The 281,612-nt window shown below is 50.8% G+C and overlaps 4 protein-coding genes across 6 annotated transcripts; 1 reads left to right on the forward strand and 3 right to left on the reverse strand.

Annotated features, from left to right (window-relative positions):
* The first annotated feature begins 258 nt into the window (after nucleotides 1-258).
* Nucleotides 259-130,382, forward strand: PBX1 (PBX homeobox 1). 2 transcript variants are annotated; one of them, XM_041420006.1, is made up of 9 exons: nucleotides 259-670; nucleotides 3,220-3,293; nucleotides 100,902-101,146; nucleotides 104,662-104,852; nucleotides 105,855-105,990; nucleotides 108,971-109,130; nucleotides 116,363-116,475; nucleotides 117,995-118,084; nucleotides 125,942-130,382. In XM_041420006.1, exons 1-9 carry the CDS (start codon nucleotides 480-482, stop codon nucleotides 126,032-126,034), a joined length of 1,293 nt encoding a protein of 430 aa, XP_041275940.1. In that variant the 5' UTR covers nucleotides 259-479; the 3' UTR covers nucleotides 126,035-130,382. The 2 variants fall into 2 exon arrangements, with proteins under 2 accessions (XP_041275940.1, XP_041275941.1); XM_041420007.1 differs by lacking the exon at nucleotides 116,363-116,475.
* A 38,136-nt stretch (nucleotides 130,383-168,518) lies between these two features.
* LMX1A (LIM homeobox transcription factor 1 alpha) lies at nucleotides 168,519-209,962 on the reverse strand. Its single transcript, XM_041420109.1, has 8 exons — nucleotides 209,887-209,962; nucleotides 209,109-209,295; nucleotides 174,946-175,178; nucleotides 170,077-170,246; nucleotides 169,856-169,933; nucleotides 169,684-169,753; nucleotides 169,391-169,564; nucleotides 168,519-168,790 (listed from the first exon to the last, which is right to left on the reverse strand). The coding sequence occupies exons 1-8, from the start codon at nucleotides 209,960-209,962 to the stop codon at nucleotides 168,630-168,632; spliced, it is 1,149 nt and encodes a 382-aa protein (XP_041276043.1). The 3' UTR covers nucleotides 168,519-168,629.
* A 6,815-nt stretch (nucleotides 209,963-216,777) lies between these two features.
* Nucleotides 216,778-255,136, reverse strand: RXRG (retinoid X receptor gamma). 2 transcript variants are annotated; one of them, XM_041420080.1, is made up of 10 exons: nucleotides 238,139-238,369; nucleotides 227,856-228,118; nucleotides 224,730-224,874; nucleotides 223,821-224,000; nucleotides 221,047-221,207; nucleotides 219,774-219,903; nucleotides 219,029-219,161; nucleotides 218,226-218,317; nucleotides 217,872-217,977; nucleotides 216,778-217,183 (listed from the first exon to the last, which is right to left on the reverse strand). In XM_041420080.1, the coding sequence occupies exons 1-10, from the start codon at nucleotides 238,185-238,187 to the stop codon at nucleotides 217,036-217,038; spliced, it is 1,407 nt and encodes a 468-aa protein (XP_041276014.1). In that variant the 5' UTR covers nucleotides 238,188-238,369; the 3' UTR covers nucleotides 216,778-217,035. The 2 variants fall into 2 exon arrangements, with proteins under 2 accessions (XP_041276014.1, XP_041276013.1); XM_041420079.1 differs by lacking the exon at nucleotides 238,139-238,369 and adding an exon at nucleotides 255,040-255,136 and having other exon boundaries at nucleotides 217,036-217,183.
* An 11,698-nt stretch (nucleotides 255,137-266,834) lies between these two features.
* SELE (selectin E) lies at nucleotides 266,835-274,472 on the reverse strand. The gene is made up of 14 exons (XM_041420081.1): nucleotides 274,401-274,472; nucleotides 274,071-274,143; nucleotides 273,261-273,647; nucleotides 272,833-272,940; nucleotides 272,528-272,713; nucleotides 271,737-271,922; nucleotides 271,448-271,633; nucleotides 270,715-270,900; nucleotides 270,426-270,611; nucleotides 269,845-270,030; nucleotides 268,725-268,832; nucleotides 268,363-268,384; nucleotides 268,181-268,252; nucleotides 266,835-267,821 (listed from the first exon to the last, which is right to left on the reverse strand). The coding sequence occupies exons 2-13, from the start codon at nucleotides 274,105-274,107 to the stop codon at nucleotides 268,195-268,197; spliced, it is 1,836 nt and encodes a 611-aa protein (XP_041276015.1). The 5' UTR covers nucleotides 274,108-274,143; nucleotides 274,401-274,472; the 3' UTR covers nucleotides 266,835-267,821; nucleotides 268,181-268,194.
* Between the last annotated feature and the right edge of the window lie 7,140 nt (nucleotides 274,473-281,612).

Here is a 281,612-nt window from a genome sequence, read left to right on the forward strand (position 1 = left end):
CGCCGCCGCCGCCGCCAATGGGGCCGGGGGGGCGGGCGGCGCCGCTGCCCCTTCCTCCCCCCGCCCCCGGGCTCCTCCGTGCCAGTTTGAGGAGTCCGGAGCCGAACAAAAGCAGGCGGCGAGGGCCGGAGCGGTGCGCGCAGGCCCGGCGCAGGGGGGGCCCAGCCAGCCCCGAACGCGGCCCCAGGGTGGGGGAAAGTTTGGAGCCCTCCCCCGGTGCGCGGGGGCTCCGCCGCGTTCCGGTCGCGGTAGCTCCGGCGCTTCCTCCCCGCCGCGGAGCCGGGCGCCAGCGTGAAGGATAAATAAAAAGCGAAGAGGAAGAGGCTGGGGAGGAGGAGGAGGAGGAAGAAGGGGGGGGAGGAAAGAAGAAGAAGAAAGCGAGCAAGAAAAGAAAGCAAGGAGCCAGGCGGCCAGCCCAGCCGCGCCGCTCCCGGCAGCCAGGGCAGGAGGCGGCGGCGGAGCGGGGCCGGCGGCCGGCGATGGATGACCAGCCGCGGCTGATGCACACGCACAGCGGGGTGGGGATGCCGGGGCACCCGGGCCTGTCCCAGCACATGCAGGATGGACCAGGCGGGGCGGAGGGGGAGGCAGGCAGGAAGCAGGACATCGGAGACATCTTACAGCAGATCATGACCATCACGGACCAGAGTTTGGACGAGGCGCAGGCCAGGTGAGAGCGGCGGGAGCGGGGGGGGGCAGGTGCCGGGAAGTTTCCCCCGCGCCCCGGCCCGGCCTTTGTTGTCCGGCGGGGGGAGCGCGCCCGGCCGCGGGAGCATCGGGGGACGGGGGTGCTGCTGCTCCTGCTGCGGAGAAATGTAGCGAGGGAGGAAGGGGAAAAGAAAGGGGACCGGGTAATACCCCCCACCCCGCCCCCCGTTTATTATTTCCCATCTTTCTCCCACCTCCCAACTTCGGGGCGGTTTCGAGGGGTCGCCGCGCCCGCAGCCTCCCCCTCCCTCCATCCACAAACTGGGCCTGGCTTTTCCCGGCCTTTTTGGGGTGGGGGGTTTAACTGCGGAGGGCGGTCGTGGGCTCCGCTCCGGGCTTCTCCGAAAGAGCCACGAAGTGCTGCCCCGCTTTTAGGGCTGCTAATAATGTTCTTTCTTAGGCCCGTGTAGTGCTGTTATTTTTTTCAGCGCTTTGAAGATGCTCATAGAAGCTTTGCCTTTTTTATTTTTTTTCCCCTTAATTGCAGATGTATTTAAAAAGGAAAAAACAAGGCTATAAGAGCCGGTGTGTGAATTGTCCTGCGCTTCGGGGAGTGCAAACCTAATGCGCACCTTCAAAGGCACTATCAAAAGTTCAGGGAGGGGAGGAAAAAAAAAAAAACCTCAAATGAAGGAATTGGGACAAAAAAGTTGCCCTGAATTGCCTGGGTTACACTTGATATTTCTTCTGGGCTGCAAAGCTGCTTCATGTGTTGTCCTTCCTCCTGATATTTATGCCCCGAGTTGAAGCAGATTGCTAGAATACATTGTTCCTGGAAAATCGCACCGCACAGCCCCAAAACTCGCTTAAGAACTTGCAGAGGGATAAAAGTACCCCAAACCTTAGCTTCCATTCTCCTTGCCTCCACAGTTTCTCTAGAGTTCCCGCTTACCAAAAAGGCTCGTTGTAGGGTTGATCTTACTCATTTTCTTATGTTCTTGCAGGGGCAGAGTAGCTGTGAGGAGGAGGAGGAAATCATTCACTTTCTCCCCGGCCAGACCCGGGGCAGTGAGGGGCTCTTCCTTTGGAAAGTTGCAGGAATCGTGTGTGTTCCTGCCTGGATAATTTAGTGTAGTTAATCAAATCAATAAAACCAAAGCAGAACAGAGCTAGGGGAAGGCTTTATGGGTTTGCCTTGCTGGTCTATTTCAGCTGCTTCCTCACAGTGCTTGTTTTCTTTTTTTTTTTTTGTTTTTTTGTTTTTTCTTCTCTTTTTTTTTTTTTTTAAATTTTTTTTTTTTTTTTTTTGGTAAATTATTGTTATTATTTTTAATTCTGAGCTGGCAAACATGGTCTATTTATCAATAAAACTTGGCTTTGCATATCCTCCTTCCGTCCTACTATTGCACGGTTGTTTTGCTGCCTTTTTTTTTTTTGTTTGTTTGGTTTTTCTTTTCTTTTTTTTTTTTCCTAAATTAAGTTTTTGGAAGATGCAAAGTGCCAGCATTGTTTGTAAGAGCGCCCTTACAGCGTATGTACGTGATTTGCGTATACCCAAATGTCTGCGCCCATCTGGGTGTGCTGATAAGGGAACGCTGTGGTTCTGCAAGGGTATATACCTTTGAGAGACTTCATCAGATATATAAATCTTTTTAACATGTTGTGGGTGGTGGGGCAAGTAGTGTGAATGTTTGCCAGATGTTCACATCATCTTTCGCGTGTAATTTTGGTTGGTAAACAGAAATCCCCGTAACCGGCGCCGGATAGCAACAGCCCTGTGTGCAGCTGAACCCTTGGCTAAATCACCCTATGGCTCAAGAGAAAAAATTAAATCACGCTGTTTCTTTGCCTCAGAGGGCGCGTGGTGGGTTTTAAAACCAGCCAATTAAAGCGCCCCCTCCCCAAAGTCTCTCCTCAAAACCCACAGGAGAATGGTCAGCTCTGGAATAACAGCAGCCGAAAGGAGCAGCGTTGAATAGCATTCCCTCCCCTTCCCAGAAGCAGCCGGCTGTGATTTTTTAATGTGTTTACTGTCCCTATTGTCAAGAATTAAATTTTAACACCTGCAAATAAGCTGGATGTAAGTAGCATGGAGGCAGAGGAATGGGGTTCTCTCTCCATGTGTCCTTCTGTGCTCCACGTTGGGCACTGAAATTCCCTGAATTGACAGCTCTAAGCAGGGGATGTTTCCAGCACTGGGGCAAGGAGGAGTTTACTGCCCCTCTGCCTCACAAATAAAGCACATGGCCTGGTGTAATATTGGAGGTGGAGGACAGGGAGAGGCCAGTGCTGTGTATTGAACAAGACAGTTGATCCGAGCTTGGCTCCCAAAAGCTGCTGGCTCTGCCGTGGAGCATCGCCTGCCTCGCGCCGGCCGTGGAGCTGCTCGGTGGCAAAGGCGGTTTTCATTCCTAAACTGGTGACATTCATGTCCCCTGCCTTGGGTAGGTGGCTGTTTGCAGCACTGGGGGCTCAAAGCTGCCAGCCCTATGCCAGCCAGCGTGAATTTGGAAAGTTGCTCCTCGTGATGACATCCTGAGCTCACCCTCCCCTCTTTTCTTTTCTCTCCAGGAAACATGCTTTAAACTGCCACAGGATGAAGCCGGCGCTTTTTAATGTCTTGTGTGAAATCAAAGAAAAAACAGGTAGGAAATCAGTGCTGTTGGTTCTGTATTGTTTTTGTTCTTTGGGGATTTTACTCCTCAAGTTTGTGTCGTTCCCCCCTCCCCCCCCCACCAATGCAGTAGTATTTAAGTGGGGAGAAATAACTCGTTGGTATTTAATGCTTCTGGCAGTGGACTTGCATGATGTGGTTTGTGTCTAGAGGAGAAAATATCGTGGTTTAATTTCTATTGTATAGCCTTTCTTTATTTATTGCTTTTTCTGGGGAGAAAAAAAAATCAACCCCCTTGTAATTTCTGTCTTGCTCTAGTTTCTTCTTTAATACATGGCACTGCTTAAAAAACAAAATGTGAATGCAGAGTGGGTGTGTGGGGGAATAATCCCAACAAAATGAAACTGTGCAGTTTTATTACCATTAGTATTCAGGTAAACACAAAGGTTTCTTACTTTTTTTTTTTTTTAAAAGAAAGAGTTAAAATGCTCTTGTCTGCCAATCATCCAGGCTAGCTCATGTAAGAGCGAGTTGTCAGTTGCCTTTAGTGAAAGCAATATATTAGATTGTTAGTTACTTTAGGGTACTGTTGTTTTATGGCATGGGGTGTTCTCAGGCTTCTTTAGAAGCTAATGGCATGAGAGCGTTGGTTCTGCTGTTTCCCACTTTCCAGACCTCCTACCATGTACTAACACACTTATAACACATCCCAGGGGGGCATTTAAATTTTAAAAGCAACAATTAAAAAATAGCAGTCATCAATCAAGGGTGATCTTAAACAACAGATGCTCAGGGAAGGACATTTAGCAACATGCACCACTTATTTATGTATTTGTTGGAATCTCTCCTTTTTTTTTTTAATAGAAATGTAAAAAAAAAAAAAAAAAGTGGGGGGAGTGGTGGAAATTTGGGGGGTGGTTAATCTCTCCTGTTGGCTTTCTGAGCTGACCAGAGTTGATCTGTGAGCTTTCCCGTGCCGCCGTAGCTGCCTTGTTTTAGCACGCTGCAAAGTACTTGACTTTTCCCCCCCTTCCCCCCTCTTTACAACAAGGACTGAAACAGTCAATAATTCATATCTAAGCCATATAAGCAAGGGCATGACATGAATGAAAGTGACAATAAATATGATTGCACACCCAGTTGATATACATTGATAGTTACACATAAAAGGGGAGCAGCTTTCAGAAACCTGAACTGGGTCTTATTTTTTTTTTCCCTGTTCTTAAATATATATATATATAACTAAAACCTCCCAGCATGAGCAGCTGATTGAAAATACAATTACTTGACTCCTGCAATATATATAAAATGACTAAGAGGGCCCTTTGTTAAGCGTTGTTTGTGCAGCGTGTAGCCCAGACAAAGCACCTACCGATGGCATTCGGCTCTCCCGAGTCCTCCCGGCTGCGGGGCCGCCTCTGACCTTCCCGAGGAGTCCTTCCCTACAGACTTCCCATAAGAACCAGCAGCGGGTTTGGTATGGGAACCTCCAAACTCTTCCTATGCTGTAACGTGAGAGAGTCTGTGTAGAGAGGTTCAGGATTTTACAGCGTTCCCCCATGCGCCTCCACAAAAAAAAGGGAGCTACCGAGTTCCTTTCCCTCTTTTCTCTTTCTTCTTTAATTTTGTGTCCGTCTTTGCCTGTCTCTTCTTTAAGTGTATTTGGTGCTCCATATGTTGCCTGTGCAGGGATACTTTTTGGCTGGGATAACTGTTTAATCCCAGCTCAGCTTCGCTCTGGCAAAGTTAGGGAGCAAGAAATCTGCTGCTGGGACCAAACTTAGTGGGGAAAGCCAGGTGAGCTCAGGGATGCTGTGAGGTCCCAGTGTGCTGAGGAGGGATGAGGAACTGTGCATAGCCACAGTGACAGGGTGTGAGAATTCCTGTCTGCTGAGGAAAAATGGAAAGAGATGGTATAGGGTGAAGCATGCTGCTGGAAATAAGGATATTCAGGTGTGAACTGGGGCTGTTTTACATTTTTATAAATGCTGTTTGTTGGTGTTGTGCCTAGATTACTTGGCTTACGGGGCTGTGCTGTAGAGGTCTCCAAAGAGGTTGACTCGAGATGGCTTTTGGAGCGTTGTTTATCTACCCTTGGATATGTTTGCGGTGAATTCTTTCACTTTGCGAATTCAAAGACCTCCTCCCCTCTCCACCCCATCTGCGTCCCCAAAAGTCACACTTCATAAGAAAGCAAACAGCCAGATGGTTTCGGTTTATTTTTATTATTTTTTTTTAAATTATTGCTTTGTGGGCCCAATGCTAGGAGGAAGTTTGCCTTGTTTTTTCTGGGGCCGAGGGTACCGCCTGCGTCTGTTTGCTTACCCCTTCCTTGCGGGCAGCGGCGTGAAAGTTGAGCCAACTTCTCGCTTCCCACTTTCCATTTAGCTTCCCAGATTTTTGCATGTGTGGCATTTGAAATCCTGGTGATTGTTTGTGGTCACTGGTGGGTGTTTGAAAGTGTGCGCGTACATCTTCCCCCCGGCGTTATGATGTGCAGAAATGTGCGTTCGGTTACCCCGCTGCCTGATTTAAGTGACTCCAGAGCCTTACAGAGACTTTACCACCATCTCTCGCAACATTATGGCTACTATTTCATAGTGTTAACCTTGTCTTGAGCAAACCCAAAGTGTCCATAAAGTTCTTACAAAAATAGGTCATCTCCACTGGCCAAAGAGTCGCCTTTTGCATTTGGGCTCTTCAGTTATTTTAAGTATTTATTATCACTTAAAAAAATTATAATGATTAAAAAAAAAAAGCTCAGGGGGTTGCCTTTTGTCTGCAGACCTTTGGGGTGATATCTGTTTAAAAGTAATAAAAGTTGAGAGGTCTGATCCAGGCAGGAGGATGTAGGGGAAGGAAAAAAATTGCTTCTTAAATATACATCGAAGTTGTCGGCGTTCATTTGGTGTGTTTTCACTTGCTGTTGGTCGCTTTGTTGCGAGGGAAGGGGCAGGACTGCCTTCAAATGGCTGGCTGGCTGGCTTTTTGGAATAATAATTATGGAAATGGGAGGCATTGTTGTCCTAAATACAATTGATTCCTCCATCAATAGGGATTGAAATCGGAAATTGCATTCCTGATTTATAAAAAGTTTGAAGGCAAGGGTAGGGTCTCTGTCTTTATGGCTGTTTATTTTTTTTTTCCCTTGTTTTTTTCCCCTCTCTCTTGGTATGTTTTTTTTTTTTTTAAGCTGTTCTCTGCATGAGCAGAATAGCTAAGCAGAAGAATCAGGCAAGGCGTACGCAGACGTGGGGTCCTTGGATGGCAAACTGGAAAATATCTGCTGTCAAAATGCAGCAGCATCTATTTCAGCTGTGAGCCTTTCCCAACTCCCATCTCGTTCAGCGGGGACCGGTGGGGAGAGGCTGAGCACAGGATATATGACCATTTAATCTGATTCCTCCTCCTTAAGAGCTTTTCCCATCGTTTCACTTTCTCCACTCATTGGGGAGGTGAGGGCATGGGGCAAATTCTACTTCTTAAGAAAACCCTGACTTTGCATTTGAAATCCCACAATTTATATTTTCTCACCCTCCTCTCCCTCCTGTGTTGAAGGAATTAGGGATTAAAAGAAAAACGTACATAGCACCAATGGGGGGGATTTACAAAAGTGGAATATTTATAGACAGCACTGATTAACCGTGCAATTGTTGTTGAATAATGGGTTTGTTGTCTTTTTTTTTTTTTAATTTTAGAACATAATAGCTATATAAGGTGCCTCTTAGCTACCTTTCCCTGTGCATTATCTTCACCAAACTTAACTCAAATCAGATCTTTGGAGGAGGTAGGATTTTTCCCCTTCTTCTCTTCCTTAACACCCCTTTGTTCTCTCCAGCTCTGTGTTCAATTAACACCCCCATCGCAGAACTGTAGTCTTTTTTTTTTTTTTTTTTATGTCTGTTACTGTATTTCACTTCTGACACCTCTCTTATTATTCTTGCCTGCTATTTCTCTTTAATATAGCAATTATGATATGGGGTTTCTTATTCTTCCTCCCTCCTTTCCCTCTTTTCCCCACGCCCCCAAGTAAAACCCCACCAGGAGCAGCATGGGGAAAAGAGGGGCAGATGTGGTGTGTCCAGTGCTGGGGTTTTTGGGGCGTGGGGCAGAGCTTTAACAGGGGTATACTGGCAAGCCCAGTGCCCCTTGGCTCAAGCATTCCTCCCAGCAGGATGGGGCAGCTTGCTTTCCTTCCCCCCCACCCTTCCCCAGGGTATCAAATCCTGCCCTCCTCTTTATCCTGCATTTCCACTGAGGAGGTTTCCCAAGGGGCAGGAGAGAGTTCAAAACCCCGATTTGAATTTCAATGCAATTCTTGCACCTAAGGCATCATTCTGCTGCTTGGAAAGAAAGCTCATCAGGAAAGTGCTCGGTCCTCCAGCCCTGCAGGATCCAGGTCTCCCTCAGCTTGCTGAGCTTTGGGCAGGTCCAGCCCTCACCTGGCTGCTCTCCCTCCTGCCCTTCAAAGGGAAGGAAACCTTTGCTTTGATATTTGTTATTACTGATTTTTTTTTTCCTTCTAGTTGAAAGGCTTTGAAAGCAAAAGTGATGTTTCTCCGTGCCAAGCAGAGTCTGCAGGGCCCCTGGTGTGGCTGCCCTGGGGGGAAGTTAAACATTTTGGGAGAACAGGGCCTCCAGTCCGATCCACACTGCCTGAGGAAGCCTTGCTATAACTCACAATTAAATTGCTTCCAGAAACCTGATGTTTTCAAGGGAAAGGAGGGGAGGGAATGTGCAAGGGACTGGGAGATAGGGATGGTTTGGTAGACCTTGTCATGGTGGAGGAGTGGCTACCTCTGGGACTGGAAACCAGTCATGCTGGTGGGAGGTGGGACAAGTCCCAGAAGGTCCTGGCAGCTGGAAGGAGCAGGGTCTTCAGGACTGGACCTGTCTCTTAAGTCTGTTTTCTGGACTTTTATCTTCCAGTGTGGTGGTGTCCATCAGGGATCTGCTGGGGACGGGTGGCTTTGGAGGAGCGTGCTTGCGAGCAGGCTGCTCTTTTTTACTTTTAATTTCATATTTTCTTCTCCCCTGGTAGCATGTGGTTGGAGCGCTTTGAATGGAGCAGGCTTAATTAGTTTAATCAAAATTGGCCTCCTGCAATCCTCCAGAGGAGGAGGTGGGAAGAACAGGGCTGCCAGTGGGCTCTTCTTCCCACCTCCTCTCCCTCGGCCCTGCCATCAAAGCAGAGAAACCAGGCCTGGCTCTGGCATAGCATTCCCACTCCTGAGGGACTCCCCACAATTTGGGGTGTACAGGAGCAAACCTGTTTGCTTTTTATTTCAAGGCTTGTTTTTTTATGGGTGCCTGATGTTGAGCAAACTTTGTGAGGGCAGCAGAGCAGGAAGGTGTTCTTGGAGGGTCTGCTGTGTCCTGTTGCTCCCAGCCCTGTTTGTTTTTTCCTGGGAGATGGATGAGCCAGTCTTCCAGCTCTTGACCCCCATGTTCCCAGGTTTCCAAGCCTTTGCTTGCACTGGCCTCCCAGGTTTTGGGTGGCTTTGGGTTCAGGGAGGGAGGGTTCCTGGAAGCAGCCCACTCTTTGGGGAATCCCTGCTGACAGCACTGAACAAGGCACAGAGAAGAACAAATTAATGCATACTGGAAAAATACCTGTATTAACCAGGTGTGGGCATAAACAGCAGCTAGCCAGAGCATTCTCTTCCATAAATGTTGGGTGTTTTCCCTGCTACCATGGCTCTCTCTCCAGTCCATCTCCCCTCACCTCTGCATGATCCTGGCAGCAGTCAGTTTGTGGGTGAGTCCGGGGAAAGAGATCCTGTTATTGGGCCTTGTAGCTCCAAATGAGAAACTCAGAAGATCTTTCAGGCCTAAATTTCTCCTGGGAAAAGTGGTTCAAGTTCCCTTATTTGAGACCTGCAGAGGGATTTCCTCCTTGGAGCGCTGAGTGTCTGCAAGCAGAGCTTTTCTAAATGCTCTCAAATGTGAGATTTATTCTTGTTAGCAGGACTCGTGCCGGCCCTGGTTTGAGGGCAGCGGTTGTAAACAAAACACAGAGAAACTCTGAGACAATTTCATCATGGTTTGTTTTTTTTTTTTTCCCCCGTCACAAGGAAATTACTGCATGCAGCAATCCTTGAGGGGAGTAGGGTGGTGGTTTAAACATAAATGGGTTTGTTTGCAGTGAGATATAGTAGGCTGTGCTGCTGGTGCTTCTGCTGAATCAGAGCTGTGGATTTTGGCAGGGAGAAGGGAGGAAGACGGGATTCCTCATCTGCCTTTGGTTTGGCACCTTATTCCCCAGTTTCTCCTTTAATCTTGGAACTGCTGCCTTCTCTGCTAATGAAGCTCTGCAAAGGGTTTCGTGATCTCTTGGAAATCTGCTGAGAAACATTTTACTACTACCTTTTTTCCTTTCCTGTGCTTGGAGTTGGGGTGCTTTGGGAGACAGGAGAGCCTGTCTTGTCTGCCCTGTGCACACAGGGGTGGTTTGCAGTTGATGCAAAATATGAGGAGCCCAATAGGAGCAGGGGGTAGTTTTCCCCTGAAGATGTGATATTATCTATTTTCCACCTATTTTATTATTTGTAATTTTTTTTTTTTTCTTCCTGCTTTGCATTCCCACGGCAGTGAGTTTCTGTTGGTAACATGTTTAGCTTTGGGAGTTGCTGTGGGGAAGGTGGGCTACACAAAACTGGCTCCATGGCCTCCAGAGCAGGATGCCCACACTTTTGGGCTGAGTCTTCAGGCGTCTGGGTGCCGTGCAGGGAGAAGTGATGCTCCCTTGTGCTGCAGGGATGTGCCCTGTACAGTGCCTAGCTCAGGGGGACTCTGTGCTGGGTCAGGGTTTGGAAGGAGGTAATGTGATTTACAGCAATGGATCTGGTTAATAATCTCCAGCAGCTTCTGTATACTCAGGGGCTGCTCGTATTCCCAGCCAGGTGTTTGCAGACCAGATCAATATGGCCCTATTTGCATGGGGCTGTCTGTAATCTAATAAACCAGCCTCAATCTGCATCCTTTGCTTTTCCCAAACATCCATCGGGTCCTGGTCTGGCGAGTGTTCCCCGTGGTGGGAGAAGGCGTTTGTGAGCACTGCCTGGCTCCTGGGCTGCCAGCCTGGGGTCACACATGGCAGCCCAATGCTGCACCCTGTGCCAGAGCCCAAGCTGTGTGATTTTTGGGTGTGCTGGGTGGGTGTAGGTGCTGCGTGGTGATTTGCAGATGACCACCTCCCCAGTGTGCCCCTGAGGCATCAGTGCTGGGAGGTTTTTTGTGAAATTCACATTTCCTTTGGGGAGCATCTGCTAGGAACTCCCTTGGAAACCAAAACTGATGGTTTTGTGGGCTAGGTGGTCAGCAGCTTCTGCTCAAAACTGCCTCGGAGGTGCTGCATCCCCCGGCCACTTAAATAATCCAGGGTGGTGGGTGCTATAGGGATAAATTACAGAAAGCTGTGGCCTGAGGAGGCTGTGGACTGAATACATTAGTGTGTGTTGCCAGGCCGGGCTCAGGAGGGACTCAGGTGATGCTTTCTCCCAGTGCTGGGAATCGCTTGGCCTGGAATTATTGATTTGCAACTGTGTCAAGTGAAAAAAAAAAAGGCATAATAATATCTCTTGGCCTTGTGTTTGTGAGCTGTGCCCCTGTATATATGTGTATATATAATTTTTTTTTTTGAGCTGGAACAGAAAGCCACTTCTCCTGGCTCCTTTTCCTGGTGGGAAAGGCAAGGCAGCCAGGGAATGGCAGCCCAGTGAAGGGTTTGGCTGCCAGGGAAGCCGTGCCTGCTGAGGAGCAGAGTGCTGCTGGTGATGCTCTGCGTTTAGGGGAGGTCGCCACCACAGATAATAGAAATCCCCTGTGACACCTTGAGGGAGCTGTACATTGCCACTGTCCCCTCCCTTCCCAGCCTTTTATTTATAGGAGAAGCCTTACCCAAAATAGATTTTTTGCTTGCCCTAAGCTGATGGGCTCTTTCCAGCCCCCTCCACCCTTTTTTTCCCCCTTAAATCTACTGATAAATGGAAAACCCTCGGAAGAGCCAGTGCTGTGAGCAGCTGCTCTAATCTAAAATGATAACTTTGCCATTTTACTTCAGCCTTGTTGAAAAATGAGCAGAGCTGCCTTTGCAAGTGGGATCAGCCTGTTTAAATGCTGGTGCCTGGATTTTTGTTTCTCACCCGAGTAGAAGCCTGGAAACTCAGTTCATCGTTTCCACATCCCATTTTTGGTTTCGCACAACCTGGCTGGCCTGCCCATCCTCGTTACCAGAAGAGGAAAATCAAGTTTCTCTCCTGGTTGGATAACATTTTGAAATTCCAGAGTGATGTCGATTAGCAGAATTAGCAGTGGCAGGTTACCCAGCAAAAATACCCTTCCAGTTGTGTTCCAAGTGTTCCTTGCTGGTTGCTGCTTCTTTCCCAACTCCAGCGGTCCCTATCCCAGCTATGTCTCCACAGCATGGGGATTTTTCTCTCTTTAACTCAGTGCAGTTGTTTCCTTTTGACATTTGATATTTACAAGGCTGGAGCCAAACTGAAAGTGAATCTGCCCATAACTCTACTAAATGTGCCTTTCTAATTTCAACATTAATGTTTCAAAACCCAAGCTGCTGGTGGGTGTACCTTTGCTTGTTTACACACATCTTTTTTTATTTCTTTCCTTGTGCTGTGATTCTCTGGTGGAACATTAGGAATGATACAATACCTGGAGCTTCTGCATGGATTGGTCTCTGGCTTTCAGCTGTAAATTTGGCTTTTAACCCCTAAGTCTCTTAATTTTAAAATGTTGCAAGTGTTTTAGGTTAGTATTTTTTTGTTTGGGAGGAGCCTGCTTATATGCAAAATTATTATTGTAATATGTGACTCATTACAATAATATTGCAAGAATTTTCAATAATATGATTGATTGCAATATTGCAATAAATTGCAAAAATATTATTTCAAATACTGCGATAACATGATGAATTTGCAATACTCTGATTATTGCAAATCTCTAGACAAAAGGCTACAGATTGCAGTTCACAGGGTAAAAGGAATTAGCTGGAAAGAGTTGTGGCTGTCGATCCTGACTTGATAGCACAGGACACAGCCCGTCCCCTGGTAGGTTTAGTGTGAAGCTGGTGCTTTCCAGAAGAGCACTTGTTCGCATTTAGGCAAGTTACAGGCAGTGGGATATGCTGCACTGGCTGGAAGTGTGTTTTGAGGGGTTTTTGACCTTTGCTTTGAAGGGGTCACCTCTTTATTTCTGATACAAATTGACGAGGGTGCTGCGTGGTGCTGTGCATGTGCCTGTAGAGAGCGAGGAGCCGCTCCCGGAGCGGTTGCGTGTTTGGGGGAGCAGGTGTCAGGAATGGTGTTTTCACTGAATGTATTATTCCCCAGGAAAATCCTGGCTGTTAGATCTGGTCAGCAGATGTGAAGTGTCGATCGGTATCGGTGGTGGGAAGGGACTTGCAATACACTTTGCTAATGGAGAAGAACCCGAGGAGCAGTGCCCTGATTTACGCTTTCGGCGATGTGAAATGAAACCGTCTGAAGCGCTTCGCTCGGCGAGCTCTTAGCAGACCACTTCTTCCTCCCTGTTTCATGCAGATTTTTCCAAAGAGGCTGCTTCTTGGCTTTGTTGCTGCGTGGACAGAGGTGGCTGGGAGGCATGGACCCCTTAAATGCATCTGGAGGCACAAAGCATCCAGCATGGGGAGCAGGGAGCAAGCAGCGCCCGCCCGCTGTAGCTCGCTCCAAAGCCCCGGTGCAATTCTGTCCCCAAGTGGCTGAAAAGGTCATTTAGCGCAAGAGCAAACGTTTATTTTTTTTTCATTCCCTCAAATAGTCAAATTAGCATCCCTCCTCTGCCACAGGAGCTGCTGGAGGGGGCATCCTGAGAAGGATTATAGGTAGGAGCGCATGGGCCTGGGCTGTTCCTCTCCCGAAGGTCCCCGGCTGCTATTTGCACATCCCAGTGTCTGACTGCGGCTGGCATTTCCCCCGTTTGCTGGAATTTACTTTCTGCCTGGTGAGGGCATTGGGTAACATTTGCACACCTGGGCTGCTTAAGCTGCGGAGGGGCTGGGGGGATGTGTTGGAGAAGGTCAGGGGTCTCCGCTTTCCTTATGGGCAGGAGAGAGCAGGGAGAGCAGCTGCTGGTGCTGTGTCCTCTCCAGAGGCAGCAAGCAGGAGGGGGAAAATGGTGTTGTGTAGTGTCAGGATACCTGTGCAACCATCTGCACCTGCTCTGATGTTGGGTGGATGCAGGCTTGGCTTTGGCTCTCAGGAGCTCAGACCCTGCTGGGTTTCCTCTTGTGGATGGATTGGCTGGGCAGTGGGTGCCTGGTTGGTTTTTATTGTGGTGGAGGGGGTTGTGTTTCCTTTTGATAGGATTGCAGTACATGTCTGGCAGGTGCACAGCCTGGGGTGGGAGTTTTGCTTAGAAATGACTCTTCTGCATCCAGGTCTAGAAACTCATGGGATCCTCACCTGTGGGCTCTTGACAGTAAGGATGTGCAGCAGCACGATGACATGACTGGAGGTTTAGAGAGACTTATCCCAAGGGCAGACTGGAATTGTTTACCATGAAAAACTCACAAGTAGTATGGAAGGAGGTGAGGCAGAGCAGAGGGTGGTGGTAGAGCACGTCCCTGGTCTTTCCATATGTCCTGAGGCAGTGGCAAATCCACATGGGTAGAAGGGCAGATTTTTATTTCCCTTTTTCTGGCATTTTTGGTTTGGCCTTGCAGATGTTCCTCTGCACAGGCAGCATATGCAGGGGTCTGAGAGCCAGGGGCCAGGACGGAAAGCGAAGCCCATAGTGCCACAGTGCTCCAAGACCCCGTTGGGAGCAGCGGGCACGGCTGGCAGAGCATGCCAGTGCTGCGGGCAAGGGCGGCCAGTGGACCTGCTGCATCATCCTGGGCTGGGATTGGGAAAGGAGCTGTGCAATTAGAAGAGGTCCCTGTGGTTTGTGTTTGAAAGGAGCTCCATTAGGGTAATTTTTAAACTGCTGTTTAATCTGAAGGCTGTCTGCTAATAGAGAGGAAAATGCTGGGTGGGTCTGTGCTTGTGCTGCATTCTCTCTTCCTGGTTCCTTTTGCTTTTTTTAAATTGCTTTTGCTTCACCCTTTGGGAATGCTACCCCAGAGGCACCCAGATGCTCATCAGCACCATTGGGTAGTGCTTTCCAAGGATTTCCTTGGCCTCTTGCCTGTTGTGTGTAGCTGTATCCTGCTGCCTTCCTCTTGCTGCATCTCCTCCCTGTGCACGGGTACCGGTGCTGGGTCTGACCCTGGTCAGGGATTGCCCTTGCACCTTCCTGAGGGAAGCCAGTCCTGATGGCTCCATGAAGGGCTCCTAAGAGTCAGCAAGGAGTGTGGAGAAGACCTGAACAAAGAACAAATGAGAACCGTATAGAGACAAATGGGAATCAGATTTAGGAAGCAGACGAGACAACCCTTGGAAGGGGCAAGGGGGATGTTTGCTTTAATCAGTCTCCTTGGGTTTCAAGCAATAATAAAGCAGATTTGTTTTCTTTTTCCTTCTTTTCCCCAGCCCCCACTTTTCCCCTCTGTTTCCTCTCGCTGTTCTCAAAACAGCCTTGGATTCAGCAGCAGCAACATCTCCTTCCCAAGCTCCCACTTTCTGCACATAAGACTGCTGGCCAATCCAGTCAACATCCTGTCCATTTTTCCCCCCTCCTTCTGTCTGGTTCACACTGGTGGGAACTTGTTGCCTTGAGACAGGCTACCTTGGCTGAGCTGCTGGGTAGCAGGTCCCTCCCACTGCCAGATGAACTTTTTGGACTTTCTGAAGCGAGCAGGAGAACAAATTCTTCCAAAAGGGCTGTGGTTTTCTCTGTGGAGTCGATCTGCCCTGGCAGGCTCTGCTGTGTGCTTTAGAGGCAGTCCCCAGGGACTGGCCATGCTTGGCGGAGATCAAAGTTTATCCATCAGAGGTCTTGGGCAGTGCCTCTGAGATGTTTGAGTGACCTCCTCACATGTGCTCCTCTGGGATGTGGTGGTGGCTGCAAGGGAGGACCCTGCTTTCCCATCCTTCACAGGCAGGTTGGTTGCCTGAGAAATGTGCTGCCTTCCCCTTTTTCTTTCATTTTTCTCTGGTCATTGTCTTGGTGCAGAGCTGGTGGATCTTGGGAGGGCTGGGGCCGTGCGTAGCTGTGAGTCAGTGAAGCTGAGCCTTTGATCTGTTCCACTTTCTGGTTCTGGTGGTGAGTTATTACCTTCCCAAAGAGAGGCCAGACTGGAGCTGGGATTAGTGGTTGCTGTGACTGTCTCTGCAGCTCTCCTGTGCTGGGCACCACAGAAGGGATAAGATTTCACCCACCCTGGAAGGGAATTGGGCCCTGCCTGCTTCTGTGTGCCTGCTTGGGGAGACATCACCAGTGCCTTCTGCTAGGCTGCTGTGTTTGTATTCCAGGTAGAGCCTTCTTGTGCAGAACTGCTTTTCTATTTGATGATGTTTAAGTTGAGAGGCAAGGCATCCGGGGTGATCTCCAGCATGCTCCAGTATATTGCTTTCAAGTGCTCTCCTGAGTTTTGTAACCCACACAGTCTCTGTCTTATGTAGGATTCCCCATCCTGGAGAGTGCATTCACCCAGTCTGCTGGGATTTCCAGGGAAGGCTGGTGGTGAACAGCCTCCAGTATATCCCTCAGATTCCCAACTTCTCTGCCTCAGGCAGAGACTTCCAGGGTGGCAGAGCTGGCATTCCCAGCCAGCCTGTGGGGCTGGGAGTCCCCTCTGGTGTTCAGTGCTTGATGCTGGTGCAGCGTGGTGGGGTGGTTTGTCTGGGACACCCTTCACCCCAGCACTCAGCAGGTCTCTCATGAGTGCTGCAGAGTTGTCTGTGGAGTTGCAATCGTTTTCCTGCCTGGCTTGGCACATCTCGTGCCAATCAGTAATCCTCCACGAAGGCTGTGCCCCATCCCAGGGCAGGCACCTTGGCTGCTGGGCAAGAGCCATTCAGGAGAAGCTGTGTGGTTGCTCTGCTGCCCAGGAGGGGCTGATTTACCTAATGTCTGCAAGACTACCACAGGGCTTTCCAGTTGCAAACTGGTTTGGCTTAGCCCTGAAAAGCAGAGTGCAGCAAAGGAGCCAAGTGTGCCCTGTGGTGGCTTTTCCAGGTCTCAGAGATCGCCACGAGGGAAATCACTTCTGCCCCAACACAGCCTGAGCCTCCTCCCTGGCTCAGAGCAGCAGAAATCATGGTTGCAAGCCTTCACCCTGGTACGTGACTGTGCTGTAGGCACTGTTCTCTCTCAGCTCCTCCGGTGGGTTCCTCAAGGGAACTCACGGGTGCTTTGGTGCCCTGGCCCTGGCTGCATCCCAAAACTCCCTGCTCCGCACTGTATTTCATCTTCCCGTGCTTCCCAGAGAGGTCTGTGTGCAAAATACTTCATGTTGCTGCCAGCAAGCTTCCCTTCCACCCGTGCCACGGTGGGACTTTTTAAAAAATTTTATTTTATTAGGAAATTCCCATTTGGTTGCTTTAAAAAGCGAGCCCTTGTGGCTGGCCCCTGGCCCGCCGCTAACAGATTTGTTTGAGAAAAGGCTGCGTTGGCATCCTGCTTTATTGAACATGCCTCCTGGGAAGGCGGTTTGAATATCCTTCTGTCTCCTCGGAGCAGGGAGCTCTCAGGACTGCCTGCCGCCATGGGGATGGGGAATGCTCTCCTCTCCCTTTCCCTCCCACCCCTTCCCCTTGTTCAAGCCTCCCTTGTCTTTTTTTTTCTTCCTTTTTTTTTTTTTTTGAGGAGAGAGAGTGCTGTGCACGGTGCGTCCCGCTCCATGCGGCTTTTCTCTTTCCCCACGGAGTTCATCCAAAGTTCGTATCCAGACGATGAACAAAGTAGCTCAGACCTTTTCCTGACTCCTCACCCTTTGTCCTCATCACTTAGTGACAGACAGGAATCAAATGCCACAGACAGGCTGACGGGACAGGGCTGTGTGAAAGTCCTTGGAGGAGGAGGAGGAGTGGAGCAGTGCTGGCTAGATGGGGGATTCATGTTTAAACTCCTCTCCCCCTCCCTGGGGAAAGACCAGAGCTACTTTTACTTTGAAGGGCAGAGGGGAGGTGCAATGTTATATATATCTATATATATATTTATTTTATTTTTTTTTTCTGTCAGAAACCGGATAAATTTTTAGCCACAATAGGCACAGGGAAGGAGGACCGGATGGAGTTAGGCTCAGTGTTTAGCACTGGGTGTGCCTCCCGTTGGGAGCAGGGGAAGGAAGGGGCTACAGGCCATTATGGATCAGAGGGATGGAGGCTGCTGGCCTGCCTGCATCACCTCTCTCCCCTAGGAGCAGCCCTAGCTTTGCCCTAGGGAGGAGGGGGTGCGTGGTGCTGCAGCCTGGCTGTTCTTAAAGGCTGGCTTGATCTTCACTTTCCCTGGCTTTGGAGCTCTCCTCTGGGTGCTGGGTGGTACCTGAGGGGGCAGGGAGCTGGGGTTTAGTGTGGGACCTCCCTTTGTCCAGGCTGGTGTGGCTGGGCAGCTGCCCAAGGTGGGCTTCTCCCTGCTACCAAATCTGGGGAGGGATCAGACCTGGTGTTCTGGGTGCTCTGGAGACTTGCTTTGGCCTGTCAGGAAAGGAAAGGAGCAATTTAGCCTGTTTGTTCGTTAGCACTTGTCTAACTCATTCAGCTGTCAGGACTGGGATGACTCCTGATAGGTATTTATCCTTTTTTTTTTTTTAATGGAAAATAATGACAAGTCCCAGACAAGGAAAGGGTGGAAGCACCTCATGGCAGAGATTTTGTGGAGTTTTTTATGGAAGCTGGCTTGGCTGTAGCCCAGGTCTGGCAGAGTTTTAGAGGGTAAGACTTTTAAGCATCCAGGGAGAGGTCTTCACAAAACACGTGGTGACCCTTTGTTCAGGGGTGTTCCTGGTGAGGTGCTGTGATCCAGCAGACGTGCTGGTGCAGGGGCCACCCTCTTGTCAGGGAGATGTGAATGTCCCTTGCATAAACCAGCTCCATGGTATGGGGCACGAGCTTGGGAGGGAGGGGAACACAGAAAAGGACTTTGAAGGGACTATTTACATTTGGTCCTTCAATCCTAGGAAGTGCTGTGGGTGAGAGGAGGTTCTCCTGATTTCTGATTGCTTGTGGAGAGAGACTGCTCATGGCTTAAATGAACAAGGTTAACCTTGTCTTCCTGTGTTGGCAGCGGAGAAACAAAACTGCTCAGCAAGCCCCAGGACTGTGTTCCTGTGTTCCCCAGGGAAGTGAGGCGACCATCTCCTTGCCCCAAGGCATAGCAGGCTGAGTCTATCCCAAGCCTGGCTGCAGCATTCCACATGTCTCTGGCTGCTCTCCTCAAGCCCACACTTGCGGGGGTCATCTTGGAGGCAGCAGGAAGGGGCCGGGGTGGTCCAGGGTTTGCCCTCTTTTGTTTGGCTGATGTTGCAGAGCTTGCTGATCTGGGTCCTGGCCAGCAAGGCTGACTCACAGAAATCCTCTCACGAGTCTCCTACACCCTCCATTACCTGATCCGAGTGCTTCCTGGCGTGAAGGGAGCTGCGCATTTGTGCAGCTCGTGTCCGCCTCAGGCTGCTGTGGGCAGGGACCACAGCCTGGCTGGCCCTGTCACCTTCTGCACTGCTTGCTCCCATCAGTAGTGACCATCTCCCTGACCCCGCAGACAGTCCCTAGGTGTCTTTAGAGAGGCGTTTGCTCTGCTTGAGAGGTCAAAGGAGAGACCTCCTTGCTCCTTTAGGAGGGGGGTGTGTGTGTGAAGTGGTGTCCACATGCCTCTTAGTTGTTTTTTTTAGGTCTGCTGCCTTTCTGTTTCATCAATGCAACAAGTCGGACCTAGAGGAGGATTGTAGCAATGAGGGAGTTTTTAGGATCCACAGGCTCCTTCCAGCATTCCCTATTTCTGGTAAATGGCTGTGGGTCAGCAGGAGGTGACCACAATCAAGTCAAAATTCCCACGTTTGGTGCTGCAGATGCTGCAGTCCCTGTTGAGCAAAGGCGGGTGTGAGACACTTGCAAATCCCCTGCCTTGCAAGCTGGGCAGTCTCCTGGAGTTCCTGCCTTGCCAGTCGTGCTGTGAGGCTCTTTGCACGCAGCTTTACCTTCTCAGGGAAGCGGCTGGGGCATGTTCCCATCTGAAGCTGTACCCCTGTGAGCTGCTTGGGTTGGCAAAGCGCTGCTGTTGCGTCAGGCTGGGCTGTGCCCAGTGAGCTTCTCATGCCTGTGGCAGGAGCATCGCTCAAAATAGTTCCATCTTGTGGCTCCTCTGGGGGCTTGGGGAATTCTGTGGGTTTGTGGCTTGTTTGCATGTGCTACACGTGAGTTTCTGTCCCGTGGGTCCTGCTGAGTTGCAAGATTTGGGTCTTTGGTGGCTTTCTGGCCTGTGGCTGCTAAGCTGTGTGTGATGTTGTGCAAGTGGTTTGCATCTTGTGTGAAGTTTGCAGGCACTTTGTGGGGAGCTGGAGAGCAGGAAGGTGCTGGTTTGGTACAGTTAGGGAGTCACATCCCCACTGAACTATAAAACAAACCTCTCTGTGTATTCCAGGGGCAGCCTGACCTGGCTGCAGTGGCAGGGAGGCATTTTGGGGGTCTTGAAAGCCATGTCCGGAGACTCCCTGTTGTGTGACAGGGGGCCATTGAGGGGCTTCACTTGATTGATCCTTCACAGAGAGGATGTCCCTGGGTGCTAGAGGAGTGGGAGCAGACTTGTGCAAGATTAGAGGCTGGAGAAGCAGTGCTCTCCCCTCTTGCAGTGAGATTGTGCCAGTGGTGGGGTGCACTCCTTTAGGATGGCACTGGAGGTTTAGGTCTCCCCTGTCCTGAGCTTCCCATCTGGGGGGCTTTGATGCGGCCTGTTGCTAAAAGAGGAAAGTGATGTCCTGAAAATGCCCTCCTAGGTGACTTAAGCACTGAGGTTTGAAAATGCCTTTCTAGGTGACTTAAACACTGCTGGTCAAAATGAGCCACTTGTTCGAGGCTCTCTCTTAGGCAGAAGTCTGCGTGCATGGGTACAGAATGAGATTTGGGGTATTGCAAGGAGCGCTGCTGTGTGCCTTGATAGATTCCCCATTCCCCCTCCCACTGAGTGTGGCAGTGTCCCCAAGGCGTGTGATGGGTGGCTGAGCCAGCCCCGGGCTGAGCTCCGCTGCCGTGTCCCCCTTGCCCGCTCTCTCCTCGGCGGCAGAGCCTTTGTCGGGCGGCCAGGACCCCGCAGCGCGCAGCCAGCCTCCCTCCAGTGCCAGCCATGCGGCGCTCGGGTCCTGGCCCCACTCCTCGCCTCTGCCCCAGCATTTATCAGCAACCTCCCTTCCCTCCCAGCCGCCAAATTCTTTCTCCGTGCCGTCATCCTCCAGCCAGAAGCCGCCCCATCCCACTCTCTCTCCCCCCCCCTCCCTCCGAAACTAGCCCAGAACTGCTAGGCAAACATTTTGCCTGTTGTTATTACAGTATTCCCATCTGCATACTTAGTCATAAACCCCTTTTAATTCCAGCCTTTTTCTGGGGCGGGGTTAAGAGTTCAAACCCATCATTTTTCTTTTGGGGCTGGAGGCTTACAAAAGCAGCCCGTGGCGAGATTGTTCAGTAGGATGGGGCCGAGAGTGAGTTTAGGGAGAGGGACGGGGGGAGGGGGGTTGCACACAGCAGTACTGGCTGTGCAGCCCCTCGTCCCCAGGGAAGCCTTTGGATGAGGTTTGTGTGGGGCTAGCTGGGGCAGGGGGTGCTCTCTGCCAGCCCCCCCTTTTCCCCTTCCAGCAGCTCCAAGCCAGAGGTGGATGGGGCTGGCCCCTTGGCGGGGAGGCACAAAGTCATGCTGCTGCTGGTCTTGCCTCCTTTGCTGGTGTCTTTGGATAATGGAATGCCAAAAGGAGCGTTCCTGACTGTGCAGGGAGAGGAGCAGCCCTGGATCTGTGCAAAGGTCTCTCCAGGAGAGCTCCCCAAGAACAGCTCGATGCTGCTGATCCTTTAGTTATGCGAAGGATACTGTCAGACTCCCTTTGCCCAGCTCTCCATGCCTTTACTTTAAAAAGCTGTGCCCTCCTCACTTGGGGTGGTGAGGGTCCTGCTCCACACACTCTGGCTCTTGCTGTGCTCAGCTCCTGCCCTGTGCAGGCTGAGCCCAAATGTCTCTCCATGTCTCCCAAAAAACACTGGGGTCTTTTGCTTGTGAGCCTACCTGGACTTACTAGGTAGTAACAGTTCCCTGTTGCCTTTGGGGTGTGGCTGCTTTTAATTCCCTCTGTGGCAAGAGTTCCTAGGTGCTGATACTTCCCACCAGCCCAGTGCTACCCCATGGTGAGGAATTCCTGCCCTCCCTTGGCTTCCCTGTGACCTGGGTAAGGCAGCAGGAGGCAGAGAGCTCCTAAGGGCTGTGATTAATTCCTCTGCGAGGTTTGGTGCCTGCATTCTGCCCCTGGAGCTGCTGCTGGACCCCTAGACTGGCTGCTGACCTGGGTCTGGTATCCCTCCTTCCTGTTGCCTGGTGCAGACACAACACTGCATCCCTGTGGGATGGGGTATGGACCAGTTATTAGTTTGGGGCTTGAGAGGCATTGACATCTCCCTGTCTTTGGGCAGGACAAGGTCTTAGCCTGCCCCCCTCCAAATTAAAAGGTCTCAAGGAGGAAAAGAAATAAGAATGTGCATTTGGGTTGGCAGAAATGTTGTAGAAATTTGTGCAGCTCAATTTCCCAACATGTTCCAGTAAAGAAGAATCTCCTGCTTTGCTTTTGAGAAGCATTTAAAAAGATGGAGGCATCGCATATTTATGTATTTAAAATTAGGCCTTTGCATCCTTTATTAGAAGTATTTCTCTGAAATTTGACTTCAGTTTTCAATTACAAATACCTTTAATGACAAACACAGCTCTGAAGTGATGCTGTTAAAAAAAAAGTCCTGAAAGAACAGGTATTTGGGCAATTGTGTTGGAAAGTTGCTCAAAGGTAGGAATGCAGAAACAACTTCCACTTCTCTCTGCATATCCCACCATTCCATCTGTGGTTGTTGCCCCACATGGACTATGTGACAGTCTCTCACTGTAGTTTTCCTGCCCCCTCCACTGGTTTTCTTAGATGGAGGGTTTTATCCATTACACTGTGAATATTGAACAGCCACAGGAAAATAATCTAAACAGCATGCTCTGACTTCTAGTGGATCAGGTAGGAGCTTTCTTAAAAAGCACTGTGATCTTGCAGCTGTACTCAGGTGGTAGATCCCTGGCAGGATGAGTGGTCCAAATTTGCATCTAAATTATCTTTACTGCTTGATCCCCTAAATTGCCCTTCTAGGTGGAGAGATTTTAAGTTTTCTCCCCTATGTGGATGCTGAATGGTTATTAAGCTGCTGTAGAGGGAAGGAAGCTCGTCACACGAGAAATTTGGTTTTATCCCCCATTAATCTCGGAGGCATTCATTCTGCTGGCCTGAACACTTGGGTCTCTTGATGCGATAAGCCTCAGCATGTGTTAGATCTGCACTTTTCTCTTTGCAAGTGCAAGGGTGGAAGGGGAAAGGTCCCGCTGTGAGCCAAAGCAGCTTGTGAGCCTTTCCGCACGCCTGTGCCTGTGTGGGGAGCAGGAGGGGGGGCTGTGACAGCTCCTTCCAGCTTCCAGCATGCCCGGGATTGTGTGCTCAGAGCGCGGGGCTCTGCCTACCTGCCCTCAGCGTGCCTGGCAAGCCACGGCTTGCAAGCCATGGCAGGTCCTGCACACAGCCTGCCTCGCTCGCTGCAGCCTCCCCCGGCTTCGGAGGGGAGCTGGGCAGCTCACAGCCCCTCACCCACTTCTTGGCCTTCCTTACGGGGTGCTGCTCTTTCCCTGCTGCCACGTGGAGTTTTGGGAAGCAGCTTTCCTCTCCACAAGCAGTGCTGAGCTGCTCTGGCTGCTCAGAGATGCAAGAGGAGAGGCTCTGCAAGGTGCACAGGGCGTTTATTAGACCTGTTTAACAGGAAGCTTATGTCTCCAAAAAGGACTGGCTGGACTGCCTGGTGCGGGGCAGGGGAGCGGCTCAGCCCTTGTGCAGGAGCCAAAGGAGGTGGTGTAGGTTTGGTTTCTGGGCATGCCGTGCTGCTGAGTGATGCTGGTCAGGTCACTGTGCTCCCCTGCTGGCCTGCCTGTGCGGCAGGGACATCTGTATCTGCGGATCGTAGGGCTCTTTGATCGATTACAGCAGCTCGGGTTGTTGCAGAGGAGGGAGCCTGCCTGTTGTCCTCTGCCTGCAGCCTTGCCTTATGCAGTGAGGGTTTTCAGGCAAGAGGGGAGCCCTGCTGGAGCTGGTTTTGAGTTTTCTTCAGGGAAACAGACCACTGATCCCTGAGGTGTTTGAGATCTTTTCTCTCTTCCACGTCTCCATCCTCAAGGTAGATGCATCCTCAGGATTTGGATACTTGCAGGCGTTGCTCCCTGCAGGTGCCAGCAGGGACATTGCAACACCATGTCCTGCCTCCCACACGGAGCTGCTCCAGCAGGAGGGGAGCTGGTGCATGGAAGGGCACTGAGGTTACATGATCTGTGTTTGAAGATTTCATTAAATCAGGATTAATTTAGAGCTGTGTCTGTGTACAGTCTCACATTCTGCAAACGGGCACCTTGCTTGTGCCAGGAATTGGAAACGTAGAGCATGCAAGCTCTCCTCTTCCCATCTCCTTTTGTTTGAAAATGAGAAGGCTTGTGAGATTTTTTTTCCCCCACCCTGTGCTCACCTGTGCCTTTTGCCTTTCTGCTGCCCGGTGCCTTAATTGCAGCTGAGGAAATGACGTGCCAGTAAATCTCGGGAGAGGTTGGCCATGCCACATGCCAGCCCCGGGACGTGGACGCGCCATCCTGGCTCTAGCTCCCTCCCGACCACGAGCACGTTTCCATCACTGCTCCTTCAAGCTCTCTCCCTCTCTCCTTAACGTGCTGCTTGTGTAATTGTTGGCTGTTTGTCCGCTAATGATTATAAATTAGCGGCCGAGTGTATAAAAAGTTAATGAAGTTCTGTTGGTGGAACCATTACGCTTTCCCAGGCTGGCACGTACAGGTCGGCCAAGCCGGTAAGAAAAGCCAGACACTGAGTCCGGCCTTTCAGGGGATCAGGTTTCAGCTCGCTTGCTCTTTCCTGCTGTGTTTTTTTCTTGCTGGATTGAGCCAAAGTTGAGCGCTGGGAATGCCAAAAAGGTGGCAGGTGATATTTTCTCTGCTGTGGAGTGCAAAGAATCACCACAGTGCTTGCATTCCTCCTGCCATCACTTAGTTCCAGCCCTCTTATTCCACTGTCCCAAGGGCACATCCTCTACTTGTCTCCTTCCTGGCTATTTCAGGACAGGGGTCTGAGGATACCCTGGACTCCTCAGTTCTGGCCTATAGCACATGGGCGTCTTGGGTTGAACCCAAATACTTCAGACCACTTCAGCTTCTGCTGCTTGCTTCTTGAGCATCTAACCATGATGTGGCACTAACACCTGCTTCTATCACAGAGCTTGTGTACAAGGTGTAGAATGGGTGTTGGAGGAGATGGCGTGATCATACAGGTATAAATCTACCTGCTGTAAACCGCCCACCCCCTTAGTTTTTTTCCTCAACACCCAGAACTTGGCAGGACTTTAAGTGTGTGCCCTGACATTTCTCTGGGTAGAGGCAGGCTTGGCACAGGACTTGCTAAAATGAGCCGAGTGGCTTAGGGAAAAAAGTGCTGATAAAAAAAGAAGAAACCTCACCTTGCTGTGGTGAGGTTTTTTGGAGGTGTCTCTTGGTCTCTGGCACCCATTCTCTGAAAGAGCTGTGGAAACTTGGCAGTGAGGCTGTCTTGTGTCATCCTCATGAAAATTCAGTTGAATTGGGAGCAGATACTCGTCTGCTCGGCAGGTCTCCGAGGAGCCCGCTCAACATTTTGGCAGCCAAACCCTGGAGAGTGGCTGCCAGCCCCACGGAGCTGCAGGAGAGGGTCCCCTCTGGTCATTCCTCAGTGGAACTTTTTCTGAGCAGTGGCTGCTGTGGAGTGGGAACAGGGGGGAAATGCAGTTCATGCAGCTCCTTGGAGACAGAACAAGGTCTGCAGGGTCAGAGAGACTGTGGGATCCTGCAGTGGATGCATGACCTGTGGTGTGGCCATGCCATGTGGTGCCTGAGTGCCTTGGAGAAAATGCCATCTTTTCTGCCAGACTCTGTTTTTTCCCAGATGAGATGATCTGTGCTCTTGTGGTGCTCAAAGTGTGAACACCAGTCTCCTGGCCTTCTTCCAGGCTGAGTGATCGCTTTCAGCATCCCTTATTTTTCCCCTGCTGGGCTGTGCTCAGCAGGGCTTCTTCCCGGGCCTGGTGGGTTTCCCTCCTCCTCTCAAGGAATGGAGAAGGTTGCAAGGGTGCTGGAAGGATGGCAGGAGTAGCATGAGCCTTGTCAGACCTCCAAGGGGTGTTTTGGGGTGGGCTGGAACCACTGGCCAAGCTGCCAGTGTGGATAGCCAGCACAGGGCCGGGGAGAAGCTCCTTGCGATGAGCAGGAACCTTCCCTTCGACTTGTCTGGGGCTCAGATAGGCCCCTGGATTTTGGGAAGGACTCAGCGAACCTCTGTGTCCAGCTGCTGGCACGGGGATTAGCGGCAGGAGGCGTGGGTGAAATCTGGAGCTGAGAGCGGTGTGGCAGCAGCCCGGTGGCCTTGGGCACGTGGTGGGGATTAGGGGCAGGAGTCCTCCCTGCCGGCTGCATCGCTGCTGCCAGCTGCCTCTTTGGGGCTGGGCTGGGGGTTTTGGGGTCTGCACATCCCAACCCACAGATTTGGTTGGAAAATGCTCCTCCCGTGGACGAGATGACAGCCAGGAGCTGCTGCTTGTTGCTGGGGAGCTGCCAGTGGTGAGGAGGGGTGACTGGGAGAGCCCCTAGCCCCTGCTCCCAGGGCCGGTGCCTGCCCCTGCCCAGGGCTGGTTTTCCGGGGCGCAGGCATTCCAGGAATTTGTAAGGAATTAGGGAGCGGGTGGGGAAGAGCGGGAAGACTCCTGCAACATGAACCATCTGGCCTCTTCAGTCTCTGCGCGCGGCAGTGTCTGGGATAAAGGAACTGATCGAAACCAGACATTGTTTGAGACAATAAAACCGTATTACACGTTAATGAGAAAATACATCGGAGAGCCTAGGGCCTGGGGCAAGCTGGGTGTTCTCCTCCCTCTCCCCTCGACCCGTGCTTGGCCTGGTGCTGTGCTGCCCACGGGCAGTGGCAGCTCCTTTTCCTCTGCCGTGGGGTGGCTCAGCAAGCCAGGGCGCTGCAAGCTCGCAGGGTTCAGGCAAGGCACGCTTGGCTGGGGTACATTGTCCTGTGTCGCTGTCTCAGAGGGGAAAGCACCATCCCAGCAGGAAGACAAAAATCAGCCCTGCAGCGTTCATGGTCCTGGGGGGCTCCATTTGCACCCCCTTCACTCCCATTTGCCTCAGGGTCCTGCAGTTCTTCTCTCGCGGTAAATGGAGTGGATTAGGGCTGGTTCCCTGGCTGTGGGGCGGGTGGCACAGCCTGCCTCCCATCTTCCTGGCACTGCATTCCCTGAGTGCATAGGAGAGCCCCGCAGGCTGTGCCTGGCCCTGCTGCACTGACAGGCTTGGGGAACCTAGTGCTGTGCTGGTTATTAGATCCTGCAGCCCTGACTTCCTTCCCATTCTTCACCTCCTGCTTTTTCCTGTGGGGTGGGCAGATGCTCTCTGCCTCAGGATGTAGGGGCTTGCTTCAGTGTCCATGGCTTGGGAGAACCTCTGTCGGGTTCCCTTCTCACCCTTCAGATCCTGGGTTCCCTCTGTTTTTCCATGCAGGAGCGGGGCATGGGTCTCTGCCTGTCCTGTGCTCCACATCCCCTCCTGTGAGGGAGTTAGGTACCTTTGGGAAGAAAGCCAGGATGGATCCTCACCTGGAGGAAGCTATTGACTCATCCTGGCTTAAAGTCAGGCTTTAGTGATCCAGTGGCTGGGTTTTCAGGCTTCCTGCCACTTTTGTTTGTTTGTTTGTTGTGTTTTTTTTTTCATCCTAGTAATCGCCAGAATTCATACGTAAGGGAGAAACAAGAGTTTGGAAGGTGGGGATGGAGAAGCAGAGGGGTTGTGGGGGGGGTGGCATGTCTGGAGTCTGCACCTCCCAGCCAAACATTTTTGGAGATCTTTCTTCACCTCAGGCAGGAGCGGGGAGCTGATGGTCCATGACAAAGGCCCCTTTTCTTCTCAGGGCTGGTGTTTTCATAGTGTTGGGTTACATCCCCCTCACTTTGGGGGTGGGCGGGAAGGGGGTATTGATAGATCCTGACACAGCTACATGATGTAATGTTATTTTTTCGGTACCAAAACGAGGCAATTTTTCACTCAAGGTCAGCAGAATTTATGTCAAGCCCTGCTGGAGGGAGGGAGCCCGGGCTGGGGGTACAGGATGGGGTGTCTGACCCAACCCTGCACCCCCACACCCCCTCTAGCCCTGCCACAAACACCACTGCAGAGGTAACAAGGACATCACCCCCAGACTTTTCCCCACTCCTCCTACCCCCTCGCCTCGTGCCTGAGCTGAAATATTTTAATTAAAATGGATTCTGTTGGGAGCGTGGAGCCAGGGAAGCCCGCTGCAGACCCTGCTTTTGGTCACTGGGCCCTCAACATCTGTTTCCTATTGAAAGCTCCTTTGGAAAGGAGAGCTGGCCCCTCCTCCCATCCCCAGATTCAGTCCCTTTGGAGACCAACACACAGCCCAGCTTTCTAAGGGTTTGTCCCCTCCCAGCCCTCTTCCAGCCTAGCCTAGCTAAAGTTTTGCTTAAATAAAAATAAACAAGCAGAGTTGATTGCAGGCAGCAGGGAGGCTCATGTCCTGTTGCATGTGTGAGGCGTTATCGACGTGATCCCCCCCCAGTGTTGCTGGGGGTGAAGATGGGGTCTCTACACTCACCCAGCAGGGAGGGAAAAAAATCAGTAGCTTTGATGCTGGGGGGCTGAAAAAGTAGGGGTGATTGTGCGGAGGGGAAAAACTATTTGTATCCTATGAACAAGAGCTCTGCCTGTTCCAACGATGCCACTGGTGTGAGCATTTTTGCTTGTTGGCATGATGCCTGCCCTGGCCATGATTTGCATTTTGGGCATCACTTAAACTTTGTTTGCTCTTTCCAGCTGAGGTGGTCCCAATATGTGGGGAGCTCTGGAGCAGGCTCTGTTCTGGGTGGGAAGATGTTAGGAGAGACCATCCCAAGTGGGTACAGTGATTGTTTGTGGGCCCTGCTGGGGTGAAGTCTTCTGTTCCTCAGGACCATCACTGCAGTCTTCCACAATGTGTTAAAATTGTTGGTGTTTTGGGGGAGGCAGTTCCTATGAGGAAATGTAGCTGTGTGGATTGTGGGGAAACTGGTGCACATATGGGAGGGAGCACTTGGACCCCCATATGTAGGAACATGATGTGATATCAGTGACCATCTGGTTTGGCTCATGCATGGCTTGGAAAAGGCAGAGCATGGACCACCTCATGCTGAACTGTCTGGGGAAGGCTGAGGCTATATCAGGCAGTGTTCTGTTCAACAGCCTGGTGAGATCTGGTGGAGTTGGTGCAGCACGAGAAGTAAGAGAAGTCACCAAGGCTTTTCCAGAGCTCCAGCAGAGAAGGTCGTGGGTCTGTAACCTCCCTGGGGTGGTTGCATGATGGATTTACTGGTAAAGGCACTCTGCAGGGGATGGCAAGTAAAATGGGTGTAGGATTTGTTGATGTTGAGCCTATTTGCTTTAGTTATTTTTATTTTGTAGCTGGCCAGTTTGTAGTCTGCATCCTCTTCTTGTTGACCCCCCTTCAGTCTCTCGAGCAAAAACACCCTGGGCTGAGGCCTGTGGGAGCTGTCAAGGCAAGGCCTGTCTGGAGGAGCTGCACCCCTCGTGGGACAATGCCATGTCCCTAGCGTGGCTGGGATGGAGTTCAGCAGAGGGACAGGAGATGGGTGGGTCGGAGAAGGGAGGTCAGAGGACCACGATTCCGGGAAGGTCACCGCACTGCCGGCGTTCGCCCTTGAAAGCCGGAGGTTGCAGGCATGTCCAGATGTGGAGAGGTCAACCCAGCGCCCTCCTGCACAGGGAGGGGAGAGGTTCCTCCCTGGCCATTTTAGTGGAGTGCTGCCGCCATTTGGAAGCATGAGAGAGTGGGGTTATGATGACTGGAAAACTACAGAGGAAAAAATATAAACCTGTAACCTGTGAGAGCTGATTCTCACCATATTAAAGGGTTTTAAAGAAGGTTGTTTCTCTTCCCTTTCCTGGGACTTTTTCCTGACCTCTTTCAAATTGAACAGCTTTATCAAATGTTAGTGGTTTTTCTTTTTTGTGGTTGTTGCTTTTGGCTTGAAAGGCAGGAGGCCAACAAAAGCAGTTTGTGCTGTGCTGACTGCCGTAACCCCCCTCTCCCCAAAACAGTGGATGCTTTCCAGTGTCCATATTGGAGTGCAGTGCTCTGGTTTGGGTGGCAGGGCAGGGAGTCTGCTTGGGACTGAACAAATACATCTGCTTGTTTAGGGAAACCTCCTGGTCCTTCTCTGGGCTGTTGCTGACCTCCTTGCAAAATGCCTGGATGTGGGTGGTACCCAGTTGTGTGGTGACTGAAGAAGGGAGATCTGGCTGAAATGATGAGATGAGCATGTCTTGGTTCCCTGGTGCCCTTCCATCTCCCAGCACAGGTCAGGCACCTCTAACACTCTCCCGATGGCAAAAGATGGGGCACAGAACCATTCCCAGAAGGAGTGGTTGGGAATTAAGCCCCTTCCCTAGGATTCCTGTTCCTATAGGCTACCATCCTGCACTCTGCTGCCCTGTATTTTATCTTCCTGGTGATAGTTTCCTGGCTGTGATGCTCCTCTGATATCGGGACCAGCTGCCGCGTGAAGGCGCGCGCATGTGCGGGATGCAAAGGTTGTGCGTATGAATGAGTAAAAACTTGGAAAGAGTCTTAACACCGCCTGTATCTCATGGAAGAGGAATTTTTTGATGAAGACTCACAAAATCATCCATCTTCCCCCTGTTGTTTTGGCAGTGGCGTTGCCCACGAGGATGCGTTCTGCGCGTTCCTTAGGGACCTGTGGGGGTCTCTCCAGATGAGTGCGTAAAAGCCCCCAGGCTGCCTTTGCCGAGTTTGTTTTATGTCTTTGTTCTAATGAAAGTTGTGTTCTGCTTCCCATTTCCAAGCTGTTGCTGCGGTGGTGGTGGTGTTTGCTCTCAGCAGCTGAAGAAAGGCTCTTGGTTGTTTCTTCCCCCCCCCACCTTTGCATTAACATCTGGACAAAGATAAATGCACATGCGGGCTGTTTTCACTTGCTTCAGTGTCTTCGCAGCTTTAATGAAAAGATCGTTTCTGCCGTGGAGGAGCAGTGGCCCGGATTGCAGCGGGGTTTGCTCCCCACCTCTCCCCAGACAACAAGCCAGCAGCGTGTTGGGAACAAACTCTGCAAACTTGGCGCAGGCGGGGGGAGCGTAAGTGAAAGCTAATTGGAAGCAGCCCTGACTTGCACTCTGCTGGAGCTATTTACAATATCTTTCATGCGGTGACTTATTGAGTTATTCTCTCAAAGGAAAAAACAAAAAAAGCCCCTGCTTATTTATAGCAACGGTGGTAACCACTGATACATGAGCTGGCTTGGGCATGGAAGCATCTGTCCTGGTCAAAGCTTTGCCTGTTAATTCACATCTCTACCCCGGATGCATTGGAGCACCTCTGCAGATATTGTCCTGTCTGAGTACTGGAGACCTCTCAGGCTTTTCTTCTACGTTCTTGGCCAAGGTCCTGTGCTGTTGTACCATCCCAGGCTGCTGTGTCCAACACCCTTTATCTCCTGCTGTGTAATGCTGGTGGGTGGTGGTTTTCCATCCTCAGGTTAGCTCTCAGTGTTGTGCAGTCTGAGCTGCTGGGGTGGGGCTGGTGCTTGGCATTGCCTCAGACCGCTTTTGTCTTAGGGCTGGGGAGAGAGAGAGCTTAATGCTGGTTTCAGGAGGGAGGAATATGGGTGTCTTGCACTGGATTTTGGGTGCAGAGTATCCTTGCAGGGAGCAGGGCTGGCCTGAATAGGTGTGAGGGGTGTCCTGGAGTCAGCCAGACAGGAAGGGTTTAGCTGGGGCTACAGATCTGTGCCGTGGGGTTTCTGTAGATCCTGGCCACTGCTCCCATTTTACCCAGATCCTGATGGTAATGGTTCAGGTCTGTGATCCTGACTCATCCCTCTACCTGTGCTGTATCCAGATCATAGGAATGTTATCTTAGTCTGTGAAAGACAAGCAGTGTGTGTGAAGTATTTGCCTGCCTGGAAATGCTTGTTTCACCTTCCACATCACCCTGGTTTCCCAGCAATTGGCTTCTGCCCCAGCTTCTCGCTGATCTTGTTGTTATTTTTTTTTAAGCCTGGCACTGATGCTTTTGATGTTCCCAGCCTCCTATCTCTGCACGGCTCCTGCAGTACCAGCCCCGTGCCTTTCATTACCGCATTAACAAACTCGAGTCGTGCCTAACGAGGACGCCTCATACGTTATGCTAATGATCAAGAGACATGTTAATGATATTTTAGAAGCCTAATTAGTGGAATATATAACTATATGCAATTTGGTAATGGACTGTGACAAGAAGTTGTTAAAAGGGGGCTTGACAAATCCAGTTGCATGTGGCCTCAGACAAACAGTTGCTGAGAATAGATGAAGAGGAGCGGGGTCTCTGCATGCGTGCGGGTGCTTGCGTCTCTCTTCCCCATGCTGAGGGGTGTGTTTCTTGGCGCCTGCGCTCGTCAGCCTGACTGACACAAGCTGGTTTCTTGGCTCTAAATTTTCTATTCTGCTTCTTGAACTGACGTGACCAAAGCTTCAATTTATGGGCACAGTAATTTTCTCGCTCCATCTGTCGATATCTGCGCGAATACGTATAAAATACAGTTGGTCTGTCTGCGCTGAGGGTGGCCAGAGCTGTGGTTCTTCACTACTTGGGAGGAGGCAGAGGAGTTGTCAGAGCAGATCTTGTGTGCTGAATGTGCCCCCTGAACATCTCTAAATTTAATGGCAGCTCTTCCCCAGACAGGTACACAGCCATGCTTGAGGGTACATGACTGTTGGGCTTTGGGAGAGACCCGCAAGTTGTGCAGGACTTGTGTCAAGCTGGTCCTGAAAGCACCACCTTCGATGTGAACCTCAGCAGGAGGTGGTCTCCTTGGTTTCTCTTCCCTGAACAGTGGAGAGAGTAGTCTGGCTGTAGAAATCTCTCCGTGGGCAGTGCAGATACTTCTCAGATGGTTTTGGCTGATGTGCTTTGTGCAAGCTTTGAAAGCTGCTTGCCTGGTTCAAGGCCAGTGCTGAGTGTTTGGAAATCTGAAGTTCAGTCTTGGCTGGACCGAAGGTAGTTTGAACTTTTAAAAAAGCCAGTGGATATAGTCTTGAAGAAGTGCCAGCTGGAGGGTGTGATTTGGTGGCATCTCTGAGAACTGGTTCATGAGGTCTGTCCAGTGGGATGTGAAAAACACAAATTGTGTCTCATGCTTCCCCTGTCATGGATGGGAGCAGAGACAACATCTGGATGGCTGTTACCCATCCCATTGCAGACTTCCTGAGGTTGCAGGCTGCTTCTTTGTGTGTCGGACATCTCTTCTGCTTAGCAGAAAAGGAGCTGCCTTCCTCATCCCATGGGAGAGGTGAAACCTGGTTTCTCTTCCAGCCTCTGCTCCATCACTGCTGCATGACCTGCGGCAACTTGTGTTGCTGCTGTGCCAGAGCCTCTCATGTGGCAGGGAGGTGACTGTCCTTGTCTGACAGCAATGAGGGCAAAGGGTTAACGGTATTAATTCCCATTGCTTATGAAACAGTGCCAATTATTAGATCTTATTTCATGATAGCAAGCCTAATTTTTGTCTGTCCTTAATGACTTCCCAGTTTTCCCAGCTGTATCCTGAGACCTGCGCCGTTTCATTACTTTGTGCCTCTTCACATGTATGAGTTATGTACCTGCCCTAAAATCAAGACTTTAATAAGATTAAATTCCCATTAAAACTCTCACTTTCTTATTATGTGAATATATGCACTGTGCCTCTCCTTGGGAGGAGGTGCTGAACTGAAGGGGCAGAGAAAGATGTGCGTGGCCTTTCAGAGAGTTTCCAAGTGGAGGGATGGGTGAGAGGAGTGGGATCACTTGGTCCCATCCCAGGTGTCTGTCTGGTCTGTGGTCTGGGAGACACTGCCTGTTCCATCCAGGAGCACAGATGGATCTCTGATGGGAATCTGACCCCAGAGCAACTTACTGTCATTGGGGCTGCCTGAAACATTTGAATCAAGAATTCGCAGCTGCTTTGAAGCTCAGAAAACTTTCATCCTGTTGATTTTTCTCCTCCCTTTAAAATACATTCTTTCAAAAAGATGTTAAATTTCTTTTACTTATTTGGTTTCTTTTCCCCCTGCTAATAACTAAATTATAATGAGTCTCCCAGTGGGATTTAAAAATATTAAGAAAAAAAAAAAACCCACATAAAAACCCCTGCAGAAATTATTCCCCCCCTTTTTTTCTTTCCAGTGCAATCCGTTCTGCATAATAGCTCTTTGTCTCACTGGCAGATAGGCACGGGGGAGGCCAGGAGCTGCGGCGACGCAGCGGTGGCGTGCAGAAGAGTTCTGTGCCATCCTCAGCCAAATGGCACAAAGTTCCCTTTGGGGGGACAGTGCAAACTCCGCACCAGGTGGGTTTTGTGCCCTGGTACCCCCCTGCCTTGTCTGTGCTGAGGCTCAGATGAGCTCGCCTCGCCCAACATTCCTGCCACGAGACAGGTATAATAAAGCAGGAGAATCTTTACACTCCGCGATTTCATTCCACGGATCAAAGATCAAAGCAGAGGAATACACAGTGACCATAAAATTAACTGCTTTTTCAATTTTACAATGCTTTCGGTGATAAAGAATCATATAAATTTAATATTAATTAAACACTTAGCTTTTAACCTCCTCTTGCATCTACTTTTGGCTCCTTGTTGGGGAAAATTAATTGGGCATCTTAAATCTTGTGTTACTAAATGCTTTGACAGGGGGTTTCAAAAGCACTTGGAACTCGAGCAAAATGTATTTGCTCAATTCGTCCTTCCACTCACCTAATTGAAAATCTTAGAGGGGAAAGGGAGGGGGCAGGGAAGAAGAAAGGGAAAAAGTACCATTTTATGGGTTTGTTTCTTGAAAGGAAAAAAAAAAAGGAGAGGGAAGGAGAAAGGCATAACTTATAGCCGCTCTTACGTTCTTGGCTTTAATTCAATCCCCGTCACACTTAACACCTTGCAAAATGGAAGCCATTGATCTCCTATTGCAGATGGCCTATTGATCGGGAGCTGCCGCTCGCTCCCGTGCCTTCCTTCCCTCCATCCCCAAATTCTCCTCTGCGGAAACCTCTCCCTGTGGCACGTGGGTCGTGTGGGCAAGACATAAACACGGGTCCGTGTGTGCCTCTCCCTGCCGTGTGGGAATGTGCGTGATCAGCTCCTGACCATCACAACACGTCTGCCGTTGAGGGAGAGCCCAGCAAGTGGCTTTTTAGTGGCAAACGGCAGCACTTCATGAATGTGTGAGGAATGAATTGCAAAATACTACCCTCACGATCCAAACCGGAAAGATTCAGTGGGAGGAAAGCCCTTGGAAATCAGTAATGTTGCACAAGACCTGAGGAGCACAGCGGAGAGCAAATTAGATGTGTTACTTGCAGTGTGGTTTGGCAAAAAGGCTAGCAGTGGGCTTTCTGGGCTGCAGAGGCCACACTTGATAGAGCAGGAGAGATCTTAGTTCCTTTTTCTTACTGGGTATGGCATGTGTCTCCAGACATCTTACTAATGCAACGATACTGGTGAAATGAAGGGGGTTTTAAGAACTCCAGATGTGTGGAATTGGAGCTAGGAAGTTAGAGAGCAATTCTCCCTTGGTGGTGGAGCCTCATTAATTTCTATGGCAGAGCAAGAGATCCACCAGCAGCCTCTCTCTGAGAGGATCTTAGGTGTTTGTACATGGTAGGAAACACCTGGATCAAGAGAAACCAAGAAAATTAATTAATGAGCAACAGGATGTTGAGTAGAAGCTTGTTAGATGAATGATGGTTTACCTGTTTGTACTGATTCTTTGCACAGCACCCAAGTTTCGTAGGATTTTTTGGGAAAACAAAGAGTAACAGCAACAGAAGAGCTTCTACAGGAATCTCTCACGTGGTCTTGGCTGCAGATTATGGGCAGTCTCTGAGTGCACATTCATGGAGCTGCACAAGCATGATGCAGTAGTTGGTACTCTATTTGAGATTCTCCATCTGAGTTTGAACCCAAAACTCCCCCTTGATTTTGGGGATACTGAAAGAATTTTTTTTCCAAAAATGAAGTCCCCCCTCTTACCAAGTTCAAGGAGCAAATATTGCTTCCTTATTTCTCCCTGGATGAACTTGATGGGTTGTCAGATGGTGAGGAATTACTGAATGAGTAACACAGACCTACCCCTGGACTAGGAGCTGGGTGGTGAAATTCTGGATGGACAAAGTATGAATTGAAAAATGGGGCCAGAAACAGGGTCTGAGTAGTATTGCAGTGGATGATACTGTGGGGGGCAAAAGCTGTGAGGGGCTGGAGATATTTTTGCAGCACGCTGTGTGGTTGGCTCTGTTCTACATAGCTTCTCTTCTGTGTCAAGATCCCAGTTCGTGGCAAGGTTCATTTTAAACTGGGGAAAGGGAGGGAAGCAGAATAACCTGGTGCAGATCACCATGCACATATCCCAGGAGGATGGTCTGTTGGTTTCTTTTTTTCTCTCTTTTTAAATTTTTTTTTAATTGTTAATAAATTTCTTTGAGCATTTCCCCATACCATTCTTGGCTGGTTGTACATTTTTAAGAGGGGATCTCATGCTCGATGCTGAAAACCGTGTGGTCCAACAGAGCAATTTAAGGACTCGTAATTTAAAGTGGGCAAGGCTCTTCACTGGAGGCTTGCAAGTGAAGTGTCCGGCAGCATTTGGATAACAAGGTAGGGCCAACAGGATCTCTCCTCTTCCTCTTTAGGCTGTTGGAAAAGCCACCACAGTCATGGCACTGGTTCTTTGTGGCCAAGCAGTGCCCTCTTGCCTCTCTGCCAGGCCATAGCCCTTGGAGAACAGGAACTGCACCTCGTTCCCATGCTGGCTCCCTCAGTTCAGCCCAGGGAGAGTGAGCTGTGATGTGTGTGCGGCCTTTGCCTGACGGGGTCTTGCCCTTTACTCGTGAGTGAAAGGGCTGACACTCGGACTCAGTGTCTTGATGGATTGATTTACTCTCAAAAAATGCCTTCCCTCTAACCCAAGACATTAGGGGAGGACTGGGGAGTGTAGATGCTGCAGTGAATCCATGTGAGCCTCACAAAAGGTGTTTGGGAGGGATAAGGGACGTTCCCATCTTGAGGAGTGTAGACAAATCTGAGGCTCTGTGTATTTGGGATGTGGGACTCGGTCCTTACTTGCAGGCTGATTGTTGGTTTGTTAAATAAACACATTGCAACTCAGCATGTGTTTGCAAAACAGGACTAGATGAAGAATGTGCCAAAGACACCTCTGAAGTTTGGTGCTAAGCATCCCTGTCACCAAGGGCCCTTGCTTGCTTTTGTCTTCACCCTAAAAACTACCAGTGCTAGGCTGGAGGCTGCAGTTGCTTAAATAAAAGGCTTAGGTTACCCCAGCTCTCTGTATGCAGCTGTGGAAATGCTTTGATACAGCTTATCCTCCAGGATCCATAAGAAAAGTCATTGAGAAACAGCATTGCTCCAGTGAGGCTTTTCAAAGTAGTCCTCTGTGCTTCGGAGTGTAAGATAGCGGTAAGGGGAGAACACGGAGCGGTGCTCGCCCGCCGTCCCCAGCAGCAGCAGCACTGAATGCAGCAAAGTGCTGCTGGGCCTTGCTTGCTTCCCTCTCCCCAAAAGCTCCAATTTTAAGGGTTCCCATGTCTTTGGAATTGCTGGCAGCAGAGAGAGGCCTCCTGGATTAGAGGTGACCTCAGGGCATGGGGGAACACCTGGCTGTACCCTGCTGTGGCATAGAACATGAAAGAACCTGGCATGATGGCGCAGCTTGTGTGGGAGCTTTGCAATGGTCAGAGGGGCAATGTTGGGAAGGAGATGGGGGGAAAATACAGTGAGGGATTCACAGTGGGCTTAAACCAAGCTGCTCCTGCTGGTGGTGGAGCTCTATCCATGTATACTAGCTGGGACTCATCTTGTTTTTCTGCCATGTGGCGGCAGCTGCATGCGGGGCATCAAGCGCAGAACTGCTGGGTTTGGCTTGTGTTTAAACCCCTTTGGTAATGTTCCTGGATTTCCCAAGTCTTGCTCTTTGGAGAAGCTGCTTTCCTAGCCAGCTTTGAAAAGGAGGTTTGGGGTCTTGAGCAGCTCAACTGCTTTTAATAAAGTTGGTATTTCTTCAGGATCTTAATTCTGGATCAGAGGTGTGCAGAGTGTGTGCCTACAGTGTGCCTATGTGCACGTGCAGCCTGTGGTGGATGTAACTCAAGCCTTGTCAAAATGATTTCATGCTTTAACAAAACTTTGACTAATTTGGAGTTTGGTAAGAAGAGGAAACATTTCAACTTTGGTTGGTGCCTGAGGCAAAGCAGCTTTGGGTGGTGGATTGCTGCGGTGCCAAAGAGGCTGTGAGCAGCATGGAGATGTTCAGAGCATGTTTGCAGATGCAAAAAAGGAAGACTGCATAAGGTTTATTTAAAAAATCCAAACCTTTGGAGTTCATCAGGAGCAAGACATAGACCAAGCCTAAACCTTCTCATCCTGTTGATCCCATAGCATACAGTGCTTGGAATGAGTGTTTGAAAAGATGGCATGGATCACCCTCGCCTATACCTTGGATGGGAGCCTGCCATCCTGGCAAGGCACCCCTGGCTCAGCATATCCCCAGACATTTTCATTCTGGCCGGCTATAATGAACCCTCAAGTGTTGAGTTTCTGCCTCCTGTGTTCAGGCTCTCATCAGTGCAGCACAGCAAGGGCCTGAAGGCAGCTACAGCTCAGCACTGGTCACTTTGCCAGTGCTGGCAGGAGGAAGAAAGTGCTTGAATTTGGGTCAGTCACTCACCAGTGCTCCTCAGGGAGACTCTGGTTTCTGTTCATACAAGAGTGGGATTGCCCGGTTGTGTTCAGAAAGGCTTGAGAAACGTGCAGGAGTTCTTGTTACCTGCTCCAGCCATGGAAAATTAACTCTGAGCATGCATTTTGCTCTGGGGAACTTTGCTCTTTTGCTCTTAATTCATGGTATTTTCTAGCTAGCTTCCCCCTGTAGTCCCTTTTCCATAAAAGTAAGTAAAAGAAAAAAAGGCAGGCAGTGGAGAGGAGAGGAGAGGAGAAAGTGGCTGCAAAAAGGCTGATCCACCAGCAAGGGGCATAAACCTGTTTGTCAAGCCCTCGGTCCTGCTGAGAGCTGGAATGGGCTGTTCAGCCCTCAAAGGGGGGTTGAAACCACCCTTGTCGGGGCTGCCCTGCCCCTTGGCTGTTCTGCATTTCCATCCCCATCCACCCGAGGTCCATTTCTCCGTGGCCCCAACACTTGTAGCATCATGTCCCTCTTGTATGCCTTTGTAGGGTGTAAAAAGCTCTGTTCTGTGACCAGGCACATGGAGAGGATAGGATACCCTGCCACCCTTCGTGGGCAGCTCATGGGGACATCATCTGGCCTCCCCTGTCCTCTTCTTGCCCACCACCCCCCCTCCTCCTGCCATCGGAAGGAGGGAAAGAAAAGGAGAAACAACCATATGAAAAAAATGTTAATTTATTAATCACGGAATATATAGCAGTTCATCTGAAATGCTGTTGCTATGCCAACACCCTGGGAGTTTATTTTCTTAATCCAGGAGCGAAGCGTTTGGTCCCCCGCTCTCCTGCTGAGCTATTTGAATATGTTGCTGCTGCCGCCATATCTGTTTAAAAGGGAGAAGGAGGGAAAAAAGGAGGAAAAAAAAAAATAAAGTAGGCTAAACCACCAAAGCAGTCAGATGCAAAGCAGTAAGAAGCCTTTCTCAGTACGACTTAGTAAAAATGACACAAATTAATATACTCTACTTAAACCAGACCAAGATTAATGCTTCTCTTTCAGAGCAGCTTAGTCCAACTGTCACTCGACAAGCGTTCGTCGGACAAAATCAACACTAATCAACATTTATTCCTCTCTTGCCCTTGGGTCTGAGGAGCGTAGAGCGGGCTGCGCCATTCTCCGGCTCGTCTCGCCACGCTTTTCACCCTCCATCCAGCTTCGCCATATATCACCCTTCCTCTCTGTGCTTCTGCTTGTACGGATCCACACGCTCAGCTATCAGGCTACATTAGAGGCATGATAGATTTTCTGTTTTAATTTACATCTATTATATTACAACATAACAGATCTTGATTCAGTGGAGAGCGGTGTCTCCTATAGCCAGACTCTTTGGGAAGGTTTCTGCATGAACTTTTTAAGGCCGGTTGCAGAGTGGCTTCAGGTGGACTCTTCTTCCTCTTCTCTGTTGCGAGTGCTGAGCGAAGGTGTCGCGCACCCTGCTCAGGGAAACCTGTGGCTGTGTTGGCTGGCTTGTCATGTTGCTGGGAGGTGATGGCTTTGGAGGGGACAGGCAGTTGTGTACTGGATCCTTCTTTTTCTGTGACCTGGCTGCCAGGCTGCTTTGTGACTGAAGCCTGGAGGAGCTCTTGCTGATGCCCTGTGCCACAGACCCCCTGATGGGGTGGCAGGGAAGAGGCTTGAACCCAGCTGTTGATGTTGGGAGAATAAGGTCGCAGCATGCCCATAGGGCATCCTCCCATTTCCTGTGCAGGGATGCTGAAGCCATGAGTGTCTGGCACATGTAGGGTGGAAGGGTTTTGTGAAGATTCATGGCTCATTTGTCGTCACCGAGGTACTATGTCCTGCCATCACTTTGGAGCAGAGAAAGGACAGGTCTGACCTGAAGTCTGGCTGATTTCTCAAGATGTTGGTGCGGTAATGCTCCAGCTGGCTTTGCTGTTGAGCATTACATTTGTCTTCTCTGGTTGTCTGGAGGGTCAGTGGGGAAGAGAAAAAGGCAGAAGAGTGGAAGAAACTGCAGCCTGTTGTATTCATTTCCTCTCCGATGAGCGGAAAACCGGTGAAGGTCATGATGCTGCTGTGCCCAGCTCAGTGTGATTTTGAAGAGCTCTTCCTGTCCTTGCAGCATGGGGTTATTAAAATGGGAGGAGGGGAATCCCTCCTCCACCTTCCCATTTCTGCACTTTGTGTTCAATGCTTTTTTTTTTTTCCCCTGATTTGTCTCATAGAGCACTCATTTGGGGTTGGGTGGCCTATATTTGACTTTTTTCCAGGCCCACATAGCCACAAGCCTGGAGAAGATTTTGTCTTACAGTCACCTAGATGGGTGTGTGTGAGGTTCCTGGGCAGACTAAAATCAAGGTGGTTCATGCTCTCCTTAGTAACCTGTTCTTTCGGTTGTGTGCATGTGTAAATCCATCTGGGAAGGTGGTAGACTCAGCTTTTCAGTGGATGTCTAATAACAGTTTAAAATATCCATCAAGGATGCTCCTGTTCCAGTGGTAGATAAGGAATCATTCTGCAGGTGTCTGCCCCAGCCCTTCCACTGCTGATTTGGGGTTTGAGGGGCCAGTGTGGTGTTGAGCCTCCTAAGTTGATGGTGATGTGGTTTCCATCCATTCTGCTCCTGCCAGTCCTGGGTGACATGCTGAGATTGCCCTTTATTTAGATGGTGTTACAGGTAATCCTAAGTCTGGAGGTAACTTTTGAATTCATTGTCTGGGGGTCCAGCACATAATATCTTGATTGCTATGGCTGAGCTTGTCTCCATAGCATGCTGTAGATGATGGATCAGCAGTCTGAGGGGTGGGATCCATTTAGGAAGTTGCAGTCAGTCTCCCATATCAGAGCAGAGCTCCATGATCTTGCTGAGAATTCAGTGTTCCTCTTCTGCTGTAGGTCCCTTATGCCCTGTTGCTGCAGTCTAGTTTGGAAAGTTGTGATTTCTCCCTTTTCACTGGGAATACTTAGGTCTGTGACACGGAGGCTTCTGCTGCTCTATTCTGCCCTCGTGGCACCAAGCAGGGGCTGCTGGCTCGCAAAGCACTGGAGCGCGCTCCTTCCCACCCTGGCTGGACTCAAGGCCGGGCACAGGGAGCTGGTGGGATCTCCCTCTGCCTCTTCCCCTCTCTCCCTCTGTGCTGGTGTGAATGAAGATTTGATTAATGCGGGCACTTTAGCACAAGTGCCATTTTCCAGGCTGTAGCTCTTGGCACGGGGAGCGCTGCCGGGCCGGAGCAGAGGAGAGCTGCAGGCAGCATCTGCGCGCCGGGCGCTTTACAGCGTGCCTGGAGAGGAGTGCCCTGCTCCCCTCCCTGCTCCTCATTGCTGAGCAGTAAAGTAAATGGTGCTTGGTATAACTTTGCACTTACAGGACTGCAACTTAATTTAAAAACAACCCCAAACTCCAGGAACAGGAGGGGGCTCTGTAGCCAGCCCGTCTCTTCAAACCCACCTCGTTAATTTTAATGGTGGGAGAAATTCTCCAGCCAGGGAGAGAGGCAAGGCAGAGATGCTGAACTTGGAGTGCCAGCAGCCCTTAGGAATGGGAGGACAGCAGTAAGCCCCAGCCCGTGGGAGACTGGCCAGGGACAGACTTCTCTGTCAAGTCCTGGCTCTTCTGATGACTTCTAAATTATCCAGTCTCCCACTGCAGCTCCAAACAATGGTCTGGAGCAAAGGCATGGTGGCACCACAAGCCTGCGTGGGGGACTGCTTGCTCCAATGCTGCTCCAGGCTGTGGGGCTTTGCCAGCTCCTCAGGGAGGTTTTGGAATGGAGATAACGTGTAGGAATTAATGCTGTTTGTAAAGCACTTGGTAGACGGGAAGAGCTATAGGAGAGCTGTAATTAATAGAGGCTGGCTAATTTAATGTTCTGCCTTGACATCATCTCAGCTGATATATATGTAAAGAAAAGCACCTCCATTAGTGCTGGGGAAAATCATTCCCCCTCCAGTGCTGAGGCTAAAGCGACCAGATTTATTTCTCTTCATTGTCCCCAGGAACTGAAATCCACACATTTGAGTTTTGGAAGAGAGAGCAAAGCTTTGCAGAACGTTTTTGCTTTGGTCAGATGCCCAAGTGTCCCATGGCTGAGGTGCTGCCACTGCAGTGGCAGAGAACAGCCCAGGTCAGGGCTGGGGGAGAAGTTTGGGGTGGTCATGATCAGTGAGCTCTTAATGAAAGCTGCATGGGTCTGGAACAAACTGGTTCTTACTGGGAAGAGGGGGCAAGTTTATTAGGGGGATGGCACTGTGCCAGCCAGGATGGCCATGGGAGTGAGCGCTTTATTTGAGTCCTGGGGAGACTGTGGAAGAGGGCATTTCCTTGGTGGCGGCATATGGACTATCAACTGAGGGATGATGTTTCTGCTGCCCTCAGTGGGATGCCCAAGGAGATTTGGAGGCAACCAGTATGAAATGAGTGAAAGGAAACTGGTCTGTCTGCTGTGCATTAATTGTTATTGCTCCAAAACTGAAAGATTTGGATGCTTGTTCTTTTCTTTCCTGGATGTCTTGTGTAAGCCAGATTTGGGTTGTTGGGAATGCCTAATGCTGCAGTACTCTTACTGAGAGCTGTGGTGCTCAGTGATATTTATACTGCAGAAAGTCTTGCTTTTGTTTTGTTTGAGGATCTCATGTAAGCTGCATCTCTTTAATCCATGCTCTCATTTACTTTGCTGCTCTGGAATGGCGTGAAGTGGAGGAAATCTCCACTTTTTGCTTTTGCTTTTAACTGCTGTAAACCCATTCCCTAGTTTTTTGGTAGCATGCCCTGTAGCTGTGTCTCAAGAGCGCTGGTCAGCACAATCCTCCCACACTCTTCTTCCAGGGTAAACCAGAATCCATATATAGCTCTTGGAGAGGCTTTCTGTGATGCTGGCTGGTTTCTGTCCAGCTTTGGATGTGCTAGGCTCACTGGGAAGCCAGGCTATTTCCTGCACCTGAATATGGCATTGGGGCCTGCCCAAGTCTGAAGCCATTGGCCTTATATGCATAGAACAGGCAGCTTCTATATAAATGTTTTTATAAGGGCTATAAACCGTAGTGCTTTGGAGTGTGAGCCAAGCTCTGGATGCTGAGCTTGGAAGAAACTTCCCTGTGAGCATCTCATCCTGAGCTCCTTCTCCATTGGGCTTGTTGTGATGGCATGTGCAAACTGGGGAGCTGCCTGCACCAGGACTGGGATGGCAGGAGCAGGCAGAGGGGATGGGGAATCAGGGCAAGGCTTACCCTGCTCCTGTAGGAAGCAGCCCTGAAGGAGCTGGTGTGTGAAACCAGACACCTCGCCTGGAAGGTTTGTGGGTGTCTGTGTGTGTGCACATAGCCACAGCCCCCCAAGGGCATCAGCTCGCTCAGTAAGTGACCTTCTCCCAGGTCACTGCCTGCCAGGGTCACTTGGCTGATCAGCTGCATGTCAGGGATGCTTTTCCCTGCTGCTGAAAGAGCAAAGGAGAGATCCTGCTGGAGGAGGGGAGGGCTGGCAACCCCCACGGGCCGGCTGTGCCTGGACCTGGTCCAGAGGAGGTGTGAGAGGAGCTGGGGAAGGGGGGTGGCTGTGCAGCAATCAGACTGGTTAGTGCAGCATTTCACGAGCCTGAGCTGGGCCCCAGGGCTGCCCGTGCCTCAGTTTCCCCAAATGCAAAGCCAGTGGTCTTGCAAGGCAATTCACCCCTTTTTCTTGGTGCAAAACACCATTGAGACTTGGCTGAAAAGTGCCAAGGGAGCCTGTGCAACACGAAAGCCATGAGTGATGGTGTAGATAGAAAGCCTAGTTGCCAAGGCTGACTTTTTCCTGATGGAGACGCAAAGCCACTGCTGGAGCAGGTCTCCCTGCAGGAGGCAGTCCGACCCATCTGTGTTTAATGGGGACCACACAACACGGCAGCTGGCCCTGGGCCCAGAGATATTCTTGTAACTTAATAGCGCCCTGCAGAGTCAAACACTGCTGTAAAGGGGGGCACAGATTTTTTAAAAGGTATTTAGAAGCCTGGGGCTACTGTGAGTGGTCCTGTGGACTGTTTAAAAGCTGTATGCTGCCCACCTTGGTTGTCTGTCCTTACGTAGCTGCTGTAAAGGGACCCCGGGTACAGATTTTTTTAAAAGGTATTTAGAAGCCTGGGGCTACTGTGAGTGGTCCTGTGGACTGTTTAAAAGCTGTATGCTGCCCACCTTGGTTGTCTGTCCTTACGTATTCCCGAGCCACTGGGATCATGTTCCTCCAGTGAGTGCCTGGCTTGGGGCCGCAGGGGTAACAGGTGCTGTCCTCTGCTCGGGCCTCGCCTCCAGGCAGGGATGACTCAGCCTCAAAAGGTCTCCAAAATGAGTCCAAGTGATTGGGGAGCTTGTGGTCTAGGGTTTCCAGCACGACAGGCGTTGGTTTTGAGGGCTCCACGTTGGATGATTTTATGTAAGATGGACAGGAGTCTTGGCCCTATGCAAGATCTTCTCCACAGCAAGTGTACTGTGTGAGCTTGGAAAAATTAGGTGATCCATGGGGGACGTTGCTCGAGGCTACACATTTCTCCTTTTTGGTAAAGCAAAGTAGGGGCACAAGCCTTCCTTGGCAGAGGGATCTGTGGAGAGGGTTTGACAGTGCTCTGAAGTGTGCTTGGGGAATGGAGGGGAGCTGACTCTGCCTGGTGGCCCAGCACAGCTGCTGCAGGCCATGTCCCCTCAGTGTGAAGGGGCAAGCTCTTGGGAGGAGCTGGAAGGAGGTGTGCCCAGCCTGCCAGGTGGATGTGTGGAGTGCTGGGGCTGGGAGCTGCAGGGACATCCATCACCCTGCCCAGCTGGCTGCTGGAGAGGTGTCAGAAGGCAACAGCTTTCTGTTGCCGCTGGCCTGGGCTGGGGTTGAACTTCTGACCTGGAGATAAAAGCCTTTCCCCTCCCTCCCTGGCTCCCCTGCCCTTTTCCTCAAATTGCCCAGGCTTTCCAACCCGCATCCTACTAGGTTTACAATGGAAAAAGATCACTTATTGTGCTGCTGCCCTTCTGCATCCCATTCCCCTGGTACCTTTATCATGAGACCATCTGGCTCTACCAAAAGCCTACCTGCCTCCTGCTTTCCTTCCTCATCCTCTGCTTGCCACAGCTTTAGCACTCATTCCACAGAAACCTGATGGCAGATGTGGTGTGCCAAGGTGAAGAGAGAGTGGCTGGTGGTCCTCTGGCTCTGGTGGGAGCTGTTGGAGAGCACTGGTGGACAATGTAGTTCCATGCTGCAGAGGCAGCTTTGTGATATCTGTGGAGATTTTGGCTTTCGTTTGGTGCTCAGAGCCCGCAGAGCTGGACAGGCATAGGCATGAAGGTGGGAGAGGTCTCCCTGTGCTTCCTCTCCCTCTCTGTCCTGCAGAGAGGGAAGGGATGAGCTGGGGAGTGAGAAACAAGGTCCATGCAAATGTGCGTTATGTCTGCCGCTAATTTTGTGATTGGAAACGCAGCAACAAAGGGAGGTGGTGCAGCTGAGGATGGTTTAACCTTGATAAAACAGTGATTTCACCAAGGATGATGTTCTCCCATCTATCTTCATCCATCAAGGCGCTGCTGAAATATGCTGATGAAGCCTGTGGAGAGGAGTACAGTGCAGTTAAATGGGGCGTTGCAAACTCTCTCTGTACCCCCGTGACAAGGTGGCATTACTTAGTGCCCAAATGTAGGGCTGGGAACAGCACGATCCGCTGCCTTTTGGTCCATGGGGTGGGATGCAGCCAGGGCTGTGTCCCCTCTGTGGAGAGGCAGAGATGGCAGTGGCACCTCAGCACACGGCTTAATTTCTTTCCTCCTTTTCTTTACTGCGAAGGACCGCAGAAGCAATAAACAAATTCAGCTTCATTGTAAAAATGCCTTCCCCTCCCTAGCAGAGGGAGACATTCGTTCATGAGCAATACCAGGTGTGCAGGTAAGGCAGGCAATGGTCCTGTTGGCTTCAGCAGAACATTAACTGGTGGGTCTGGTCTGTGGGGGAGTCAGGAAATCCCAGGGCTTTGCTGTTTGTTCAGCTACCACGCGTTTTGCCTGCGCGTGCTGTGTCGGAGGAGCAGCAATTAAGCTTTATTTATCTGGGGTTTCCCAGCTTGCCGGGTGGGAAGCGGTGCTACGTGGGTGTGAGCGCTGTGTGTGAACTTCTCCTCAAGTCTGGGGATTAGCAGCACGGGCCAAGTGCCACAGTCTTTTTTGGTCAGGTATCTGGAGTTGGTTTGCTGGCCATGTGCGAGTGTAAATGTTGATAGGTCAGTGGTAAACTGAGCCCTGTAAGCCAAGCTGCTGCTGTGCCCAATCCCTCTGGGACTATGGCCATGGACAAGCACTTCCAGCTTGAGTTTCAGCAGTGGTGTCCCCGTGTCTGAGCTGGACTGTGCCAGTGCTGGAGTGTGCCGGCATCTCCTCGCCTTGGGAAGGTGGAGCTGGCAGGGAGAATTGTTCCATTCCTGCCGTGCTGCAGAGAAATAATCTGCTGCTGCTGGTGGCATGGGCCCATCCTGACTCTAGGAGGAACTGAGGGTTCAGAGTCCTCTCTGAGTGCAGGCATGGCTCATCTCCAGACAACTTCTCCTTTTGCAACTGGGTTTATCTTCCTACATTGTGCTTTCAGGAGCTGGCAGGGTGTGAGTGCTACCTCCAGGCCTCCTTCCAGACTTGAGCTTGCAAGAAGGTAAAGCTATGTGCAGTGCTTCTGCAGTCAGCAGGGCTCTGACACTGCTCCAGAGCTCTCCTCCATAAATAGCCCAGACAGGCGGATGCCTCCTCACAGACCAGACGTGTGGTGAAGGCTGGAGAGCTGGCTCTGGACCTGGAGAAAGGACATGTCCATCCAGAACACCCCAAAGCTAGTATAACCTGCCATGAGAGGGCAGAAAGCCTGAGCAGAGCTGCCACCCCTACTGAGGCAGTGACCAGAACAGATTTCACACTGTCGAAGTTCCCTCCATCTTTGATCTTCTGGGCATCCTGGTTTCCCTGCTCCATGCCAGCATTGGACCATCCTTTGGGCTCTCAGTTGTTACTCAGGATGCTGCCCAGCTATACTGAGACCATCCTCAGCCTGACAACTTCCAGGTATGGGCAACAACATAGACACAGCAAAGATTTTGAGCACACGAGGTCTTTATTCCACCAGCAAACTCGCTGCTTATTGGTAGCTCAGACTTTGTGGTGGCCTCCCTCGTCCTCAGCCATCTTGTGAGACACTTTGGGAGTTGGAGTGATGTGCTGGTCAACTCTAAGCAAGGCTGTTTCTTCCCCTCCTCAGCCTCTTGTGTTCCTATTCTCCTATTGCTGCTTCCAGTCCTGATGCTTTCGGGAGCATTTGGGGGAAAAAAAAAAGTTGACAAAAGAAATGAATTATGCATAAGGAATTAATTTCCTTGATGAATAGGGACTTACAAACTCAATTGCCATTCGCTTTCAAGGAATGCTTGGGGGAGGGGGGGGCAGAGGGAATAAAAGCAGAGGATGGAGCAGTGGCTGAGTGGCTGAGCCTGGAAGTGTTCTTGGCCTTTAAGTGGACTTTGGGAAACAGCCCTGGGTCATTTAAACCATATGATGGGTCTTGTATTCCCATCAACGTGGGGGGTTCTTTGCTGGAGTGAAAATCAGGGTGGCAGAGATGCAGCAAATCTTGCATTGCATGTGTTGGTAAGTGCCGTTTTTGGTGTGGAATAGAAGAAGAGGGACAAATGAGGATTTGGATATTTTAAGAGATGGGGAAACTGAGTTAGGTGTGCACATGTGACTTGTTCAGATTGGATACAGGCCAACAGCCAATACAGGAGTGGTACTCCGTGCTCTTGTTTTCCAGAATTTTGCCTTTTTTCCCTTGTGTGCCCTTCCCTCCTGCATGCTGCTGTGTCCTGGGAGCAGAGCCAACAACTGGGAGCACTAAAAGCAGTGGAGTGAAAATGCTCTAAAAAAGCCTTCTGGAAACTTTGCCCAGCCAGAAAAACTTGCCCCCAAACCGAAGCAGAAAATTCAGATTCCTGATGGGTAGAGAGCATCTGTCAACCCAAGTGATCTGCCGGGCATTAAGCTCTTGTGCTGTATGTCCATGTCCATGGGAAACACAGAGAGATGGGGCAGTGTTTTGGAGGAAAGGAAACCCTAATGTTGCTCTTGGGCCGAGAAGTATTTCAGCTTGCAGAGCATCAGGAGCATTGCAGGAGAGTCTGACCTGGGTGTTGTGCCGGCTGATGCATTGGGGCAGTGATGGGCAAAAGGAGGGCACCAAGAGGAGCTGTGCTGGGCCCTGAGCTAGACAAATCCTTCTAGATTCTGAAGCTTTCCTGCCTTTTGCAATTTGCATGTTGCCCCTCAAACATGACAGTCTCAGTAGGAATGATGTACCTGAGTACTCATGGACTTGGGCTAAGGGTTTGCAGATGAACAAAGTAAGGTGTTGCTGGCTGCCTGCATACTGTCGGGATCAAAGAGGGCAGTGAGTGTTGGCAGAAGCAGTGCCTGAGCCATGGATTCCTGTAGCCAAGACACCAACTCTGTGACACACTGGAGCTTGCTCCTCTCCCCCTTGGTTGCTGCTGTGTCGAGCCTGGGGGATGTGTGCCATACTTGTGTCACTGTGCTCCCCCCTTCCCTGTGCTGTCTGGAGGAGGGAGAAGGGTAGCCCAGGCATAGATAGCACCCCCAGAACCCCCACCCAGTGACCAGGCACAGAGTTTGGGATCATGCAGGCCAGCTGGGAGGAGGTGACTGCCTGGGGAAGGGTGGTTTAATCATGGGAGGGATGGTTTAATTGCTGCTTTTCTTTCCCATTCCCTTCCCAGCCGCCCTCCCCTTTCCCAGGCTGAGGGCAGAGGGGATCCGCGGGCAGGGGGCTTTGGAAGCTGTCGCTTTGCATTGCGCGGCTGGGGAAAGGTCTCTACCTGCCTTATTTTGTCCCTTTTGCTGTCAGTGCTGACAGTGCTCATGTTTATTTCATCCTGCGTGGCGGCTGTCTCGTTTCCCTATCCTCCGATGTCATTAGCGCGCCGAGAGCGGGCCCTGCAGAGCTCAGCCTAATGAATTCCGCTGTGGCTCCTCTCTCCCCACCTCGTTACCAAAGCTCAAGGTGTCAAATTAAACCTGGCCGGGGAAAGGAGAGAGGGAACAAGGCGCAAAAGGAGGAGGGGAGGGGGAGGGTGTGTGGTGTAGGGGTTCCTTTGATTCCAGGGTTTCCCCTTTTTCCAGCTATTTTTCCTTTTAAGCTGCTTCCCTTGCAGCGGGGGTTTCTCTTAAAGGTTGGATGTGTCGTCACACCAGAGGTGGTGGCTTTGTCCGTGGTCCTGCGTCCTCTTCTGTGGGGGTGGGAGGAGGGATGGCCTCCTCTGCAGAGTACATCTTGGCTTTGAGCAACCTGGGCTAGTGGAACGTGTCCCTGCCCATGGCAGAGGCTTGGAGCGAGGTGATCTTTAAGGTCCCTTCCAACCAAAACCATTCTGTGATTCCTCAGTCCCTGCTCTGTCTTGTCCACACAGGAGACAGCAGTGAGTGTCAGAGTGCTGTTTAAAAACCAAGTGGCTGTTTCTCAGCTCCTGCTCCACCTTCTGGGCTGTGCCCTCAAGCTGAGATGAGTTTTGCAAGTGGCTGTAAATGAAAGCTGCCATCCCCTGTCTCTGAGAGCTGGTGAATTTGAAGTGGGCTCCTGTCTGCCTTGAGAGTAGGGGTACTAAAAGCCACACTGGCAGTCTCCCATCAGCTCTGAAGCCATGCTCAGCTGGGTCATGTTTCACTTTTCTTTAGTATTACTCATCCCTGGTTTGCCCAGCCCCTGGCACAGAAAGCTTGGGGATTCCCTGCCCTCCCTAACCAGGGAGTCCAGCCCTTTGGAGATGGCTGGACCATGGAGGACACCTGGAGTGATGGCAGCCTGTCCCCAGCACCCCCCCAACCCCATTCATCTTGGCTCTCATTGATTTAAAATAGTTTTGTAATATAATTATCTCCTTGTGGATGGGCTTTCTCATTATGTTGGCTGCTCCAGCTGTGGGGAGCATATTAATATGGGATTAGTACCATGGTGGAGCATGTGTCAGCAGGGGCAGGGAGGGACAGCCCTCTCCACTGTGACTGTTCCTGGTGTCCCCCCAAGCTGGGGTGGCCACAGGCTGTGCTGAGTCTGGGATCTGCTGGGCACAGAGGAGCAGAGCAAGAACCAAGGGGCACAGGCCTTTGTAGGATATTGGGAAGCTGGGGCCCTTTTGCAACCCGGGTTTGGCTTCTCAGGGCCACTGGTGGATGCTGCTGGGAGGATTTGGCTTGGAGAGCACCAGCCTGGGTGACAAAGTGGCCCTGGGGTCCCTCCAGTGACCTCCTTCCCTGGTGCCCTTGCTGGGTGTGAAGCTGTGACAGTCCGTGGCATTTGTTTTTGCTTTGCTCTGTTTGCTGGAAGGGGAGCACATGGTGAGAGGGGACAACAGGTTTGTCCCTCTGCTTGGGATGTAGCACTGTCACTGCCTGCCTGGGGAACCTGGATCTTGGTCCCCCAGCCTGGAGAACAGAGGAGGAACCCCAGACCTGCTCTAGTGCCTACAGCAGCAAATTTTGGGTGAAAAGAATGAAAGGAAGAAGGCTCAGAGTGGGGAGAAGGCAGAAGTGTCTGTCTCTTTGTCCCCACAGCTTGCTGGACACAGGACTGTTTGAACTGATGGGCTCAGGACCCACAGCCTGGAGCTGTGGCTTGTGACAGTGGCTTTTAACCCTGTGCTGGTGTCCAGGGCACAGCTGGGTGTGCTGGGAGGTGAGGAACAATTTCACATGCAATTGGAACTGCAAAGGGAGAGCGGAGGGAGGCATGATTTTAATCACCTCAGCTGGCCCTGGGCCAGGACCACCAGGGTTCAAACACCTCTCCGTAGCAGGAGATACTGGGGGAGTATTAATTGGCATAATTCATCAACTGTTTGGTGCTTCTTGGTGTGTTGTCCCTGCAGTGTCCGGGTGCTCTGGGCTGGGTGGGGGGAGCATTTTGGGGAGCTTTGAGGCTGTTTAGAAAAGCAGGTGAAAGCCAGTGGGCCTGGGCAGCTCCTGAGGCCACCACGTGGTGCTTGGGGGCAATGGAAGGTTCTCCAAAGCTGCCTGCTGGTGAGGAAGGTATTCTGGGATGGATTGGGCCGTGGCTTCTGGTACACTGGGCACTTCTTCAGCAGTTTGGTGCAGGAGGTGAATGGATCTTTCAAGCCCGGCTCAGACTCTCCCCATACCTGTTTCCTGAGAAGGATTTGGACCAAAGATGCTGTGGAGGCCAGACGAGCCCCTCTGGCAGCATCTGGCTTGCCAGCTGCCATGTTTAGTTAGCATGGGCCTTGGAGCTCCCTGGACTGGTATGGCACTGAAGATCTGAAGAGGAGTTAAGTAATGTGAAAACCTGCAGAAGGTGCAATCTGAGATAAAGCAGAAATGTTTTCCCTGCACTATCCTGAGGAAGAGGCAAGAGAAAAAGAAAAGCAATCATTCAGTCTGATATGCCTCTCTGGTTAAAGCCTCAGCCACAGATAGTATGAACGTACCCCTTTTTACTATGTCAAAGTGTACTGTACCCCTTTTTACTGCAGCCAGAAGGGTTAAGTGTGACCTAAACTGGATTCAGCATGAGTATCAACCTGGTCATGGAGGTATTGTCACTTTTCCTGGCCATGGGAGGCATTGAAATGCAGCCAAGTCATCTTGATTTGAGTAGCTCACGTCGTGTCCTCTCAGCTGGCTGGTAATGGTGCAACTGTCTCCTCCTCCTCTGAAGACCTGGGAGAGCGAAGGCTCATGAGGTCTGAACAGCATCATTTTCAGAGAAAGCCTGGAGGTGTTGCAAGGCAAGTACCTGTGTGGTGTGGGTCTCTCGGGGGGGGCTGAAGATGGACCCAGCTGTGTCAAAGCCTGGTTGGCAGCTGCCAGGGGAAGGGCTGGAAAAGGAGAGAGCCAGGGTGAAGTGCCCCTTTGCTGGTGTACCTCCCGAATCCCAGCAGTGTCTTTGATGCTCAGCAGAAATTCTCTCACCCAGCTTTGGGTGGCTTTTGTTTTGCTCTGTGTGTAAACCTTCTTGTGTGGCTGGGGATAGGTCTCTCTGCACCGTGCCTCAGTTTCCCTATCTGGGCAGAGGGGTTGGTGTGGGTTTGCTTTTGCTCTGGCATGCAGTGGAGACCAGTTCAGTCAAGCACTTTGAAGTCCTCTGATGAAAAGCACTGGAGAAGGACAGAGGCTTATTAATTGTAGTTGAGAATTATCTGTCAGTCCCACGTGAGGAGCTGCTGGCTGAAATTCTGCTGTCTGCTCTTCCTAGCAGAAGGTAGTGACAGTAGTGAGACGATGAGAGTGGGGCTGTCATTCTCACAGAAATTGGTCCTGAAGGCTGAAAACCTCCAGATTTCTGGGAGCAGTATGTCCGGCTTGTGAAGGGAGACATAGCTCTGTCCTGACACACCACTGTGAAGACCTGGCCAGCATTTCCTTTCAGGTACCAGTGGAGCCATGAAGACACAGGTATTTTTTGGGTGTTGGTGGCCTTCCTCTTCTGGGATGGAGCTGCTGTCTGGGTTTTGGGTGCTTGACACTTGTGTTGACAGCAGCCCATGGGAGGCTTAGACACAGGTCTGTCGGCAAAAACAGGGAGTTGACACCGTGTGTGCAAAACTGATGGCTCTTGGGAAGGCTGGATTTGTGCCTGACTCAGTGACCTGGTGAGCCTCTCCAGAGTGTTAAAACACAGCATTCTCTGCAGCTGTGAGACCTGTGCTGGAGCAGCGATGAAGCTCTGGGCTGTCTCACCCTTTGGTCGGATTCATGCGCGTTGCAGAGTCCGCAGCGCTGCTGGACGGGCGGTTGGGGTGGGAGCTGCAGATGCTGTGTCCACATTGGTGCTGCTGCCCAAAGAACCTGTGCCTTACACCTTGGGGAAGGAGGCACAACTCCTCTTGGAGAGCTGTGGAGGAGATTGTTGGAGGACAGAAGACCCTTCTTCCCTCCAGCCAGCTCATCGTCACCTCTGTGCTTTCACTCTATTGAAGGGCTGGAGCATCAGCCTGGCCTGCAAGGACTGACCTTTCTGGTGGAGTGGGTTGTCTTCCTCAGCCCAGAGAGAATTTGGAGTTGGGAACTTGACTGTTGCAGGTGATGTATCCCATAGTTTGGAAGCAGGGAGATCTCCATGCTCAGAAGCTGAGGCAGACAGGGAAGAGCAGAAGTATGCCCTGGTGACAAACCTCGGTAGGACAGCACAGTCCCTGGCCGAGAAGGCCATGGAGAGCTGGCTGACCTCAAACAAGGTGTGTGGTTGCACACTGATGCTGTGATCAGAGCCCTGGCTCTGCTGAAGCACCAACTTCCTTCCTGGTTGTGGTGGTGCCGATGTGCATTCCTATCCACCCTCTCCAGCCAGGCTCAGGGGTGCTCTTCTGCTGCAGACTGGGATCTCCCAAACCTGTCTCCTCCTTGGGATCTGTCTCCTTTCCCCATCCCTGTCCCGTGCTTTCACACTCTGCCACGACACTGAACATCTTTCTCATGGACAAATTTGGCAGTGCCAGGCCCAGCTTTCTTGCCAGTGTGGCAACAGACACGGCTCTCAGCTTGTTAGACTGAAAGAATGTGCCGTTTTAATTAATGATATGTAAATATCCTTGAATGGGCCGCATTTGCATATTAAGAGAGATTTGCGGAATCTGCGGAGTAATATATTTTAATTAAGGATTAATTAAAAATAATGGGAATTTCATTTCGCCTGGCAGAATCTGTTTAGATCTTCGCACACGTCTGCTCGGGAGCCTGGCCGGCGCACGCCGCCGGTGCCGCGGTCCGCAGCTGGGGCCGGCCGGCGGTCCTAATAAATCCCTACTTTATTCCTTAACTCTGTCTAGTCTGTTCTAGGTGAGCCTTTACAAGAATCAGTTTGAGCCATGGTGATGGGGAGCATCAGTGGGGAACCTCGTGGCTTCTTTGGGAAAGTTGGCTGCCAAGCCAGGCAGACAGACAAGTGGCTCTGGTGGTACTGGCGAGGAGTGGGGTGGCTCTTCAGGGCTTCAGGTGGGTGGCGAGCAGCAGGAGAGAGCAGGGAAGGGCTGGGGTTCTGCTCCCTCCATCCCACCCGCCTTTTCCCGGCACTAAGCCGGCTGCAGCATATCGAATGCAAATGGAGAAAATGCAGTTTGTGGTAAGTGTCCGCTAATAAATAACCTCCGAGTCTTCTCCCTATCAGCCGGTGACATCCTGCATTTCTCTTCCCCGCCGCACCAGCCCAAGACATTTAATGATGTGGTGCTCCTTACGGGATGTGCCGCCCATGCTAAACACCTCCAGCCTTCACAAAATGGTGGGCAGGGAGCCGGGCCCGGCCCGCGCCGCTCCCCCGCCGCCCCGGGCACGGAGGTCAGCGGTGGCGGCCCCGCGGCCCCTCCTGTCCCCGGCACCGCCGCCGCGCTCGCCCGCGGTCGCTGGAGGATTTCATTAACTGCACCAAGTAAAAAATAATCAATTTCAGATGTTCCCAGTGTTTGTGGTAATGGTCTCTCTAACCATTCTGATTAGCCGAGTGAAATGGAATTTTTCTTTTAAATTACAGCGCGTTGACATTAAATATAGGGAAACTTTGTGCGTGCAGGGGGAGGGGACTGGCTTTCTACATTCATCCCTGTCCTTCTCCCCCCTCTTCCATCACTCCCCTTATCTTTCCATCACCCCCTCCCCAGTCACTCCGAAATCTCCAGCGACTTCTTTCTGCTGCCCACCAGACTGGATTGTTTTTCTACACTGGGCTTTGTGAAACGTTTTCTGGTATTTCAAACTGGTGGGGGGTGCATTTCCCCCTTTTTAAAAATATTTTCCGCCATGCTTTTGGGCTGGGGCCAGTGCCATCACCAGGCTGGGTTTCTTCCCTCCGTCCTCCTGGCTTCTTCCCTCCATCCACTGGGCTGTGCACCCAGTGTTGCTTCAGTGTTGCTACTCTCCCTTTTTGCTTTGCAGTTTCCTTTTGGATCCTGAGCAGTGCAGTCCAGTATGAAACTGGAGGAGCCCTGACCATGTGCCTTGGGGATGATGCTGGGCTCCTTCCTCCTCGCCTCCCCTCCCCACACCCCTTCTCTCTACCCCAGGCTGCATTTTTCAGACTCTGACCGAGCCTGCAGCAGCCCTTCCTTCATTAATTCTATTTTTTAATTTTATTTTTCATGTCTTTTGCCCCCACCTCCCTCTGCTGGCCCTGTGGCCAGCACGTGGTGGACGCCAGTGTGGCAGGGCTTTGGACTTCTCCTTTTGATAAGCTGTCATCCCCCGGCCTCATGCAGGGATTTGATCAGAGCGCTCTCTCGACCCCGTGGAAGACATTAAACACCCTCCCAGACCCTTTTCTCTGTCTCCATCTCTGAACCTTTCACTCTCCTTTAATGAGAATTTCTCCTAATTATTTCAGTGGCTGCAGCACAGGGACCGCAGTGTAGTTAGATCTTGATACCAGGACGTGACTGTTATGCTGATAAAGGCAAAAGATCAATAATTTAGGCCCTAGCGTTAATGACAGAGCTGAGAGCTTAAGTGTCTGTATTCAGGTTTAGTCCTGAAGGTTCCTGGAGTATTAATGATTTCCAGAGGAATTCCCCCCCTTCCCCTTTCCCTGTGCTGCCATTGCTTTTTCCCTAGTCCTGTCTTTAAACCCCCTTTCTCCTCATATTTTTATTTAAATTTGTTTTGTTTTTCATCATTGTTTCCCTGCTCTGCAGCCATTCTGCTTTACTTTTGGGTCACCCCTCTCACAGTTTATCTGTGTTAGGAAACCAGGGGAGGGGGGGAACCTGAGTCAGGAAGAAGCATTGGAGGGGAGGGTAAAAAAATTATCTATTCCTTGCAATTTTGCTTTGGAAACTGCATGATTGCCTTCTGGAGATCTCTGTGATGGAGGTGGTGGTGCAGGTGGGGTTCTGCCTTCTTGCCTCCTGGATTTTCTCCCCCAGGCCAGCATGTCTGAGCAGATCCAGAGCCTACTGGAAGTGTTTGGAGGCCCAGGGTGGAAAGGGGGAAGTCTGAGAGAAGAGAGAGGGGTAGGAAACATAAACCAGTTTTCTAGTGGTTTGTAAGTGCTTTCTTCATAGTTTCTTTTTTTTTTCTTTTTTTTTTTCTTTTTTTTTTTCTTTTTTTTTTTCTTTTTTTTTTTCTTTTTTTTTTTCTTTTTTTTTTTCTTTTTTTTTTTCTTTTTTTTTTTCTTTTTTTTTTTCTTTTTTTTTTTCTTTTTTTTTCTTTTTTCCCCAGCCTGTTAGTACTTGAGAATTCAGGAAATACTGAGTTGATTTGAAGAAAGATGACAAATGATGAAGGGAAATTGGGGGATAAAGACTGTAACTTAGCCATGAGGAGCCTTGCCTGGGAAACACTGCTACATGCATTAGCTGGTTAGTAGGAATTTTGCCTGTGTTATCTCCATCCTGATTAGGGAAGTAAGGCTTAGGGGTGTGTGGATGTTATGGCTTTTTGGTTTGTCACCCTGGGGTGTCCTTTGCTGCAAAGGGAGTGGGAAGAATTTCTTGAGAGTTGCAGAGCATCCCTCTCCTGCAGTTCTCCGGGTCTCTCCTGAGGACCTCTCCTCCTCTGCCATCCCCAGTCCAAAATCTGGGCAGGAAGTGGCAGAGCTTCCTCTGTCCTAGCAGTGTCAAGAAGCATCTCATATGTCCTGAGTGCCACAAACCAGAGTCCCCAGAGGAGCTGGAAATACTGGTTTGTGTTTTCTAAGAGTGTCTTGAGCCATGGGGGAGACCTCACTGCTGAGTCCTGCTCTCTGCTGAGGATCAGCACTGCTCTGTTGTGCTTTCTTTTCTGATGCCGTATGTTGTGATTCTCATGGAGCTTTGAGGGGGGAAAAAATGTCCAAAAATGCAAGTACTGCACTGAAGCTGGCAGTGCTGCCAATGCCACTGAGCTCTTCCTTCCAGCTGCAGAGCTGGTATCTGCTCTGGTTTGTTTTCTTTCTTTTTGCTGGCAGCTGAAGGGTCACACTGGAATCCTGGGCACACAGTGCTCCTTTGCATCCCACCAACAGGCAGAGCAGGCTGGGCCTTGCTAAACACTCCTGGAGCTCCACGGTCCAGCTGGCTCCTCCTTGCCAGCTTGCCTTGGCAGGGCAAGCCTGAGTATAAATTAGTTTCAACTTATTGTAGTCACTGAAGTATAGAAATATAGCTGGGGACATGCAGGGAAAACATCTGGGCAGTGCAAAAGGGCTTGTTGGCTTTTATGGGATGGCATTAGTTGGGGCTGGGAGTGAGCAACCTCAACAGCAGGTTTTATTTCAAAGAGTAAAAAAGTGCTTGAGTGCTGCCTAGTTCCATGCTGTTTGCAAAAACACATTTATTTGTTTTTGTGCACACTCATAATTGCATGTGTAGGAATACTGATGTGGAATGATGGGAATGTGAGCTGTTGGCCTGGTGTATAAGAAGCTGTGTTGTAGAGGTGTTCCAGGGAGTAAAGGAACCTCATTCAGGGTAAAGGGCCACATGTTACATGTCCTCATGCAGGCCAAGGGATGATGTGTCCTCATCCCAAATACTTCCTTTCATTGCTGATAAAAGGGAGACTGACTTCGTTGGGAATGTGGCCACCAGGGCCAGTTCCCTGATGTCACAGGAGGTCATCTCCTTATTGATGACAACCTGTTATCCAGGCAAGAAACATGAGCACCATCTTCAGTGTCACCTTGTATTTCCTCCTTGCTTTTCCTAGCAAGTCCCCATTCATTCTCCTGGGCAGGAGGTACAACAGCCACCTGGTGCTCCTGCTTGAGTGCTTCCTGCTTGAGTTAGGTGTTTGACAGCCAAATCCAGTTGACTTCAGTGGGAAGGTATTTCAGCCTGCCCAAGGTGTGTTGGATTTGCCAGGCTCACTTACGAGGTTGGTTTTTGGATGCTCTGGCCATAGGTTGAGTATTTTTTTGAGCTTGTCTCTTCAGCAAGCTTTGGAGAGAAGAGTACTTTAAGGGTTAGTAAATATGAATAGCTGTGGGCTTTTTGAGCCACCAAACTGGTGGTGGAGTTAGGGGGATGATTGCCCAAAGCTCTGCTGATATTTGTGGTGGGTAGCCCTGGGGAGCAGGTATTTGTATCAGAAATGTTAATAGAGAGGCTGAATTGAATCGTGCATGCTGTCGGGGGAGCAGTAAAAGCCATTTACAAAAGAAGCCAAGAGAAGATCAGTAGAAATGCACACAAACCCTAAAAATCCCAATGTGACGCCTGAATAATCACCCATTTGTCTGGGGAAAGAGATTAATCCAGCCAGGGTTCAGTTTAACAGGATTATTGAATGGGCTGGGAGGGAAGCAGAGGGAAAAAGGCACTGGGATTTTTCCATATGACTTCAGACTATGGATCTTTCTTTTCCAATGGCCCCAGCAGGATGGGGAAGTGTCAGGAGCTGGGCTGACTCTGCTGGATGCCAGTGGATGAGCTGTGGTGGGACAGTTGGGATCACAGAGGTCTGGCCTGGTCCTTCCCTCTGTGTTGCCTCACTGGCCAGTTTGGAGCTCTTTGGGGGTGCCTGTTGGAATATGCTTCTTGTGATGAGCTGAAATTGGCAATTCAGTGGGTTTTACTACCCAACCAACAATATGAAGTCCAGCTGTGTCTCCATGGGGGCTGCCATGAGGTCATTTGTATCCTTTGCAATGCTACTGAAAGTGTCTTTGGAGAAGTCAGGACAGAGAAATGGGGGGAATTTTTAGGAGGAGCATAGACCTTCATCAGCCTCTGCTGAAGGGTGTGGAAGAACTTCTGATGGGGCTGGAGTAGCCATTCAGTCACCAAGGGACCATCCTGCCTCCTGAATCACCTGTGTTGATGAAAACCCTTTCCCTGGGATCAGGTCCTAGAAGGTGTTTAGGAACAAGATGTTTTCTGTCTGTCAGTGCTTGGCTGCCTTGTGCCCCTGATCATGGCAACTCTCCTGTCATAAGCTCCTTTCTAGGCATTAATGTGATTCCTTCTTAAAGCAGCTTTTTACCCTTAAAAAGAGAGAGATGCATGGATGAGAAGGGAGACAGTGCTGCTGCCTCCACAATGTCCCCACAAAGCAAATCACACAAAATAAAGCAAAAGGAGAAATGTTCTTGTGTCATTGCCTACATTTATGTGTGTGCCTGTGTCTCTTTGTGCATGCTTCATATTAAACAGCTGCAATTGCTCTACAGTGCTCCCAGAGAGCTGCTGATGTATGTCAGGTACTGAAACTTCTTTAAAGCCCCTTAATGTGTAGGATATGTGGCATGTTTGGTGATCAGGAAAAGAAGCAGGAGGATAAAAGTGGGAGGAAAAACAAGGGGGCAGCTCTGGCTGTCCATTGTGCAGTATCTTCCTCCCTGTCCTCTCCTGTCTTGGCTCTTCAGGTGAATATCTATTTGTTAGTCTTTCAATGGGTTCTCTCTTTTTTGGAAGAGGGAGAGCTGTGCTGGAGCTCCCATCTTTTGGGTGGTGGTGGATGTGTTCAGGGTGGGGTGGGATAACCAAGTTCCATGGCACTCACATAAACAACACCTCACTGTTTCTTAAAGGCATCATTTTCCTGTTTCTGTGCATCTCAAGCCACAGTGTATTTAAAAAAAGCCTTTCTGCAAGCAGCATCACCTCTTACAGATGTGTGAGAGGAGTAACGTGGTGTTGCCTTCTAACCACTCTTTCTTCAGCCTGTCCTGCTCTCCTGTGCGGTGCAGTGTCCTGTGTCCTTTTCCAGGCCATACTTCCTTCTCATTTTCCTACTCCCAGATGGCTCTGGCACTCTCACACTTCCCACTCTCCATGCCCACCTTGCTGCCTCCACTGCCCAGTTTCTGCCAGCTCCATTTATTCAGCCATGACTGCTGAGGGCTGGGCATGGAGAGAAGACACAGCCATCTGCATCCATACCTGCATTTCCCTGGGGAATGCCGTGAGCATTTTCTCACAGTGTAGCCTGTGTATCTCCAGAACTTCCGTGAGGGCTGCAGGCCACAAATCTGCCCAAATGCTTGAAGCTGGAAGCTGGCTGAGGTGTTCCCCCAGGACAGTGGTTGTTCTGGAAGGAGGTAGGTGTGGTACAGCCTCAGCAGCACATCTGGTGCCCTGTGCACTGGGCGGGATATTTACTTTTGGTACCACACTGAGAATCCTCTGTGTTCAAGATGGGGATACAGAGGTGGAAGGCTGGGGAGTCCTGGAAGATTCAGGAGTCTTCCAGCACAGATATTGTCCTTCCACCTCTGGCACATCCCATGCTTCAGTGTAGCTGCTCATACTCCTCAGAGCTTGTTCCTGAGGAACAGTGTTTCCCTGCCTAGGCTGGGAGCTTCCTTCAATGATTCTGTGGGATGCCTGAAGGCTGCACCCCAAGGCAAGCAGCCAGGTGGGTCTGCCTCTTTCCTAATGTCTGGTCCTTCTTGAGTCATTTAAATAGCAAATGAACTCCAGCAGGCTCTGCAGAAGGGTGAGGTTTGGGCTCTGCTTGTCCGTTTTTTTCCCCACGCCAGGGATGTGCTGAGCCAGGGATGAATGATTGGGAATCAACAAGGTGTTTAAACACCAGAATTGAAATTAATGTCCCCTCATTGCTGGTGAGGTTGCCAATACATTACAGCAAACACCTTCCTAAAGTGAAATGAATGTTTGTTTATCCTCATGAAATATACATCAAAACATGTTGGTGGGAGAGGCTGCTAACGAGAACCGGACGGCTTTCCCTTAACTCCCCTCTGGGAGCAGGCACTGCTCCTCTCCTTCCCTCTCTGGGCCTCAGTTTTGAAGCCTACCCTATCCACAGCTGTGTATCCAAAAGCATTAATACAGCTTTAATGAAAACTCTGGTTGATCTGTCCAAAGATATTGATGAGTGGTCCTCAATGGTATTAATCTTCTCATTGCGGGAGGAAATGAAGGCAGCGAGCAGGGCCGTCAGGTGCTGCAGGAAGAGGAGAGTGAGCCAGGAGCAGGGATGGTCACAGCCAGCCTGGCCCTGCCTCCAGGGCTGCACCTTCTCCTGCTTCTGCCTGGTTTTTTCATTTTTTTTTCGGTTCTCTCAGAAACTGGAAATGAAGGGTGGACTGCACGACGCAATTCCAGGCCGGTATTTAACATTCAAATCATTAAATTTCCGCCAATAAATCCATTACTGTTAATTATATTGAAGGGGCTAACGATCCGTCGACAATATTCCACCATTGATTCCCATTCCCGTCCAGTGGCCACCTCACCTCCAGCCCCTGCCAGGGCGTGTTTTTGGGGGATTCCCCCCTCCTCTGCAGCTTTCTCTGTGGCACGATGCTCCTGCCATCCCTTCTCCCCGAGCGCAGGCTGCTCCTCGATAGGAACACGCTACACTTCTTTATGGCTTATGGCAAACTGCCTTGATTACTTCTACTGTTGTACCCATTATGTGAATTAAATATGTATTCAGTTGCATGCTGCTTGCGTTGTTATTGCAGGGTGACATATGGTAGTGACTCAATTAGAATGAAACTAGCATTAGATAACCCTTCTGATTACATGCATCCCAGCCCGCTCGGCAGCCTGGCTGCTGCCGCCACCGCCGCTGCCTCGCCTGATCTCCCGTTAGCCATCAGCAGATCCAGAGGTGGCTTCAGGCAGGAGGAGGCTGTGCAGGATGAGTCTGTGGCCCGTGGGTGCCGTTGTGCTGCCTGCAGCGGGAGGGATGCTGGCTCTGATGCTCACAGCAATGCTCACAACAGTGCGGCGATGCATTGTTTGCACGCTGGCCTTTCCGTCCCAACCCGCGTTACCTTTCCTTGGCAGCAGAGCCTGTGTGTTTCAGAACCCAGACATTCCCAAGCACGTGGTCTGTCCACTGATGGGAAGCAGTGCCACCCCTTGCAAGCACCTGTTGGCACCAGGATGAAGCTCCCAATGTTTGACATTGTGCTCAAAGCAGCACCAGAAAGCACCTAAGTTTGGTTTGGTACACGGCTGCTTGTGGCTGCTGAATGGCACCAAGCTTTCTGTAAAGAAAAGGGATCAAATGGTCAGTGGTGGTGTTTTCCTGCCTTCTCCCTCTCTGTGAAAGTGCCTGGTGGGAATGTCTTGGCAGGAACTGGGTGCTCGGGGCTTTCAGCAGAGCAGTTCTGGGTGGCTTTGGCACTGCTGCCCTCTGGTGCCACACTGGCTGCTCCCTGGGGAGCCCTGATGCACCTTCATTGGAACTAGAGCATCCTATACTTCCTCAATTTCCTTCTGCCCTGCAGAAAAACAGCCTAAATCTTACATGTCTTGAAGCTGGGAAGGCTGGGTTTCCCTGCATGCTGCTTCCATCACTTCTGTCCATTGGAGGGCTCTGCTGCAGGCAAAGCAGAAGATGCTGCTGGTCCTGCATGCAAGTCTCCAGCTTTGAATTTTGGTAACCAAAACCTGGAAGGTTTGGCTATTGCACACAACAGCCACACTTGCTGTGTCTATCCACAGGGCATTGGGTCTCCCCAGAGCTTGAGGACTGAATAAAGCAAATTGTGAGCCTTTCCCCTTGCTCCAAACCCACTGATTTTGCTTTATAGCTCTGCGAATTGTTTGTCAGCAAATCCTGATGCAAAAGTAAATAGGAAATGGATTAATTGTATAAGCATGTGTGGGTTTCAGAAACAAATCCCAGCCTGTTTGCAAACATTTCTCTCTAGGGGTTGCTCTCTGGTTAGTCCCAGCGCCCAGTTTCCCCTCTCATGTTGGGCAAAGGAAGGGCCTTTTTTTTTTATTTTAATAAAGCCAATAATGGCAGCAATCAACGAGCAAATAACATACTTCCCATTGACAGGACTGAGCTAAATACAAATTTTATCTGCGTACATATATAGCTATTGAGAGGGATGTTTATGAATGGGAAATAATACAGCTCGACAAAAAAAACCCCAAACATTTGTGCGTTTTTCCACATCACAGCTCAAGTGTTTGGTTTGCACCTTTCATTGCGCCTTCATTCTTTGTATTTCTCGTGCCTGTTCCCTGTGAGCCTGTGTGGGGGTGTGTGTACACAGGGGCTGCACGCACATTATGCTGTCAGACCACTGCGGGAAGCTTCATTCTTGCTTTTGCCAAGTGGGAAGTTTCTTTTCGTAGCGGAATAAAGGCCTTTCCCAGCGGAGAACCAGGAGGCTGTGGTAAGGTGGTTGCTCCTGGAGCCCTAATCCTTTAGTTCATTTCAGACAGGAGCCTAAATCCCATTAGCATCCTTCCAGGCTCAGGGTTTTCTGAGCAGCTCTGGGGCTTTGCAGCATATCTCAGCTCATGGTGCAGAGGACAGGCAGGGTCTGGCCTGTGAGCCAGAACTGTGGTGGATGCTGCATGAGCAGCCCCCCCAGCTCTGGGGGAATCAAGGAGAGGATGCTCTTGTGCAAGCATTGTTTCTGTTTTGAGGTCTTCAAATTTTGGATGCTCAGTGGAGCTTGGTGGTGCTGGTGTTGCTGTGTGCTCCTGAGGTGATGCTCTCCCTTACCAGGAGTTGGAGCACCGGGTTCAGTTTCCAAACCCAGAGCCTTTCTGGTTGCTGGGTGTGTTTTCCTCCCCAGGCAGAGGTGGCAGAGTGAGCTGGGGCTGATGTGGAGCTCTCAGAGCAGGATCTGCCCCTTGGTTGCTTGCCTTGCTCTTGCTTGGGTTGCTTTGGGCTAGAAAACCGTCAGCTCATACAAATGACTGACAGCAGCCAGCGTCAGCCCTTGGCAGGTATGTAAACAAAAGAGGGAACTGTTTTCTGCTTGCTCTTTTCTTTTTTCCTTCTTTTTTTTTGTTTGTTTTTAATTTTTTTTGTTTTGTTTTGTTTTTGCTGTTGTTGTTGTTTGGGGTTTTTTGGGTTTTTTTTGTTTACTTGAAAGCGATGTGGGGTGATGTCACGCTATGCATATCCCCATTCAGGGCTGATTGAGGGCCTTGCCTGGTGTCAAGCTGCAGGGTATCAGCTTGATTTTAAAGCTGCTTTACACAAAGGAGTTGGAGAAGCAGGTAACTGGGGGGCTGCAGGGACAGTTACCTGCTCCCCATGTTTTCTGAGCCCTCCAAACCTCCCTCTCCTCTGAGCATCCCCTCCAGCCTCATCCTTCGACTGCTGGCGGGTGCATCCCTGCTGGTTTCTGCAAAGCTGCCTGCCGAGCACTGCTCCCAGATCTGCAGGCTGTCAAGGGCCATGTCTCTCTCCAATTGATTGGAAAAGTTCTTGTGCATCTAATTATTTTTAAATTCTTCTTTCCCAGTGAAGAGCACCACCTGAGCAGGTCTCTGTTTGTCAGGCTGGCGTGGCTCATGCAGAAGGGAGGTGAGCTTGCAAGTAGGGACTTAAAATGAACACCAATGCAGTCCTATCAAGGAAAAGCAAAAATACTGGAAAAATGACATTTTTTTCTGCTGGACTTTTGCTTTCTAAAGTGCTAGGCAGTTTCTTAAGGTGGTATTTATTATTTTTGAGTTTGTTATTATAAGCTGGCAGTACTTATTTGGGTGGGTTCCCCCTTGCCCTCCCTGCTGCTGGGTGCTGGGATCACCTGTGCAGCTGCAGAAGGGAGCAGGCAAACCCCTGGCATGGCAGCCTGATTTCAACCCCAGGGAATTTCACAGGAGTGAAAGGAGGTGAAAAACACTGTGAGGCCACTAAGCCACGAGCTGGAGTGGATTATCTAAATGGATTAGGGATTCCTGACTGGGGCTGGTGTGGAGCAGATGGGGTTTTGCCTGCTGCTACTGTGGGGTTGTGGTGGTGGCCAGTGGTAGGTTGAATCCTCCATCTCCAGTATCTGGCAACCCCTCTCCCCTTGCTGCCCAGCCTCCACTTCCCCCAGAGAGCTTCTGTGGCTGCTGCCCAGCCTGTTCCTGCCCTTGGGAGTGGGCAGCTGCCTGCACTCACTCACCCTCAGCTGGGCTGGGGTGTGGTCCCCTGTGCCCCTTTTTTAAACCATTGTGTCCCCAGGGAATGTGGGCACAGGGTTGGGGGCAGCAGGCTCCCTGTTCCACTGAAGCACCGTGCTCATCTCTGAGCATCTTTTAGGTGGGAAGGAAACTCAGGCCTGTCTCTCTCCACATGTAACATGCCTGCACTTTTTTCCCCATTTTTCTCTCGCTCTCCTATTTTTTCCCTTCCTCGAAAAAAAAAAGAAGAATAAACTAAACCCCCAGCAGAAAGCAAGCTGTGATACTGTCGGGCCTGGCGTTGATGTTATTTATTTTCCTCAGTTGCTGCTCTGGAAGCCTGGAGTTGACAGAGCGGTTTTGTAGAATAGAAACATTATAGACTGTTACTGTCAGAGTGTTAAATGTGATGGATAGAGAAATACAGGGGAGGGAGGGGACTTTACACTAGCCATGTCTGCCAGCGAGGGTGCTCATGGGAGAATAAACCATCCGCATATAAGAAATGAATGAGGTAATGTGGCGGGAGGTAATGGACTCTTGCAACAGAGATGCGCCTTGCCGGCTGGACTTAACCCTTGCCACGCCACTGGTGGCACAGGGTGCTGTGGGGGTGCCTGCCCTGCTCACCTGTGGCCCTGAGATCTGGCCAGTTCTGGGCCAGCGTGTCAAGGTGCCATGGGAAGAGCTGGGTTGTCCCTATGGAGCAAGGGGAGCTACTGCCTAAATCCATGCAGACCCTGCTCCCTCCCAGCAGCTTGCCGCAAGCCCAGGGTGGAGAATCTTTGGTGGGCACCAAGAGATGTATTGATCAGCCATTAGCAAAGGAGCCTGTGCTGCTCGGGAGGTGCAGCTGTCGTTCAGCGGCAGCCCAGTGGCTGGCTTGGGGTGTGTCTGGGCTTGGAGTCCTCCTGAGGGTGGGTTTGGAGGTCTTGGAGTTCAGTCAGCAAGGTGAAGAGCACAGGGTGGGAGAACAGGTAGCCCTTGACTGTTTTGTCAGTGGAGAAGTGCTGGGAAGGCTGAAGGGCTTCACCTGCATTCGTGGCTGCCTGTGCAGAGTGCTGAGTGGGGATCCAGAACCAAAACCCCATGGTGTTTGTTTGTGTTTGAAATGTCATTTCTTGTGTTTGGAGGGATGGGTTGGGTAGGGAGAACCTGTGGTGGTTGGTGCCCTCCAGCTCTGTGGTTATGTCGTGGGAGGGAGGGCAGGCTGTGTGTATCTCTGGCCTCTTTTTCTGGTTCACACTGATGATTTTTCCAGTCATCCAGTTAGATGACAAATTGTGTTTTGAAGGCTAATGAGTGCTTGGTGCTTGTTTCCATTGCTCCTTCTCGCAGAGTGTTTCCGTAATTCTCCCTGTGAGGAGACCCCATGGATGGCACTACCTCCTGCCTCAGGACCACAGACACAGAATGGCTGCAGTTGGAGAAGGGACCTTGAAGATCATGTTGTTCTAAGCCTCCTGCCACAGGCAGGGACACTTTTCAGGAGATTAGTCTGCTCAAAGCCCCATCTAAGCTGTCCTTGAACTCTCCCAGGGATGGGACATCCACAGCTTCCCTGGGCAACCTGTGCCAGGACCTCCCCACCCTCACAGTGAAAAAATTTCTTCCCAGTACTTAATCTAAACCTAGCCTCTGTCAATTTGAAGCCATTCCCTCTTGTCCCAGCGCCACAGGCCCTGGAATAAAGTCTCTGTCCTTCTTCCAAGGCTGCTGGGCTTGCAGGGGGTGAGGAGCCTCAGGGCGGGGGGCAGCCCTGGCAGCTCTCACTGCCCCTTCCCTTCACGCTTGGCTGGACGTCCGGCCTGACTGCGCAAAGTTTGTCGTAGCCAGTGTGTGTGAGTAATCGAATTACTTCCTTGTGCATTTTACCCTTGCTGACACCATCTTATCTCCAGCTCATGGAGCTTCATTCATGTCCTTGAAGGAGGCCCTCAGCCTTCACGAGTCCTTGCTAACCCGCGTTGCTCATGTTCTCGTCAAACACAGCGCTGCTCACGCTCTGAGCCTGGAAATAAACTTATTAAACAGCAGTGGGCAAACCTCCTGCATCGCTGGTCTTGTTGAAAAAGCCATTTATTTCTACTCTCTGCCACCTTTTAACCAACCTTTAGTCCTTGCTTTTTCTGAGAGGAGAGTTAAATTTGTCAACTGAGGAAACTTTGGGGCACTCCAAATGATGCCAGTGGTGCTCTGTGCCTCCTGTTGCTGGGTGCACAGCAGCTGTAATAGATTGGCCAGGTACGTTTCTTCTTCCTTACGGGCACTGCTAGTTAATCTCGGTGGTATCATGTCCATCTCAAGGTTTTATCCTATCTATTTATCATCTTAGCCTGTACTGAAGTGAGACTCAGAAGTCGGTGAATCTGTGGCTCATCTCACTCCATTTTTTAAAAATAGGGTATGACACTTTGTGTCCTCTAGTGTAATGAGAGATTGAGCTGCTAATGAAAATATGCAATCATTTTATTTCTGAGTCCCTGCAGAACTCTAAGGCAGGTATTATCTGGTCCTGGTGACTCCTCATTTTTCATTTTCCAAACGTGCTTTAACATCACTTCTTCTGACATCTCAATCTCTGATTGAGCCTCATCTTTGCCACCTGAAAGATGGCCCATGGTTGTGGATCACATGGTGTTGGGTTGCTGAAGGCTGAGGGCTGGCTTCTCCTGCATCCTTGCACCCCGTGGCCACTGCCACAGCCACTCCTGCAGCAACAGGCCCTACATGGATGATGCCAAGGTCCAGCCTTGCTGCTGGTTTTTTGGCAGAATTTATCCTCATGTTCATTTGTGAGTTCCTAGCTAGTTAAAGAGTAAAACCGATTAAAGCATCATCTGTTTGTGATTTGGGTGAGTTTGAGGAGTTCCCCTGTATTTGCCTGCTACTTCTTTGGGGTCTGGATCAGATTTCTTAGGGGTTCAGTGGGAATCCGCAAAATGTTCCTGTCTAGGAGGTGTCTGTATACTCTGGCTGCAGCCACTTGAACCTGGAGATGCTGGTGCTGGACCTGCCCTTGCAGAGAGGCAGAAGGAGCTGATCTCAACCCAAAGTCTCTTTCTTGTGAAGGAGCAGTGGGGGCTGCCTACCCTGGGCCTGCAGCCTCAGTGGGAGCCACAGGGACGTCACCATCCCTTGTTGGATTGCAGCTGCTCTTACCCCGACAGCCAGTCCACAAATCCCTTCTCCTCTTTTTTTTTGTTTGGGCTTGGCTCTCCAAATCAGCTTGATTTGGCAAAAGGCTTCCATTGCAGCACGTCACAGGTAATTTATTCCCGGGTGCTGTAATCTGAAGGAAAGCAGAGCGAGGGACCTCCAGTCACAGCCGCGCGCGCACGCAAAAAGTTAAGTATTCTTGCTTTCGCTGACAGTACAAAGGTGTCATATACGAGAAGGATTGACACAGACCAAAGGGTCTTGTGGGAAATATGATAATAACTATAAAGAAGACAGATTATTCCCCAGTTGCCAACATTCAAACCTTTTTACAGTCAGTTCAAACATATAAAACTTTATTGCTGTAGCAGAAAGGGGAACAATTTCTGGTTGCACAGCTTTCCCAGGGCTGGGTTTATACTGTCTGTGTTATTGCTCTATAGTGGCATTTTAAAGTTTATTGAACAAGACTTTTACAATTGAAGGAAGTATATAAAACTGTAAATTTATTAGATTTTTCAGGATAAGTGCCCTTTCTAGTTGTGCTCAAGAATTCGGAGCTACAAGAAACTGCTAGTTACAAGACTTATTAATATTAAAGACTGAGAGAGTGCACATTTTATACCTTAACTGATCTAAAAAATAATATTATGATATTACTGAAAATCGGAGCTGTCACCGAGCAGGATGCGTGGAGCATTTGTATGGTTTGTGTATGTATAAATAGTTGCTACCTACATGCAGATAGAGGTGTGTGTATGTGTCTGGATACGCCTCCGGGGGTGTCCCTGCTCCAGGAGGGTGTGTGCACACACCACGTGGAAGCACACAAGTGCCTGTGTGTGTTTGAGCATATATGTATATATAAATCTGTGCATTTCTATGCTGTATTTTATTTTTATACGGGTTTATTTCCCGTATCCTGCAGTGCTTTCCAGTATGGAGTCTTGGTGTGCACGTAAGGCTTTAGGTGATGCATAAATACAATTAATGAGGTGCCTGGGTGGGTTTGATGGTTTTATCATGCTTGGTTGATGTGGTGTGCACAGGCATCTCTGTGTAACTCAGGAGTGAAGGCCTCTAGTATGTAAAACTCCGCAATTTATAGCATGTTCAACCATTCACCTGGTCTTTTGTGCCTAAAATCAGTGAGTACACAAGTAACAGTGGGGCAGTGTGTTCCTGAAGGAATGCCTGCCCCCATCCCTTCTCCTTTGGGCTGTGGCTGAGTAACACTGATCATAAATTTGCAGGGACTGGATTCTCTGGTCGGCACATTTGCTCAGGGCTGCTTATGCAGCAAATCTGGGCTGCAGTGCTGCCAGAGACAGCCCTTGGAGAGCTCAGTGCAGTCTGAGGGGAAGCCTGCTCTTGAGGGGTTCCTGCTGTAAGCTTGGAGATCATTTCATCTAAATGTGTGACTCGAATTAAAATAAGTCATAAATCTGCTCTTCTGCCTGTGGTGCATCACCTGCCCACTGTGGGGACATCTGAGAGGAGTTTGCTGTGGGCTAGGGTTGCCTTGCTGGGGCAAAAGACCCTCTTTAGGTGATTCTCTGCAAAGACCCTCTTTAGGTGATTCTCTGCAGGGCTTGGGGCTGGGAATCCATCCCCCAGCTCAGGAGGACAGCTTTCCTCCAAAGACCCTCTTTAGGTGATTCTCTTGCAAAGACCCTCTTTAGGTGATTCTCTTGCAGGGCTTGGGGCTGGGAATCCATCCCCCAGCTCAGGAGGACAGCTTTCCTCCACTGCTCTGCACAAAAGTAGGTTCAACTTTGGCATCTGTGATGGCAACTTGCAAGGGGCAGCAGCGGGTGCTCTGGAGGCTGAGCAGGAGCAGGAGCACCACGAACTGGCAGCGAAGGCAAGGAAGTCAATAAGACCTGAATCTTTTATGAGACCTTGGATATTCTGATCACAGCTCTGCTGGCACTGAGATAGGAATACAGATTATCTGAGAAAGCGTCCGTGACTTGAAGCTCAGTCCTGGGTCTTCCTAAGGTTTTTAGCTTGTCTCCAGAGATTAACATTTTGCTGTAAAGTTGGGTTTTTTTAGGGGGTTCCCTTTTTCTCCTGCTTTTTCCTGCAGGAGGAATGGAGCTCAGGTGTGATTTCTGGAAGCTAGGTCTGGCTGGAGAAGAAAAGAAGGTTAGTGTGGCTAATGGGGCTATAAGAGTGTTATCTCTGAGTATTGTTAATAACAGAATTGAGCAGCAGCACTGCACGCCGGGAATTGGAAGAAAAGGAAACCCTTGGATCCCTTGTAATCCCGTGTTGCACAGCGCGACCGTGCTGGAATTGCAAGGGTTCTCACTGAATTCATTTCAGGTTTGGAGAGAAAAGAAGGGAGGAAAAGAAGGAGGAAGGGGAGGGGAAAAAAAAAAAAAAAGACCCCTGCACTGAGATGAATTTATGCCTAAGCTTGTCTTGGGAATGCAAATGTGTTTAAGACTCTCTGAGCTAAACCACCCCTTTTGGGAAGAGGGAGGGAGGAAAGGGGGAAAAAAAAATAAGTATGACACAGAAGGGACACTGGGAGAATATGAAATGAGGGTTTGCTGCCCCTCCTCCCATGGCCTGCCTGCTGCCGAGCTGGCACACGGGCAGGCAGCGGGAAAGGCCGGGATGTGTCACCCAGGGGGGATCCAGGCCCGTGGGTGCTGTGCTCTGACCTCCGTCCCTGCAGAGGAGCGGGCAGGGAGGTGTCACCCCACCATCACAGCAGCCTCAAGCCCCCAGCCTGTGGGGGTGTGAGGTGTGACAGGGCCACGCTGGTGCCACCGCGTTCCACCTGCAGAGGTGAGGGTGCTGCCCGCTGCTGTCCCGCGGGAACCGGGCAGGGTGGGACACCCTTCCAGAGCTGCTCATCCAGGCTCTGCACAGGCCAGGGCTGCAGCAGGGAGAGAGGAGCAAAGCAGCAGCGAGCAGCAGGGAGGAGGGCTGCAGGAGGAGATGGAACCCACTGCCAATTGGGCAGTTGTGTGTGTTGTCTGGAGGCTGCTGCTAACCACTCGTTACAATTAAAATGAAGTGTCCGTCAGCGGCTATCTTCGCTGTGTGGCCCATATGTTTCTGAGCTGATACTGTCCGGATTATTCTGTTTGGGAGAACGATAATGGCTGTTTATAACCTTGGCAAAGACTGAGCCCTAATCAGGCTGGAGCACATTTTCACCGACTGGCTGATAACGGGCTGTTAGCTGCCTTATCGCTGGGGAGAGATAGGCCAAAATAAGCAGATCTGTGAGCACAGGAGCCCAACCAAGAGGCACATACCCTGGCCTGGCCTTTATTTTTAGGTTTTCTTCTTTTCCTGGCTGATTTCAGAGAGAAGAGGAGATTATTTCAGCAGAAGAGGAGGGAGGTGATGGGTTTTGTTCACTTCAGTAAATGAAGTGGCAAGAAAGGCATGAAAAAATAACACAGGGGTTTTGTATGGCTTTCCATGTGCCCCTCAATTACCCTGTGGTGCCCCCAAGCCCCTGAGGGAATCTCCTTCTTTGGGAGTAAGAGTGGAGTACATCCTTGCTTGCAGCATCCCTCCTTCCCTTGCTTTCTGATTGCTTTGTCCTCTTTTCTCTGGGGCTGCCTCTCCCAAACAAAACAATGGGCGGGTTTTGGGGTGCAGTTGGTTTTGTTTAGAGGAAGGGAAATTTGAAAGAGGACAGTTCTGATGAGGTTTTTCTCTTAAACAGGTTTATGCATAAAACGTGATTTATAGCAGCAAGACCTGGGCATTCCTGCTGCATACACCACACTGGGCCAGAGCATCTTGAAATCATGGGTGACTGGATACCTAAAGAGCCCAATTTCCCTGAAGGAAGCTTCACATTGAGGCTGGCTGGAGCATCTTCCCAGTCTGCACTGGCTATTCCCAGCAGCTGGATTAACCCAGTGCTGTTTGTGGGGCAGGTGCTTTATCCCAGCCATGCCATCCTCTTCCTTGGCATAGCCTGAGTCTTGCTCCATCGCACCTGTGTCACTGCTCTCCAATCTTCCAGGGAAAATGGTCCAGATCTCCCAGTGCTGCTCCTCCCTCCCTCCCTCCACTGCTCAGGCTCTGTTCTCTGCCTTGAAGTCTCAGGCAGGTGTTCAAATAAATAATGCAGCTAAAAATACCTTTTGGCAGCAGCTGGGAGTTGTTGCGAGTGGCGCTGCCGGAGTGGTGGGAATACAGCATCCTGGCTCCACGGGCAGGTGTGTCTGTGTGCTCCGGAAAAACGAGAGCAGGCGCTGCAGGGACAAGGTTCTCTTGCCTCCTGGGCCCCCTGTGGCCCCACTGACAAGGAGGTGGCATCACCTTCACTGTGGTTGGCTTCCAGTGGAAGGAAGGGGACCCAGAAGCTCCATCCCAGCTCCTGGAGGAGTGTCACACCAGCCCGTGCTCTGGCTGTCTTAGGAAAGGATAATTTGCAGTGTGGTAGCATCTCATGCTCTTTCCCCTTTGGGGAGCACTTAGCAGGCTGGATCATGCAGCTGCCTCCAGGGAAGGGTGCTGAGCCCTTCCCAGTCGCCATCAGGTGCTGAGAGAGAACCCAGCACCTTGGGCTTTCAGTCTGGTCTGTTGAAATTGGCTGTTTAAAAACCTCCCCCAGAAACCCTTTGCTGGCTGCATTTTGCTAGGGAGTCATCCCAGCTGAATGTAGCTCCTGATGGCTTTTCCTGTGCCCTTCACCTGCCTGGACCTTGATCTGGCAGCCCAGCGGGTGCATAGGACTCCATGTCCACTAGCGCTCATCTCCTGGCACTGCTTGGGGACCTTTTGAGAACTGCCCTGGCAGCAAATTGTTGGACGACAGATTTAATTATTGCAACAGAAATGTTGCTGGGGGCAGTTGGCCACAAACAAAACTGACCTTGGTTTTTCCTCTTGCCCAATTGATAACAAACCTTCGCTGCTCCCAAAGGTCAGAGCTGCTCCCGATGCGCAGAGGAGGAGGAGGAGGGATGCTCAGCTGTTATGTGTCTGTGCCCAGGCATTTTTTTGGTGAGGGCTGGCCACTTTCTGCACCACTTGTGGCCCTTTTGGTGGGTCATCCTCGTGCTTCTCATTTTGCAGAGCAAAGTGGCGCGTTAATGAATCCCACAGAAGTCGTTCAGGAGTGCAAGGACAGGGACTGGCAAGGCTGGGGTGCTTCTGGGTTTCATGCTGCTCCGTGAGGGCTGAGACCTGGTCCTGATCACCCTTCAGAACTTGCAAGTGCCCTTGCTTTTCTAGAAGCTGGGGAGCTGCTGGTGGGGCTGACGTGGTGGCTGAGGGTCACTGGTGGAGTGGTGCCGGAGTCCCGCAGTGCTGCCGCCTCATTGCGGCTTTGGCCACAGCTCCTTTTGAGATCTGAAAAGATGAAGCCAAATGGCGTGTTGGAAAACCTTCCCAGCTCTGAGGGAGATGCTGTCTAGGAATTGCTGGCTGCTTTTCCCTGCTTCTCCATGCTTTTTGGGTGTATTTGACCTGTTTTGACAGCAGAAATGCAATCCCAGTGAAAAATGAGCTCAGGGTTGGACAACTTTTGGAGGGAAAACGGGGTCCAGCTGTGGCACGGTGACCCAGCTGTGGTGTGGTGGTCCGGCGCGTGCCCCCCCAAACCCGTCTGCTGTGACTTATCTCAGTCCCCAGGGCTGGGGGGTTTGCTGTGGCTCTCCAGCCTGCTGCTGGCCCATGAAATGCAGTCAGAACTCCACAGATGCCATGAGCCAGGGCAAGCTGACTCTTCCCATCTCATCCTGCAGAGAACAAACAGAGCTCAAGGTAAAGCGCTGAAATTTCACCGTGACCTTTTCTTAAAGCATTATAATCAAGTTGAACGTTTCCAGTTGTCCCACTAATGTTTGCCCCATGGGAGAAGGCGTCCTGCTTTGAGGGAGGATGTTTGTGGCGACGAGCGTGCCGGCCCCGGGAGCTCATGGCACTGGATGCCAAGTGCCTGCTGGGGCTGGGGAGGCGGGGGGCAGAGGGGCTGCTCCCTGCCTCCTGCTGTAATGCAGCCAGGGGAGGGAATCTGCTGAACGCTCTGCATCTGCTCCAGCCTTTGCTCAGGGCTCTCCGACACATGGATTGTAAAGCACGCGGCGCCTGGCGTGTGGCCGGGCACCCGCCAGGCCTCCCACGCGTGATTCCCGGGCTTGGCTCGGGCTGGGGGTTTGGCAGCTCCTGCCTTGGGGGGCACGTTGGGATTGGCTTGAGGGCACTGGGGGCTGGAGCTGATCTGGCTCAGTCCAAGGTGTGGGGGCAGAGAGAGCCTTCAAAGCGCAGTTTGGACAACAGAGGAAGCATTTCTGGGGGGAAGGGATGAGCTGTGGTTTTGCTGCTGTGTGTGCTAGACCTGTCTTCTTCATGTGGTCCTGGGCTCTTTCTGCTGGTGTTTCGTAGTGCTGGGTCTGGGGGCACGTGTTCAACCTTCAACTTGAGCAGGCAACTGCTCCTCCTGTGTCCCCTGGTCCCTGTGACCCAAGTGCCACAGACACTGGGGTTTCAGTGTCCCACAAGTGAAGAAGGTGACAGTGTCTTTCTCGATGGTGAAGTCTCCCAGAGTGACATGAAGGGTGACACAAAGGGTGGCCCAAGTGCTCCATGAAGGTTGCCCTCCCCAGCAGTATGTTTCCTGTAGGACTGGGAGGGGAATCCAGCTCACACTGTGGAGGGAAGGTGTTTTTGCTGACCCTTCCCCATCCAGGATTCTCTCAATGAGTTTGGCTCAAAACGCCTGTGACCACCTGGAATGGTTTTCAGGTCCCCACGTAATTTTTGAAAGATATTAGAGGGATGAAGGATGGAGGCAGTCATCCCGTGTATGTGGGAGTGCTGGTGGCTTGAGCAGCAGCATCAGGGGAGTTGCAGAGGGGCTTCCAGACCCACCCAGGCCCCCATGGGGCTGCAGACTGCCCTTCGCTCTCAGCAGCCTCTCCAGCTTGCAGCTGCCTCCCGGAGCAGCTGGGTGCCCACAGCCACATCCCTGTGTGGGGTGAGCCCTTCCCTCCCCTGCACCGGGCCGCTCTGTGCCTGCTGTTTCCCAAAGCACCTCCCTTTGTCCTGGGAAGCGAGGGTCTCCTCCGGCTGCCTGCCTCCGCTGACATTTAGCTGCAACCATGCATATGGATGAGAGCAGGCGGAGGGTGATGGGGGGCTGGCCCCGTGACCCCGCAGACACCAAGCTGCTGCTGCTGCTGCTGCTGCATGTGGCTCCGGGGGCTTTGGTTTTATTTTTGAATTTTCTCTTTGAAATGTTCTAACAATCCTGCTTCAGATTTGGCCAGGAAGAAAGGCAGGCTGGCTGGGTGGGGTGCTGCTGCTTCCCAGGGGCTTCCTCCAGGCAGCAGCTCTGTTCACACAAGGCATTGGATGCAGCTGTAGTGTTCCCAGCAAAGCTGTTTTAAGCATGGAAAATCGAGTTCACCACACTGTTAGAGTCTTGTCTGAATCAGCTGCCATGCAGTTTTTTGGGGTTTTATGGTCTGGGTGATGCTTGGTACCTTTGGGAGCAGCATTACCCTGTCTGGTTGGTCCCAAATGGTGCCTCATGAGGTGCTAGTGCTGGGGGCTGCGTGCTGGGGGCTTTCAGGGTGGCACCTCCTGGATGATCTTGCTTTCTTCCCCTCCTGTGTATACCCAGAGTGTCTGAAGACATGATTGTGCCCTACTTGATGGTTTCCTGAGGGTAGATGGTGATCCTGAACACAGCATTCCCTGCTGCTGCCCTTGGAGCAGAGTCCAGCCTGGCTTTTAGGGACAGGTAGCTTCACATCCTGGAGCTGGGCTGTGGGCACAGCAACTTGGCAAGCTGCTGCCATGGCTTGGATGCGGTCACCTCTGCATCTGGGAGGTGGGATGGTTGGGAAACCAAAGCTTGGGGCTGCTCAGTGGGGTAGGATTGAAGGCAGTGTTCTCCATGAGAGCCCACAGCAGGGCAGGGAGGTGAAGCATGCTCTGGAGAGCCCTGTGACAGGCAGGCAGGTCTGCTCTGTGTGCTTGTGCCTGCTTGGCCAGACACTAATTGCTGATGGAGCAGCAGTGTCCCCTCCCCTCATCCCTGCCCACCCCCAAGTCCCCAGTCTGGCTCTGGGTGCCTTCCTCCCCGAGGTGACGCCGCTCCCTCCTCCTCCTCCTGGGCAGGTCTCCCTTGCACAAAATGGCTCCCTCCGAGCTCCCCCCGCTTTCCCTTCCTCCCCTTCCCCAAAACTTTCTTGCTCTGGGGTTCGCCGCAGAGCTGTCCTCCGTCTGAGTTGTTCCCGGCTGTCAGAGGTTATATATATCCGCTCTGCTCATGCTCATCCTCTGTAACCATTTTCTGCTACAGAATCTTCTGGCTGCTCGTTGAAGCCTTAATCCGTAATGCAGCGATCAATGGGTGTGCGCCTTTACCACTCGGATGCTCATTTTTTAATCCCCACTGCCTCCTTCAATGTCATCCCTTCCCATTTTTCTTTATAGAATTTCAGGTCTACTGTACCTGCTGATTACTTAGCGGAGACCGCTGGACATCTCCCTTAATTAATTCCATCGATTTCTCAAATCCCACAAGGTTTGGGGTCCTTAGATTTCTGAAGCAGCTAAATGGAATGTCTAAATTCCGACATTTTCCCTCTATAAATTGTTTTGCCAGGGAGACGCTGGGAGGCAGCGCTCCAGCTTTATTTATTTGGAGGCGACGTTAGCCCCGGAGCCCTCCCCGTCCTTGCTGCAGGCACTGAGGAGGGCGTTGGGAGGGGGATGCTGCTCACCCTCATCGCCGGCTGTGCCCCCCATCCCCGGGGTGCTCCTGCAGAACCCCAGTCCTCTGCTGCCGTGCATCCCAGCAGTAGCATCCTTCTGGTGAAAGGAGCGGGGTGGGACCAGCCTCGGGAAGGGAATAAAGCTCCTGGAAAGGGCCTATTAACCAGTTGGGCCCTCGCCGCGTGCGGCTGGGGAAGACTCTGTTGCTATGCGCAGGGAGCTTAATTTTATTATTACTCTCTGCTATTTAATGTCTGTCTCTCAGGCAGCTGGTGATGTTTTAATGAAGCTGGAATTGCGTAGTCTGTAGCGCTGGATAATCGTAAGCTGCCGAGTCAGAATCAAATTAATAATTCATGAAATTAAAGTGTATAATTAATTTGAACCGTGCAGATGAGTAGGGACCAGAGTCTTCGGCCTGAAAGGAGCACACACACGTCTGTGAAACGTGCATGTGCTGGTCTGCAACGAGGGGCAGATCTGCCACCTCTCACCTCCCCAGCCCAGGTCCTCAGGCCACGCTGCCCTCCTGGCCTGTATGGCATTGGAGGCTCAGTGTTGATTGGTTTTATTTGGGATTTATTTATGTGGGGTTTGTTCCCCCCACTCACATTTTATTTTCAGGTTAAAATTTCTACACTAGCATTTGGTCCAACAAAAGGGTGGTTTATGGATGGCTGGGGAATGTCACTGGTATGGCTGCATCTCCCATCCCCTGGAGAGGAGGAGCAAGATCTGCCTCTCTCCTTCCTTAGTATTTATGTGGTTGTATTTGTTTTCTCTGGAAATGGAGCAACCACTGGGTCGCTTTTTGAAGGGCTCCTGCAGCAAAAAGTCCTGAGTAACTACTTGGGGTTGAAAAGATGGAGAGGGTCAACTCACAACACAGTGGCTTTCACAGTTACCCAGCACGACAGGGATGTTTCCCATGGTGGTTTCCCAGTACTTTGTAATGCAAAGAGCAGCCTGTGTGTTCCCAACACTTTAAGCAAAAGCCAAAGGGACTCACAGGGCCACTGTGACGGATGTAGGCTGGGAATTTTGGAATGTACCAGTTGCAGGCAGGTTGGGGCAGCTGGGCTGAGCAGCACTGGATGCTTTGGGAGCTTTTGGCTCTGTGTTTAGTTGGATCCATCCAATGACAACATTGTTGATGCATCTTGCTGGAGGCACTGACCCAGTCCTCGCATTCCTATGAGTCTTTGCTGGCACCCAGAAGAGGTTTCACCCATGCTGTCTGCTGAGGAGAGAGGTCTTGTTGCATCCTGATCCAACATGGGACAGTTCATAATTATCTTGGGAGCCATTTCTCTTGAGCCTCTCAGTGCACAGGGAAGGGTTTTCTTTGTGTGTGCAGAGCACCAAGTAAAATTGGAGGAAATTTGGATGTAGGACATGCACAAGCTGAAATGGAACATCCACTTGGGTCTTGGGAAATGCCAGTCCTACCATGAGTGTTGAGTTCTCCGTGCACTGAAAACTTGATTATTCACCCAAGCTGAGATGTTAAATATTTTGCAGCTTTGAAGGCTGCACTTGTAGCATCCGTGTGTGATCTGAGGAGAAACAGGCCCAGCCAGGCTTTCCTGCCTTTGCTATTAAATCATCCAAGGTCATCATTGCTTCTGTAGCAGAGCAATGTACTGCTCTCTTTCTGCCTGGCCAGAGCAAGCGTTGCCCATTCAATTACAGCTTCCCAATTTATGTTATTTTTGTGCAAGGCAAAATGTTGGCACTGTGGATTTGGGGCATGAATTTCTTGAAGACATTTGTGAGGCAATCTTTTATTCATACGAATTTAAATTTTTTTTTTTTAAGCCAAAAATCTGGCTGCAGCAAGATAATGTGATTTGCTGTAAATGCCATGGCTGTGAAGGATCTCAAGCACAAAGCTGATGGAATATCGACTTAGAAAACTATTGAATGGAAGCAAAATTGCACAGAGACGATGGTATGAGTTCATTTTGGAAGTGTGAATCAGGACCCCTCCCCACTTTCTTAAGTTAGTTGCAAAATCCTTTTTCCCCTGATAGGCACATAATGTTCTTGCTCCAGGCACAGCCATCTCGAGCAGTATCCATGTCTAGGGACCTGCCTGGGTTGGGAAGGGGAGATTTGATGTAGCATCACTTCAGTTTGCTTAATCTCTCCTGCTCTGTTTGGCAGCTGGTGGCCATGGTGGCTGAGGAACACCACATTTCTTCTTAAGACAGGAGGAAAGCTGTGAATTCCCCTTTCTCCAACCCAATCAGGGTCAGCAGAGTGTATTTCTGTCCAGGCAGTTGGTAGACACTGACTGATTTGTAGCTGTTCCAGTGTTTCAGTGGTACAGGGCAGTCCTACCCAGTGCAGAGTAAAAGCAGAGGTGGAGAAACGACTTTTTTTTTTTTTTTTTTTTCCCCTTTTCAGTGGTACAGGGCAGTCCTACCCAGTGCAGTGTAAAAGCAAAGGTGGAGAAACCACTTTTTTTTTTTTTTTTTTTTTCCCATTTCTTTTTCTTCCAGGCTCTTGTGCAGGCAGGAAATTCAAAAGGTTGCTTTTATTTTGCAGTCAGAGGCGAATGTAACTCTTTTTCATGTTTCATTAAATGAGGTTCTTCTGATCATTTCCAGGGCCTGTTGCAGCTGTTGGCTTTGGCAATCCTGAATGGTTTTAGTTCCAGAGGAAAGACAATATTTCAGTATTGAAGGGGTTTTTAACACTGCCTATCTAGGTTTCAGGAGCCTGGATATACCAGCCATGCACCCTGTATGATGGAAAGGCAAGATACACAGCACCTTCATGCTTATTAATTGCATGCAATTAAGCCCTGAAGCTTTTGCAATACCTGCTGAAATCAGGCAATTGCTTTTGGAACATCATGGTTGCAATTCTGCTTCTGAAATCCCATTTCTGCTTTTGAAATCCCAGTCTCTGTCCCTTGATGGAAATCCCAGGGTTTGGGGTGCTGGTGAGTGGCGTACTGTGAGGACTGGGAGTGTATAAGATATTTTTATGAATTTTCCCCAGTATTTTTCTAGCAGCTCAGAGTCAACCATACATCTTGGCCATGTGGGAGGGAAGGCATGAAACCAAGTCAGGCCACCACATCTTGCTCCCTGAGCCTTTGTTCCAGTGTTGAACACAACAAGCCGTAGCCTGTTTCACCTCTCTGTCTTGTGCTTTCTCCATTGTGGGAAGAAAGGGAAGGGCAGGATTTCCCCCTCCCTCTGAGCATGGCTCAACATCAGCAAAGGCACTGGGGAAATGCTGATTGGTATTAATAATAACCTGCCCTTTTTTGCTAATGTGCTCCCCTTTGGAGTTCTGGTCTTTTTATTATTATTATTATTCTTGTTGTTATTATTACAAGCTATTACAACACAAGATGCAGGGAAGCTGAGGAGTTGAGCTGGCTGCCTCCATCTCTCTGCCTCCATCCTTCTCCATCATCCCCTGCCTGTGGAGTGGGTGGTTGAGGTACCAAGCCCTGAGCAGTCCCTGCTCCCTGGAGGGTCCCTGGCCCTTTGCTCATCCCCACCAGGTGGGGATGCTGGGAGACCCTCGGCTCTTGGCTCAGGGCTGCTGCCTCCTCCTCGCACATCCAGGCAGCTCTGAGGGGGCAGCTGGGGAGGGAGAAGGGGGCAGGGGGAGTGGGTGTGGGAGGGGTGCCCGGCAGAAGGGGTTAGTGCCAAACACAAACAAAAACACGATGCAAATGAGCTGCTTGCAACAGGTAGCCTTAATCAGATGCTGTCAGATGAATTCAGCATCTCTCCGATTGTCGCCTGCACTAGCCTCCCATTCGGAAGCCCTCATCTGCTCCAGATGTGGTTTAATTTACTGCGACTTGGCTAATTACTGTAATTAAGGATTAATTACTGTTAATTACTTTCACATAAACTCAACGCCAGTCAAAGAGCGGAGCCTTATGAAGCCTGCCACAGCAGTGAACACAGCCACGGCAGCCTGGGTGGGCCCGCCGGCTCCTCGGGGCCATCCCGAGCTGGTGCCCCCCACCCTGCCGGCCCCTGGCATCCACCCCTGCCCCACGGGTCACCCACCCCCTGCCCAGCCCTCCCCAGGCTGGTGGGCAGGCATGGCAGGGCTCCAGATGGCATCCAGCGAGCCAGCCACCGTTATTATCGTTAATAATTAGATAGAGCAGGGATTTGCTGCGCAAACCCTGCTTAGGAAGGGGAGGCCAGCAGCGTCTCTGGCAGGCTCTGGAAAGATGCAACAGATTAATACCTTTGCCATCCTCAGCCCTTCCCAATGCTCCCACCTGCTGTGTCCTCCACCACCCTGTCCCCAGGCAGAGCCTTCCTGAAGTCCCTCAGTAGGTGAGTAGTGCAAAATTCTAATGCTTCCCACAGCGTCACGCAAGCAAAAGGTGCTTTAGCAAACAAGGGAAGAAACCAGCCCTGTATCTAAGGGAACAGGAGCCAGGAAAAACCTGTGGTGGGTGAGGGAAGGAGCGCCAAAATGATTCATGGACAGTGCAGTGTGTAGTGTTCCCATGGGAAACAAGTGTCTGCTGGTGCTGCCCTGCTTCCCTGGCTCCCTTAGACTTGTTAGGCTCCATATCTATTGGCCTTATTAGTTTTAAAAGTCCTGGGGCTTTTTCCATTACAGCAGAGGGAGGAAAAGCTTCGGAAGGTGGGATGTGAGGTGTGATGGTGGCAGCAAAGGCAGGAGTGGGCCGTGCCCCATCTTCACCCATCGCCTGCAGCCCTGGCCCGGCTCGTGGCCATGCGTGTAATATGAAGGCAGGATGGGAGAGAAAAATCGGCATGATTAGATGGGTATTGTTCTATTAGATCTCTGCCTGCTTGCTCTTGTGTCTCAGCATTTGAAGATGAAACATATTCATTTAGCTCCCAGGATGAATGGTTTTAATAAGGGGAGCAAGATGAGGTGGGGTAGTCCTGATGACTTCAGAGACCCATCAGCTCTCCCCCTAAGGCCATTTTGGTGATGACATGGGCCACACGACCATTAATGCTGCAATCAGGACAAGTTTTCCGTGTCCACGCGAATCCTTCAGCTGGGAAGAGTGTGTTTTGGAGCCCAGGAGGAGATGTGTATCAGCAGTAATCAGATTGAGCCTGCAGGGAGGGCAGGCAGGGGGTGAAGCAGGGTCTCCTTGGATGTGCTTCCTGGGGGCAGGCAAGGGGAAGCAGAGATGTGGATTTCCACCTTGCCAGCATCCCAGCACTCCACTGATGCCATCTTGATTAGGGGCTGAGACCTCTCAGTGCTCATTAGTTATTTCAGCAGCGCCCACCCCGTGCCGTCCCACCCGGCCCCACGCGCTGCCATCCGCCTCCAGGCTGGCTGTGGCCTGCTTAAGCCCCAAATCAAGATCATTCCCGTTATCAGGAGCATGTCTGGGGGCAGGGCAGGGGACACCAGGCTGCTGCCGGTGCCCGCACGGCCCGGCCCGGCCGGCTGGGAGCCGGGGTGCGGGGCAGCACGCTCCGGTGAGCGAGGCAGGGACGGCAGCCGGCGCTGCGGCTGTCAGCTCTGCTCAGCCCTGCTGTCAGGCACAGGCGTGCCCAGGCCCTCATTGCTTTAATTGACACCTTCCTCTGGCGTCCCATGCTCCCATGCCCATCCTGGCCCCACTTCCTGGGGGCCACCAAACCCTGCCAGGGCCACCAAACCCTCCTGGGGGCCACCAAACCCTCCTGAGGGCCACCAAACCCTCCTGAGGGCCACCAAACCCTCTTGGGGGCCACCAAACCCTCCTGGGAGCCACCAAACCCTGCCAGGGCCACCAGACCCTCCTGGGGGCCACCAAACCCTGCCAGGGCCACCAGGCCCCGTCCCAGCCCCATCCTGGCTTTCATCTTCCTTCTCCTCTCCAGGAAGAAACTGGGGTGTTGTTGTTACAAGACACAACAACATAATAAAATAAATAAATAAATAAATAAAATAACATGCATGCTGGAACTGCTAAGGTAAGAAGAAGGGAAGTTTATTTTTTGATTTTAACATTTATAGATTTTTAAAAGTGACAGTGGATTGGAGGATGAAAGTGCTGCTTCTCCAATGACACTAGACAAATCAACAGTCTATCAAATTTTTCTTTTTCTAGAAAAGAATGTAAAATAATAATTATTTCCACAAAACTGCATGAGAATCTTCATTACAATAATGTAAACATCAGAAGGTTTAGAAGAACAGGGCAACAGAGTATGGTCCAGCCCTCTTCCTTGTTGCTGTGCCCCTGGGACCAAGGCTGGGGGAGAAGTGAGGAGACCAAGGGCTGGAGCAGGATGGGTTCAGGAGGGTGGCCAGTGTCCCTCGTGTGACAGTTCTGTGCTGATCTTCACCAAGGCTGGAACATCCCCTGAGGATTTCCTTGCCCCTTTCCTTTACCAGGGCACTGCAGAAATGTCTTGTGGCAGCACTCTCAGGTAATTGCTGCCCACGGGAGGACCAGAGCCTGAAGAAGACCCATAGGATCTCTGGTCACGCTCTGCTGTTTTGGAGATGTCTCACAAGTGAGGAGGAGCAAGGGCTGGTTGCTCTGTGGAGCATAGTGTGGCTGTGCTGCAAGGCCTTGTGAAGCCCACAGGAGGGGAGGAAAGATGGAGGTGGAGGAGCTGGTAGGATGGCTCCATCTTCCCCAATCATCTCCAGTGCAGATCAGGCAGACACAGCAGGTTGTCCTGCTGAAGGCCAGGAGAGTTGGCCACTTTCTGGGCCAGGAGTGGGGCAGATGGCCATGAGGTGCTTGTGTTTGGGGCTGGTGTCCCTTTCCTGGAGGGGACAGCAAAGGCATCTTCTCTCTCCCAGGTGAGCAGGAAGCAGCAGAGCTCATGTTTCTTGTCCATCAGGAGCTGCAGGCACAGCCTGTGACACTGCTTGAACAGGACAAAGGCTTCCTCTGGAAAGTTGCTGTTTAGGGGGAAATACCTGTTTGGAAAATGCCACCTCAGAAGCTCCATGTGCAATGGGTGCATTAGTTCTGAGGAAAATGAGGTGTGCAATGCCTGCAGCTGGTGTTTGGACCAACCATGATGGCAGCCACTACTGTCAGGTGTGTGGCAGTGAATCCTGTCCCGTCCTTTTCCATAACTTGACCTCTGTCCAGTGCCCCACAACTTGCCTGTCCCAGACAGCAGACAGATTCCACAGCTGGTCCTTCAGTCGAATGGAGGCTTCAGAAACCTTTGCTGGGACCACGGTTGGTCCTGCAAGGAGCAGCCCCAGCTCTTTGCCTGGCCCTGCTGGGAGCCTGCCATGCAAATAAAAACTGTCTCTCTTCCCCATTTGTCCTCACTGGGGGGGTCTTGTGAGCTGAGGTACCTCCAGCGTTCCTCCCAGGTGGCCAGTGCAGGCAACAGGGAGAGATCTCCCGTGAACTGCTCCGTCTTTGCTCTCTGTATTAAAGTTGGGAGCCTTTTGATGTCTGCCTCTGCAGCTCAGATTCTGCCAGGAGGCTCAGAGCAGCCTGTGTAATTAGCCCAGAAAAATGCCTCTTTCATGTGGGTCGGGGGACCCAAGCAGAGAAGAGATTTCCAAGGGCTTTGTTCTGCTGCAGGGAAATGTTCAGGCTTTGGTGGGTTTCGACAGAGCTCTTCTGGCCCTTCCCTTTTTCTCCCACTGTGGGGTGGAGCTCGGGGTTTTGGCAGGGAAAGCACACGTGGCAAGCTGCTGCTCCATGGGAGATGGGCCCTTCTCTGCTGGCCTGGAGTTTGGGTACATGCAGAAGCAAGGGATCAGCCAGAGCCGTGCTCCGGCTGGCCCAGGGGAGGAGAAAAAACAACCCAGATATTGTAGGATTGCTTCCCACAGCTTCAGTTTTCTTCCTTATTTGCCTAAGAAGCACTCAAGGCAGGCGCTGCTCTTCCAAGCCCTGCTGGTCCCTGCCTGCAGGCGTTGCTGCTGCACCAGTGCAGGGGGGTAAATCCTAGGAGTGTAAAGCAGAGCAGGGTGATCCCTCTCTGGCAGTGGGTTCATGCTCCTGATCAGCTCTCGAGCTGGTTTTTCCCAGGGGTGAGTGGTGGTCGAGGATGGCAGCTCCATGTCTGCTGTCCTGCTGGGGTATGGAGAGCCACCGTGGCTGTGCTGTGACTCCAGACATCCTTTCTCACACCAGGAGTTTGCTAAAACGCAGGAGACCCTTCAGGGTTGCTTTGGCACAGCAGGTTTCAGTTTTCAGCCTCATCTTTTACCTGTCTTTCCCTCTGCCCTTAAATCAGCGCCAGCAGATCCGTGGCAAACAGGCCGTGGGCTTTCCCCTTGCTTTTGGTGCAGGTAGGGCACCTCACTGCCTCCACCAAACCTTTTAGCCTCATGCATCATCCTGGAAGGTCCTGGATCAGACTGAGAAGCACCTTCCTGCAGGTGCTGCCTTTGTGCCTTTCCTGCCTTTTTTTTTTTTTTTTTTTTTTTTGAGGGAAACAAATACATTGCTTTTCACACCATCTGTGGGACCCATCCAGGTTGCAGCAGGAGTATCAAAGAGGTGCCAGAGATGCTCTGGCAGCAAAGGTGATGCCCTCCTGCTCTAGGAGGAAGATTTGTTGGCAAAGTGGTTTTCAGGATCCTGAGGACTTGTTTGGGAATATATACCTGTATCAAGGTGATAGTGGGGGTGTGCTCTGATCTCCCCCATGTGACAGGATCTCCCCGGTATAAAAGCAGCAAAAGGCACAGGCATACTGAGCACTGAATGGATTTTATTTTCCCCCTGCATTTTCTCCCCTGGGACTTAAAGCATCCCCAACGTGCCTCACCCAACAAACCCAAAACCAACAGATTTCTCCTCATACCAGGCTGTGCCATCTGCTGTGGCCGATTCTCCCAGTTATTTCTCATGTATCTCTTGCTTAAAGACCTTGTGCCATGTTCCTGCCTAGAAGGGATCCCTGGAGATCCCCCTTCTCTTCCTGGGTCTGATTCCTTTCAGCTTTTACTTGGGGATGAGTGGATGCAATGGAGCCCCCTGCACGTGGGGTCCTGGCACCGTGCATGTGAACATACAGGGTGTGGGTTATATATGGGATTCTGGTATTTAGATCACATTAATGAGCATGCAGGAGAGCAGGGAAAATGGATCATTTATGGTTACGATCTGGCTACTGTCAAAATAGGGTGTTATTTTGACGGTTGCTTTGTCTTTGCTCTCCGAGCAATATGAAGATAGTTTCTTAGCAACAAAACTGTGTTCGCAAAAACACCGGTGAAAAGCAACCCCCCAGAAAAAAAAAGGAGGCAGCCTCAAAAGCACTGCTCCCTGTGTGTGTCCCCAGACCATTAATTAAGTGCAGGATGTCCTGCTGGACAGCAGCTGCTTGTCCATGGTCATGGTGTGATGCCAGCACTGCCCTGGTCCCTGCTGGCATGGGTTGCTTGGGGTATGATCATGGTTCCTTTGGCAGAAGAGTAAACTGAGGCAGCTTGGCAAGAGCATTACAGGGTGGTCTTTAGGTGACGTGTGAGGGTTTGAGCTTCTGCTGAGTGCTGCTTGCCACGTGGTAGCTGGCAGGCGCTGCCTCGGACCTTTCTTGGTCAAGGTCTTCTCCAGGGTCTTGTCCCTGCATCTGAGATGGATTCCAGGAGGAGGGTGGGAGGGAGCAGCCTGTGAGCCATTTTGGCAGCGGCTCTCCCGTGCAATTTGGAGCATCTCTCCTTTGAAGGAGGCGCTGGGCCTGGTGTCTGTGCTGACGTTGGAGTCCATGAGAGCAAGCGGTTCCTCCAGCCAAGTATCTGCCAGGCTGTGTCGGGAGAACTTTTATCATTTCTGTCACAGACATCACAACTCGCTTGTCTTACCATACATCTTCCTAAATGTGACAGAATATTCAGCTGTTATTAATTGAATACTCTCTAATTTAACTGCTTAGCAGGACAGAGAGCGACTGGTTTGTCTCAGCACCCAGAGCTGCTGGCAGGCATGCAGGAGGTTTTGGGGTGCAGAGAAGTTATTTGGGGAGTGAAATGGGGCTTTTTTTTTATTTTATTTTTTTTTATTATCCTCCCGCAATGCCGCCTTGCATGGGACTGATCCTCATCCTGCCAGGGAGGGGCTCCAGCACCTGCTGTGGCTCGTGGTCCTGGGGCACGTGGCCAAGCCCAAAATGGAGATGCTGATGGCATTGCTGCTTCTCCATCCCATCGTGACATTACCATCCAGGGTTAAAGAGGAAGGGACATCCTGGGAGCACGGCCAGGGTCTGGTGATGCTCCTTGAGTGCCCAGGATGGAAGAGGGATTTGGACTGGCTTGTCCCAGTCTCCTCCATTCAGGGGGGTAAATACCTTCTTCTCTGGAGAGCTGCTGGAAGCAAAGCTCAGTCATTCAGTGTTCTCCTTGATGGAGTCACATGCCTGTCGTGGCCTGGCCATCCCCTCAGCCCCTGGCAGATCCCAGTTACGACTACTTGTCTTCCTCCTCCTCCTTCTCTTCTTTACATCCGTATGCAGAAAAGCCAGAGATGTCCCATATGCAGACTGGATGTCACGTTAGGGTTGCTGAGAAGCTGGGATCCTTTGGAGGATGCAGGAGGCAGCTCTCCTTGCTGTCACCTGGGCAGCAGGCTGGTGGGGGATTGTCCCCTCCAGCCTCCCCAGGCCCGTGCCTGCTTGCACACACGTGTGTGTCACATCTCTCTGCTGCTCTCCCAGAAAGTTCAAACCCAGAGTCAAGTTTATTGTTTCTATCTCGTTTATTTTAAGTATAGTTTTACACTTTATTATATGCTGTGACATCTTAAATGGAGCCTGTCACTCTATCTTGACTACTGCTAGGGGCTACAGCCACTTACTGTGTCAGGCTTTTCGGCAGCCCTGATTAACGATATCAGTGGATCCCAGCACAGGCACAAGCGCCAAAATCAAGGGGTGATTTGCATATTCAAATAGTGCAACACATCAAAAGGCTGCAGCCCGTGCAGGTATTGCACTGACATAGCCCAGGGATGCACATTCCTGCTGTCCTGTGTATGAGACCTGTACACGCTGGTAAGTGCTGTGCACACCTAAGTCTATTTATTCAATGTCTTCAGCCTAAAGGAAAAGCCTTGCCCTTTTAAACAGGAGTTTTTTCATCTCTTGAACAACATATCAATTGGGATAGTGAAATGGAATAATTTTTTTTTTTTTTTTCTCATATGCCTGTTGGGATATGTTGCAGAATTACCCATACAAATGCTTTTTTTTCCCTGAAAGTAACATTTTGTTAGGTTAATTCATGCACTGGAGAAACAAACTTTCTGTTCTTCCAGTCCAATCTCCACTTACAAGTCAGGTTTTTGTAACCCTGTCATTGAAATGCGAGGTAGCCTACAGTAATTTGAATATTTCATTCTGCCGGCTGCTAATGCACTCTGCATTACAGATGGTACTTGCTCCATCCTTCTGGACTGGGTTCAATTATAAATGAAAGTAGGGAGCTGAGATTTGTCTTTTTGTCTGTGCTTAGTTGGAATAACACAATAAAGCTTGATGGGTAAGAATTCCTCAAGCTGCCTCTTCTTTGCCCACAACGTCTCCGGTGTAGCTTTCTTCTCTGATAGCGGATTCCACTTGCCTTTCAAGTCGAGCTTGGAGTATTAGGGTTGGCAGTGGTGGGGTTTTTCACAAGGAATTTTTGGCTCAGACGTCCCCTTTTTGGAAGTGCTTAGTGCAGTCCTCTTTCTAGCTGTTTATTTAGCAGGCTCTGCATCCCCCTGTGCATCCCAGGCCAGAAGTGGTGGTAGGAGTAGCCTGCTTAGGCTGGGCAAGAAGGGCTGTGCGTGGCTTTTGGGGCGGCGGGGTCGTCTTCCCTCCCAGTGTGTCCCCGTTGACAGGGTCAGCAACCTGGTCTGCAGCCGCAGAGAAGCAATGGGAATGCAGAACAGCTCTCCTCCATCCCAGGGTTGCTGCCGTGGACTCTTCCCAAAGGCCCTAGGAATAAAAGGGCCCCTAGAGATCCAAAGAAAACATTTACCTCTGCTTGGTGATTAACAGAAAGGGGGGTTGGAAGCCTCCAGCCCAGCTGCACTGGGGTTCTCTATTACATACAGATGCCTTTTGCGAGCTCCTTGGCCATCCCGCCGGTAAAAGCAATATTGCCGAGGGAGTCGGAGGAGGTGAGGGCAGGGCTTTCAATTTGGTTTTACATTTACAAGGACCAGATGGCCTCGCTGGAGATGATCTTTGATCTGGGACGCAGCCGGAGTTGGGCAAAGATTTTTTTTTTTCTTTTTTCTTTTTTTTTTTCCTCCCTTTTCAATCTCCTCACTGGTTCTGGCAGGGCCTCTCCTGCAGGAGCAGGGGGAGCTGTGTGTCTGTCTGGTGGGGCTGGGTGTGAGCCCCCTGTGCCCGTGGGATGGGTGAGTTGCTGGTGAAGCCCTGAGCAGGGTTGTCCGAGGTTGAAGGCAGAGCTGGATCCCGTTACACCACCGCCCCACAGCACGGAAATCTGCGTCAACAGCCTCTTGCATGGAATATAATTAAACACACGCAGGCGCCTCGAAACAGAAATGCCACTAATTGATGATTTTTAAATTTTTTCCCCCATTTTTTCTGGCGTCTCGCACCATCCCAGCCGCGCGGACGTGTGGGGGCTCTCTCCTCCTGCCTTGCCTTGCCTTGCCAGTTCTGGGTTTCTTTCTTCCCCCCACATGTTTTGAATGGAGCGGGAGCGAAGGCAGCCGATCCTATTTCACAAGCTCTTGGACTTGCAGCACTCTCCCTCCTGTCCAAACAGATCGTTTACAGAAGGGGCCTCTATTTAAAGAAGGAACTGAACGTTCAGAGCTGTTTTCTGGCCTTAAAACGCTGCCGACCGGCTGTTGCCTCTCAAAGAGTTGGGCTTTGTCTGGCACGCCCGAGGACCGGGTTCCACGCCAGGCTCAGCAGGTCGGCGCGGTGGCGCGAGGGACCGAGCATCGTGCAAAAAATGTGCTCCTTTGTTTGCTGCCATCCTGGGATCACAGCAGAGTTGGGTTCAGGGCAGCATCTTATGCACGGGAGCTTGGTGGAGTGTCTAGGTTTGGGCAAACCTCGCCTCTCTGTGGTGGTGTGGGTGGGATATGCTTGGGAAGCAAGAAAATGGAAAAAAGGAGCGTTCAGATAGGTTTTGGTGGGATCTGTGTATGGCATGGAGAGAACTGTAGAATCATTGAGGTTGGAAAAGACTTTCAGGATCATCGAGTCCATCTGTTAGCCCACCACTGCAAACTCCACCACTGAACCCTGCCCCTAAGAGCCACATCTGCCTGTCTTCTAAATACCTCCAGGGATGGTGACTCCACCTTGTGTGTCAAGGAGGCCTGCAAGGAGTTGAAAGAGTATGTAGTTCTGGAGAGCTGTGCTACTTCAAAACCACCCAGGGCTGACCTGCATACAGGCTCCAGGGAGGCTGGGTCTGGTCCTGTCATCTTGGTGTCATTTGTAACACTGGAAGTGGGTGCCAGAAATTGTCCAGTGGTGGATATGTTGCATGTAAATGGATGCAACGGGAGTTGGAGTGTGATTTCTGATGGCTTTGGTTGTGGTTGCTTCTCTTGCTTTGTACTTGACCTATAGGTGTATAACTTATTTTCACATTTTTCATGGAGAAGGCTTTGAATTGCCTGCTGCCATGGCTGGCAAGATGTGCATGCGTGGAGAGGTGTTTTCTAATGCTTCTGGAACAGGAGACCCTGCCTGTCAGGGTTCAGCAGTGTCCAGCCTCCACAAGGCAGAGACCCTGGGCCATGGCTGAACCTCAGAGGAGACTGTGACCCATGGTAGCACTTCTGATCCAGTCTTACTCACCAATGGTTGCCATCTCCCCTTGTCCAGGACCTTGTCCAGGTTTCCTACTGCAAAACCCATCCCTGAGCTTTACACTGGGTGGAGAATCCTTGCTTAATAGTTGCTTCTCCTTTCTCCTTTGTTTCCCTCTTGTTCTCATGCACCAAAAAATCCCTGAGGATACACTTCTCCTGCAGCCACATCCTTCAAGCACGAGGGAATGAGGCTGCCTTCAAGTGAGCAAAAGAGTGCCAAGGGCCACACTCAGCTCCTGTGATCATCAGAAGGTTGCTGCTGGAAATGGGAAGGTGTTCTGGGCAGAAAATGTGCCTGTAAGTGAGAGGTGGGGAGGTCCTTTGGCAGTGGGAGCAGTTCCCTGTCTGTCTCCAGCTTTTGTAAAGATGTCTGCTGTGGTTCTGTGCTGCCCACTTTGGGAGAGAGAAAGGGAGGGAAGAGTGTATTCCATGCAATGGCTTGGCTCCAGTACCTGGAAGATCTTCCCTGTATTGCACAAGATTCTGAATCTAGCCCATGGGAAAGCCATCAGCTTGGTAGCAGAGTGGCAGCACTCTGCAGGTGTAATGGGCAGCAGGTACCTTCAGAGTACTTAGCAAACCTGAGACTTGAGTGGGACATTGCCATCTGTGAGCTCCAAGCCAGCTTTCCTTGGGTGGAGTCTCATGGGTCATCTTCTTTGAAGGGTGGCAGGAGAAGGGAATCTGAAACTCAGCTTTTCCACCTGGGCTTCTGCCAGTCTTTCCACTTAGGACTTTCATGCCCCAGCCACTATGTGCATCAAGCAGCCTTTTGCAGACGGTGTGTCCAGGGAAGATGACCTTTGGAGAGGGGAGCAGGCTGGAAGGGCAGCTTCCTTCTGGGAGAAAACCTCTCTTTGTTTGTTCTCAGGTTCAGGGCTTTGCCTGGGGCGGTTGAAGTGGGACCCTTGTCCTCAGAGGAGCTCTAGAGGCCTCAGCTTCTCATTAACAGATTCAGTTCATTCAAAGAACCCTTTTCTTTTCATCGAGGAGAATTCATATGCAAAGTACCCCGCAGATCCCAGCCCAGCTCCCTTCAGAGGAGGGGGTTTATGGCGGGACCTGACCTGGGAGCAATCCCATCCTTTGTTTGCTGATTTGTTCCTGCAGGGTTTAGGCAGCCCCAGGTCCTCCTCATGCCTGGGATGCGGCTCCAGGCATGAGGAGCACCAGGTCCTCCTCATTTCCTTGAGTGAGGACAGTGGCTTTCTCTGTCCCTCAGTGACCATTTGCTCTCTTGGAGCTGCTGTGGGGACTCAGATCCATGTCCCAAACTCCACCAGGAAAAGGTGAAGTCCTGGCACAGGCTGTCTTGGAGGGACTGAAGCTTTTCTCCGTGGTTTGTGCTGCCCCCCGAGCCAGGCCAGCCTGTGGTCAGTGAGCTGGGTCACATCTGCTCAAATCTGGCCCAGCAGCAGAGCAGAGTGGTGAATCTCACTCTGCTTTCCTTGAGCTCCTGCCACTGCTGGCTGCTCTGAGCAGCTGGAGGTTGGTCCTGGCTGTGGTGGGGTGGAGGAGGCTGGGTGGAGATGTCCATGCACCATCTGTCCCTTATGGTGTGGTCAGTGCAGCTGGAGAGTTTGGGATGTACTGGGGTTGCCCATGTGCATAAGGGATTGATTCTGATTCAGGGCTCTGACTGGGGCCTGCTAATCCTGCCCTGCTTAGGAAAGGGAAAACTGCTCTATGAGATCAGAGTGTGGGATTGCTCCAGCCAGCCTCAGCATTGCTCCCCAGCATCAGCTCCTCAGCCCATGAGCCTGGCCTGGGATTTGTGAGGTGCTCAGTGGGGTGGGGAGGGCATCTTTGCATGGCCAGAATTTATCCATGCTCTTCCAAGGACAGAGTGTGCCAGTGAGACAGCGTTGAGCCCCCTGAGCCCAGAGTTAGGCTCTGGGGTGATGGGTTATTTGCAACTGGGGGAAGCAGATGTGCTTGATTAGGTGGAGTTGTGAGGGTTTCTGCTTTGTGGGACATGGCAGAGGCAGGCTTGAAGCTGCTGTGAGAGGGGAGGAAGTGATTGTCCACTGGTGAGGTGTTAGGCTCTGGTTGCCTTGTCTTTAATGCATGGAAGCACATCCAGCCTGCTTTCTGCTGCTAAAGGCTCTGCTCAGCTATCTGTGTGTGGAGCAGAAGGTGCTACCTGTCCCCAAATACCAGCTTTGAAAATTCCAGCTGGGGAGTCTTGCTGCCCAAGGCCACCACCCTGCAGCAAAGCATCCACGAGGAAACGTGGATTTTGGCATCAGGACTGCAAGGAGAAAACCAGAAAATACCTAAATCTGAACCACAGTCAACCATATCAATAACTGGGTGTGTGGGGCTGGTGTCAGACATTTCCATACCAGGCTCAGTCGCTGGCCATGGGCTAAACTGGTCAGCAGGAGGAGAGTACAGGGAAGGACTGGAAAGATGAACTCATCTGTGTTCATTCAGCGTCCCCACAGAGTCACATTTCACTGAGAATCTGGTTTTCAGTAATCACAGCAACATTTTGCTTTATTTTTTGGGCTATTTTAGATCATTGTCCACTTTGGGGGGGGGGGGGGGGATATTTTTTCCACAGAATATGTTAGTAATAATTTTCCAGATCTTTTGATCATTTTGTTGCCAGATCCTCTCTCGCTGTGGCAGCTCATTTGGCATTTGGGATGGGGTTAGGAGAAAACTGGTGCAGACTCTTTGCCAGCACTATGAAATAAGTGTCTCTCTTCTGCAGCTTCCATGGCACATCCAAGCTGCACCCTCCTGAAGTGATGGAGAGCTGCTGCTGGGAGCTGAGAAACTTTTTGGCATGTGATAAATTCCCTTCTCCCATTTCCTACACCCCAAAGTTGAGGTTTGAGGGAAATGCAGCAAATGCAGCCTTTTTTTTTTTTTTAATTATGTTGGATTCAGCAAATAATGTGGACACTTCCAGCCCAGAAAGATAGGAAGTTACTATTTTTCAAAGTTTCGTTTTTAAAGCAGTTTAATTGGTTTGAAATTGACTCAAATTTTTATTTAAACAAGAAAGAGAGAGAGAAAGAGAGAGGGGGGAAATTGATAAAATGAAGTGGGAGGAGATTTCATTTTTGATTCAGGAAGCATTTTTGATTGATCTGAATTTGAGTTGTGATGCAAGTTTCCAAACTGGTGGTGGGTAGGAGGGATCTGGGGGAAGTGCTGCTGCCCTGAGCATCTGATGCTTCTGTTTTTGGCCATGGCTGAGGCTCCACTTGGGCTGGTTGGCCATGGCTGGAGCTGACCTCTAGGACTACATGGACCATTACTCTGAAGTGATGTGACTTGCTCCTGTCTCTGTGGGAGTATCTTATCACAGTTTTATGGACTGCAGGAACATTTCTCCACCTTCAAAAGCATCTCTGCTTTGTTTCCAAAGAGCCCTGAAGCACACTCCTGTGTTGGGAAGAGAGGTGGCTTTACAGTGATCCAGGGTGACTTTGCAGTGCTTATGGGTACAAGCCTCTCTCTTGATTTGTTGCTGGGATTTTTGGTTTATTTTATGGCTTTACACAGTGAAAATTGGTGGCAGAAATGGCCCATTGGTTTCACAGAGTTCCTCCTTTTGCTGGGAAATAAATAAAATAAGTAGATGCACAAAAAGCCGCTTTGCCAGCTGAATTTTTCCATGCCTCATCTCACGGCAGCCTGTTTTGGAAAATTTGAGCAAAAATCTGTTCATCCATTTGTAAGTTTTGGAAGGGTTGAAGTGAGGAGGGGAACTTTAATGTCAATTGTAAGAAAAAAACATAAGCTTCTCTTAATTCCTGCTCCCTGGAAGGGCGTGTGTCTGTGTATTTAGAAATTCCAGCTTCTATTTATGTTTGAAACAGGTAATTGCATTTTGACCTTGATTTTCTCAGTGGCTTTACATAAACATGGTGAATATATTCAACCAAGGTTTAAAACTTCTGTGATTATTTGACATTGAAGTGCTCCACCTTTGTTACAGACTGTGATTCCCATTGAAGGAGGACACTGTGTGCTTTGCCAAGAAGGGATTTCTCTTGTGTCCCGTGGACCTTTGACCTGGCAGGGTGAAGAGCATTGGATATGAAAGACAACTTTGTGTTTAAAGAGAGCACTGTGAGGGTGGTGAGGCCCTGGCATAGGTTGGACAGGGCTTAGAACAACCTGAAGTAGTGGAAGATGTCCCTCCCTGTAGCAGGGGGTTGGAAGGAGATGATCTTTAAGATCTTTTCCAACCTAAACTGTTCCAGGATTCCCTGGTAGGATCCAAGACTGGATTTTTCTTGCTCTGGGGGATTTGCTGTTTCAGAAGAAAGTAGGCTGCAAGTACACCTGGATAGGAGAAAAATCCAAGAATTTAGGTAGGTGCATGGAGTCTGGCAAGTTCTCTGCACAGAGAAAATTTGGGAAGAGCAACTCAAGCCTGTGGCATCTATGGCATCATCATGGATCAGCCGAGGAAGCAAACCCCAGTTCTGATGACTTGGTTGTGACTACACATAAGGAACATGTGTAATTGTCCTCAAATATGAGGCAGGTGAGAGTATTCTTGTCCCAGGTTCAGTCTTCTGATCCTCAGCCTTCACAAATGTAGTCTCAGGCTCGAGGGAGTGTTGAGATAGGCTTAAATTAAGCAAGGTGATTAGTTACTGCTTTTGTTAGGAGAGGCATTTGCTGGCATCGCAGCTGTCCCTGTGTTTGCTGGCTTTTGTTTAGACCTGGAGCTGTAAAAAAATGTGCTTTAAAAAAGCGTTTTCCAGTGAGCTTGTGTGAGTCCTGAAGCTGGGTCTCCCCAAGCAAATGTTGCTGATCCTAAATTCCAAAAAGCTGGAAGAGAGCTGATCTCCCAGGTATGTTTCAAAGCCAGGCTGTTTGCTGAATGAATGTGTGCAGGAGTTTTGGGGTTCCCAGGGAGAAACTGCCACATCCTTTTGTCTGTACCACCCTCAGGGGCAGCCACTGCTCCAGGAAAGGATTTGGGCTACGCCTTGATGTCTGGTTTGGGTGTTGTTGGGGCAGATGAGTGCCTTGGTGCAAGGGGAGCAGACATCTCACCCACTTGAGGCTGTGTGAGAGGACAGAGAGCAGCCAGAAGTGCTCCACCAGCAGTGGCCATCTCTGGTTTCCCATGAGAAAATGACACCAAGGTCCCCTCACAGCCTGACAAGAGGAATTGTCTGTCCTCCTCTCCCAAAACTCCACTGTTGGGTGGGTTGTTCCTGCCTCCCTGTACATCTTAGGCACAGTGGAGGCAGGAAAAGAAAACCCTTCTGAAAATCACAACGTAATTACTCCCATCTGCTCCGGCACTGCTTCCCATTTCTGCCTGCCAGGATGCTTGTCTCCGATGCTAAGTAGCACATTATTTTCGATAAGTTGCAATCATTTACTTGAAATCTCCTTCTCCTTTAAAATGTCCCCCTGGAAAGGCAATTCAGGAAGTTGGGAATGGGCAGAAAGAACCAGGATAAAACCCATCCAGCAGCAGCCGAGCTGGGATGGGAGGGTGAGCGCTGCTCCCGCGCTCATTAAAACCACCCAGCGGGTTCCTTTGTAGGGAGGGCTTGTGTAAGTGCCCAGCCACAGATCCAGCCCTTGGCTGGTGGTGTCAGCAAATGGGGCTGCAGGGGAACTGACAGCTCGTGTCGTCAGAATTCACACAGAATTCACAGAATGAGCAGGTGGGAAGAGACCTCCAAGATCACCGAGTCCAGCCCAGCCCCAGCACCTCAACTAAACCCTGGCCCCCAGTGCCACATCCAGGCTTTGTTAAACGCACCCAGGGATGGTGACTGCACCACCTCCCCGGGCAGCCATTCCAGAGCTTTATCTCTCTTTATGTCAAAAACTTTTTCCTGATATCCAGCCTGTATTTCCTTGGTGCAGCTGGAGGCTGTGTGCTCTGGTTCTGTCAGTGCTGCCTGGAGCAAGAGCCCAGCCCCAGCTGAGCACAGGCACCTTTCAGAGCTGTGCAGAGTGATGAGGTCAGAGGGAATCTTAACCAGGCAGTCACAGAAATTCTGCAAGACCGTGCTTTTGACTGCTGAAGTCAGCAGAGAATCGTGCTGGCCCTGGAGGAGTGATTCCTTTATGGTCACAACCTGGCTTGGCATCGTGTCTCAGCACCACCCCCTCTTGTGAGGGGCTGAATGGAGTCTGGCCCTACTTCCCACATCTCCTCAGCTTGAAGACACTGGCCACCAGGATAAATTGCCCTTTCTAGAAGAAAGATGGAGCTGGAAGGTCCTTTGCTGTTGTCACTGCTAAGCCACAGTCTCCTGCTTAGCTTCTGCCATCACCCCCAGCACGTTTGATTGTCTTTGTGATGTAGTTCTCTCTCTGTTGCCTGCACACCTCTAATTTGGAGGGGTTGGAAGGGGTGGAGAGGAAGGAGTTGCTTAGTGGAAGTGTTTTGGTGTGGCCTTGGAGAAAAGAGATGACTGTGTGCTCAGCTGCTGTGCTTTTCAGATTCCTCTGGAAAAATGCTCCAGAAAAATGGAGTCAATAAGGTAGGGGATGGTGGCATGGATACCAGAGGAGTCTGGTGCCCTCCTTTGTGGGTTTCTTAGGTGTCTTCACAGCCCCAGGCCATCCCCAGAGTGGTGTCAGTTCCAAAGGTGTCTGGCAAGTGCTCTTTCTCCTACCCCTGGCTGTGCCTCAGATTGCATGACCTGAGGGGACACCAGGCAGAGATGTGGGGACATGTGGGGTGCTGGCTGCTCATCTCACATGAGCATGGAGCTAGCAGCTTTGCAGGTGCTCCTTGGAGACATTGTGGGAAGCACCTTGGAGCATCTGGAAGCTTTGGTGGCTCAAGGCACCTTCCATCCTGCGTCCCTGAATGGCAGGGCAGGCATGGAGCCAAGGAGCTGCTTTTGGCTTTCTCTTCTCACCTGCTTCTCTGAGGTCAATCCTGCCACCACTTCCCGTGTCCTGCACTGCAGCCACACCACAGAGCCAGCCCAGGGATGCCCTCTGAACCCTTGGCTGTGATTCCTTTCCTCAAGAAGGGAGAAGGAGCAAGTGTGGGAGCTGGGAGCCATTTTCCAGCTGCTGGAATGGGTCTCTGTAACCCTGGTGGTGACCATGCATGGACTGCAGGCTGGTGGTTCCATGGTCCCCAGGTGCTCCTGCTGCTGCCATCAGGGATGGTGACCCTGTGACAGCCACGTTCCAGCTGGGGTGACAGGGCACATGCCTTGGGTTTGCTTTTAAAACACACCCATATATATGTATATATATATATATATATATATATATATATATAAAACACATATATCTGTGTGTATATATACATATGGTTTTTTAATTTTTTTTTGTTGTGTGTATATATTTACATCTAAAAACGCATTTTGATCAGCAGGGGACCTGGGTGAGGGCTGAGCACCATCTAGTGGCAAGCTCCACAGCTCTAGAGGCTGCCAAGCCAGCAGGAAATCAGCCAAGGACAGAAAGTCTTGCAGGAATTCTCCTCCCCCCCGGCTGCCAATCACTATCTTTCTTTTTTTTTATTCCTTTTTTCCCTCCTTTCTTTAATCAGGAGCAGGAAATGGGGGTCCTGAGGATGCCTGGGTGCCTACATGCCTGGAGCCCCTTGGACCACTGAGGACCATTCTGCTCCATTTATTCTGCTTTAATTTGGTGGGAGAGCAGGGTTCTTTTGCCACCAGCTGCCTGGGCACTACAGATTGGGTGCTGCCAAACCCATCCCAAACTCCTCATCCCATCACAGAGAGCAGTTTGGAGTCTGGGAGCTTCCAAGGAGCCCAACATCCCAGGCATCCTGGCAGGAGACGTGTCAGAGCTGGGTCCAGCACTGGGAAGATAAAAAAGGAGCTTTTAAATAATCATTTTGTCTTCTCCTCGGCTGAGCACAGCCTTTCAGGGATAAATAAGCAGCATCAGTCCTGCTTAGACACATTGGCCTTTCCATTTATTTACTCCCTGGCTTTATTGTGAGTGAGCAGCCAAGCCCAGGCTGGGTTCAGGTCTCTGCTGTGGGTGCTGCTTGGTGCATGTGGCACAGGAATAAAGCTCCCAGGAATACACAGCACTTTTCATCAGGAAGCAGCTCTCTAAACATAAACTAATTAATCACTCGTGCCTACCTGTCAGGTCAATGATTCCTGAGATTTTTAATCTAAAAATATTTCCCTTTTGAAATCCAGATGCGCCTGTTTTGGCAACTCCGCTTTTGATTTGTTTATTTGAGGTGTTTTTTAGTATTTTTCTTATTTTTAACCTGTGTTGGTTTCCTTTTGTATTTGGGCTTTTGATGTGCTTTAATTGACTGATTTTTTTTTTTTTTTTTTTTGTCCTGGAAGAATAGGAATTTATTCACTTTATTTTCATGACAAGTCTCTCTCCCTGCTGCATCCTGTCAACTTTCCTCTTCTCTTTTTAAGGGATTTGGCTACTTTTGCCTCATATTTCAGTTTATGGACCATAGACCCCGAACCATTTTCTTGATGAAATCTGTCCTCTCCCCTAGGATCTATTTATCATGGCTGGGTGCCATGGGAAGCCTCCCGTGGTGGGGGGAGATGCTGGTCCTGTCTCCTGAGGGCTCAGCTTCAAATTTGGCACTCTGCCCTCATTCCTCCATATAGAAATTATCCTCCCTAGCGTGGAATTATTTATTTTTAGTTCCAGTTTTACTGTTCTTGGGCTTTTTTCTGCCCACCTTCCTACCTTTGTTGACAGTGCATATTTTAATCACAAAAAAATGCCCATAAATGCATGAATGAGTAACTGATCCAAATGTATGAATAAAATAAAATTAAATGAATGAATGAAATGTCCTGAAAATAGTAATTTCAGTAGGCTTTGAGGCTTTTTACAAAAGCTCTTTTTAGTCTTAACCAAACCTCTCAACAGGGTCTTTTACTTCAATTTTATACTGATAATAGCTGTATCTTTAACTTATTGCAGAGTGGGAAGACCATACCCGGTGGTTGCTGGGGTTTTTTAGCTGCTGTGATTTTATTTCTTGTTGCTAACAGATCTTCCCCTACTTTTTTATTTTAAATGACAGGAATAATCACTTGCTCTTGTTTGTGCCAGGGACTGGGAGGGGGTCAAATTCATCTCAGTTGTCAGCAGGCACGGCTTTATCAAAATCCAGGCAGCATTTCCCAGCTCTGGATGTGCAAAGAGTGTGTGCTTGTGGGGTGTGTGTGCTCAGAGCCCCTGTGCCAGATGAGATGGGGAAATACGATTGTTTTCCCTTGGGAAATGCCTTTTTTAATTCGTTCATCAAGGATTTCTTTTATTTATGTCATTTCTTATGCAGCTGTGCACGTGTGCATGTGGAAATCTCATGTTGTCATTCTGGGTTGGAACACAGACCTTGGAGGGGAGCACTGAGAGCACACAGGGCACCTCCATTTTTCAGACATGGGACATCCCAAGCAGTTGGGTTGTTTTTCCAGGAAAGACCTCACAGGATAACTTTTACTTGGAGCAGTAATTTAAGCAGAGAGCACAAAGATGGGAGGAAGATTCTTTTTTTGAAAAATCACTTTGGGAGGATTAATTCATTGTTGCTCCTTTTCTCAGCATGGTTTAGACATCAGTGGAAAGACTGGATCCTTAAAGAAAAGGCATTTTTCCAGGAAAAAAATTCATTTCATACATGTTTTTTACATGGTCCCAGTGCATGGCTAAAAGCATGGACTTCAAGCCCTCTCCACAGTCCGTATTTCAGGATGTGGAAACCAAGGCACTGCCCCGGGCTCTGTGAGTCTTTCTCTGCCATCTGGGGTTGATGTAAATGACATGTTGGGTGACATGAGAGGACCCCTGAGCGAGATGGAATCAGGCCTATAGACTTCCCTTCCAACTTCCCATCTCATGCTTGAGTCTGGATATGGTCCCTATCCTTCTGGCAGCAAGCATGAGTACTTTTATTGGTTTTTTTGGTTGCTGTTGCTAGGAGTTTTGCTGCATGTTTCAGCAGAAAGTGTGGCTTTGTGCGTTAGCTCTGTGGTGAGCTCTCTGCCAGGTCTGCCCTACTTCTGTCCTGCGGGAAGGAGCAGGGAGAGGAGCAGGGAGCTGGAGTACCAAGCAGTGATGAGTGAAGCCAAGCTGGGTGCTGAGTACTTGCAGCATCAGGATGCCTGTTGGGGAACCTGTTGGGGAACCTCTTGGGAAGGGACAAAACCCCTGCTGATGGGGTCAGTCCAGCTTGGGACGAGCTTCCCTGAATTAAAACCCAGGTGTGACTCAGGTTTTCCTCTCCCCATTGTGTCTTCTGCAGTGCTGAGCATCCGGGGGGCGCAGGAGGAGGAGCCCACGGACCCCCAGCTGATGAGGTTAGACAACATGCTGCTGGCAGAGGGGGTGGCGGGCCCCGAAAAAGGAGGGGGCTCAGCCGCCGCTGCCGCCGCCGCCGCCGCGTCCGGAGGAGCCGGCTCCGACAACTCGGTGGAGCACTCCGACTACAGAGCCAAGCTGTCCCAGATCAGACAGATCTACCACACGGAGCTGGAGAAGTACGAGCAGGTAACAGGCTCCTTCGTGCTGGTGGGGCTGCTGCTGGTGGGAGCAGAGCGTGGATCTGCACAGCCTGGATCGCTCCTGACATCTGTTGTTAGGTGTATGGGCTCTGGGTGTGAGAACATGCTTTTTTAGGCTTGGCAGGGTTGGGGTTTTATGCTGGGATGTGGTGTGAGGGGTATGGGTATCAATGCAGGGTGCCCCCAGTGTAGGGAGTAATGTGCTCTGACTCCAGGATTCAGAAGGCTGAGCAATTGCTTTATTAATTCGTATTGTATTACACTAATACTATACTAAATTACATACTATACTATACTATACTATACTATACTGTACTAAAGAGATACTAAAGAAAAACCTGTGACTGTCTACAGGCAGCCAGGACACAGCTTGGACCCAATTGGCCAAGGAATCAAAAGAACCTTCACCAGTGTCCAGTTAACAAATCACTTTGGGTAAACAATCTCCATAACACATTCCACATGTGCCAAACAACAGGAGCAGTAAATAGAGAAAGAATTGTTTTCTCTTCTTCTCTGAGGTTCTTGCTGCCTTCCCCAGGAAAAATCCTTGGGAAGTTGTGCCTGCTGCTTTCTGTCAAGAGAGCTGCAGCCACAGTGTGGGTTGTCCCTTGGATTTTCACTTTTCACTCCTCCCCTCATACCTCTACCCAGAATTGGCTCTATGAAGGAAAAGGCCTCTCTGATATGCTGGCCTCAATTATGACAACTGTTCAAGCAGGACTTGAATCAGGATCTTCCTTGAATATATTTTCTCCTTGAAAAGCTCTCTTTCCAGGGGGAAAAGAAAAAAAAATTCTTGTAGTAAATTACTGTTAAAAAAGAAAAACTACTTGGGTTATGAACACAGCTATTAGTAACACTGGCAATTTCATGAAGAGCTTTTCAGGTCAGTGCTCAAAACCAGTTGCTTTCAAGTGCTTCCAGATGTTTTGCAGACCTCTCTTGGCCGCTGTGCCCCTTGCCCTTGTGGTTTCTACCCCAAGATTGTGGTTTATGGATATGAACAAGAGGGCACCACCTCTTTGGGTGCAGGACAGGCTCCACTGCCAGGGCCCAGGTGGGCTTTCAGATCTCTGGTTTAGATCCAGTAAAAGCTCCACTTTGCCTGGCTAACTGGGTGCGTGGTGGGGCTGGGGATGTCTCATCCCCATGGCCACGTTGGCCAGGCTGAGGGAAGGGTTAGAGCTGGAGTCAGGGTGGCCAGGCAGGGCTCTGGTAATGCAGCAGCCAAGCACAGTCGTGCCATGAGAGGCATTTTGGCAGAGCCTTAGGGCAGGCAGGGAGCAGGCAGGGGGCTGGTTGGAAGGATGACCTTTTGTGGCTTTTCTCAGCCCTTGCTGTCACTCCCTTGAGGCACAGGGAGGAGCCTCAGCCATCCCACATGGATGGGAGTGGAGAGCACCTCAGGGATCATCTTTCAGGCTGGAGAGGGGTAGAGAGACCTCGTGGCCTCTGCTACCCAAGTCCAAGGAGAGACTTCAAGGCTTCAGGGAAGGATCTCCTGCTTCTTCCTCCCTTGGGCAGGAGTTTTGTTTGTTTGATGTTCTGATTCTGTTTTTGCTTTGCTTTTGCTCCTCAAAGAGACACCCAGGTGAGAGAAGCCTTTAGCCAGGCCCAGAGGGTGGGATGGGCCACATCTTTCCTTCTCACAACCCACTAACAGGGTTTGATTTTGCCACTGAGTGGCTTTGCAAGTGGCTCTACTGGTCCACCATCTCTGGTACCATCACCCACAGTCCTGCAACACCGAGGCTCAGGGTTTTTCCACCTCCTTCCCACTCTCTCCAATCCAGCTGTTGGGAGCTCAGCCCCTGGCTTCTCAGTCTGGCTGCTTCTGGGTCAGCACAGCAATCAGTGGTGATTCTGCCTTTAATGCTCTTTATTTTGTGCCAAGAGGAGATGATCTGAAATTGCTGGGGTGTCTGGGAGCAATGAGATGCCCAGCTGAGAGCTCTGACAGCCAGCACTCATCCAGGGAGATGGGAGTCAGCAGCTGGAGCTGGCCTTGGGGATGTCTCCTTGTTGGGTCTGAGCCATGGTGGGAGTTCAGCTTGGAATGGTGGGGTAAGACAAGCAAGTCAAGCCCATCACCAGTCCACAAATCCAGTGTTTCTTTCCCCTGCCAGCCCCTTTTTCCCCATCATGGCATGGGAGCTGCAGACACTGTCCCCAGAGCAGCCACCCACATCCCAGGAGCACCTAAGGCTTCTCCAGCCATCACTGTCCACTGTTTTTTGGGGCTTGGTTCTGGGAATCAGAGGATCCCTCATGCCAGTGAGGTGCTCATGGGGATGAGGGAGAGGGAAGTGAAGTGGCCTTGATCTGGCTTCAAAATCCCCCCTTGTCCCCTGGCTCCTCTCTCTGTCCTGTCCTCAAGGCACAGCGTGGGGACAGCAGGAGCAGCCAGACAGTGCTGTGCCAGCAGCAAACTAATTGGGATTGTTACCTGCTTGCCCTTACTTGTCAGGGCTCCTGCCTCACTCAGGCTTTAATTATTATCCTTATTTACTTCTTACCTGATGTGCCAAGAGCAAGGAGCAGGGCCATGTCTCTCTGCAAGCTGCTCCTGTGAAGCACAAGGGGCTCTGCAGGACACATGGTGGGGCTGCAGGAGGAGGGGCAGTGGGTCAGAAGGTTCATGGTCCTCCTCAGATAAATCCTATAGCTCCTCCAGTCACAGCCAGGAAAACAGTGACTGGGACTTGTTCATGCTTTTCATGAATCCTAGGGCTTCATCTGCCCCAGCTCCATCCATGATCCCCCTGAGAGCAAAGAAATCGGCTCCTGTCTTTCCCAGCGTGTTTGTTGGGAGTCTCTCACACCCTGTGCTTGGCAGAGCAGGGAACTTTCTGTCTCCCTGATGCCTTTTTCAGGCTTAGCTAGAAACAAAGTTAAAAGGATAAAAGTGGATATATTTACTGAACGGCCTTCAGGTACATGAAGGAGCGACGAAGCCTCACTGAGGGGCTACACCCAAATTGGACCATGTCATGAGTTTTTCAGACAGATGAAGGAACGACGAAGCCTCACTGAGGGGCTACACCCAAATCGGACCATGTCATGAGTTTTTCAGACAGATACAAGTTTGGTCTATTTGCATATCAGGAGTTCATTCTCCAATTACAGCTTCAGGTAATGAAGTCAGATACCCTCAGTTTGCTACCCTCCCAATTCACTTTTGTTTACCTTTTTCGGGGCCTGAGGCAGAGAGGGTGTCCTTGAGTTTCAGGCCTAGAGGAATTGTTTTGTCTGACCAAAACGTGAAGAGAGTTAACTAACACTCTATATGAAAAAAAATACTAAATATATGAAAAATACCAAAGCTAAAATCCTAAGGCATCATCCCCTGAGCACCAGCACTGAGCCTGCTCTGGAAAGCCCCTGCCATGGAGGCCAGCACTCACATCTCCTCCCGTAGCCACGCTGCCTGCCCCATCCTCGACACCACCGAATGACCTTCCCATCCTGGGGTTTCTTTTGCTTTTCCTGCCATCCCAGGCGTGCAACGAGTTCACCACCCACGTGATGAACCTGCTGCGCGAGCAGAGCCGGACCCGGCCCATCTCGCCCAAGGAGATCGAGCGGATGGTGAGCATCATCCACCGCAAGTTCAGCTCCATCCAGATGCAGCTGAAGCAGAGCACGTGCGAAGCTGTCATGATCCTGCGCTCGCGGTTCCTGGACGCACGGTGAGCCCACAGCCCACCAAACCTTTCTGCAGTGTGCTTCGGGTCTGGGAGCTTCATGGGGCTGCTTTGGTTCTGGAGTAATCTGAGGGCGCAGTGAAGGGATGTGTCTTCAGCCAGAGGGGTTTTTTGCCTTCTTTTTGCCATGGTTTAGTTGAGGTGTTAGGGCATGGGTTGGACTCGATCTTGAAGGTCTCTTCCAACCCAGTCATTCTGGGAATTCTGGGAATTCTTTATCCCTTAGTGGTCTGTGGCTCAGCAGGGGAGGGGACTGCAATTCAAAACATCCATCAGGGAGGCTCCCAGCTGTACCTTGAGAGTTGCACACCCTGTTTTGCTGTGGCAGAAGGAAATCCTGTGGCACACTGCAACAAGCCTCTGTGGTGAAAACGTGCTCTTCACTTAGGGATAAAAGTTTATCCTCCAGGCCATCCTGTCCCCCCTAGAATCCCATTCATTTCCCACTGTTTTTATTGTCCCAGATTTTCAAATTGCTGTAAAATTATTTCATTTCCCAAGCTGGTTAGGTGCAGACTGTAGCTTGCTGTGGGGAGGAGAGGCAGCTACACCACAGGTACAAGGAAAGAGATGGCAGACAGGTAATAATGCCTAGGTGTGAATGGAACAGACTTCCCCAAGGATATATCCAGCCCTGCTTCCTCATCACAGAGCTTTGCAGAGTAGCACTGTCTTTGGCCACGACAGCCAGGTGTCAGGAGTCATCTTCCCAGGTGGAGGAGCTGGATGCCAGTTTTCAGACTCTGCTGTGAGCTGGAGGATACAGTGATAAATTTGAGATGGAGACTTGCTTGCTTTGAAAGGTGCTGAGAGAGCAAGGGGCAGATCAGAAACTTCCTGGCCGTGAGTCTTGCACTCCATGCAAGCAGAAGAGGGGGGAGGAAAGTGGGAAACTCAAGAGTATCTAAAATTGTATTATATTTTTGTATCCCTGGTGCTCATTCCCTTTCCTTTTCCTTCTGTTTCCCATTCTTTCTTGACGTGAAGGCGGAAGAGACGAAACTTCAACAAGCAAGCCACGGAAATCCTGAATGAGTATTTCTATTCCCATCTCAGCAACCCTTATCCCAGTGAGGAAGCCAAAGAAGAGCTAGCCAAGAAATGTGGCATCACAGTCTCACAGGTAAGACAGCTCAAAGCCTGGACCAGTGGGTAACCTCAGCATGGGGAAGGGTATTCCAGACCTCAGACCAGTCATCCATGTCCAGTGTTGAGCATTTAATTATTAAATCTGTTTAGTGCAGGTTAGTGAGAGTGGGTGGGAGTGCAGATGGTGCTTGCAGATTGAAGCTATGGATGGAAAAGGAAAGTCTGAGGGTGGATTTAGGAGGTATGAAGGCTCCCTCGAGCTGTGTGTGCAGCCAAGGTGTTGACAACACCGAAATGATGTGGCAGCACCCAGAGGGGCAAAGTCTCCTCAAGGAATTAGTTCTGGCCTGGCCTGCAAGAAGAGCTTGTTTGATCTGAAAGTCCTTTCTTCAAGGGATTAAAAGCAGTAGGAAGAGTTGTGCAGGTTTTGCTTGATAAGATAGAATGGACAAGTCCAGGTGGGAAAGACCTGGGTGCAACAGTTTGTGCTCAGTGAGGGTGGGATTTCTCAGGGTCGCTTCTCTCAGTCATTACCCTTGTGCTGCAGAACATGACATCTCCCTGACTTGCACATCCCTCAGAACATGGGGGTTAGTAATGACAAAATGAATTATTTCCATATGTTCAAGGAAGCCACATAGTTCCTGGAGCCTGTAGCTTTGACCTGGGAGCTGCTGTGATTTGTGAGGAGCGCAGCCAGCCCTTGAAACGTTCAGCCATACGTTGCTGAGGCCTGCCCTTCTTTATTTCCTCTCTTTTTGGAGCAGGCTGTGTGATTGAGAGCCAGTCTTTGTGGCCTGTGGTAGGCTTGTCCTCACGTGAGCTGAGCAGCCCCTCTAGGCTCCCATGGCATTCCCTGCCTTGGGCTGCTTCCCAGCCCCAGGCACGTGCCTGCTCGTCACTTGAGTAAACTGCAGACAGCAGCAGCATCTGGTGTCCTTGTGGGAGCGTGTCTGCCTTCAGCAGGAGCAGCAGCATCCAGGGGAAGGTGTCATCACCGTGCTGAGTGCCTGCTGAGTGACTCCAGTTGCCTCCCCTGGGCTGGAAGACCCAAACGTTGCTTCTTCCCAGAGTTAGCAACAGGAGACAGCACATATTGGCTTAAGTAAAGCTCCAGCTGTCCCAGTGCTTCCCCTCTCACTTCTAATTCATCTGTTCACACTTACAACTTCTCCTTTGCAAAGACAAAATGCCCAGGAGAAGTGCTGCACTTAGGAGGTCGTTTTGAGTGTGCTGTATCAAGGCTGCTTTGTGCCTGTCTGCAGGATCTGCCTCCCTTCTTCATCCAAATCAGGCAGAAACAAACACACATCCAGGTCTGGTTTTGCTGAGACTCAGTGGGAACACAGGTCCCATGAGTGTGTGCAAGTCCTGAGCAGAGCTGATCTGAACTCAGAGTCTGATCAGATTAGGCAGGTGCTTCACAGATTTTAAAATGCAGATAGGTTGTGGTGGCTGGGTATTCCAACCTCCTGCCCCGTGGTGCTCAGAGTTCACCCAGGATGGGGAGCCAGAAGAGCAGTCATGAGGAGATGTCCACGTGGAAAGATCATGAAGGAGCACATTGTCATTAGTGACAAAGCTGGACCAAGAGGTGGAATGGAGCTCCTTGCCAACAGCACCAGCTCCTGGTGGTGCCATCAAAATGTTTGCTCCCAGATCTGGGCTGGGCGCTTATCTGAGTCTCTGCAGGTTATATTTTCTTTTTCCTGCTCTGCAGGGTTGATACTTGTAACTCAGTAGCCATTAAATTGGTGGATGGAGCCACGTCTGTTTGGAAGCTGCTGAATGCTCTAATAAGCACTGCAGATAGAAAGCAGCACAGGAATAAAAGCTTATGGGTTTCAGTTATCAACACAAGCCCAAGCTTTCCCTAAGATAAGGAAGAAATCACAGGCTTCAAAGGATGAACATCCATTATTGTCTTCTGTGTCTTTGGCTCTAGCTCACCATGCAGGTGCTTGCTCACCAGCAAGCAAAAGGAGATTGTCCTTGGAATCTCACCGAAGGGGTTGGTCTTGCTAGCTCAAGATTGCAGCTCCAAGCAGTCCTAGGAGTGTTGGAACATTTCTGGAGAGCTGCAGCATCCTCCTCGTTGGCCCATTCCCTTCATCCTGATATGCTCTCTCAAACAAAGTCAGTAGTGGCTGGAAGTTGTCTTCTGCTTAGAGAACTGCACATAGGAAGATATTACCCTGATTCCTGTGTTCAGTGCTGATGAAGAAGAAGCTGATAGCTGCTTCTCAAGCTGTGGGGTTGAATCTTTACCATGTCTTCTTTGAAGTTCAATGTGAGGTAGTGCCCACAAGTGAGCAGGAATATCATCAGCATGTCTCTGGGCAAACACAGTAGAAACATCTCCCACCCTTTCTCAAAGCACACACTTCTTTCCTGGGACCAAAGTTAGGTTTTAGGACAAGTCCTGTGCTTCCTCTCCATCCTTCCCCTGAAGTTCCTGGTTCATGCAGTGGCTCATGCTAAACCTTGCAAAGCCAAGCTCAGTTGGACAAGGAGCATCCACTTCTGGCTTTGTACCCTGATTCCCCTCAGATGGATCAAAAGCGAGCTTTGCTGAGACTGAGGCAATTCTGTGTGTCAGCCAGGCCCCAGTCAATTCTCTGATCAGTCAGGCATCTATCCCATCAAAGGGATACTGAGGAGGAGGCAAATAAAAATGACACACACCTGTTCTCAAACTGTGCAACTTTCGGGTCATTTGACTTTGTCGTGTTTTTTTGAATCCTTAAGGTTTTTGTGGGATGGGTCTATGGGTTCCTGTGGAATATCCCATCTGCAGCAGAACCAGCTACACCCACGCAAACCCAGTGCTCCCAAGGGGCTCCTGTCACCTTTCCTGGGCTTGGTGTGGCACACACGGGTGAAAGGTGCTAGGAAAGCTGAGGGGGGAAAGAATCTGCACTGCTTAACCTGAACTAATCCACCTTCTTCACCCAGGTGCACTTGGCAGAGCTGAAACCTTAACTTGTCCTTGTCTCCTCTTGAACTCGCTCTAGGTATCAAACTGGTTTGGAAATAAGAGAATCCGGTACAAGAAGAACATAGGTAAATTTCAAGAGGAAGCCAATATTTATGCTGCCAAAACGGCTGTCACGGCTACCAACGTGTCAGCCCATGGAAGCCAGGCTAACTCACCCTCAACTCCCAATTCAGCTGGTTAGTTTTTATTTTTCTTTTGTTTTGGGTTGTCAGTGTTTGGTTTTTTGTCCGTTCTCCCCTCTCCCTCTAGTCTCTCTCTTGTTTTCTCCTTTTGGTTGTTTCAGCTTTTATTCTCTGGGTCTGGTTTGCTCATTTTTGTGGTCTTAAAAAAAAAAAATAAGGGAAATGGGTTTGGTGAGTTTTTTGGGGGGATGGGTTACTTTATTTTCTTTGCTTTTTTCCTACCTATTTTCTCCTTTTTTTTCCCCTCTTCCCTTTCCCTATTCTGTTTTTTGTTGGAAAAAAAGGATGTGATTGTACCTTGTGACTGGTGGTGCTGTGCTGGGGGTTATATGCATGGATGGTAAACACGAAACCAGAAAAGTGGTCCACAAACCATGGATGGGATTGCTTGCACTTTGGGGGAAGAAAAAAGAGTAATAGAAAAGCTATTGTGTAATGATTTTATTTCACTGGGGCTGAGAGCATGAGTGATCCTAATGGACAAACCCCAGCATTTCTGAGATGTCCTAGCTCATGCCATTTTGGGGGTTGTTGTGGGTAAATTTTTATCCTTTGATTTTCTTTCTGTTGTGGTTATCTCTTTGATTGCTTACATGACAGTGTCTGGATCACCTGCAAGAGTGTGCTCTGTGTGAATTTTATTTTCCCTTTGTGTCAGTGCAATCCAGAGAAATTCATGGGTTGTTCCCTTCCCTTCCCTTTCCCCTCTTCCTTCCCATTTGCTTTGGTTTCCATGTGTTTGTTTTGAGAATCAAAGGCACAGAGCACTTTGCCCAGATTTCAACTCCTCTGCTAGAGAATGATACTCAGTTCATGCTTGGTGCCTGCTGCAAGGTTGGCCAACCCAAAAATGATCAGGGGCTGCGGATCCAAGAGCAGTAGAAAATTGGGGTTTGTTTACAAGGAGAGGAAAAAAAAAACAACTTCATGAGTGCCATATACTTTGTAATCCATGCAAATATTTGTGTGCCTGTTTTCTTTTTAGGGGTGGGAGGGAAAGTGGGAATGTGCCATTCTTGAGCCTTTGAGCTGAGTGTTTGCTCACGGTGCCCTTCCCTGGGGATGTGATGCTTGGTGTTATCAGAGAGGCAGGAAGGGAGCAAAGAGGATGGTGGGCAGCAGGATGTCACACAGGTCATGCAGGTGCTGGCTGCCATCAGGACATGCTTCTGTAGTGAGCACAACCCTGCTTCTGTAGGTATCAGAGGAATCACACTCCAGAAACACCCCTGGCTCTGGAGCATTTGAGTGCCAGGGGTCACACAAAGGGAGGAAGCAGTGACATGGGTCTCTGGCCAGGACAATCTCTCCCACCTCTTCCTCACCCAGGTGTGTCTGCTCTGGCTCAGGTGCTCTGAGGGCTTAGGTGGATGCAGCAGAGCTCTGCAGAGACAGTTTGCTGGAGTTTCGTTTGATTCTTTTTGGTTTGGGGATTTTTGTTCCCCTCGTGTTCTCTCAGCTGATGAAGATTTAACTGCATTTTCAAAAATGTCGTTCTTTCCAAAGAGCTCACACAAAATACCTGGCCAGGTGGGCTTTCCTGGTGTTAACACCCCCTGTAGAAAAGGCTGGAGGGAATTCTGCTGGAGAGGGCAGAATTGTGTGTGTAGAGGGAGAGGCCTGCTGCCTGTGATGCTGTCCTGCAGCCCACATCAGTCTGGACCAAAGAGGTGCAGCTTTCCTTCTTTTCCTCTTTCTTCAGCTGGAGTCAGATCCAAAGGTCTGGAATAGCAAGGGAACAGCTTCAGATTGCCTGAGTGGGTTAGGATCTGGGCTGCACATAGGAGGATAAGCATTTCCTCACTGCCTGACCTGTTAAATAGTGCTCCAGAGCAGGGCTGTTTCCTCGCCTTCCCCACAGGCAGTAACGCGGTTGTTTCAGAGATAAATTGGCCAGTGCCCTGCAGTAAACAGCTGAGATAATCCCTGGATAACACTGCACTTTCAAGAAAGGACAAACAGTCCTGTTATTAACAGGGAAAACTTGAGCTCCTGGGTCCTCTTTGTGGCTCACTTGTCTGCAGTCTGGAGTCATTGACCTCTTTTCGCATGCCTGAAGTGTCAGTGGTGCTAAAGCAGTGCGAAGGGAGCTTGCAGGCCACAGAGATCCTTCTTCTGCTTAGAAATGAAGTGTTCCTAACCTGGCCCAGGTCCCACACCCTGCCTGTAATGCTGCAACAGTGGCAGGGCAGCGGGGAGGCTCTGGTTGCTCTGGGTCAGCTTGCAGAGGTGGTGGGTTTGGGTGTCCTTCTAGATCCTATCCTGAGAAGACAGCTGGAATTGTGTGGGATTTTTATCTCCTGACAGTTGAGATCCTCCCAGCTGAACCACACAGATGTAACAGCTCAGTCAAGCATCCCTGCATGGTCACATTTTGGGACAAAGACATGTCCTGAGGACATCAAGTGATCTCCCCTGCTTCAGTTATCCTGTAGGTCCTAGCAGCAAGAAGCAAACCTGCACATGTTAGGTCTGAAATACATGTCTGAGAAAGATTGGGACAATTGTGTCCAGGACCATGAGCCATTGGATGTGCTGAATTCTCCAGGGAGGATCGTGGAAGCTGATGAAGAGGTGAAGAGCTAAGATGGCCAATGCCTCTCCTTCTACACTGTGGACTTCCTTTTGTTCCCAAATCATTGGCTGAGCCTTTGGTGAGGAAGTAGCCTGAGCAAAGATAGGACTTCCTGGGAATTTGTAGGACTTCTTGGTTTAAATACATTATAGAGCATGTGGAAAGAAAGTAAGCAGAGGACATGTCATGAAAATGACCAGCAGTGGAGTCCCTGGAGGGCCGTGATGTTGGAAGAGGAGGTGGAACTGGATGCAGTGGGACCTGGGACAGGAGCTAAATTCATTTCTGCTGTGACCACGCAGGCCCATCTGTTCTCTCATTGATGCCCATGTTACTGGAGATCAGTGAATGGCTACAGTTAGTCAAAGAGATTGGCCACACATTGACAAGGGCAAGGATTGCATCTGTCTGGCCATCTGGCAGGTTGAGAGCAGGGTCCCCCATCCTCAGTCACCCAGGCCTGAATGTCAAACACCTTTTCATCCGGAATACGCGCGGTTGGGCTTTATTGGCCAGATGTTCAAATAAGCTGAGAAGTCTGGCTCATTTGGGCTAACAACTCCCTGTCCTCACTTTGATTTCCTGGACAACCTCAGCACAAAAACCACATGGCAAATGAAAGCTGTTTAATGTGGGCAGAGCCTTTTGCCAGCTAGAGTCCTCAAGGGCCACGCACAGGTGATGGCATCCAGTGAAATCTTGAGTGCAGAGTGGCCAAAATTGTCCTGAGCTGGTCTTTTTTTTACCTGATCATCCTTTTGTTTTGTAAAAATTTTCTTGTGAAGCTGCTGCCTGGAAATGTACTTCATCAGGCATAGGTGTCTTCTCTGCCTTCCTCAATTTATGTCCAGAACACACCACTGGAGAGGACTCTGCTTCAGCAGAGACTGTTCTGGTCATGCCTTCACTGTCCCCAATGTTTGGCAAGTGAAAAAGAACAAATGTCCTGCTGGATCATCCCTGGATTTTGGACCTGCACTGTGGCTTTGTCCAGCTAAGGAGTTACACAGTCCATCACCACATTCTTCCCTCATTTTTGGCCACAGTAGAGACTCCACAAAAAGTCACAGAAGGCATAAATCTTGTGCTCTCAATGCATGTGTGTCATTGCTGTTGACTTCAACTGGGAATCTTGTAGACATGACCAAAGTCACTTCAGAGGTTCAGCTGGATCTCTCCTGTTGGTGGTAGGTGGAATGAGGCAGCAGATGAGGATGGCTTGATTTCAGCTCCAGTGAACACTATTATCCTGTTTGTTTATTCATGGTACCATTTGAATTGTCAGATACTTTAGAGAAAACTAGAGGTCTTGGAGAACTGGAGGTGGAAGTTGAGACGGTCAGAACACAGAAGACATCAGAGAAGTTGGAGAAAAAGCTCTCTGAAGAGCTGGAAAAGTGGTGTAAGAAATACCAGCGGTCAAGTTTGTGAAGATTATTGAAATGGAAGCAAAATTGAGGTGGGCTTTGCTCATCAGAGGTGTTAGACGTGGAAGAAATCTCTTAGAAGGCATTGTTTTGATTTAGGCTTTCACCCAGGGCAAGATTGACTGACAGAGTTTGCTCAGACATTTCCAGCACTCTTTGTAAAGCTGGTGCTGATAGAAACTCAACACCAAGGAATAGTGGGGTTGAGTCTTGGTGTTAAAAAGATGTCTGGATGCTGAAGATGAAACGCTCTTCCACACTGCTGCAACCATGAGTTTTCTGATAGGTTTTTTTATCTACCCACAATAATTCCAGGGACTTCCACACCAAGATCAGAGCGCTTTCCTCCTGGGCTCACAGGCTCAGATGAGATTCTCTCATTCACAACCTCTCAGTTCCTGAGGATTTCCAGACCAAATTACAACCACCCAAAAAGCCTGTGCTGCATTCAGGAAAAGAGCCTTTCAGAGAGACAGGTTAGGCTTACAATGGGGCCTCCTCATGGAAGGACTTGACTTGTATTCCTGGATCTTATCTCTCTGGAGGATATCTGAGTCTAAATTTTCAGGGCTCTTCACAGTGCTGCCCTCTCTCCCAGCTGGGTCCCCTCTTAGCTGTGGCTCAGACTTTGGGGCACTGTGATTTTGAGTGTGGTGGGTGCACAGACAGCCAAGTGCTGAAGCAGCAGCGTGGCAGTGCAGAGGGCTCTGCAATTACAGCTCTGATCCAAATGCATCCATACGTGCGGGGCCATTGGTATGCGCATATTTATCTCTGCATCCACATCAGCAGCAAGACATATTTACCGTTTAGATATGCACATATATTGTAAAAACACCCCTTGCCAATAGCAGTGTATATCTTGTAAGTGACATTTCCAGCGCTCCTCATGATTTCCAAGACACCGTTGCTCTTCAGAACTAGAGTTTGTGGCTGTTTGTTTATTTTTATTTCCTCCCTCCCAGTCTCAATTTTATGGCCAGGTTTGTTAAGTTTCAATAAAATATCAGTTAAGTTTATGGCATTTTTATTTGTTATTGTTGTTATAATTTTCTTTTGGTAGGGGAAGGTGGGATGAAATGTTGCTCTGCTGGGGGCAGAGTGATAGCAGTGCCATGCCAGGTGCTTAGGGATTCCAGAGTCCTCTCTCTAGCTCTGCCATTGATTATTTGTGTGATCTCAAAGATTTCTGCTCGCCTCAAAAGAGGAAGGAAATATTCTCTGCTTCTTGGGAAGGGTAGCTGCAGAGTCTTTTGGTTCTCAGCCACTGTGGGAGCACAAAGCTGCGTTACTGCCCTGTGCTTTTGTTAAGGTGGTCAAGGCAATCACTCAGAAAACGGGGTCAGAAGCATCTTTGTGTGTGTGAATCATGCCTATCTTCATGCTTAAAGTTGATCACTGTCAGGGTGGGCTGGCCCCAGTCTGCCAGCTCATTTCTCTAGGTTTTTTGCCTTCAAAATAGCAAGTAACCTGAGAGGTCAGGCAGTGACAGGAGCCCTTTGCCAGCTGAGCAGAGGAGGTGATGGTTACAGCTGCCTCCTGACTAGTCCCGGTTATTTTACGCAGCGCTGTGGGATTGCTCTCTGGAACAGGTTGGGCAGGTTGACAGTGAGCACAGACAATGAGCTATTCTTGGCTTCACAGAGCACCAGTGGGAGGGTCCTGATCCAAGACTCAGTGTGCTCAAGATGAGTCTTTTGACTGTCTTGGGTGTTGTATCTAGCAGTGATGTTTCTGCTTTCCTTGGATTCTGAGAACTGCCAGCACCTGACAAAAGAGCTGGTCACTAAGAGAGCAGCAGAGAATGTAGTGAATGAGGTCTCCAGCATAGACCTCCCACCTGCTCCCTGACCTCTGTCAGAGGTGGCTTCCTTCAGAGGAGCCTTCCTGGTCCACCTCCAGGGCGCAGCTGGGATCTGTCCCTGTTTCTTCCCTGTCCAGCAAAGGGAGGGGGATTGCCAGGCATTTCTCAGAGCCATAGTTGGGCAATTCCACCAGGACTGTGGTTGCCAGTCTTCCAAGCTGGAAATGGCAGTGTAGATGATGAGAGTATATTTGGGACTGGAGCTGAAAGCATAGCTGACCTGGGCCCCTGAAGTCTCTCCTTTCCAAGGCTAACGTCATGTATAACTAAACCTTGCACGTTGAGCTGTCTCACACTTAACGCGCTGATCTGCACGATAAATTCTGAAGTAATCCCATAAAACCTTTTTATTTATTTTTAACCCCCTTGCTGCCTTCCCTGCCTTACAGTTACGTGATGGGTTTGTTTCTTCTGTTAAGTGGTTGAGGAGGTGCTCAGATATCTCTCAAAGCTGGAGGCATAAAACTTTTATTTTTGCAGAGGCGGGATTTATTTTTTCTTTTCATTTGTGATTTTTTTTCTCCTGATCCCACCCAGTTGTCTTCACTGTTACAGTTTTTTAGTCTAACAGTGACGACTGGTGCATGCAGCGGGGAATTTGCTTACAAAGCTTGTTCCTCTGGGGCAGCTGGCCCAGGAGGGCTGTGACACCCTTGTGTTCTCTCACGGGCCATCACAGTGAAAGACTTTTGCCAACGTGATGGGCACTGGGAGTCTAACCCAGGTGCCTTCACATTTTTGTGAGCCTTTGCTCCTGGTGCTCTGCAGTTCCCACCCGTGATGGGTTCCTGATGTTCTGAAGGCAAGCCGCACGTGGCTCAGCCAAAGCTCCAGCCGTGGGGCTGGATGGGCTCTGGAAGTCTCACCCTGCAGGGAGCAGTACAGGCTAGAATTACCCACGCTTTTCTGAGCTTCTCAGTATGGCCTTGGTTCACCTGCTGCAAAGGCTTCTGCTCTTGATAGCAGGGCTTGTCTGGGTAATTCTGGTCTCCAGTGCAGTCTGCTGGGTGAACACCTCCAACAACTGAGGTCTTTCAGAGCTATTTGAAGGATTCTGATGCTGTCTGAGTCCTCCAGGCTGTGTTTTGTTTATCTCAGTCAAAAGCATGAAGAATCCTTCCTCCAGCTGAGGAGCTGTTGAAGAATGTTCTTGGCATTGAGCTGTAACAACATGTGGCTTTGAATAACCTCAAGAGTGCATCCTTTTTTTTTTTGCTTGCTCTGTTCTTCATACTACTAACCTGACTGTGTGTTTTTGTTTTGTGGTTGCTTTGCATGTTGTTCCTTCCTCTTGGCTGAGAGTCATGGGGTGGATCCTTTTCCTTTCTGTGATTCAGGTGCCTCACTCTTTCCTTTCCAGGTTCTTCCAGTTCTTTTAACATGTCAAACTCTGGAGATTTGTTCATGAGCGTGCAGTCTCTCAATGGGGATTCTTACCAAGGGGCCCAGGTTGGAGCCAACGTGCAGTCACAGGTAGGGACCCATCCGATGTACTGCCAGTGAATGCATTAGTGTTGGAGGAGCCTTTGATTGTATTGGCACTTCTCCCTCCCGTCTGAAAAGAGCAAATCTCAACCAGCACAAATCAACCAACCAACACTTAAAAAAAAGGCAATCTAAACCAAAAAACCAACCAACCAAAAAAAAAAAAAAAGGCAACAGGAACAACCACCAAAAGAAAAAACCAAAAAAACCAAACCAAAAAACAATCCAAAAGAAACCAAAACCAAACACCCAACCAAACCAACAACCATGGTCTTGAGGAGACTTGCCCACACTTTGTGAATGCATTTGGCTCTGGCTTGATAGTCGTACTAGGAGGAGAGAAGGTGTAGAAGAATAGGCACAAAATCAAACAAAAGCAGCTCAGGTTTAGGTTCTGCTTGCTTTATTCTTCCAAGGGAATGGGCCAGATGTTTGGACTGGTGTCTCGTTTTCCAAGACTTCCACTTACTCCTTTGATGCCAAACTAGGTGTCTGCTGAAAGGCAATAGATGTTCAAATATGTAGATAATTTTTTTAATTTATTTTTTTATAATTAAAAGCCACCCTTGTCCATTTCCCCACCTCCCCAAAGCACAAGCACTCACACCACCCCTGTACATACCAGGAGGAGAGAGCAAGGGAGCTTTGAGCAGCAGTGCTGAAACATCAACCCATGCTTGGGGCAAAAAGAAAGAATTTAAAATAGCCAGGATCTCATTCAGATCCCGCACCTCCCATCCGATGTCCAGATATGCCATGAGTCCCCTCTCTGGCATCTAAGGCTCTGTTCTGTGCTGAGAGACGACAGCCACTCTGACACTTCTGCATTGGGCAAGGAGAATTCTCTAAAGCTGAGGCTGCTCCCCCGTGGGGCTGGACGTGGAGCACACATCATCCATGGGCGGTGAGACGTGCTCACCACATGTGCCACTGCTGGGGCTGGGCTGGGGGTGTGAGGGAGAGGAAGGGGCACCCAGAGGAGAGCTGCTGGTGCCTTTGCCATGGTAGGTATATTTCCTTTCTGGGCCCTCCACAGTGGAGGCGCTCAGCCAGCTCCAAAGATCTCCTTCTGCTGCCGTGAGCAGTGCTTGGGGTCAAGGGTGGAAGGGGGTAGGGGTAGGAAGGTGGGTGCTTGAGCACAATGGTGGAGATGGCTGCAACGATGTGCTCCAGGAGATGCCACCCCACGCTGGTCATGCTGCTCTCCCTCCCCACTCTTTCTGTCAAAGGACATGGGACCAAGGAGAATGTCACAGGGCTGCTGGGGCGGGCAGGGGATGGTGAGGGAGGCAGGAGAGGTCCTCTGGCTCATTTCTCTCCACAAGACCAACTGCAGCTCTCTTTGATCCCTCTTCGAATGTACACCTTCATTTTTATTACGATGATGACCATGATCGTTGTTATTCCTGTTTGTTTACTTTTATCTTGCCAAAAATGAATGGAAGCAGCTTTGGCCACTAACATTTCCTTCCCTCTAATTTGTCTTTGTTGTTGTTGGTCTGTTTAGGTGGATACCCTTCGCCATGTTATCAGCCAGACAGGAGGATACAGTGACGGACTCGCGGCAAGTCAGATGTATAGTCCGCAGGGCATCAGTGTAAGGAAAAAAACAGGCTTGGGTTCTGGTCTTTTGGGTTGGTTTTTTTTCATTTTTTCTTCTCTCACTACCAATTATTTCAAAGCCATAGGGCTCAGAATGCCACTTAGTAGGACTTGTCTTTGCTTTTACGGTCACCTAGTTTATTGCTTCAGTATCGGTCACGCCAGCGGCGGAGCTTTACCCACAAAAAAAGTGGCAAAGCCGGGGCAGGCTGCGTGCAGGCAGCTGGCGTCTCGGACTGTCACAGCCCATCAGCGTTCGCCCGGCACCTGCGGCCACGCGCGCTCGGCCACGAGGAGCTGCTAAACAGGTGACACCTCCCGTATCCATGGTGGGGAACGTCACCGCAAACACCCCAGCTCCGTCCTCGTGGCACCATCCTGGATGGTTAAAAATAACCCATCCCTGGCCAGGGTCCGAGAGCGCGGCGGCGATGCGGGGTTGGCGGCGATGGCGGTTGCGAATAAAAGGAGGAAAAAAACCCACAAAGCCAACCAACGTCAACCCAAGAAAACCTCGCCCAAGCAGGCTGGGGGAGGATGAGAGGGGGAGGGCGGTCTCTGGAGCATCTTCTCCTTGTTCTTGGGTGCGCTGGCGGGTTCTGACTAGCATGAAAATTCGTAGCGACAAGCTGTGTCGCACAGGGGGAAATCGATCAGACACACACAAGGAGAACCCAGTGTAGATTCGGGACAGCAATCCAACTTCATTTCTCAGATCAATCGTCCACCATCTCAGCGGCAGTGACAGCAAGCTGGGAGAGGAGGGCAGCCTGGAAAAGGAGGCTGTGAGCGCTGAGTGGGTGGTGGCAGTGGTGTCCGGGGTGGCACAGAGGAGGAGGCAGCTGGCCCTGGACATGGGGACACTGATGGGTGAGACAGGGTGGTCTGGAACTGGTCGGAGAGGTGATGATCCTCTGGGTGGGATGCTGGTCCTGCAGCCGAACCCCAGCACGGTGCCATCACCAGCCAGTCCCATCACTCTCCAGTCCACAGGGCCATTTGTCACCTGGCATGTGACCATCCTGCAGGACGGCCACCACCAGCATGCAAAGAGGGCGCAGGGAGAGGGCTGTCCTGGGACGGGGGGCTCTGCTCCCCTCTCCTGCGGGCGCCGGGGCTTAGTGGGCGGCTTGACGTCAGGAGGCAGAGGCAGGGCAGATTTGTGAAGTAATGTAATTGAACATGTGCAGATAATTATGTCTCATTACATAAGCCCCTTGCAAAAACGGCACTTGGAAATGCCACATGAAAGAGCCTATCGTTCTGCATTAATTTCTCCGTGTGCTGAATTTATTCCCTTTCTGGCTTTTTAATACTTGGAGAGTAAATGAATCGCAGGCTGATCATGATAAGAGATGATACTTTTGTATAAATTAAAATACCCCCAAGGAAGGAGGCTGAGCTGATTACAGTTGCAGTTGGCTTGGAAAATAACAGTGGGCTGGGTTAAGCCAAAATTTGGGGGAGAGAGTTGCTGCTGGGGATTATGAGGCAGGGAGGGGGTGACTGGGGAGCGGAGAAGGAAGAGAGAGCGAAAACTCAAAAGCTGAATAGGACAAGGAGAGCTGGGCTGGTGTTTCTGGCTTCTCTGTGGAGAGAACCAGTATTCCCATGAGTAGCAGTAACTGGTGAACTGAGAGTGGCAGGGGCTTGGCAGTTCCCTCTGTGCATCCCACATGGAGACGTGGCATGTTTGGCGTCCCATGTCTTCTCAGGCTGGTTTTCAGGAAGGGCAGGAGCCCAAACTGACCCATTTTTGATGTTGTCAAGAAAGGGGCAGGTTGGCAAAGGGACTGCACCGTGTGGGTGACTCCTCAATTCCCCACAAAGCTGTGGTAGGCATGGGGAATGAGGCAGGGAGTCCAGAGCTGAGCAGACAGTTTAGGAAGCACCTTCTGGATTGCCTGTTTGTTCCCCCTGTATCCCAGCCAGCGTGCTCCAGCCTGATTGTCACTTAATGTCTTCCCATCCATTGAGGTCCTTTGATACATCCCATTTTGTCCCCGCTGAGGTGTGGCTGCCCTTTTGGAGGCATTGGTGCTGGGGAACTCTTCGGTGCAGGCAGGGTGACTGTCTCTAACAGGCAGGGCTTCCCTGCCTTTCCCTGAACCCTTCCATGCCGAGGAGGGGCGGTGGAATGCGGAGCAAAGCTGATTGTGACACTGAAAGCTGCCGTCCCCACATCACCCGAGCGTCCCCGTGAGCTGCTGGAAGGAGATGAGCCGAAACCTAGTCAAGAGCCCTGTCACAATGATGTCTGCACGGGGCTGAGGTTAAGTCATCCCTGGAGCCCGTCAGCACCGGGAAGTCAGCGGCAGGTTGCCCAGCTCCACTGCTGGAAACCTTGGCAGGAGAGACAACGCTCGGGGTTTGCCTTCCTTGATGGAGGATGAATTTTTAAATGCGTGTAAGTCGTGACAGCTGAGAAGAGGGATCTACCCACAGCCCAGTTCCCTGCGAGGCTCTGCTGCTGTGGCTGACAGGCTGCTCCGCAGGGCAGGAAGGGCTGGAGTCGGTTCTGCATCGTTAGCAGGATAATGGGCAGTGTCCCAGCCATGGCCAGCGCTGTGACCCACAGCTGAGGCACAGGGAGAACAGAGGCTTTCCTTCACAGGTGGGGACAGCACCCATCCCAGCAGGGGATGGGGACACTGACAGTGGAGGGCTGGTGGACAGGAGCTGTCCTGTGGATACCCAGCCTTGGGTCACACTGAGAAGAAGCAGGGACCTCCCCTCCTTTCCCTCCTGTGAGCCACCCCTTTTGGCAAACTTTGAGGCTGTAGGGTTTTGGACCATGAGGTGAGAGTTGTTAAATGTCTGGGATGTCTGGACAGTGTTTGTTCATGGGGGTCCACATGTGTATCCAGGAAGTCTCCCAAGACCAGGGATTTCAAAACATTTAGGAAAGCTCAGGTTCTGTTGGGTTCCAGTAGAAGATGGATATTTATTGCCACAGTCCTCTGGAGGGTCCTGCCCCAAAACATCACCTTTCCTGCCACTGCCCTATGGCTGTAAATCCATCAAGTGTTCTACTTCCCCCATATGCTAATGCATGAGTGAACTATAGTCATCTTAAAGCCCTTTCAGAAATTTGGTTTTGGACTTAATTTAATTTACAGATGATTGAAACGTGTAAAATGACGAGCTGTTCTTAAAGTTCATCAGAGAGTGAAGATTTTTATTAAAAACTGCTGCTGTGCAGACCTGTGCTTGTTCACAGAGCAGCGTGTGTGTGACCTGGATGGTGGTGGCCAGTGGCAGGGTGTGACAGGGAATTTTCAGTCCACTCTTGTCAGGGCTGAGGTTAAGTCATCCCTGGAGCCCGTCAGCACCGGGAAGTCAGCGGCAGGTTGCCCAGCTCCACTGCTGGAAACCTTGGCAGGAGAGACAACGCTCGGGGTTTGCCTTCCTTGATGGAGGATGAATTTTTAAATGCGTGTAAGTCGTGACAGCTGAGAAGAGGGATCTACCCACAGCCCAGTTCCCTGCGAGGCTCTGCTGCTGTGGCTGACAGGCTGCTCCGCAGGGCAGGAAGGGCTGGAGTCGGTTCTGCATCGTTAGCAGGATAATGGGCAGTGTCCCAGCCATGGCCAGCGCTGTGACCCACAGCTGAGGCACAGGGAGAACAGAGGCTTTCCTTCACAGGTGGGGACAGCACCCATCCCAGCAGGGGATGGGGACACTGACAGTGGAGGGCTGGTGGACAGGAGCTGTCCTGTGGATACCCAGCCTTCGGTCACACTGAGAAGAAGCAGGGACCTCCCCTCCTTTCTGGAGGTTTGGGGTGTGAGCCACCCCTTTTGGCAAACTTTGAGGCTGTAGGGTTTTGGACCATGAGGTGAGAGTTGTTAAATGTCTGGGATGTCTGGACAGTGTTTGTTCATGGGGGTCCACATGTGTATCCAGGAAGTCCCCCAAGACCAGGGATTTCAAAACATTTAGGAAAGCTCAGGTTCTGTTGGATTCCAGTAGAAGATGGATGTTTATTGCCACAGTCCTCTGGAGGGTCCTGCCCCAAAATATCACCTTTCCTGCCACTGCCCTATGGCTGTAAATCCATCAAGTGTTCTACTTCCCCCATATGCTAATGCATGAGTGAACTATAGTCATCTTAAAGCCCTTTCAGAAATTTGGTTTTGGACTTAATTTAATTTACAGATGATTGAAACGTGTAAAATGACGAGCTGTTCTTAAAGTTCATCAGAGAGTGAAGATTTTTATTAAAAACTGCTGCTGTGCAGACCTGTGCTTGTTCACAGAGCAGCGTGTGTGTGACCTGGATGGTGGTGGCCAGTGGCAGGGTGTGACAGGGAATTTTCAGTCCACTCTTGTCAGCAAGGATTGGTACAGGAAGAAGCTGAGAGCTCCTTACTTGACCTGAGATCTTTTGTTCTAAAAAGTTGAGCCTTAGGGGAAAAAAGTTGTTGCTCTGTTCCCCAGCCAGCTGCAGTTCACCATCGTGGTCAAGTTTTGGTTCATGGTCCTGACCACTAGCTGGGGTATGGAAGTTTGTCTGGCAGGGTTTCAGTACACAGGCTCCATCCATAAGGGATGCCTTGGTGTGTTCTGATGGCCAGGGATGCCTGCCCATGACCCTTGGGAAGGGATGTCCTGACCAGGCTGGATTCTCTGGTGTGTGATAAGACCTTCAGTGCATATTGTAAGGAGGCCCTGATAGAAGCTCTGAAAAGGCATCAAGGCTGCTCTGCCAGACTGGCTGGTGACTGGTGTGTTTCGAGGCTGACCTGATGCCTGGTGCCATTGTTGGTGGGACAAGGATTTGGTCACAGGAGGTGGGGTGCTGAGACAGCCCCTGTGCTAAGCAGAAGGAGTCTTTAAAAATTGGCAGAAAGTCATCTCCCAGCCCCATGTAGGAGGCCCAGGCAGGGAGCCAGACAGACTTGCTGGAGGTGACAGAAATGCTGAGACCTGTGGAATTGGGCATCAAAACCTGTTGCTTCAGCAGTCTTTCACTGGGGCTCCATATTTGGACAGTCACCAAGGCTTTGCCTGTGCTTTGGCACCAGAAGGTGACATCTGAAGAGATGTCCTGGAGACCACTGCTCTGTCTTTGGCATCTGCCCCTCCTGAAGAAGTCACAGCCACGTGCAGGGGCTCTGCAGGGAGCAGCAGCCTCCTCTAAAGAATCCCTTGTCTTTGAGGGAGATCCCAACTGATTTACTACAGTCAAACCCCAGGGGATCTCCTTGCTTGGAAGAGGTGAATCCCGCATGTGGCTTGGTCCATGCAGCAATGGAGTGACCTCCAGGATGAGTGGGGATGGTGCCTGCATGCCCTCTGCCTGGGGAAGGATCCAGCTTCCTCATGGAGGACTTTTCCTTACCAAAGGATGGTGTCAAGATGTCACAGCCAACCTTGGGTCCTCCTTTCTATCACCTGACCCACAACTTACAGTCTTCCCAGGCCACACTGCTTTCTCCCCAGCATCCCCTTGACTTCCCACTGGATGCGACCACGGTTGTGTTCAGCCACACAAACTCCTGAAGCACAGGAAGGCTCATTCCCAATCTGCAGTACCTTCCAAGGATTTTGGGTGCGGAACGTGAAGCCGCCGCTCGATGGCTTCTGTGGCTGGCAGGCAAAAGCCTCGCTATAAATAGTAGAGCACAATAGGGCCAGAGCCCCGCTCCATCCGCGCGGCCCCCGCCGCTCTCCCCCCTCCTGCTCGCCGCAACGACCCTGCAAACACTAAATGGCATCTGAGTGCATTAAGCAGCAAACTCTCCGGTGACATAGCAATTACGGCTCTGAAATAGATTTGGTGCGTCACGCAAGATAAGGGTTTTGAAAGTTTCTGTTGTGATTATAGCTTGTAACTCCAACAAATAACAGGCTTGGTAATAAGAGGCTGCCAGCACAGCTATTGTGGTTCTCTCTCACTGATGGCACGTAAATTGCTATTAATGTCCTAAGTGTACTTGAATATGCCAGTCTCGGGGCGGCGGAGTTGGCTCTGTGTCTCTCTTTACGCGGCCTGTCATTGTCGGGCTGATAATCTACAGTAATTGCTGCCTCTTGCAGCAGTCCAAGATGTGTAAGGGTGGATATTGCCTCTTGGGGAGCGCAGGGATGGGGGGTCAGGGCCTGGCTCTGGGTGGGAGCTGGTGGGGGCAGTGGGCATGGGGTGCACAGGGCTCGTGCATCGTCTGGTGTCACACTTGCACCCGAGGTGGAGCAGAGTGGGGTTTGCTAACCTGTGAGCGAGCTGAGGTTGTGATTCCTGCTTCCCTTGCTGTTGCCTGAGCCCCTTTGCTGCCAGGCATCTATGGAAGAGCACACGGGCACAGCAAGGGGTGCGCACACACCTCTCGTCTTGTTTGCTTTGTGCGCGTCCCGCTGTGAGGTGGCGTGGCTCCTCAGATGTGGGTTCTCCTGCCTGTCAGCTCCTTGCTCCCATCACAGCAGCCTCTCAGGCAGGCGGGAGCTGGGCAGCAGCACCTTGGTGATGCCTTAAGGAGCTGGAACAGAGGCTAGATGGAGTTAAGAGGAATTAAGTGGATATTTATTGGAGTGCCTTCAAAGGCCACACCCTGGCAGTACCAGAGCCACAGCAGTGGCTCTACCCAGATGGCTCCAAGGTGGAAGCAAAAGAGGTCACAAGATCTCACATTTTTATAAGTTTTAGTCCATTTCCATGTAGGAGTTAACTGTCCAATTAATAGCTTCAAATGATGAAGTTTCATCCTCCTTGCTTGTATGCCCACCCTCCTCTTCTCACGTTGTCTGTGCTTTGGGCCTGAAGTTCGAAGAGATTGTCCTTGAGTCTCCAGTAGAATGGGATTGTTTTGTCTTCACCACCCATGAAAAGATCCCAGTAACACTCAATGGAAAGCTAAAAGCTGCACACCAAAGCAGAACAGAAACACTTAAAACCTAAGGTATCACTGGGGTGAGGAGTTTTGCTACCCTCAGCCCTCTGTGTGTGCAGGGTCCCAGCTGGCAGGGCCAGCGCTGGATGATGCGGCAGGCAGTGGGACAGGGTGGGCAGAGCAGCCCGGGCGTGTCTAAAGCGGGACAGCGACTGCTGCCAACTGGAGCTTGGGCAGTGCTTGGGAAGGATTAATTTGCCAAGCACTGAATCAATGTCAGAGCAAGCAGAGGAGGTTGGGTGCGACATCTGCTCCTCTCTGAAGGGGATGGCAGCAGCAGAGGAGCAGCTTCTGCGCGCTGCCGGCTCCTGCCCACGGCAGCCGGGGCCCTCCGGTACTCGGCTTGGAGCGCCTGGAGAATTTGGCTCTGCATCTGTTTTTAGGAGAAAAAACAAGCTGTCTGCCATGGTTTGCTGCATGAACCCTCAGATGGGATATAGTGTTGGCACCTCTGTTGAGCTGTGGCTAGGTTTCCCTCGACGAGGCGGGGATGTGGAGCTTTTCTGGGGGACACAGCACAGCTCAGCAGTTCCATGGGATCCAATGCTTGTTCTGCATATTCACAGCACTTGGGTTCAGATAACATTCAGAATGCTGGTTCTGTTTGCTATTTTCTTTCTTCCATATGAGGAGGAGTTATAATCAGGGGTTAAAAAACACCAAACAACCAGAGCTCAGGATCTAGAATAATACGTTGGGTTTTTTTAAGGGATGGACTTTCCATGAGTGCTTCCAGTTTATCAAAATCTGTCTTCAGCAGAAATGTTTCTGCCCTGTGATGGAGCCTGATGGAGCCCTGTAGTCTGGGGTGGGATGAGGGAGTCAGAGAGGACATCTTTGCCTCCAACACCTGTCCCAGCTGAGGGAGAAGGGGGTGGATCTGAGGTGGATGGGTGCCTTGGGTAGGGCTGCTTGTGCCTTGCCATGGGGTGACTGATGTCTGTGTGTGTCCCTTCCTTCAGGCTAATGGAGGGTGGCAAGACGCTACTACCCCATCGTCGGTGACCTCCCCCACAGAAGGCCCTGGCAGCGTTCACTCTGATACCTCCAACTGATCTCCCAGCAAATTGCATCCCTGGCTGAGCCGGCCCCGGCGGGGGCGGGAGAGGAGGGGCCTCTCCTAACACCGCAGCAGTCAGACTGGAGGTGAACCCAATCAGCACACACAAGAAGACTCCTTCTCTTCTCTTCGTCGGGATGCTTTTTTCAGCCAATCTGGACACTTCTTTATACTCTCTTCCCTTTCTTTTCTGGGTAGAAGCCGCTCTCCCCCTCCCCGCCACCGCCACAACACCACTCCCTTCCCCTCCCCGCTTCCCACCCAAGGTAGAAGGATTTTAAGGAGGAAAAGCAAAAATCCACCACCACACAAACCAAGCCCAGAGCAGTGTACAGCCTCATGCTGGGTGTCTTTCTGAGGAGCTACAAATGTACCTCAGTCACGTCTCGCTCCCTCGCTAGCAGGCAGCCCCTGCCCCCGTTCCTTTCACGCTACCTCTCCGTAGGGAATTGCCACCGTAGGGAATCTGCTCCTGCCTCATCTCCACAGCCTCCCTCACTCAGCCCTGCCCCAGTGAGCTGTCCCTCAGCTGCTGCAGGGACAGGGCAGGTGGCACAGCCCCCGTGCACGTGGAAGGAGCCAGCGTGCTCCCCCTCGCTTCCAAAAGGTACCATCCCCATTGCCAACCCTGGGGAGACTTCCCAGTGCCAGCCCTACTTGGCCAAGCATCCCTGCCGCTGGCTGCTGTGATCTGGATGAGCTGTGGAACCCTGCTGTCCTGCCTGCCTATTGCTGGAGGGGAGAAGAGGAGGGAAGGAAGGGAGGCAGAGGCAGGTGAGAAACGGCCATGGCTGCTGACACCTCCCCGGAGTGTGCGGGATCAGGCACGGATGGCTGCTGGGACACCAGCACTTCTCTCACAGCACCTAGAGAGGCTGCTGCTGGAGTTCTCCTGCTGAGGGCAGTGCCACGGGGTGTTGGCTCCTGTTTCCAGGAGCAGCTGGCTTTTCCAGTTCAGGCAAGACCCACAGAGGTTTGTGCCATCCCCTGCGTTCCCAAAGCCCTGCCAAGCCAGCGGTGAGAGATGGGCAGCAGAATGCCAGGGGCTGGAAGTGCTGGGGCGAGTGTCTCGGGTGCTTTTGGTAGCTCTTCACGCCACAGCTTTGCTCTGTAGGATGGGTGGCTGCCCCACTGGGGGATGTCTCTGTGCTGGAGCTGCTGGTTTGACCCCAGGAGTTACCTGGGCAGTGGCCATGGAAGGACTCACGGGACTTTGTGCCCAGCTTTTCTGGCCCACTGTTGGGACAAGCAGTGATGGCTGGCAAGCGAGGCTTCATTCTGCCCCTTCAGGCTGGTGCTGAGAGGATGTGGCTTTCATGGAAGAGCAGGAAGAGGCAGCACCAGTTTCCCTGGGCTGCGGGCTGAGCTCCATGCCAGGGTGGGACTTCTGGCCATCGGTTCTTGCAGTGGGCACGAGGAGGCTGAGCCAGCCTGCATCAAGACCCTGGGTGTGCTGGGGACTGGTGTGGGTGCAGGATGTCTGGCACCTCGTGATGGATCCCAGGATCCCCTGGGATCAACACCTCACGCTGTTGAATGTCCATGCCCACCCTGCTTGTGCTGGTCTCGAGGTGGGAACTGCCAGCGTGGAGCAGCATTAAAGAGAAACCATTTAAAATTAGAGCTCTGCCAAAAATACTTCCACCCTTCTGCTGGAAAAAAATAATGGTCCTTGGCCTGCAGGGCACAGTGGTGGTGTGGCTGCAGCTCCAGCACGCTGTCACCTTGCAGCACAGGGGTGTCATGTGTCCAGCAGTGACACTTCCACTCCTTTTGCATCCATGCCGGGAGTGGGACCCTGTGGCAGAGCAGGATGTGACACGAGGGGCCTAGGGCTGCCTCCCAGCTGTGTGCTAAGAGCATGGAGAAGGTTGTTTTCCTGCAAGGACAGTCAGGAGGTGCTGCCCACCTTCCCCAGCTCTGCACCTTCCCACTTTCCTCCTCGTCTTCCCGTGGTCTCCCTCAGCGCTGCCTTTGTCCAAGTCCAGCTCATTTAACATGAACCTGTTCTGGCAAAGCGTTCCAGGGACACAGGACCGGCTCGGGCCTCTCTGCTGAGCCACAGCAGTGGAATGCCTCCATCCCTTTGGAAAGCACCTGGGAATGAGCCAAACCACAGCCTGCTGGAGCCAGCCCACACTGGGGCTGCCCCCTGCCCTGTGCCCCCCGCCCGGGCTGCCCCTCGCTCCTCCAAGGTACTTTGCAAATCCCCTCCTGGGTTCCCCAGTTTGTGTTGGCATAGCTGCTTGCTTGCCTTTTTTTTTGCTTCTTTTTTTTTTTTTTTTTTTAATTTTTGGGTTTTGTTTCTCCTCCCCCATTCTCCTCCCCTGCTCCAGCCCGAGTGTTGTGGGGTTTTTTTCCTTTTTTTTTTTATTATTATTTCTCTTTTCTGCCCAGAAAAACCTGACTTCGATACCAAAAAAAAAAAAACAAAACAAAACAAAAAAAACCACAAAAAAAACACAAACAAAAAAAAAAAACCTGCAGAAACTCAAAAAAAATAAAAATGAAAAAAAAATCACAAAAAAAAACTCGACGATTCTTTCAGCTTTATTAACATTTTCCATTGTTTCTTGCGATTTGTGTCTCGTTCTTTGTAGTATTGATGATAACGAACATTTGATAATGAATGTTCTTGTATATTCAGATAAAGGAGAAAAAAAAAACCAAAAACGCAGCCGGAATTTAATAGTGTTTATAATAAAAGAATAAAAAATGACCCTCTTAGCACGCAAAATTGAACGGGGGGAAGGTCCCATCCCTGTTCTTTCTGTGGCAACAAGCGCTTCATTCCTGTATAGTTTATAACATCAAACTACCTACATTCATCCTCCTTTTTTTTGTTTGTTTGTTTTTTCCCATGGTTTGGGTTTTTTTTCCATTTTCTCGCATTTGTGAATTAGTTCAAGAATGCTAGAAAAGTGTAGAGTTGTGCACACTCATTTCTTCTTACACAATGTTTAAAAAGTGACGGTAATTCATTTTGTAAAACTTTAAAAAGAAAAAAATGGTTGGAATAGTGAGCATTAATAGGTACAGTCTAACACTTTATGTTTCTTAACGTTGAGACCCAGAAATGAACCTTTTTTGTTGTTTTTTTTTTATTATTTTTGCCTTGTTTGGGATGGGGGGAGGAGGCTTTGATGATGATGATGATGATGATGATGCTGAGTTTATTTTGACCTGTCAGAGACAATGGCCTTGCCACCTCCCCTGCGCTTTTGTGACCAGAGTGATGTGAAAAGTGCTGGTGGTGTTTTTGGGGGAGGTGTTTCTCCCCATTCCTGTCAGATCCCAGCTCCAGGAGATCCTCGTGTGGCTGCTCTGGGGCTGAGCAGTGGGATTTCACCTCTGAAAAGGGATGGGATTCCCAGGAGTTTTGGGGAGGAGGTGGGGGGGAGTCAAGCCCTGAGTTCCTGAGGATCTCCATTCTGGGGGTGTCGCTGAGCTGCCTGGAAGTGATGAAAGGGCAGGAATCCTTCCCAGAACTTGTGGATGGTTGGTTCTCTTCCCTGAATCCCAGTGTCCCAAACCCAGGGATTCAGGGTAAGGAATGTTCCAACCTCCCCTTGCCTGGACCTTGCTGGAGCTGAGGTCCCAGAGCCTGGCTGAGCTGGGACAGGGGATGGCACGTGGCCACAGTGTCCCAAATCCAGCCCCAAATCCCAGTGGCTGCAGAGTGGGGTTCAGGTTGAAGCGCTGAGGAAGGTCCTGGTTGGCATCGCTTCAGTTTTCTCCTAAAACCTTTTCCTGCTCCTTCCAAAAAAACCCCTGAGCTTTTCACATCACGGCCCAGTTTAGGGTTTGGGGTGTTCCTTTAAATCCCAAAGTTTCCTGGAGTCCTTTTGTTTTCGTACACCTTTATTATTATTATTATTTTATTAAGAGGATGTAAATCAGACATTGCCTGGGGGTTGGTTTTGTCAGTTTGCTTTTTTTGTTCTTGCAAAGCCCTTTCTGTCCCTTGTAAAGGTGATCCAGTTCGGAGTTGCTTTTTCTTTTCTATTTTTTTTCTCCCCATTTTTTTTTTTTTAATTCATTCCTAATGGTTTCCAAATATAAAAAAGAAAAAAAAATTAAAAAAAAAAAATAAAAACCCTTAAAGAAAAAAGAAAAAAAAAAAAAAAAAGACTCTCTGTTCCAACCTGGTTTTGAAACTTTTTTGCTTCTGTAAAGAAAAAAAGGCCTCTGTCTTTCTGATCCCAATTGAAACTTTTATGTTCTATGACGATACTAACAAGGTGTAGGTTTTACAGTTTCCTGATTTGTACTGGTAATGCATATTCCAAATAAATAGTTTCTTTTGTTGCAAAAAAAAAAAAAAAAATCAAAAAAAACCAAAACCCTGAAACCAAACCTGGTGTATTTTTTTGGGGAGGAAAAAGAAGAAAACAAGATACCCTGGGGGTTTCCCCAGGAGGCACAGGAAGGGTTTGGGGTGCAGAGGTGGGGGTGAACAAAGGCAATAAATGCTGGGATGGTGTGAGCCAGAGGGATGTGATTTGGGATTCTGCCTGAGGCACTGCATCCTGCTGCCTCCCCCTGTGCCTCAGTTTCTTTGGGCATGAGGAGGCGAGTTCTCCTGGACACATGGATTTGCCCTTGCCAAAAGAACCAAACCAAAAAAAAACCCAAAAAAAAAAAAAAAAAACCCAAAAAAAAAAAAAAAAAACCCAAAAAAAAAAAAAAAAACACACCACCAAAACCTGCTTTTTTTGACATTTTAAGTGCACTGCTTTCCAAAAAAAAAAAGCTAGAAATGGGATTTTCTTTATCACACCAAGGTCTAGGGCAGGGATGGGGAGGAGGGAAAGGCTCGATAGCCTCTCCTGTTTTCCTGGGGTGGGGGCGTTATTTAAAAAAAGGGGGGAACAACCGAAAACGTTTCTGGGAAGAAAAAGAAATTTTAAATTTAAAAATAATTTATAATTTTAAAAAGAGACCGTGCATAGGATGAAAACCAGGACAGCTCTGCCTTGTCCGCAGAGATTTTAAATGGAGTAGGGGGTGGCCGTGACTCTGTGCCAATAAAAACACCTCGGACACCCCGAGCGCACGGGAAAAATCCCCTCGGGATGAATCCCCCGGGAAGGCAGCTCGGGGATGCTGGAGCTGCCGCCCCGCTCCCCCACGGATTTCTTGTCAATGATTATTCCATCTCCAGCCTGACCTTTCTCTTCTAAATAACACGGCAGTATCAGCCCGGGCCAGCCTCCAGCTCCGGCTGCAAATTAAGTGTATCGCTCTCCGGCAGAGCCCCCCGCAGCTGCCCGCCCCAGGAATTATCTCCCTCTCCTAATTCCAGTTTAAATATCAGCCTGCTCCCAGCTGTTCCCTTCCCATCAAGGCTCCAAGCAGGGAAATGTTAAGTCTCGCCGGGCCCCGCTTGCGGGACGGCCCCGGCGGTGCTGGGGATGCTTTTGGAGGCTGAGGATGCTTTTGGGGGCTGGGGGTTCTGCCTCGCGTCCTCCGGGGACCAGCGTGGGCTGCGGCTCTTGGCCGCTCTCTGCCCAAAACAGGCGGGTCTGAGGTGGGAAAAGGGCACTCCGAGCCTTCCTCCCTCTGCTCCCCCTCCTCGCTGGCCGCCTGTGGGTGAAAGGGAAACCCACAAATGCCAAACGGGATTGTTCGGCTCTTCCTCGCCATCTCCATCCCCCTCCCTGCGTACACGGGTTTTTTCTCTTCTCCCCCTGCCCCTCACTGATCTGTATTTTATTTTATTTTTCCCCCTCTGTTTCCCTGGTTTCGGGCAACCAAGTTCAGCAACCCCCGAGGTGCAACTCCTGCATTTTCCGTTCCACGCTGCAATATTTTAGACCAAAAACCACAGGGGGAAAAGGCACGGCATGCAGCGAGCCCCGCGTAATTCCCAGAGCAGAAGCTTCAAAAGACTTTTTGGTGATCAGACAGCGGTGGTTTGGTGGCAAACAGCCCGGGCTGGCGACCCACACCCACACTGTTAATAATCCTTCCCTCCTAACCGAGGGGCTGGGAGGTGTTAAAGTTACAGTTCGCAGTAAAGCCCCGTCTACTGGCAGGAGAATTTAATATACGGCAGAAGTTTCCCCTATAAAAAGCCAGGGTTATGTTTTCCTCCAGTTCACCGGGAGTCTATAACTTACGACCTCCATAAATGTGAGTGGGTCTCACAAGTCAGCCCATCAGTCTTTGGAGTAATTCTGCTTTGTAGTAAAATATTTTATTGTGCCTTGGATGCAGGCAGCCCGCCCTACCCTGCTCGGGGTGGGTGGCTGTCCCCACGTCCCTCCTGTGCCAGCACCGTGGGGATGGGATGGAGGGCCTAAAAAATAAAATTCAATTTTTAAAATGTAATAAAACAGAATGAAATTAAATAAAATTACAACGCAGTAAAAGAAAGGAATGAAAAGATATCATGAGATTAAAAAAAATACAAGTAAAATAAAATGAATGTAAGATAAATTTAAGTTAAGAATAAAAAAATATAATGAGATAAAAAAATACAAGTAAAATAAAATGAATGTAAGATAAATTTAAATTTAACAAAATAAACCCAAACCAAAATAATAAAATTGGAATTGAATGGAAATAGAATAGAATAGAATAGAATAGAATAGAATAGAATAGAATAGAATAGAATAGAAGTTAAACAAAATAAACCAAAACCAAAATAATGGAATTGGAATGGAATAGAATAAGAATAGAATAAGAATAGAATAAGAATAGAATAAGAATAGAATAAGAATAGAATAAGAATAGAATAAGAATAGAAACAAAATATCCTGCCCCCCGGGCATGAGCTATTGAGAATGTGCGCTGCACCTTTTAATTATTGCTAATGAGGTAGAGTTTTAATCGCTTTACAGAGGAATTGTGGCATCTCTGTGCTGGCAGTGCCGGGGGGTGCGTGGGAAGAGGGAACGCAGTGGTGTGGGGAGTGCTCGATGGTGGGAGAGGAGGAGGAGGGCGAGGAGGAAACCCAGAGGAGGGGGCGGATGGATGGCACAAAGGCAAGGCTGGACCGAGCTGAAGCAGTAGAAAAATATATCAAAAAACAGGAAGAGGGGGAAAAAAAAAAAGAGGAAAAAAAATTAAAAAGGAGTGTTATCACTGCCTTACCAGCTCGCCCATGCTCTGGGCCACCAAACCCCTCCGCTCAGCCCCGATCCCGCTGCCTGCAGCCACCGCTGACCCAGGCAGGGCAGCTGAGGGGCGCAGGGAGAGCCCAGGTAATTAAAAATGCAAATGAGCGCTGGGGCCGCGCGGCTGCCGGCGCCTTCGGAAGGTGCAAATTACGAGAGGGGTTCGTGGGCTCCCCCGGTGCCCCGGGCTGGGGATTCCTCTGCTCCCAGGAACCTCCCGAGCCGAGAAAAGGGGCAGGAAAAAGGATGGGAGAAAAGAAAGATCATTTTAAAAGAAAAGAAAGAAGTTTCCCCTGATTTTTGTTGTGTTGTTTTTTTGGGGTTTTTTTCCCCCTTTGTTTTCTTCCCAGCGTTTTTTGTGGGGGAAATGATTCTTTAGAATGCAAAGGGAAGAGACATAATCAGAAGGAAATAGTCCCTAAAACAACTTCCACAGGGGCTAAAGCAGCCCAGGCCCCTGCCACAGATACCTCAGCCCTGCCACGGCCCCAAAAATTCAATGTATGCCTTGAAAACACGGCAAAATCCCAGCTGCAACGCGCCCAGCATGGAGAATAAAGCCAGGACTGTGGCTTTGGGGTGGGCCGTGCCCAGACAAGACCCCAAACTGAAGCTGATCTCCCCCGACCCCTCCAAAACCTGGTGGGTTTTGCCCGATTCTCGTGGTTTTGGGGCAGTTTGGCAGCGGTGACGGCAGGGACCGCGCCAGCGATTCTCGCACTCGCTGACTCAGCTCCAGCACAGCTCTCTTGTCCTGCTGCTAATTAGGCTCCAGCCTCTCATCTCGTTAATAAGCTTCCAGTTCATTTGCATACAAAAAAAAAAAAAAAAAAAAAAAAAAAGAAAGAAAGAAAAGCCGGGGGGGTGGGGGGAGAAGGCCCTGGCGCAGCTCCTTTTACCTTCAACATGTGGCTAATGCTTATTAAAATATTTAACCTTTTATTACGGCACAGAAACATCTGTTCCAGCAGATCCCGGGGCTTTTCCTGCCTGCCAGCCTCTCCCAGGACACACCCCCCCCCCCCGCTGGAAGGGACACCTTATGGAGGGTCCCCACCCCTGCAAGCCCCCGGGGCCATGGGGAAATGCGGCAAAACACCGGGAATTTCAGCTCCTCGGGTCTGTGTCTGTGGTTTGCAGCATTTCCAAAGCCTGCTTGGGGCATTAAGTGGGTAGATCCCATGGAGCAGCCCCAAAACCCGTTCATTTGCAGCTTTTTCACGGAACACCTTCCCCAGCTAAACATGAAGAGCCCTGCTGGCGAGCCCCTGCTCCTGCCCACACCCCTCTCCCACAAAAATCCCCTCTCTGAGATGCCCCCACTGAGACCCCTCCCCTCCTTTTGAGGGCACTCCTCTCCTCCCGAGACCCTCTCTCCATCAAAACCCACCTCTAGCAAGACTCTTCCCCTCCTACTGAGATGCCGTTCTTCTGTTGACTCCCTCTTTCCTATTGAACCCCCTCTTTCCTATTGAAAACCCTCTCTTTCTTACTGAAACCCCCCATTTCCTATTGAACCCCTCCTTCTATCAAGATCTCCCACCCTTACTGAGATCCCCCCTCCCCTATCAAGTCTCCCTCCCTCTCCTGGTGAGTCCCCTCCTCTCCATCCCTCCGGGGCTGCCTTTGGGATCCCAGCCCCGCAAGGATGAGCCGTGCTGAAGGTGAAGCTGCTGTCCCAGCTGTGCCACGCAGGTTAATTGATGGCAATTAATGAACCTGGGACTGAGAGGTTTGTGGGGGATGCCTGGGATGGGCACGGAGAGCTCCCAGCTGCCCTGGCCAAGAGGGGGGCTCTGATAAATCAACCCTGCTTCCAAAAGCCTGCCGTGCTGAAGGGCTGGCAGCTGCACAGCTGTGACCCCTGGACCCAACAGGAGGCATAACCAGAACCCTCTCTGTGGTGGATTCATACACATCTGTACGGGTTTGGGCAGATTTGGATCTGTGAGCCCGTGGGATCTCTGCTGCTGAGGCCAAGGGATGAGTTCTGTGCTTGGAAACGCAGGAGGAGCAGAAGCAGCTCTGGGTGCTGAGCATGGCCAGTGCCAGCAGTGCAGGGGTGCCAGTCCCAGTGTCACCCTCGGGGGCCATGCATGTCACAGCAGCTGTGGGACAAGCCCTGCTGCAGCCTCCAGAGGAAGGATTTGATGGAAAGGACACAGTGGGCTTGGGAAGACTGTGGCTGAGCGTTTTTGGTCAGGCACAGGGGGAAATGAGGAGGGACAGGCACAATCTGCACCTCAGATCACCTCAGTCTGCTTCCTCCACCCTCTCTTTGCAGGCAGTGCTGGTGGCACTGAGAGACAATGTCCCCGTGTGTCCCAGGCAGGCGTCTCACATCCTGTTCTGGATGTCACAGCGCTGTTCTGATGCTTCCAACAGAGCTTGGGCTCACAAAGTGCTTCTGCAGCCCCTCCCCACCAGATCAGCAGACACTGCAGCCTCTGGGGTCACCCTCAGCTTGGTTCCACTTTCCTGGGGTCACCCTCAGCTTGGTGCCACTTTCCTGCATGGGACAACCCAGCCGTGCTGTCCCTCCCCACCCTCCCACGTTTGTACCCGTGTCTCCAGACACATTTTCCTCCCAACTGGAGGAAAAGGCATTCAAGGGGCTACTCTGGCTCAATGGAAAACAAAATAATTAAGCTTTTTTTGCTTATTAGCGGAGACAGCCTTATTAGAGATACTTGGTGCTGGTGACATGTGTGTACTCTGCTCCTGTGGAAAAGTGCCTTGAAATAAATGGGTGTACAGCTCAGCTGCTGCCATGCCTTTAACCAGCACTTCCCACACATTATACAAACTTAATTGGCTCTAAAGTCCTGCTTGTTTTTTGCTTTCTGACATCTACTGACACAAACAACCCCTCCCCTTCATTTAGTCCTGGCCACTTACTGCTCTCCAGCACTCTGTGGGGAGCTGAACACGGGGGTGATGAGGCTCCCCCTGCTCTTGCAGACACCCCCCAACACCTCCCAAGGTGAATTTGGGCCAGTTTAAACACAGAGAGCCAAAGTGCAGCTAGGAGGTCATTTCTGCTTGTCTGCAGGTGGTTTCTCACCACAGCATGAGCATTCCCTGGAGAAGCTTCAGGCAGGACAAGGACATCACCCTTGGGTCCCGGTGTTCCAGAGCTGCTGCTGCTCATGTTGGTGCTTCAGGCTCCAGGGACAGCTCTTATCCTTAGTGATAGGAGGTTTTAAACTGACAGAAGGTTTGATTAAATAATAGGAATAACTATTAGGAAAAACTCTTCCCTGTGAGGGTGGGGAGGCCCTGGCACAGGCTGCCTGCAGAAGCTGCAGCTGCCCCATCCCTGGAAGTATCCAAGGCCAAATTGGATGGGAATTGGAGCCAGCTGGTCCTGCCCATGGGAGGGAATTGGATCCAGGTGATCTTTAAGGTCCCTTCCAGCCCAAGCCATTCCATGATTCCACGACACAGCCAGCAGATCCTGAGCCACGCTCTCAGAGTGACACCCCTCAGCTCAGCCCCCTGTGTCTTTAGTGCCATCACCTCAGCATCCATCCCCTTAATCCAGGCAGTTCCTTTCTGAGCTCTGGCTGCCAGGCAGGGCCTGGAAAACACAGCTTTGCAGGGATGGATCCAAACTCCTGCACCAGGCTGGGGACTGGCACCTCCCAGCAGCTCAGCGCCGGCAACAGCATCGCCTTTGTCTCCTTCCAGAGACCTGAAAGCTTGACATGTGCTGGGAGGAGAGAAATCCCACCCTGGCCAGGGGCTGCTGAGGAGACTTTGAAGCTGATAGCGGCTGAAGGCTTGCGGGGAGCATCCCGGGAGGCTCCCGCTGCGCTGGCCAGGTGGAGGAGCGCCTGCAGGCGTACCTGTCTGCGGAGATCAGGGCTCCGGCCTGTCTGCTGCGCGTCCTGTGAAGGTCACCCGGGCTGTCCCTGTCCTCGGGCTCTCTCCCGGCTGTGCAGGCGCTGCCTTTTGTTGGGAGGTAATAGCCGCTGTGTGACTGCAGCAATAACTCTTCTCCCTCGCCGCGCTCCCCGGCGGGATGGCTGCGGCCGGCTCGGCTGCTCCGTGGGCTCCAGCAGCCTGACCATCCCCACCGCTCCTGATGCTGCAGGGCAGGGAGGAGATGTCCCATCCCGCTGGAGAAGCAGCGTGGGGAGAGCTGCTGTGCCCGGCAGCACTGAGGTGGGAAGCAGCAGCAGGAAAGCGGAGCCAAATGCAAGCCAGGACCACGCTGGCACTGCTGCAAAGCAGGGGAACAGCCTGTGTCCTGCTGTGGCCCCGGGGACGGGGGCAGCAGGAAAGGGCACCTTGCACTGTGCCACTCCTGCTGTGGCACAGTCAGCAAAGGGGGTTGCTGGGGCCTGTGCTGCTGGCAGCACCCAAAAAGCTGTGAAGCAGTGCCAAACCACTTAAGCTCTTGGGCTGGTGAGGCTGGGGTCTCACCCAGCTCTTCCCTTCAACCCCGGGGAGGTGCCCAGAGCACCCTGGCCAGGGCAGGAGGGTGCAGACACACAAAGGGACAGGTTGGCACACCCACGATCCCCCCTCACAGCCTGGTTTGTCCCCCCTGGGCTGCCTCCCTCGGGGGCAGGGCACTGCAGAGCCCAGCTGCCACCCTCAGCCTGAGCCCGCCCAACCCACGCCAGAGCAAAGCTCCAAAGCCAAAGAAAACCCTCTCCAGGGCTTCTGGGATGGACCAGCACCCTCAGCTCAGGCCCTGCCCGCACTGCCCCTGCTGTGGCAGGGTGATTTTGTGGCCACCAAGCCCCACGAGCGCTGCCACCACCCCTGTGCCGGGCACGGCCCCTCCAAGCTCGGCAGCAGCAGCGGGACGGCCGCTCCCCCTGCCCTTTGATCCTCCCCATCAGTGACAGCTTCCCCGAGGATGTTTTGTTGGTGGTGTCACCCTTGACCATTAGCTCTTCACGCATGACTATAACGTGACATCTCTGATGCGGAGCCGCCAGCAGCCCGCGACTTCGGGGAGCAATTAAAGCCGAATGAGTCACGGCGGGCGGGAGCGGCTTTGACCACACGTCCCCATCGCCCTCCCAGCCCCAGCCCCACACCCCCCTCTGCCAAAACTGCCCAGAATACCCTCTGCCCACCTCCTGGGTCGAGGTAGCCAGAGGGAAGGGCTGTAGGACGGGCCAGCTGGATTCAGGAGCCAGCCCCAGCAGAAGGTGACCCATCCTTGGCCGCGGGGTTTTCAGGGGCATCCCGAATGCTCTGTCCTTGGGAACATCCCATCCTGGTGGGCTTCATCGAGATATTCCCTGCTCCTGTGCCGTTATTATTTTAAGGCCAGGGAGGCCCAGGCAGTGGGGCTTTTATGCGATTAGCTGCTGAGATGAACGTTAATTAGTTTTCAATTTCCATAAAGTACCCCACTGACAGAAAGATTAGTTAAACCTGCTCACGGCTGCAGAGGATCACTCAGAAATTGGGAAGGGCTGGAGGAGGGGAGGCAGGAGGATGGAAAGGAGGGTCTGAGATACATCACTGAGCCTTGCAGGGATCGAGAAGGCAGCTGGACTCTGCTGCCTGCCTGTGACAAATATCAGGTATATAGATATGTGATGAGTGGAAAAAGAAGATCCGGGGATATTTCTGGGGCCAGACCGCACAGAAAAGGTGTGTTCCTCTGCCGGGTCAGAGCTGGGAGGAGAGACTGAGCCACCTCACCTGGCCACAGCCCCCACTGCAAACACAGCCCTCGAGCTCTGGGGAAGGGGCAGTGGTGTTTTGATGCTTTTGTGCATGTCCCCCCCTTCCCAAAACTCCCTCCAAAGCAGCACCCCCTGTGTGAGCCGGTGCAACCCGGGGGTGCTGCAGATCCGCCACGTGACAGCGATGGAAGTGAATTGCAAATGACACTTCATTAACGGCTTGAATAAAGCTGTTTTCCCTCTTTTCTGCTACACCCAAAAACCGCCGTAATCTTCTGCCCAAAGTGCTCCTCAAACCCTAGCCCAAGCCAGCCAAGCCGGGGGGCTCTTACAGGAGGGGGTTTGCCCATCGTGTTCCCTCCCCATCGCTTTCCAGCTTTTGGGATAGAGAGGCAAGCAGTGGGCGCAGAGGTGCAGGTGCCCCAGGAGACACATCTGTGCTGTGGAGCCAGGCAGAAGGATGCCTAAATATTTTTGTGCCGGCTCGGGGCTCCCAAAAGAGAGGGAAAAGGTGTTTCGTGCTTGGGGCAGGGCGGCAAAGCAGGGCCGAGCAGCAGCCAGGGGCGCTCAGCCCGTGCTGGGTGCGGCAGAATATTTTTGTGGCAGGTCAGGGCTCCCAAAAGAGAGGGAAAAGGTGTTTCGTGCTTGGGGCAGGGTGGCAAAGCAGGGCCGAGCAGCAGCCAGGGGCGCTCAGCCCGTGCTGGGTGCGGCAGCCCGAGCGGAGCGGGGACAGCGCCGGCAGCGGGGACGGCGCCGGGAGCGGGGACAGCGCCGGCAGCGGGGACAGCGCCGGCAGCGGGGACAGCGCCGGCAGCGCAGTGTCCCTGTCCCCGCCGCCGGACGGAGCGGCGAGCAGCGGGTCCCGGGCTGCGCTGCCCTTGGCGGGGCCGTGCCCAGCTGCCGGGCTGGCAGGCAGGGCCGGGGCCGCGGTGCCCTTGCGGAGCGCAGCTGTGCCCCTCGCCACGCCAGCTGCCACCGCGGGCACCGCTCCGCGCGGGGACAGCGCCGCCCGGCCCGCATCCCACGGCTCCCACCCCAAACTCCCCACAAACACCCGCAGTGGGGTCTCTCCGGTTTTTCCCCCGCGCAGGGACCCCAGCCCGCGACCCACGAGGGCGGGCGGGCCGGGGCTCCTTTGGGGGCGAGCGGCTCCCGCTGCCCGCTGCCGCCTTTGACGTTATTCGGCTGGACAGAGGGATGTCTGCGCGAATCATTTTCAACGCTCTTCCATATTCATAATGGGCTAAATATAGGGGAGCAAAGTGGGACCTGGCGGGCAAAGCCCTCCCCGTGGTCAGAGCCGATGACTTCTCCGCCGAGATGAAATGCTGGCGTCAGCCCCGCCGCGGCCCCGGGGCCGGGGGAGCCGCACCCCGCCAGCCCCCCGACCACGGCGCAGTTGTGCAGGGGTTTTTTTTTGCTTTGTGGTTTGTTGGTTTGGGTTTTTTTTTTCTTTTAGCTCCCGGTGGCCAAATTGAAAATCACGTTTTTGAGGCGGTCGAGGGAGTCGGCAGAGCAGCCCGGGAGGGGGTCTGGCACCCCCCGCCCTCCCCCCGGTCCTCTTCTTCATTAAGCGAGAAGGTTAATGATTTCAATTAGGGAGGAGGCAAGAAGCTAAATGAGTATAAATAAAGCTCTTTCTGAGCCGTGGCAGGGAATGGGGGAAAAGAGGCTTATGGGGCCAGAGTGGGGCTCCTGCAGAAAAATACCCACAGCAGCAGAAAGTGCTGCCTATCCCACTGTGCCAGGCCCTTCACCAATCCCAGGCTGAAGTGCTTACAAAAAGTCAAAGTGGTGGCTTTTGCCTCCCCTCCTGACATTCCCCAAGGAATAAAGTCCCCACCAGTAGAGACCCTGGCTCTCCTTCAGCCCTGGCAGAGCCCCACTTGCTCGCTGGCTCCAGCAGTCCTCAGCCGTGCCTGTGGCCAAAGCTGTCCTCAGCTTGATTAGCACCAAGAAAAAATACCATGGAAAGTTAGAACTAGCTCCATATTGTGGGAAAAGGTAGAGGTTTCCTGAAGTTTCCTGGGGCCTTGGCAGCTGTAGTGAAACTGGCACTGAACACAGAAAAGACCCTGGGTGTCATCAAGTCTGGCAAACAGAATTTGCAGTGTTATGGATAACTCCTAGTAAAGTTTATTCCAGAGTAAATGTGCTGATCCCCCTGACCAAGGTGTCCCTGGGGAGGGCTGGGCAGGTGAGCCAAGGCAGAGCATCCCAGGGAGCTCCCACAGAAGGAACTGGGGGCTGCCTCTCCCTGATCCCACCGCATTGAACCCTGCCAGGTCTCCTGGTTCAGCTCCCAGCATGGGTTTTGTCCCCACAAGCCTGTGACAGCCGTGGGGTGTGATGGCTCCTGGGGACAGTGGGAAAGCCCAGGCTGCAGCAGAGCTGTGTGGCTAAGTCCTGGGTAAAGTCACATTCAGGGGTATGACCACGGCTAGCAGGTTCAGTTTCCTCCCCTGCTGTGAGTTTGGAATTCAGTGTGAGACAGGGTGAGAAAAGGAACGGAGGGGGTTGGTGTTCTGAGGCTTGAATTGACATATTTTGGGGCACCTGGTGTTCAAACAGCAGTGTGTCCCTTCCAGCACAAACAGATCAGCTGCTGCACTGGGCTGGTTTAGCAGAAACTCAAGAGTTGGTGTTTGATGTGAGCAGTTTCACTGAATGCAAAGCAGAACAGGCACAGGAGGCCCTGTGTGTGTGCCCCGTGCCACAGCACAGAAACACAGGCACAAATGTCCAAACCTGCTAGAACCAGCCCACCAGCCCACCCAGAGATTGAGTGCAGACAAATCTGTTGGTGTCTCAGGGACCCCAGAGCATCTCTGCCCTCCCTAACCCGACCTGAACTCCCAGCAGGGGCTGGCTCCAGGCCTAGAGGTGAGGAAAACCCTGGGTTCATCCCAGCAGCAGGGATGGGAATGGTCCATGAGGAATTGGCCAGGGCTGCAGGATGCCAGTGTCAGGAGGATGATGGTGCTGCTCAGCTGCTGCAATGACAAGTCATGCCCTTGGCGTCCTCCAGGACATTTTCCCTTTGTGAGAGACTCAGCAGTATCTTTTCCCTGAAATAATTTTTTTTTAAAAAAGTATTCAGTGACTCATGGAAAAGGTAAGATAAAGTACAGCCCCCACACTTGAATAGATATGTGGCTATTTTAATAGATGAGGCAATAAATAAAACCTGGTAGAGATTTTTCAAGTTTTCATTCATTTTTGATAGAAAGAAATTACTCCTTTTCCTCCATAAATATAAAAAAAAAGTTCACACTGGGGAGCTGGGAGCTCCCAGCACAATTTCCAGGTCTCCCAGTTTTACCCTAAGGCACCTGAAATGCTTTTTAAAGCCCCAACTCTGGGAGCTGAGAGCTTGCGTGTCAGTAACCACAACAAGGTTTCCAGGTGCCAAGCACCCTTAAAAGCCCTAGCCCTGGGAGGATTTATTTTAATCAGCTCAATTCACTTATGCCATGCAGTGTTTAAAATTCAGCATTTTAGGCTGATGCCCTGATCTCAGCAAGCCTGGGCTCAGCAGCACAGGGTTAAATGTCAAATACAGGGACATCTCCAGAGGCTCAGGTAAGGCAACTTTTCTCTCTTCTCTCTTCTGTGCCAGCAGGAACCATCTCAGGGCCAGCCACAGCACAGCAGTTTGAGTCCCAAAACTCAGCCCTGGACCTCCCAAACGCCTTTGAGTTCACCTCTGAGATACATTTAGTAACTCGCCTTAATATTGATGCCCTCCACACAGGGAAGGACTCGGCCTTGGCCAGCATAATTATGTGTTCAATATTAACAGTCTCCATCTGTCACAGCTCCTGGCGCCTGCCCCTCCTCATCCTGCAGGACTCAGCCTCAGCTCCAGAGCTCTGCAGCCTGCCAGCCCCTGGAGAAGAAGCCAAGGTGGGTGTTGAGACCACCTCCAAGGAGTTTGGGGGTGAGGCTGAAACAGCAGGAGGTGCCAGACCTCACCCAGTTGCCTGGTTCCTCTGGATTCATCAGTCTCTTCCTGCCTGGAGCACCAAGGCTTGGCCAAACGAGAGTGACACTTGGTGGCCAGATGCTCTGACCAAAGAGGGTGATGCAGCAAAGGACTGCAGCCATGGACCTGCACCAAGGGAAATACAGGTTGGATATTAGGAAAAAGTTTTTCACAGAAAGAGTGATAAAGCTCTGGAATGGCTGCCCGGGGAGGTGGTACAGTCACCATCCCTGGGTGTGTTTAACAAAGCCTGGATGTGGCACTGGGGGCCAGGGTTTAGTTGGGGTGCTGGGGCTGGGTTGGGCTCGGTGATCTTGGAGGTCTCTTCCAACCCAGTGATTCTGGGATTCTGTGAATATCTCTCATGTCTTCAGGGAAATATCATCAGGAGCTCCTTGATGTGGCATGCTGCAAGCTCAGGACACTTTTGTGGGGCTGCAGATGGCCCCAACCACACACCCCGAGTTTCTTCTCCCCCAGTGCCATGGGGAACTCATTTGTTTGGACACACACAGGTCCACATGCACTGACTGGGCAATGTGGTGGCCACAGAGAGGGGCCCAAGGGCTCTTTCTCCACCCCATGCATGAACCTCTCATGTCGTTGTGTTTGGAGGTCCCAGGACGAGGGAAGAGATGAATCTGACTTTATATTTCTTAGAAGGCTGATTTATTATTCTATTCTATTCTATTCTATTCTATTCTATTCTATTCTATTCTATTCTATTCTATTCTATTCTATTCTACTATACTAAAGCTATACCAAAAGGAATAGAGAAAGGATTTAATCAGAATGCTGGAAAGGAAAGGAATGAATAATAAAAACTGGTGATGGACAGAGCCTCGACACAGCTGGACCATGACTGGTCATCAAGTGAAAACAATTCATGTGAGACCAACCCAAGATGCACCTGTTGGTGAAACACCTCCAGACCACATTCCACAGCCATCAGACAGTGATTGCTTACGGCTCTTTTCTGAGGCTGCTCGGCTTCTCAGGAGAAAATCCTGGCAAAGGATTTTCATAAAATACCACAGTGACACTCTGGTGTCACACAGAGCCGTGCAGTGTCCTTGTCCAGGGAAGTGACAGCATCACCACCAGCAGACCACAGCCAGACTGGTGACAGGGGCATTCCCTCTGCCAGCCAGGACCCCCACTCGCTGCAGTGTCCAGCAGCCTCGGGGAGGATGGCAAAGCAAAAAGGGCTTTTCCTGGTTGCTCCTTTCTTCTGTTAGGGCCTTTTCCTCTGGGTAAACATGAAGTCTGCCTCTTTCCTGGCTGTTATTAAAAGTCAGGGCTAAAATCCCTTTGGGAAAGGGGAAGGCAGATAATCCTCGCTCCTTCTGACCTTCTTTCCCTTCTCGCTTTGCAGGCTTATTGCAACTCCCTGGGAGTACCTGCTCTGTTTGTTATTCTCCTCCAAAGAAGACCCTCAAAAACCACATTTGCACCGGGGATCAGCCAGAAGGGTCCCAGCAGCTGGAGCCAGCTGCCCCCCAAGCACCCCATCACCCACCCACTGCATGGTGGTGCCTTAATAAACAGCAGCTACAGATCCAGCTGGCAATATGCACCTTAAACCTACTAGAAGGGCAAAAAAGGAGGGGAAAAAAAAAAAGGAGGAAAAAAATGTTTAAAAGGGTCTTAAACCACCAAACTGCTGTGCAGAATAAACAGCTCAAAGCCGCAGATCTCTGTCCCCAAGGCTGCAGCAGTGGCAGAGGTGTCCCCCTCTGCTTCTCCAAAAGCCCCAAACTCCGGGATCGGACACCGAGGCAGCGCTGGGGGTGCAGGGTGTGGCGGAGGAGCCAGGCAGAGCTGCATCCCAGCCCCTCCTGGCTGGATGTGTGCCGTCGATGGCAGGATCAGCACTCCTAGGGGCTGGCGGCGAGGAAATCCCAGCGCTGCCGGGCGGCTTGTGCGAGGCTCCAGCTACCTCTAGTGGAAAGCGGGCAGAAGCGGCCACTCCGAGGGGCTCCGCGTCCCCCTGCCTGGGAGTCCCACTGAAACATCCAGGTGAAAAAAAAAACACCGTTTCACCCCGTTGTTCTCAGCCCAAACACAGATTTTGTGACTTGATGTAGCAATTTTTGTGGCTTTGGGTGGCTTTTCTCTTCCAGGAGGAGCCAGGACCTGCTCATCCCACAAGGCTGGGCTGGCTGGAGGGGCTCCACGTGGTTCAAGATCTCGGTGAGCTGCTCCCAGCAGGGATTTTGCAGGACCACCAAAGGATTTTTGCAGGATCAGAGACCCGTTTTTCCCGGGGTGGCTGGCTTGGCAGGGCTGTGTGACCTCCCTGCGAGCAGAAGGATGGGCACCCTTCTCCAGGTGTCACCAGCCACTGAGACACATCCTAATTAGCACTGAAACCTGGATATAATTCAGGAAAAGCAGTGTTCGGGGCAGGAACTCCTCACTGGCAGCACTGCAATAAGCAGAATTCACTGCAGAGGTGGATGGTGGCAAGGAGCTGCCAAAAACCACTAGGGATGAGCAGAACAAGCTTTCCTCTGCTCTTCCATGGCACATCTGTGCCCAGGAAAAAGGCCTTCCACTGGATTTTCTAGCTGTAACCCCATGGACACTAAATCCACTTCTTGTTTCCTTCTGGCCCCTGAACCTATTGTGTTTCCCACAAGCACTAGAGTGATTTTGTTTCAAAAAAAGAAAGGAAAGTTACTGACTTACTGACACGGATCCAGGAGCTGACACTTTCCAAAAGGTCCCCCCATGGAACAGCAGAGCAGCAGGAGGATGCAGCAGCTACAGGCAATTCCACAATTCCACAGCCCCCCAGGGCTCTGCTCCCAGAAACAATTGCTGTCCACATGGCCTTCAAAACTGTATACACAAATAAAAGTATAAGGAAACAGGAATGCTTTACCTCCAGTAAGCTCTGGCTTTGCCTGGAAGACATTTTTTAAAAATAAAGGTGGGACAGGCAGATGGGAAGAGTGGCAGCCAGTGGCACCCAAAACAGAAATCACTTTTTCACCTGAAGGGAAAGGAGGTCATTCCCCCCTGCCCCAGGTCCAGAAATCCCTGAAAACCATTGCAAAAAAATGGTTAACAAGCTCCAAGTGTCAGGGACAAGTGGGGCTGATGGGAAGGATTAGGCATTAATGAGAGCCATCTTCCAAAGCATCCATCACTCTCCTTTCATGGGTTTCTTAATGTGGTGGGAACTCTGCCATAGCTGGGTTCTTTTTATTTAAAGCAGAGATAAAAAGCTGGAGAGGTATTAATATTAATTAAGAGACAGACATTCACAGAAACTTTCTTTACCCCATGTCACACCCAGCTCTCAGTCCCACTGCAGGGAACAAGCAGATTTTTTCCAGAAAGAATGAAATTGTTCTGCAGAATTTATGAGTCTTTGTCACTTCTGCTGGGACTTTTATCCCACAGGGCAGGAAGAGAAGGCTGCACCAGATGAAAGCTGCTCACTACCCAGTTCTCTGTCCTGGGGTGTCTTGCAAATATTTCCATTTTTCATTAAATTCCCTGTGGAATTTCTGAAATGGGAGGGGAAATAAAAACCCTTGTGCTGATGCTGAAAAAAATATCTTCATGTTTGAAAAGTGGGAAGAAAGAATTTGGAGGGAAATGGGAAATGCTGTCAGTTTGCATGTTTCCCTCATGAGGGAAGCGAGCTGACGGTTTTAGGTGACAAAGCTGCTGGATGCTGTGGTCCCTGCATCGGTTAAAGGGGTTGGAACGAGGGTCAGGCTGGGAGAGAAGCAAAGGCACAAGAAGCTCATTTGAAACAGGGAAACTGAGGCACAGATCCTTTCCTCACCCTGGGCTGAGCATCCCACTCCCTCCACGATTAAGGGATGAGAGAGCAGGAATGTTACAGGACACCAGGATGGTGAACATAATGGATAAATGGATAAAGTGATAAATGGCACAGCCCTGCTCCTGATGCCCCCAGCCAAGGGCCAGCAGAGCCCAAGGGGATGGGAAGCCAGGGCTGGGGGAGATCCCCTCTCTCACCCCTCAGCCATGGACCAGCATCCCCCTGCCTAATTCTACCCTACTGCCTCCTTGGTTGCCTTGAGTTCAGCTTCAGAAATTAAAAAAAAAAAAAAGAAAAAAAAATCATAAATAAAGCCTTGTAACCTTCTGGAAAACTTTAAACTGCTGATATAACACACACAGAGAAAAGATCATGAGGGATAAGTAAAAATGTCCAGCTCAGTTCCGAGGGACTCCTTGAATTTGCAGTGGGGGAAAGGCGATTCTATGGGCAGTGATGAATTCCTGGGCTGTGGGATGGGGGTCTTCTCCCCCTGCCCCTCAGGTGAGGACGTGGCCCTGGTGCCACCCTGCTTGTCCCCAGTCTGTCGTTCGGGACTCGGCCACGAGATGGAGGCTTCAGCCCGCAGAGAGGAGCGGGGCAGCCCTGCCGAGCCCCGCAGGTCTCCAGCCAGTCGTGGTGTCCCCGGCTGCTGTCCCCAAGCCCTGGGGACGCCCCGCGGCTGCCCGGGCACTGTGGTGCTCTGGGGATGGATGGTGACAATTCCCAAGGTGAGCATTCCCAAAAGTGACGGTGCATCCTATCCTCCCTTCCTGGAGCCGGGTCACCACCGGGGGCTGCTGCAAAACCTCCTCATGGTTCAATTCAGGGGAAGGCTGGAGGAAACAATGGGGGATTCTTCACCCCCTTCCCAACACCACTGCCCCCTCACCTAGCTCGGTTTTTCTCTGTAAAGAGTTTTGTTATTTTGCCTTTTATTCAAACTTTCCTGTTTCCAGCACTACCACAGATGCCAGCCTGCTGGTTTGATGCCTTCTAAGGTAGCTGAGCAATCTTGAGTGGGATATAAATCTCCAGGAGCTTATAAGACCTGGCTTGAAGAGACCAATATATCACGAGGAGCCCGGGAACACTGTGAGGGCAAAATGGGGCTGGAGTGACCCTACAAGATACTCCTGGTTGGGGGAAAACTGCCAGGATTTTCAGTCAGACATTCCCAGCAAAAAAAAACATCGTGTTTCAGCAAAATTGTAACACTCTCCACTTGGGTTTTTTTTTTCCATCTGGCTAGCAGGGAAATTGGGGAAAGCAGTCAGGGTGGGTGCTTGAGGCTCTGGCTGGCGAGCTGAGCTGGAGCAGCAGCAGCAGCACGTGGCTGTGCAGGACACACAGGACAGCATCCCCGAAGGACAATGAGCCCTGCTCTCTGTGTCATTTAGAAGGTGCAGACCTTCCCAGGGGGAAGGGAATTCCCTTTTCCTGCCTGGCTGAACCCCTCAGAGCTGCAAGCACGGACACTGTGTGTCCCTGTCCCCCGGCGTCCCCGATTTCCCGGGGGTGCTGGAGCCGTGGGGATGCCAGGGAATGCCCCCGCTGATTTACAGGGTGGCTGTGTGAGAACGAAGCCTTTTCCAGCTTCTGCCTTGCAGCAGCCAAAACCTGACTGCACTAAGCCGTGCAGGGTGACCCGGGTGGCAGCGGGTGTTTGTCCCCGGCGTGGCTCAAAGGGACAGCGCGGGGACAAACCCGCCGCCACCCGGGCAGTGCCACCCGGGCAGTGCCACCCGGGCGTGTGGCGGAGGTGATTAATTAGCGGCGTGGCGTTGGCGAACATGTGTCGGCGCCCACATCTGCCCCTCGCCAGCAGCGCAGCGCCAGCCAGGTGTCACCGCCGTGTCACCGCTTTGCCGCTCGCCTCCTTCCCCGACGTGATCGGCTGCGACATCCGCGCCAGCTGCTCCGAGCGGGCAAACGCCGCTCCCTGCTCGCCAGCCCGGCCGCGGGCAGCTCCTGCCGAGGAGCCAAGGGGGTGCCCGGGGCTGTGTCCCCGTTGTCACCTGCGGGGCACCTGCGTGTCCCTCCCAGCCGGTCCCCGGTGCTGAGGCAGGAGGTGAGCAGCAGCCGTTCCGTATCCGTAAACCTTTGGATGTCAGGAGGCTGATGGCGCACGGGTTTCTCGTGCTGCATTAGTAATTAATACAATCATTAATGGCGTGCTGGGGGTGATTGGCTCAGCAAAGCTGCTTGCAGCTGCTCTTGGTAGAGGTGGGACGGTGACAAGTGCTAGGAGCCTCTGAACCAGAGAGAGACACAGACACGACTGGCACACAGCACGCTGCCCCGGTAGCTGGCACAAACACAGATGGGCTTTTTATCTTTTAAGGAATTCTTAAAGAGCTCGTGTGCCTTCGCTGCACGAGTTCCTTTTTGGGATGCTCTGGGATCTCGCTGTTCCTGGGTGTATTGTGTAAAGTCCCATCCTGTCCCCCGGCAGACCCAGTGCTGGAAACCCTTGCTGAGCATCATTCCTGATTTCCCAATGCAGGCCCCAGGAAGTGCTTCCCACAAACATTTCCTGGCTCAGCCTTCCTCCTGCAGCAGCCCTCATCACACCCCTTCCCTTCGCCTGCCTATTTTCACAAAACTTGTAGGAACTTAATTATCTCTGAGACTTCTCCCCCTGTCAAACCCGGCTGCAACGGGCCAGCAGCCTTCAGGAGATGATAACAGGGACGGACAGGCGGCGAGCATCCTCTGCGAGCAAGGTCAAAACCACCCCTCCTCCCTCTCTCCCACTGCAGCCGGGGCCAAACCCAGGCGTGAGGGCAGGGCCATCCATCCCTTCCTCACCGCTCCCGCAGCCACAAGTGGGAATTGGGAGGACGAGGAGGAGGAGGAGAGAGATGCTGCTGCCGGCCGTCAAGCAGCGGGCCGGTAATAACCTCATGATGAGGCTGGAGATGCCGGGCAGGGGGGGCAGGTGCCATCCTTCTGCTGCCCACGCTCGGCCGGCAGCTTGCGGAGTTGTCAGGCTGTCTCCTGCCTCTCACCTTGCTTCTCATTAGCTCCCCGCCGTGCTGCCGTGCGGGCAGATGGGGCAGCGCCCCACCGCCGTGCCGGGCGTGCTGCGGGCACCGGGCCCCGCACAGATCCCAAACACATCCCTCCCTGTGCCCCGCAGGGAAGGGATGCTCGCCCCAGGGCTGGGGGCACAGATCCCAAACACATCCCTCCCTGTGCCCCGCAGGGAAGGGATGCTCGCCCCAGGGCTGGGGGCACAGATCCCTGCACAGATCCCAAACACATCCCCACGTGTGCCCCTCAGGGAAGGGATGCTCGCCCCAGGGTGGGTGCATAGAGCCCTGCACAGATCCCTGCACAGATCCCAAACACATCCCTCCGTGTGCCCTGCAGGGAAGGGATGCTCGCCCCAGGGCTGGGGGCACAGATCCCAAACACATCCCTCCCTGTGCCCCGCAGGGAAGGGATGCTCGCCCCAGGGCTGGGGGCACAGATCCCTGCATAGATCCCAAACACATCCTTCCCTGCGCCCTGCAGGGAAGTGATGCTCGCCCCAGGGCGGGGTGTGGGCAGGGCCGGTGCGCAGGAGGAGGATGAGGATGGGTGGCTGTGCTCGCAGCTGCCTGCCCGAGGCCATCCCTGATTGTCCCGGCGGGTGATGTGTGCGTCAGGAGGGTGAGCTGGAAGGAGGAGAGCTCTGGTGGCTCTGTGCGATGTCACAGCCTCGGTGCTCCTGGCAGGGTCGTGTCCTAGGACAAGGGGACAGCCTGGTGCTGTGCTTGGGGTGTCCAGGGGCTGAGTCCCACGAGTCACTCTGGGGACCAAGGGTGATCTTGGGCAGTCCCAGGATGCATTCCCTGCCAAAGCAAGGCACACATCTTCCAGCAAGAGCAGCCAGAGCCCTGGGATGCTGCCTGGGCAGCCTCCAAAGCAGGAGAGGGATCATAAGTCACCAGCAAGAACCAAGCCAGAAAGGACAAGCACAAGCAGAGGGAAAGGGATGGGTCTGGTTCATCAATTCCTTCTAGATCCCATCTCCAGGAAAGGGGCTCCTACACACTTCTGCCATATCCCACACATCTGCTCTGGGCAAGACATAGATCTAGAAACACAGCCCTGTGCTTATCACAAGAACAAAACAAAGCACAAGCCCCTGCATTTGTCCAGAATAAAAAACACTTCCAGGATGGACAGATATTCCCAGCCAGAGCTGAGTTATCCAAACAGTTGAGCCCACTATGGAGAGCAAGGGCTCCCTGCCATGGACTGCCTAAGGATCAAATTGCTTAAACATCTCCAGCAAGCCAGACACATCAGGAGCATCACCAGGTGTGGGGCAGTCACTGTGGGAGGCCACAGGCTGCCAGCTCCCCAGGGGGACACGCACTGCAGCTGTTCTGCCAAGGGGACTGTGTAGGACCCCCAGAAACGCCATGGGAATGGGAACCTGGAGAATGCATGGATGCCCTCCCAAGGTGGAGCACCCCGTGGTGCTTTCTCACCACCTTTGAGGGCTGTCTCTGGTGATCTGAAGGAAGGGCACTGTGCAGCCCTGGGCAGGAGGGAGCTGCAGGAGGGCAGTGGTGGTGCCATGTCAGCGTGGGAGGAGATGACCCCGCGTATTCCTCTCATCCAAGAGCCTGAGCAATTTTGTCACGATCAGGACATCCAGGCACCCATCTTTGATCTTGGCTACCCAGCAACACCTGGATCAGAAGAACCAGAGCATTGCATTGAGGGAGGGTGGGGAGGGGACTCTCCAAAGCCCTGCACTCTGCCAGCCCTTGCACCTCCTGCTGTGCCCAGCTTTTTCTGCCAGTCCTCACCAGAAATGTTGAGCTGTCTTTCTAACCACAATGGTTTTCCCCTCTCCCAGGGGGAGTTTGTGTTCTGCTCCCACTGCAGTGACCCACACAGCCCAGAGCAGCTTCTCTGGGCTCCTGGCCATGCTGGGGGGGTGGCCTTGCTCCTGCTGCAACCATGGTGATGGTCACACCACCTAGAGCCACGGCCCCAAACTGGCCTCCTCAAGCTAATATTTGCCTAAAGCAGCATTCAAGATCACCATGGATGAGCCCTCTCAGCTGTCCTAAAACAAGCCAGGACACCTCTGCACCGAAACTGCAGAGGTCCCAACAGCAGCCATCTGCCAAGCTGTGGCTGTTCGCATCAGGGGAGAACCTGGCCGTGGAAATAGGATTTTTTTTTTTTTTTTTTTTTTAATCCTGCACTTGAATAAAGCCTATTTTGGAGGAGCAGCACAAATGCCCCCTCAGTGCCCTCCAACTCCCCCAGATCCAGGCCAAGAAGCTGGCTTAGCCCTGCCAGCCCCTCCCTTCCCACAGCAGAGCTGAGAAAACCCCTCTGCCCCAGAGCCCCCACGTTTATTGAGGTGCTGACCCCCACAGAGCAGACAGGGAGTGGGGGGCTCCTGGCTCACTCTGAGGGTCACAGCCTCAAACAAGCAGCACTAACTGGGGCAGAATGAGGCCTTTTCTCCTCCTTTTTGTCCAGGCAGGCTGCAGTGGCAGGGAAGGAGCTTTAAAGGCATGCGGTACCTGTGCGGAGCAGGGGGGTGTGAGCGTACAGAGCTATTAATTAAAATTGCTCAGTCAGATGCTATAGAGAGATTAGTTGTCACATTGTGTTAATGGCAAGCTTGGCAACGCCGCGAGAAGGGGCAGGACTGCCCGCCGTCCCCTCAGCTGTTCAAGTGCCACGTTTATACCCAGCCAGAATGACTAATTGGCAGGTTTTGTCAAACAGAAGCCCCCTTGTTATTGGGAAGAGATCAGTGCCTTAATGAAGGAGAGGGAGGAAGGGGACGTGTGGGTACAGAGAAGCTGCAGCCACCTCTGCGGCAGAGGTCACCAGGGAGGCAGAGCTGCTGTCCTGTCCTTGTGGCACCGGGAGGCTGGAAAAGCCCAGAGCCAGGGAATGGCACAACGCTGGGTTCTTCATCACCAAACCCACAATCAGCCCCAGAGATGGGTGCCTAGGAAGAGAGGGAAATATCCTACTGGACCCTTCCAGCTCAGGGGTTGATGGTAGGGCAGGACTCCCCAGCTCTGCACTTCATCCTCCTTCTCAGGTGGCAGATTCTCTCTGGTTTGTGTTCCTTGCCTCCTCTTTCTTGCTACAGGGAGAAAGGGAGCACAGAAAAAGGCTTGGAGAAGCTCCCAAATGGCAGCTCCAGGAGAGCATCCTAGCCTTGGCTACTGAAGGATACTCAGTGCAGGCCAGGCAAGCACAGAGCCCACCCAGCCTTGCCTCAGGGCGTGGGATAGGAGACCCCTACTCCCTATTCTAGCTGTAATTTCTCCCCTTGTTTCCCACTGAGGTGGCCTTCCAAATTTCTATGCCCAAATTATCTCCTTTTTGACGTGGGAAGAGCTCCTGATCTGGGCCTTCCATCCCCACCAGCTGCGACAGAGACGTGCTGAGCTCTGTGCCTGGGCACAGTCTGTATGAAAGCTTTTGGTGAACACAGGTATCAGTGACACAGAAAAGCACAGAGCAGTTTGGTATTAGCCCTGCAATCTTCTAAAGGATTGGTGGCAAAGGGCGATGTTTCTGCCCTCTGATGGACAACCACACCCTGAAGGAGGAGGAATCAGGGGGAAATGCTCCTCTCCCCATTTTCCAGAAGGAAATTCAGATATGGGGTCACAAAGCTCTACAGGTGTCCAGCATGCCCAGAGCCTGCATGATTTATGCACCTTGAATCTTGTCCTGGTTGGTCTGACAAGGTGCCCCTTGGAAAAGTGATGGGTGTAAGACTGAGCTAACTGAGGCTGTGCCACCCACCCCAGGGACTTGCTTTGATATCCCCATCCAGGTGTTTTCCTGAGGTTTTCAAACTGGTCAGCCTGTTTAGCCTAACCAACACGGATCCCACAGGGCTGATTCTGCCTGGAATAACTGGTTCTTCCCCACCCCAAATTCAGCTTTATTGTGTGGATTCTGGGCACCAGGGAGCACGTGGGGATGCTGATGTAGAGCAGCAAGGCTTTTCTTCTCCCCCAGGCACTAGTCTGAGAAACTAGTTGAAGCCCATTGAAAATGAGCCTTGTATGAGGGGTATCAGCAAATTTCCAAGCTGCCCTGCTGCCCCAAGGTGTAACCCTCTGATTGCCAGGGAGCAGGCAGGTGAACCCCCAGTGCTGCTGAGCAGCAACAAGCACATTCAGTGGGTGTGCAGTGGGAAGGTGACTTCCTTCCCAAGGAGGGGTGGAGGGGCTGTCACCCCTCTGCCACCTCCAGGTAGTCCCAGGCCAACAGCAACTTGCCCCAAGAGACTTGGGGGTGCCAAGTAGGAACCTTGGGTGGGAAGCAGCTTTTACTTGGACTGAACTGTGTAGCCCTGGGCAGGTTGGAAAGTTGTTCAGGCATGTTGTGTGCACAGCAAAGCTGGGATTTCTTCACAGCAGCTAGTCTAAAGCTAAGCTGGTCACGAACTGAACTTAAAGCCATGGCCAGTGGAGCAATTTCAGCCCAAATCCAAGCTCTGTGCTTCCATTCCTGTTTGTGGCTGCCCAGCTGGGCTCTCTTAAGTCAGCTCAATCACATCCACCTCCAGCCATCAGGCATCTCAGCTGTTTCACAGCCAGCACTGCAACCTGACCGTGTCACCAGCCCCCAGGCTGTCTGTGGATGGAGGTGAGGCAGACAGGTCACCAGCAGCACCATTTGCTCCCTGAGGCCAGATTTAGGCTGGGGTGATGTGACAGCTGGACATGCAGAAATTCCCACAGCGCTGGTGTCGTTCACAGCTTCCAACAGCCTGTCCCTAAGGAGATTTTTGGGAGGTCACTGAATAATACCTTTAAGCAGTGCTGCAAGTCTCCCCCTTGGTCCCAGGGTGTAGCTGGAGATGACCAATCAAGCTGGTGTGTCATTCTTTAGCACTGCTTCAGGACAGTCCAGAACAGAATGCCAGCCCTCTCCATGTAGTTCTCCCTACTGATGGTTTCCTGTTGTTTTACTTCTTTTCCAACTTTACCATTTCACAAGTCCTTACTAAGCAAGTTTCTGCAAGCTCCTCATTGCCCATCAGGAGGGACAAGACAGGTTTGTGTCCTGAAGGCTTTGCTTCCTTTGCAACCCAGACTTCTGCAAACTTCATTTTTTTTTGTACTTAATCCTTTGTTCCCAAGATGTGACACTGACCACACTAGACCCAAGCAAGGAAAGCATTGCATTGCACTGAAAAAAAAGCCCAAACCCAACACAAACAGTGCTGGACCTAAACTTTTCCTTTGTTCTCTGCTTTTGGCCACTCTGAGCCACTCACTGCCATCCCCCATGCAGCAGTTACCTGTCACAGAAGACACTTTGTTCATGTGTTTGAGGCCAAGTTCTAATCACTGAATGTAATAGGGCAAGATGAGTGATAGATTGACACAATTAATTTCCATGTTCTCACTAGTAACATTGATTTTAGGGCACTCAGTCTTTACAAGTCACTGAATGCAAGGGAAAACTTGGCTCTGATCTGTTCAGTAAAGGTCAAAAGGGTGCTCAGACCTTCCTATGGGAGCTCAGCTGCTCAAATGCCCTTCAGGGTTTTGACATCTGCCCCCGCCGTGAAGCCAGGAATTGCCTCTGGCTGCATTTGCTGAGGAAGGGCCCCCTGAGAAGGTTGTGTGGACACATCTGTGGGCACTCACAGACTGTGGACGCAGCTGTGGTACTGCTTGGACACTCAAGGCTTCCCTCAGCCTGTCCATCCACAGAGCAGCAGTAGGGCTTGCGTTCCACTGGCTGTTGATCTTCTAAAGACCATCTCCAGTGCCCAATGCTTTTCCATCTCTCCTAACCAGGAGCTGATGCTGCCCAGTCCTGTGATTTGTTCCTGCTGTGATGGCTCTTGCAGCTCTCACCAGCAGAATGTCCACCTGTCCTTCCCATCCTAACCCAGCTGGAAGGACACAGGTCCTGTGAGAGCAGTCATGAACAACCAGTGCCTGTGGCTGAGAGAAGAGGGGGAGAAAGGTCTCATCAGGACTTTACACTGCTGGGAGACACTCAGAAATGAGCCAGTCAGGAGTCTGTTCTAGCCCTGGTTGTGTCCTGGTCCATGGTTTGGGGACTCCAGGGTGGGATCTGGCCTGATTTTTCTCCTCACAGAGAGCTCCACAGTTCCTTTCTTTTGAGTTCTTCTAAGCTTTCTGATGTTTACATTCTTGTAATGAACTTTCTCACACGCTTTTCTGTAAATAATTATTGTTTTGCATTCTTTTATAGAAGAAGAGACATTTGATGGACTGTTGGTTTGCCCAGTGCTATTGGAGAGGTGGCACTGTCACCCTCCAATCCACTGTCACTTTTGAAAATCTAGAAATGCTGGAGTCAGAAATTAAGCACTCTCTTTTTTGCCTTGGAAAAATCAAGTGTCCGCATCTTTCTGTTCCATGTCCTAGAGTGACACAGTGCTGTTAAAGTAGCCTATGAAGTGAGTGGGAGGGTGTTAAAGCAGCCTATGGAGCCTGGTTCCATGGCCCATTTTGGGGAAAATTGAGTTCTTTAGCAGATTGTAACAAACAGAGAAGGAGATTACTTTCAAATCCAGCCTGGGTCCTTCGTCGGAGCATCCAACACAAGATCCTGTATAGTAGATATTTTTGCCCCCAATGAAGGAGAGGAATGATGAGGAGGACTCTATTTTATTAGCAGTTTAATTAATTATTTTATTATACTATATTACAGTATATTACATTACATCTAAAATGAATCTGCCAAGCACCCCACTGCACTCCACTGCACAGCATCTTGTGACTGTCAGATGACAGTCCTGACACACACACTCCTGGTTTTGGTAGGCCAAGGAAAAAAAAACACTATTACTTTGGGTAAACAATTTTTATATTGCATTTTACTTTTGTACAAGCAGAGGTACAGCAAATGAAGATAAGAATTGTTTTGATCGTTCTCTGAGGTTCAGAGAATGCGAATCTCAGAAATATTCTCGGGAAGTTTGCCTTGCTTTTGTCTGTGAGGAGAAACGGGGAGACAATCCTGGGCTCGCCAAAACCTGCTGGCCAAAGATTCTCCCTGACTCCGTATTCCCCCAGAGCTTTCCCCATGCCCAGGCTGCCCCATCCTCTGCTCTGCACCCCTCCTCCGTGCCCTGCCGTGGAACAAAGCCTGTCCTAAGAGAGCCACCCCGGAGCAGGTGAGCGCGCTCAAAGCAGCCGTGCTATGCGCGGCATGCCCGCGGCCCAGCCGGCCCGGGAGATTCACCTGTGCGGCCCAGACAGTGCAGAATTGTTTGGAGCAAAACACTGTGCAATCAAGTGGAGATAGCAGAGGCAATGGGGTCAGGCAGGCTGCCTGGGGCATCTTTCATCTCCAGCTTCGGGAGGTGGGGTGTAAAGTGCGCGCTGGCCGGGCCCGAGGTGGGCTCAAAGGCGGCCTTGTTCTGCCAGCTATCTGCCATCTCTCTGATGTCACACGTTTCGTTTGGGCAGCTCACTTCAAAGGCCTCCTTCTCGTGCTCCCTCCCTCCCTTTCTCCCCTCTGCTCTGGATTTTGTTATTGGAGGGATAATAGCCCAGCTTTCCAAAAACGCATATTGCTGTACAATTAAAAAAAAAAATTTAAAAAAAAAAAATCAAAGATTCTTAAAGAGCAGCTGCTCAAGTTAACCCAGTTCAAGCAGGGCACGGCTGGGACAGTCACCAGGAAGCCAAAGTCTCTCATTCTCCTTCCCAGCTGCAAATCTGAACTTATCCTGGCTCTCCAGCACCCCAAACCCTCCTCCACTGACAAGAGGCTCCTCTTCATACCCACATCCACCATCCATTTGGTGCAGGTCCCTTTGCATCCTGGCTCCTGCCAGCCACACGTGCAGCCGCTACCAGAGGTCCAGTTTTGGCTAGAGTTGCTAACAAGCCCTGCTTGAGCCACATCAAACAGCACCTCAGCAGAGCTGTGGCATCAGGACACGCAGCATCCAGCTCCACAGTCCTTGCTGGGTGCCTTGAGGCACGTCCTGCAGGCGGGAGGCCAAAATTCCAGCCAGAATAGCAGCCACCATGTGTTGGCCATGCCAAGACAAGACATCTTGCTCAGCTGCAGCCTCTTGTTGAACAACTGTCTCTCTGCCAAGCTACACAAACTTGTCCAACGCTGCACAAGAGAAAGATGGCATTTCAAAGGGCTAATAAGGCTCTGGATGCAAACTGCCTACTGGGAAAATGTGCATCCCAGTAAATGAAGCCTAAAGAGCAGAACACATCCAGACACAGTCAAAATAAGTACTAGGTGGCTTCTGGTGTTTGAGTTTAGAGAGTTTGGCAAGGAAAATTTCAAGCTTTTTTTCCCCACAGCTGGAAGATATCCAGTATAGCCAATCTCTTCCTCTACACACCACGCTTCCAGAAGCTGGGGATTTGGTAGCTGGGGGGAAAAAAGCTGTGGGAGGAAAGGAGTGGAGGGCATGCTGGTACCCAGTAGAGACCCAGAGATCCTGGACAGAAGTTGTTTGAGCTGCACCACACAGCACACCCCTTCACCACATGGACATCTGGCAGCTGTTCCTTGGCTCACCTCCTCGCTGGGGCCGTCTCAGTTTTGGTGACAGTAGCAGGAAAAGGTGCAACAACATTCAAATAAATAGATGAGAAATTCAATAGAGGGAAGAAGAAAATCACGTCAACTGCAGACCCATCAGCCTGCTGACCTGTACAAGGTGCCTGGGCCTCAGGCCATAACTTTTCTAGATGAAGCCAAGCCTGCCTGAAGGGCAGCTGGCAGCTTTTCTCAGGGGTGCTCTGATCCTCAGCTGCCAGGCTGCAGACCCTAAGGGTTCCCCAAATCTGCCTGGCTTCTGCTCACCTCCCAGCACCCTGCCCTGGACAAGCAGGAGCTGAGATGTGCTGCTGCCCCTCCTCTGCCCGGAGCCTGCTGGGGCACCTCCAGCCCCACCCTGAGCATCTCCTTGCCCCACAGGGAGAAGGGATGCAGTTTGCATCCAGGAAGCCGTTCTGAGGCCTTGGGGAACGTCATGGCAGAAATCCCTCGGGGCCATTCCTTAATGCTGACAGCTGGGAGAGGGGCAGAGGTACGCTGAATGCCGGCAGTGTAAGAGGCAGCCTTTGCTCCCCAAGCCGAGCATCCACAGGAGGATTTAAAGGACTCACAGAACTTACTGGCAGGTATTAAAAGTTCACTGGGGCTGTAATAGCAATCTGTCAGCCTGCTGCTAATCCATCTTGACAGAAACTTTATAAGAAGCTGAAGCGTGTTAAATAGTCCTGGAGTTTAAGTAGAGCAAGCACAAGGAGGGTGGTTTAAAGCAAAGGGTGTTTCCATGGACATCTGACCAAAAGCCCATGGACCACCTCAGGATCTGACTCCTTAAACATCTTCTCTGGAGGAGAAAAAGGAGAGACATTTTAGGAAAAGCCCAGACAGCAGCACCCTGAGCAGCCGAGGCGCTGTCCCACAGGCAGCTGGGGCACGGGCACAATAGCGGCTCTGTGCGCCTGGGGGCCGGGGACAGCACACGGAGGGGCGCTCAGGGCCACCATCTGATGCACCTGCACTCACCTCTGAGTCAAGAATGCAAATAATTCCCATCTGCAAATCCTGGGAAACCCATTAGAGCTGAAACTGGATCCGCTCGGCCCAGGAGGGAAGTTTGGCCGTGCATCGCCGCGGTTTCAGAGACGGTTGTGTCACCTGGGTGTGACAGAGTCTCAGCCTGGGCTGGGCCATACAGGTGGCCTGTGGAGAGCTGTGTTTTGTGTCCTCCAGCCTGTAGATGTTAACAGACAGGACAACCAGGTGCAGCTGATGCCTCAAGTGTGAGCTTTCATATTTTCCAGATTCTCTCTGCATTAGTTTATAACTCTGGATTTCATATAAATTGTTGGCAAGTTCTCCTCACAGCTCAGTCACACAAACCAATCCTTTTCCAGCCCCAGAACCAAGGACACCGCTGCAGCTTCAGGTCCAAAAAGTGCAAACAACAGAGAATGGAGGAGAGTAGACTGGGAGGGTGGGACTGCATCACCTGGAGCTGGAACTGGACAATGAACCCCAATATGGAAATGGACCAAAACTTATAAAAGTGTGAGAACTCGTGGCCCAGGGTCCATCTTGGGTGTAGCCTCAGCCAGGCTCTTGTACTGCCCAAGGTGTATCCTTTGAAGGCCTTTAATAAATACCCACTTTATTCCTTTAATAAATACCTTCCTTTATGCCTTTATTCAGGGGGTGTCTCCTAGGACAGCCAGCCTGCTGCAGGGGTGACAGTTACCCACCAGCGCAAACCACACTGAAAGCACAGCTCAGAGTAATAGGAGTGCACTGAAGGACAGCTTCCCATGGCTCTCCAGCAGAAAGGTGAGGCTGCCAGGTGCACTGTAGGTTTTATTAGGGACCAGCAGCTGAGATGCCATCTCCAGTGGGTTCATGCAGCAGCAGGTCTGCAGACGTTGCTGGGGCAGGCTTGTGTGTGTTGGCACTGCTCTTAATATTCCCTGCAGTAGGTTTGCCCTGGAGCAGATGGCAAAGTTTCATCACCATCTCTGTCTTTCACTGCTCTATTTCCCATGGACCTCCGAAGACTTTTGCCTTGTAGCTGAGAGTCCTGCTCCCTCTCTGAGACACCCACACTCCAGCAGGAACAGTTATTATTAGGGTGGCTCAAGACTTGCTCACAGGAAGAGTTTTGCACACTGTTCAACTCCCAGTGAGAGCCTCCAGAGGTTCTTTTCAGCCTCACATTCACTACAGCTTGCTGCTGAAAGAAGGATGGAGAGCAAGACCTTTAGCTAGAAAGAGCACTAAAGGACTTTTAGCACCCTGCCAAGACACAGACACCTGGATCAGGGAAAAATAAGTCCAATAAATAACAGCATACCCAGTAGGGAGCCAGTAGAGAAGAGTGAGCAGTAGCAGTAACACATCTCCACACTCCAGCACACCACATGCACTTGTGGGTCTCAAATCAGCTGAGCAAAACTCCAGGGGTTCCTCCAGCAGAGAAACCTGTTGGCCAGAAGGACTCAGTAGCAGCCCAGCTACTGGGAAGCCTGGTCTGCCATGGCTTTGTGAATTCCTCTGGACAGCCACAATCCCTTCCTCACACCTCACCTGCAGGTGTGACATCGTAGCAGTGCTTGCCAACGTAATTCTGGCAGGGAATTCCCAGTAAGGGATGTGCTCCCACTGAAAACTCCCCACGGAGCAGGAGGGAACTAGAGGACAGTTTTGTAAATCTCTTCAGCATCCCTTTGTGCAAGACCCAGAGAAACTTAACCCCCAAATTATTTTGGCAAGGAGTTGACAGTTGCATAAGCTTCGCCTGAGCAGAAAAGCAAGGTGGAAATATTTGCTGGGAAAGAAAAGAGAAACGCCACTTGCCTTGCTGGGAATGCAAAGTGGGACCTGTAAATGGTAGCTTAAAAGGGAATATGTGTACGTGGGTGAAAGTTTGAGTAAGCTCATGACAGATGTCAGCAGCAAGATGCAGACCAGGTAATCCGCTTTAAATCCCTGAATGCTCAGGTGCTTCTTGTGGAAGTTTCTATTTTCTTCTATTCTTATTATTCTATTCTATTCTATTCTATTCTATTCTTTTATTCTCTTCAATTTCTATTTTCTTTCTAAGGTGCTTCTTACTAAGGAAGCACCTCAAAACAATCACAGAGCAATACACAAGTTTGTGCCTCTTTTTTTTTTTTTTTTTTCCCTTTTTTTTTCCAAGGCCCGCTTCCCCTCAGCATGTTGTCATCGTCTTCCCCAGGAGCAGAGTTGCTCCCAGGAAACCAGATCCCCCCAGGCACAAAGCTCCTACTGTGCTCGCCGCGATGCTATCGGGAGGGGCTGGCCGGGTGCACGCGGTCAGGCAGCACCTAAGCTCGGGTGGCCCAGGATTTTGGGATGAAACAAGACTCCTCCTCCTCCTCCCCCAGCACACCACAGCTTTGAGGCCATGGTGGGGAGGACTGAAAATGCAGCATCTCCTCTGCTTATTCATATTTCAGGGGGAAGCTCCGGCCCTGGCTGACACAACTCTCCACCAGGTGCTTCTGTCAATCCCTTCAGCACTGCCACAAACATTTGTGAGCTCCTCACGAGCTCCTGGCTGGAGGTGAGCTGGTCATACCAACAGCAGATTTTTGTTTCGAGGCAAGGAAAAAGCAAGCAAGTCAAGGAAACAGCTGTTAAACTGCAGGAATAATCAATTAGGAGGCAATTTCATCATTTTGAATAAGCTTGCTCATAATTAAAAGCCTCCTGAAGGAAGTGATTATGCTCTAATTGATGGGAACTGTAAAGCCCAGGAAAGAGGCAGAGCAATGGTTTGTACAACCATTTCTGGGGCACAGGTCCCACCACTGCTGCCCAGCACACTGCAGTGCTTTTGAGGATGGCACCTGCCCTCAGTCTTCTTCATGGCCATAGCTCCTTGCCAAAGACTCTGATGTTTTTCTCTGGATTCCTTGCCCTTTCTCCATCTCACACTCCCAGGTAGCCCAGCCTGACACGGGAATGCTGCTGGTCAAACCCCAGCCACGCTGCTCCCCTCCCCTGCCACTGCTGGCACATGGCTGGCCAGGCTCTGCCAGCTGGTGCTGAGAATTGACCCCATTTTTCACAGCTTAAATCTGAGGATCCAAACGGGCTTTCAGGTGGTTCATGGTGCCTCTGCTTAGGCCTCCTAGTCAGCCATGGTGGGGCTGCTCCTTTTGTCTTACAGGGAAGTGGCCACCTCCTCTTCCCCAACCTCCCTGCTCCCAGCTAACATCCCTTTTTTATCTCTGCCACCTTGTCCTGCCTGAGCTTCCCATCCTGTCTCCAGCTCTGACACCCCAGCCTTTGTTGAAAAAGCAGTTTTGGTCCCTTGGGATTAGGCTCCGTGTGCCCCAGCCCCCAGGTCTTCTGCTGGGATGTCACCGCTCCTTCCTCACCCCTCCGCCTACTCCAGGAGGAGACAGAGCAGCCAACAGTCAGTTATAGCTTCTGGCAGGATCCAGCTAATCCTTTTGGAAGAGTTTCACCAGCCTCCTCTCCCCAAGCTCCTCAGGGGCTCTCTAGTTACTTCCCAAATACCTCCACGCACTCGGCTGCAGAGCCAAACCCTCCAAGCCTGGGACACCAGTGTGAGATTGTCAGGACAACACAAGCAGCCACCCAAGGCACAGGTGTTACGCTGCATCTCCAGTTCCATGATCTCATGCTGCATTTTCCAGGCAGTCCCTGCCTTTTTGAGCAGAGTTGCTCACTGTTTCCCCTCTCCTCCTCGCTCTCTCATGCACAGCCTCGGGGCTCTCCGTGCTTGCATATTATTTTGAGCTCGTGTTGAGCACAGACTTGTTTCCTCGCAGATGCTCTTGGGAATGTGCAGAAAAAGCCTAAAGGCTTGGTGGATACCTCCCTGCACAGCCCCTCCTCTCCCAGGCAGATACTATTGCATCTGTGCTGCAAGGAGCAGAGGTGAGAGAGCCAGAGCTGCTGGGGACCAGCCAGAGCTGAGATGCCAAAGCTCAGCTCTCCAGAGCACTGGTCTTGTCTGGGCGCTCTGAGAGTCCTAAATAACATTGGTTAGGAGCAATTGGTCAGGGCTCTTCACCCCACTCAAAGCCACCAAATCAACAGGGCTGTAGGGCAGTGCCTTCTGGGGTTCACTAAGAGTTCCCCATCCCTTTACCACAGGGGTTCACCTCCTGTGAATCCAGATTCACCCTGCCCCGAGACCGCGATCCAGCCCAGCAGGCATCCCTCTGAATGAGCCCCCTGTTTTCGGGGTCATCAGAGGAGAAATCTGATCCCTCCTCTGAAGCAGCAGCTCCGAGGGCCCGGGGCAGTGGGAATCTGCTGCTCCTCACCGAAAGTGCTGCGGGTATTTGATCACTCAGAGTGTTTTGACATGGCTTGCAGTTGGATACGCTCGTCCTCAGCCTGTGAACTTAGACCTGCCAATCAGGCAAGCACATGTCAGCCTCCACACCGGTGTCTAGGAGGTCTACAGCTAACAAGATAACCTTTTCATGGCCAACACAGTTGCCACTTAGAGGAACGGAGACAAGAATTTGGTCTGATCTCCAACGAGATAAGCAGCTGTTATTCACCTTTTTACACCTGAGGAGCTTCTAACCCTTTTCTTGCCTTTCCATCGCAAGACTTCGCCATTTTATAAAGAGGTTTTTTGTTCCTTTTCCAAATAAATTTTCCATCCAGTTGACCAGCAGTGGAAGAAAAGATGTAGCAAATGCAGGTAACAGCTTTGGACAGCTGGTGTTACCTGGGATCTTGCTCACAGATCTACCATAAAGCCAAGGCACTGGTCCTCAGTGGTTTGAGCCCCATCGTGTGTCACAAGACAAGCGTTTTCTAATGATGGGTGACATTTAGTGCCCAGAAGAGTGTCGGTGTAGGTACCAAACATCTGGCAAATTATTTCACACTGGAAAGGTGACAGGAACAACAAAAGCTTTGGCATTTTTCCACCAAAAAAAAAAAAAAAAAACACCAAAAAAACCACACCAAAAAACCCCAATCAAAACCAGAATTTGTCACTTCTCACGTCTACTTCCAGGAAATGACCCTGCCTATGGGCTCCTTGGGTTTTGGGCCCTCTCCACCTCTTGCATGCAGAGAGATGACCCACGGGTGTGGGAACATGAGAAATTCTCCTGCAGGTTCCCCTCTCCTAGGACATGCCCACATCACACCAGAAAGCAGCCCCCAAACTCCCAGGGCAGCAAGAGGCTGCAGATGTAGCCCTGACCTGGGCTTCCCACCTGGGTGTGTCCCCAGCATCTGCACCAGGATCTTTGCTGGGTTTGGGGTTCCTCCAGCCCACAGCCAGCACAGCTCTGCTGTCTGCAGTTACATGCTGAGCCAGGCCACTCAGAGCAAGGCAAGGCTCCAGCCCTTCACTGGAGGTGATTTTCCTAGACAGCAAGGTCACATCCTTCCAGGAAGGTTGCCTGCTCCAGCTCCTATGTCTGTGCACTACAAGTCTTCAACAAATACCTAAAAACACCACCAAGACTCAAATAGCCAGCTGCAAACCCAGCCAGCACTGGCCAATGCCATTTTGATTTTCATTCCAGGCTGCATCTGCCACGAGCTCCTGAGCTGTCCATTCACAAAGAGCAAGTTAATTAACATAATATCACTCAGAGCTGGCTGCCTATCAGTATCATCTAATCAGTGTCCTCAACTGACAAGTAATCTCTGACTTGATCTCTCCTTGGCCACTGAGCAGTGCCTGAACAGAAGCAGCTTTGTTTGGAGCCACCAGAGACACAAAGGTCAGCTCCCATCCCGTTCCTGGCATTGCCCTTGCCTTGGAGAGCAAGGTAGAACCTGTTTTCACGTCAGGCCTTGCTCTTTTCTTCCTGCCTTTGACAAGCAGGTATCACCTGTCCTAGGGAGCCACTCCCCAGCTGAGAGTGGGCTCAGACACGGAGCACAGCATGGCAAAGCAGCCCCACAAAAGGACATCCCAGGGGGACAAAGCAAGGGACACCTGACAACCCACCCAGCCTGTCACCTGCCATGCAGTGACTCCACCACCTGCAGAAGATAAGGCCCAGCCAGTTTTGCTTTGGCAGGATCCATCCACACCCTGAAATAAGGAGCAGGAGGATATGAAATCCAGATGACAGGAGGACCCACATCTGCTACTCCATGGCAAGATTGCAAACTGGGCTCGTGTTCGGCCTGTGTCAAGCACTTGGGCCAACTGGCAGAAGAAGGTTTAAAACCATGAATTCTCCTGATTTTGTTTGACAAAAATCTGCCCTCAACTATAATTCTGATCCTTTCCCAAAATTACATGCTCTATATAATAATTGTATACATATACCCACATTTGCATCAAGAGACTGTTATTATGGGATGTCATTACATTTTTGCAAAATTTTAAAAGTAGGCAATCAGTCTGTATGACATGGGGGTTTTGATTTGGGGGAAGGAATTTAGCAAGTGTAAATTGGCAGTCGGGCTGATGAAAAACCAGACAGATGCACCTGAGCATTTTTCAAACAGGAAGTAGCTGTAGGTGGCGAAGACAAACCTTTTGTCTTTAAAACATTAATAACAAACCCCACAGATTTAAACATGGCATTTTAAGAAGTATCCAAGTGAGAGGAATTTTGGAGGAAGTTTTAATAACCATTAAAGGAAACCTATTTTTACATTGCAAGCCTGGGTGGTGTCAACCCAGCCACTGCATAGAGCTGATCCTACAAATCAGGCTGGTTTCATGGGCCACAGCAGCTCCTCCACACCCCCTCTAATCCAGATCTGCCCTCTTTTTACCAGCCAAGTATTTCTCCAAGACCACCAAGCCTGGTGTTAGAGAAACCTCAAGCCATAATTCCCGCAACCTGTCCACCAACCCCTTTCCCTGCTGCTGTCTTGAGACACAGCAAAACCCCAAACCAACCCAGGCATCCAGGCTGTTCTTGGGCTGCTCTTCATTACACAACTTGGGAAATAAAAATGACTAGTTTTCTTCTTACAGTCATGCCATTTTGGATATTTTTTTTTTTTTTTTTTTTTTTTTTTTTTTCCAGGTTGGAATTAGAAAACATTTTCTAGCACAGGAGCTGCAGAGCAGGGACTGATGACAGGCTGGAAGGAGCACACCTTGTTTTGAACAACTCAGAAAATGTGGATCCCCATTTGCTGGCATATTTCTGGAACCTCTCTGTGTCTGGGAGCTGTGGTAAGAGCAATTCCCTTTGGGAAACACCCACCCATAGCTTTAAGGCAGTCCTAACACGGAGTTGCTCACGGTCCTGAAGTGGAGGGCTGGGGTTCATGAAGTGCTTGTCCAGGTGAGAGCCTGACGAAGACCCCTAGCAAGTCCTCTCTGCCACCTTGGGCGGGGGTCAGAGACAGCTGTCTCACCTTCCACACCACCAATCTCTGTCTGCTGGCCACAGAGGGCACTCCAGGGGCCAGTTCAGTCCCAGACCACAGAATATATTGAGGCACCAGCCGAGGTTGCCCAGAGAAGCTGCAGATGCTCCACCCCTGGAAGTGTTCAAGGCCAGGCTGAATGGGGCTTGGAACAACTTGGGATGGTGGAAGGTGGGGCAACAGGCAGGGACACCTTCCACCATCCCAAGTTTTGATATCAAATATTCACAGAATCATAGACCCTGTCACAGTGTGGGTTGGAAGGGACTTAAAAGACCATCCAGTTCCAACTCCCTGCCCTGAACATCAGAGAAAGAAAACACAATCCTGCCCATGGCAGGGGGTTGGACCTGGATGGTCTTTAAAGTCCCTTCCAACCCACTCCGTGACAGGGTCTATGATTCTGTGAATATTTGATATCTGATAACAAAAACTCACCAAGCAAAACCTTCTCACTCCACCCTACTCAAGACCTTGCTTCCTTTGGAGACGCCTCAAACCCTTCCCTCTCCCAGTCAAGAGGACACAACCACGCAAGAAAACACCAGGCTTTTTCTTTTTTTCTTTTTTTTTTCTTTAACAGAAAATTTTCTTTTTTTTGTCTTTTTTAAATTTCATCTCGGTGCGCGATTTCTGACAGTGCTGTCAGCATCTCCCGCCGGGTCAGCCATCTCCAGACCCTGCTACATTCAGTGTCAGACCGGACGGCGGCGACCAGCCAGTGTTTTCAGCCTCACAGTCACTTGCACGTCTCTACGGGTTGTCGCTTACATCGTTTGTGAACAGCAGCACAAAAGGACACAACGCATGAAAACGAGAGTGGGGGTGAGGTGAGGGCCACCTGAAGGCTCCACCCCAAGGAGAACTTCCCCCAGGTTCCCCCAGGTCTGGCAGGGAACGGCAGGGCTGTCCCTCCTTTCTGCTTCCCCTGAGGGGTGGGGGCTTGGGCTGCAGCGTTTCCCAGTGCCAGGACACCAGCTCACACCGGCCTAGCACCCAGATTGGAGGATATGAGATGGGGTCGCTGGTGGAGGCAGGCTGGGACCTGCTGGGGAAGGGAAAGGCGATGTGGAGAAGCATGGCTGAGCCCCGACGGGCTGGGATGTCCACCAGCTCCAGCATGTCCATGCCACACAGACCTCCTGGACACGTCCAGCAGTGGGGCAGGACCTGGCCACCACGCTGCCCACACCAGTCTGCTGGCAAAAAGCAGGTTTCTGGACCCAGCTCTGCTCTGTGTTTCAACTGCACCTCAAAACCAGTGGGGCAACCTGAGAACACGGAAAATAACCAACCCCAAAACCCTGACCTGTTGCCTGAAATGAACTGATGTTCCTTCCCTGCCACTGGGCTTTTGCAACCTAAACATAACGTTTATAAAAAGTAAAATTATTTCCTCTTATAACTTAAGTGCATTGAGTATTTCCTTAAATATGGTTCACACTGAAAATAAAGTTACTTTTGCTGTACAGTAAATTTCTGATAGACTTAGAAATAAACTTTTTGTTGATACAATCTGGCAGGTGTGGCCGTGCAGTGCAACACTCCCAGCCACACGGCCCTGCACGCACACATATGCGTGCCCACACTCACACACATCCACACACACAGCCCCATCCTCGGGGACAGGGACAATGCTAGGGGTTTCTAGCTCTCTATATTCACGTGGGAACATCTATCTTAAAAGTCCCTATGTTTAAGCAGCAGGCACTCAAACTGGTTGAGGGAACAGAGGGGAAAAAACCAAACCCTGCAGCGACATTTTCCCCTCGTGTTTCTGCAGAGCGTTGTCAGCTTTTCAGATTTCCAAGCCCAGCTGATGCTGCAGGCTTTCCCCATGAAGACCAGCAGTTTGCTCTTTCTAAAGGTGGGATACAGCGCTGGGATGCTCCTACAGGAGAATCCCCCTCCCCCTGCCGAAACGAGAAATTCGTGTCCCCCTCTGAAATTTGAAAATCCACCAGCCAGCTGCAAAAACCACTCCTGTCCCTAATCCTAGGCTCCTAAGAGAAACATGAAACTATGCAACCCATAACTTAACTCGCTCCTTGGGAATCCCAAGCTACAACATTATTTGACGGCATCCCAGCAGAGCTGCTCCCTTCCCTCCCAACCCTGGGAGCTCTGCGGCCCCTCCTGGGGGGACCACGCTGGGCTCAGGAGGTGAAGTAGGAGTTCTGCATGGAGTACAGGTGGTCGATGGGGTTTCCCACTCGTGCCTGGAGTGGCCCTGCATCTGCTGTGCCGAGGAAGCAGTCCCCCAGGTTGCTCAGTGAGGTATCGTCGCTGTCCAGGTCGTGGAAGAGGGGCTCGGCACCTTGGGAAGCAAGGAAGGGACAGGAGGGGTTCAGAGCCTGCTCCAGCACCTCCACAGTGCCTGGTGCCCCCAGATTTTTTAGGGATGCCTTAGGATTTTAGCTTTTGCATTTTTCAAATCCAGTACTGCTTTAGTGTATAACTCTGAACTCCATACAGAGTGTTGGCTGCTGTCTTCACATTTTGGTCAGACAAAACAATCCCTCTGGGCCTGAAACTCAAGGACACCCTACAGCCTCAGACCCCAAAGAGTGTAAACAAAACTGAACTGGGGAGGAGCAAACTGGGGGTAAATGACTTCATTACCTGAAGCTGTAATTGGAGGATTAACCCCTGATATGTAAATGGACCAAACTTATATCTGTCTGAAAAACTCGTGACCATTGTCCATCTTGGGTGTAGCCCCTTGGGCTTTTGACTGCCTTAATGTACCTAAAGGTATTTCAGTAAATACCTGCTTTTATTCTTTTAACTTTGTCTGACCTCTGTTTTTAGGTAAGCCTGAAAAAGGCATCAGTAGCACAAGGCATTTAGGGATGAGGGGACCCCACCACAACCCAGCATCTCTTTGAAGGAGAAGAGAGCATCCCCAGAGCCCTACCGTAGGGGTGCATGTGGTCTCCGGGCATCTGGGGCGGGGTGAGTCCCTGCCGGAAAGGGTCGGAGCCGTAGACACCCTGCTCCATGCCCAGCAGCTGCTGCGGCGGGGGCAGGGCGGTGTAGGGATTCAGCATCCCCTCCAGCCCTGTGCCGCCGCCGCCGCCGTTCGACTGGGCTGCAAGGTAAGATCAAGATAAGATCAAGTCATTGGTTGATGGTTTTTGGGTGGCTGAGCTCTGCTTCGAAGCCTGGAGAGGGCTGGGAGATGGGGAAACCCGAATTGTGAGGGGGTACCTGAGCTCAGGCGCTGTGTGTTCTGCTGGTCCTGCTGCTGCTGCTGCTGCCTCCGGGCGAGCTTCTTCATCTGGGAGAGAGGAAAGGGAAAAAAACGGAATGAAATCATCCCCTGGCCAAAGCCAGGAGGGAGAGAGCCCCAGCAATGGGTGCTGGCACCCCCTGCACCCACCTTTGCTCGCTGGTTCTGGAACCAGACCTGCACCACACGGACACTCAGCCCCGTCTCTGCCGCCAGCGTCTCCCGCACCTGGAGAGAAGAGCGACAGCGGCATCTCTCAGCCCACTCAGCTTTTCAGGGGGACTTCAGGAAGGGTCAGATCAGGCAGGGCAAGGCCATGCTCAGCACCCAGGACATCCCCAAGAGCTGGGCATGGGCTCTTCTCCCCGTACCTTCCTGCAGGGCTTGGAGGAGACCTCAAACGACGCCTTGAACGCCCTCCGCTGCTGCGTGGTCAGGATGGTCCGTGGCCTCTTGGGCCGTTTGTGATCCTTCCCGTCCTCAGCGCCCTTCCCCGAGGCCTGGCCCAGCTTGCAGATGCTGTCCTCATCATCACTTTTGCCTAAGGATGAAAAAAAAGCAGGTCCTTTACAGAAAACAGGCGGCACACATCATCTCCAGCATGGTCAGAATAATCTGAGAGGTTTAAAACAAGCTGGTGTTGGTGGGGATCTTGTTCTGAGTATGTGAGAAGCTGAGGTTTGGGAGTGGGGGAGAGCTACTGGCGCTTGAAGTCTGTGACTGCTCAGCCAGCAGATGTGTTTTTGGGTTCTTCTTTTCCCCAACAGTCTGAGCAGCTGCAATGTGAAACCCTGGGACAGCTGATTTTCCCTCCATCAGAGCCAGATCTCTGCCTGCTTCACAGGAATTTCCAGCCAGACCACAGCTGGGGACACATCTGGACAGAGAGAGACAGGTCACATCACCCAGGTGAGGGGCCAGCAGTTGTCAAGGACCACTGTGCCCCTGGGGCTGTCCCCCAGCCCAGGTGGAGACAGAGGTTGGGTCCCTCTGCCCAGGCAGACCAGGCTGGGGAGATCAGGGGGATGGGTGAGCAGGGATGCTCAGAGAGAGCAACATGTTAGCCAAGAACCCCTCACAAACACCTCCTGACCTGCTCTACCATGGAGGACAACTCCCTTCAGAGCACAGACTTTTATTCATACATATAAGGGCCACCTTTCTGCCTGTTATTTCCTTCTTTCTGTGGAGTTTTAAATCTCCCTGGAGAGAAACCCAGGGTCTTTCAGCCTTCACCCCTCAGGTACTCACTGTGATGTGCTGCCCCACTGCATTCCCAGGCACTGGGGTGTATCTCCCCGCTGCTCTCCACCACTCAGGGCATGGAGCCTTTGGGCAGGAGCTGCTCCGGGAAAGTGGGCAGTGCCTCTTCCCAGCTCTCCTCATTTACTGCACCTCCCCTGCTGATGACCTTGCTTGCTCAGCCCACGCGGGAAGGGCTGTGATGCAGGTTTGACAGCACCTTCCCCCTGGCTAGCTATAAATCACTTACAGCCTTTTCCAGAAAGCTCCTCCAGTGTTCATCTGGGAATGGCTAATGGAGCTGAGGTGCTGGCTGGATACGGATGCGGGCTCTGCAAGGCTGTGCTTGGCCAGGAGGCTGCTGTGGCTCTGGGATGTACCAGGGAGTGTGAGCCTGGCTCAGGGTAATTCATGGGGAAAACAGGCCAGGTCAAACCCCACAGCAAGATCACACACAGCAGGAAAGTTTCAATCCAATGCCAGCCCAGATGGGAATGAGGAAAGGCGGGAGCAGATCTCCAGGGTGAGGGGAGGCAAAGATCCCAGAGGAGCAGCAAGAATGCTCTCAGGCACCAGTTACCTCTTCTCTCCAGACTACTGGGCTCTCTCCTGGGCTCCAGCCAGGAGACCTTCCCTGTTAGTGGGCAGGGAGAGCTCTTGGTGCTGGCAGTCCCCAAAGAGCTGGGAGCTGGGTCTGGCCCTGGGAACCAGAGCCTTGCTGCTGCTCCATCTCCCTTCTTACTCCCAGCACACCCATGACATTCCCACACCAACAGGAAGGACAAACTGATGTTTCCTTGCACGTCCCGGCTGAGGGATGCCACACTGGAGCAGGTGAGGGGAGGCCCGAGCTGTGGAGCCTCTGGTGGCTGATGGGGCTGAGCAGGAGCTCCTGCTGCTGCTGCTGCTCCCTCCTTCCCAGTGCCAGGTCCCTGCTCTGCCAAGCTGCTGGCTTTCCTGAATGCTGAAGGAGTTTAATTTTGGATGGAAAGGTAGAAATTTTTACAAATCGTGGGAGAAGGAATGTCAACTGGTGCCTGAGTCCATCTGCACCCAAGCATGAGGTCAGCACCCCACTCTCCTCCAGCCCAGGAGGAGCAGAGCATGGCAGCCCAGCACGGCAGAGCCACAGGCTCATGGGCTCCATCAGCTCCATGATGCTCAAAACCCCCTCCAAGGGGGAAAACCCGCTCAGAGCAGCCTCTCCAAGCCCTCCCCCCGCCAACACCTGCTCCCCAAATCCCTCCCAGTGTCAAAGGGAAAGAAGGAAAAGTGAAGCCGGATTTGGCGGGGTATTACTTTTAATTAACTCTCCCTTTCAAGCCTTTCCCCACTGAGGAGGGGGGAGAAATTAATGAGTGTCTGGGGCTGCCCTGACGTCACCTGGGAAGGGGCCGGGGCGATGGATATTGTGGATATTGTGCTGCGTGCCCCCGCTCCGACCTGCCGGGCCCACATCCCGCCGCCGGGGCCAGGACATTCCTCGCTCGGGAGGATTTAGGGAGAGCAGAAACGTTAGGACGTTTTTAATTGGAAAGCAGGGTCCTCTTTCAGAGGGGCTTGTTTACTTAGGCTGGGCGGCGGAGGCTCGGGGGAGGCAGTAATTGAAGCGAGGGTTTGGGAGATTACAGACAACATATGGCTCGCTTTTTATCTGCGCTTTCTCATAAAGTGGCCCTTGGTGTGCGGCGGCCGGGGGGAGGGAGGGAGAGAGCCTGGGGGGCTTCAAAGCAGCCGGGGGGGGGGGCCAGGGAAGAGGCTGGAGGAGCTCATCACATGCTGCTGGTGAGGGGCATCCGGAGAGGGGACACCACTCTGCATCTCCTGGCACGGCACTGGGGTCTGGGGGCAGGAGAAGCCAGCACGCACTGAGCATCCACCGGAGACGTGTACCTGGGCTGGTCCCTGCTGGGTCGTTGTCCCCAGAGCCATGCAACAAAGCTGGGAGCCACCAGAAGCAGACAGGGATTGTGGATGGGACAAGCTATGGGGTCTGTGGGGAGACGGCAGGGGCCGGGACCCCCCAGTCAGAGCCTGCCAGGCCATGTCAGGGGCTTTGGGTTAGGTTTCTGCTCAGCCAAGGGGTTGCCTTGCCCTTTTGACTCCCACACTGGCCCTTCACATCCCTCAGGTCTCAGCTGGAGTTTCCACCAAAATAAGTTTTTCCCCTGGAGGTTTTTGCTAAGCTGAGGCTCTTGGTTTGGCCGGAGCTGCTGGCACTGGGGCTGGACCACAGGCTGATGAGTCGCTGGGGAGGAAAAGCTCCCCAACCTTTCCCCAAATGCCCTTTTCCCCCACTAGGAACAAACCCAAACCATTGTGGCTGATCTGCTTTCTCTTCCACGTGACATCTCCTCATTGGCTCCTATTTTAACTGAAAAGGGTTTGTATATCCCAGAGAAAAAAATAGTAATTCTTCAATCAGTTAAGGACTTTCCCAGGGCTAAGGGAAGAGCCAGTGCCAGTGGGCTGGATCCTCCTGCACTTCTGTATCTCCAGCTCCTCCAGTGCTGAACCATCACTCACCAGCTCCCCCCAGCCACCTCCACCCATGGACTCACTCTGATTTTTAAACATCACCACTGTTAATTGCAAGGAAGAAGGACTTTTTTGGCCTGAGCAAGCAGGGTTGCAGGGCTCACACAGAGCCCATACAGCCAGTGCTGCAAGACAGACGGGCTTTCGCTGCAGAGGAGCTCAATATTAAAGAGAAATACAGGCTTTGGGCAATTTTTGCTCCCCATCTATGAAAACCATCCCCATCCCTTCACAAATCTTCTCCCAGTTACAGCACTCCAGTGACAGAGAGCACCAGGCTTTGTTGTGTCTGTGCTTCACACCTTAACAACACACTCCTAATCTTGATTTTTACTTTTTTTTTTATCCAGTGCTTTGCTCCAGCAGGGAAAAGACAGCCCCATTTGCCCTCCCACCACAGCTGCTGGCAATCTTTTCCAGAGCAGAGAATTTCAAAGGTAAATCCTTTCCCTCCACAAAGCAGACTTCTCCCCAGTGAGGGATTTTAAAGGGAACTGAGAGACTGGTGAGGAGCAGGGCTCTGTGGGGATGGTGTTATCCTGAGGATTTTGGCTAGGAGATCATCAGATCATTTCCACCCTCCCAGTCCCCAGCGCTGGGCTTTCTTACTAAATTTGTCTTCCTGGGAAACATTCAGGTTTAATTTGCATTGACTGCAGATAACATATTTTAATGCTGGTCTGATGCTCTGGGCAACCTAACCTGACTGTGACACCCTGGCTGGAGCAGGATGCTGGCCCACTGCCCACTTCCAGCCACAGGGCCACCTCTCCTGCAGCCCCCTTGGCTCTGCAGTGTCCCCATGATGGGTCACCAGGCTGGTTCTGCCCATCAGCTGCCTCAGAAGCTGTTGGGGACACAACGGCTCTGCAGTGTCCCCACAGTGTCCCCATGATGGGTCAAGCAGGCTGGTTCTGCCCATCAGCTGCCTCAGAAGCTGTTGGGGACACAAGGTTTGCAGACTCCCTGCTGCCAGCTCATGTTTCAGCTCTGTGCCTCAGTTTCCCCTTGTTATTAAAAGGGGTGACTACAGCAGAAGCAGCTCACTTCTTGTTCTCAGCCTTTTCAGAGCCCCAGGCAGGGACACTGAGGACAGGGGAGGGACAAAGGTTTAGCCCAAGGTTTAGTCAGTGTCCAGCTCTCCCTGCCACATCTAGGGAAGCTGCACACCCCTTGGGTGGCGTGCTGGTGCCCTGCACAGGCCAGGAGCACAAACCCCTCCAGAAACGAGCCTTATCAGGTGGGATGGTCACAGAGCATCCTCCAGCCCTGCAGCCCCTCACTGCTGAGCTCCTTGCTCAAGCCCTCACCACCGAGGTGCTGGAGGATCTTACAGAGCTCATCCTCTCAGACCAAAGGGCAGAAGCTCAGGGCAGCGAGCCCAAACCTCACCTCCAGACCCCGGAGGGGCCTGGGAGCGGGACCAGCCAGGGAGACGCCGGGCGCGGGCGGCCCCTTACCAGAATCCGACAGAGCCGGGCTCACCAAGCTCAGCAGCTCCCGCTCCTTCTCGTAGTCGCCCTTACAGAGGAGCTGCCCCTCCTTCAGCACGAACTCGTCGCCCTTCTGCAGGCGCCGCTCGCAGACGCAGCAGCAGAAGCAGTGCAGGTGGTAGACGCTCTTCTGGGCGCGCATCACCAGCTCGCTGGGCGCGATGGCCTCCAGGCAGCCCGCGCACTTCACCGCGAACAGCCTGCGGGACAAGCGAGAGGACAGCCCGCCGTGACACCCCGCGGGGCTGGGACAAGGCGTGGGGGAGCCACGGTGGGGACATGGATCAGCACAGCGGCGCTGTGCCACCCCCACGGAGCACCGAGAGGCTGGGGACAGCGGTGCTGGCACTGCGCAGTGACAGGGGGACGTGCTCTCAGTGCCGCACAGTCATCCAGTGCCAATGGGGTCAACTTTAGTTAGTCAACATCAGTGCTGCTTTTGGGCCAACTTTAGCAGTTTTGGGGCTCACCAGATGCTTACCATACATGTGGTCAAGTGATGAAGAACCCAACACCCAAAAAACAAAGGTATCAAACCCAACAGCCCAGCTACCACCACCACAGGACAGCACCAGCTCCACACGAGTTCCATCAAGCCAACTCCCCATTGTCACCTCCCTCCGGCTCATGCCGAGACCCAAGGAGATGCTGGAGGCAGCAGTGGGGTCAGGGAGCTCATCTTTGTCTCTCCACAGGCACCAGGAAAAAGTATCCCCACCTCCCTCACCCACAAACCACCCCATCCTTCTGGCCTGGGTCACCCCATCCCCACTTGTACAGGAATGGACACACAGGAATGTTTAAATCATAAAAATCACGAATTTCATAATAAATATCATATCTAATGTATCATAAAAATCACGAATTTCATAATAAATATCATATAACAGAAATCAGAAACACATCAGGAATGTCTGATATATCATAAAAATCTCCAAGACAGCAAATCTGGGGTTAAGGCCAGTGCCAGACTGAAGACTTGATGTGTCAAAAGGAAAAGGAAAAGCTCAGCTTGTTCCTGACATTGACGTGACAGCATTTGAGGCATCCCTAATTAAACCGTTCCCAGGTTTCAAGACTGGCTCTAGACTTAAAAGCCAATAATAACAACAACAACAGCAATAACACTTTAGGTTGGAACAGAGCTTTTCTTTCTCCCAGTTTAAATGTCCTTACTGAGAATGATCAATGATTTATAGCTGGGGGAAACTGAGATGAGAGGAGCAGAGGTGGCAGTATCAGTGTTGGCTTCAGAGGACTTAGAGGAACCTGGAATTAACCTTAGGGCCAGATATTTTCAGTAAATGGGGTGAGAGGAGCAGAGGTGGCAGCATCAGTGTTGGCTTCAGAGGATTGGAGGAACCTGGAATTAACCTTAGGGCCAGATATTTTCAGTAAATGGGATGACCAACAGAGATTTTTGAAGGTATCAAACCAGAACCTCTTTGCCACACCCAGATATTTGAGTTCTTGGCTCGGACATCACATAGAAAAAACCCCACTTGTTTACCCAGAAATATCTGTGGGAACTGGACATTATTATTCCCCTGTCTTGGTGACTTTGGCCCAGAAAGAGAAGTCAAAAGTCAGCACACATCCTGCAGAGGTTACCTCCGAGCTTTCAACCCCCCCCTTTTTTTTTTAGCCAGCACAAAAACCCACATAGGAAATGCGCTGAATCAGCCCTGTTCTGACAAGCAGAGGACCAGATATATGCAAAACCCTCACAGGAAAACCATCAGAAAATAGGGATTGTTTGAAAAAGTGCCTATTTCCTCCCAGGTTTTCCCCAGACAGTGTTGGCAAGCACAAGGGTCTGGTGCAACATTCTCCCCTTGCCAGCCAAATCCTGGGCACCCTCAGCAAAACGTGGCATTCCCAAAGAAGTAGGAAAGGGGTGTTATAAAGCTTTTATAAAACACAATCATCACCAAAGAAAGTGGGAAATCATCAAATAAAAAGGTTAGGGAGTTCAAATTGCCATTAGTAGCTTTTATTTTTCTACATCCAGCTTTAATTCCCCAAGTTTACCTACAACTGCCTGTCCCTAAGATGTATTTCCAACATCCCTGTGAATGCCCTGCAAAGAGAGGCATGTGCATTCCCTTGAAAGCATCCCTTCTGAAGGGTCATTTTTTTCTTGTTCCAGCTCTGACATACACTGGCTTGAGTTAATATTTCTGTAGTCACTTCATCTTTAATTATGTCTCTTTTATGTCAAAGTGGAGGCTATTTGTATTCATCTGGCAACACATTCTCATCCTGTTTAAATGATGTTTAAGCTCTACCTGTTGGGATTACCAACTGCTCTCAGTAATAAAACATTGATAAGATATTGCATTACTGCCATCTAATCTCCAGGAATAAATGTGCCTAAAATTTGTTTCCCAGGCATTTATTAGAGAGCCACAAGCCTTTGCCAACCAGGCACAGCAGCACCACCCCAGCAGTGGATGTTTCCAGGCCCAAAGCGTGCTGCACAGCAGGAAGGTGTGAGATTTTGGTAAATGGCTGCCTGATATCAGAGACTTAACCCATTCCTTGGTTGCTGAATAAATGATTATATTTCCAAAGCAGCTCCCACTGAGGGAAGCCATTCAGTCCAGGTGTCTTTCACTGCCCAGTGCAGGACTCCCCCATCCCTGGGCAACGTGAGCTGCAGAAAAATCCCCATAAAACCTCTTCCACAGTATGAAACCAAAGAGAGCTCCTTACAAACACACAATAAACTGAGACCTCAGGCACTAAAAGGTCACAGGCATTAAAAACACAATCTGGCACAGGTAGTAATGGAGAGAGAGCAAAGGGTCTTGTTGGTGTCTCAACTCCCTTGAGATAAGCCTGTACCCTTGAGATCCAGACTCTAGCAATTAATTTAACATTTTAGCCTGAGTGAGACACACCAGCCTGGATCTAGAGAGGTTTTCCTCCACCTCTGGGACCTTCAGCTGCATGCCCAGCTCTCTCCTGCTTCACTTACAGCATTTTAGGGATGCTTTAGTTCTCAGTAGGGTTTTTTTTTTCCCCTTCATAACCTGGGGTTCCAAAGCTAAGTCAGGCCTGACTGGCAGCACTGGGTTTGTTTAGCCAGGTGGGAAGCTGGCCAGGATGCCTGGGATGCTTGGTGGAGAACCAGGCTGCCACCAGCAGCTCAGTAAACACCTCATTGAAGCACTGACAGTGAGTATTTGTAAATAAACACGCTCAACATGCTCAACTTTAGGAGGAACTGGAACAAAAAGGTAGTGATGTGAGCAATTTTTATCACCACACATAGCCTTTGTGTCTGATCTCAAAAACATTCCTATTCTTGGGGGTTTGTTTTTTGTTTGGTGGTTTGTTGTGTTTTTTTTTTTTTTTTTAAAGTTTAGGTCTCTTTAGAGGCAACCTGCAGTTTTGAAGCTGAAAGGGACTGGTGGTACCTTTCAAGAAAATGTTGTATTTGTATTGTATTCATCTGGTGGCACATTCTCATCCTGTTTTCAAGCAAAATATTTGGGCATTTCCAAAAGCGCAACATTTCTGGCGGCGTTAGGCGTATCCCCCAGCATGCAGCCCCACTTCTCCATGCCATTCCTCCTTCCCAACAAAGCATCCCAGACCTCTCACCAGGAGTTTCCCATCCATGCAGCACCACCAAAACCTAAAAAAACACCAACACGCGGCCAAAGCCACCTCTGGGATGCTGCACCTCCCGATGGCCGGGGCGCAGCGCGGGCAGCCCCGTTTCCCAGCAGAGCCAGCAGCTCCTCTTTCCCCCTTCCTGCGGAGGTGACAGGCTGAAAGGGGCCGTGATTGACGGGCGCTTCCCGGCTGCTGTCTGTCTGCGTGCCCCGCATACAAAGGCGGCCCCGCGGAGCCTCCCGAGGCGGGGATGCCGATATTAAATCCTGACGGACAAATCTCAATCGCCGAGCGTTGGGTTGGGGCGGCAGGGAAGGTGAGGCAGCTCTGCTTCCCTCCCTGCCTGCACCAGGGATGTGGTGAGAGGGGCAGGGGCAGCCACTGAGTGAGCCCACGTTGGCAGCATCCACAGGGATGTTGAGTTTTCCAACACACTTGTGCACAGACCTGCCCCACTCACCCCATGTTGTGATCACGGCTCGGGAGGAGCCGGAGGAGATCCTGACTTGTTGGAATCCTGGATGCTGAGAATTTTAAATTTTCTGTGCTGAAGGGCACAGACCGACAAGAAAATACTAAACTGGCACTGACCAACCTGCCAGGAGGTACTGGGAGCTCCAGCCTGGCCACTCAGAGCCATCTCCAGATGATGAATCCCACCAAGGCCACAATCCTGGTGTGATGAGCCAAGAACCATGCGCAGCCCAAGAGGTGCAGGAGGAGGCTGGCAGTGAATGCCAGCAATGAGCCCCAGGGAGTGAGGACACCAGATTGAGTTGTCTTGGCACTTGGACATCTTCTCACCCACTGCCACTCGCTGCAAGGGGGGACAGCACCAGGTCCTCGAGAGGCTGGCAGTGGAAAAATGCCGCTTTGCTGTCAACCCTGCACCCGTGGCTTGGGAATGAGCAACTGCCCTGCTGCTGCTGCTGGGCTCACGTCACCCTGTCCCTGCCCCAGTCCCCACAGAGCCAAAGGAGGAGGCAGTGGGCACGGACCATGGCCAGGCAGGAAGGGGATGGTGACAGTGAGGGTATCCCCCAGCTGCAGCCATGGGGCACCCAGTGGATCCTTGGCCCTGGCAGGAGGGGTGCTGGCACCACGGGAGCAACTGAGAAAGAGCTGAGTGCATGTCAGCGCTGTGGAGAGCAGGCTGGCACATCCTGGGCATGGGAAGCGCAATCCACAGGGCAACTCCACACTAAGGATCATCTCCAAACCCCACACTGTGTCTCCAGCTCCCAAGCTGATGGAGGAAAGCTCCTGCAGCTGCCCTCACTTCCCTCCCTGTGCACCCCAAGCCCTTGGGGAGCTCTCTGGTGGGACAGAGGAGGGATGTTTTCCCCGGGGCTCTTCTCCTGACCCTTCCCCGTCTCCCAGCTCCCTCCCCCCCGAGGCGGACAAGTGTTCGCTTTACTGCCTGGCAACGGGGCCGGGGCTAAGCTTGCTAAAATATGAGTGTTTTTTGGCTGGAGTACCAGAAGGCTGCAGTCCTACAGAGAGAAAAAAATTGAGCACTCCATGCCATGGCTCCAGAAAGGGGGAGAATTAGGTTTCACACCGAGCAGGCTGGACCATGGCATTCTTTAGTTAATGCTTAACAAACGCCCAAACAAAAGCAGCCAACTTCGCTGCATGTTTGTAAAATGTATTCTCAGCAGATTCAGGTTTATTGGAGAATTCGCTCGCTCTGCAGCAAGTGGCGTTTTCCTTTTTTTTTTTTTCCTCCTCTTTAATTTCCCTTCTCTTCCCTCCCCCCCAGCTCAAGCCCTTCTCATTCCTGCTGCCTGAATGCATCTTCCAACACTTTGAGGGGACATGGCAACCGAGCTGAAACGGGCTTATTTCACCCCAGGGGCTGATACGAGCTCGCCTCCATGGCCCTGGGGTGCAAGTTCTCCCCAGGGTTCAGCTGAGCTGCTGCTGCCAACAGGGAAGAGGGAGTCCAAAAAGCCCAGATTTGTCCTCTGGCAGATTCACCCCTGGTGAATCACTGATTCACTTGGCTGGTGGTTGTATGCTCCAAGAGGCTAGGAGAGCGAGGAAAGGAGGAGAAGCCTGAGAGCTTCTCCTATTTTTGGCCTTTCTTCACCTAACCCAGCTCTCTCAGTGTCCTAACCCAGTGGTTCTTCCCTATTCAGCATCCCACTGTGCCATGCATTCTCGGAGAGCCCATCATGGCAGAGGATGCCAAAAAGCACAGCTTGCTCTCAAAGGCAGAGCCAGTGTTGGGCATGGCCGAAGTGTGGAGGAGGGGGCAGCCCCATCCAGGGACCCAGGGACTTTGAAGAGGTTAAATTACGGATTCTGTGCATGGGTGTCCTGCAGGAGCATCCCTGAAGGAGCTCCTGCTCTGATGCAAGCACCTGAGCAGGTCCCATGTTCCCCCCAGAGGACACTGGTGATGAGGGACACGCTGGGGAGCTGCGGCAGAGAGGAAAGGGGAAGCAGCAGAGGAGAGGAGGTTGATGCTGGGCTGTTCAACCCTCCTTCTGCTACATGGGAACCATCCAAGCTTTCCCAGGAAAGGGCACCTTCGCCCCTGACTCCTGGACAGGGTCCAAAAGTGGTCACTTAACACCTCCCAGACCCTCCAGAGACCACAGCAGGGGCACTGCTACAATGATGGGGTTAAGTAAACAGACAAACGAAGCCTTCCCAGTGAGCAGCCACTGCCAAAACACACCAGCAGCCCTCCCTGTGTCCAAGTAAAAGGTGGAGCAAGTGCACATCTTCCAAGGCTGTTCTGTGTTGCTCTGTTTCTGATCAAGGACTCACTAATAAGACTTTCACCAACAAGGTGCTACAGCAGCTCTGTCCCCCCTCCAGGAGCCTGATAAAAATCCTCAGCTCGATGGCAGGAGTGACCAGAAAGTGACCTCCTGAGCAAGGCCAAGACCAAAATGCTGATTTTCCTCCCCAGTTTCCCTAAGGACCCCTTCTTTTTGTGTCCCCCCACCCTCAATAACAGCATGTCGCATCAGACAGGGACTTGGTCCCATCCCAGCACTGACGACGAAGCACCAGGTTTTAGAAGCACAGGTAGGAGGGGGAGAGGCACACACAACACCACGTCCAGGCCCAAATGCCATCCCAGTGAAGCCAACCCAAGGATCAGTCCCATCCAGCCCACAGCCCAGCAGTCCTGCATCCAAGCGATGCATCTCCCACCAAGCTGAATTTTGAGCAGCGACCCCCCTCATCCCCCCCATGCCCCCAAGAAAACAAGGATAATTGAAAAACCACAATATCACTAGTCAAATTTAATATTGAGAGTGAGTGAGCGGGAGCCAGAGGTCAGAATTAATTACACCCCACCATATTTCAGCACGCTGCCGCAGCTCCGTGTCCTTTCCTTGGGGAGCAGTGCTTCCATAGAGAGGTCGACAGACATTATTAGAAAGGACTGATTTAAACGTACCCCCAGGAGCTTTTCAGCTTGTCTCTTCAGAGCCTTTGTTTGTACTGAGATTAATGGAGAGGCAAATGATGGAAAAGCAAAGTCACCAGGAGCAAGAGGATGTGCCATTGCTGCCGCCACCACCCCGATTTGGCTGGCTTTGTGAGCGGGGCAGGAATAACCAGGAGAGAAGGAAACACTGTTCATGTCATTCATTTTGTGGATAAAAATGTGAAGATCTTGAAAACTACTCTTTTTTTTTTGTTTGTTTTCCAAGAAAAAGATATCCTGGCTGAAACCTCCTGCAGGCTGGCTTTCCTACCCCCTTGGGGATTTTACACACACACTGGTTTTTTGACGTGCTGTACCACCGTGGGGGAAGGAGTTATTTTCATTCTGCTCCAGATTAATGTACTCCTCTTGCAAGTCATTATATTTGTTTCTGATTTTTTTTTAAACCTCCTGTGATGGAAAATTAATACCGACACAAACCAAAATTAAACCTTTCTATTTTCCATTCAGATTTTCAAACAGAGAGTTATACAAAACAAACAAACAAACAAAAAAAAGAAAACAACAAAGGAAAGATAGAGCATTCCGATCAAACAGAAATCTCATTCCTTGGGCACAGCCAATTCTTTACTGGTTCCAGCCCTGAACAACCTGATCCACATGCAAGTGAGCCCTGCTCCAAGCAGAAGGAGGACTGAGAAGATTTCCAGTCCTTTCCAGCCCCAACTCCCTTGTGATGCCACAAATTCACCTCCACCTTGTACCAACAGGTTCAAAAAGGGACCAGGCAAATCCAGGGGACTGAGTGCAACACCTGCCTGGACCCACAAGTCCAACCTCACCTTTAGGACACCCCAAATCCCAAATCCCCCAGGGCTCCCCGGCCTTGCAAGGCTTTCCTGGAGCATCCCCACTGAGGCCAATGCGGGTGCACAGGGTCCAGCCGGGAGCCTCGACTGCTCCCGAGTCTCCTAGGCTACAATCAAGGCTTGCCTTTCCCTTTATTAAACAGAAACCCCACGTTCCCCCCAAGGGCTCTGGGAGCATCCAGGGATGGGGCTGCAGGAGCTGCCGTTTCCCAGGCGTTTAACATTCACCAGGGGTGTTTGCGCCGACGTGCCGACGCGGCAAATTCTCATTAGGAGGCGGCCAATATCCTGTGGAGCTTCCCGGCGCTCCGGTGGCCATAAAAATCGCTCGGCTGTATAAAAACCAAACAGAGTAAACTCACTTGGACACAGGGAGCAGCTGCTTCGGAGCAGCTCGGCAAACAGAGATCGGCGGGAGCGCACCGGGCGCTGCCGGCAGGGAGATAGCGCTCTCCCGCCCCGCTTATTTCTTGCCTTATCTTTTATTTCCCTCACCCTCGCGCAGGGTTTTGCATAAATATCATCTGTGTGTGTTGTCAAGTTGTTGGGAAGGGGTTGAGGGTTTGTTGGGTTGTTTTTTTCCTCCCCTCAGCAGCATCTCCACAATGGGAAGCAGCTGCTGCGGCTAACGGGCTGCTCCGGAGCAAAAGCTGCGCTCACATGGAGATATCTCAGAAGAATCATCCTTCATACATAGCTCCGTGCACTAGAGAGCACTATAACATGTGTTTCCATGAAGTTTGTTAACTACTCGGCTAAACAAGCGTGCTGGAAATGCCAGAGGAATATGCTCTGGAATGAGTGGAAATACTCGTCTGAAAAGACATTAAATTTAAGCCATCTTTTTTTCCCCCCCGCTTTCGTAGCTCTGCTGAGCTCATGTTGCTGCTCTCTCCTGGTGTGTGCTCTCAGGATGGGGTTTAGGGAGATGTTTGGGGTGTGTTTTGCAGCCTCGTGGCACTTGAGACAGGGATGAGGTAACAGATGATGGTACATGGGGGGCGTTCCATGCCATCAGTGGTCTGTGGATGCGGAGGCAGAGCCAGTCCAGCAGCTCATCCTCTGTGATCCCTGCAAGAGACCTGAATCCAAAATGACATCTCACATGTGGAAAATCAGAGCTCTGCCTTTCATGGGCCTGAGCATCAGCTTCTGGGAGGTACAGAGCATCCTAGAGGGGCTCAGTCTTACAAGAGTCTTATAAGAGCAATAAAACCTCGGGAAAATTTGACTATGAAGAGTTCAAAATTTGCTTGAGCTTCCCTAGAGCTTTTTCCTCTTCAGTCTGAGGAAGTTCACATTTTTAGCCAATGCTCTCTTGAAAATTCAGTAATCCACCAATGCACATCCAAACCTCTTTTTGATTTCTGTGTAGTGAATGCATTTCAAGGTGATTCCAGTGTCCCCCAGAAAAGGCTCTAACTGATGCCAGTAAATGACAAGACATCTCAGATCCTGACACCTATCAGAAGGGTCAATATCCATCACTGCAGAAGATGCTCAAAAGGCTCCAAAGTGGCCTAAAGATGCTCAGCAAAGGATCTGGTCAAGAGCTTCCCCATAAAATTACTTTCTTTTCCTCTACTTGCTCTATTTTATACTTGCTCTATTTATTTTTATACACACATATATGTATGAAAATATATACATACGTATACATGTGTGTACTTTGTTCTACTTGCTCTATTTATTTTTATACACACATATATGTATGAAAATATATACATATGTATATGTGTGTACATATATATATGTGTGCATGAGGTATTTTTTTCTGAAAAATCTTAGCTTTACACAGAGATTTTTAAATTCAGCCATGAGCCTAAGTTCAAGTCACAGTGCAGGGCTGTGCCCAGGGATGCTGAGCCATCTGGCAAAGAGGCGTATACATGTGTGTACATATACATATACACATGTATGTGTGCATGAGGTATTTTTTCCTGAAAAATCTTAGCTTTACACAGAGATTTTTAAATTCAGCCATGAGCCTAAGTTCAAGTCACAGTGCAGGGCTGTGCCCAGGGATGCTGAGCCATCTGGCAAAGAGGGACTCGGGTGCTTTGCTCCATCCAGCCAAAGCCCTGGCTGGATGCCACCTCACCACTCCTGACCTAAAATGTTTTTCTGAAGCTTTTTGATCTAAAAAAACATATATTTTCTTTTTTTTTTTTTTTTTTTTTTTTTTCCCCTTGACCATTTGGATTTTCACACCAAGGAGTGCGGAGGCACCAGAATGTCCTTCCAGGCAGGAGTTATTGATGCTCTTTCCCACACACCCCTCACATCCCACAACACCCACAACCCTCCCAGTGCGTTCTTATCACCAGAGAAGGCTGAGCAGGGACATGGCAGCAAAGAGCAGAGACCCCTACAAGAGGAGCCAAGGGCGCAGGGACACCCCGGTTCCCTGTGCCACCACTGGGTTAATGCCACAGTCATAGCTGCAGGGGTACAGGGACAGTGCCCAGCTTGCCAGGCTACCTGAGACAGGTCCCAGTGCTGTCAAGGCAGCAGGATGAGCTTTTGATGAATTAGATGGCAAAAGCAAACATGCTTTCTCTAGGAAACAGGTTCCTGCCACTCGTCTGCTCAGGGTTATCGCAGCATCGGGGGCAGCAGCCCTTCCCAGCAGCCTCCGCCGGCCGTGGAGGCAGGATATTACTTTGTTGCTTATTCATTTTATTGCTTCTCCTTTCTAAATATTTGCTTGGCAGGGGAAGGATTCCCTTTACACCGTATCTGTTCTTACAGGTCAATTGAATTTCTGGCGCTCTCAATCCCTCTTTCCCTCCAATTGCATTTGCAAAACAAATATTGATTGTACCAATTAGCTGCGAACCCCTCGCAGAAGATATCCCAACACCTTCATTCAGGAGGAGGCTCTCCCAGCCAGTGGATGTGCCACTGGGATGGGAGCCCACTGCCAGAGTGTCAATGCCACAAATTCCACCCCCAGCAGTCATAAATGTGCCCAGGCAGGAGGTTGGACCTGACCAACTGAGAGGTTCTTGCCAAATCACATCCTTTAAATGAAAACAATTAAAAATAAAGGTTTTTCAAAACGTCTTTAGGGTTTGCTGTGCAGTGCTGGGCTTTTCTAAGCTGCCTCACCAAAAGCAACGGGCACATCCAACCTGATCACCCAAGCACACTTCATCACGCTGATTTCACTGCTCTGGCTTTTATCTGAGACTTCCTTCAAAGGTTTTGTGAAAATCTACAACTGCCACAGGGAGAAAGGAAAGACACCTCGGTGGATAAAACAGCCTTAAAAACTTGCTGGGTTTTGCTCTGATGAAGCCTAAACAAACGAGAAGAGAACAAATGAGATGACTGGACTGCACAGCCACGGCGGGGATCCTCCACCCTCACATGCAGAGCCACCAGCCTTTGGTGACTCCCATCTTCTGCCAGCTGCCACAGCGATGCCAGCCCTGGTGTCCCTCCAGCAGCAGCTGTGGCACAGCCCCACAGCTCCCAACCCACCGGTGGCCACTTGCAAAGCGTTCAGAGCACACTGTTAAATGTGTCCTGCCTGTGTCAAAAGTCACAGCCCAAGGCAAAGGCACAGGGGGTGACGGATGAGCTGATGGATGAGCCATGGAGGTGGGACACGGATCACCAGGACAGGGGATCACCCTGCTGCAGCAGTGCACTCTGGGCACAGCCAGCCACTGGTCCACCCCAGTGAGCATCACCCTGCTGCAGCAGTGCAGGAGGCACTCTGGGCACAGCCAGCCACTGGTCCACCCCAGTGAGCATTCCCAGGCTGCCAGGGATGCCCAGCTTTGAAAAAGCCTCTTTTCCCAGGTGACACCCTCAAAGCAATGCTGCAAATCCCAGAAAGCAGGGAAAGCTCACATTCCCTTCCACATCCCCTGCAGCCCAGATTGCCCAGCCAGCCCTGGAGTGCAGGACTGGCCCAGCATCAGGGAGAAATGCTTTTCCCCCCCAAAACAGGGATACTTTTTTCTCCCCATTTCTCTGAATCACAGCCGGGTGAGCTCAGGTTCCCACTGAAGCTCTGGAGTAAAATGAGACAAGAAGACAGAGCAGGACCCCCCCATACCAGGCCAGGGCACAGGGCCGGGTACCCACAGGGGGTCAGGTCACCCCAGCAGGCTGGGCTAAGGCCAGGACAGAGCTGTGGATGTATAAGATGCTGACACACAAATGTGAGCCAGCCCCATCTGATGACAGCATGCACACATCCAGCATCCCAGGGTGGAGGGTGGGAAGCAGATGCCTGGTTAGAGAAAGGAGGCACCAGCCACAAACCACTCATGCTCCTCTGCAGCTTGGACAAGCATGAGGCTGTTTGGCTCCGTGTTTTGGGGCCAGGCCCATGTCTCTGGTTTAAAGCAGCTGAACTGAGCCCAAAGTCTCATTGAGTCAGCCTGCCTGGAGCTGGTTCTGCCACCAGGCTGTTTTCATCCCAACATGAAGCCAATGTTCCCTTTTGTGGCTAAAAGGAACTCAGGGCCAGAGAGAGGAAGCAGCCTCGAGTGCTGCCAGCTCCCAGCATTTCACCTGAAATGGGTGACAGAGGGTGCTGGAGGCCCTGTGCCCCCATCTTTTTTCACTTTTCCCCTGATACCACCTCCCATTTTAAACTGATCTCCATGGGTTGCACCAGGAATGGGAGCTCTCAGGCTGTCAAGTCCCACCAGCTTGGAAACAACAATGCAAAGGCAAAACTTGCTCCCAGGAATGGGAGCTCTCAGGCAAGTCCCACCAGCTTGGAAACAACAATGCAAAGGCAAAAAGCTTGGTATTTACCCTCAATCCATGTCAAATGACAAGATGGGCAAACCAAGGTCAGGAGCAGTAATTTGTTTTGCCAGCCTGTCTCCTGGACGGAGCAGCGGCAGCCTGAATCCCCCTCCCTCGCATTAAGCAACGCGTGTGCCCCATTCCCTGCTGGTGGCATCCCTCAGAAGACGTCACCATGTCACCTCCCAGCCCTGCTGAACCCTCTAAAGGTCAGCACCAAAGGCATGTCCACCACATATGGTTATTAGTCCTCCGTGGGTCCATCCATCCCTCCACTACAGCTGGGTGAACAATTCACAGCGCATAAATTTATCTAGCAGATCTCAGCCCACGTGCTGTTTGCTAACAGTCTGTAGAGAGGCTATATTTTATCCCTTTGGGTTTCTTGGCCAGCATTCAAGCTCCTGACCCTGATTTATTCACATTCGGTCAAGAGCCACATTTCATCTCCGCAGGCCACGTCTGCACGGAGCTATTCGGAGCACGCGGCTCCGTGTCCCACAGCAGAGCCAGGACACCTCGCCACAAGGCAGCCCCAGCCCTCTGCAGCACCTCCACGAGGTAACCAGGGGGTTTTGTGTTCAAAAATAGGCTCTGCGGGGGCAAACCTCGCCCGCTGAGAACAGCGGGGCCGGAACAAGCTGCACCTCCCGTGCGCATGAAGGCGGTGAGAGCTCCAGATGCCGGCCGGGCTGGCTCCCCGCCTGTCCTCGTCCCATCTCCCCATCTCCTGGCCTACCTCTCTGCCTATTTATAGGCATGGGAGAGCTTTGCACAGTGCCCCAGCAGCCAGAGGGTGGAGTGTATAGGCGGGATGGCAAATGCCAGCCTTCGACTTTCCAAAATCCTTTCCCTTCTGCCTCCCAAGGGAGTTGCCAGTCATGACCCTGCCTTTGAGACAAAACCTTGGGACCAGCTAGGAGGTGTCTCTCAGAGCTGCACCCATCACCAGCATGGCCCTGGGGGGTTTATAAAGCACCCTGGGCTGGGTCTCAGCGAGTCTTTGATAGGGGAGAAATCTCACTCACACACGTGAGCATTCCTCTGTGAAAACAAACCAAAAGGTGATGGGAGAGGCACAGAGGAATCCACAGGATTCAGGGAAAAACAGTGAACCATCAGGGTTAGTACTGCAAAGGATCAGGGGGAGCATGAGCCCTATCTGACATCTTCATTGGCAATTGCAATTAGGGACTAATTACCATGTTAATAACATTCGTAGAAGATAATAAACTGGAGAGGATGGAAAGGAGCAAAGCAATCTGAAGGGGACCCTGGAGAGATTTAAAAAAAAATAACAAAGGAAATTCAACTTGGAAAATTGCAGCTTCTGCAGTTCAGGGAAAAAACATCCGGAGCAGATGCTGCAGGAGGAGGAGGAGGAGGAGTAGGAGGAAGGCGGGAGCAGGGAAGCAGAAAGAGGCTCGGTGTGGGAGCACAAGGGAAGGCAGCCCCCTGCTTCCCTGTGAGCCAGGTCCTGGGGTGGGAGGAGAGAAGCTTGCATGGCTTCACCAGGCAGTGGAAGAAGGAGCAGCACCTCACGGTGGCAGAGCATCCTGCTGGGGTGGGCTTTTCTTGTAGGAAAAAATAATATAAAAAATATTATCCCAAGTAGAACCATTGAATGAAACTCGGCTTCGCCTGGAGCTGTTTCCCCTCACACACATTGCACAGACACCTCCTGGCTCCCAGGTGGATCGGTCACACATGGGAAGGTGAGAGGTGGCAGAGCAGTCACCTTTCCCCCGGGTGGGCAAAGCCAGAGGACAGCAGTCGGTGTGTGGAGCATTCGTGCTACAAAAGGAGAGCCCCCACACCCCAGCTGGACATTGAAGCAATTCCTCTCCTCCTCTGCAGAGCTCACAGTGCCTCCAGCTCTCAGTGCTCAGCCTCTCTGGACCAGCATGATGTGCCACATGTCCCTGTTTCCTGTGAGGCTAAAGCCCCCCTGCTCCCCTCTGTCCCAAAAAACCCCAGATCTGCTAGTGAAAACTGCCCCAGGACTGTCTGATAGGACATGGGACATGGGTGGACCCTTTGGGTGGCACACCTTGGTGATTCCAGTCCTGGCTACACTTAATAGCGATATGGATAGAACCGTTTTCTTGTAACAAAATCCTGCAATTACTCAAGTGGAGTGTTTACGAAATGATGTAAGCAGAGTGCCTTTCTTACAGGGATCCTCACAGACCTGCACCTCCTGGCACAAACCACGTGGGAGCAATGCCAGGCAGGATGCAAACTCACAGTCAGGAGGGTTGGGGGGATGGAGGGTGGCAGCCTCTGTCACACTGCTCTGGGTGTCCTGGCAGACACAAAAAACACGGCATGAACCACTCCTCCAGCAACAATGTCCACCTCTCCATTCCCATGGCAGGAGGGACTCTGCCCATCCCCGAGCTGCAGAGGGGGAAGAGGAGAGCTCAGCCAGGCTCTCCTGACCTTTGCAGCTCTGCTGCACCAACAGCTCCTTGTGCCAAACAAAAAGCAGCAGCCAGCAGGACTGCAGGAAAGGGCTGGGCCCATTAAACCCCTCTTCATTCTGAGACACAACTGCTCCTCTGCCTCTCAAGCTGGAGCCCTACACCTCCAAACTCCCTAGCTGGGCATCCCTGGGAGTGCCTGTCTCCTCTCCCAGTGCCTGATAATCCAGGCAGACCAACCAGGACCTGAGTCACTGTCACTTGTCCCCACTGCCTGGTGACAAGGAAGGTCACACCAGTCGTGTCACGGCGTCTCCTCCAAACAGCTGCTGTCACCCCGGAGGTCTGAGCACTCCTGCCATCCCCTGGAGCATTTGGAGGGTTTAAAAGTACAACCAGTTCAAAGGAAAGCCCAAATTCTAACCCACAGGACCAGTGCTTCAGCATGCAAGAACTCTGGGCTGTGCAGCTGCCCCACACTGGGAAGGGGCAAGAGTTTTATTGCCCAAAGGGGAACTGAAGTGGTTCCTGATGCTTGATACTTGGAGGCAGTCAGGGAGGAGGGGAGAAGCTTTTCCATGATTTGTGGGCTGTTCTCAGGCTGACCCTGCTGCCAGGTCTTGGGCAATTTGATGACTTTTGTTGCAAACTGGAAGAACAGGAGACATATGTGAAGGAGGAAACTTGCATTCCTCTCGCCTAAGAAATCCCTTCTCACTTTCCCCCAAATCACACATACACCCAATCCCAGCCTCTCTGGGCTGGCTTGGACACCAGCTCCCTCCCACACCCAGATGACCTACTCATCCAGAAATGGCCAGGGCCTGTGGCTGGGGCGTTATCCTCTCCTCCTTCCCTTCCCATGTCCTGCCTGCACAGCCCTGCTGACAGCCAGGGCAGGCAGGGGAACCCTTCACCTTCCACTGCTGAGCCAAGCAATGGAAAACACCAGAAAAAGACAGCCTGTTCCAGCAGCATCAGTGCAAAGGGAATCCCAGGCCCCCAAAATTCACCCCACCCCTCCAGAAGCTGCATGCCAAGCACCTCCACACCTCCTCCTCCTCCTCCTCCAGAGATGTCTCCAGTGGCTTGCAAACATGGATGTTGTATTTCTCTGTCCCTGTTCCCAGAAAAAAAATCCACACCTGGCACTCTCTGCCTCTAGGAATGGTGATCCCCCAAGCCAGGCAGGGGTGTGACTCCCTGGGTGGTTGGACACAGCCATGGACGTGGCACACCAGGCCACCGTGGCTTTATTTCTACAGCACCTCCCCTCCCCAGGCGACTCCTCTGTGCCTGGAAGTCTTCTGTGGGTGCAGAGGTGGGAAAGGCCTCACACCACGCTGAACACAGCAGTGGCATCACCACCTCAGGCCACAGGGCCCTGCAGGGGCAGGCAGGAAGCCAAAGCCAGCCGCAGTCCCTGTGGAAGCCTGCAGGGAAGGAATGCACCAGGAGGAATACCACCTAAGCAGGGACAAAGCCCAAACCAAAGCCACACTGAGCCCTGGGGTAGGGAACCAGCTGCTGACAGATCCTCCCTGCTGATTTCCACAGTGTTACCTCTGAAGCCTAATGAAAATCTTGGGCTGATGCCTCCTGGGGTGGCAGTGTCAAGAGTGCCAGCATGGACAGGTCCCTCCAAACCACCTCCTGAGAGGGGGAAAGCAAGGGACTGCTTTCAAAACAAGCATCACAAGGTAATTCCCACCTCTAACTACGTATCACAGAAAGCATCTATGCTTTGGAGGCTGATTAAAACCTGCCTCCAAAAGAAAACCCAGTCCCCCAGGGCCAGCCCTGCCGTCCTGGGGAGCTTCTCAGGGGTGAAAAGATGAAGCTGGGACCTCACAGGAGAACTGTGGGGAAAAGCCCAGCAGAGTTGGGTTAAGCAAGACCCTGCAATCCAGCCACGGGGCGTTTGCCTCTGCAATCTTGGCTTTGCAACGGGTTCCCAGGTCCATTTAACACAGCAAGACAGAAAATTGGACACCAAGGCCTGCTCAGTGCAGGGAGAGCCACCCTGCTCCAAGCCCATCTTGCTGGGGCCTCCTGAATTTCCTTTCCCCCCACTTTTAAATGGAGAATAAATACAAAGCCCAAGCTCAGACCCAGATCAAACATAACCTCACACGTGCTCAAGAAGGAAGACCAGCACTGGAAGCGGAGCACGGTCCTCTCACACAGACTTTTCCATCCCCACTTCCACACCCAGCTGAACACGGGGCTTCCCGGCTGGGGCGGGACTCCTCTGGGTAAGAGCAGAAAAAGCTCCGGGGTGGATCCCACCATTTCCTATTCCAGGAAGGCCAGAAGCCCTTTGAACTCTGTCCTTCTGCTGGAGAGAGTGAAGTGCAAAACCACACACCCCAGTGCTGATTTAGACTCACACCTTCCCCAGTGTCACTGACCTGTCTGTGCGCCAGGCAATTCCACAACTGATGGACAAGTGGGATGGGATGTGCTACAGCAACGTTCACAGGCAGACAAATATCAGCCACTAGATTTGGTCTTTCAAGCCCCAGTGCCTTGCCCCAGGCAGCCAGCAAGACTATTATTAGGACTGGAGGCAGCCTGGCCTCTGACTGCTTTCCCTGCAAGCGCTGCCCCACGGAAGGATGTGTAATTCCCACCACGGCACCCTCATTGCATAGATATTGGATTTGGGAAATACTTTTTTTTTTTTTTTTTTTTTTTTGCTGCAGGCGAAACAGCTCCTTTCCCACACCTGCCCTTTCAAATGAGAGCGGTTTAACACTGTTTGCAGAGCTAAAAAAAACCACCCAAACCATCGGCATCCCTAAAGCTGGCCCGGCCCCATCGCTCCGGTGCAGGGAGGGCTGAGGAAAAGCAAGGCAGAGGAGGTAGCAAGGGAATTAAAGGAGTTGCTGGAGGGGGGAGGCAGCAAACAGCCCCATGTGCCAGCAGCTCCCTGAGAAATAGCCCAGCAGCCTGAGAAATAGCCCAGCAGCCCCATCCCCGAGCTGGGGAGCTGGCAAGGAGGGGCTGGGGCTCCCCAGAAACCTGCAAGCAGCCCCAGGACAGCTCATGGCAGGAGAGGAGAGATGCACTATACACCAGATAGGCACCATCTCCCTTGCTCCAACAGGTAAATATCTTCATGAAGCATCCCCCTGAGCTGGGCTGAGCTCAGCAGAGGCACAGGACCACCCAAGACACTCCCACCAAAGGCTGCAAGGCACCCCAGTGCTGCTGCAATGGGTGCTGGCAGCCTTAGGCATCCTCGACCCAGCACCACCAGCCCCATCCTGGGCTGCTCCTCCAGGAATCCCTGTGGCTTTACAATGCACCTTTGGACCTAACAGGACCCCATTTTTCTCCCCAGTGTCACATGTGAAACAAACCCTCCGATAATCTCATTTTCCAGGTTGTAAACTCACTCATCAATGGCTAAGGACATGTGGGGGCCTCCCCTCACCACGCTGCTCTGATGATCTCCAGGCCCTCGATGGGGAATCGTGCCCGGTTTCTGCAAACTATGATCTAACCTAATTCCCTCCATCCCATTACTTCAGAATTTACAACACACAACCTCCCCTGCAAAATGGTTTCTGGTAAATTCTTTGAAAGCTCTTCTGGTCCTCACATCATCGTCAGGGTCAGCCAGGCATTAATGGCAAAGCATTTACATGCCAGGTAACTCGTTCCCCAGCAAGAGAGTTTGCTTATGCTTTTTAAATTCAGGAAGCAATTAATAGTTGCCACAAAAGCAACCAGTGCTTGTCTTGGGTGAGGGCCATAAAGGCCTGACTTGCCCTGGGGAATTCCGATGCCTCCATCTCAGCAGGCACCTTCCAGGAGCGTGGAGGTTGCAGAGGTAAATCCTTAATGGTGGATACCTGATGCTGGGAAATCTTTATGCTCCCTCTAAGCTGAAGAGCTGTGACTCCTCCAGCTTCCTGAGCCAGCTCGAGGGGACCATTTCAGGGAACAGCACTGCCAGCATCAAAGTCAAACAAACACGAGACCTGAGCATCTTCTGGCTTCTTCCTCTCTAGGCAAGGACTTCACTGAACTCCCTAACTTTGGGACTTGCACCTTCAAAAGCCGAAAGGCCACGGGAAATGCTGTGGATGAAGCCAGGATCCCAGCAGAACCCATGGATCTGATAGAAAGGTGGAAAACTTTGGTCCCTGGAGCTCAGCATCCTCTGCTCACACCAAAATCCCAGTCCCTGGAGTCCAACAAAGTCTATTCACACCAAGAAAAACTGCTCCCCAGATCCCAGCAAGCTCTGATCACACTGAAAACCCAGTCCCTGGAGCCCAGCATCTTCCACTTACACCAAAAACCCTGTTCCCCAGATCCCAGCAAGCTCCACTCACACACAGAAAACCCCCAGACTCTGCTCCCTAGAGTCCAGCATGTTCCACTGACACCAAAAAAAAACATCCCTTGAGCTCAGCATCCTCCACTCAGGCTGAACAACTACAACACCTGGAAAGCAGAGGCAGAGGCATGCACACCACCGTGCTTCCTCCCTCCTGACCAGCACAGATGTCTCTCAGGGACGGAAGATCCACTCGCCGCCTCCCACTAAAAACATCAGCCGGCTGTGGAGATCCCCAGGTTTTAGGAGACATCCCTTTCCATGCTGGCCCCCTCACAGCCATCAGAAAACAATGATTTCCAGGTTCACCTCTCTGCTCTAGACTTCAACCAGCTGCAGACAGGCCCGTGCATATCCTCTTCCTAATCCTTCATGCACAATCCCTAGACAGTCCCTGGCTTTTATTATTTTCTGGCAGGAGAGAGCACCACGTTAACCCCCGTGTGCAGGCTGCAGCCTGAGCATCTCTCAGCACATCCCAGCTTGGGTCCAAATTATAAATGAAACGTTTGTGTAACAAGAGAACTGGTGAGGGCCAATTGACCATTAATATTTGAAAACTTTAATTCTTATTTAAAGCCTGTCCTAAAGTCCCTTCTAATTTCTTGATACAATGATGGGCCTCAAACATTTATTTACTGATAAAGACCATGGGAGGCTCTTCCCATTGGGACTGATGTGCCTTTTCTGCAGGGAAAGCCATGGGGCAACGCAGGCACTGATTATTCACCATGACACAGACCCTGAGCTCCTCACCTCTGCCAGACCCTTCTCTACTCAGCAGTTCCCTCAGCTGCAGGGATACAAGATAAATTCCTTACTGGGAAATGTTTTAGAGCAAGGAGAATGAGGGAATATTGTCTGTAAGTATCCTGGAAGGTCCTGTCCTTGGCATGATGCTGCAGAACTCTCAGGGAACAGAGCTGCACCTGCCCAAGTTCTGGCTGAGGGCAGTGCTTTGCAGGTGTGGGGACAGCATGTTGGGGCACACGAGTTAGTTATGGGCAGGGTTTGTATCCCAGGAGCACATCCTGCAAGGAGACATCCTGATATATGGGCTGCAGCCTCTCCAGATAGGAGAAAACAGCCCAAGCTCCCAAGGTGCTGGAGGCTTTGCCCCAGAAGAGAGCAGAGCCTGGTGAGACTGGCACAGAAACCAGCAAGGGCTGCAGCCTCATGGGGGCAAACAGCCTCCAGCTCCAAGCCTGAGCTCCAGAGGGGACAGAGGCTTTGCCCCAGGAGGGAGCTGAGCCCAGGAGAGGCACAGAAGGCAGGAAGGGCTGCAGCCAGGAGCTGCCCCTGTGGCCCCAAGCTCAGCCCTGACCTTGAAGCGTGGGGCGGGCGGCTGCCACCACCGGCATCGTATGACCCGTTACAAAACACGGCGGGCTCTGCTCAGAGGTTACACACTGCAGGACAAATTTAACACCCCACAGCCTTCCCAATCCCACTGGAAGAATTCCTGGCAGGGGCTCAGTAATCGCCCACCACTGTAAGAGGCCAAGTGCCACCGCGTTGGTTTGGCTCCAGACACACAAGAAGGACCTTGCTCCTTACTCCTGGAGGGAGAGATGCTTCAGCTGATGGAGGACACCAGGCAAGATGATGAAACCCCCAGGAGCAGGTGGGCCTTGAAGCAGAGAGCAAGGGGAATGTGGAAAAGATGCTGCTCCCAAATGCTTTCACTTGCTCCAGAAAGGTATTTAAGAGCTGCAATTAAAAATTCGCATTGAAGCCAGTCTGACTGCGCAGCTCTCCCCATGAAGTGATCCTTGGGGTGAATGATGAGAGATCCTCACTCAGAAGAACAAGCAGATGGAATGAAAGCACCCTCAAAGAATGCCCAGTCCAATACCAGGGGACTTCCTGGCCCAGCCATGAGGAAGAGAAGCTCAACAGGAGGAGAACTTGTCCCTGCTGCCATTCTCCCAGCCACACACGGGCTCTCCCAGAGCTGCTTTTGGAGGTGGAGCACAGGGATGCTGCTCCAAAGCAGAGCTGGGAAAGATGCAGGCCAGGCAGGGTGAGAGAGCCTCTCCCAGCAGCAGATCTGGTCACAGCTCAGCAGCAAGCCAGACCCTGCCACTCCCTCCTCCTCCTCCTCTCCTTCCCTGTCCTTTCGGCCGGCCCCAGCCCCGCATTGCTGGAGCAGCAAGAGTCAGCCCTGCCGATGCTGCTGAAGGGCCCCGAGCCAGCCCCCGCTGTAACCTCAGGATAAAAACATCAGCTCGGGAACACAGCAACGGGAAAAACAGACAGGCAGCCACGTGTGAGCACTGGGGGACTCCTGAACCAGGGGAGCTCCCACTGGAGCGCTGAGGTTTGCAGCAAGGAGCAATTTGGACTCCTGATTCCAGGGGGAGAGGGCTCCCGGGTTTGGTTTGTTTCCTTCCAGCTCTCAAGAACACAAAAACCAGGAGCTGCTGCTCCTATTGGAGTTTGGCCTCAGCCCTACACCCAGTGCCCAGCCCTGTCCTGGCCAGGTGAGGATGCTCAGGTGGGGCCAGGTTGGGTGGAGCTTTGGGTGCCCCCAGCACCTGATGATGAGAAAAGCCCAGGTTGGAAGCACCAGCGTGGTGCAGCAAAGATAAGATGACAGAAAATGTTGTTGGGCCAGTGGCTATTTTTATCTGCAAGGACCAACATTTAATACTCTCCTATCTCCCACAAAATGTCACTTGAGCTCCAGCAGAAAGTTTACACCACTTGCAGACAAGGGCTGAAACCCGAGCACGTAATCCCTGCTCCAGTCAAAAGTTTTAGTGGGATTCGCAGCGTCTGGACAGGGGAAGCCGAGAAAAAAAACCAAAAACCCCTTCCCCTGAGAAATGGTGGCTGGGGCAGCAGGGAGACAGGACAGGCAGGTCCCCTCCTGGCACCATGTGTTCCCCTGCAGAGTCACCTGCCATATCTGCAGGGCACAAGGGATTTTGTGAGCCCTGGAGCTACCCTGTGGCCTCCTCACCAGCTCAGCCAGAATTTAAGTCCCCTAAAAGGGTCTTCAGCAGAAGGGGGAACAGGGAAAGCAAGGCATTCACCACCCCACTCTCAAAACACCACAGCCCCAAGGGAGACGAAGGGCTGGGAGGAGTGGGGTGAGTCAGGCAGAGCTCACAGTGGGGGTTTGCGGAGGGTCCTCACTAAGATATCATCACCCTTCTTGGCAATTCCCCACTCTACAGCAAGCATCTCTAATTACTTCAAACGCTCCCCCCTCTCATCTCCCACCTCCTTCCCTCTCACCCCAAAGGCCAGACCCTGACGTGCCTGGAGTGTAAGGAAAGGAGGCTTCCCTCACTTAATAAAGCCAAGGTAGAGCAATGCTGTTATTAACAGCAGCCTGCCCACGGCAGGAATATTGCAGCAGCAATCCCAGGGGAGCACCCCAGCACTGCCCTGACAGCAGAGCCAATAAGACAGCCCCAGCACTGCCCTGTGATATTGCAGGGAGTGCAAACACCAGGGGGTCCTCCAGATCCCCCCTTGCATCACAAACAGGGCTCAGTCTTAGGGAAGAATGGATATCTGGTTAGGCATGGAATAGCTGGGATTTGAGACAGCACCATCCAGAGGGCTCTTCCAAGAAGGGCAAAAGAGCAGGGGTAGAAAGAGCTCCAGGCATGGTGAAACACGGTGCAGCACAGAGGTGCTTAGAAAATTAGGGTACCATGCTAAAGGCTTCCATGGAAACTCACAAGATTTTCCCAGGGATAAAAGGCACAAGCTCATGTGTGTCTTGGAGCTGCCCCCAGCAGGTTTGTTTCACATCCCTCTCTCTGTTTTTTAAATTAAAAAGTGTGCAAAGCATTCAGGATGGAGGTAGAGGCAAGGAGAGGAGCCGGCAGAGGACAGGGCTGGGCTCTGCAGCCCCTGGAAATGCTGCAGGATGCTGAGGAAAGGGGGATGGCCATGGCTTCCCAGAGGGACACACGGCACCTTGGAGGAATCAAATAATAGACATTGACAAGGAAAACCTGCTCCACCAGGCCCAGAAATCTTCTCTTACAGCAAGGAGTGGGGTAAGAAACCCCGGGGAATACACTGGAGAGGCAAAACTCACATTCCTAAGATGGCCAAGAAGTGATCACATCTATCTTCCTCCACCTCCAGTTCTTAAGATCCATTTCTGAAGCATCACCAGCCAAGAAACTTTGGTTGATTGGACGTGGTTAAAGCGAAAAACACACGCAGAAAATCTTATAGCTGAAACTTAAATAGTCTCCACAAACATCTTGCATATTTTCAAGGACACTAAGGAAATTCACATTTTTCCCCCCATATTTTAGACTTAAAAAATGCCTCAAGGGAAAAAGTTATTTAGAACTACTTAGGAAATACAAAGGATAAAAAAGCCTGTAATTATTTCTCTGCCAAGGGCTTGTCAGTTTGAAAATCCCCGCTCTTGAACCACTAATCCTCATGGAGAAAAAAATGCAGCTTCGGCAAGATGCGTCGTTGGTTGACTTTTGCTGCACTTTTCTGGCACAAGGGAACTAAAGGGAAAGGCACAGATTTGGGTGTTTTTTCCTCAGCACTTCTCACCCACAATGTGCCTGACACACGTCCTTGGCTGACAAAGGAGAACTGCAAAGCATCACCCCAAAATGAGGATGCTCTGCCTGAGAATGGTGCTCTGCAGGCATCAGGCTGGGGAGGGAAGGATCACGGCTGATGCTTGGAGACAGAAGTGCCAAAACAGGCAAAAATAAATCAGTTCAAGGTGGGGGTATACTTACTTTCAAAGCCAAGGATTCAGGGAGTTCCTGGGATGTTTTGTTATGTGGTTGGAAATAGCATAAAGACATTATTGGCAGGGAAACTGCACTTCCTCTGGAGGATGGGGATGGGCCATCCCAGCAGAGCTGGGATTTGGGCCTCTGGTTTAGCAGCCAGATTCATCACTTCACGTCCTCCTGCATCAGTGCCTTTGAATCTGGCTGGCCATGGAGAAACAAAACAATGCCATGGAACTTGCTGTGTCCCACACACCAGCATACCAACATCCCTCCCCAGGCTGGAGCATCTCCCACAGGAGCTGGCTGAGCCACCCAGGTCCTGCTGCATGCCAGCACCACCTGGGTTTGGGCCTGCACAGGGCATCTGGCACAGCAGGGGCCAGAAAAACTTTGTCCCTGTCATTGGCAGCTTTCCCACTGCCAAGGATAAACATCTCACACAGAGCTACACTCACCACACAGGGCCCTCCACCCACCCTCACCCATCTCTGATCTCTTCTTTCATTACTTTCTCCTAATCCATCTCCACAACAGCTTCTCCCATCAACGTGGGGTTTAATGTCCTTGAGGTAATGCGTGCAGGAAGCCTCTCCTCCTTTCTGCTTAACCCTCCTTCCCACACCCAGAGCTGAAACAAGCTCAGACTAAAGAGCCTGATCTACAAGGCTTTGAGCTTCATTAAACTTTTACGCCAGTCCACCGAGGTTGCTCTCTCAGCCTCTCAGAATTAAGGGTGCAGAGGAAGGAGCAGCGCCCACCTGAGCAGGCATCAAGAAGTTTCAGACACTTAATGATTTCCTAACCAAGCTCCCACACCCACAGCAGCACTTAAAAGGATCTGCTCGACACCACTCCTGTGAGCTGCTGGGCAGAGGAGATGCCAGGACAGAAACCACTCAGGATTTCAGCTCCCCATCACCAACCCAGCTGGTCACCCCTCTGGCACAGGTGAGACTCCAGGCACAAAAGCCTGAGCCATCCCAGCACTCCAGAGTCCGCAAACACCCAAGCCAAGAGGATGGCTGGGCTCAAGGACACCATTCAGAGCAACATCTTAGTCTCCCTGTAGCCAAAACCTGAGTTCAGCATTTCTGTGGGGCAATTCAGACCTTGCCTTGGCTGAATCCTGTGTGAGCCTCTTCCTCACCTTCAGCCCTTGCAGGAACCTACAGAACGTGGTCTGTAAGGGGAAAGGAGGCTGTCAGCTCCTCCTCAGCACCCAGCACAGGGCTGGGGTTCTACACACCCGGCAGCAGAGCACAGCTGGCATCCACTCCTCTCCTGCTGACTCTCCAAGAGCAGAAACTGAAAAGATGCCCAGAAGAGGTGCCCCAGAAGCAGGCTGGGGGACAGTTCCAACCCAGGCTCAACACAGAACTCACCAACAGGAGTTCTGGAGCTATTCCTCAACAAATGCCCACCTCCACTAGCAGCACCCATGAATTTATTGATCTCAATCACCCCTGTGGAGGCCACTGCAAACATGTGACATTGCCCTCTTCCCATTCAGGCAAATCACTGCAGGGGTTAATAACCCTTTTCATAACTAAGATGCAGTTTTCCAGAATTAAAGGCTTAGCAGGGCCAGCAAATTCCAAGCAGAAATTTTGCCAAAGAAAGCATCCCTATGATTTTACAATGGCAGGGGTTGGAGGCAAGAAATGACAACACTGACTCTTTCAAACAAAAAAATCTGCTGCAGCTGAAAACTGCCTTCAGGTCCCTTAACCTGTTTCTCTCTCCTTTCCAAATTTTTCCAGCCAAAAGCTTCCCTGAGCTTTCAGTAGCAAAGAGAAAATTCCCACCATCCTCTTCCTGCTCAGCCACCTTGGGTGATGCTATGCAGTGAAAAATCAACTTATAGCATGGTCCCACTGGCCCCAGGCAGGAAGGAAGGAATCCTTGGACACACAGGCTCCAGGTCCATCCAAGGATCTCTGAAGCACAACATCAGAGCAGAGGATGCACCTCCCAAAGAGATCAATTGCATCCAAACAATGGATTCTCCAGGAATTGCCCTCGCCTCTTACGCTTTTAAGACCCCACTTTGCTCCCTTACAGGGCAGGGAACCTTGCCCAGAGGGATTTCAGGGGCTCTCCACCCCACTGGGATGGTGGCTGTCATTCCAGAGGAAGAGGGAGGGGGATTTAGCACGGCGGGGGCGGGGGGCAGCGGGCCGGGGAGCGATGGTCCCGTGAAAAGGGATTTGTTCCGCTGTCAAGGACGGCGTTAGGAAAAGAAACCCACGAGGGAAGGAGAGGGGTGGGCAACAGAGAGAGACAATGTAGGGACAGCAGTGACATGGAGACAGCTCGGGAGGATCAATGCTGAGCCCTGTGCTCACAAAGCACAAGGGCTGGCTGAGGAAGCACCTTCCAGCATCCTCTGCCCTTCCAGGCGTTGGCCCCGAGGAAGAGCAGGATGTCTCCGTGCAGGGAGAGCCACTCATCCACAGCCACGGAGCCACAGGGATCCTACAATGTGGCTGCCTGCTGGGATACAGAGGAGAGGGGCTCTCCTAGTGATTTGTGCCTTCTCCTGTCAATCTGTACCTTAATCATGCCAATCTGTGCCTGGGAGGAGCTGCAACACAAACTCTGGCTCACCTTTGGTCCAAGGTAGCCCAAGGTGGAAAACACAAAGGGGAGCGTGACATAAAAATCAGGCAGACCTGGAGAGACACAGAGGACTCATATCCAGCATTCAAACTCACCCAGCAAGGTGCTGTAAGCATTTATGATGATGAAAGAAGCATTTTTAAGCTAGATTTGTATTTCCAGCTCCACTTCATGGGTGACAGAGCCAACTGTCAGCTCTTTCTCTTGTGTGCAACCATGGTCCATCGTACTCAGACCAGGCACTAGTGCAGAAGACCTGACTCCAAAAAACAGGATCATATTCATGGGCACTTGAAACACTCTACTGAAAACAGGTAGGTGCATGCAAGTACAGTGCAGCAGAAGAAAATAAATTATTTGCACTGAACATGACATGATTTCACCCCTGCACTCAGAAACTCACACGTCACCCTCCTGAAAACTCCAACATTTGTGGGAGAAACTCCCATTTTCAGCCAGCCAGCCTACAAAACATGGAACACCTGAAGGATCCCTAACAAGCTTTTGTTAACAATATTCTGTTAATCCCAGAAAACTCCCAGATAAGCAAGAAGACAGAGCCACCAGACAAAAAAAACCCCAAATAAAGGGAACTGGGGTGCCATCAGCCCAACACTGTGCCCTGCACAGCTCCAGCACGGCACAGCTCAGCCTGCTCCATGCCTTTTGCAAAAGCTTTGGCATCTGGCTGTCCGTAAATATTTGAGGTGGGAAGCCAGGAATTACAGAACCCCTCTCCTGGGCAACCAAGGTTTGACCATCTTAAAAAAAAAACAAACCTACAAAAACAAACATCAAACCTCAAACAGAGCTGCAATGAGATGCCTGCTGGTTTCGCAGAGACATGTAAGACAACACGGGTGCATCCTTTGCCCCTGAGGGCCAACAACCCCAGGAGAAGATAACCACAAACCAGCTGGATTCTTTCTGCCAGGAAGCAGGATTCCAACCAGGATAAAAGTATTGAGGAACAAAACTAGGAGTTGTCATAGGGTTTGCCACGACACAGAGCGCTGCTAGCCCCACTCACCTTTCCCCTTCTGAAATCTCAAATGCACAGAAATTCAAATTTCTCATGAAAACACATTTATGTTAAAAAAAAAAAAAAATTAAGCTGGCTTGACCCCAGAATTTTTGCTTAGTAAAATCCAAATATTTTCTCCCTGCTTTAAATATCTTCCTCACTCCTGCTACAGAGGAGGTGCTTGACTGAACTTCAGATAAAGGCACAGTCCGCCAGCCCAGGCCCCATCCCTGCTTCGTGTTTGCATCTGCAGAGGCACGAGCCAGAGACAAGAGAGCACAAAGAGACAAAGAATATCTTGATAAAAAAATACCTGGGACAATTCTCATTCCCACCTCCCTCCACCTTGGCTGTAGTCTCCTCTTCCTCAGACATGCTCCAGCACCGAGTGCTGGGTACCCCCCTGGCTGCACACCACAAGGTTCACCAGAAGTGGGGAACTGTGAATCCAGATCCAAACTGCTGCGTTTTCCCCCTTCTCAGCCAGAAGCAGGACCTGCACCCCTGTCAGCAGGAGATCAGCCCTAGACCCCAAATTCCCTTTTCTCCTGCTCCAAGGCAGAGAGGCCTTTAGGGTCCCCCTTGCCACACCCTGGGGTGAGCATGCAGCATGAGAATCAGAAACTGCTGTGGGTTTGGGCACGTTGAGGCCACCCCACTGCTGCCAGCGGGGCTGGGGACAGCCAGCAGAGATCAGTCTCCCCGGCAGCACACGCGGCCACCACAAATCCTGCCCGCACGCCGGGCAGCCGGCAGCACAGCTCACACCCAGCGCCCAAATCAGCTGGCCTGGCTGCACCATCAGGTTCAGAGCCTGCTGGAGGGCTCCCCGAGGAAGGACAAACCCAACTGGGGGCTCTCTGAAGCCCCCAGCTCGGCAAATCCCTCCCTGCGCCTGGCGGCTGCAGCAGGTGAAGAGCCGGCGAGGCGAGGGCTGGCGAGCTGGGGCAGGAGAGGACCCCAGCTGTCTCTCCAGCTGGTGGAGACAAAATTCTCATCAAAATGAAACAAACCCCTCTTTCTTCCCCAGCCGACTTCTTTTTGGTGCCTTTGTCAGGACTGCAAAAACCTGAAGCAATTCCCACAGCTTTAAGAGCCCCATCGGGGGCTGAGCAGGGAGCACCAGGGGGAAAAAAGGTATAAAAAAACCATGGTATGTCCAAAATAAGATGGCAGAAACCATAAGGAATCCCAAGGATGCTCAGGTTATGGCTCTGATGGCACTGACTTGCAATCTCCAGGATTCCACTGCCAATGGCAGTGCCCCAAAGGCACCCCTGTCCCACCACGGAGGGAGAGCTGACAAGTCTATTCGACTGCCTAGCTTCCAACCTGCCAAACCTCACTCACTTCCAGGCCTTTCTATGAAACATTAATTTTAAGACAAATCTAATTAAGAGCCGAGAGAAGGGGCAAGATGCCAAATCTCTCCTTTGCTCCCTTTGGGAAGAGGGAGCCCCATGAATGAGAGGATAGAGGTGGAGATAGAGGCAAGGCCTATTTAGCTTGCCTGGAATTTCCAGCATGGATCCCACAGTGGCCTCTGTAACACCCCTCCCGCTGCTTCCCTGCCTTCCCACCCCCTGCCAGCACAAGAAGTTGACTTAATAACAAAAACCAAAAGAGGCGGTGCCTGGTCCCAGCCCAGTACCAACCACGGCATCCCTGGTGGGGATTCAGCTGCCCCACAGCCGCGCTCCTCCCAGCCCACAAGGAGTCAGCGCTGTTCCTCCAGGAGCTGTGCGTGAGGACAGAGGGCTGTTTGCTACAGGAGATGAGGTGCTAGGAAAGGATGGAGAGCAGGCAAGAAGCATGGGAAGCACTAGAGGGAAAGATTGAGAGATGAGGAAAGAGAGATCACCAAGAGGGATGTTGTGCCACGGAGCTGGTGTGTGCTCTGCTATCCCGTCCAGGCCAGCCTGACTGCTCCCAGTGCCTGGACAGCTGGAGAAACCCAAGTCAGCCTCGTCCTCTCCACAGGATGCCCTACATGTTGGACTGCAGCTGGGCTGACCTGTGGCTCTCTGGAGGGACAGTTCTCTCCCATCAACCACAAAAAGCACAGAAATTCCCACTTCTCCAAGTGAGAGAAGGCAAGGTGAGAGACTGCAAACCCCAGGACAAACCCAACACACCACAGGAACTCTCCAGCTGGTGGGACCAGGCTGTGCTGAAGTGCCCAGCACTGCCTCCATTCGATCCATCTGGGATTATTCCCCTCACAGCCCTTCCGGGCTGGGGAAGCAGCGCCAGGTAATTACGCAATTACATTACCCACGTTAAGCAGGATAAACAGCCACCAAGCTCCAAACCTCTTCCCCCTGCCTCCTCTACACCAGCAGCTGCCAGAGGAGTCTCCAGCGGGCCAGAGGAGGCTACCCTGAGCCCAGATCCATCCATGGCCTGGCAGGACCACGCTGCCGAGGACTGAGGCTCATCCCCCACGCGAAGGCATCGGGTGCGACTTTAAAACCCAACACCAACGAGCTCCTTCGCACGCGTGCGCACCGGGAGGGTGGAAGGGTTTTTATTTCTTTTACCTTTGCAGCCGGACACAACTTCAGATTTTAACTCACGAAGGAGGAGGCGGCAGCACCCGCTCAAGCCCGTGACTCTAGGAGCAAGGGATTTTGGAGGCAGGCAAGGAGAGCCCCGCGCGGAAGCTGGCAAGAGCACAGAGCCATCACGCCGTGCGAAGACAGGGCGAGCATCACACAACTGCCTGCCTCGGCCGGGGAGCCCGGCACGGCGGTGGCGGCTCGGGGGCTGCAGCCGCCCCTCCACTGCCGGCGCCCACATGCCAGGCCTGCTCCGAGATGTGCTGGCCATCTGCTCCTGCCAGCCGGGGCTGGGGCCGGGGCTCTGCGCCGTGGCTGGGGATGTGCCAAGCCGTCCCGCCGTCGCCACGCTCCCCAGCTGCGCCCCCCGTCATGACCACACCGCTGTCAGCGCTGCCGGCCCCCAAACCTGCCGTGGGGATCTTCCCGTGCCTCCAGGTCATCCCTACGTGCCTGGCTCTGCTCGGCCCGTGCAAACCTGCTGTGAAACACCACTAAGGAAGAGGGAGCTCAACAATTCCCATCCTCGTGCAGATTTTAAGGCTGCAGAGTAGCCCCACTCTTCTCATCACTTCCAGCACTTCTCCCAGTTTATGGCCAGGTTTGGTGTTGCACCCCCAAATCCACCACTACGAAAACTCATCCCCCTGACCACCGCCACAGGGGCCCCACAGCCGGGGCATGTCCCCAGGGCCACTTTGCGGCCGGGGAGCCGGCCAGGGCAAAGACTGAACCTTGTCATAGTTGAGACTTATCAGGTTTGGACAAGCGCCGGGGGCTGCCGCGGGATTCGGGATGTTCTGTAATGAGCGTCCTCTGCTCCAAATAGACTCCGTCCCAGGGGCACAGGCTTAAGCCGTCCCTCTCCAGGAGCCCTCCCCGTCAGTGCTGGGGAAACTGCTCCAAGTGACCCCCAACTCCCCAGGTTCCCACACAGCATCACTATCTGAGCCGCCCATGGGCCCTGAGCCGTGGCACCCCAAAGAGATGCCAAGACCTGACCTGGCACCCTCGGCCTTTAATCCATCCCTTTCCAAGTCCTCTCCCAAGTTCTTCCTCTTTGTGAAAGACAAAGAAATGTAAAACATGTGTTTTAACAAATTACTCTTCGATTTCTAGAGTCCAGCGAGTCAGATGCTCGCTTAAATCCATCCGTAACACTTTCCATGGGTGTATTTATAACTGAAGGCATAGCTGCTGTCTCGCGTCCCTCATTAACCCTCTGCGGCCTTGTTACAAACAGAGCTCAAACACAGAGCACAGAGACATGCTGGAAAATTCTGCACCTACTCGTCCCTGGGAAAACACCCCAGCGTTCACCATCTGGAAGAGAAATCCCTTCTTTTGATTTAAAAAAAAAACAAAACACAAAAAACCCAAACAAAAAACACCACAACCAAACACAACCGCAGAACCCCGACGCCGTGACCGCGGCAGGTTGGATCCCGACTGCTTCCCTGACACCCCCAGCATTCCACACGCAGCCCTCCCACCCGGAGAGGCCTCAGGAGCCCGGCTACGGCGCTGCCACCGGGAGGATCGGCGGCTTTCCACTGCAAGGAGTGTCAGTCACTTGTGATAATTAACCAGCTCGAGATAATGAGCTCAGTCTGAGAGCAGCGGCTCTTCTTCCGTGCTTTTCGCTCTCAAATCCCTGCTATCGGCGTTGACACCGCGGCCAAGGAGGCACGGTGCTCCTGCACCCAGGAAAATGCTCAGTCCAAAGGCAGGACGTGCATTTGGGAAAAGAAAGAAGCATTTTTGGTAAATAAAGAGTGTTATATAAAGCTCAGCAGAGCCCAAAGGGAGCAGTTCTTTGGGACTCCGCTCTGCATCCTTGCCATCACCAGGTGAGGAATCACACCAGCGGCACAGCAGAGTCCTGCGGGGTGGATGAAAGGAGAAGGAACACAAACCGGCACCCCCATGCTAAAATAATTAATATTAAATGCAAGGGGACAATGAGATGATGGCAAGAAGCAGGCAGGGGCAGGAGGGGAAGAGGCCAGCAGCGAGTTAGGGTTAAAATCATCACACCTCGGGAAACCGCCCGTCACAGAGCCTCAGCCTCCCGGCTCGGGCAGAAGTCACCAACCCAAACACAGCCAGGAAATAACCAGGAAAAATGGTGCTATCACTGGACCTCAGGAAAAAATTGTGACATTTTTTTCCCGCAATCATCCTTGTCCATCCCAACAGTGAGATAGATGGGCACAGCAAGAAGCCAACTGCGGCACCGATTTCTTTCGCGGCCAACAGACATCAGAGGAGGGTTTCAGGCTGGAGCCACTTCAAGAGCTCACGAGCTGCAGTCAAGAGTAAAATCCACATGTGCTGCAAGCTGGACAGGCATTTCTGGGTGACAGTCACCCCAATGATGGTCCAAACAAAAATATGGATAAAGCAGAAAATAAGAATTGAACAGTGGTGGAAATGTACGGGAACCAGTAGCCAAATTTCTACAAAGAAACAAGCAGCGCACCCAATCTCAACAATTTTTTTGCCGACAAAAACCCACCCCATGGCGCAGCTCTCTCCTTTCCACTCCTTTCCACTAATTCTTCCGCTCTTTCGTAAACATTTGAAAACAAGGTCACGCGCACAAATTCTGCTTTCAATTTGCCTTGTATCCATAGTGATTAAACTCAGACCCACAATACAGGATTTAAAGGACGCAAAAAGAAACCCCAAAAACACCCCACAAACCTCAAAACCCCAACTTTAAGAAGGCCTGGAGCTGGGCTAGACCCCAGCACGCTCTCACCAGCTCGGCAAAGGCCAGAGATGAGAGCACCAGTGATCACTGGTTTTGGTTATAAAAAAGGGAATTAACTTGCAGGGCTTCGACAGCCGTGCTATCGCCATAGCGAAGGATCCGGCCCCCCACCTACACCCTCCTCAAGAAACAACCAGCCCAGAGGCAACAAAAATTTAACAGCTCCAAAACTCGGCCAGGCAGCGGGGTCCGGAAAGGACAGCAAGAGCAGGATGAGCAGGAAAAACGAAAGCAGCTGCAGGGGAGGAAAGACTCAGCAGCCGTCTCCCCATTCCCACTGGAATGGTTTTGCTTTTAAAAAAGAAAAATTATTTTCTCATTGTCTTTCCCCCTAACCCCACACTTCCAAAGGGGAAAACGTCAGGGCTGGGAGGCTTTAAAACCCAAATTTCTTTACCATCACAGAGCCGGATGCAGGAAAAGCTTCTGCGTGACAGTCAACACTCCAAGTTCAGCAGGGCCTTCCCTGGTTCCTGCCAAGTGCCTCAGTTTCCCCACCAACCAGGGGGGAGAGCAATAGCATTTCCCTGCTTGTGAGGATATTAGGATAACAGCCTCGTCCAGGACCAGGTCACGGAGGATATAACTTTCCTCCTGCAGATGCTCCGCTGGAAAATAAATCCAGGGGAAAATGCTTGGCCCTGTCCCCGCGCAGACCAGGAGTTACCGTGGGTCTCCCAGGCTCCCAACAAAACATCCTCAATTCCCAGGGCACACATAACCTGAGCACAACGAAACACCTCTGAAAAGGGGAGAACCAGGGGGCAACGAGACCGCGGGGCAGAAGCACAACTCGCCGTGCAGCACAGCAAGGGCTGACACCTCCAGGGAAACACAGGGCAGGGGAAGTGAGGAGCAGCACCGGGACACCAGTCCCCCCCACAAGCTTTTTCGCAGGGCACTGGGGCTTTGTGGGCGGTGAGAGCAGAGCGAGGGGGGCTCCCCGAGGGGCAAGCGACACTTACTTCTCATAGTCCAGCTTGCAGTAGAGCTTCTTGTCGCGGTAGAAGCAGGTGGTCTGCAGGGGCTCCTTGCAGGACGCGCACTGGACGCACTGCTCATGCCACAGGCTGTCGTTCAGGCGCAGCAAGAACCGGTCCAAAATCACTCGCTGACACCCTTCGCACACCGACTTGGGGGTCGCGGCTCTGCCTGCGGGGAAGGAGCCGGGGGCTGGGGTGGGCGGAGGGAAAGGCGGCCGGGGACACGGGCCGGGCGAGGGACGGACGGACGGAGGGTCCCGCGGTTCTCGCTTCCCCCGCACAGGCTCGTGGGTCGCGGGGGGACGGGGCTGTGCGGGGAGCTGCTGCGGAATCCAGGAGGGACCTGTGCCTCAGGGCAGCTCCGGGGGGGACACATCGCCCCCAATTTCGTTCCTCTTGGAAAGGCGGCAGCGGAGCCGCAGCTCAGAGAGAGGGCGACCGTTTGAAACCGATATTAAAACGAAGATAAAAAGAAAAAATGAATTATTTATTGCTCGATACGAAGGATAGCCCGTCGTTACAAGGGGGGTTTAGGGGGACACACAATTTAATGCAATCGCGGAACGAAGCTGGGGCAGCCAAGGCGGGCGCCGGTGGCACACCCCGGGCGAAGGCAGCGGCGCGGCGCCGGGCAGGAACGAGCCGGGAAAAGCCATCCCGGGCCTCCCGAACCCCCCGTGCCCATCCATCGCTCGGGCCCGCCCGGCCGTGCCCCGCCTTACGGGGTCCCCAGAAGGTCAAGCGGAGCGCCCCGACTTACCCAGCAAGGAGGAGAAGGGGGTCGCGGGGTCCAGGGCGCTCTGCAAACTCTCCTCCATCTTCAGCCCGTCCAGCATGGTGGGGAGCCGGGCCGGGCGAGGAGCCGCGCCGCCCGCCTGCCAACACAGCCCGGACACACCGCGCTCAGCCCGGCCGCCGGCCCCGCCGCCCCCGGCCGGGGCTTCCCCGCCCCGGCTGCCCGCCCGCTCCCGGCGCCGCGCTCCCTCCTCCCTCCCTACGGGAGAACCCCTCGGGCCCCCCGTTCCGGCTGCGCAGCCGCTGCCCCGGCCGGGCTCTCAGCAGCCCCCCAACCCCGCGGCCCCGACTTGGGGAGGCCACCGGAGCCGGGCCCCCGCAGCCGCGGACGGGAGGATGCGGGACGGGAGGATGCGGGGCTGCCGTCGGCGGGGCTCGGCCGCTTACCTGAGGCGGCCCGGGCGGTGCCTTCCTGCGAGGAGCCGGCGGGAGAGGCGTCGGCAGCCACCGCTCCTGGGGGGTCTTGCGGCGGCTCCTGCCTCCCCGTGTGTAGCGCACCCCCCCGCCTCCCCGCCGCCGGCGCTGCCCGGGGTGCGGAGCGAGCCGCGGCTCCCTGGACGGCTCCGGAGAGGAGCGCACCAACCTGCGGGGAAGCGCCCGTCCGACTGCTGCCAAGGCACATTTCCTGGAGCTGATACCTCCCTGCCCGACCCCCACCCCCTGCCCTCCCCTCTCCACCCCACTCGAAATAAGTTTCCTCCCCGCTCTCCTGCCTGGCTGCAGGCACCGGCCCCGCCACGCCTCGAGGGGCCGTCGGCCTTTCCCGGATCCGGGGTGCACGGCTCGGCCTGGCCGCCCCGGCTCCGCTCCGCTCCCTGGCTTCTTTTTCCTTCTTTTCTTAGAAAGCCAAAAAGAAGAAAACAAAAGAAAAGGAAAAAAAAAGAAAAAAAGAAAAAGAAAAGGAAGAAAGAAAAAAAAAAAAGGTAGAGGGTGGTGCCCCACCACAGCGTCTCTCCCAGTAATGAAACCGGCTGGAAATCAAGTCCCCCTTCCAGGAGAAGCCCAGGCCGGCAGTTTTTGGGGAAAGTCGGTCCCCTGCCCGGGGCGGTCCCCGGCGGGGATGCGCTCCCCCGCGCTGCGCATCGCCCCGGGCGCCTCGCTCCCGCTGCTCCGGGAGTGTTTAAAGAAAATGAGTGCTGGAAGGAGGCAAACAAAAAAGAAATAACAACCAAAGAAATAAAATCCCAACACCAAAGCCGGAGAGCTGCCCCGGAGGGCTCGTCTCCAGTGATCCCTGGCGCCGAGCGGGGCTCGGTCCGCTCCGGGCGCCGGTTCCGCGGGGCCGCAGGGGGAAACGGCCCCGGGAAAGCGGAGCTCCGTCTCCGCCAAACCGCATCGGTTTCGGGGAGGGGAAACCCGCGGAGGAACGGTCCCGCCCGGCCGGGGAAGATGAAACTTGGAGCCTTCCCGCAGCCCCGGCGCTTTCCCGTCCTTCCCGGCTGTCCCTTCCCTCCTGCTTTGTGGGGTTTCGCTGTTTTTCGGGGAGTTTCACGGCCCCGCAGGTCGGAGCGGGCTGCAGCGGGGCTGGGGCCGCGTACCTGCCGCTGCCGGAGCAGCCCGGACGGGATCCGCGGCTTCCCCGGCACGGAGGAGGGCTGGGTCCCCCTTCTCCGGCCGGCGGGCAGGGAAGCGGCCGCAGAGCAGAGGATCGCGGAGGATGGGAGGCTTTTAGGGACCTCACCTCCTGCGTTCACGGCTGACCTTGGCACCAGGGGCAGATGCGCTCCCAGACGGCCGCAGAGCAGAGGGACCCGCTGTAGGATCGCGGAGGATGGGAGGCTTTTAGGGACCTCACCTCCTGCGTTCACGGCTGACCTTGGCACCAGGGGCAGATGCGCTCCCAGCCTCTCTGTGGGGCATCCTCGTCACCAAGTGCTCCCCACACCCAGATGACGTGGGTGATGCAGGGACCGAGGTCGTGTCCTCCGGGAATTCGTAGGAAGGAGAGAGGCCACAGGTTAGCACAGGCAGCTCACCGCCCTGCCAAAATCCCACGGGACAGGGAAACACGGTCCTGGGACAGCCCTACTGCATCCCAGTATAACTCCACCGGGAGTTCAGGCAGGAAAGCCTTGGTACTACCACACGGGTCAGTGTCAAACAGCTCTGACCACTCACATCCAGGAAGGCTGGGCTGCAGCAGGGAGGCACTGGGCTCTGACACTTTTGTCTTTGGCTCTCCTGAAGGTCTCCGAGCAGCTACAGCCAAGTGTCAGAGCAGCCAGATCCACTGGAGCCACCTTGCCAACACACCAGCCCGGCAAGGACTGCAGCACGACCAGGGGCTCCAAGCACTGCCTGCTGCTCTTCCTGCCTCCCTGTCCATCCCACAGAGCTGTGCAGGGCAGATTTTCCTTACACAGCCAGGGAGTGGCAGCCCCGTGGGGTGGGAATACCATCCACGAGCACTGCTAAAAACTGTGTCCCGGTGCAGGGCACTTTGCTTGCAGACTCAGACTGCCCACCTGATTTTCCCTGCTCAGAGATGCAGGAGCAGCTGGGAGGGAAGTCATTCTTTCCAGGATGTTGCCACCCCATGGTTTTCCTCCTCCTCTTCTTATACAATGAGGGTCTGGAGACTGTCTCACCTTGCAGCTCTCGTGTACAATTCCCAGCTTGGTCTGTGAAGATCAGGTTTGGGGACTGAGGCAAGTGTGTATCACTGGGGAGGCTGCAGCAGGGTGCTGCTGCTCGTGATTTACACGTCCACCAGCTCCCACACAGGTCAGAGGTACTGGAGCACACCTGGCCTTGTGCAAAAGGTGATCACCAGGCAAACCAGTAAAATATGCAAGAAATACACTCCAAAGCCCCCCAAAGTGCAATTTCAACATGGGCAGTGGCCCTACAAAACATGGGGGGAGTATTTCAGGCAGCTCACTACAGCCTCTGAGGACCACTTTCCATTATTAGCTTACCCAGAGCTGAACTAGGGGCAACACCAGCAGCCAAAGAGAATTAAACCAGAGAAAAAGCAGGTCTTGCCTTCCTCCTTCTAGCTGTAGGGTCTGCAGGCAGCCAGGTGTTGCAGAAAGTGGGTGGTGCTGGAGAACTGCATTAAACAGAAGCTGCCAACTGAATGAACAAGGCCACAACGTTGGCAGAGGGGCTGCACATCTTCCCCAGCCCTGCTGGGGCTGCCCAGCTGTCACGTTTTGTGCAGGTCCCCACTGCTCACTGCTGGAAGGGGATCAGCAGCACTCAGCTCCCAGGTAGCCACAGCCACAGCAGCTGCCCTGGCCGCAGACAGCAGCAGCCAGATCCCTCCTCCAGCATCACCTTAACTCTGCCCAGCCAAGCAGATGCAGGAACACCCAGGAGCAGGCAGGGCTGGCCCCAGAAGCAGGCAGGCAGGAGACCAAGGAAGAAGATGGCTACAAGCCACCTCCCTTGGGACAGGAGTCACTGGGCCAGCACCATCCAGGTGCCTCCAATGCCCGAAGCCAGCTTGACGCAGAAGAAAAAGCCTTGCCCAGCACCAGAGACGTCCCTCGATGCCACTCACCCCTGCGGGGAGCACACCTCCCTGTCCTTCTGCCACCCCCAGAGCCCTTCAGAGGCATCAGCAGCTGCACAGCCAGCTGGGCACAGCCTGGCACAGAGGCAAGCCAGAGACCAGCCCACAGCCACCATGCTGTCAGATAGCCCTGGGGTGATGAAATCCTCTCGTTTCACTGCTGAAATCCACCAGACCAAGCCTGTCTCAGCTAGAGTTGATTGCACAGAGGGCACCGGAAGAGAGGAGAGAGAAATGGAGTGGCAGCCTTGCTTAGATAGAGGTTGGTCTTTGTCCACTCACACTGATAAACTCCTGGGGATTTATCAGGGCTTCTCTATTGTGCTTTCCACCACAATGTACCTTGCCATCATCCCCTGAGAGAGGATACACACATTGCTTCATGCTGCCATCAGCAGCAGCTCTGGGGAGCCTCTTCTTCTTCCCCCTGCTCCCTCTGGTGCCCCAAGAGGTACCAACCAAGCCCAGCCTCCCAGCTGGGCCTCCCATGGGACAGCAGAGAGCTGGGAGGGACGTAGAGGGGAGGAGCAGAGGAATCAGGCAGCAGAGAGAGTATCTCAGGGAAGATCCAGTGAGATGGTGAAGGCAGTCCAGGGCCCAGTTCAGACAAGAGGTCCTTGGGAAAAGGTCAGTGTTGGGGGCACTCAGTTGGATTCACACTGCTGGTGTCTGAGAGTCATGCCAGGTCTGCAGGATGTGCCCCTGAATCATTCAATCCATCAGGGAGCCCAGAGTCAAACTGAACTTAAACCAGCTCAAACTTTTCTAGTTTGAGATATTTTTTATTCTCAATCCAGAAGTGCTGTTGTTAGACTCAGCAGAAACTGAAGCAGCTGCTACAGAACCCAAAACTCCATTATTTCTTGAAGCCTCCTCAACAAAGCATTGCAGAGGGAGCAGCTCAGAATTAATAAATGCTTTGACACATTTGGCCTCTACACCAGAACAAAGCTTGTCCATGGTGGGGGGGACCTGCTGCTAACTCAGGAAACTCATGAGATGTGATGCATGGTGGCAAAGAGAAAATGGCCTTGCACCAGTCATTCCCAGAGTCTGACTTGCTTATTAATCCCAAAGCAAAGGAAAAATTGTCTGAGCTTAATCGTGAGGTATGAGGGGCTTCATGGGGTAACCAATGACTGGAGAAAGTTTTCTTTGGCTTACCAGTGATGGTGATTTCTACTGTTTTATGAAAATTGGGTTTTTCCAGGGCTGGGGAAGCTCCAGCCATGCCAAGCTGCTGTTCTTCTGCAGCAACTCACAGAAGGACAACCACACCAGTGAGTTATTGCCAGCTGCTATGGGGTTTGTTCCTCAGGATGTCCAAAGACTCACTCGTATGCTTTGCAAGGCTTGGGGAGACACAGCTCTTGGACAACCTGCAGAGAGGTCCACAATATGAATGAGGGATCCAAGGGTTGGGACCAAATCCAGGAGATTGCATCAACCCTCAGTCCCCAGTGACTGCAGATGGAGCTGCCTTGTTCCATGGCTTGTTTCCTCTGCAGAGGACATTGGTTTGCTAGTGGCACTTTCAGATGAGCAAGTGGTGTCTTACTCACAGGGGCCACGTGGAGAGTCATGGTGTCTCTGCCCTGCCAGACAGAGGGTGGGGGAGTTTGTGGTGTGCTGTGTGTTAATTTTTATTTCCAAAAACTCAGTAGTCATCTGGAGAAACAGGACAAAGCCCTGCTCAGACTGCAGCCTGGAGACCTTGTGGCCCAGAACCCAGAGAGTAACCTTCCAGACTGCTAAGACTGAGTGTGTCCAGCAGCCACCTCGAGGCTTCCTGCCCCATTCTGGTTACCACATCCTATCACTTCCAAAATATCACAGGCAGCGGTCTGTTTGTTTACAAACAGTGGATTGAGATCAGCAACAATCAGAAAAGAAATCCAACCCAGGCAGCTGAGGGCCAGTTCTTACAAGTTTACATCTCTCAGAGGGGAAGCCTGAGCAGCCCAGGCTGGAGGTGGCCTCCTGCTTCATCTAACCAGCAGTGTGGTGTGGCACCATCCCAGCACAGCCTGTGTGCAGCCTCTCAAATTCCAGCCACAGTTTTACAATCAGCAGGTTGTGTATTCTCTGTATTTAAACACTTTTCTTTTAACCAAAACATTACCTTTTCCATTAAAAAGTAGCTTCTCGGTCAGTGCTTTTCATGTGTTTTGAAATTCTCCCTGGGTTTTTCTCAGGAGGAAAAGAAAAAATTAAAGCGTTTTCGTAATGTTGGGGTTTTCCCTCTTTTTCTCTGCTCTTTTAAATTCACCTTTTCCTCCTCTCAGTGAAAAACTGGAAAATGAATCATGTCCCCGTGTGGGAGCTTTAAAAAAACGTTTCATTTTTATCCTCCTTCCTTCTCTGCTGTCAGCCCTCCTCTCCCTCCAACTTCCCCGAGCCGGCAGCGTCGCAATCTGTCACGCGGACAGACAAAGCTGCATCTCACCCCACTGTCTGCTGAGAGGGTCAGGAGGGGCAGATCACTTAACACTACACCTGTTTTATGAATAATAATGCAGACAGTTTCGCTGGGTTCCTGGGAGGACATTTTCCCACCAGGATAAGCGCTGCATATTGAACAAATTAATGTCTTTAACTCGTTTGACTCTGGTTAGCTCGGCTGCAATGGGCGGTGCTGTTGGAGCAGGAGAAAGACCAGGCAAGCCTTTGAGGATGGTTTGTTAGAGGGTCTTGTTCTTCCCCTCCCTGCAGGTTTCACCCGTGGAAGTGGGTGATTATAAATTTGGGGTTGGTGAAGTTGTTTCCAGAGCAGAAATATGGAGGGGAAAAAAAAGAATGGGGTGTGTGAAGTTTCAGGAAAATGGAAAGTTATCCACGAGCACACAAGGTCTGTGTCACTTCAAAATGCTCCACCTGGACCAAAATAAAACATTTTGGTTCTTTTGTCAGTGGCTAAGACTAAGTCAGAAAAGAAAAACAAAACACCAAACTAACCAACCAACCAAAACCAAACAACCACCCTCTCACACATTAAAAACTTAATTTAAATATTATTTTAGAACTTCAAAGAATTCGAAGAGTCCAAGAGTTTCTTTTTACGATGGTGGAATGAAATCTTTTGATTCACAGCAGAAGTTTCTCTTGGTCTTTCCTTAGCAGAGACAAGATGGAGCAATACCTGTCTTCTCTCAGCCAGCGGACTGTGTCCATCAGCACAAGCAGAGATATCCCAAGTGACATTCCTGCCCTGATTTGGGCTGCCCAAGAGGGTCAGGAGGGACCCTCAGCCCCACCCTAAGCCAGACCTGTGACCGCATCAAAAGAGGACACTGCTCTGCCAGCTCCAATCAGTGCCTCGCTCATAACATTTTATTTGTTTTGCTGACTTTTATTGAGAATGAAAAAATAATTTAAAGCAATTATCTGTACAGGGGGGCAGGGGGGTGGTTAGCTGGGTAGAGAGTCTGTGACCCCCCCAGACAGGCCAGGGAGAGCTCGAGGGGGTGATTTACAGCTGTACAAAACCACGACAATCCCACCGAGGAGGAGCAGAGGGCGGAGGACATCTCTGGAGCTCTCGCAGGGACAGGAGGCTGTGCAGGGGCACGGGGGGCCAGGCTCCGGCCAGACACACCCTCAAGTGACCTGCAGGGGTGTCTCCAGCATCTCCATGAGAAAGGTGTCGATGGGGGTGTCTCCAATGAGCTTGAAGAAGAAGAGGTGCTCCAGGCACTTCAGCCCGATGGACCGCAGTGCCGGCAGGCGCAGCAGGAGCTTGGCAAACCTGGGAAAGAACAGAGTCAGAGGCACAAGGGAGTCACTGGCTGCCCTCTCCCACCTATTTCCAAGCCTGCACCGGCCCAGATTCTCCCAAAAAAATGCTTTTGGGGCATTCTCAGACTTAGATACCCTTCAGCTTTCAATATAAGCATTTGTTACATAAACCTCGTGCGGTGGGAATATGTACCTTTCCAAAACAGAATTTGGCATTTTTAGAACTTGAAAGAAAGTAAACAAAAAAGAAGATACATCCAGATTTGAGCATCTTAGCACCTTACAAGACCCACATCTCCACGGTACCATCTAAATCTGTCTTCAAAAGCTCCCCAGGCTCCCAGAGGATGTGCAGCCCCCCAGCTGCCAGGCACTGCCTCCCATTTGGAGGCACAGCTGGAAGGGGGTGCAGCTGGCAGCCTGTTCCCTGTTCCCCCTGCCCAGAGCCCACTTGCAGTGCCTGTGGTGACAGCCAGAGCCAAGACCAGCAGAAGATTCCGCGGGCACCAACCCAGCTGCCGGCGCTTCAAGAGCTCGGCCAGCAGAGGGTAGGATTGGATTGGAAAGCAACAAAATTCCGTCTCCACGGCACCCTCAAGGCTGGGGATTTGGGCACTGTGGCTCAGGCAGAGCCAGCACAGCCAGGCTCCTCTCTCTCTCCAGGGTGGGCATCACGCTGCCTTGCCGGGGGCACTCACCGCCCTGGCTGCTCGGGGTACTTCTGCTTCGTGTAGGCTTCCAGCGTGGCATAGACCTTCTCCCGCAGGGATTCCACTTCTGAGGGGCTGGACAAACCCTTGGCATCTGGTCAAGGGAGGAAATACAGGTGGGGAAAGGGTCTGTGCATGGGCAGGAGAGGACTGGGAGAAATCTGGGTCTGCTGGCAGCTGTCCCTGCCCATTGCAGGGGGAGTGGAATGACGCGATCCTCGAGGAACCTTCCAACCCAAAGCATGAAATCTGTCTGCAGCCCTGATGCTCACTGTCACAGTGACCTGCTGTGGCCCAGAGGGAGTGTTTGTCACCTGGGACTGTCCCCAGCCTCGGGCTTACCTGGGTTAAACAGGACAATGGCTCGCAGGCACCCCAGCTCTGACTTATCCATCTGCATGTCTTTCATTTTGGACACCAGCTCTGTCAAAACCCTGCATGTGGGGAACATGGGTGAGCAGACAATCAGAGACCACTGAAAATAGGCACTGGGAATACCCTCAGTTCTTCTCTGCAGGAAGAGAGGCATCTTTCAGGCACAGCCATGCCCCACACTGCTGTTCTACAAGTGCATCAGCAATATCCAGGGACCTGAGCATCAAATTTGCTCCTGTTCTCACTTTGTTCAGCACACAGCACTCACAATTTGCACTCACTCAAGGAAAACCACATGGGTTTTCTCCACTTTTTACTGTGTGGTGCAAAACATGGGCACTGTCCTTACACGTGCCAGGTGTGTAAGGAGTGGTGAGGCAGTGTCCTGCCAGGCAGGGAGCAGGCACAGCAGGGATAATGTGTGTGCATTTGCTACACAAGCAAGTTGGGGTTTAAGGCTTTGCCATCTACAGCTCTTGGTGAGCAATATTAGGCCTAGATACAGCCACAGCATACTCTCAAGAGAGGAGCATTCCTCCCCCTGCACACCCAACCCAACATCTGCTTCTGCAGCTGCAAATCCCTTCCCACTGTGCTTTCACCCCACTCTAGTTTTTTTAAGTCAGTCAAACATCCCCTGCTCACTCCAAGCTACTTCTGCCCCAAACCACAAAGGGTTTGCTCTAGTTCCCCTTAAGGACCTGTTTCCCATTCAGAGGGGAAGGCAGAGCCAGCCTGGCCACCCCTGCTGGGGGATGACAGGCACGTACCTGTCAAAGATGGAGCCCACGCCGGCACTGTGGGCGCTGCTGCGGTGCACGTGCAGGCCCGTGGCCAGCAGGATCCCGTCCTGCACCGACACCGAGCGATGGGAGAAAGAGGCAATGAGCAGCTCATTCCAGCCTGCAAGCACAGGAGTGCAGGACACGTCAGGCAGTCCGGCCAAAAACCAGTCCCACATGGAGCAGCAGAGGTGGTTTCTCACTGCAGGCTTTGGACTAAACTCAGGGCAGAGTTGGCACCCCAGGTACCAGCTGCACCCCTTGTCAACACTGCAAGGGGTGGGCAAGCCCTTGGAAATATTTGGGAAATGCTCTCAGGCACATGGTGTGATTCTTGGGGTTGTTTTGGGCAGGGCCAGGAGTTGGATTTTGATGATTCTTGCAGGTTCCTTCCAACTCAGGATACCTTATGATTCGATGACCCTGACTAGCAGCAAGCAAGGACCAGAAACTGTCTCAAGGGAAAACAATCAAAATTACAAAAAAGAAAAGGGGAAAATATTCTGTGTTTTCTTCCTAAAAAACATATTCCTAGCACCTGCAATCTCTTTACAAACAACAGATTCTACTGCCCCATCCACAGCCTCTGCCAACCTCTCATCACATCTCAGAACGGGACATGCAGGAATGGATTGACTCAGGATTGCACATTCACCATCCAGCCTGGCTGGCTCTCACACAGCCCAGAGAAGGGACAGGGGCAGCAGGAACAGCCACAGGTGGGGGACACTACCTGCCCGGAGCAGAATGACTTGGTCTTCCAGCGTCAGGTCGGAGAAGTGGGGGATGCGCTTGGCCCACTCGACCAGAGTGAAGAGCTGCTTGTCAGCAGCGTGGCAGATGTTGGTGACAGGGTCATTTGTCTAACAAAGAGGGGTATCAAAAGGAAAAGAGCAGAGGAAAAGAGGAGAAGTCATCAGTGAAAAGTCTTTGATACTCACAATCGAGTTAATGATAATCAATGCCACAAGTGCAACACCCAAAAGTCTCAGGTGGGTGCTGTTGGGAAGAGCAGGTATTTGTTACCACTGTTCCCTCTGCAGCCAGCCAAGTCAGCTTGATGCCTTGGAGTGGCTGCCTAGAACAGAGGCTAGACCAGATTAAGAGGATAAAAAAGGGTATTTTTTGAAGGCTTTCAACAGGCATACCTTGGGCAGTCAAAATTCTCCAAGGCGCTACACCTAAGATGGACAGTGGTCATGAGTTTTTCAGACAGATATAATTTTAGTCCATTTACGTATCAGGGATTAATCCTCCAATTACAGCTTCAGGTAATGAAGTAATTTACTCCCAGAGTTTGCTCCCCCCATTTCAGTTTTGTTCATACTCTTTGGGGTCTGAGGCTGTAGGGTGTTCTTGAGTTTCAGGCCCAGAGGGATTGTTTTGTCTGACCAAAATGAGAAGACAGCAGCCAACACTCTGTATGGAGTTCAGAGTTAGACACTAAAGCAGTACAGGATTTGAAAAATACAAAAGCTGAAATCCTAAGGCATCAAGCTGGTTGCTAGACTTTTCTGTTTGCTTGTTGCCCTTTGCAAAGCAAGTCCCTCATGGCCAGCTGCAGTCCTGCTCCCCAGGGCATATCTAAAAGCCAGGGAGCAGTCCCTGAATGGGCATGAGCACCAGTTTCATCCAAACCAGTAAAACCACAGCAGTAAACCTGCTGTGTTCTGCTCCACCCCAGCCTTGGTCACAGGGACAGACAAGAAATGTTCAGGGCTAGGCACTGTGTGAAAGCCAGCACAGGGCTCAGGCTCTCCAGCATCTATTTCAATGAGGAGATTCCTCACTGAAACTAAAAGAGATTTGGGAAAAAATTATTGGAAAATAACATAAAAGGTGTTTTCTAGTTGTCATTCAGAGTTATCTCCAAAAGAGAAACCACTGGTGATTTTTAGGTGTTGTGGAGCAAAACCCCCTTGTGAAACTCTTGTTGTTCACACGGCGCTTGTCTGCTCAAATCCCAGCTCAAATCTCTGGCTGCAGGTGATGCCAGGGGCTCTTACCGAGCTCTCTGTGCCCATGTCACTGTAGGCCTCTGTTTTGGGCTCCACTGCCAGCTCAGCTTCCAGGATCCTCTCCACGGGCATGTCCTCGCTGCCACTGCTCGTGGACTCGGCCTCGTTCTCGCTGCGCTCCCTGCTCCTCTGCCTCTCCTCCTGCACAGCTGGGGACACAAACACGGCTCTCTCCAGCCACAGCAACGCTCATCTGCTCACAGGGGGCCCCCACAGCTGGGATGGAAACCCCCTCAAGCAGGGGAGAACAGAAAATAAATGGGCATGGCATTCACATTCTCTGAAAAAATTCTTTCGCCCAGGGTTTTTCTCCTGGGAAGCTGAAAGGCAGTGAGAGAGGCCTCAGAGAAAAGGGAAACAATTCTTATCTCATTTGCTTCTCCTGTGTTGTGCTCATGTGGAATGTGTTTGGAGATTGTTTACCCACAGGTGATTGTTTCAGTGGATTCTGCTGTGAGTTGTTTTCCCTCTTTGGCCAGTCAGGGCCAGGCTGTGTCAGGACTCTGGAGAGAGTCATGAGTTTTCATTATTATCTTGGTAGCCTTCTCTAAGTATCCTTTCTGTATTCTTTAGTATAGTATAGTATTCTTTAATATAATAGATTAAAAGAAAGTAATAAATTAGCCTTCTGAGAACATGGAGTCAGATGCATCATTCTCTCCCCTTGTTGGTAGACCTGCATTTTTACAATAAATGGGTATTTCAGATGTGCACCCATTGAAATGGCTGCTCCCACAGCAAGAACTCTGAGGTTGCTGCAGACCAGTAGCCTCCAAATTTGACCAAAGATAGTGATTTGCAAAGTATGAAGCTCCAGAACAGAGGGAAGAGGAGTTGATACCTCCAGGTGGCAGTCTGGACTCAGCTGTCACTGGGTGCTGGAGGAGGCAGGAGGGACCCAGCACTCACAGGCAGGTTTTTTGTGCTCTCAGCGTGCTTCCAACAGTCCCAGTATGCTTTCAACAATCCCACAGCAGCCAGAGCATCCAGCAGCAGGGCTAGACAGTCCCAAACCCCCAGCTGGATTCACACATGCTGCTTGTCTCATTCCTGAGCAAAATCCTACAAAGTCTGGCCCAGCCTTGGCATCACCTCTCCCTCTACCACCTCTCTTCCTGATCCTCCCCACTAGAAAGTTCCTTCTACATCAGTACCCCAACACCTTCACTCTCTTCACCCCTCTCTCTATGTTTTCCAAAGAAGGCACAGACTCATAACATTCTTTCCGCAGCTCAGTTTTTAACTCCCAGGGCTCCTGTGTGTAAGACAGGTCAGTGTAGGACCTAAGAAATCCCAAAGGGAAATACAACAATCCTGCTTAAGAAGTGACCAGCAGGTACTACATTTGTTTTGTTCACTGCTGGAGAGAAATGGCAGCACCCAAGGAGATGGATCAGTGGGGCATCCAGCCTGGTGCTTGTGAGGGAGAGCTACACAGGACACAAGTATCTGCCAGCCTGCTAGGGGAGAATATTTGTCCTCTTTAGAGTAATGGGACAGGAAAAGCCATGCAAGTGTTTCTGAAGTCACCAAAATCTTACTGGAAGAAAGAACACAGTAAGGGAAATACCAGTCCCATCACTCAGCCCCTGAACTCAAGCTGCACTCTGTCCCCAGTCTCTGCAGCTCCCAAAAAGCCTCTGTGATTGCTGCAGCCAAACTCCCATAGGATCCACCAGGACCCTGGGGTTTAAATTTTCACTCTCTGCAAAAGGAAGTTGTGCTAACACTCTGGTCCTCTGAACCACTTTGCACCTGGCTGGAAGAGGGAGCTATGCCTGGGATTAGGTTTTTGATTCCAGCCTGGCATTTTACAGTCCCCTGCTGCCCTGTGAGCTTGAGGCAGCACAGCTTTGGTGATGCTGCAGGATGAGGATCAGTTCATGCCCAGTGTTACAGCTGCTTCCCCAGGCATCTCTGTTACTTTATCTTATAAAAAATGAGCTTAAATGCTGTGTTGGTTGTCACTTCCTGACCTTGCATCTGTTAGTATAATTTGGGAGACAATCCAGCTCAGCAGGTGAGTGGAAATGACAGAGGGGAAATGACAGAGAACTATAAAATGAGAGACAGAAATAAATCATTCACCCTTATCCTCCAGTACAAGAATTAGGTGGTGACAAATGAAGTCAGCAAATCAAAAACAAAAAAAAGGAAGCTGCTCTTCACAAAGGAGACAAGAAGTCTGCAGGACCCCTCACTGCTGGGTGCTGTCCCCAGCAGAGGTTTCCAGGTTTCCAAATGGCCCAAGCCATTAAGAGTCACTAACTAGAGGCAAGGTTGGGTCAGAATCAGTTAAAAGCTTCAATACTCACCAGTGTGTATGATTAGGTGAGAAGAAAAATAAACTGTAACATCTTTTCCATCAGTCTCTTCCCTTATTAGCCCTTAGTAGGAAAAAAACCTTCACAGAAGGAAGAATTTTTTGCTCCCTGTCCAACATGGGAATAGGCTGCTCAGGGAGGTGGCTGAGTCACCATCCCAGAGGTATTTACAGGACAGGTAGATGTGGCACTTAGGAACAGGGTTTAGTGGTGGAATCTGCATTGCTGGGCCCTCAGTTCCACTTGATCTTAAAACTCTTTCCCAACCTAAACCATGATTCTCATTTCCTTTACGTAACGAGGTCCAAAACCTCTTGATGCCCTCACTGTGGGATTTTGGAACGCACCAGCTTTCGAGGGTCACCAAGAGCCTGATTTATCCTAATGAATGGAGGAAAATTTCTCCAATCCCATTGCTTGCAGCAGCCCCAGCCCTACCTTCCCTCTTCATCCCCATGGCGAGGCACTTCTGGTAGCGGCAGTACTGGCAGCGGTTGCGCTGGCGCTTGTCGATGAGGCAGTCCTTGTTATCCCGGCAGGTGTAGATCAGATCCTTCCGGATCGTCCTCTTGAAGAAGCCTTTGCAGCCCTCACAGCTGTACACCCCATAGTGCTTCCCTGGGGAGGCAAGGGAATTGCTGGGCAGGCAGGTATTTGCCCTTCCTTCCAGCGTAGAGGAGCTCAAAGAAAACTGCAGGGTATCACCTTGGCAGGCCTGAACTGGCTTCAGTGAGTCTCAGCAGCAGCAGTCAAACCACAGGACCACTGTTTTCCTGTGATAAGGAGGGGCTGCATGCCACTGGAGTGATGTGGAGCATCCGAGCTGCAGAATGGCCACAGGCAGCAAATGGGGTGCACTGATATGGAGAGGGTTTGCAAGGCTCACTGGGGTACGAGAGAAAACCCAGACACAGCCAGAGCCCAGCTAACACAAAGCATGGGTGTATTTGTTTTGGTTTAGGGCAAATTTGGGAGAGAACCTTTAAAGGGACATTTTTAGAAAAACAGATTTAATTGGCCTCTTTCTTTGACTGGTTCGGGAGAAAATACTTCATCATATACTCAACCCAGGACAACAGGGAAATGGCACACAGAGATTTTGGTACATTTATCTTTGGCAAACAGGGACAGAAGCCAAAATGAGGCTACAGACACGAGGGAGAAGAGCCCAGCGTTTAGGTTTGCTCACTTTTGGGCACTAATCTGCAATACAGAGAGCCAGACCCAGCCATGACCTTGCCATGGCAGTAGGGCCCCAGCGAGCCTCCAACGCTGTTCAGTGCTGCTCGAGAGCACCAGCAGAATTCTCACTGCACAAAGCCTTCCCCGAGACAGAAACCCTCCTACCTGAGGACCTGTCCCCACAGATGGCACAGATGTGTTTGGCTAGGGATCCTGGACTTGTGGATGGATAATTCATGTTCCCCATCCCTGGCAGACCTGGCAAGGGCTTGACATCCTCCGAGCTGCTGACATTGCTCAGGACATTGAGCTGCAGAAACCACAAGACAGGTTAGAGGGGAGAGACTGACATCTCAGTGAAACCATCCCCAAACAGAGCTCACCCTTCCCTTGCTGCTCCTGCCAGACCTGTCCCACAGGCTTATCCCCACGGGGCTGCCCTGGGCAGACAGGCATCCTCTGCTGAATCCAGCAGGGAGGGGTTTAAGCAGGCACTAAAGCAGTACTGCCTGATGCTGTAACCAAAGCCAGGACTAAGCAGAGCTGGAAAAGGGCAGGCAGTAACCTCAGCTGCTCAGTTACAGCCTCCAAGCCATGAGGCTGGAGGGATCCTGGCTGTTCTATTAGAGGATGCTGATTGCTGGCTGCTGGCAGCCACAAGCACTAACAGCTCAGTAAAGCAGAGATTTGCAGACAGGTGATTTGTTACAATCTAACCTGCTCTGCTGCGTGGCTAGGGAAGCTGTAATGATGTTTACAAAAAAAGAAAAAAATAAATAAAAATTTGTGGCTTAGCTTCCCTGACTCACAAGATCTGCATATACACATGAAAACATGGGCACTTGGTGACTCTGGGACTTAGTTTCCCAAACACTATCACAGGTGGCAGATTTGGGGGATACCAGATTATTTAAAAAATAAATAATGGGCTGAGCATCTAAAAATCAGCAGCTGTGAGATGCAGGCAAACGATGCAGAGCCCCCAGCTGAGATCCCCAGGAGCTGCTCCCGGCTGCTGAAGTTAAAGGTTACAAACCCACACTGATTAGAGACCAAAGCCTGATGTTGCCCAGGGCTTCCTTTTATTGCTGTTTGCTTTGGAGCCACGTCAGGCAGGGCAGGGAGGGTTAAGGGCCATTGAGCACGTCTTGTCAAAAGCTGTCTGGGCAGAACAATCTCTCTCCAAGCCCACCACCTACCACCAAATCACCTTCCCTACTGTCATGGGTGGAGGTCTGGGGATAGTTGTTCCATCCCTGGTTAGTCTGGAACAGCTGTGCCAATTTATCAGCTCAAAGGCAGAAGCAGGGATAGAAAACAAGGGTTTGGATGAAGACCCAGCTCGAGCCTTCATTCCAATCTCTGTAACATTTAAAACAGTGGATTTCATGCATGTTGCTGAAAGTTTTCAATTTTCTCCAAGAAGCTGTACATTTCCCACAAAAAAGGTGGTAATTTCAGTAAATTTCAGAAAAGCACAAGGATTCATCCCATTGGAATTTTTGGACCTGTCATTAGAAAAACAAAAAAGGTGAAGCCTGTTCTCATCTTCCCTCACTGCTATCCCATAATTTTTAAAGCTTCAAAGGTTTTAATAACACAGAAAATAAAAATTATCCAGCGAAAATCAGCAAACCAAGTTGTTTGTTGTTTTGCTCCACTAGGACATGTAAGTGTATTGGGAAAAATTGCCCAGGGGAACAGAGGTTTGATTTCCCCAGCAGAGACTCAAACCAGGCACTGGCAACTGCAAATCCTTATGCTTCAAAATCCAGGCCAAGGAAAGGAGAAATAAACCCCTTCCTCCCCACAAGTGTCCACCAGCTAAGCCAGGAGGAACTTTTTATGGTTTAAAATGTTACTCAGAACTCAGGAACCACCTTTTCTTCCTCCCTGCCTGCACTTTGAAACAATAAAAGGGAGAGGGGGTACAGGGGAGGGGGACACACAGGGCAGTTTTAGCCATCGGTGTCCTTAGAGCTTGACTCTTGCAGGTTAAGTGCAATCATGGATGATATCTGGGACAACTGCTTGAACCCAAATCCATTAGCTGCCTCCCTGCTGAATCCCCAGGGCCCAGCTGTCTCCTTGCATTAGAGGCAACACAAATGGAACCTTCTCCTCGGATCTGGGAACTTGGCACAGTGCCCAGGCTGGGGAAACCACTTCCCAGAGCATCCCCAGTCCCAAAGGAAAGGCTTCCAACCAGCCAGTGCTGCCACAATTTCCTGTCCAACCATCCTGTCCTCGATGTCACAGGCACAAATACCTTCAGATCCATGGGGAACAGCTGGGTGGTGCAAGAGGAAGAGGGATCCTCCAGCATTCCCACTGCTGACAGCTGGGGCCCACACAGGAGTTGAGGATGCTGGGGAAAGGTAAGCCAAACCTCATCCTCTTTCAGAGCTTTTCAGCTCATGCCATCCTCTCCCAGCCTTCCAGGCACCAGGAAGAGCTTCAGGCATTCCAAGGAGTAGCAGCATGGTATGGGGCCGAGAGGGCTCGGGGACCATCTCCTTGATTTTTCCTCACAAGGCTTCTGAGCACTTCCCACCTTCAGGTCCCACTAACAAAACTCAAAATCTTGCTCCTAAGAGGCAGAATTTTCACTTAGATCTGGACACCCAGAACATTTCAGCTCTCTGTCAAGATGCCACGGTGCCACCAGAAATGCAGGAGGCGGTGCCAGGCTTTTGGAGCAGCATGTCTGCATCCCACAGAGCCACCCTGGGAGGCTCCCAGCCCTCCCATGGCTCCAGGGAGGCACCAGCCCTAACACCTGTCTGCAAGGGAAGCCTCAGCACCCACGTGAGCACAGGCAGTAAGGATGGGAGTGCTTCATTTTGCTTCAGGCCAACTTGATATGCAACACAGGAGGTGGCTGGCATTTAGCATTAACATTTGTCTCTCCCTAGAAAGTCTGTCTCCTTTCCAGATAACCAAACGAAGCAGATATGCTTTTGCAGGAGGAAGGGCAGCATTTCACGTGCTGCAGCCCTTGGCTATCCTGTCTGTTCCCATGTACTGCAGCAGAGGGGAGCTGGACTGCACCCACAGCGAGAACAAAGCTGGAAATTAGCTCTCTTCCCTCATCCTGCAGGGTATTTTAAAACTGGTGTGGTCTGTGTGTCTGTGCAAGGCTGACTAATGCAGACTCACGTGCTAGAAAATGTTCTTTCCAGCCGAGCTGCGAGTGGCCGAACTCCCCACCAGCCAATCCTCTCCCTCAACTTCTGGGACTTTACCCACCCTAAATACAAAACCAGAGGGAAGAAAGCATCACATCCCCACCTGTGGGCTGGCGTGTGCCACGAAGTTCATGCCTGGGGCCGAGGACAGGGCGACAGGGTGGGAGCCCAGGGAGGAGGCGATGACCCTGTAGGGTGATGCCAGGGCGTTCACCGGGGAGCCGATGGCGCTCATGGGCGACGGCAGCGCCCGCGCCGCGCTCCCGGGGGGCTCCAGGAAGCTGGGGGGCCCCTCCAGCACTGGGCTCCCCGTGGAGAGCCCCGAGGACAGGCTGACGGACGTGGAGCTGGCGTGCACGGGGGAATCTGCGGGGAGAAGCGAGAGAGATGAAGTGTAAGAGCCACCAGCTGCACAGCCTCGGTTGTGTCGGCTTAAAACGGCAGCCTGGCCTCAAAACCAAGCAGCAAAGCGTGCTGTAAAGGGAAAAGAACAAAGTGTTGGTTATAGCACAGGGAAATGAGTTACAGACTGCTGGAACGCTGGTTACTGAGAATTTGAGACTTTCTGTGCTGACCCCCCAAGAGAACACTGCATTTAACCTGAGACCGTAGAGAAGACTTCCAAAATTAAATGATAAAACTAAAGTTATGAGTGTGTAGTTTGAACAGAAGTGTGTACTATCACGTAGCAGAAAACTTAGAGTTTAAAGTTTCAGAATGTAGAATGTACATAGAATTTATATATATTTTTATATAGAATATATAAAACAAGATAGAAGTTTTAGGGTGAAAACTAGTCCTTCTCCTTCACCTTCTTCTTCATGAGTTTGAGCAGTATTGTGTTATAGATATAATTATATATATAATATATAAGAAATATAATAATAATAATAATTATAATAATAATAATAATAATAATAATAATAATAAAGTATATATAGTAAATAAAAAAGTCCGCATTGCGAGTCACAGGTAATTAGTCATTGAGTTAAAAGTAAAAATAATTTAAGTGTCATTTCTTAATTAGATAGTTTATCCTTAAAAGGCCTTGTAGAGAAAGAAATACAACTGCATTTTTAGCTTGTTAGAGCGAAGTGCTGTAAAACTCACAGTTTGTGAGATTGTAATATAAATAAGAACTAATAGACATCTGAGTCCAAACAAGAAATACCATTTCACACATTTAATCCCAACCTTGAAAGAAAGAAAAGAAAGAAACTAAAGAATCCACAATATACAGCAACAAAATTTATTGTGGAGGTAATGTTTAATAACAAAATATTCCTTTTCCACGTCGGTGTCTCAGCCGACTTGGAGGAAGGCATCACTGCCTGCCTGCCTCAGGCTGCTTTTCAGTTTGCTCTGAGCTCTTCCCTGAGGTCCCATTTCTTTCGTCCGAGCCAGCTCTAGGGACAGCACACTTCTGAAACCCTGAAATCCTCACCAGCCAGCCTGGAAACTCGGAATGTTCCACAAGTGTGATGAAGAAGCGCCTCTGCTCCTTGAGGTGGCTCTGGCCTCGTGCTGCCGTGGCTCAGTGTTCCCCCTTCCCACCCACGTGTGCCTCCACTGTGCCTTTTCACACGTTCACTCCCAAAGCTGGGTGCCAGCATCTTCCACAGGAGCTGGAGCAACCCAGGAATGGCTCATGACACGCCTGCAATGCAAGTTTCAGGACAAGGCAGCCACAGAGCAATTTGCCCTTTATTTTTCCTCATTTGTACAAATCAGAGCAGAGACTCTGGCCACACAGATGTGCCAGGGCACTCTCACAGCTACGGGGACAGAGGGTTTCCTCCCTCCACGCTGAAGAGCTGCAGTGCACATCACCAAGCTGAGCCTCACGAGATCAGTCTGCCCCTGAACCCTGCTGAGGAAGAGGTGGTGTAAAAAAACAATCCAACCCTGATCATTGCCACTTCAGGGCAGACTCTGAGGCTGAACAGCTCAGCCAAGGCCTAAATACTGTCTTCTGTAAGACCAGTCTCAAATATTCAGAGGGTATCTAGGCACCAAATGCCCACTAGTCCCAATGGGTCGTGCATCTAGGTGCATTTTAAGGATTTCCATGACCTTTTCTCCCTCCCTTAGAATTTACCAGCCCTAGTTAGCATCAGCTGTCATTAACATTTCTGTGAACCATTATTTCTCTGTTGGTTTTCCAACACAGGAGGTCATTCCCTGGAGTAGCAAGGCAGAGATGTTGTGTGGGAAGGTCACACGGTTGGTTTTTCATGGCTGGCACAGAGGATACATTCTCCCGCTGCATTTGCAAGTAAGGCAGCGCTTGGGTGTTTTGTTTGTTTGTGTTTTTTTCCCTCCTTTTAACATTATTGCAAAGTTATTTACGTGACAGTGTTTGTTATTCTACCTGAAGTAACAATCAAATCTGATTCAAAGGGAAGATGCACAATAAAGACGGGAAAAGGTCAGCTTGCTGAATAACATTAAAGACATTTGTCAGAGTCAAGGAGGACTCAATCCGCCGTTATCAACCCGCTTCAGACTTAATTCTGCTGAGGGAGGGGGAGAAAAGGTCTTTGTCAATTCTTGCTTTGGCTTTTTGGATCAATTCTCCCGGTGGGAAAGCGATGTGCAGCAAGAGGAAGCCGGCTCAATGACAACAGCAGAAGCCTCAGAGGCAGCGAGGCGGTCTGGAGGAAGGAACAGGGCTCTGCCTGCTGCCACAGTCACCCCACATCCCCCTGCCACCGTCAGGGAGACACACAGCCTGTTTTCTGCTAGCAGACAGCAAAATCCCTGCCTTGGAATGGATTCCAAGTGCTCCAGTCCTTCATCCCAGGGAGAGAGTGCCTGCAGCGCTGGGCAGAAGCCGTGCTGTTTGCTGGGAGCCCCCTCCCTTACCTACACAAGCACTCAGATGTTTCTTGCCTACACAGGCACCTCAGATGTTTCTTGCCTACACAGGCACCTCAGATGTTTCTTGGGGCTTGAAAGGACCATCCTGACTCGGGCCATTATCAGCTTCAGAGAAAAACAAATGCATTTTTCATCACCTGTGGTACCAGAACACACAGTCCTCCCCAGCATCTGCAGCGCAGACCTAGAAGGAATTTGCTTTTACGCCTCTTTAAATAACTAGGTAAACAACATTGCCTTTGAGGATTCCTCAGCTTGGAAAATAAGTCATTGCAGGGGATACTGGGCAGAGATCTATCACACCAGGAGAGCTGAGCAGAAGAATGATTCTTCATCCTTTTCCATTAACACAGAAAAGGGCATAATTTGAAAGTATCATGCAGAAGATTTAAACCAACAAGGAAAGACACCCAGGAGAGTTCACTGTTTGCTTTTATGCCAGACCTTTCAGAAATGCTGTCACTGCTAAGTTTCTCCATTAGAGAGGCTCCAAGTTTCACAAGTTCCCAGAGCAAGGCTTCCACACCAGGAGGCTGCTGGTCAGTGCAAGCCCCATGTGGGCTTGTGCCCAGGGGGATCCCCCAGACCTGCGGGTGGGATCAAAGGCCAAAGCCAGGAAACCTGGAGGGTTTTACCCTGTTACACCTCTGTGATCCCAGCAATGAGATACCAAAGAGGAAGTGTGAATGGACAAAGGAGTGTTTGGTGGTGGAGATGGATGGATAAATGAAAATACCTACTGAGAGCACAGAGGTGTACAGCCAGGCTTTGCCAGGGCAAGATGACACAAACCAGAGTTGACATGCTTGTTTCTACAGTGCCTGGCTACACTGTCCTGCCAAGGCTCTGGCAAACCCCTTGCTCAAATCTAGCAGTGGTAATTTTCCATTTACCAAATAACAACTTTATCTGTGTTACAAATTCAAATAAAGCCCCCAACTAAAAAAGCACAACAACGATGACAAAAAGCTCACAAACAACAAAAAACTTTGACTTCCAGTCCCTTTCTGGGATAAGTCGGCTAAGTCATCCACCAGGGGAGTAGAAATGCTTTCTCCTGCACCTGGGGAAAATCCTCCTCTCAGCTTCTCATTTTCAGGCTAGAGTGGTCAGAGAGGGATATAAGAAATGACTGTTAGCAGACTATCAGCCTGTGAGAGGAACAATTTTCATGGCTGAAAGGTGTGCAGGAAGAGCCAAGCCAAAGCATCCTTGACCCTGGGGTTAATTATTTGCTCAGCTGAGTACGTTCAAACTTGTTTCAGTTCAAAGAAGCCAGGGAGGTCTGGACTGTGCAAACAGCCAAGTTTTGAAAGAAAATAATGAAATTAAATTACTTGCAAGAAAATACTGATGGTCTGTGTCCCACATCTCCCAGCAGAACCCAGAAAGGTCTCGGGTTCACCGGGATGGAATGGCTTCAGTCCAGGTATTTTCTCTCATCATCTGGGAGACAGACAAATGGCACAACAGGGCTAGGGAGGAGCTGCTCTGCAGCAGGGAAGCAGCTGTGGGACGGAGCAGGCTGGGCTGGGGAGACAGGAGTCAGTCCTGCACGCCAGCCCCAGCCTGCGCGGGGCACAGGTGACATTTACCCAGGCCTGTCAGGTAATGCAAGGTGACAGCAGGGACGGGCACGCCCCGAGCACGGGGCACCAGCCAGGCTGGCCATGTCCCCACACCAGCTGGGGAAGGCCAGCTGGGAGCTGCACCGAGCACCAGGGCTCGCTGCCGCTCTTCGCCACCCGCTCCGCGTTCATCTTGGCTTGTTTCTGATCCACAGCTGGGGCTGCTTGTCCTTCTCCCCTGTTCCCCTTCTCCACAGTAATGCCTGGACTGGCAGGTTCCTGTCCAAGCTCAGGGCAGCTGGATTTTGTATTTATTTCTCTCTGGAGGAGCAGGGGAAGGGAGGACAGGAGGATTGTGTGGATTTTCCAGTATCTCCGCTGGAAACATGCACTGCCCAGAGAAGCCAGTGCCTCCATCAACTCTCCACAAGCTGCCTTAAACAGAAGCACACACTCCAGCCTTCTCTTTGAAGGGTGCAGAACTTAAGAAGGAAGAACTTGCTTCTAGGTGCTTCAGAGTGGCTCTGCAAATTACAGCATTGCTTGTAGCAGGGAGCAGCTGCAGTACACACACACACACACAAAGACAGTGTCCATACTGTTGCTCAGCATTCAGAATAAGGATCAGATCCAATGCCAGCTTAAGCATCTCTGCTTTCTGACATCAGGAAAAATAATGAAGAAAGGCCCCAAGAAACACTCAGTTCTCTGCATTTTAAAATTACTGCCCTTGAGGACACAAGCAACAGCATTACCCTCACCCACCAGCTACTGAAGCTGAGCAAGCACAAAAAACTTCAATACTCAACTTCCATCTGTGTTTCATCTTCACTTCAGCAAAATCCTAATCCAGGGATAGGAAACTTGCGTGAATGCCCTCATAAAAGCAGAACACCACCTACACCACAGCAGATGTGTAGGTGTCCAGCAGATGCACCTGCAGAGCACAAAAGCTCCAGGTCCACCACACAATGCTAAACAGCCAGGTCTGGGCTGGCACAGCGAAACTGAACCAAGGTGAGCTTGATAAAAGCATTTTGGATGCACCTCTGAGCTCCAAGCACTTCACAGGTAAAGCTGAGCAAGGCGTGGAAACAAAGACTTCTCTTCTGCAAGAGCTCACAAGTGACCCCAAATACCCTGGTGAAGGCAGCAGGAAGAGAAGGAGCCAGGCTGCAACCAATAAAACTGTCTTGATTTTCACACAAATAATGGCAGCAAACATCAGCTTCAGCAGTGACACCTGAGCAGAAAGATGAGTCAAACTGCAGAGACCAGGAACATCCAAGCACTGCCCGCACTCTGTTTAACCACCACAGGCTGCAGGTTTGTTTTGGCCAATGCCCCTCCAGCTCCAACACCCAGCAAAGCCTTGAGAGAAATACCTGTGTTCAACACCGGGGTCTGACCTCATCTGAGGTCTAAAACAATCCTTGAAGAGCCCTGGCAAGCCCAGAGATGATGATACTCTCAACATTCACAGTTTCCTTTTTAATATCAGAGAGAATCAAAAGCTGGAAGTCATCAAATAATGAAAAACACTTATGCTCCCAAGGCCTCAGAGAAAAGGCTCACAAACATTTAAAGGTGTGAGTTGCCCTGCCTGACACATGACTTTGCAGATATTTCATCCTCTGCAGATCAGAAAGCACCAAGAAGTGGGAAGAGACAGGCAGAGAAGGGCTGATTTCAGGAGAGGAGCACGAGTGTGCGTGGGATGTGCAGCCTGGCAAACAGCTCGTCCTTGGGGACGACCTTGAAAGGGAAATACCTGTGAGAAACACTCCTGAAAGTGGCTGCACTTATGCAGGTAGCAGGATGCCCACCATAACTGGAATCAAGCAAAGTTCTGCTGCTGTGACTGCAGAGGCTGTTTTTGTTTAACGCACAGAAGATGAACCAAAAAACTGTTCCCTTTCTGGTGATATTTTTAACCACCCAAGCAGATTCCCACAGACAGTACAAACTGCCATGCTAATATCCCACAGAAAGGTTAGTGGGTTTGCCTTGCTTTTAAGGTCCAGTAACCTCTGTGTTTCCATCTTCCTGCTCAACTCCACGTCAGTAAATAATGCAGCACTAAAAACGAGGAGGAAAACTCCCAGGGGCTGTAGTGGCACGTATGGGAATAAATAATGCAGCCTTCCCTGAGCACTAAAAACAAGGAGGAAAACTCCCAGGGGCTGTAGTGGCACGTATGGGAGCAGGGGTTTCTCCAACAGGGACCTACACAGGGCAGCACAAAGTTTCCCTCAGCTCTCCAGGTGGTGGGAAGAGCTGCTTCCTCTCTTCTCTGTTAATGCTCCTGTGCCTCCCTTGCAAAGAGGGGCCATCCAAAACCTGGCCACAAGAAGCTGTGTGTCGTGTCCAAATGTCCTTGGACACACTAAGCTATTGACCCACTGTCCAATTTCAGTCAAATCAGGCCAAGACCTCAAAATAGCAGCTGCTGCTGAGCCTGCACCAGGGAAAGACTCCTTTAGCAACCACACATCAAGTAATTAAAACAGAACTGCAAGCCAAATTTACTCACCCTGACAAGGTGTCACATCTCCCTGGTGACCACAGTAACACATAAGAGTTGGATAAACTTCCTCATCTCCAAAAAAAAAAGGAAAAAGTCATTGAATTTGAGGCCTGAAGGGTTTTTTCCATGATTGTTTGATCAGATTTCCCACTTGGCCAGCAGCCACCAGGAAAAACATGCACAAATTCCTACAGGTGTGTCTGAATTTGTGGAGAGGCTACAGGTCCCCAGGAGAACGGATCCCACTGACTGCAGGACCTGTGATTACCCCAGGCAACTGAAGGCAGGTGACTCCTGCTTTAAAATAAAACTTTTCACAAAATTTAACATTTAATTTTCCTAGATTATGAAATTGCCCAGTTACAGGATTTCCTCACACCTTTGCTGGCTCAAAGGGCTCTTTTGCATCCTCACATCCACAGTTATAGGAATGGACACAGGGGACATCCAGGAGAAAAAGCATCCTGCAGGTCCCAAAACCTGGGACCACCACATGTGAAAAGGTGCCAGCCAGGCAGGCAGCAGAGCCAGTCCAGCACAATGTGGGTTTTCCTCTCCCTATCCCCTAAACGACCTGGCCTAACCCTGCTTTGCTTGGGAGAGCTGACAAGATTGCAGCCGGAGGTGGTGTGGCCACAGGCCAAGTTACATGAGTACCAATAAAAGAGACTTTGTGGAGGAGCCAAGTTAGGTCTTGTCCCCAACCAACGGTGCCAGAGAGTGCTCAGAGAGAGAGGACAGCCAGCACAGCATCTTTCCTTGCCCTGGGAGCTGGGCTTTGGGTGAAATGCATCCTTCTGGAGAATAAACACATTTTTAAGCCCTTTCTTTGCTCCTGCAGCCCAGCCTTAGCCCACATCTCCTGCTTTAGATCTCTAAGGGTGACTCATCTGAACATTTTCCCTGCTATTCTACAAACTCATCTGTGACACCCTGGAGTCTGAGTGTCCTTTTCTCATCACAAATCATGTGCTTATGACCAAGCTGTGGATGTATTTCTCAGACAAATTTGGTGGTGCTAATCAGATGTTTAAGATCAAAGGGAGCGTTGCATACACCATCAAAAACACGCACCTTATTTCTAACCTGAATGCAGACAAAATTAAGGTAAAGCAGATGCAACAGCTACCTGAAAGCAAAGAAAAAGACAGCAAGTAGATGGCCTTTTTTGACATTATGCTGAAATTGAAGCCCAGAATTTCAGAGCTAAAGGAAATCTGAATGCAAGAAGAACAGCAGAACCTGCATCACCTTAACTCTGCCCTCCAGCAGCACCGTGCAATGAATGCTACAAGCTGACAGCTTAGTGTGGACACTGCCCTGGCAACCTGATGTTCCAGGAAGTTTCTTGGCTTTTCCAAGGATGGGGGAGCAGTAAGCACCAGGAGCACATCGTGGGCCCGATGGAGACACAGGCTGCCTGCACAGGCTTCGTGGTGAGGACCCAAGGCAGTGGAAGGTCCCTTCCACCCGTGGTCACCAGCATCTCTCCTCCTCCAAAGCCTGGCTGCTGTGTCACACAGACCCTAAAGCTGTCTGGCCAAAACAGGCACTGCTTCCTGAGCCAGCCAGAATCCCCCTGTGCAGACCCAGCCCCAAGGAGAGGGAGCTGCCACATCACCAAGCTGCCACAGGGACATGGAAGCCCTCTGGCTTTGAGGGGAGCCTGGCCAAGAGTGGTAAACTCCATCCAGGGAGCACAAGACAGGACAGAGGGACTGTTTTAAAGCATCCCAAACAAAACTTGGCCAATGCTTTTGCATCTCTACCAGGCATTCACATACAGAAAACACCTCTGTTTCTAACACCAAGCTGGAAGCAGGTTAAAACACCAGTTTAATACCTTAAATGGAAGGTAAACTCCCAATATACTGAACTGTTAGAGAGCAGTCCCTTCGCCTTTATTGGTGGAACGAAAATCCCTCTGCTCCTATTACCAATTTCCTCTGCTAGAAATCTCCCAAAGGCTCTGCTGAGTGTTGTGACCCTTGTCCCTACAGGGATCTCTGCCTGGTTCCTATGAAGATCAGCTTGAATGTCTCTTTTCTCTTGGTTCATTGCAAATTTGCCATAGAAATAAATTAAACACAAATAACACTTTCATTGTTTCGTTCTTATTGCAGCAGTAGGGGAGAGTTCAGCTTGTCTTTGCTGGGTCCTTAAAAACACCAGTGAGCAACAGATTCTCCCAACGAGTCATCCCCTTTCTGCAGAAACAGCCTAAAAAGGTATTTTGGAAAGTCGAGCGCTTGTGAAACTTGAGGATAACTTGATGCAATACCAATGACTTTTCTGGAGTTGGAGAATTACCAGAGGTGAGCATCTGGTGAAAAAGGGAGGGGGGAAAAACCCCCACACATAGTGGGAACATCCCATGTGCAATGCGATGTCTGCACAAACTGCTTCTCCAGGAGAGAAATAACAGCTGATGTACGCAGCCTGGGGGCCTCCAGAGCGAATCTTGGAGGCATTTCCCCACCTTGGAGGGCTGGGAACAACTTAAAGAGCTTTCCAGAGGTACCAAGACTTTGCACACGCATGCACTTTGAGCTCCATCAGTACTTTCAGCAGTCCATAGCAGCTCCCAGCCCCTCGCAGCTCCAACCCAGAGCTCCTCAAGGCATCCCCCTTGTGTCAGGGCAAGTGGAACAACTTCAGATAAAACACAAAGAATAACCCCACAGTCCATTTCTCAAGAGCAGTTCCTGCAGCCAGGGCTCGCTCACGGTGGGCACAGGGGTGTCACAGCCCCGGCCCTTGGCTGTCCCCCTGAGCAGCCTCCCTTGGCTAACCTGACACAGCTCCACACCATTGTGGTGGGCTCTGTGTCACAAGGGCAGGAGATAGCCCCACAAGGCAAGGAATTAGCCCTCTTAAGATTTTCTCGGGAGGTGTTTCATGTTTGAAAATAAATTTCTCCTCCCCCCGCCCCCCAACAAGTTAATAAAAATTAAATTGGAAAGATGCTTACTTGGTTTGATGCCACAAGGCAAGGAATTTGCCCGCTTAAGATTTTCTCGGGAGGTGTTTCATGCTTGAAAAGTAATTTTTCACCCCCCTCAAAAAGTTAATAAAAATTAAATTGGAAAGATGCTTACTTGGCTGCTCTTGCAATGAAGAGATTCAAGCCACCACACACAGACACAAACACGCATCTCCCAAATGATCCGCTAAACTTCAAAGCGGAGCGCAGCCTGCAAAATTTCAGGCAGCCTGGTCCGGCTGCGCAGAAGTTCGCAGCACATAAAACCACAGGACAGCTTCAATCACAAGCACACGGGCACGGCAGGTTACAGCCACATCCGAGCTAGGTTAAACACGTTTTTAAATTCCCTTTACACCCCCCCTGCCGCCACCATGGGATCAGTTCCTCCCCCTAACCCAGAAGGCAAACGCAAGTAAAACACTTACTGCCAAAGCCCGCAGGAAACTTAATGAAGTGAGGATAATTCCCATACATGTTTAATCTTCAGTTCATCGCTCTCCCTTCCCAACACGGCTGCCTCCTCTAAACTTCAGAGCCGCCCGGAGCGCGGCGCAGCCCGCGGGGCTGGGGGCATGGCCCCGCAGCAGCGGGGGCTCTCGGGGGTGCCGGGGCAGCTTCCTCCCGCCGCGGGCTCATCCTCGCTTCACCCCCGCAGCAGCCGGGGCCCAGCCATCCCCTTGTTCCCCCGCTCACAGCCGGCTCCCGTGCTCGGCTGGCTCGGCTCCCTGCGAATTCCCGGCGCTCCGGGCTCGCGGCATAATCGCCCGGCGGAGACGCCAATCAATGCTCGGCGGCTCCGCTATAGATCGGGAATTGGGAGGAGGGGGAGAGGTTAAGTTCTTCAGGGGAGGAGCATGGTGGGAAGGAGGGGGGGATTTGCTGATCCGCCAGTGTTGGTTCCAGCAGCTCCGGCCATGTGGAGGGTGTCTGTGGCCAGGGAAAGGAGGAGCCGTGCCCGGGGGGAGTTGCACATCCACGCCCGCATCCCACACCAGATCCTGCCGCAGCTGTGCCCCCGAAATCACGGCACGGTGGTGCTGGGCTGCAGCCACCCCTAGGAAATGCGAGGCTGATGAGCAGCGGGACCTTCCTGGGGCTAGCAGAGCTGGCAGCTCAGCTCTCATCGCCAGCCGCACCCCAAGGAGTACAAAAGACACGCAAACCACACCAAAAGCCTCATTAGCCGGTTGCTAAAGCTGTGGGGTGAGAGGAGGTGGGACACAGGACAGAGCCCGGGCGGCTCAATCCGTGCTGCATACAGTCAGTAAAGTTCACAGCAGGGCTTCAGACAGCCCCAGACCCACGTCCACAACTTCATCGAATGCCCAGCCCTCCCGACAATGAAGTTCTGCGGGAAATGTGCAGGAATAAGCAGCAACAAGCAGCCAGCTGCCAGGGGCAGAGCCACATGCGGTCCCCAGCACTGCCCCCTCCAGTGCCTGCGGGTCAGGAACAGCCCCAGTTCCCTGACTGGCAAACCCCAGCCCAACTCCCGCAGCTCTGGGGAGAGGCAGGGATACAGCACAGCCCACTGATTCTGGGGTCTGATCTGGGAAGCCTCAAATGAAGCCACCTCAAATGGAGGAGGGAGCAATTTTGCCAGAGGTCTGCACTTACATGTGTGCTGGAGGAGAAGGTGGCTTGCAGACCTGTCATTGCCACCAGCCACACGGCAGAGAAAGGGGCTAGCGAGGGGCTTGGCCTTCCCAGGGGACCGTGGGGAGCATGGCATGCAAGCAGCAAGACAAAAAAAAGAAAGAGCAGATTAGGATGTTTGGCATCCTATGAGGGCCTTCTGGTCTCCCTCCAGGTCACTCCAGGACCCATTTTGGCACAAAGCATGCTGGAAGGGGAGGGCATGGATTCTGCCAGCCCGGAGCTGCTCGGAGCACCCAGCTGCAGCTCAGGCAGATGCTGGCTGAGGTGCAGTCAGCCCTGAGGTACCACGTCTGCAGGAGAAGGAAACGTTGCCCTTGTTAGCTCTGTTTCTTCCTTTGCTCTCAGACATTGCCACATCCATTTGTCTCTAGCTAGATTTAGGCAAGGGAAAGGGTTCATCCTCTCCCTTATGTTAACAACCTTTTTTTTTAAAAGGTGATTTTATTTCCTCCAATTCCTGCTCTGCATCTGCGTGTGAGGACTTGGTGATGTGCAGTACTGGGAGGACACCGTGGCGTGGATGCACAGCTCTTTATGGTCACCAGGTACATCAGATCAGCTCCAGGGCTTAGAGTTTACCTGGGAATGGGAACCTAACACTTGGGAGTGCATCTCCACACAGAACAAATGGATAAGCTGCCTGCTGTCAGGAGCAAGGAGGTTTGCAGGCAGTAGTATCAGCATTCTCTATAGCCCCTTAGCTGTGGCCTAGGTTTACACACACCTTCTTTTTTTCTCACAGTTAAAGAAACACAAAAAAACAACCAAGAGATCGGTATTCAGAGTAGGTTCTACTGAGGCAAAAAAACCACCAAGCAACTGCAGTCTTGCAGGGGGAATACAAACAGCAGAGATCACTCTTGGATTTTCTATCTGGCCACCTTTCACATCTCATTTGTTTTACTGCACAAACATTAATGGCACTGCAGAACTGTTTTTAGAGGAGGAGAGGCAGCTGAGCACACATCCCTCTCGCTGGCCACAAGTTTTGAGCCCTGAGGAAGGGAGACCAAAGGGTTTGATGACCAGCACGAGAGCACAGCACAGCAGCATCTGACTGTGTGGTGCTGTGTCCTGTCCCTCTCCTGTTCAGCTGAGCCAGTGTCCTGCCCTGCCACCACCCCAACATACAACAAGGCCATCCCCAGTGAATGTCCTCAGCTCAGGCCAGTCCTTCCAGTGTTCACAGCTGCATCCAGGTGCAGGAGATGTAGGCACAGCTCCTGTTTCAGTGGAGGCTGCCCCACACTCCACCCTGTCTAATCCAAGTGGTGTCAATCCCAGCAACCACAAGGATTGCTAACCCATCAGCAAAGTTTGCTGTTTCAGGATAAAACTGGCTTTGCCTCCTCTGCTGTCCTTTAACAGCCACGCTGGGGAATCCTTGTTAGGAGCAGGAAGCAAAAGCCAGGCACCAGGCAGGGATTCCTCAATGCCCTGCAGGCAGGAACCCAGGGCACTGCTGAGGAACAGGCTGCAAGGTGGCTTGTTTCAATCTCCTGATAGAAAATTGGATTTCTCAGCAGGGCAAATTTTTTTCCCTCTGTCACAAGACTGAAAGAAACATTTTTCAATAAAAAAAAGCCTAGCAAACAACCTGCTTTCAAAAGAAGGGGTTTTTCACACACACAAACATGCGCTCAATAAGATCCAAAACTTCCATATGAGAGAGGGACTTTGTGCAGCCCCACACACGACCTGTCAGAGGGATGTTTCTCTGATCTGGTGTCATGGGAAAGCTCTGGCATGCCTGTCCAGCCCCCATGCAGGGAGGCAGAGTGGCCTTGTGTCCCTGGTCCCCAGGTGCCCACCAGCACTCAGGACTCAGATGCTGTTTTGACACAAATGCGCTCTTGCACACCAGTTTCGCTTCCACCTGCTCGAGTCACACCTCCCTGCCATGCCAGCCTGCCTTGTCCCCTGCCCTCAGGCTGGACAGGAGGGTTTGTGCCCTGGCCAGGCAGGGGCAGAGGCAGCTGCATGCCCTGGGAACGGGGAGGTGTGAGCAGCTTTGCGTTCTGAGCACCAGCCGTGCCGAGGTTTAGCAGTACCATTTATTCTCACCCACCACGCGGGATCTCAGCGGCTTTAATTCCATGCTAATGAAGTTTTAGTAGGGAATTATTTTTATTGATCTGCCCAGAGCAGAGCCTGATTTTAGACCAGCTCTGTCAGCACCCCCTTCCCCACAGCTCTTTTCTTTCTTTGGGAGAGGAAAGAAGACAAAACAGCTCTGAGCTCCTTAAAAAGGTTGGCAGTCCCAAGCAGTAAGTGGATTACTTTATTGATTTTTAGCAGATCTGGGTTAGTGAGTGCTTAGCACTGCAGAACACATGCACACACAGAGCAACTTCAAGGAAACCTCTCCAGGCCCTTTCCTCAGGCAAATCAAGTGGAAGGCAATTAATTTAGGAGACCACCATGGATTTTGGAGTGTGGAGAAGTTCCAGTCCCTGCACCCAAGTCAGTCTGTGACAGACAGACTCTAGGAGCCAGCCCAGCCTCTCTTAAGCAGTACTGCAGGACCTTACAGAGGCAGCCCCTCAATTTCTTGTAGAATAGCACATTTCACAGCTTCGGAGTATTAAATGCTTTTTATTCCCCTGCCAGTCCTCATTGCTGTGTAAAAGGAGAAGACATTATGACTGCCACTGTTAATTTAGTAAGGAAAACCATGGCCATGCAACACTCAGATGGGATTCAGTGCTGCCAGGGGGCATCCAGCAGCCACACATGGGGGCATCAGTCAGAGTAGGATTCCTGACAAAGCAGAGCTGTTCAAGCCAACCAAGATGCTAACGTTGTGTTGGGATCCCCGGCTCACTCACTCACCTCCCAAGTAACTTTCCAAGGCCACTGTACTGTAGATAATATTTCTGAGTGTGCTGGAATGGCATCTCAAAGAACTCCACCACCAGTACTGCCCCACCAAGCCTTTAGGATGCTGGTCTCTGGAGCCTGACTGCATAAGGGCCTGCAGGGGAGTAATTTTATCCCACTTTGTGCCGGAACCGGGAAAGCTGGAAAGTAAATATGGTCCCTTTTCCTTGAACTAGGAAAAACCCAAATATGTTCGAGAATTCCGTCAAGACCCACCCCATCTTTGTTTAAAGGCAAAGGCAGTCTGTGCATATACTGATGCCACAGATATGACCAAATAAAAAGGTTGCAGCTCTTGTAATCCCACAGCATTCATCTTCCTCCTGCCACACTGCTCCAGAGTGACAGAATTCCAGGGAAAACCCACTTTCTATGGGGTGCTGGTGTTAGAGCTGGGGCTCCCTTCACATGGCTAATAAGGTGCAATAAGTGCTACCAGGCTGAGCGCCCCAAGGGCCAAAATGCCCATTCTCCTCCCTGCTGGCCTCTGAAGGTGACACAGGCACCAGGTGACCTACTCAGGGCCAAACAGGAAGTCAGTGCCAGAGCAGGGACTTGAAACTGGATTTTTCCAGGCTGGCAAAGTGGATTGAGCCAACCTCATCCATGTGTTGCACTGGTCCGTGGCATTGGCCCGGGACAGGCACAAGTCACCAAAAGCAAGTTGACTCCTTGGAGATGGAGAGGAAGGGAGCTGCTGCATCAGCCCTTCCCCATCCATCCCTGCCCTTCCTCATGTCCAGCAATAACCACAGACACCAAGCTAATGAAATTAAGCCCAGAGCCCCACCGGGCTAATGCAATTACCGACAGCAGCACATTCAAGCAGCAGCACCACAAACACACCTGCAGGAGCACAGCCTGCCCTCTCCTTCTCCCCAGGCCTTCCCTCTGTCTCCCTGAGCCCCACAGCTGCCACCCAGTGTGAGTGCCATCCCCAAGGTGTCAGGGCCAGGGCCATGATCCCCAGTGCCAGGCTGCTCCAGGGAGGGAGGGCACTGCCTACCTTGCAGAAAGCACCGTCCCATGCAGCCAAGCGCAGCCTCTGAGGGCAGATTTAAAGAAGCCTGTTTAAACCTTGGGGGACCTGCAATTACCAGCACCCTAATGAGGCCCTGGACACTAATCAGCGGTGTCAGCGAATCCTCTTACGCCTGCCTAAGCACCTCCAGCAGCTTTGCTGGTTGCGGAGCCCAGCTGCCCAATCCTGCAGGGAATTACCTCCTCAGACAGGCACCAGTGGTGGCACTTGGGTCTTTTGACACAGATGAAGGTAAAGCACTCCCAGGCATTTGTGCAAGGTGACAGAGATACCTGACAAGGCCTCTGCCCAGCCCAAAGGCACTTGGGCCAAGCCCACACTGGAGTTGATGCCTTAGCATTCAGCTTTTATATTTTTCAGATCCTGTGCTGCTTTAGTGTATAACTCTAAAATCCCATAGCGTGTCAGCTGCAGTTCTCCCATTTTATTCAGACAAAACAATTCCTCTCTGGTGCTGAAACTCAAGGACACCTTATTGTCTCAGGCATCGAGAGATGTAAACAACAGCGAACTGGGGGAGCAAACTGGGGGTGTTTGACTTCATTACCTGAAGCTGTAATTGGAGGATTAACCCCTGATACGTAAATGGACTAAACTTATAACTGTATGAAAAACTCGTGACTATCGTCCATCCTGGGTGTAGCCCCCAGAGGCTCGTGGCTGCCCAAGGTGTGCCTATTGAAGACCTTCAATAAATACCCACTTTTACTCTCCTAATCTTGTCCAGCCCCTGTTCTAGCAGCCACTCCAATGCATCAGGCTGAACAAACATCGCTAAACCAGCAGAGATATTTCCATGCTGACGCTCCCTGAGAAGCAAAGGGCAGATTTCGGCCTGTCAGCTGTACCCATCAAGCCAAGGGGATGCTCCAGGAGAGTCTGGAGCCCCCGAGTGAGGCTGGCAGGTGGCCCCGTGGCGCTGCTGGCCACGGCTGGCGGGGCGGCAGGCGCTCCCGCGGCGCGTCCGCTCCGACTCCCGCTCCCTGCTCCAACAATGCACTTTTCAATATCATGAGGGCAGCAAAAACAACAGGTCCACTATAAAGCCGAGATATCCTGAGGCAGAAAATCCATTGGGAGCCCAGCTAGAGAGAGAGTCGAGTCAATTAGACACTTTCTGGGGCGTCAAGCTGCCAACAATCCCGGCCTTTGTCCCAGTGAAGAATCACTGTCTATGTGCTTCCCAGAGACTCCCCCTTGCCGGAGCAGAAAGGTCAGCAGCGTCATGGAAAAGCATGCAGCAAAGTGTTCCTGGGAAGGTGGACCCAAAGAAGTGGCCATTTGGATCCTCTGGAAAATAAGACTTTGTCAAAAGCTTTGGGCTTGGAGGGGAACTTGGGCTGCTTTGGGTTGGGCTTTGGAATTTGGGCTGCTTCGGCTGGCTTGCAGGGGAATGAGCAAGCCTGTGATGCAGGGGATTTGTGCTGCAGCACACAGGGGTTTGGGCATGCATTGTATCCTGAAGCAGTGGTGGGGCTGAGAGAGTGGAAGCTCAGAGTCTGGGAGTTCACAGCTCTCTCCTTGCTTTCAGACAGGTCACTCCGACTTTTTACCTTTCCTGGAATAAAGATCAGAGAGACAAAAAGGAGCCACAGCATTCCAATTGGGAGAGTCCCCCATCCCTCACACTTGAAGGGAAGCACCTTATTTCTCTTGTCCATGATACAGGACAACAACCTGTGCTGTAAAACCAGGATTCCAAGCTGGATGAGCACTGAATGAAGTGAGGATCTCTATGTGCAAGTGCTGAAGTCTTTCAGATCCAAAAGCAGGTCTCTGGCAAAAAGGCCTTGTGTCCAGAAGAGATTTTGTTGGGAAAAGAACACTCAGCTCTTAAGTTCACCTTGACAAGTCATTTCGTGTTCAGCAAGGGATATTGGAAGGGCAGGTGAAGAAAGGTTCACTTGATACCTCCTTGATACCACCCTGCAAGCAAACTTTCCACTCAGAACACCTGAGAACACACAGGCTGTCGTTTAAACACAAGCCCATCTTTAACCCTGCTGTTCACATGATGTGAAGCTGAGATTTCTGCAAAATGCCTGAAAACAGTTAGGTCATCTTCCTTCAAAGAAAACTACACCCTAACGAGGATTTCCTCATCTGCTGGGAAAAAAAAAAAAAAAAAAAAAAAAAAAAAAAAAAAAAAAAAAAAAAAAAAACCCCCCCAAAAAAAGGGTTCTACACCCTAACCAGGATTTCCTCATCTGCTGGAAAAAAAAAAAAAACCAAAAAAAAAGGGTTCTCAGGGAAATCTTGAAAGACACAGCCCATGCAATTTCCCAGTTTTCCCACAACAACCATTTTTCAGACAAAGCATCTCAACAGATGTTCCTTGTTCAGGTTATCCCTCCATTATTGTTTGTAGGGACAAGTACTTAAAAAAAATTTAAAAGGCAATCCCCAGTCACAAATAAATCCTAATTTAGAGGCTTCTTTGCCTACCTAGAAACAAACTACCTAAGTGAAACTTGGTCCCCCTACCCATCTCTACAGAACTTCTGGAAAAGTGTCAACCCCTTTTTTCCCCCCCTTGATCCTGCTTCATTCTTTATTCTCTTTTTTCTGGAAAACCTGGATTTCTGTGAGCAGACTTGTTGGCCAGAGGCTGAGCTGGGTGACACAGAAGGCATCTGCTGGACCTTGCAGGGCTCAGGGAAGGTCTTGTCACAGCAGTGCCCTGCTCAGGGCCACCAAGGGCCCCCACCTGCATCCTCCCTGGCAGGTGGCACAGCCTGCTGTGCACCTGGGGGGCTTTGCTTGCTGCTCTCATGCTGTGCATCCCCACGTTGATGTTTTTACATTTCCTCCTGCTTCAGCAAGTGCAAAACTCCCGAGACAACCTGTCAATCTCCATCACATCCAGCTGCCTCAAATGGTCTATTTATACCTGACAGGCAAACGTGGCTGTCCTGGAGTTCAAGGTAACAGGGGTTATTTCTGCTTGGAGTAGCTCCTTTCTCAGGGGAGGAAGGCTGGAGGCATCCAAGAGGAACAGCTTCACATCAAGGGCTAGCACCAGTGCCTTCATGGCTGAGGGCACAGCCATGGGTCCCCAAGGTCCCAGCCACAGCAGGCAGGTCCCAAAAGCCCAGAAAATTCATATCTATCATGAGAATCTAATCCCAGGTCCCTCTGGGTCCTGCCATGGGAGAGGGGAGCTCAGCAGGTACTTTTGGATTTCTGATTCATGTTCTCTCCAAGAAAGGCCACAGCTTCAAGCTTGTTCACACTGGGTTTGTGCACTGAGCTCTGCCTGGGTCAGGTGTGAGCCTCTGACTGCACACTGTCAAATTAATGCCACAGTGAGGACTCCAGCTTTCTCTGAATCACTCCTGTCTCTCCTTACATGTCTCCAACAGAGTCTGCTCTCTGGCAGCCAGCAGATCTGGTCCAGGATAAAGCCTGCCTTATCAAATTGGCCCCATTACAATAATTTGGAAAGATCTGAGGAAGAAGAGGGCATTTATGCCAAATTAGCGCTATGGGTCACATGGCCACAGAGCTTTAGGTGTGGACCAAGGGCCCAAAAGTCACATCCACCAAATCACCATGGCACAGCTCCAGTCAGCACTTCTCAGGCAGCTGTTTTTGGAGTTCACTCCTTGCTCCAGTCAATGAGGCATTTGCTGCTAGCCACAGTGGGAAGCTGCCCCTCTCACAGGATTCCTGGAGCTCCTGGAGCTCCTCAGACAGCTCACCTGGATCCCACCTCCACTTCACTTCTGCAGGTGCCATTGGCACATTAAACCCTTTTACAGTAGATTTCTTCCTGTCCATTGGATCCTCTGAGAGCAGGGAAGGAAATCAAATACCACTAAAACCCAAGTGTGTCCTCAAGGAGGGAGAGGCAGGTTTCTTAAGGCTTTGCTGTCTCCCCTCATGCACAAAGATCTCCTGTTTCTGTAATGACACAGGATTCCTGGGGATGGGTCTCCTGAACTCCACTCAGGAATTTCAGGCAAGCTTTGGAACAAGTTTCCATTGCTCCAAATGCCCCAATCCAACAACCCCGACCATGCAAGCCCCCAGCTCCCACCTGTGATGCCTCTGAGTCATCAGGGAATAAAAGCCCCACACCACACCCCCCCAGCCAGTAAACCAGAGCCCATCTTTGCCCAGAGATGCAGCCATGTCCGTGCTCTGGTGCAGATGTGCCCACGCAGCCTCTCCACGAACACCAGACCTGGAGACACAGCCCAGGCATGGCAATTGGAAGAAATGAAGCACAACCCAAGCAATGTGGCATAAAATGCTGTATTTAAGATGAGCAAACTCAAAAAATCCCTTCATGAACTGGCAGTAAAAAAAAAGAGGAGAAGGGGGATGTAAAGAGCTCAGCCCTCACTGTCTCTGCCTCCACTGGTGGCCCAAACCACTCCACTCTTGGTAGTTTGTGCCTGTCCTCTCAGCCATGCAGACATTCCCCTTTCACAGAAAAGCAACAGGTTCATTTTGAGGTTATCTCTTTATAGATGCAACCAATTCCAGCAGACTCTGCCAGCCCAGTCTGTTTGAGATGCAGAGGACCAAGCCTCCCCTTTGCCTTGCCCACACAGACACAGAGCTCTCATCTGCCCTAGCAGCTGTCCTTCCCCCGGGACTCACCTTCTGGTGGCAGCCAAAGGGAGACAAACACCACATGAAACTCAGCCAAGATGTTCTCCAGCAAGGGTTCCCCTGCAGAAGGTGTTTAAATCCCTTCACAGCCCTGTGCAGCCCAGGGGTGGGTTGGGAGCCAGCTGCAGTGAGCATCCCTTTCCTCATCAATGCCCTCCTTTGCCTTTCGTCCTCTCTCCTCAAAAGCCACAAGTTCCCCTGTACCAAATGGAAAACCCACTGGTGGGAGCATGACAAAATTCCCCATGCCCCAAAGAAAGGAACAGCCCAGGATGAAGGCAGGGACAGACCACACCACACATGACAGCCCAACAGCAAGGAGGAATTTGCAGGGATGTGGAATGACATTTGCTCTCGAATATCTGCTCTTTGCCCCTCAACCCCTTCTCAGTAAAAAGAGAGGGAGAGAAAAGAGCAGCAGCCACACATTTTGGCCCTGTCCTTTTGAGCCTCTGAGCAGAAGGAGCAGCCTCTACACAGCAGAAGCAGGGAAATGACCTGGGATGATGTGGGCACACCCAAGTACTGGCACTGCACTAAAGTGCACTGACTTAAGTCAGCTTATTAAAGCAAGCCCTGAAGATCAGCTTCTTCACAGAGCTGTCTCCTCTGCCAGCCAGACATATCCCAGCTGAAAAATCTGGAGCCTGGTCTCTTTTCAGTCCTTAAGTTTTCCAGACCAGCAGCACACCCTCAAAGGTTGATAAATTCAGCAGTCCCAGGGTCTGTCCTGGTAGGTTTCAAAGACTGGCACTTCCCATCAGACAGTTCCCAAGCACAGTCTGGCAATCAGCACAGGCCAAGGGGTGTTCCCACCAGGAACTCTGGGGCATTTAAGAGCCAAGCCATATCCACACAAATTAGTCTCCACGGCTCATTTAAGTAATGAGGCTTTAAAATCACACCTATCTACTAAATCTGGCAGCCCTGGTACCTAAAATCCAGGGCAGCAAGGACCCAACTCTTGAAGCCCACCCCAGACTGTGCAAGATACACCCCTCAGTGCCCTGAGTATTTCCGTTAATCCCCCCAGGCATCTGTGCCCAGTGGGAAGCTTTCCAGAAAGGAAAGATCCCACAAGCAGAGCAGACCCAGGAAACACACTTACCTGCCATGCTTTGGCACACATAACCTCTGACCCAGGACAACCAGGCAGCAAGGGAAGAGGAGTATAGATGAACCCATGGTTAGGTGACATGGAAGAGCTAAAAGAGTGAGGAGCCTCAGCTGACTCCAGGAGACACACCTCTCTGACAAACAAAATCCCTTTGGAATGGCCAGGAGGAGCCTTGGTGCCTTCTGGGTGGAAACCAAGCAATCTGTGTGGCCTGGCTCCCAGAACCCCAAGCAAGGAGAGCCAAGAGCAGAATCTCACTGTTCTCCACCTCTCCCACTCCTGTAGGAATTTGCACATTTCTGTGCCTTCCCATCACCTTCAGGGAAGAGTTTCCCAGAACCTCCCCCATCATCTGTAACCCTCCTTGGAGAAGAGCCTTGCTGGTGTCTCTGATGGGCACCTTGCACAGCCACTCCCTAGGAGCAGCCACATTCCTGGCCTTTGCAACAAGTCAGCAGTAAGAAAAAGATTTACAGACAGATTTACATTTGTCACCATCTGTGTGGCAGTGGATGGGGCCAGGGCTGTCAGAGAACAGCCAGGTGGGCTCTGCAGGGATGTCTGTGCAGGTATCCTCACAGATTTGGGGGCAGCCTGTCCTGGACCCACAAGGTTGTCAGTGATGGGAGATGCTGAGCAGCTCAGGCTGCTGGTGGGTACTGCTGGAGGAGGGACTCACTCTGCTCCTGTCTTCCCTGGATGCATCGTCATTTTCAAGATGGACAGACCTTTGGCCTGGCTCTGTCTGAGAGATTTTACATCCAGGACAGGCTCTCACCTGGCCCATACAAATCCATATCCCAGCCTACACACAGAGGGCAAACAAACAAACAACAAACAAACAAATAAATAAACTCACAGACACACGTTCAAACACCAGCATCCCTTTTTCAGCCTGGAGAGGAAGGCAGGGAGGATGCTTGACACGAGATGTGATGTGACCATTCCCTGGCATCCCACTGAAGCCACCTGCCCCATCCCCTGCTGAGCAGGCACGGCCAGCCCCAGGGCACGTGTGGCCCTGTGCGTGCAGCTGGTGACAATGGCTCCCCAGCCAGCAGAGCAGCCCTCCCCACGGGCTGGGCTCTGCACGAGATCCCTGTCATGGCCAGGGAGCATGGCCCAGCCCAGCGACGGGGCTGAGCTCTTCCCAGCTCCCTCTGACTGATGTGGGGTTCGGTCTGACCAGGGTGGCACAAGGCTCTGCCTCTCCAGCGCTCAAGGTGCTGCTGCAGCTGTGCAGGGCTCTGTGTTGCCCAGGTGGTGATTTGCCAGGGACAGGTCCACAAATGCTCCCCCTCCTCCCTCAGCAGCGCTCAGTGCCCTGTTTCACCCCCCAGAGCATTAGGAGCATTATACAATAATGCAATTATAAATATTTTTTAAACTTCAGCAATTAACTGCAGGACTGTACCTCAAACCCACCGAAACAAACTCTCCATACTCACACTAATAAAAGCCACCACAACAGAATTAAAAATCTACTCTCTACTTCATATTACGAGCCATAAAAACCATTGTAAACCTTAAAAACATATCCTTTAAAAACAAAATACCCCATCAAAACCAAACCCAACAACAAAACTCAATTACAAAAAAACAACTTTATCATAACACCTGAACCAAGAACCATAACATTCAAGAAGGAGGGGAGAATATTCACGTGCTCCAGAGTCACTCTTGGCTTCTCTGGTCACATATCCTGAAGAGAAGCCACCCTAGAGCGAGTGTCAGGCCCAGGCTGCCTGTGGGCTGCCATTCCCCGAGCACAACCCCGCGTCCCGGCCTGCAAACCTGCCCCCAGCGCCCTGCCGTCCCCTCCTGTACGCCTTTAACAGTTTGCTGGATTACCCATTGCGACTAAAATAACAAAGCTGCAAAAGAAGAGGGCAAACAGAGGCGATATTCTGCGGCAATTAGGGCTGAACAGGGGGGACGGGGAGCAGGGAATGAATGGACAATGGGGAGGGCAGGGACGTGGCAGCCCGGGCCTGGACAGGCTGGGCACGGACTGTCCTCAGGAGGCCGCTCCGAGGCAGGGAGCAGCGAGCTGTACCTAAGGGAGGCAGGGAGATGAAAAGGGTTATTTAAACAAGCGCAGGGCAGTCCCCACAGGGCCTCCCTGTCCGCTTGGCTTCACCCCAGAGTGCCCAGGGAAGAGCAGCTCCTGTGTCCCCCCTCTGCGAGCCCTTTCGGGTGGCGGGGGGACGCTGGCAAGCTGCGGTGGGCTCCGCTTAGAAAGGAAGGAATCCATTAATCTCTCTGGTAATTACTGCCACATATGGATTTGCACAATTACACTTCGTTAATTGGTTATTACTGGCAAGCCAGACTGATTGGGCAGAACGGCTGAGCTTTAACCCCTTCAGAGCCAGCCAAACATCGAGGCAGCCTTCCTCCCAAAACAGTGCTGTACTCTCCTGTAACCCTGCTGGCTCCCATGCAAAGGACCAGCCAGCACAGCTCCCAGCCCCCAGACAAGACATCTTTGCTCCCATGCCCTCCTTTCCACTGGGGATCCCAAGGAAAGGGACCCAAGGAGAGAGGAGGGAGTCTGCACCTCAACACAGCCCAGCTCCCCAGGCAGCTTCAGCCGCTCTGGGTTTGCAGCAGACCCACCATGCAGTCCCCAGGGATGGCAGACTCGGATTTTGTTTGTTTTTAGAAGGAGACTGAGATTCCTTGTGCACTTCGGCTTTGTGCCCTCAAGCCCAGCAGGGTTGGTGCCAACGACTGAAGAATCCACCCCTGAGTCTGTCTCAGCCTCTGAACTCAGCTTCTCCTCCAGGATCTGCAGTGTAATGTTTTTCTTCCTCCAGACACTCAAAACAGAGTCTTTACTCTAGCAACAAATGCATACATAACCAGAGTAAAATGAGCTATAACAAAAACTACAGATAAAGCCCTTGTAAAACTGCTGGCAGCACAGGACTTCTGCCAGCTGGGAGTGGAGGCAGCTTGGCCTCGCCACAATGCCACTGTCACCTCTGCCACCCCTCGCAGGTAGGTATGGACCATCCAAAACCTGGCCCTAAAATGTGCTGTTCAGGATGCAGCCATGTTTCTGGAGAAAGCTCAGAAGAGGCAGGCCAAGGTGAGAGCAATTTCTGCCAGAGCTGTATCAAAGGCTTCCCTTTAAAAAACTGTAACAAGAAAGGAGCTAAGAGCTTCCCGAAATCCCCACAGGGCAGAAGGGCTCGTCTGAGGAGAGAGCTGTGCTCAGCAACCACTGACATCAAGGACAGAGCAGGCTTTGGCATCCTGGTCCTTCAGAGCTGCTGCAGTGCCCCTTGGACACAGGAGAGGGCACAGAGGAACTGCTCCAGACAGCTCCTGTCTCTCCCAAGGAGGCTGCAGTGCCTCCTGCACAGCAGGATATTGCTCAGCCCAGGCAAGACTGGGAACAGTCTGATTTACAGAGCCAGGCATCACACCAGGCACACGAGGAAGGCTTTCAGCTCAGCTTCTGAATCACCTTAGCAAGCAGCAGGAGCAAGGGAAGAAACCAACATGACAGCCAGGTGAGAGAATTCTAATTCCAAAGCACCCTCTAGCCTCATCCTGTGGGTAAAAAACATCCTTGGGGTTTTGGCTGAAGCAAAAAGTATCTGCAAACAAACACATTCCCACCCTTTCCACTGTCACTGCAGCGACGCCTGCTACAACACTCCAGGTTTGGCCTAGGAGTAACCTTCTCATTAGCTAATTAAAGTGTTTTTAATGTTCTGTCTCCACTGCAAGGAGTAGCGAAGTGAGAAAAGTCTTCTCCCTCAGAGGTCACTGGAGTGACATGAAAGTTGCAGCAGGAGTTGTTCCTGTTGTTCTATGTCAGATTTTACCCTTTTCTGACCCAGAGAGGGGGCAACCGAGAGGCATTTAAAAAACTTTTATTCCTTTTTCAGTCTCACGTGAAGGGTGAGACAATACAGATGTTATAATTCACGCCATCACAATCAGAAGCCAATTAATTCTTAATTACAATACACTATAAGCGTTTCTTGCCCCATCAGCTTTTGCTGTAGATGCCTTAAAGCCAATCATCTAAAATTACCCCTTGTAAGTCCTACTACAGTGCATCTTTCATAGCTCTATTTCTCCAAAGTATCTAGTCTTATTTACAAACCATCCTTTGAAACTTGTTTCTAGTTCCATTTCTCTCCCAGCAATGTCTGTCCTATTCCATGGCATTTCTAAGCCAACATTTCTTATCTCAAAGTTTCCATACAAATCCACACTATGTGAACCTTCTGTCAAGCTTTAAGGATTCTCTACAAATCCATTTCCCACCGTTCCAGTCACCTGTGATTTCCCAGCTCCCTGGCTTGGCACAGACATTTCTTTCTCGTGCAAAAGCCAGCTCCCAGACATTTCTTTCTTGTGCAAAAGCCAGCTCCCAGACATTTCTTTCTCGTGCAAAAGCCAGCTCCCAGCTCTCTGTCTGCAGGGACCAGGGCACAGGCAGCATCTCCCAGCTCCCCGCCGGTGGCTTGGGGTGTGCGTGAGCTGCTCTCTGAGGAAGGGAAAGGTTGCAGACCTCTCCCCTAAACCAACAGCCTCTGCAGCGTTCAGAATGAATCTTCAGAGCTGTCAGGGGGAAGAACCTGCAACTGAGCTTAAAAAGGTCAGCTGGGAAAAGTCAGGATGGGAAGGATGCTCACTTAATTGACAGATGCAGAGTGGAAGGGGCCAGCCTGGGAGTACCTGCAGCTGGTTTGGGGAGCACACACTGGACTCCATCTCTGGGCTCTGCTGGCTGCAGCTGGTGACAAATCCTCTGTGGATCACTCCCAGATAGCAGAGTCTGGGAGCTAAACCTGAAACTGAGACTGGGGCTGAGCACCAAGCAGGGATCTTGTGCAGCCTTCCTTCATCCTGAGGGGTGAAAGTAGGCTGGAAGCTTTATAGAGAATAAGATAATTTTCTCTCTGTCCTTTACTTACACATCTGCCCAAGACAGGTTGGTTTTGATTCCCAGAGTTCAGAACTTGTGCAAATGTTACTTTGCATCTGACTCGATCAGTTCCAGTGTTGTGCCACTGATGTATAGGAATCAGGCAAATAGTGTGCCTGCTGATGATAATTGAACTTGATATTGATATGGATATGTGACATATTTCCTAATAAAGTAGCAAGAGAGGTAGCTGGTTTATATTTCATGTGACTTGGAAATATATAAAGGCAAGTAAATATATTCCTTTTGGTAGAATATTGATATGCACATATTCCAAAAAGCTCATATGCAGCAGAGGTGGTGAAACACATTGAATCAGATCAAAACCCAAACCAGCTTCAAAGGGATCTGAAATTAATTAGGCCATTAAGACAGTTTTCCAGTGGAATTCTCTCTCTCTCTCTCTCTCTCTGCACATACACACACATATTTAATATATTTGACAAAATCAATATTTATCTAGGGAGAGGTTCAGTTTTTAGTGAACCATCACTTTGTTAAAAGTGTTATTCTCATGGAAAACTCTTGACTAGCTCTATGAGTAACTGCCACCTGAGCTTTTTTACCCTTTATGAGCCAGACCTCCTTTAATATAAGCCATCAATAAACACAGTGTCCCTCTCTACACCCTGAAAACTTTCCTTTTCCTCTACTGCAGAAGGAAAACACAGACTCACTGGCCTGGAAAAAACACAGAGGAACAAAAGCTCAGCTTGCCCATCTCCCTGCCTCAAATCAGAGACCTTCAAGGACAGAGCTGCCACCTCCTTCCCCAGCCCATCTGTGCCATCACACCTCCACCACTCCTGTTAAATAGCTTTTCCAGTGTCTGGACTCTCCTGCAGTGGAGAGTGCAGCACAATGTTATGAGGGTTTCTTTCCAAAACCTGCACCCCAATTCAAGCCCCATACAGGCTCTGCTCAGCTGGCACTGATGGCCAAAGGAGCAGCGTGCCCAGGAGGCTGGGCACACCCCACAGCTCTTGGCAAGGCTCCCAGGGCTGTCCCCTGCAGCCTCCCAGCCCACAGCTGAGCCCGGGGTCAGGGCAGGACTTACAGAAGTGAGGGAAGGATCCTGTCTCCAGGGAATAAGGAGCCTGCGTGCCCGGCTGCATTTCCAACCTGTGTCCTGTCTCTTCAGCAGACTCAACCATGAAGGGAGGTTTGGGATCAGCTCCCTCAGCAGCTTTGGGCTGTTGGAGAAAGAAAGGAGTATTTACATATTACAGAGCAGCATCTTCCCAATCTGTCCTAAGTTACAAATTTACCTCCCAGACCTTGACCGGGGCTGGGGTTTCCTGTGTTTGCTCTTCAGGCTCCTGTCTCTTTGGAAAGCAGGAGATGTTGCAATGCCAGGGGGAGGGCTGGGGAGGGCTGGGCTGCCTGGGAAGGGCCCTGCCACGCCAAGCAGTCGGTCCAGAGCAGCTCTGCTGACAAAGTGTCTCCTGGAAGCCACTTCTCTTCTAATCCCAGCTCCTAAAGGAATGAACCCAAGCCAACAACCGCCATCCATACGGTCTGAGCATCTGCCTCCGTTCTGCCGTCCTCCTTCTCTCTGCCAGTTGACTCTTTTTCCTAATCTGCACCAACTTCACCTGGTAACAAGCATCAAGAAGGTGGCAGTGTCAGCCCCATCATTCACTGGCCTCCCGTGGGGACCAAGTACAGCTGCTTTTGCCTCACCGAAGCTGTCTGAGGACAATGGGGGCAGGTGTGAAGGCAGCAATGTTCTGTACACATTCCTAGGAAGTGTCCCTAGCTCTTGCAGGTGACCTGGACAGACCCTTGTCTCCAGGAGGCTTTCAGAAAACAAGCAGCCTGTGCTGCGACCGGTTTTTCTGGTGCTGAAGTTAGAGCCCCTGGCTTTGTTCCTCTGCTCTCTTATCTCTGTTACATTCTCTAACCATGCACAGACATCTTCGTGTTTGGATTTTGCCAGTCCTGATGGAGAAGAGCTACAGGCAAACAACATTCCTCTCCCCTGTCTGAACTGATAATCTCGGTATCTCATCTCCTTCGTGCTCCCCTTCGGGCTGTGTCAACACCGCCGGGGTTGTGAAGGGCGAGATTGCTCTGCCTCCACTGCCCCATCCTGTACACCCTGTGCTGCCCAGCCCAGCCCAGCTCCACCAAGAATTCCTCTGGGGTGCCAGCCAGACCTGCTGGGGGGTTTTAACCACCTCCCTCTTCTAGATTTCCTCCACATTTGCAGCAACAAAACATGCAGGCTCCAAAGTGCAGAGTGGTCTGAAGATATTGCCCCCCAGAGACTTTGAGAGTCTGGAGCAGCAGCCAGGACACTGCCAAAGCCAAGTTAGCCCCTTCCACATCAGTGCCAAGTGCCAGGACATCTTCTGCAGGAGAAGCAGCCACAGGAGTCCAGGCATGCAGAGCTAGCAAGGGTGCCAAATCACTGCTTTGGGTTTGCTTGCCTTTTCAGGAAATTCTTAATCTAAAACTGCAACAAATTCCTCAAATTCAAGTTCTCGTGGAGCTGAAACCCTGCAGGGCAGTCTGGATTGAAGCCAGGAGGTGAGAAAAGACATTCCTCTTTAGAAATTCAGTGTGCTCCATCAACCACAAGCATTGCCCCTCTTATTGCACTGCTGTGGGTAAGATGGATCCAAACCTCTTCTTTTTTTTTCTTTATTTTGTTTTTGGCCAGGAAGGGCTGCCCAGCAGTCAGATCACTGCTCAGGGACTCCAGATCCCCTCGAATCTGCCAGTGACCTTTCAGATCCACTCTGGCTTGCCTCCCCAGTGCCCACAAGCAGCGAGATTTGCTGAGCCCTGTGCTGTGGTGCTCAGATCCCTATTCCCACCTCTTTCCCTTTCTCAGACCTAAAACATTACAGAGGCTGCCAGGGCATGGAGCTGCTCCAGAAAGGAATCTCCAGAGTGACATGGCACAGCTTTAATTCCATGACAGGAGCCATAAGAAAGGCTGCAAAACATGGTTCTCTCAAAAAAAAAATATCTTCACTTGAGGCACTTTGTGTGGCTGAGAGCAGAAGTAGCAGGACATGAACTCTCCAAGCACACAAAAGAGCTGAATCAACGTCCTGTTGATGCAGTCCAGCCAAACAAACTGGTGATGGACAGGACTTGTGTGCCAGGGAAGGATTTACAGTGATACCAAAGGAATTATTTCAGCCCCACAGTGACAATACCCACCCGCTTCCTTATTTTATTTTATTGATCTTGCCCTAAATACATGTGGCTGGAGGAAATGATGCATAAATTACTAACAAGTTAATTTCTTGCTCCGACACAGACTCACAACAGCCCTTTGAAGGGGAACCAGGAAAGACAATGTGTGAAAGGATAAAGGCAATGAGACAAGCTTGGATGTAATAATCCCATGTGAATGATTATTGCTGCAACTAATGTAATCTAATAATGAAGAATTTACACCAGATGTCCCCCAGAATATGGTGGGCAGACTCAGGATTCAGCAGTGGATCCATTTCTAAGGAAACCTTGTTAGGATGGAAAAAAAATGCTGTTGTCTGTTCATCAAATGAGAGGTTGTAGACCTTTATAGTCAGAGTGGTAACAAAAGCCTTCCTTGCAAAGCTTCCTGGAAGGGTGTCCAGCAGATCTGATTGTCCATTTGTTTTCAGGTGAATTTGGAGGGGTTGGGTTTGGCCTAGAAAGCTTTTAACAATCCAGGAGCAGCCTGTTTCAGGGCTGACACCAGGACCTGCCCTGCCTCTCCCTGGAACTCAGAGGGAGTTTCTGGAACTTCAGTCTCCAGAAAAATGAATAAAGAATGGAGAATCACTTCTTTTTATTTATTTTGAACTGAAATCCCTTCAGCTCTCTCAAGTACATCTTTAAAAGAGTGCTCCATCCCTGTCCTGTTCATCCCTATCAGCTGCCAACTGGCCATTGATTTCCATGGCACGTTTGGCAATCAGCCAAACCAGAGGCCCAACATCCACATGTCCTCTTCATTCAAAACCCACTCTGAGCTAAGTGTAAAAACAGGCACAAACCACCCTTTTTACCCTCCATCCTTGCCTCTGTTGCTTATTCATCAGCTCTTTGAAGGTATTTTGTACAGGTATTCCGGACACCTCTTCCAGTTGCACTTTGGGGTTTGAGCTGCTGTTCATAATTTCTCTTTAGTAACCACTGTTATTTAAGTAGCTCTGTGGGATGAGGGGGGAAGGGAAGCTTTAGCAAGATCCAGATCCACTAAAACACAAACCACTACATTTAACTTAAAGATTTGTTTAAGCCCCATTAACTTAATTGGGACTTAACATCTTGTTCATTGGTTGTTCCCAGAGATCTCCACAGGGGACACGTGTGCCACCAGCACTGTGTTGTGTCACCCTGCTGTGATTGTGTCCAAACTGCATCCCCTGTGCTCTCCCGTGATCCCCCTGTGTCAGGTAGCTGGATAGTGGAGGCTGCTTGTCTGTTGAGATCTGTCTCACAGGGGCTCCCTGATCCGAGCCTGCGTGCTGCTGCTCTGTCCTAGCAGGCACACAGCTGCTCCAAAGCTTTGCAAACAGTGACACAAACATAGCTGCACTTAGGACTTGCAAACCCTGATTTTGGGCAGTTTGTGTGTCAGGCATCGTCCGTGCCTAGAAACGACTTGCAAACAGGACCAAAGATCAGGTCTAATTTTAGTAAGCCCTCAGGCTCTGCATCCCCTGACTGGGCTGGCTTTGATGAAACACAATCGTAGGATGAAAGAAAGCAAAAACCCAGCTGGCACCTGCTGGGAGGGCGGGGAGAGAGAATCTGGCAGGCAGGAGGTTCCTACAGAGATTGCCAACACTACTACACGTCTGATTTGCTTTTTTTGGGCAGCACGGTGAATCCAAAGGTGATCGACATTTGGCTTGGCTGGCCAGACAAGATGTGCCTGCATCAGACACTGCACTCACCTCTCTCTCTCTCTCTGCACCTCTCAGGGCAGCTCCTTCTGCTGTGCTTCACATCTCCAGCCCTTGAGTTTCAGCGAGGATTGAGGCTCTGCTGGAGGGAAGCACATCGGTGGGAATAGCTGCTCCCTTGCAAAGAGCCGTCTGGCTGGCTGGGCTGCTCGCTGCCAGACATCTGGACAGCCAATTTCGCATTTCAGTTTGCAGCACAGCACAAGGATTGTTGTTAGAGGATATCTTTGAACCTCAGGAAACTTAGTTATCTGTAGGATTTTTAGGACAACAGCTTTATTTACAACTCAGTGTCACGGAAAGACAAATGTTTAACCAAACTGGCAATGACTTTGTTCTCCAAATGCTTTTAGTGAGGAAGAGTGACTCTGAAGTGAGGAAAAACCTTTGCTGTTGTCTGAGCAACAAAAGAGGTTAGTAAAGATTCTTGCCTCCCCTTTCTCTAGCTCTGAAGTCGTGAAGAAAGCACTACAGCCCAGCTGTGCTCTTGAACCAAAGAGCATTTTGTGTTCTTTTTGCACCACTTTCTTTCTATAAATACCCAGTGGTTTCAGTGTGCCCTGGAAGATGCAGGTGAGCTGGCTCAATACATTCATCAGCCCCAGTGAGTCAGTGCCCTGCAGCAGCAATCAGGCAGCCTCCTCCTCTGATGCAGGGCAGGCAGAAGCCCCAGCTCTGGGCTGTGGTAACCCCTGTGAGCTCCCCAAACCCATTCCTTGCCCCCAGTCTCTCTCCAGAGAAGCCCACAGCAGCTCATGGGAGCAGTGGGCTGTGGAGAACCTGCACCCTGGGCCCAGCAGATGGGTTTTAGGGAGGTGGTCTGCCCTGCAGGGCTGTGGGGTTTCCTATTGTGGGTTTCTCTGGGTCTGGATTGAAGGCACTTGAGACAGTAGTTCATGTTCAGACTCAGGTGTTTATTATTTATTATCAGTAAAACCGTCTCACAACCATGAGTTCAGCAGCAAGGCACAAAATGGCTAACAATCTCTTGTTCCAAGGTCTTTTAAGACTAAACTATCCAATTAAGAACTGGCACCTAGGTTATTTTCCCTTTTAACCCAATAACTGATCCCAAAGAGCCCGTAATGTGGACTTTTCTGCCCAATTACAAAATTCCACCCAAACCCATGGAAAAGAAGGAAGAAGCATGAAGAAGAAACCCAGGATGATACCCTGTGCCCTCCATCTTGCTTCCATCCACAACATCCTAAAAATCCCAAAACCAAATTTCTCACTAAGTCATACACCTACACTACTCTCTAGAATCTATTGCACATTTTTGTGGATTCTGGTCTATCTTGAAGTCCAGGAAACTTTCTCCATGAATGAGGGTCAGATCAAGTGCTCCCCTGGGGGTCAGAGCACCCCAGAGCAGACAGAGAAATATTCCCAGTGCTCTGGGTTTCCACACAGGGCCCTTGTGGGATGGAAGGGGCTGCTGAGGGCATTTCTGTGTCTGCTCTCTGTCACAGGGAATGGAGCTTGCCTGCACCGGAAACCACGCTAGGAAAACATGCAGACCTTGGTGGAAGCTACAGCAATTAGGTTAATTAAGGGCTGGGGCAGGCCCATATGTTTTCTGATCTGTTGTTTTTTAGGTTCCCTGTTGCACCTGTTCCCACAGCATCCACACAGCCTGAAGGCTTAGGTTTTCCCACTGGAGACATGGGAACAGAAGGATGGCTGGCCCAGATCACAGCAAAGGCCTGTTTGGCCTCCCATCAAGCAGCAGAAAGAGAAGGCAGGGGGGTGACAATAGGACACGTCGTTCCCCTGGTACAGACCCTCTGCTCTTCCTGGAAAGGTCCCAGAGCTCTCCTCCAAGGACTTCTGCATCATTCCGTCACCATCCCTGGAGGGATTTCCAAAACGTGTCAGTGTGGCACTTTGGGATGAGGTGCAGTGGGAATTGGCACCCAGTTCCCACACCCCTGGTGTGCTTTGGAACATCCTTTCAGACATGGGGTGCCACTGCAGTGAGAGCCAGCCAGGCTCCTCTCAGAGAGCCCCTGCTCTCTGCACAGGGTGCACAGCACCAGCTTCCAGCTGCAGAATAACCCAGCCTGAGAGGGCTTGGTAGCAAACAACTTCTCAGGGCTCTTCCAATCCTGTCTTCTAGGATCCTCTAACAAGCTCTTTCCTCAGGTGTAAGCTCAAGGAGAAATCTGCTCTTCAGAGTTAATTTTGCTCATTGAAAAATCTGGGGGAGCCCATTTTCCTAAAACTCCTCCAGATGATCCATCCTTGCACAGTGCATTTCCCTAAGGCAGGATCACTTTCTAGAGCTTTATGGAAGCAGAGTGCCTGCTGTTTGCAAGCATCTCCATCTCCCCTGCTCATGCAGGAACATGAATAAAGTGCTTTTAAAGTCTGTGGAGTTTCCACCACCCATTTCTGCCACAAAAAGGCTGATCTGCAGGACTTTCTCCCACTTAGGAGGCAGGGAAGGATGTTATGAGAGTTCATTCACCATTTAATGGGCTGAGAACCAAAATGTGCCCTGTGTGCACGCAAAGAAACAGGAAACAAAAGTGACAAAACAAAAGCTTTGACTGATCATTGTGGGTGTGTGTGTGTGTGTGTGTTATTAGCTTTGTCTGGCAGCATTTGAAACACTTTTGTCAGCGACTAAAGGAACCACTTCTGAATTTAATGCAGCCAAACTGGACAAATAGCAGTCTGAAGAAAATGAGGATCTGTGTCTGGTTTCTTTTCAGCAGAGCCCAACACTTGTAAACAGTTGAATTTACTTTACAGGATACTTTGTACGCCTGGTAAGTTTTAAAAATGCAGATTTTAAACTCAGTTGTAGGATTAGAAGACAGAATAGAAGAACCTCTGCTGCATCTGGTTGTTTCCAGGTGTTGCACTGATCAAAAGTCATCTTCTGTGAAGTAACAGAGATCTTCTCCATGCTCTGACAGTGACCCAGCAGTTCCTACCTTACCTGCAGAGTTTTCTCTGCTGCCTTCAGCAGAAACTTAGAGAGGACTGGAGAGGGCCCTTTCTCTCAGCCTTAGATAGGACTTTCCAGGACAACCCCCAGTGCCTTTCTGCTCAAACTGTACCATTTCCCCATGGGATATCTTGCAATGACAGCATTGCACCATGTCTGATTTTCATGTTATCTGGGCTGTTTGCTCTGTCACAAGATGAGGTAAAGCAGGGACGTTGCTTTTTCCTGCTGCATTTTCACCTTGGTTTGGGCCAGCCTGAGCTTGATTTCCCAAGATCCTGAAGTGAATTCATCCTGCCTGATTGCAGCCACTCCTTTCCCAGAAATCATCCTATGGGATAAGCCCAAAGTATTTCCTATCTCCCCCTTAACCCTTTTCCTTCCACCCAAGTGCTCCATGGCCCAAGGCCTGCTCCAGAGGGCATGAATTCAGTGTGATTCTCTCATCCTGCCCCTTCAGAGGCTGTCAAAAGCCAAAAATGACAGCACTGGAGTGCCAGAAGCAAGCAAGTCACCTGCAATTTCACACCTGCCATCGCTGCTTTCATGGCAGCTGGCGAGGCGAGAAGCTGATGAAGGTCCCACTTGGCCCAGGCTGAAAGTCAAAGCAACTGTTGGGCTTTTCAGGGAATGTCCTTCCCTGAAGTAGCAAGGCAGGTAGAAAACCTGCTGGCAGCTGCCCAGGGGCATCTGCTGCCTTGCTTAGGAGGCATTTGTGCTTTTTGCACGCTGTCCTGTTCTTGGCAGTAGCTTTCCTGAGCTGGAAAAAGCACTGGCCATCATCAGCTGTGGAAACACTTTCTGGGCTGCAGATTTCTTTCTGTGGAGCCACAGCTGAACTGTATTGGCCAAGTCTGTGTCCCTTCTAAGCGAGGTTTAATAGTGCCAGGTGAGTAGCAAAAACCATCCTGCAGGTTTTGACTCCATGGTCAAATCTAACCTTCAGTTTTGATTGCTTCTTCCTACAGGTGTGCAGGAGAGAGGCCATAAACCAGGCTAGGGAGCTCCACAGGACAACTGTGCAAATGCTGTGACAGGCAGGGCTCTGATAGCTGTTTTCCTGCTTTTCACCAAGTTCCTGTTGCCCAGTACCAGCAGGAACCTGTCCTGCCTGTGGCTGGGCAAGCCCAGGCTGTATTTCTCATTTGCTGTGATCTATGGCTCCCAGGGAACAGCAGACTTGTGGGCTTCTCTGTCCCTGACCAAGAGCTCATCACAACCATTTGCTCCTCTGGGTCTGTGTGGGCTGAAGATCCCTCACCAAACACCCACCACCAGCCACACAAGAGCAGGGAGAGGAGCCAGCCCCCTGCAAGAACCAGGGGAATGCAAACAGCAGCAAGGCTCAGGACAGAAACCAGACTCACAGAGGCCCAAGAATGTTGCGTTGCACAGACACTGTGTTTGCAGCCTGGCCTCCTGGCCCTAATATCCTCTGACAGCTCCCAGAGCAGGTTCTGGCCACTGGATCATGACACCAAGTCCTGTGGGAGCTGCTGCTCCAGAGTCCTTCTGCCAGGCCGCAGCGCAGCACGCGAGGAGCTGCAGGGATGTGCAGCCTCCAGAGCTTGGAGCAGTGGCTTATCCTCACAAGAGAAATACTGGCCAAATGCTGGCTCCAGCCCAGTCCTTAAAAACTGGAGTTTTGGAAGGCAGCTTCAGCCAGGCCCAGGTAAATGACTGCTAGTTTGGTGGCTAATGGCTTATGAATACTGGGGGCACAAACCCAATCTGTGTCTTACACCGTTTGTGTCACCAAAAAAACGCTCACCCCAAATCAAACACTGCCTGTCTGAGAATTTCAGTGGAATTTTGTTTCTAACTCCCCCAGTCTGTCAGCCTGCAGAAATGAAAAATCTGAAGCCACCCCGGGTAGCTGGGTTCATCAGGAATGTGTTAAGTTACGCCACAAACTCCATCCCCGTGCCAAGCAGCAAACACAAAGCCGTGAAAGGACATGAGTGCCTCCCAGTTAATGTCACCTTCACAGCTTCCATAGGTCACAGCACAAGCAGACACCAAAACAAGATGCCAGGCAGAACACGGAGCCCGCTCTGAACAATGCCATGGGCCTGGGGAGAGATGAGGAATGTAAGGGATGCAGAACAACAGGAAATAAGGAAAGTCCCTCCAGCAAAGGTCCTGTGGCCCATCAGTGGCTGCTCAGCACTGCACAGGGAGCAGTGACACAATGGAGTGACTAAAGGCCTGCCTGGCAGCCAGCATTCCCAAGGCCATTGTTGCCAGCACGGGAAGGACACAGATACAAACAAGAGCTGTGTTCCCAGGCACTGGCAGAGACACATCCACTGCAAATGAAATGACTTCCTGAAGCTCCTCAAGGCCTGGATGCCCCATGCCATCCTAACTGGGAAATCACATCCTGAGGCAGGAAAAACTGTGCCAGGAGGGGATAAAGAATCAAGCAACCTGGATGAGCACAGGCTGGGTTTTTGCCTGTGTGCTGGACCAACATTATTTATGAGGATAGATGTAACTTGAGAGTCGCTGCAAGGAAGGAGATCCCCTTCAGAGACTCTTTGTCTGGCCTCGGGGATATATGGGAGAAGTAGAGGATGAATCCCACCCAAATGTGATCTCACTAGAAGAGCATTGCCTCTAGAAGTCACAAGGCTTGGAGAGAGATAATTTTATAATCTCTTTTCTGGCAATAAAGCCCCTGTAAGATCCCAGGGAAAACTGCTGGAAGCACCAGCTCTGGTCAGGAAAGAAGATGAACTGCCCTGGGCAGCAGGGTGGGATCCATGCTGGATAAGCAGCTCTCTCCAGAGGATGGCCAAGCACGTAGAGGACAACAACAAGGGCAGGCCAGGGGATCCGTGTGCTGCTTTAGCTCTCAAAACAGCTCCTGCAGGGATTCAGAGCAGGGCGTTCCGGGCTAATCTCTGCGTCCCTCGGGGAACCTGAGGATTACTGCTCTACATCTGCTCCCAGGGCTGGGCCCCACCTTGTCGAGGCAGGGGAAGTGCTGACAGCCACTCTCAGCTCTTTAATCGGTTTGGGACAAACAGCAATGGGCTCTGTCCCCTGTGGGGCAGCACCTTGTGGCTTTCACATCCTCTGAAAAATCCCTTTGCCCAGGATTTTCTCCTGGGAAGCTGAGAGGCCTCAGAGAAAAAGGAAACCAATTCTTCTCTCATTTGCTTCTCCTGTGTTGTGCTCATGTGGAATGTGTTTGGAGATTGTTTACCCACAGGTGATTGTTTCACTGGATTCTGCTGTGAGTTGTTTTCACTCTTTGGTCAATCAGGGCCAAGCTGTGTCGGGACTCTGGAGAGAGTCACGAGTTTTCATTATTATCTTTGTAGAATTCAGTAAGTATCCTTTCTGTATTGTTTAGTATTTTTTAATATAATATAGTATAATAAAAAATAAATTAGCCTTCTGAGAACATGGAGTCAGATCCATCATTGCTCCCTGCCACGGGGACCCCTGCAAATACAATAGCACCTCTTGACTCCCTCCCTCACAGGCCTGGTGGCTTCTCTTGACCCTTGGCTGGGGCAGGAATGCCCCTCAGAATTTGTCTGGCAGCAGCTTCAGAGCTACAGTGCAGCTTCCCTGCTGTGGTTTTGGTTTGTTAATTTGAGATTTTGTTAATTTTGAGATTTCTTGGTTAACGTACTAAAGAGCGTGGTGGGTTTGGTGTTGGTTAATTATTAATGTGTTTATTTTTTATTGTGAGATAGGAGAAAGGTAAAGTAGGATTCAAACTTTAAAAGGGTATAAATAAAAATGTATTAATAGTAATTAAAAGAAAGAGTAATAAGAACTGGAATAAAACCCAACTAGAACAAGGCTCAGTGAGCTCCCTAGAGAAGGGCCCAGCCTCACACCAGAACCTGTCTGGCCTGGCCCAGCCAAAACAGGCCTTATTACTTGTTCCTAAGTCAGAAAAAAAAAAAAAAGTCGAGTTTCTCTCATCTTTTATTTATGTTTTTCACAGAAATGTGTCTAGTTTTCTAGTAGCTAAAAGTTTTCTATCACTTCTTTAAATGTCTCCCATACAAAACCATAACATCTGGTTATCTCAGGGGCTGGCAAAGGGTGAGCCCAGCAGTGTCTGGCCACCACTGTCACCTCCCCAGGGTGGGATGGAGGTCCCAAGGCAGCAGTCAGAGCTGTCCTTTCAGCTGCAGACCCGTGATAACCCTTTCAACTTCCCAGCAGAAAGGGCTGCAAAAACCTGGGGTTTGTGCTGTTAGTTATGTACCAAGATCACCTGCTTGCTTCTCTAGCTGTAGACCCGTGATAACCCTTTCACTTTCCCAGCAGAAAGGGCTGCAAAAACCCGGGGTTTGTGCTGTTAGTTATGTACCAAGATCACCTGCTTGCTTCTCTTCCTGCTCTTCTCTCCCTCCTGCACCTGCCTGCCAGAGCTCGCTGCTGGCCCGGGCACCTGAGGCACGGCCCTGGTCCTTCCTCCTCCCTTTCAGACTGGGGATGCTGCTTTGGCATCGGCCCTGGCTGTGCCAGTCCCAGGCAGTCAGCCCCATCTGCTGGCTGCTGTGGAAATACGGGAAGCTTCAAAGGAAATTTAGGTTGGCTCTTAGGAAAAAGTTTTTTTTTTATTGAAAGACTGATAAAGTACTGGAATGGTCTCCCCTGGGAGGCAGTGGAGTCACCATCCCTGGATGTGTTTAAAAAGGGATTGGTTGTGGCAATCAGTGCCGTGGTTTAATTGAGCTGGCGTTAGGGCATGGGTCAGACTTGATGATCTTAAAGGTCTCTTCCACCCCAGTGCTTCTGTGATTCTCCATTAATGGACAGCCTTGCTTTTAGCCAGTATTTTCCCTACCTTCACATTCTTCTGTTGAAGCCACAAGTCACAGGGCTGACCCAAATATTTTAAATTATTCACATTTACAAATAGGTAGTGTTAAATTGAAAAAATTTTATTAAAAAATGTTACAAATAGGACAATACATATCAGGTTAAATGAGAGATTTTTAATTTATAATCATAACTTAAATATAAATTAAAAGAGAGTCTCATTTGAAGACTTTTAACAGCTAAAAAAAATCATATTTTCAATACATAAACATACAAATCTCAGTCTTCCATTTCATTTGTAAACATTATGCAGGCATGCAATCCTTACAAACACTTCCAATTTAGTTTCAAATAAATTCTGATCAATTGATCAACAGCTAAAGACCTACTCAAGAACAAGTATTTTATAATACATGTACAGTTAAGAGCACAGAAATATCCACAGTAAAAGCTGCTCAAATAAATACATATGTATATACACATATTACAGTACAGAATCCCACAGGGATGAGATAATTTCAGATCTACCTGCTGTGTTCAGAAACCAGAGTACCCTGTGTAAGCACTATGGTTCCTAGTGCTGTTATATTTTTTTTAAAAAGGCTTCTACCTTTTCTGGGATATGCAGCAGAAATCCAAATAATTGCCCATATCAAGGCAGGCATATCTGTTGACTGGGACATCTGAAAATAAACTGACTTCCACAAACCAGATCAACAATTTCAAAGATGTTCAGTGAGTATTTTTCCATCCTGATTCTTCTTGTTCTGCAAGCATAACCCCTGTGACTGCAGAGGAGACACCTCCAGCAGTGTAGTAAGTGATGTGAAATAATGCATGTCTTCACCTCACCTCGGTACCTTTGAGTGGAGCAGAGGAGGAACCAGCCTCCTTTTTAGGCAGCAGTGCACTGTTTGCTCACCACCTGCACAGGAGATGGCAAGCTCCCAGTTCAGAGTAACTACGTGGTTGAATGTAGGCAGGGTTTGGCCACAAGGCCAGAGTTCTGTGTTTGTCTTCAATGGAAACACCAGACAGCTTGAGTTCAAGATTTCTGAATCATACACAAGGTCAATCGTCTTGTCATCAAAAGGTAAAAACATCTGGACAGCTGCTGATTTGCAGGCAGTTTCATTCTCCAGAAATCTGAGATGTAAGTGAAGGTGGCTGCAATTCCTGCGGAGAGAACAAAATTCCTCCATAAATCAGAAAACTGGCAGAGATTTGTGTTTGCTCTCATCTCAGAGGAATTTTGCATGCAGCAGGTAGAAGAACTGCACGAAAGTGTTCCTAATGCCATTTGCAGCTGGACAGAATGCTAAGCACAATCATCCTTCAGGAGCTGAACAACCATTTCTGCAGCAATAAATCCATCAGTCTTGTTAGGAACTGCCATGCAATGCCAAGATGCATATTAGGTGTCCCAAAGCACATATTGCTGTGTCAGCAACTGTACAGCAATTAGCAGCTCTGATTGATTGCTTGTGTGATTAAAAGGAAGAGAATTTGTGAGTGAAGCCATCACATGTGCTTACCTGAAACACCTGAGTTAGACATTCTCGCCAGCACTTTGGAAACTACCTTCACTGGCTGTTTCCTGCCAGTTCCTATAAAAGAAAATTGAAAAATACTTTAGTGACAAAGGTTTTTATCAAATGGATTTTAGCAAAGTGATGGCAGTGTTTTTTTCATGTTGCTTTTTTGAGACACAACTTACCTGAAAGGAATAAACTTCTTTGCTGCAAGAAGAATAAAAAAAGGTATTAGTATTTCAAGACAAAAACCCTAATTCATGTTGTCTAAATATTTGGGGTTGACTATTTTTTTCCTTTTTCAGATGTCCATTCAAAAGCCAAACATGGCATACGTGGAGGGGTTCTTGAAAATAATTTTGGAATTTATCTAAGTGTGGGAATTACCACTTTTTCCCCAAGCAAGGTATAGGGCTTTGGAGGTTTTGGGGTTTTTGTTTTTGTTTTTTTTTTTTTTTTGTTTTTTTTGTTTTGTTTTTTTTTGTTTCTTCTACTGAAAACTTTCCAGGAAGATAAATAAAGCAGTGGAGCCAGAGCAAGAGCTCACCTTTTCTCCGGAAGCGCCTTGCAAGCCAAAGGAGGAATGATGCTGTGGACAGCAGGGAGGCAGAAGTGGCTGCTATGCCCACAGAGATGTAGCTGGCTTGGTCAGAGGCTGAAAGGATGAAAAGATTTCAGTGAGATCAAGGGGCACAGGTGGTCTTTGAAGCCCTCTCTCCTTCTCCCCTTTCCTTATGCTCTTCAAGACGAACCAGAAGTGCAGCTTGTAACACTGAAGTTTTCTCTTGCTGAAACAGGATAGTTCCTGTATTCAAGGTAAAAAGCTGAATACTAAAAATTACCCCATCCATTGCCAAAATGGCAAGGCAAGAAGCTCCCTATACCAGGGTCTGTCTCTAACCTCCAGCCTTGCATAGCAAATTGTGCTCCTCTTATTTTTCATGTTGCAGTTCATATTTTAACTCCCTGTGTGCTCTTTCTCTTTGAGCAATCCTGCTGAGATCAATGAAATTATTCAAGGATTTAAATTCTGTTCAAGCAAATTAAAGTGGAATTGAGCTTTTAGGACCTCAAGCAAAAGCATTCCAGGCAGGCCAGGGGTGCTCCAGCTGAGGGCAGTGGCAGAGCTCTTACTGCCTTGAATGAGAAGGCAAGGCTGAGCTTCTGTCCTTTGAAACTGAAGCCTCTGAGAGAAAAGCTCTGTGAGGTCTTCTGGCTGAGGAGTCCATCCAAGAAACAATCACACCAAATCAAAAAAACTATAAAATTTTCCACTAAGAGCCAGATTTATGAGTGCAGATTTCCCCACAAGGTTCTGTTTGTCTAGAAAAGCTTTTTTTCTCTATTCACATGGAAAAAAAGCCCATAGTGAGGAATATTTTGTTTAAAAACCAAACAGAATGAACTGAAATCCAGTTGCAGGTTTGTTTGGTTTGGAGTTTTTTTTTTTTTTATATATAAGAAATCAACATTTTCCACCAAGATCTTTTAGGATTTTTCCCTTCTTCTATTTTCAAGCATGAGTGATTTTGTTGGGCTTTTGAATTCATGGACTTCTCTACAGGTTCTAGCTCACTGGTTGCTATTACCACCACTACCACCCTTCCACACTTCATCTGACTAAAAATACAGTGCCACCTCCCTGTGGCTGCTCACAGGCAAAATACCTTCACATGTGGGCAGGCTGGCACTCCAGTTTCCTGAGTGGCTGCACTCAAGAACACGAGAGCCATTGAGACTCCATCCTTCAAGGCAGCTGAAGTGGCAGGAGGTGTTGTAGGTGAACATCCCAACCCCGTGGGAGCAATCCATGGAGCCTTTCTCAGGAGAGCTCAGTGCTTCACACTGTATGACTGAAACACAAGAAGATATGGTTATTCCTGCTGTAGAGCAATGAAGTATGCAAGAAAAAAAATGAAGATGTTCCAAGCAAACAATAGTGAAATTTCTATATAATTTCCCGTGGTTTGCTTGCACAACTAAGGGCTTTCCTGTCTTTGGCTCAGTTTTTTGCACTAGTAGATGTACAATATATTTTCAAATTTATTTTCAAATGTACAAAGATGTACAATAAATTTTCAAATTTATTTTCATTTGACTTTGGGATGGGAGCTTCTCAGAGCCGTGAGCAGGCATTCCAAGGCACAGCTGAAAATATGGGAGCACTGAGTTTAGTTTGGAGCCAGGGCCCTACAGGAATATGGATTTCTGTGTGTGACCAGAAAGCTGCAATTTCCAACAGCCTTACCTTTGCATTCGGGCACCGGCTCTGACCACTGTCCCTGTGCCGTGCACTCCGTGCTGGCTGAGCCCTCCAGGACATATCCCTCGGTGCACTGGAAATCGCAGCGTGAGCCCGAGGTGAGCTCTGCAGCAGCGTGGTCACAGCTCACTGAGCCTTCTGCTGGCCGCGGGACAGCCTCACACCGCACAGCTGCAGCACAGGGAGCACAGCAGTCAGCACCGCTGCTTCAGGACAACACCACGGCAGGGCTGGCAGCCCTGAGGGCTCGGCTGGGCAGGGATGAGGAAATTACCTGCACACGTTGGCTGCTGCCTGTCCCAGGCCCCTGAAGAGCCGCACTGCAGTGTAGCTGGTCCTGTCAGGGTAAATCCTTCCTCGCAGGTGAACTCACAGGTGGTTCCCCAGGTGAGCTGCACCGAGGGATGGGAGCAGTTCACAGCCCCGTGGACAGGCGTTTCCAAGGCAGGACAGGTCACAGCTGAAAGGCACAAGAGACAGCACAGAGCTTAGCTTGGAGTAGGTGAGGATAAACAAACACTCTTCTAGGAGCTGGCAAGAAGACATGCCATGCCTGGAGCTGTCCCCTAGAGAGCCATCACACCTCCCTTCAGACCTAGCAGTGTCTCACAGACAGAGATTTCAGCAGGTTGCACAGTGTAGCCAGAACCCTTAATTCTGCACCCAAAGCGTACAAGTCATCCTGGGAATGGTTCCAGATTATTCTGCACCCTAGACTGCATAAACTGACACTTGCTCCCATTTGGGGTTTAGGGAATAAAGAATCCCTGCCACAACACTCCACTGTTAAAGTGTTATTGTGTGTGTTGGGGACACTGCCCCAGAGCGTTGTTTGTCACCCTGCACTGCTGTTTCCTCACTAATACACCAGGCTAAATGACGCCACCTTGGGATCTGCTCAAAAAAACTGGTGGGGATGAATGCTACTCTTTTATTACATCTGATTGAGAAAGTCTCTTCAGATTCTTCCAACTTTAATCAATGGCTTCCAACCCAGCAAGTCTTACCTTTGCATTCGGGCACCGGCTCTGACCACTGTCCCTGTGCCGTGCACTCCGTGCTGGCTGAGCCCTCCAGGACATATCCCTCGGTGCACTGGAAATCGCAGCGTGAGCCCGAGGTGAGCTCTGCAGCAGCGTGGTCACAGCTCACTGAGCCTTCTGCTGGCCGCGGGACAGCCTCACACCGCACAGCTGCAGCACAGGGAGCACAGCAGTCAGCACCGCTGCTTCAGGACAACACCACGGCAGGGCTGGCAGCCCTGAGGGCTCGGCTGGGCAGGGATGAGGAAATTACCTGCACACGTTGGCTGCTGCCTGTCCCAGGCCCCTGAAGAGCCGCACTGCAGTGTAGCTGGTCCTGTCAGGGTAAATCCTTCCTCGCAGGTGAACTCACAGGTGGTTCCCCAGGTGAGCTGCACCGAGGGATGGGAGCAGTTCACAGCCCCGTGGACAGGCGTTTCCAAGGCAGGACAGGTCACAGCTGAAAGGCACAAGAGACAGCACCGAGCTTAGCTTGCGACAAACCATTTAAAGTTTTTTTCTTTTCTGAAACTTAGCAACACATCCACTAAACAGGAGCAGCTTTAGAAAGGGGTCTACTTTGCCACCATCTCAGAAAGCAGACAGATGGAGAAATATTTTGAAATGAGAAACTGGCTCTTCAGGCAAGACTGTTAATTCATCTGCAGCTCATGACAGAGACTATTTACAATCCAAAATTTCCCTATTTTGACTGCTGCTGAGTGACCTTTGTTGCTTTTATTTGCTTAGAAAAATATCTCATTCTAAGCCAAACACCTCAGAAAATGATTCCTACAGTCAGGAGTAACTGGCCTGTTGAGAGCAGTCTCACAGCTAGGTCATCTCCATTCCCTGTTTCCACCTAAGAGTTGGAAAAGTCTTTCCCTGCAAGGAACAAGACCAGAACATTCATCCTACTCATTTCACCTCCTCAGGATCAGAGACCTCTGTGCTGAAATAATATAGCACCTACACCACGTAATGTGTTACAGAGGAATTGACCAAACTTCCATGTCTACCTACTGCCTGAGGTGTGCAGGGCCATGTGCAATGCAACAAGCTCACCTTTGCATGCTGCAAGGGGGGCAGACCAGATTCCAGAAGAGGTACAGTGGACAGGCTCCAGTGCAGTCAGCTCATAGCCCTCCTCACACTGAACTTTGCAGGATGAGTTGTAGTTGAAGTCCCCCAGTGGATGGTGGCACTCAAGGCTCCCATGATCAGGTTTCTTTAGTGGATCACAACTCTTAACTTCAGAAAAGCACAAGAAGGTACACAGTCAGTCTCTTTGGCTGAGCAGGTAAACCAAGAAGCCAAACTGAACACTAGCTAGCATGAATTGGTCAAAAAGCAGGATGAAATAATCTTACCAAACTCGCATTCAGGCCCATAGAAGCCAGGGTTGCAATGGCAGGTGTGGTTGTTGATAGTCTCTATGCATTCTCCATGGCCACTGCAGAGAGATGGGTTGCAAGAAGCTGGAAAAAAAAATAAAGCAAATTATGAAAGGATCAACAACAGCCACTAAGAAAACCTGGCTAGCACTTTATCTTTCTGACACTAAACAAGCTCTTTGTATAGCAAAAGAAAATCAGAGGGTTTGGTATTTAGGATTATCCTGTCATTTCACAGCAGAATTTCTGAAATGCACACCTTTTACAGACTAGCTCACAGTAAAAGGCTGGAAACTCCAAGACCACTTGTTCTGAGTTAAATATTAGATAAAGTTAAATAACTCATCCCAACCACCACCTCAGCTCCCCAGCATCACACTGGAGTGACCTTTATCACTCTGTACCTGTGTAGCACAAGGCAACCTTCTTCTTCTCACACTGCTCATCATTCCATTTGCCATCATCCTTCCCTCTTTTGATGTAGATCTCAACGCAGTCCTCGTTGTTCCCTTTGCCATTTGGCTCCCCTGAAGCCCAGTTTCTTGCTTCTTCTGTCAGTTCTTTGTTAGTTCCAGTCCAGGTCCACACATCATTAATTTTTCTGATTCCAATCCAGTAGTAACCCGGATTGAAGGGCAAGAAGGCATTGAGATGCTTGATTTCCTCCTTGTTCTGGATGGCAACCAGGTTAGTATACTTCTTTCTGCACCACAGCTCTGCTTCCCTGTAGGTCATGTTTGTGTCTGAATAATGGTATGTCCACCCATTCACCCCCTGCAGCACTGTAAGTCCTAGAACGAGAAGATATCCAAAAGTTGGTGTCTGACTTCTCCCCTCCTCTCTCTCTAGAAGAGGACATTTAAGCTCTATAAATACTGCAAACTTGTCAGTATCTGACATAAAAACTAGTGGTAATTATTTTATAAACAGTCACCTGGCAAGCTTCAAACTGGGCAAGTCAGCTTCAAGTACAGGACTTGAGCCTGTGGAACTACACCTGATCACACAAAGCTTTGAGACTATAGGAGCCAATTATGGCTTTGACAGGCAAGCAGGGAAAATGTGCCATTGCATCCAGAGGTTCTTCTGTGTGAGCACAGCCTCAGGTTAATTAGGGCAGGTTCAAAAAGTCTCTTGGATGCTGAGCTCAAAGAGAACTGTCACACTAATATTGCCATCCCACCAATTTTCTACACAGAGAGATACACACTTACCATAGGTAAGAAGAGATAGGAACTGCAAGCAAATCATGTTTCTGAGAGTTTTCTCTATCTTTTAAGCAGATGGCTATGAGAAATCAAAGAAAAACACATTTGTAAAAAACAAATGAGTCAAAAATCCATATAAACTACTGTCATGCAATTTTTGCTATGTACTTTTAAACAAGTAGGATTTCCACAAATTATTACTTTAAAAACTGTTTTTAATATCAAGATACTTTAAAATGTAAGCAGCTTCTAAGGGAGATGAACACAGATTTCCAGCTGTCCAGTTCTCCTTTAGGTGGGCAGTGAAACAGAATAGCAGAGTCCATTTCTACTCACATTTTGTAGCTGAAGTGTCCTGGTGACAGAATTCTTCTGCGCTGCTTCCCAGAGACTGTGGCTAAGTGGATGAACTCAGCCTTGAAAATCAAGTTCAGCTCCAAGTGTCTGGACTCTGAAATGCTCTGCCTTTTATTCTCTCAACTAGCCTGCCCTCCACGAGACGGGAAATTCCGTATGGAAAAAAATTTCTTGGAAAATCCCAGGATCTGGGCCTCCCACACGTCAGGACGGATGTTTCCCCTTGCCAGATTAACCCTCCCAGAGACGCACTGTGCTGACAGAGTGCCAAGTGCCACATGACAAACTTTTACTGACAGAAACACACAATTCCAGGATATCAAGGAGGAGGAGGATAATTAGATGGAATTAAATGCATGAATAAGCAGATTCCAATATTTCACCTGGCATAATGTTTTGCAGTAAGGAGGCGTCAGTTCTGATATCTCGGTAGGAAAGGCACCAACACTCAAAGCTGGTTAACCAAGCTGGATAAAAACGGGAGCTGCAGCACAGGACAAGCCCTTCCTTATGGATCTCAGCTGTGCAGAACTCTCATTTGTGGTCAGGTTTGTCATCCCCAGGATTGCTGAAACTCTTCACAAGGTTCACTTGTAGCAGTCAAGCTTGAAACATGGACCTTGCTTTGAAGAGTCCCTTGGACCATATTCTTCAATGTCCTGATCTCAGTGGAGTTACAGCACCTGAACGGGTGCATATAGTATTTCAGGAGGACAAGGCAATACACTAGGAATTCATGCACATTTTTTGTGTATACCCTGATTAATTATACTGCTGCATAAAGCTTCACTGTTATGGATGGGATTTAATGAGGCTGAACATGCAAAGGACTCAAGTGCTGGCAACAATAGGAGGCCACAGGGTAGCCACCTAATTCATATCTGTAAAGCTTAGTAGGAGTTTATACAGTGCATGTTGGAGCTCTGATTCTGGAGCCTCAGCCTGTTCTTACACAAGTGCTGGCAGCAATAGGAGGCCACAGGGTAGCACCTAATTCATATCTGTAAAGCTTAGTAGGAGTTTATACAGTGCATGTTGGAGCTCTGATTCTGGAGCCTCAGCCTGTTCTTACAGAATAAAAATCAATGGCTTCTGGATTCCAAACTAACGTCAATGGTATCACCCATTTTTTCACAAAAAAGAAAGAACTGCCAAGTAGCCAAAGATCTCTGCCCATCAAAGAAATTATCTCAGAAAAGAGCATGGAATAAAGAGTAAATTCTAAAACAGCCTCAATTACTAGCAAATCTGGAGAGTTGACTAGAAATTGCAACAAAGTCTTAGAAAGCAAGTCATTTACTGAAGAGACTGAGGATTAAAAACAGCACACAATATTTGTAGGCAGAGGAACACTTTCTAGTAGGCATTCACACCTGCTAGAAAGTGTTCCTCTGCCTACAAATACTCACAGGAACAATTTCTAGCAAAGCTAGAAATACAAATGGACAATCAAGAAACTCTGGGAAGCTGAGGTTAGTTTTGGCTGGTCTGAGCAAGCCTTGCTAAGAAGCACCAGACATTCTGAGGCTTCCAGGCACCATCAGATCAGGGCTGCTGTTTATTTAGCCTCAAACTGGCAATGAAAACTCTTTCTGTTTGCCAGCTCTTCTCTGTCAGGAGACTTCACCACCTGAAGGACACAGACAGAAGCTCGCATTTTAATGCACCTGTACAGCACATTATGCAGCAGGGCCTAATTTTAACATTATTCTACTACAAACTACTGTTAATCAGTCTTGATAGGGCAGGGGTTTGGGTTTTTTTGGTTTTTTTTTATTGTCTTAAACACTGATCAGCTGTTACAACTGTACGCACAGATAATTTATAGACAACTCCAGGAGAATTTTTATGCTCCCAGGCACCAAAAGGCAGAAAATGCTAGGCCTTTTCCTGGAGATTCCCTTTCCCAAGTCATTTAATGAGCTTCCTACTGGTAAGCACTCATCCTTGTCATGGCAGAAACTCTGAAGAAAGCTCTGAGGAAACTTCATCAGAATTCATTTGCCAATGGAATCTCCGGAGGAAGGAAGAGCTTATTTCATAGTTTAAAGTAGTCTTCCTTTGCAGGGGCTGTCTGAGACCTCTTGTCTGCAGCAGATAAAGAAAGCCCCACAAAAAATAACAAAACACCAAAGCCTACAAGCAATATGCTTGTAAAAACTCCAGCCTAAAAAAAGACTTGTTTCTTTTTGTTGGCTGTATTCCCTTGTGCATCATTGCCATGGGGCTCTTTTTGGTTTTTCCCAGGGAATTCTGCTATCCACTGATTATATTCTTATTTCTCTGTAATGTACTGGAAGATGAAGGCAATATTTTCAGGAAAAAAGAAAGCCTGAAAATCATTCTCAAAAAACCACAACAGAAGTTAAAACCATATTATTAAAAGTGAAAGGAACTTAAAAACTTCAGCGGGACTGGAATTCCTATGAGCTAAAGCTCATCTTGGATGCTAAACTACATTTATATTTCAGGGAAAATCCCTGTGATACAGTTTCTTAGGTGGAACTGGAAATAATCAAGCTAAAATGCCATTTCTGATTTCTGTGTTACTTATTTACTCTCTTCTCAAAGTTATTTCACATCCATGCTTTTTTAATCTCTTGCCATTTGATTTGGGAATGTAAGATTTGTTTCTGGTGCTGGATGAAGCTGTGGCTCTCTTCTTATGCTACATAAGCACAGATGTAGTTCCTTAAAATTAATACAATTCCCCTCTGCCAGAAAAACAGGAGACTCTAAAGACAAGTTTTTAAAATTGCTGAACACTTCTTGTTCCTATACACTCCAGAATTTCACTTGCACAAGGGAAGGCCCAGCTTTTTATAGGGAACTCTCCAAATCACCCCTTTTCCCTTACAAACAGAGGTGCACTGACAATTATGTATCCACAACTAATTTTCCAGTTGAAAGGTTCACTTAGGAGGCCACCATGAGACATAAAGGGTAAGAAAGGGCTATATAAACATATTAGGAATAAAATAAATAAAATCCAGCCAGGTCTGCCATTTAAAGGACAGCAATTGACAGAGGACATGTCAAATGTTATTTCTTTCTATATCAAGGAAAGTTAATATTCACTGCAATAGTGTGGGAGAAGAGAACAGGTTGGATTATGGAGTGAAGACTGTTTAGGTTGGTTACAACCAATCAAGCTACAGTTAAAAGATCCAAACCCTCAGTAATAACTTTGAGAATATGAGCAAGAAGGTGTAAAAAGGTGGACAAGAAGCAAATATTGCCTCTCTGTATCTGAGAAAAGAAGATCAAGGTAATTAGAAGCTGGACCTTCCATGTGAGCACCTAGAAAAGACACTAGAACATTGAAAAATGTTAAAGAAAACCATTGAAAAATCAGCAGAAGGTTGTGAGGCTGTCAAGAACAGCTGACATTGATGTGATTGATCTGTTCCTGGCAGATCAACCTGGCTTGTGCCTCAAGGTTGTGTCAGTAATAAAGAAACAATAGTGCACTGTGGTTTGTTATAATTAAGATTTTTAATGTCGTCCCATGAGACATTCTTATGAGGAAACAAGTGAAACAATGCTTAGCTGAAATCACCATGAAATGAGCACACAAGGGATGGAATCACTGCTCAAAGGGCAGATTTTCAAAGAGCCCTGGCTGTCCAAGAGAACTCTTTCATTCCCACCTCACTGTAAAAAAGGGTGCTGGAGGAAAGAAATCTTTATAAACTTCTAAAATCCAAAAGGTGTTTTAGAGAACATAGGAGTCACGTGATCAACAAAGTTTCACATCCACTTGGTGCATAACAAGTAGTGGTGGATTGATCTGTAGGACAAATTTTCAATTAAAATTTTCCAGAGGCCATGAATTGCTAAAACAGGGGTTTTGCAGAGTCTGCCTTTCTGTTGGGAATTTCTAAGTTTTGGTTTGAGAAACATTTTTTCAGTATCTCTATCAGTATCTCAAGAAAATTTAATGCAGTGAAAATTTATGTTGCTTTATCTGAAACTCTGTTGGACTTGAAGAAATCACAAATCCAAGACAAATACAGAATGTGGTGGGATCCCAGGTAAACAGAGTATACAGATGTACATTAGTATATATAGAAAAAGGCAGAGATTAATTTCCCAGGTCCTTTTTAAAGACTGGTTCTTTATCTACATTATTGCATCAGCATTTACATATCAACAGACAAAAACAGAGCTTTAAGTGCCTCTGAGAAATCCAGTTCCATCTCTCCCAGAAGATATTTTTGTCATTCCTAAATTAAAACCCTTGATAAGTATTTATTTCAAAGTGCTTTGCATAATGGAATTTTGTCCCATGGCAAAGAGTCATAGAACCACTTGAAATTTTGAAATAGTGGAACAACCTCCAGCTTCAACCACAGTAGTACTAGGAGAGGAAAAGTAAGAGATTTAGCCAGCCTGGAGGGGGGAAAAGGAGTTCTAGTGCCAGTAGTGAAGGTGTTTCCTGTTTGGAGAGGAGCTTGCAACACTTAATTCTTCATAAATTAAGAGACAAAGGGTTTAAGGCACAAGTTTTCCCTGAGGTCCAGATGGGAAGAAAAGATAATTTCTGAAAACATACTCATCCCTCAGCCTCTGTGTCTGATTAAGTGTGAATAAGGTAGGCAATGCAACTGCTACAAAGACAGGACAAAGACACTGGAATTTCTCAAGGCTGCCTAAGGCAGTCTCCACTCTGTCTGGAGTGGAACCCCAGGAGTCAGAAAATCTTATCTCCACTTCTCATTTCGGGAATTCTGATGTGACTCATAGTGCTCAATTTCCTCCAGCCAGGCAAAAAATAACATTGAAGAATTCGACCTGAGGCTGGGGATCACTTGCACTGGCCAGGTGTGATTCAGAGCATTGAAACATGAAACATGAGGAGAGGAAACAACAACTCTCACCTCCAGTTAAGATAAAAGCAGGACTGGCCTTAACATCACACACTGGCTGCCTGCAAGTGGAATTGATCCCATGCAGAACTTGATTCTTTCTAATTCCACTGTTGGAATATTGTATTTCTGGGGTTCCCAGATGAAGGGAAGAATGATGAATCTGACTCCATGTGCTCAGAAGGCTAATTTATTATTTATTCATACTATATTATATTAAAGAATACTATACTAAACTATACTAAAGAATACAGAAAGGATACAGACAGAAGGATAAAAAGATAATAATGAAAACTCATGAGTCTCTCCATAGCCCTGACACAGCTTGGCCCTGACTGGCCAAAGAGTCAAAACAATTCACATGAAACCAACCAAACAATCACCTGTTGGATAAACAATCTCCAAACACATTCCAAAGCAGCAAAACACAGGAGAAGCAAATGAGATAATATTGTTTTCCTTTTTCTCTGAGGCTTCTCAGCTTCCCAGAAGAATCCTGGGCAAAGGGATTTTTCCAGAAAATATGACTGCCACATTGGAAATTGTGGCAGGGAAGCTCTTGCAGCCTTGTGACCTTTCATGTACACATAGAAAGAATAAGTATATAATGCATACATTGGCTATTCATTTAGTGTCCAGCTCTGTTCCACAGCTCCATGGTCTCAGCAGGGAGATGTCCCAGAAGTGACACTGACAGGAGTTGCTGTCAGGCTCTGAGGAACAGAACAGGTACAGCTTTTGGAAAGTGAGAGGAATGAGAGCAAGTTTTGGGATTAGGAGATTAAGTAGGTGGTTGAGACTGTAAAAGTGGTCATCATGAGATACAGTTTTTGTTTTGCAGGTTCTTTGCATCGCTTCTGCCTAGCTCTGTTCCATTAAAATATTGTGTTAACTTATCAGAGAGCATGTGAGCTTATCAGCAGCACTGGATGGCTGACATGACCCACCAGTCTTCATTTGCTGTATCAGGAGGAAGAGGCCACAAAAAAAGGAAGAAGATGCAGCAGCTTCACTTCCTTACTAATGCATTTCAGCATGGTTTTATGAATTCCAAGCTTCAGGTCTGTTCTCTTCAGTGCTCAAGTTCAGCTTCAGGTACATCATTTTTATACATCAGTGGACACAGTATTTAACATGTTTGAGACCTTACCTACAGCAGTGTTCAAGAACAATCATTAAATACAGCATTCATTATAACAAATACAACAATCCTGAAAGGTCCATCACCAAAACTACTGGAATTCTGTGGTATGAGAACTTGCCACGGGGTATCTGAAATCTTCAAGCAGAAGACCAAAGCACAAGGAACAACTGCACAGCACTGAGAAGTAAAACTTGACCCAAGAACAGCCATCAATGTATCATTTATACCACTTTTGACTTCTCTCAGTCAATAGACCATGAGAGAACAGAAGCTGAATTCTGTTCTTCTTGAGTTCAAGAAGACTCCTTAAATTAAGGATTCTTTCAGGAACTGTTTTTGCCACAACCATACCACCTATGAATTATTCAGAGAAAGAAATTTATTTCCACCAGCAGAATAAGTAATTACTTTTTAGGACAGGTGTCCTTAACACAGAATCATTAGTGAAGTCTACTTTATTTACTGCATAGAATTGTTGTTTCAAGAACAAAGAGCTCAGCACTAACATTGAAAGCAATGATGTTAAATTACTTAATTTTATCACTTCCCAGACAAGAAAACCCCAAACAAACTGGCGCCACAAGGCCTTTTAAAGTTCCAGTTAATTGCTACCAAGAAAATTAGGACTTCCCTTATTTCTAGGGCTTGAAAACAATACTTTAACTTTTCCAACAAAGATTTTGCACTTCCAACACTTTTAGATTTCTTGCCTCATCAGGAAGGATGATCTGTCACCTATCCTGAAATTGTTGCACTTTTATGTTTGAGCCTAAGAAGAGATCCACCACGTGGATCTTCTAAAGTGCTGAGCATGTACCCCACCCAACAGACCCTGTTAATAATCTTGAAATGTTAATAAAGGGTTTTCAAGCACTGGAACAGCCTACCCAAGGAATTGGTGGAGATATTTAGGTGCTTGGGCATTTGGTTTAGTGGTGAATTTGGCAGTGTTGAGTTTCTGTTTGGATTCTGATCTTACAAGGCTTTTCCAAACAAATGATTGATTCTGTATTTATCCTTCCTGGTGCATACTAGTTGTGGTTTTTCCTCTCATTTATCAATAGGCATTTACCCATCATTTGCAGTCATCTGATTGCAGTCAGTAGCAGAGTCTGGTTATTTGGCCCACAGAAATAATATCACTTTCATAACAGGTATTGTATCAGCAGGAAGAGAAGG

The sequence above is a fragment of the Onychostruthus taczanowskii genome, unplaced genomic scaffold, assembly GCF_017590055.1.
Source record: "Onychostruthus taczanowskii isolate IOZ18803 unplaced genomic scaffold, ASM1759005v1 scaffold63, whole genome shotgun sequence".
Taxonomy (NCBI): Eukaryota; Metazoa; Chordata; class Aves; order Passeriformes; family Passeridae; genus Onychostruthus; species Onychostruthus taczanowskii.

Excerpts from the sequence above, each read along its gene's own strand:
- PBX1 (XM_041420006.1), top strand. The coding sequence starts at position 480 with ATGGATGACCAGCCGCGGCTGATGCACACGCACAGCGGGGTGGGGATG. Across the intron at positions 671-3,219 it reads TTGGACGAGGCGCAGGCCAG|GAAACATGCTTTAAACTGCC; the intron begins GTGAGAGCGGCG and ends TTTTCTCTCCAG. Across the intron at positions 3,294-100,901 it reads TGAAATCAAAGAAAAAACAG|TGCTGAGCATCCGGGGGGCG; the intron begins GTAGGAAATCAG and ends TGTCTTCTGCAG.
- LMX1A (XM_041420109.1), bottom strand. The coding sequence starts at position 209,962 with ATGCTGGACGGGCTGAAGATGGAGGAGAGTTTGCAGAGCGCCCTGGAC. Across the intron at positions 209,296-209,886 it reads CCCCTTCTCCTCCTTGCTGG|GCAGAGCCGCGACCCCCAAG; the intron begins GTAAGTCGGGGC and ends CCTTCCCCGCAG. Across the intron at positions 169,934-170,076 it reads CCTCCAAGCCCTGCAGGAAG|GTGCGGGAGACGCTGGCGGC; the intron begins GTACGGGGAGAA and ends TCTTCTCTCCAG.
- RXRG (XM_041420079.1), bottom strand. The coding sequence starts at position 255,136 with ATGGTTGAGTCTGCTGAAGAGACAGGACACAGGTTGGAAATGCAGCCG. Across the intron at positions 219,162-219,773 it reads AGTCATTCTGCTCCGGGCAG|GCTGGAATGAGCTGCTCATT; the intron begins GTAGTGTCCCCC and ends CTGTGCTTGCAG. Across the intron at positions 217,978-218,225 it reads CATTGTCCTGTTTAACCCAG|ATGCCAAGGGTTTGTCCAGC; the intron begins GTAAGCCCGAGG and ends TCCCTTGACCAG.
- SELE (XM_041420081.1), bottom strand. The coding sequence starts at position 274,107 with ATGATTTGCTTGCAGTTCCTATCTCTTCTTACCTATG. Across the intron at positions 273,648-274,070 it reads CCTATCTCTTCTTACCTATG|GACTTACAGTGCTGCAGGGG; the intron begins GTAAGTGTGTAT and ends TTCTCGTTCTAG. Across the intron at positions 271,634-271,736 it reads GCAGCAGCCAACGTGTGCAG|CTGTGCGGTGTGAGGCTGTC; the intron begins GTAATTTCCTCA and ends CCTGTGCTGCAG.